The sequence below is a fragment of the Callionymus lyra genome, chromosome 7, assembly GCF_982586985.1.
Source record: "Callionymus lyra chromosome 7, fCalLyr1.hap1.1, whole genome shotgun sequence".
Classification (NCBI taxonomy): domain Eukaryota; kingdom Metazoa; phylum Chordata; class Actinopteri; order Syngnathiformes; family Callionymidae; genus Callionymus; species Callionymus lyra.
Window position 1 is genome coordinate 30,819,911 of NC_141824.1, and position 260,142 is coordinate 31,080,052.

The following is a 260,142-nucleotide window of genomic DNA, read 5'->3' on the forward strand; positions in this document are numbered from 1 at the left end:
TTTGTTACCGCTGGGTGTCAGTGTTGTTATTGGTTTAGGTGTGGAGTAAAACTAGCTAAACTTGTGGGTGTGTTTTATAATAAAGACGGGATTCTTACAAAAAACACCCTTGAATCATTACAAACAAAACAACAAGAACGTTTAGAGCTTCATGTCGCGAGGGGACAGGTTGCCACTTGACAATAAAATGATCATTGTAAGGCACTCGCCCTTGTGTTAATATGTACTTTCGCCGTTTTATTTTGAAGGCATGGCGGTATCCCTTGTTGTTATGGGTGTGTTGTTAAAAGAAGACGCTTGGTGGCAGCGGCGGGATTCTTCTTACGAAGCCGGAATGAGTTATGTGACGTGTGGAAAAAAAACAACTTAGAAGAAGAAGTTTAGTTAGCTTACTATCTAACCTTCTAGTTAGCTGCAGGGAAGGTATGCATGTGGGGGAGTTTTTCCCTGTGGATCAATCTGAACGTATGCCGTTCCCACAGTCTCCAACAGAGGGCGATGATGTAACAGATGTCAATGAAGGCGCTCATATGTTGTCACTGGAAGGGTCTCATGAGTTAACCTCACTTTTGACTGACTTTTAAAACATCTCTGTTAAGGTCAGAGTATGGCCTGTTCCATGCAATCCCACAAAAGTGAGGGCATTTGTTGGACTGTGCTCTTATAACAGATGCTTTCTTAGAGTTTTGAGTGGTCGCCAGAGTGCAAGGAGGCCTTTAAGTACATACAGGAAGTTTTGTGATCATTTTCAATTGTTAGCGTGCCTGATTTCAGTATCCCCTTCAATGTGTATACAGATGCCTCCTTGGAAGCTGTGAATAACGCTGGTCCACCAAAAGAAGTATAAATGTGAATATTTAATATAAATGTTTCGTAGGGTTTTTTCCAGTAATGCATGAAAAACGATCAGAGCAGAGCAGCCTCCCATTCACTCTACCTTTTATTTGACAACAAAAGTGTTACTGGAAAAGACATAACTTCACACCGCACTGTCGCTGAGGCTCACGCTCACATGCGCTCCGCATCCCTCACCTGCCAGTCATAAAGGAACAGTAACACGCACAACACATCTTACAGTATTTTACTTTGTTTGTTCAAAAATACAATTTAAATTTGATCACAAATGTCAAAAAATGATTATGATAACTAGTCTGTCTTCAATCAGGGAAAGCATGGAACTATATTAAATTAAATGTGTAAAAATCCCAGCAATGCATGTTGCAATCTAATTCTAGTTTGGTTATTGTTTATTTCCTATTTTCTATATAAAATGTCCTGGCTATTACAAAGATATAACTGACTAGATACTACCAAAATCATTTCAGCAGGTCTCGTAAACAAGAAAGATTCCATAAATTTTATGTAATTGATTGGTTCATTTTGGTAGAAAGTTTATGATTGAATGATTAAAGTGAAATTGACCTTTGTTTTTTTTTAATTGATTATACACCTGAACATTTTTCTATTTTTATCTTTGTTCATTTTGAAGATGAGAGTCTGTAAATTCCAAGTGAAATTCAATTAAATAAATTGTAAAGATCGTTTTAAAAAAAAAAATCACAGGTTCAAACTAGTTAAAAGAAGCTAAACCTTTGATAGTGAGGGTCAAAGCCTGGGGTCACAATAATCTCCTAGTGTTGGCCACTTCGTAAAAAAAAACTTCACAAACATCAGAGCTTCAAACTTCTTTTCTTTTTTCAACTTCAAAAAAGAAGTCTAGGGGTTATTTGCCAGTTGTTTTGGGGTTGTTTCCAATCCTAATACCGATCATTCAAGAGAAATAATTTATCTTTGCCCTGACAACTGCGACTTGACTAGTCCTTCCAATACTAGTTGTATCTTAATATCTAATTCTAGACTTGTCATGTAAATCAAGCTCATCATTAAGTCAAAAAATACAATTTTCTCGATTTCCTTTTTCTCCTTCACAAGTTGTTTAGGCGCCCAAACAACTGACGCCGGGCGCTTTCATCTGCTTGGAACAATCAACCAACTTGGTTAAATCTTCGGCAACGGCTCACTTTATGAGCGGAAACTAGTTCTATTACTGCTGTAAATAGTCTAATTAGAGTTGAAAATTGGTTCAGAATTCAGCCGCCCACATAATCACCAAGAACAAATACCTCCAGTACACCTTCAAGTCCATCCACAACCTCACCCCTTCCTACCGGTCTGACCTGACCTAATAACCCTTTCATCTCCTGTTACCACCGTGTTTTACTGTGTTGTTGTTATGCTCCACCTACTGGTTTATTGTATTGTGTGATTTTATTGTTAGTATCTGTGAAGCGACCTTGAGTTATTTGAAAGACACTATTAAATAAAATGTATTATTATTATGAATTATGATGGAGATGGTCTTCTATTTGGAACTAGGGATTTTTGTTGTATCACAAATCCTTATTATTATTTTCAGGGGGTTTGTTTTTAATTGTGATTGTCGGTTGTGTTTTTTTTTGTAAATGTAATTTATTTGATGTTCTTTACTATCTTCTCAGTATTTTAAACTATGCTTCTGATAAATAAAAAAAAACACCTGGTTATTTTCTTTTACCTCACGCAAAAAACATTTAATTAGGCTACCAGTAATAAATCTTAAAGTCCTCACTTAATATAATCACCAACACTTAAGGGAAGATTAAGTATTGCTCATTATAATGCAAATAGCTCTTATTAAATAATTTACTTCAAGGATAAAAGTAGTTCATCTGAGTCAGTCACCACAATAGGATGATCAGCCTCCCTCACACGTTAACAAATGGAAATCAGGACAGTAATCATAACCAATCTTCGGAGGCACATGAAACTGCACAAATTTCTCAAGGTGGAAGGTGTACCATACTGTTTTAATAAATTGACGCATTGGTAAGACACTATGATGAATTTATAGGGATAAATAGAAGATATTAGAACAGTTTATAACCATGTATCTTATTATTGTAACTTATTGTCTGTGTCTGCTGTGAACTGGAAACTCAATTTCGATTAATAAAGTGTATCTATCTATTATTAATGCTTATAAGTGTTTTAGCTATTAATTTAATTCATGATAAATCCAGCATTCATCATGTTTTGTAATTCAATGTAAAAGTTATGACTCTGAATGAAAAATGAATGAAAGTCCTGGGCTAGACAGCACATTACAATTGAATACCTAGTTTCATGACTAAAATAACTAGTCATCTAGCCAGTCAACAACTCAGTTGAGTTTAAGAAATAAAACAACACATTAGTAAAGGATGACATAACAAGTTTGGAATAACAAAACAGTGTTGGGATTAAAATATTAATTAATTTTGGAATTTAAACATCTGTTCCAAATAAATCATACATTATGTATAAAAACATAATACAGTGTTTCCAGCTGACTTCAATGACTTCAATATACTTTATTGCCACCTTTGGCCAAACTGCGTGAGTTCGGATTGAGATAAGACTTTGTTTGGGAACAGTCTTTTTCAGTGGCCTCTCTGTCAATCCAAATGGCCGAATTATGCTTTAAGCTGAGCGGACATTCCGAATCCCTGTGGAGTGTCCTAGTCGGACGACAAAAGAGGCGGGTGCACTCGTTCAGTCTGGAGTTGGGAGTCGGGCTCTGATTGGTCGAGTGCTAGGTTTAGCTAGCGAATCAGTGCAGGACATGAATGAAACGGAAGTGACTTTTGTAAACAAGCAGCGATGGCATGGATGAAACTACACTTTTATCGAAAACCTCACCAATATTATCCTGTGAATGAAGCAGCTCAATGCGACACAGTCTAGACATGGTAATCTGGTCCTTTCACATGCATCCAGCGAACATTATCATAACATTGAACACATCTCATCACCTCCTGCTCCGTGTACTCATACATTTACGTTAATGTCTTGAATTGTTGTTCACATGCAACCTTTTATGCAAGTCGCCTTCATCTCAACATTTGTACATTATCACCGTGATTCATGGTCATTTTGTGGTAATAATGATACAAAAGGCCAATATTGTTGACATAATATTAATCATTCTAGATAATAAAAAATATTTCCCTATATCTTGCTCGACACATACGGAAAAATCCAGGCGTTTTTTCTGCGACATCGTTCTTCCACACCAAGAAGCGCTGAAAATGCCAGTCGCTTCATTTTCGTGTCGTTATCCATCGTATTTTTATTTTATCTTTTGTTCAACGGGTGAAAACACAGACCGTTCTCGACTAGACTCGAGCATTTCCGGTTTCCACATCTCTCTGACGTCACGTGCTGCAGCGTCACCCGCTGTCGCACATGCGCAGAACGTAAACTTTTGCCAACAGTCTCTTTGGTGTCTAAGTGAGGCATTTTTTTGAGGGACTGGGCCAGACAAGACCAGACTACATCAGACCACACTGGACTGCCGGACGGCTGTACAGAGAGCCCTGAGGAAAGTAAATGCATTGAAAGCTTCAGGCACTGATAACATCACAGGAAGGCTGATCAAGGAAGGCACAGACCAACTGGCCTGTGTCCTCACAAACATCTACAACACGTCACTGACCCAGGCTATTGTCCCCACATGCTTTAAGTCTGCTTCGAATCATCCCAGTGCCCAAGAAACCAACCATCACGTGCCTTAATGACTTTCGTCCAATTGCACTAACAACAACAACCATCATGAAGTTCTTCGAGCGGGTGGTTAAGGACCACTTCCTCTCTGTACTGCCCATATCTTTCGACGCGTCCCAGTTTGCGTATCAGCCAAACCGCTCTACTGAGGATGCCATCTCCACTGCTCTCCACCGGAGTCTGAAGCACCTGGATGACAAGAACACCCACTTGCGGATGCCGTTCCTGGACTTCCGCTCAGCATTCAACACCATTATCCCCCAGAACCTGGTATGCAAACTGGGCCGTTTGGGCCTCAACACCCCCTTGTGCAACTGGCTGCTGGACTTCCTTACCAACAGAACCCAGTCTGTCCGTGTGGGCAACAACACCTCAAGAGTCTTCTCTGTGAGTACCAGCTCCCCACAGGGCTGTGTCTTGAGCCGGCTGCTATTCACCCTGATGACCCACGACTGTCGTCCCAGGTACAATACCAACCAAATCCTGAAATATACACAACAGTCGTGGGCCTCATTGGCAGATGGTTCCGCAGTATCTGCTGCGGAATAGAAAGATTCAGCAACAGCTTCTCCCTGGCCATCAGACTGCTGAATGAAATATAACTTGAGCTATGCAATATTTAAAACATTATGTAATATTCAATTTATACCATATTGCACTATGTTTAACTTATTAATATTATATTTATACTTTTATGTATACATTCACTATGTGTTTTTAAAACGGCTGGCAAGCAACGAAATTCCGTTGCCTGTTTCACTGCTGTGTTCTTCTGTGCAATGACAATAAAAGAAAGTCTAAAGATTCCAATCACTTGTCGAACTTTGCGATACACCATATATCCACCAGCTCCAATAAGCAGAAATCCATTTATCATAAATCCAAATAGGTAGATGTCTTCCATGTCCTCCACGGAAAGAACCAACAGACACAAGATCTTCCACTTTCCCCAGGAATCCATCATGTATCCAGCCACATGCGTCTCCGCAGGACATGGTGGCTCCCCATTGAGAGACCAACTGACCAGATCCTTCATGACTTTCGTCTGATTGCACTAACAACAACCAGTGGGGAGAGTTTAGGGCAGGAGGGAAATAAAAAGCGACCGCCGTCGTCGAGAGCTGAATAAAAAGAGAAGCTTTAGAGATTGGTGTCCTCCGCCTTTCGCTCGAATAAACTGGCATAGGCTCTAGCACCCTTAAACCTCATAGATCTCTACTTTTATTTCAACTTAGTTTGGAGAACAGAAGAAAAGTAAAATGAATGTGAGGACGATGACACCAAGTAATATCTATTATAATATATTAACGAGAACTTGAATGTCTTGCTTAACCCACGGGGTGTGTTGGAAATTAAGATAATGGCTCATGAATGTTGCAATTATTCATAATGTGTAACATCGACCTGCAGGAACAAATGACATTTAAGTGCAAGTAATTATCCAAGCATTTTCAAACCACTAAATTGCAGTTGAAACAATTGCTGCATTAGCTACTCAGAAACAAGAGAGGTAGAACTAGAAGGGCTTAGTCATCAGCAATTACCCTTTATGACTAAAGAAAAACACATATTCATATTGTAATTCAAAGGCATGGGTTTTCATGAGTCATCCGTAAAGATGAGGAAAAGGAAAGATTCTGGTGGAGGGAGGATACATGACTTTGGCTAATGCATTTGCAAAATGAACAAAACTGGGCTTACAACATTGGCAGAATACATTTCTCTATCTGATTCTGATAATACAAATAAAAACATGTCACCTCAAGCAGGTGAACAGAAAAACAAGAGATCAAACCTGTAATAGGAAGAAAAATGACATACACGTAAAATAACAACTAGCTAAAGGAGTGACCCGGAAAATGGTCTCGTACTTGGTCCAAGAAAAGTCAAGAGAGCAGAGTGGGATGGAGAGGAACTAGCAAACAAGCCTGGAACTGCATAGCTAAACTTCATGATCAGTTCTAGCGGTGTGCCTTTATCTGTAAAGCTGCTCGAGAGAGACAAGAGATGGTAATAGAAGGTGATTGAAAAAATAAGAAAAAACTATAAGATAAGGAGGTAAATTAGGAGGGACATATAATCAGACATAACTGATATGATATGTTTGATATCAAAAGCTGCAATGAATCTGAAAGACAGCTTGTAGGATTCAGCAAGGAATTTATGGTATGAAATTATAGAATAGGTTCTTTCCTCTAGTCCTGCATAATAATAAATATCAAAAGAAATCATGAAACACAAAAGGCCAACAAAATGCATGAAAAAGTTGCTGGCCTGGAATTGAAATATACAAGGAGAATAAACAAATGACTTGCCAATCCACAGTTTAAACAAAACACTTTGAGATCTTGAAGACGATGCACCCGAGGCTGAAGTTGTTTTCTTCCCAACTGCATCGGATCGTTGGGGTTCATTAATAACACGTGAAGGGGTGGTCTAAACCTTAACACACAGTATGTTATTTCGTAGTGAAGGACATGAACAAGTCAAGTGAACAAGTCGAGTAAACAAGTAGAGTGAACAAGTCGAGTGAACAAGTCGAGTGAACAAGTCAAGTGAACAAGTCAAGTGAACAAGTAGAGTGAACAAGTAGAGTGAACAAGTCAAGTGAACAAGTCAAGTGAACAAGTAGAGTGAACAAGTAGAGTGAACAAGTAGAGTGAACAAGTCGAGTGAACAAGTCGAGTGAACAAGTCAAGTGAACAAGTAGAGTGAACAAGTCGAGTGAACAAGGAGATGAAGAAGTCGAATGAAGAAGTCGAATGAACAAGTCCAGTGAACAAGTCCAGTGAACAAGTCCAGTGAACAAGTCCAGTGAACAAGTCAACAGTTGACTGTGACTCCCACAATGAAAGGGCTGGCAACCGACCTTCTCAAAACACTAGTGTGTATTGTAGTTGCCTTAGCAAGCACAAAGCTTCTGCAGCCCACTGAAAATAAACACACATATACTTTCACAGCGCTGGTCCTTCTTCTGCAACCGCTCCCCTATATCTCTTTTTTTTCTTCCACCTGTCTCTTTGATGGTCTACTCACGTGGGAAGTTAAAAGTTAAGCCGTTTCAGGAACAAAATGGGCATATATATGATTTTGTTGATGAGTTTTGTTATTGAGCCAAATATAACATTTGGGATTATTCCCCAAAAGTTCAACTTTGGTTTAATCAGACCATAACATATCTTCCCACATGTATTTGAGAAATTTCAAATCTCTTTTTGAAAAATGATATAAGGCTTCCATCTTGCCACCCTAACCCATAGCCAGGACACATGAAGAAGACGGGGGATTTTTGTCTACACAGTCAGTACTCCTGCAGACCTCTTAGCAGCCTCCCTAATTAGCTTTATTCCCGCATGTTGTTTTTCAATTGTGTTATACAGGTTATAGGTCAATTAAAGTTGGAAAAAGTTAAAGGGAAATTATTTATCTCGATTAGTTAAAAAGCTCCTCTGGTGTGGAGTGAGTATTAGTAATCTTAAATCTATCTTTGATAAAGGTTATAGTTAGGGCTGACTCTCCCTGGACCTGGCCTCTCCATGACACTTGTTTTTGTATTCTCTTATATAGTATTATGGGTATTTACACTTCAAAAGGTTTCTTGAGATAACTGTGTTCTGATTTGACACATTGAGTTGAGTTGAGTTGAATTGATCATTAATCATTAATATTTATCTCCAGTCAGTAGCAGGGCAGACAAAGCCATACAAGCATTCACATGGTCACTCGAACCTACAGGCAATTTTCCCCAAGTTCCCAATCAATCTCTGTATGTTATTCGACTGTAGGCCGAACCTGGAGTGCCAATGGGAAATCTACACAAAACTTGGAGAACATATTCCACACAGAGGTCACAAGTTGACTCCCTCCCCAACTTAAGGCGGCCGTGCCACCATGCGTCCCCGCAATTAAATCTATGACACAAAAGGAACCAAAGCAGAATGATGCAATACAGAGGGGTCTCATGCAGTCTCATGCAGTCAGACTCTGATGTCATTAGTCCTTCAAACATGCCACATGATGTTACCCAGATCAAACCCAATTTCTGCCATCATCCGGTTGAAGTGGACTCTACATAACACTGTTTGCAATTGAAAAAAAGGTGATTCCATGTCACTCGTTGAGGTTCTTGATTTTGCCGTTCTTGAGGACTTGGACCATAAGACCTTTGGAGCGGTCTTGAGGGATGTTGTCATTGTTTTATTACTAAAGATTCACCTTTCTCGCTTCAATTTTCGGCCAAAAGTTGGTAAGAATGATTATAATGTTTTTGTCCAAGATCTTCCGGGTTTACATTTTATTGCTTTTGTTTTCTTCCAATATTTGAGCTAGTTATTTTTTTCTTTTTGCTGGTATTTTGTGAACAAGAGGACATACATCACAGAATTAACCGACAATATTCTCATTTATCAAAGTAATCACAGCAGCCCCAAAGTTATATTCTAAATATGTATTTCACGAATTGATACAACTTTGGAGAGAAAACTTAACACAACAAGTTTCCCAGGGGACAAAACATAGTTTTGCAGAAGACCTTGAGAGGTTTAATTAACTCATTAACTATTTAACATAAAACACTGCTTAGTGTAATAGCTTGCAATTATTGTAATGATGTAACTACTGTGTACTTTTGGACGAATGGGTGGATGACAATCTCAATCATGTTTGGAATGCATTGATATGCAAATGTAACACAGCCTTTATAACACCGCCAACAGTGTAATTGAACACAGTGGCGAGCGAGTGGCAAAGAATCCATTTGGTAAGAGACACAATCTTTTCAACTCTGTCTTTTTAATCCTCAATTTATGTAATTTGAATTATAATTGTATTTTACAGGTTTCATTTTTTCTGCGAAAATGGTCAAATGGGTAAGGATTGTGTTTTAATTTTGTGAAATCTTGCACAAATATTTATTGGTGGACTAAACTGTATTTTAATTCAACAGTTACGCATCTCTGTGCTTTTAATACTGCTTGTAGGTAAGCTAATGTTATTTATACTTCCTTTCAAATGATTAATATTTCCAATTTGTTATTAATTATTTGAAATAATACTTCAATTCTTGTATCCTATTTTAAAAAACAGAATTTCAGCAGACAATCAGTCAGAAACACCTGGGGAAAGATGTTGTTAGTAACAACAAAGAACCACTTTCCCTTTGGAAAAAAGGAAAAAACACTGACAGTAGTAATGAAGGCTCTGAAAATGAACACAGTGTGAACACTGTACGTCTGATAAAAAATATGGTTCAATCCGAAAAGGAAAACCCAGAAGAAAGACGACAAGAAGATGATCTAAGAAACAGAAAACAAGCAGAAAACAGAAACAGACTTGAAAACAACGAAGGCGACAACAAACTGGGAATACCACAAGAACATAGCAAGGGTAGCAAGAAACAAAGAACAAGCAAAAACAGTACCCCTGGTAAAAAGAAAAAAGATAATAATTCACCAAACAAACAAACAAGAAGGGAAAGATTAGGGAGAATAAATGATGGCGATAAAAAATCCTGTTTAGTCGATAACAAAAAACACAAGTCTCCAAATACATCCCAAGGAGCTTCTCCACGTGATAACCAAAATGACCAAAATTTCCAATTATTTAAAAAAACAAGCGAGCATGTTAAATCCAAAGGATCATCTAAACGTGATAAACAAAAAGACTCTGAAAACAGCAACTATTCGTCTCAAAGCGGTAAAAAAGAACATAGCAAAACTAGCAAGAAAGAAAGAACAAGTAAAAAAGGTGGATCTGGAGAAAAGAAAACAGATACATTTGATGAGAAAAGTGATGAAGGATCGGTTAAAGGTAAACACAGTAAAGGCAACAAAGAACTGTCAAAATCTGTGAAGGAAAACAAAGATAAAAATTCAGCTAACAAACCAGGAAAAGACGAAAGATCAGGGGGAAAATGTGATGACGATAAAAAATCCTGTTTAGACAATAACAAAAAACACAAGTCTCCAAATACATCCCAAGGAGCTTCTCCACGTGATAACCAAAATGACTATGGAAACAACAATCATGTGTCTACAAGGCCTAAGGAAGAACATGAAAAGAAAAACAAGAAAGAAAGAAAAGACAAAAACGGTGGATCTGGAGAAAACAAAACAGATAAATCAGGTGAGAAAAGTAAGGACAGATCGGTTAAAGGTAAACACAGTAAAGGCAACAAAGAACTGTCAAAATCTGTGAAGGAAAACAAAGATAAAAATTCAGCTAACAAACCAGGAAAAGACGAAAGATCAGGGGGAAAATGTGATGACGATAAAAAATCCTGTTTAGTCAATAACAAAAAACACAAGTCTCCAAATACATCCCAAGGAGCTTCTCCACGTGATAACCAAAATGACTATGGAAACAACAATCATGTGTCTACAAGGCCTAAGGAAGAACATGAAAAGAAAAACAAGAAAGAAAGAAAAAGCAAAAAAGGTGGATCTGGAGAAAAGAAAACAGATGAATTTGATGAGAAAAGTGAGGATGGATCGGTTAAAAGTAAACACAGTAAAGGCAACAAAGAACTGTCAACATCTGTGAAGGAAAACAAAGATAAAAATTCAGCTAACAAACCAGGAAAAGGCGAAAGATCAGGGGGAAAATGTGATGACGATAAAAAATCCTGTTTAGACAATAACAAAAAACACAAGTCTCCAAATACATCCCAAGGAGCTTCTCCACGTGATAACCAAAATGACTATGGAAACAACAATCATGTGTCTACAAGGCCTAAGGAAGAACATGAAAAGAAAAACAAGAAAGAAAGAAAAGACAAAAACGGTGGATCTGGAGAAAACAAAACAGATAAATCAGGTGAGAAAAGTAAGGACAGATCGGTTAAAGGTAAACACAGTAAAGGCAACAAAGAACTGTCAAAATCTGTGAAGGAAAACAAAGATAAAAATTCAGCTAACAAACCAGGAAAAGACGAAAGATCAGGGGGAAAATGTGATGACGATAAAAAATCCTGTTTAGTCAATAACAAAAAACACAAGTCTCCAAATACATCCCAAGGAGCTTCTCCACGTGATAACCAAAATGACTATGGAAACAACAATCATGTGTCTACAAGGCCTAAGGAAGAACATGAAAAGAAAAACAAGAAAGAAAGAAAAAGCAAAAAAGGTGGATCTGGAGAAAAGAAAACAGATGAATTTGATGAGAAAAGTGAGGATGGATCGGTTAAAAGTAAACACAGTAAAGGCAACAAAGAACTGTCAACATCTGTGAAGGAAAACAAAGATAAAAATTCAGCTAACAAACCAGGAAAAGACGAAAGATCAGGGGGAAAATGTGATGACGATAAAAAATCCTGTTTAGACAATAACAAAAAACACAAGTCTCCAAATACATCCCAAGGAGCTTCTCCACGTGATAACCAAAATGACTATGGAAACAACAATCATGTGTCTACAAGGCCTAAGGAAGAACATGAAAAGAAAAACAAGAAAGAAAGAAAAGACAAAAACGGTGGATCTGGAGAAAACAAAACAGATAAATCAGGTGAGAAAAGTAAGGACAGATCGGTTAAAGGTAAACACAGTAAAGGCAACAAAGAACTGTCAAAATCTGTGAAGGAAAACAAAGATAAAAATTCAGCTAACAAACCAGGAAAAGACGAAAGATCAGGGGGAAAATGTGATGACGATAAAAAATCCTGTTTAGTCAATAACAAAAAACACAAGTCTCCAAATACATCCCAAGGAGCTTCTCCACGTGATAACCAAAATGACTATGGAAACAACAATCATGTGTCTACAAGGCCTAAGGAAGAACATGAAAAGAAAAACAAGAAAGAAAGAAAAAGCAAAAAAGGTGGATCTGGAGAAAAGAAAACAGATGAATTTGATGAGAAAAGTGAGGATGGATCGGTTAAAAGTAAACACAGTAAAGGCAACAAAGAACTGTCAACATCTGTGAAGGAAAACAAAGATAAAAATTCAGCTAACAAACCAGGAAAAGACGAAAGATCAGGGGGAAAATGTGATGACGATAAAAAATCCTGTTTAGACAATAACAAAAAACACAAGTCTCCAAATACATCCCAAGGAGCTTCTCCACGTGATAACCAAAATGACTATGGAAACAACAATCATGTGTCTACAAGGCCTAAGGAAGAACATGAAAAGAAAAACAAGAAAGAAAGAAAAGACAAAAACGGTGGATCTGGAGAAAACAAAACAGATAAATCAGGTGAGAAAAGTAAGGACAGATCGGTTAAAAGTAAACACAGTAAAGACAACAAACAACAGGGGAAATCTGTGAAGGACAACAAAGATAAAAATTCAAGTAACAAACCAGGAAAAGGAGAACAAATAAGGAAAAAGTTGGAAAAAGATGAAAAATGCCAATTATTTAAAAAAACGAGCGAGCATGTTAAATCCAAAGGATCATCTAAACGTGATAAACAAAAAGACTCTGAAAACAGCAACTATTCGTCTCAAAGCGGTAAAAAAGAACATAGCAAAACTAGCAAGAAAGAAAGAACAAGTAAAAAAGGTGGATCTGAAGAAAAGAAAACAGATACATTTGATGAGAAAAGTGATGAAGGATCGGTTAAAGGTAAACACAGTAAAGGCAACAAAGAACTGTCAAAATCTGTGAAGGAAAACAAAGATAAAAATTCAGCTAACAAACCAGGAAAAGACGAAAGATCAGGGGGAAAATGTGATGACGATAAAAAATCCTGTTTAGACAATAACAAAAAACACAAGTCTCCAAATACATCCCAAGGAGCTTCTCCACGTGATAACCAAAATGACTATGGAAACAACAATCATGTGTCTACAAGGCCTAAGGAAGAACATGAAAAGAAAAACAAGAAAGAAAGAAAAGACAAAAACGGTGGATCTGGAGAAAACAAAACAGATAAATCAGGTGAGAAAAGTAAGGACAGATCGGTTAAAGGTAAACACAGTAAAGGCAACAAAGAACTGTCAAAATCTGTGAAGGAAAACAAAGATAAAAATTCAGCTAACAAACCAGGAAAAGACGAAAGATCAGGGGGAAAATGTGATGACGATAAAAAATCCTGTTTAGACAATAACAAAAAACACAAGTCTCCAAATACATCCCAAGGAGCTTCTCCACGTGATAACCAAAATGACTATGGAAACAACAATCATGTGTCTACAAGGCCTAAGGAAGAACATGAAAAGAAAAACAAGAAAGAAAGAAAAGACAAAAACGGTGGATCTGGAGAAAACAAAACAGATAAATCAGGTGAGAAAAGTAAGGACAGATCGGTTAAAGGTAAACACAGTAAAGGCAACAAAGAACTGTCAAAATCTGTGAAGGAAAACAAAGATACAAATTCAGCTAACAAACCAGGAAAAGACGAAAGATCAGGGGGAAAATGTGATGACGATAAAAAATCCTGTTTAGTCAATAACAAAAAACACAAGTCTCCAAATACATCCCAAGGAGCTTCTCCACGTGATAACCAAAATGACTATGGAAACAACAATCATGTGTCTACAAGGCCTAAGGAAGAACATGAAAAGAAAAACAAGAAAGAAAGAAAAAGCAAAAAAGGTGGATCTGGAGAAAAGAAAACAGATGAATTTGATGAGAAAAGTGAGGATGGATCGGTTAAAAGTAAACACAGTAAAGGCAACAAAGAACTGTCAACATCTGTGAAGGAAAACAAAGATAAAAATTCAGCTAACAAACCAGGAAAAGACGAAAGATCAGGGGGAAAATGTGATGACGATAAAAAATCCTGTTTAGACAATAACAAAAAACACAAGTCTCCAAATACATCCCAAGGAGCTTCTCCACGTGATAACCAAAATGACTATGGAAACAACAATCATGTGTCTACAAGGCCTAAGGAAGAACATGAAAAGAAAAACAAGAAAGAAAGAAAAGACAAAAACGGTGGATCTGGAGAAAACAAAACAGATAAATCAGGTGAGAAAAGTAAGGACAGATCGGTTAAAAGTAAACACAGTAAAGACAACAAACAACAGGGGAAATCTGTGAAGGACAACAAAGATAAAAATTCAAGTAACAAACCAGGAAAAGGAGAACAAATAAGGAAAAAGTTGGAAAAAGATGAAAAATGCCAATTATTTAAAAAAACGAGCGAGCATGTTAAATCCAAAGGATCATCTAAACGTGATAAACAAAAAGACTCTGAAAACAGCAACTATTCGTCTCAAAGCGGTAAAAAAGAACATAGCAAAACTAGCAAGAAAGAAAGAACAAGTAAAAAAGGTGGATCTGGAGAAAAGAAAACAGATACATTTGATGAGAAAAGTGATGAAGGATCGGTTAAAGGTAAACACAGTAAAGGCAACAAAGAACTGTCAAAATCTGTGAAGGAAAACAAAGATAAAAATTCAGCTAACAAACCAGGAAAAGACGAAAGATCAGGGGGAAAATGTGATGACGATAAAAAATCCTGTTTAGACAATAACAAAAAACACAAGTCTCCAAATACATCCCAAGGAGCTTCTCCACGTGATAACCAAAATGACTATGGAAACAACAATCATGTGTCTACAAGGCCTAAGGAAGAACATGAAAAGAAAAACAAGAAAGAAAGAAAAAGCAAAAAAGGTGGATCTGGAGAAAAGAAAACAGATGAATTTGATGAGAAAAGTGAGGATGGATCGGTTAAAAGTAAACACAGTAAAGGCAACAAAGAACTGTCAACATCTGTGAAGGAAAACAAAGATAAAAATTCAGCTAACAAACCAGGAAAAGACGAAAGATCAGGGGGAAAATGTGATGACGATAAAAAATCCTGTTTAGTCGATAACAAAAAACACAAGTCTCCAAATACATCCCAAGGAGCTTCTCCACGTGATAACCAAAATGACTATGGAAACAACAATCATGTGTCTACAAGGCCTAAGGAAGAACATGAAAAGAAAAACAAAAAAGAAAGAAAAGACAAAAACGGTGGATCTGGAGAAAACAAAACAGATAAATCAGGTGAGAAAAGTAAGGACAGATCGGTTAAAGGTAAACACAGTAAAGGCAACAAAGAACTGTCAAAATCTGTGAAGGAAAACAAAGATAAAAATTCAGCTAACAAACCAGGAAAAGACGAAAGATCAGGGGGAAAATGTGATGACGATAAAAAATCCTGTTTAGTCAATAACAAAAAACACAAGTCTCCAAATACATCCCAAGGAGCTTCTCCACGTGATAACCAAAATGACTATGGAAACAACAATCATGTGTCTACAAGGCCTAAGGAAGAACATGAAAAGAAAAACAAGAAAGAAAGAAAAAGCAAAAAAGGTGGATCTGGAGAAAAGAAAACAGATGAATTTGATGAGAAAAGTGAGGATGGATCGGTTAAAAGTAAACACAGTAAAGGCAACAAAGAACTGTCAACATCTGTGAAGGAAAACAAAGATAAAAATTCAGCTAACAAACCAGGAAAAGACGAAAGATCAGGGGGAAAATGTGATGACGATAAAAAATCCTGTTTAGACAATAACAAAAAACACAAGTCTCCAAATACATCCCAAGGAGCTTCTCCACGTGATAACCAAAATGACTATGGAAACAACAATCATGTGTCTACAAGGCCTAAGGAAGAACATGAAAAGAAAAACAAGAAAGAAAGAAAAGACAAAAACGGTGGATCTGGAGAAAACAAAACAGATAAATCAGGTGAGAAAAGTAAGGACAGATCGGTTAAAAGTAAACACAGTAAAGACAACAAACAACAGGGGAAATCTGTGAAGGACAACAAAGATAAAAATTCAAGTAACAAACCAGGAAAAGGAGAACAAATAAGGAAAAAGTTGGACAAAGAAGAAAAATGCAAATTATTTAAAAAAACGAGCGAGCATGTTAAATCCAAAGGATCATCTAAACGTGATAAACAAAAAGACTCTGAAAACAGCAACTATTCGTCTCAAAGCGGTAAAAAAGAACATAGCAAAACTAGCAAGAAAGAAAGAAAAAGTAAAAAAGGTGGATCTGGGGAAAAGAAAACAGATGAATTTGATGAGAAAAGTGAGGATGGATCGGTTAAAAGTAAACACATTAAATGCAACAAAGAACTGCTTAAATCTGGGAACGAAAACCAAGATACAGGTAACAAACCAGGAAAAGGAGAAAGATCAGGGGGGAAATGTAATGAAGATGAAAAATCTTACCTCTTATCTCTTGATCTCTGTTCAGGGTGCTGGACCGAGTGGTTTGATAGGGATGACCCATCTGGATCAGGAGACTGGGAAACAATTATTGACTTGGTTCGAGAAAATCCAGGCAAAATTTGCAATAATCCATTATTGATCGATGTCAAAACTACATCTGGACTATCCATGAAAGCTGCAGGAAATGTGATACATGCGTAAGCTCTAATCCCTCTTAAGAATTATTTTAAGTTTCTGTCGTTGATGTTGCAACAGATCACCTGTTATTTTATTAGAATAAAAGTAATGGTCAATGTAGCTTGTTTATCTAGCATGTTTTTATACTTTCAGTGACACAACAAGAGGATTCTTCTGTAAAAACTCTGATCAACCAGCTTCCAAATGCACTTGCCACGATTATCAAGTTCGCTTTATGTGTCCTGCTGACTTTTGCACACAATCAGGTGAAAAAAAACAGCACTTTTGACCATTGTAGTTTCCCATCTTTTATGTACTCACAAATCTGTTTTTTTATTCAAAAAAGTATGTTGGACCAAATGGCTGAACCGAGATAAACCCAGTGGATTAGGAGACTGGGAGCTGTTGTCTCTCCTGAAGAAAGAGCACCCAGGGGAAATCTGCGAAAGTCCACTTTACATTGATGTTGTGACCACAGAAACAAACACTCCAGCTATCTTCACTGGCCAAACAGCATTAATGTAAGAATATTTTCCCAGTGGTTTACCATGACTCAACTTATTTAATAATAATAATAATAATTTAGAAAGATATTCTAACATGTGTTGCTCTTGTCAAACAATTAACTGCTGCAATCAATCGTTGCCAATTTCACTTGTATCTTCTAACTATCAAAATAACGTAGTTTACTGTATTTTAATAACATTTTAAGGATGACAACTGGAAACTGACATGTCACTTATTTTTGCAGATACAGTCCAACAAAAGGATTTGTATGTCTGAACAAGGACCAGAAAGGAGCCTGGTGCAGGGACTACATGGTGCGTTTTGGATGTCCATGCAACAATGCTTCGTCTGACAATGAAGGAATGGATTTTATTTGATACTTTTTTTTTTACCATTTTCAATATCTATTAACTTTTAGCCTTCCTTTCCAATCTGATCTAATGAGAATCAGGGGAATTGGCCTAGTAGGGATACCTAACAACCTATTGCATCTCTTTCAAGCTCTATTGTAAAATAATGTAAAATTATATTGGATTTATAAAGTTCAATTCTATTTCCTATCATACTATCTGTCATCATTATGAAAATAAAAAAAACAATGCATGTGGTTCTGTTGTTGTGTGCTTAATGTTCAGTTTCATGTACATTGGAATCAGTTCTGACCCCTACAAAAGTTTCCCTGGGTGGCTATGCTTTAAACAAAACTTTGCCTCTCCTAAGGAGTGAAACTAATTACTATATATAAACAATGTAACATTGTTACAACTGCTAAAAGCTAGTCAATCTGGTACCTTTCTTTCTTGATTATTTTCCTTCCTTTTCTTTCTATTATTATTATTGTGAGCAGCTCTCTCTCCTTTATTAAACGTTCCAGCAATTGGACATTCTAAGGCTTCTGACATCTCAGGGGAAAGAAAACACCTTGGCTGCATTTCAATAACAGTTAACCCTTGTTCAACCAAAATAGTCATAGATCAGCCACTCACACACACACACACACACTCTCCTCTGGTCCTGAACCGTGTGCGAGGAACCATCAGTAGATTCTGATCCACAGACCTCAGAGCCCGAGCTGGGGTGTAAGGCTGGATCAGATCAGTGATGTAAGGAGGAGCCTGACCATGAATAGCTCTGAAAGTAAGAACCAGAATTTTAAAGTTGATCCTGAAAGAAACTGGAAGCCAGTGAAGAATTTTAAGGATCGGAGAAATGGGAGTTCTTCTACTAGAGAGGGTCAGAATTCTCGCTACAGAGTTCTGAATCAACTGCAGGCGAGACAGCTCCTTCTTGTTAATACATGAAAATAAACTGTTGCAGTAGTCCAAACGAGAAGAAACAAACGCATGGATTACAAGATCCAGATCATGTTCCGGCAACATTTTCCTAAGTTTAGAGATTTTTCTCAGTTGAAGGAAACACTTTCTGGTCATTTTTCTGCAGTGAGTTTTTTAGCAGATGAGCAGACACCTTGTTCAGACCAGCAGCCTTCCCTGGACGAATCTTCCGAAGTACATCGACGACCTGAAGTGAGGTTATGCTGGGAAGCGGTTGTGTGGAGCTGAGGGGGGCACAAGAAGGTGGGGCAGGTTCTGAAGTGGGCTGCATGGTTTTTACATCATCCCAGACCTCTCTTTTTTTCCCCACTCAGCTTCTACTCCACCTTCCTCCTGTAGGTGTCCTTTGACTCCCTCAAGCATCGCTTCACCTCCTGCTGTGCTGACCTCATGGCGTCCCTGTCCCTGCTCCTGAAAGCCACCTTCTTCTTCTGGTTAAGGACCTTCTTTTGTTACCCACGGTTTATTATTAGGGTAACAGTGGACAGTCTTAGCAGGGGTGACAACATCTAAGCAGAAATTTAGATAATCCGTTAGACAGTGTGTCTGACCCTCGATGTACTCACCATGAGACTTCAGCAGCACATCCCAGTCTGTGGTATCAAAGCAGTCTCTGATGGTGTCCTCCACAGCTGGTGTCACAGTGGTCACAGTCTGTCTCTGCACCAGAGGAGTGTACTGTGACTGTAGGTGGACCAGGTTATGATCGGACCTCCCAAGTGGAGGAAGAGGTTTGACTCTCCAATATACGCGTCCTTTAAGTTGGTATTAAGAAGGTCAATTGTCCCGTAATTCCTGGTGGGACACAAGTAGGCAGTGTAGAGTCCAGGTTGGCAAAAAGCATCAGGATGCTGATTCTGAAGTCTAGCTGTCACTGTGTGGATATTCACTTACAAGGTAGATAGTATGGCCGCAGGCTGACAGCCAGCAGTTCTAAATCATGCTGTCCCACATCCACTGGTAGGCAGAGCACTGGTTGCTGTCCAGCCCTCTCAACAGCTTTCTCTTCTGCTAGCAGTCTAGCCCAAATACGTGCATCTTGCAGAATCTGCTGTTGAATAAACTAGTTTGCAGGAGGTCGGCTAGCATTACGTTAAACCTTTCACACTAGGGTTTTCTCTACGGGTGATGCAGTAAGGTCCGGGCTTTCCCAACCCCAAACAACTTCCACAACTCAAATGCTGTGTCCCAAATCGCACTGGTTTATAGTACCCATTAAGTTAGTGTACGTACTTGACCAGTGCACACATTTTCGATGGATAGTACTGTTTCAAATCAAACACTGCCGCTTTGCAATTACCGGAAATGACTTGACAGCTTCTTCTACTACTTTTTAACACTGATTACAAACGGCTGTTGGAACACTGTCGCCAACACCTGTTGGCAGTGCTTTTCGCAGGTTTTGTAGAACAATAAGGAATGAAATATTCGCTAAACATTTACGCCTGTGTCAGCACTGAAGACATGCCATCCTCATCCTCCTCCACTTTGTTTTTAACCTAAAAAACTGTGTTCTTTGCAAATAAACTGTATGTGCTTCATTTATACTAAACATTCTTTAACCCTCCTGTATCAAGGAAGGAAGGAAAGAAGGAAGGTTAAGGAAGGAAAGATAGGACAGGTCAATTGGCTCAAAAGAAGAAGGAAGGAGTAAGGATGAAGGGAAGGAAAAACATGATGGAAGGAAGGATTGAGGAAGGAAACAGATTTATGACTAAAGGTTAATGTATTCGTCCACTTTGTTTCTGAAGTCATCGCCTGCTGCATAATAATGCAAAACATCTGCTTCAGCAACAGGGATGTGTTTTAGCCGGATGATGCTGATGTGGAGGGAGCAGCAAGGGTCCACCCAGAACCAGCAACCCCAGGTGCCATCTGTGGAGCAGAAGAAAGATACAGAGTGGCAATATGTGTGTTGTGCACCTGACCACAATTCAGAATCAGAATCAGAACCCTTATTCGTCCCGCGAGGGGAAATTCGGTTCAACAACAGCCAGAGTAATATACCAAGAAAATAAAACACCCAGAAATAAAAAATAATAATTTTTTAATGAAGTTTGGATTCATCATCCTGATTGAAAAACAAGTGGACACAACAATGTAATGACACTTCTCAAGGCCTTGACACACGGCGACGATTATCGGGCGTCTTGTGCCGTCGGCCAGTCCTGTGTGGTCGGTGCCCCAAGTCCCTGTGGAGTCGAGTCGGGAGTAGGCGTCCCAGTAGGTCCTCATTGGACAAAAAAAGAGGCGAGTGTGCACGCGTTCTGTCTGGAGTCGCCGTAACAGTAACATTAATGTCTACAAACATGTAACTTATAAAAGGTGTCATATGTAAGCGTGATAAAAAATATGTCGGCAGTTCACCACATTATCAGTGCCCTCGTGTCTTCATCTCTAAAAATTAATACAATACCCTTGACATACTCGGTGATATGCAGATACGCTAGCTGCAGCATTTTAGCTGTGACCACAAATCTAAAAATCACCTACAGTACAGATGACAACTTATCACACACAAGCACCAAACGTAACATACATGGCATGACTAATGGTGCAGTTTAGTGACTGAGCATTCCTCAAAGCAATGTCTCTTGTCCAAAATACACATAATCAAATTTTCCCGATGTCTTGTATCCGACAACAGTTGTGCAAAAATAATAACATGGAAAAATGACATCGGTATTAAGTGGATATATGCACCGAGGGTGTGTCGCTCGCATCTTGTTGCCGCCTCCATTTGCGTAGTAGTGACATAACTTCCGTTGAGCGACGCCTGGCCAACTTAGTGTGCATGCCACACTACATTTTCACACACTACTAATTGTGACACAATCGTGCACTCAAAATACGTTGCAGAAGTATGCGATTTGGGACACAGCCAAAGATTACTGCACTCTCAAAGTTCCGTCCTTGATTGGAACGCAACCTTTCATGAACACCATATTTCAAGAAGCACTCCTTAACAATCCCTTTGGCTGTAGTGTTTGATTTTTGATCCCAAGTGGTAAAAGCTTTGCTGAACTTTGTAAACACATCAGTGATGACAAGGACGTTCTCACAACCCGCCGCCGCACATTCAAGTATACAGTAGTGTCAAGCTCGAAATGTGCGCTTCACGGCGAGTAAGCATTGTCCCAATAATGTGAAATGTAACTATTTTCTTTGTTAATAGAGATTTAAAAATTCTGACAACTAAGCGGTTGTCTTAGATTATTGCCATTTTATAGATTACTTACCTCTTTGTAGCTTAACTGAGCTTCAACATGTATTTCTTCTTGGCGTTAAAGTTGTTTTATGAAGATACAGCTGACATGCTCCTACACCTATTTAAGATATAATAATATCAGACCGTAATATCTAGCGTAAACGATAGCTACGGCTGTTTTTTCACATTAACGTAAACAATCTTAATGGCCGTGTTATGGTGTGAGTTCCGCGGAATATGTCTGCAGTTCTTTTATTTTTACAGGTTATATGGTTGAATATCTGCTTAAAATAGACATAATTAAGCTAAAGAAAGAAACGTAATAACTGACGGGTTGCCCACAAGTAAGCTCCAAAAAAATTGAAATTGTGGCTTGTGAACTGTTCATATTACGAAAATACTATATCCTAGTCAGCATTTGTTTTGTTTTCTGAACATTTGTTCTAGATATCCATGCATGGTCATGTACATATTATTCACTATTCTGCTATAAATCATTTATTGTTCATTATACAGGCAGTTTATCAAAAAGGCTCACTTGTGGGAGAAAGCGGAACACCAGGCTGACAAAAAGTGGAAAAATCTTCAAATAAGGTTCAAAGTAATGTGAAAATCACATATTGCTATCCTGTGAAATGACTTAATGTTAATATTTGCATTATTTAATGTGTTTCTTAATTCCTTCTACGGCAATATCTTTATTTTTCTACTTTTGTTAACACTGATGATCAATTTTTTTTCGATCTCACCCTCTTTTTCCTCCTCCTCTCCTCCTATACTTTTCTCCTCTCCTATCTTCCTTTGCTCTCTCTCTCCATGCCATACATTCCTTTTTGTGTGTTGCAGGAACTGAAAAAACCCAGCATTAGGTCGTACACTGATGGCAAGGAAGAGACTGTTATTTTCATTTGTTAGCAGTATGACCTACCTCCAATTTTTTTGAAGGTTTTCTCAATATGTTCTTACAATAGGGCCTACCCATGTTGTCATTTGTTGACCCATGTTACACCAAAATATTAAATAAATAATAAAGTAATAAAGTTTGGGAGTTTTAACAGATGTTTTATTTATTTTACCATACTAGAGTCTTGCAAAAAAAGTACTTGATATATATGAAAATGATTTATTTGAAAATCCAACAATTAAACATTTAGAACAGTTGAAAGAAATGTGTTCAAATCTGATAATAAACACACTCATAAAATAATACAAACTACACACATATCTCTGTATTTGCCGGATCACAGACAGCATTGTTACTTCTGCACTTCAGTTTGAGAGCCCCGGCCATGATCTTGGTCTCTGCACAGGTCTTTGCAGACCCTAAATGACTCGATTGTGGAGACATCCAGCCCTCATTCCTTCCTGGTTAATGTTGAAGTAAGTTGTCTGGAAAGAAAACATGATCCATTGTACTAGCCACTATGAGAGGGATTAGAAAGGAGAGGCTACTCCATTTGATTATGTTTTCTTTTTTTGTTGACAAAAATAAATGTTCATTCAAGCAAGCGTAAGGACATTATATTTGTGACACATTTCAATAAGAAATCTTGAATTCCTAACATTAAACAAAAGAAACATTTAGACAGAACAACAATACGTGTGTGTAGTATATTCTACATATCTGCGATTGATCCAGAAGTGTGACCATGCATTGAAAAACTCTTCTCTGATAAGCATTTCTGCGTCTGACAGCGGACCAGCTGATGGAGCCATTGTTTCTGGTTCTGTTGTTGTTCAACGTCATATTGTGTCGACGCTAATTGAAGATGTGTGTTGACCTTGCTGGTTTTAAAAATCATATATGCCTTTCCATTCATGAACCAAAATTTCACCATTACAGCACTTTAGGGAGAGTATTTGTAACCTATTACATAAAAAAAACACCTGGCATTAACCTTGCGCTAAGGCACGTGCATCTTGTACTCATAAATGCATTGCAAAGTGGCACATTTTCGAGACTCAAACACCTTTTCAAGACTGTGCCACCAACCAGCAAATCAGCAACGACAACTCACTCGGTCAGTCACCCCACTGCAGAGAAGGAGAGAAGTGTGAAGTATGTCTACAAGTACATAAAAAAATACCAACCAATCTCCCTGAAGAAGTGACAGCCCGCAGAGCTTTAACAGATTTCTTGAAGCTATTGTTTTCTATTGAAACAACTTAAGTAAGCTCTGTGAAGACAATCCAGAAATGGAGGAGGCTAAAATAACTAACGAAGCCACAGTTGTTGGCATGGAAGGTTTAATTCAAAATAAGTTTCAGTACATTTTTTGATTGATTATCATGTTCATTTAATTTGATATTCATATTATGTAATATTTCTTTGTTTTTAAGTTTATTTCAGACATCATGACTTACAATAGAAGATGCACCATATGTCAGATGGTGAACAAATACCAGGAGTGGACATACGGGCTCCATAACTTCTTTCTTACTTTCTCTGATTCTTACATGTTCACCTCTTACTCTTTGGTTTCAGAAAGTGCATGATGATCTGATCAGTGAAAGCATCAGTTCCAACAGGATGTATCTTTGGCAGAACCTCTACACCTCACTCAACCTCAAACAGCATCTAAAGCTCAGGACGCTGAATCTTGGTGACCAGCGGGTAAATGAAAATGCCATAAGTCTGTGTTTTCACAGAGATAACATTAAAAAGGAGAATTTGTTTACTTGAGGAGGCCACAGGCATAGGGGAAAAAATAAAGAGTGGGGAGATAAGACTGCTAGATTAGGTCTTTGATGTGATGCTCCCAGAGGTAAGAAGGTCAATCTAGCTTGCTTGGGAAATGTGATTATTGGGTGTTTAATTGTATTCCTTTGGAAAGCATGAAAACAAAAGAGTGTACCGTTTACAGTATCACTAGGATTGGATCATGTTAATATTTTTCAGATTTGAATGAAAATGAATGAATGAATAAGGCTTGACGAGGCTGAAGGCAGAGATGGTGTTGGCCAGTGGGAGCCTCTTTAAGCCCCACTACCACCACCTGCTACCACCTACCCCCAAGAGAACATGATGGCCAGTTGGAGCCTGGCGAGTGGCGACCCCCGTTCATTTTATTTGTTTGTTCTGTTTTAAGAATATTGTTTTTTGTTCAGAATAAAGGCATATGTGTGAATGGCTGTCAATGCGCTTTGTGACCCTGGTCTAGAAAGGCGCTATATAAATAGAGATTATTATTATTATTATTATTATTGTTTATAAAAAAAAAAATAGAACTCCAAATCAAGTTATTATTGCCAGTATGATAGTGAAATAGTTTAATAGTATGTTTATTGGATTCCAGAAAGAAAATATAATTAACAGAGGACTGAAAATAGGTTTTGTTATTTTTGTAGACCAAGGAAATGCCTGTTCTGTTGCAGTAACAAATGTCTGGGGCATTGTTTTGTCCATGAAGCCCCCACTCGTCCCTCAAGATCCCTGGTGGGTGAAAGTATGACCAGCAGAATTTAAGTCATTTTTCCTAAGCTGCACCTCTCTGCCTTTAGACAGTGTGTGGGGAGCTGTGTCTGTGCAGTGTTTGAATGATATTTGCTCCAGAGGCAGATAAATACACCAGGAATCTACAACAATTGTCCTTACTCTCCAGCAGATTGCAGCATAAAACAACACACTTGCTACCACAGACTGATATAACATCTGCAGCATCTTTCTACAGATGTCAGAAGATCTGACTGAGCTTCCTTAAGACAGCCGAGTTCCCCACCCTGACAAACTGGCCTTCCTTTATCTCCTGGATCACAGATTACCTGACAGGAAGGATCATATGATCAATGCATAATGTCTGGGCAGTACCACCATGATTTACAGTGCCTTCTATATTTTTTTAAAATTAAAATTAATATTAATTTAAAAGTAAGTATGACATTTGTTGTCATGTTGTGTGCATGTTGCAACTGCTGCCTTATCTGAAAGTGGGCAGTTAATATGGTTATGTAAATTCTCATTTTAATAATCCTAGGTTTATTCAATAAGAGAATTCAGTCTATTCAATCTTTATTATTATTATTGTTATTCTGTCCTAGCGTGTGTATGTGTGTGTGTGCGTGCGTGAAAAGTAAAGATGACAACTCAGTGATTAGTGTAGGCTTCTAACTTCTGAGTTTTACAGTAGTTCATGAACTTGCGGAGTTAATTAACTAGTCAATCATACCGTTACGGATGGTCGTCACAAGCCATCAAACAAAGCTGAGCTACTTGAACGCTTACGCCAGGAGTGGAATAAAAGAATCACCCAAGAACAATGTGAAAGACTGGTGGAGAGCATGCCAAGACGCATGACAGCTGTTTCACTTTAATTCTCATTTTCATAAATGTTGTGGGTTTAGTTTTCATGTACTACATAGTTAGCTTTGTTTTTCCATCTATCGTTAACTAAAATATGCTTAGTGTTGAAATTGTGTTGCCGTCTAGTGGTGTACTCATTGTATCAATGACCTGATTAAAACTATAAATGCTTTTCATCAATGTACAGTGGGCCGGTCTGTTTTTGACTCCCGGGCCACTTCACCGTCCCAGTCCGCCCTTGCTTGTGCATGATAAATAGTTGTTGGTAATGACCTGTTTATTTTACATGCACTCAAGCAATTATTTGTATGTTTACATTTTTCCCCCTGAACTATTGAAACACATTATTGTAGTTTTGAAATTAAGGAACAAAGAAAAGAGTGTGTGTTCAATGAGAGAATCCCTGTGAAGACTTTGAGAAACAAGCTGTCCTTTCAAGTGGGGAAATTTGCACATTTAAAACCCAAAACATTTGACCTGCCTGTTTAATTTGAATACTGACAAAATGTCAAAATAAATAAAACACAAAATTTATAAATAGATAAATAAATACATGTTGAAATAACAAAATACATAAATAACTAAATGTAAATATAAATAGAAGCCAAAATGTATAAATAAGTAAATGTATACATAATCAGAAAAGGCCCATTCTTCGACAAAAATTAAATCAGGAGTCAAATAAATATTTATTTATACTTAAATTTAAGAGGATTTGCATCTTCTTTTTCAATAACATTTTTTTTAAGAGATCCTTTGTTTTAATTCCTATTAATAAACTACTTTTAGATGGGTTGGCATTGCATTTATACCCGGCACTGACACCAAGGTTCAGATTTGTTGAACAAATGGTACGGGGGTACCTCTTCACAAAAGCGCATATAAAATCACCCATTAGCTTTTTTTTTATAAGAATGTCTCTAGAGACTCCAACAGAGAAACCTGGGTCGTTGTGGTGATCCATATATGCAACTACAATTATTTTTTAATGTCTCACACTAGTTCAAAGAGAAAGGCAGTGAAAGAAGGAGGAGTACTTTTGCATAGATGTTTAATAACACATTTGTATATTGAGTTTGGTGTGTATAAACCAATATACACCAACAATTGTAGAGGTGAAGATGAATAGTATACACCTGTAATATTTATTTGTTTGTAATATAGAGTTAGTAGGGTTTTTTTCATTATTTAAAAAAGTTTTTTAAGCAGTACTGCAGTAGAATCATCAAGGGTTTTGAAGATCCCACACTCTCCTTCAAACCCCACATCAAGAACATCACTAAAATATCTTTCTTCCACCTCCGTAACATTGCATGCCTCCGACCCACTCTCTCCCCCTCCACTGCAGAAACTCTCATTCATGCCTTCGTCACCTCCAGACTGGACTATTGCAACAGCATCCTCTACGGCCTCCCCTCCACCCACCTCCACAAACTCCAATATGTTCAAAACTCTGCTGCCAGATTACTCACCCACACCCGCTCTAGAGAACACATCACTCCCATCCTCAAACAACTTCACTGGCTCCCAATACAGCAACGAATTAATTTCAAGATCCTGCTCATCACATACAAAGCCCTCAATAACCTTGCCCCCCCCTACCTCACCAACCTCCTCAAACGTCACTCCCCCGCTCGCCAACTCAGATCATCTGACACCAACCTTCTGACCCCCATCACAAGATCAAAACACCGCACCACAGAAGACAGAGCTTTTGCTATTTCTGCCCCAACCCTCTGGAACTCCCTCCCCCCAAACATCCGAAACTCAGACTCCATAAACTCATTCAAAAACCAACTCAAAACTCACCTCTTCAAGAAAGCATATGACCCCCGACTCCACCCATACCATACCTGACCCTATTTTGAATTTGTTTTCGTGTTTTTTTCTTTTCTTTTATGTATATTCTATGTATTGTAAAGCGTCTTTGAGTGACCTCCAAAAAAGCGCTTTACAAAACCTATCAATTATTATTATTATTATTAATTTAAATGCTTTTATTGGTTGAATTATTTTTGCCTTAAATTGCCCAAATTATTTATCCAAGCAGTTTATGTATCTTTTTGTAAATATCGTGCATCTCAGAAAATAACCATATATTGTAATAATAATATGAAACTGCATCATGGCAATATTAGCACATTTTCAAGACTTCGTTTTTATAGATTCAAATATGCTCAGGTGAAGAGTAAAACATACCGTGCATTTGATTTGGTAATGACGGGTGGGTAGTTTGTAATGTTTTGTTTTATTTTTGTTTGTCTTTTATTTATTCTAAATTTCATCCGGGACTGACAGTGACGTGTCTGGGAGCGCATGCGCACTGGAGCCCATGACCGTGACTTTTGTGTTGACATAATTCGGGGGAAGAGTCTGGTACCTACTACGACGTAAGAACACCTTTTTAGCGTTGCTTATGTGTGTTACCCAGAACCATACCACGTACAGTTGTTCTTTTTTTTAACAACAGAAACATGCGTTCGCCGAGTGTTGAGATATGGAATTTGGTGTAAACATCTGTAAGCACCGCTGGGGCCGAGTGTTGCAGAGATCCCGCGCTCAACACTGAACTGTTCAACAAAAGATGTCTTTAACTGGATCAAAACGCGATATACGAATACAACATCTACGACCATAACACCAAAATAACGTCATTTTAAATGTAAATGTTCTGACTGGGTTAGCTGGTCGGTCATAAAAAGACGCTTATATATTCCCTTTTGTTTTGAATTCGGTTTCACTAACATGGAGTTTGTTCTCTTACAGTTCGGCGCTGGGACTCAAGGGTCTTCTGGTCCATGACTGTGCAGCCATGAAGAGGCAAGGATAGTTTTCCATTTTTTGTGTGTTCCGCCATGACGTCTTACATATACATATACTTATATATACATATAAACATATACATATACAGGGAGATGCAGCACAGGTAAAGGTAGAGGTGGCAAAGGCCAAACAAAGGGTCTATGATGACATGTATGCTAGGTTTAAAAGTAAGGAGTGAGAGAAGGATTTATACAGGTTGGCAAAATAGAGAGATAAAGATGGTAAAGATGTCCAGCAGGTTCGGGTGATTAAGGATAGAGAGGGACATTTGTTGACGGGTGCCACAGAAGAAATAGGAAGATGGAAAGAGTACTTTGAAGAGATAATGAATGAGGAAAATGAAAGAAAGCAAAGGGTAGAAGAGGTGATTACTGTGAACCATGATGAAGCAGAGATTAGTAAAGGTGAAGTGAGGGAGGCATGAAGAGGATGGAGAATGGAAAGGCAGTTGGTCCTGATGATATACCTGTGGAGGTAGTAGAGTTTCTGGTTAGAATATTCAACAAGATCTTAAAGAGGGGGAGATGCCTGAGTAATAGAGAACAAGTGTGATGGTGCCCGTTTTTAAGAATAAGGGAGATGTTCAGAATTGCAGTCACTATAGAGGAATAAAGTTCATGAGCTTATGAAGTTAATGAAGTTATGGGAAAGATTAGTGGAAACTAGACTGAGGGCAAAAGTCAGAATTTGTGAGCAACAGTATGGTTTCCTGCTTAGAAAGAGTACTACAGATCCAGTATTTGGTTTAAGAAAGTTGGTAGAGAAGGTCCGAGGAAGCTGCATTGTGCCTTTGTAGATCTGGAAAAAGCTTATGACAGAGTCCAGAGAGAGGAACTATGATACTGTATGAGGAAGTCTGGAGTAGCAGTGAAGTATGTTAGACTGATGCAGGACATGTATGCCAACTGTGAGACAGAGGTGAGGTGTGCTGTAGGTGTGACAGAGAAGTTAAAGGTGGAGGTGGGACTACATCAGGGTTCAGCTCTGAGTCCCTTCTTGTTTGCAGTGGTGATGGACAGACTGACAGATGAGGTTAGACAGGAATCTCCATGAACTATGATGTTTGCAGATGACATTGTGATCTATGGTGAGAGCAGAGACCAGGTGGAGGAAAAGCTTGAGAGGTGGAGAAATGCTCTAGAAAGTAGAAGAATGAAAGTTAGTTGCAGCAAGACAGATTCATTTGTGTGAATGGGGATTTTAAGTATTTAGGGTCAACAGTCCAGAGCCGTGGAGATTGTGGAAAAGAAGTGAAGAAACGTGTTCAAGCTGGGTGGAATGGTTGGAGAAAAGTGTGTAATGTGTGATAAAAAGAACATCAGCCAGAATGAAAGGAAATATATACAAGACTGTGGGGCGAGACCAGCCATTCTGTAAGGTGTAGAGCAGGGGTGCCCACACTTTTTCGGTTTACGAGCTACTTTTATAATGATGAAAAGTTCAAAAGATCTACCTTCATCAAATTTGCTCAACGTAAGTAAGTACATACTTTACTCAGATGACTTGCACTGAAAGAAGTGAACGGACTGATAATCAGTCATGATGGAAGGATGTGTGGATTTAATCATCTTCATAAAAATGCTGACTTACATAAATAACTAGAGTCAGTCAGTCAGTAAGGAGATATTTCCTCATAAGAAGATACTTTTCCTCTGAGAGTAACTTCCAAAAATGTCCATGAAACCTGGTCTTAAGCTCAGTGTCAGCCTGTGTTAAATCTCATCCTCCACTGCAGAAAAGTTCAGACTCATATGTACTAAGAACTGCATTGATTTCCAACTAAAAATGGTCGTTCATTCGAACCCAAATGGTGCAGCAAAAATATTCATGTGTAAGAATCTGTGCTTGACACAAATTCAAGCCCTTCTCCTTTGTTCATCAAAATCAACAAATAATTCTGACAGGTTCATCCCTTTCCATGCCTCCATTTCAATATGTCGATCATATTTAAATGAAGCACAAAGACTTAAATGTCTCCTTTCTGTGATCATGAAAAAACAAATGAAAAAGATGAATTTAAACTAACAGTTTATATTTGTTAATTTTAAACATGTCTGACATGAATCACACTATTGTAAATGAGTTCAGATGTGCTCCGGTGTAAATGTTTATATTTTACACACACACTTATTGACAAGAATACTGCATTAACAGAGGCGACCAGTGGATTATTACATTTTTTAAAACATCTTCAGGTGAAGTTTAACGAGAATAAAACTGAAGAAGCAGGGCTGGAGGTAGCGAATGAAGATTTGAAGGTTTTCTTTGGGAGTGACGAAGATGGATAGGATCAGGAATGAGACGATCAGAGGAACAGCAAATGTTTTGGAGATAAGGGCAGAGATGCCAGAATGAGATGGTTTGGTCATGTACAGAGGAGGGATAGTGAGGATATTTGTAGAAGGATGCTGGGGTTGAAACTGCCAGGCTGGAGGTCTAGAGGAAGACCAAAGAGAAGGTTTATGAATGAAGTGAAAGAGAACATGAAATTGGTTGGTGTGAGAGAGGGGGATACAGAGAACAGGCTTAGATGGAGGAGGTTGATTCGCTGTGGCGACCTCTTAAGGCAGCAGCTGAAAGGAAAATAAGAAGATATATATATATATATCCTATATATACTGTATATCCTACACACCAAGGCTGCACAATATTTGAAATAAGTAAAGTATAAGTAAATATTTTTTCTTTCACCTAAAAATTTAGCCGAGGAAAATGAGGCGATATTTCCCTTTTGTTTATTTCCACGCTTCAGTGCCGACATGATCTGAGAAAAATATCACATATGCTACGCTCAGTTTCACAACATCAGAGAGGAGCCGCCAGCACCGTCGCGATATCATCAAATCAAAAGTTAATCCCACCTCCCTGTACACGCACACATAACAGTTTATAAATGATCTGACGCTAAGAACTTAGCTCATTGGCATTAGGCAAAGACGGACAGGTTTACAATTGTTTGGAAGTTCCGCGATCTTATAAAACGCTGAAAACAATATGTTGCTTTAGCAAAGGGGGTTGAAAGAGATGAACTGCTGACTGGTTCACTCACATTTGAGTAGTGCTCATAAGTTGGTACGTTGGCTCGCCGCCATAGCAACCGAGCCTAGCAAGCTGCGCCGCAGAGGTCACAGACGGACCGAGACGTAAACGACAACGAGACATAGAAGTACAAATTGACAACTTAACACAACGTGACACTGATTTGTTGAAGTGCGCGTCTGTCTGTCTGTCCGTCTGTCCGTCTGTCCATCCTTTATTTTAAGGGACTCCTGATGGTATTGTACATTGTCTCATTTTGTTTCTTTCTGTGTAGTCAACAAAAGAGTCCTGAACCAGACGGAAGTGTAACTGTGAACGAAGAAGGTAGGAGAACTTCTACAGACATGCATCTTTCTAAAACCATGCATCTTCAATTTATTTTATAAAATATAAATCCTTTTTAGTGTTTGAAGATTATAATACTATTATGACTGACAATAATGTAAAGAAACACTTTGACATAGGTGCATGCAAATGTGATGAATCAGTCAAAACCCCAATTGAAACATTGCCATTAACAGAGAGAAACACGCTAAGAAAAGCTGTGATTTGATTAAGAGAATCAGTTTAGTTTTGGCTGTGAATAACATTTTAACATAGTCATAAAATAAATAATTAAACACAGAAGTTAGAGCTGTCTCCTGTTCTATCAAGGCTTCATCAACCAGATCTGATCACATAAATATGGATCTGAGTCCAGCTCTGTTCAGACTTGTCGTTTCCATAAAAGCCAGAGTCAGCTGAGAAACGCTTCTGCAGCTCCAGGTCCGTCTCGAGAGGCGAGGCTGAGCTCTTGGTTGTCATGTGAGACCGGGGTTTGTCAGAATTTTGACATATAAAAGAGCAAAACTATTCTGTTTTCATCTGAATTTTATCTATGGAAGGATTTCAGTGCCATCAGAATATTGAATGGTTGAATTTAATATTTCAAATATTGAAGGACTGAATTTGTTATATTTTAATAAATTCATACTCAAATGAGTGCTTTTACTTCATCACAGTGTTGCAAGTTCTCCTGTTGTATCCGTCGACTGAAGCTAGACCTGTTATGGTATAACATTATGAACAATTTACAAAATACGTGTACAGCCAAATTTGCACTCTCATTCATCTATTTACAGAGACAATACACATACGTAAACCTATGAGGCTTTTTGTTTAAATCCTTTAATTATTATACAAAAATAAATAAAAAAGACAAAAAAAACATCTTATCCACTAAAATATGAATTACTTAGAAGACAGACAAAAGCATAAATATTTAACAAAATACAAAATTAATAAAAAGCATTTTATACATTTCATTTCAAAAGCAGTTTCAAGCTCACACATTGAATTAAACACCAGTACAATTGTCCAATACAGATTTTAAGTTTCTCTCATGGACAGTTGGATCTGATTCTTATTTGCAAGTGTAGTGAGCCCCTTTTTTACTCAACTGCATAAAAAAAGGTGAAACCAAGAAATCTGCCTTTTGGCAACAGTGTTTACATTTAGTGTGCTCGGCTTCTGATCCCTTAAACCGATTCGTATTTACATCAACTCAGGATCATGTTCTGAGTTAATTAATATTCACCGCATCAAACTGAATTCTGTTAATCCTAATTATTTACAGCAGCACCAATGTCCTCCTGGCATTTTTTTTCTATTTCAAATGGTTGCAAACACGTTTTCTACATTTCCAAGTTAGGGCTTTGAATTTTGACAGTACAAGACAGATGATGACACCGCTGTAAGAACTTTAACTAACCTTAACACCTTTGTTCATCCGCAATACTCATTATCTAAGGGTCTGTCGCCACTGCGGAAGACCCAGCTGCCATTGCAGCCATTCAGTCTGCTGCAACCTTCACCGATCAGCCCATTAAGTACCTTTTCAAGACTGAAGGAGCAGGTGGTCAGGTAAGAATAAAGAAAACGGTTCAATGACTTTTTGACATCATTATCACAAGATATAGTATACAATCAATGATTATTTATTTCAAGGCTGGCAAACCTCTCCTACTGTTTTAAATCATTTGGCTTTAATTAGTTCAGTAGAACAAGGCAATGAAAACAATTTTCTATACCTATTGGATAAACCAATAGTGAAACTCAATTAGAGTGCGTAGTACTATGAAGTTTAACTTTTGTGCCTCTCTCAGGTGACCTACCGAGTCATCCAGGTATCAGATGGCCAGTTGGAGACGCAGACAGACAGTGGTGCAGCAGTGAGCCTAGTCACTGGCTTCCCTGCAACCACTCAGGCTGTCACACAGGTAAGCAGTTTTGCTCATTTCTATCCAATGATGATTCAATGTCATTGTTTCCCACTGAAATCTTCCAATATTTCACACATTGACATGATTTGAAATTACTTTTAATTACGTTTAATGTTAAAATAATTTTGAGGTAACAATGTTTTGCAACAATGCAAAATACATCCACACATTTGCTGCTTGTTATAATGAATGAGGAGCTGAAGATTTAGTGACAACATTTCTAATAAGTTGATCTTTTACATGACAACTCGGAAAACAAAATTACCCACCCACATGTCAACTAAGGGTTGGGATTACTTTCAGAGTAATCTGTTCCTTTTTAGAGTTATAGGCGAAAATGCAAGTCCATTTTAACGTAGCGTCCTGAGCTCAGTTGTCTTCTTTTTCGATTGATAAAAGCCTCGAAACGAAGAATTGTTTTGAAAAAAGTACTTGTAATAAGTCTGTATATTTAAGTTTGTTTGTAACAGAAGCTCCAGTTTATCCTTGTTCAAACACATTGTAAGATTCTTTCTAGAAGCTTCCGCTAAAACAAGCTTAAAATATAGACTTTATTTATTTCAGAATAATTTCTGATGTCAAGGCTTCAATACAAGATGGACATTACTGTAATGACCTGCTCTAAATCCCAAACTTAGTTGACATGAGGGTGAGTAGAAAATTAGTGAAATTGGAATTTTGGTTGAACTACAACTTTAAGATTGGATATTTAAATTAGATGTTAACACTTATACCTCCCTCGCATGGATTTTGGTAACATTACAGTAGCTCGGTACTCTTTGGTTATTGTCTGGTGGCACTATTAAACCTAAATGTTTTATATAAAATGTAAAGGGCTTTGTAATGAAGAATTACATGTAATGAATAAGATTATCAAACTATATATGTAAGAAAATGTAACTTATTTTTTAAAATATTTATATATTTGTTTAATATCCAAATTATTGAATCGAATTATTCAATGAAAATAAATGAAACCCCTTCAATATAAAAATAATGACTTACTTAATTACTTTAAAAAATCTACAATTTAATATTATGATGGAACTAATCTACTTCCATACAATCCATCAGAATCTGTGACTTCTACCTTCAGCAACCACACTGCCACAACACCACAAGATAGGATCTGTTATTTCCGGACCACACTGTTATGATCAAATTTTTGAAAACGTAATCTAAATATTAGTTGACTCTGATAATGTCCCAGACCCTATCTGTCCATGTAAAAAGCTATTCTAGGTTGAAAGGCCTTTTATTTATCTCTGCTTTGAGGCTACCTTCTAGCGATGGGCTGATCAAGCTTCATGAAGCCACCCCATTACATTTAAAGCCCATTATATGGCACTCTGTACTCATTAAATAGATAGAACTCTTTTGTTTTAAAACCGAGAGTGCCACATACTGAGCTCTAAACATAAGGACTCTCTAAATTAAACTTCCTTAGCCCATTGCAACTAGCTAGTTAATCCCGAACCAAGCTCCCACCCAATAAAACCCGCCTCCTCGGGTTCTTGCTGAATATATTGAGTTGTCAACTTCTGAATATAGCTACCAAGATTGTCACACTCTTATTATTTACAGTGTTTGAAAAAAGGGAAATCATTGAGCAAATTTTGACGCACCTTTTTGGATGCAGGCCGTTTTCTCCCATTCGGATGGACTAGAGGGTGACACCAGCACTGATGCACAGTACACCTACTATCCTGCAACCATTGCTGATGCTACCACAGGCACCATGGTGACCACTGTACAGGCATCTGACTCTCTGCTGGGCCAGACCACACCGACTGGTAACGCATTTAGGACCAATACCAATATTCTCCATAACTGTCTTCCTCAGTCCTCAAGCTCAATCTTCAAAGCTAACCAGAACTTAGGAATGAGGGTTATTTGGCAACTTGTAAATGGGAAACACCTTAAAAGCAGATGTGAGACTGCGGTTGTGAGACTAGTAATATTACATAACAGCTCTCCAAACTTTTGATTAAGGCAGGTAATAGTGCAAACAAATGAATTGAGCAGTCTCCTCCCCACCATCAGTGTCCACCCAGTCCTTTAAGTTCCTGCAACACACAAAAAGAAGAAAGGATGAATGTATGGCATGGATAGAGAGAGAGAAAATGAGGAAAAAGCAACAACGGAAAGGATGTTGGGAGAGGGAAGATGTATAGGAGGAGATTTTCTTAGTGCAGTCTAAGTCTAAGTCTAAGATGAGAGGAAAACATGAAGACCTGAGAAGAGGGAGAGGAGAACAAATAGGAGGTTGAGATAGAAAAAAATGGTGGTCAATGTTAAGAAAAGTAGAAAAATAATTATATTGCAGCGGGCATAATGAAGAAACACACGTTATAATTAATTATTACAAATATTAACAAGAAGTAATTTCACAGTATGTAAAAAGTGATTGTTCTCATTACCTTGGACCTTTTTTTAAAAGGTTTCCCTCTTGTTCCAGCCTGGTGTTTTGGCTTTTTGTCCAAGCCAGTCTCTTTGAAGAACTGCCCGTATAAATAATATATGGCAGAAGGGCTTAATATAGATAAATAGCAGTGGCGGGCCGTGCATTTCACACATAGGCCTTCAGTGGTGCACGTTTGAATGAATCCACCTCTCAATAACTACTTTAAGGTTCTTTATACACCACAGGGACCTGACTGTGTACTGTTATAGGTCAATTAGATGTTTATCATCAAATGAAAATCAGTGCATTATATCAAAATATCACTCCCACTACCCCACACACTACTCGCTACAGCGACAAACACACCCACAAGCACCACTATTGTTCTCATAAAGTGCAACATTATTAAGAAAAAAATGATTTAACTCACGTAATTCATGGAGTAAATAAATAAATCCTTTGAAGCTTGTGAAAGACTCGTCTCAGAGTTAGCATAACTTTCTTAACAACGTCCAGCTTTTCTTGAAATATCCTTCTTGAAAATGGCTTTGCAAGTATATCCGCGGCCAGATCAAGCTCTTCAGCCATTGTGTGTTGAAAAACAAACAGCTAAAATCATTGTTTCAGCTCCATGTGACGAGTGTCAGTACTATCTAATCAGAGGACATGAACGTGTCCAGTGTTCAACGCGTTCAGCGTCGTGGAAGCTGTGACGCGGTAGCTTCCAAAGCGCTGACGTTGTGTCTCTAACTGAATCTGATAGTTTAACACAATCCTTCAGCTGCCGTTGATTTCAATGGGCAAGGGCCATCTCTGAAACGACTGAAAGCCTTGGGTAGATTACTTCTGGCAACAAAGAAAAGAAGATACATTCAAGGTGAGGGACCGCTGGCAAGCTGCTGCCGCGCCTCCCCTGGTTTTCGTCTCTGCCTGCCTGCCTGCCTGCTGCTACTGCCTGACTCGCTAGCCAGAAGCTAGCTCCGCCGACACAGTGTCTCTCCCCACTCTGTAGCTGGATAGCCTGCGCCGGTGTGCCCCACGAAGCACGCCAGTTCGGACCGGTCTGCTGCCACCCTGCCAGCTCTCCCGGACGTTTACCTGCGCCCGCGGATTGCTGTCAACGCGGAGGACGCCGCCTCCCTGCTACACCGCTACCCGACAGTGTTCATCTGCTGGCCGGCCAGGCTGCTGCTAACCCCCGCCGCCGTCTAACTGACTTCCCCGGCTCCAGCGAAGCTACAACCGGCACGCTCCACTCCTCTGCCTCCGCTGTGCTGGCTCTGTGGCTTCACCATCACCACCTGGATCATCATCTAGCGCTGGATTACGTCGCCGCCGACTTCACATCATGTGGACTTTTAACCTGTTCCTCTGGCTTGCGCTCTGCTCGGCTCTCACGAGCGCATCTCTGCCACTCCGTTACTCAGCAACGGAGATGTTACGTCTCCGGATCTTCTCAAGGACCCCCACCTCAGCTTGCATCCCACCACTACATCCTGAAACGACCAAGATACATCCACCGAGGCTCTGGACGGAACTTTCAGGTCACTCACAACAGCAACACAAACATCCGCTCTTTCTGGTCCACTGGGCCCCGCCCCCCTCCTCGCACAGCCCGTCCTGTCAGTCCTGTCAATCACAGTGTGCTGTCCCCCGTGCTCAAAGCAACCTGTTACACTCCACTCACCTGTCTGAAACTCTTGTCTACTCAACACCAGATCCCTCAGTAATAAGGCCCTGCTGATAGCTGACTTTATTGTTGACCAGAGCCTAGACATTCTCTGCCTCACTGAGACCTGGCAGCAACCAAACGACTTCTCCCATCTTAATGAGGCTGTCCCATCAGGTTTCTCTTTTATTAGTAAACCCCGTGCCACTGGGAGGGGGGGTGGCCTCGCTCTCCTCCACCGTGATAACATCAAAGTCACTGCTGTCACAGTCCCCCATCACTCCTCCTTTGAATGTCTAGCTGTAAAACTCACAGGCCCCAAACCCACTATCATTGTCACCATATACAGACCACCAAAACCCTCTGCCGTTTTCCTCAATGAATTCTCATCACTATTAACATTTGTATGTGCAATGTCCCCCACTGTTATCCTCCTTGGTGATTTCAACATCCACATTGACAACCCATCCTGTACGTTTGCTAACGACTTCACATCACTCCTGGACTGTCTTGGCATCACACAACATGTCAACCTCCCAACCCATAACAAAGGTCACATACTGGACTTAATCTGCTGCACTGACATCACTCCCACTAACCTTGATGTCATTGATTTCCCCATTTCCGACCACAAAGCCATACTTTTTGACATTTACACCCAACTACACAAAGCCAAGGAACAACGGACCATCTCCTTCAGGAACATCAAACATATCAACACCACAGATCTCTCCTCCCTGATCAGCTCCTACCCCAGCCCCCCCTCAGCATCCTCCCTGACTGACCTGGTGACTCACTACAACAACTGCCTCTCCTCCTCCCTCACCACCCTGGCCCCCCTGAAAACCCGCTCATTCACCCACACTGCTCCCTGGTTCACCCCTGAGCTCCGCCAGCTCAAAGCCACTGGCCGTCGACTGGAGCGACTCTACAAAAAGACTGGACTCACTGTACACCGCCAGATGTACTCGGACCACCTCGATCACTACAAGAACGCCCTCACCACTGCCAAATCCTCATACTACTCCAACCTCTTCAACACCGGTACAGGTAACAGCAGAGTCCTTTTCTCAACAATCAGCCACTTACTTCAGCCTCCTAAAACCGTCCCTCCAGACATTTCCGCCAATCAGTGCACTGCCTTCCTGGACTTCTTCAGCTCCAAGATCAACACCATTCACCAACAACTGGCCACATCTCGCACTCCCTCTGACGACCCACCCTGGATGATCACTGGCCAACCTCCCATCAGCTCCCTCTCTGACTTCACCCCAGTAACAGAACTGACCGTCTCAGAACTCATCCGCAAGGCCAAAACCACCACCTGTCAGCTCGACCCTCTTCCCACCTCCCTTGTCAAAGCATGTCTACCATCCATTTCCCCCATGATCACCAACATAATTAACTCCTCCCTCAACACAGGTACCGTACCCCCCTCTCTCAAACTGGCTGCCATCACACCAATCCTGAAAAAACCCAGTGCTGATCCTGCTGACCTCAACCACTACCGGCCCATCTCCAACCTCCCCTTCATTTCCAAAACCCTTGAAAGGGTGGTTGCCGCACAATTACAGTCCCACCTTGACACAAACAATCTCCACGAACCAGTCCGGCTTCCGTCCTAAACACAGCACTGAAACAGCCCTAGTCAAAATCACCAACGACCTCCTCCGTGCAGCTGACTCCGGATTGCTCACCATTCTCATCCTCCTCGACCTCAGCGCAGCATTCGACACCATCTCCCACCGTCTGCTCCTGGACCGCCTGGCTAGCATTGGGATCACTGGTGCTGCACTCTCCTGGTTCACTTCCTACCTCACCGACCGTCAACAATTTGTTCAACTAAGCCACCACAAGTCTGGGTGTTCGGTTGTTTCACTGGGTGTCCCCCAGGGGTCAGTCTTGGGTCCACTCCTGTTCACCATCTACCTCCTCCCCCTGGGCACACTCCTCCGTCACCATGGGGTCCATTTCCACTGTTACGCTGACGACACACAGGTCTACATCTCCACCAAACCCACCGTTGCCATCCCTCCCACCTCCCTCATCACCTGCCTAGAAGACATCCGGAGCTGGATGAGCAGGAACTTTTTAAAACTTAACGGCAACAAGACCGAGGCCCTGCTCATCGGCTCTAAATCCACCCTCGCCAAATCACAACACACCCCAGCCACACCCATCATCATCGACGGATTCCCTGTACCCTTCTCCCACCAAGTCAAGAGCCTCGGCGTCATACTGGACAACACCCTCTCATTTGCACCCCATATTCAAAACATCACCCGGACCGCATTCTTCCACCTCCGCAACATCTCCAGACTCCGCCCATCACTGACCCAATCTAGCACTGAAATCCTGGTCCACTCATTTGTCACATCACGCATCGACTACTGCAACGCCCTTCTCACCCCACCAAACTCATCAACAGACTGCAGATCATTCAGAACTCAGCCGCCCGGATCATCATCCGCACCAAATCATCTGACCACATCACCCCTGTTCTCATCCAACTCCACTGGCTCCCGGTTCAATACCGCATCCACTACAAAAATCTTCTCCTCACCTACAAAGCTCTCCACAACCTAGCCCCCACTTACCTCCGCGACCTTCTCCATGATTACACTCCCTCCCGTTCCCTCCACTCCACCTCTGCTGGACTGTTAACCACCCCCACGTCATGCCTCAGCACGATGGGTGCCCGAGCCTTCAGCTGCTCAGCACCAAAACTCTGGAACTCCCTCCCACCACACATAAGACAGTCAGACTCCATCACAACATTCAAATCTCAACTTAAAACCCACCTGTTCAAACTGGCACACTCCCTATAAACCAGACACTCTGCACTGCACTCACTTTTATCTCGATGTTTTGTTTGTTTTGTTTTTATTGATACTATGATCTTTTATCACTCCTTTTTTGTAAGGTGACCTTGGGTGACCTGAAAGGCGCCTCCAAATAAAATGTATTATTATTATTAACACATGACAACTCAAATATGATTGGATGAAAGCTCTCACATGAACGTACAATCCCGGAAGCAGTGGGCAACTTGCGCAAGCAAGAGGAAAGAAAGAAATGATGGCCCACCACTGATAGATGGATAGATAGATATACTATAATGATCCCTCTGGAGATCTCCTTCAGGAAATAGTTTTTCCAGCAAACAGCAACACAGACGATAGATTCCTAAAATAAGAACAAGAACAAAGTTCACTAAGAAGAAAGTGCAAGATGACACAATCTAAATCTAAAGAACATGGAGCAAAGAAAAATAAAAAAGACAAAGGATACAAAAATCCATCATCCATGATGGACAGTAGTTTGTTGAGTGATCTCCTCTCAGCAACTGTCACCAGTGAGTCCAGCTTCATGCCAACCACAGAGCCAGCCCTCCTGATCAACCTGTCCAACCTGTTCCTCCAACCTCCTCTTGGACACATTCCCACCCCAACACACCACAGCATAAAACAGGACACTGGCCACCACAGACTGGTAGAACATGCGGAGGAGTTTCCTGCTGAGTGAGCCACATCTCTGTGAAGATCAACAAGCTGCTCTCTGTGATGCTGTGTGTTAGCTGGAAAACCATCCATCCATCCATCCGTCCGTCCATCCGTCCGCCCGCCCGCCCGTCCGTCCGTCCGTCCGTCCGTCCATCCATCCATCCATCCATCCATCCATCCAATTTATATTATAGAGCAGAGTCACAAAACAATCAAAATAATACTCAATAAAATATAAAATGTAAGTAAGAACCAGAATTTTAGAATTGATCCTGAAAGAAACTGGAAGCCAGTGAAGAGTTTAAAGGATCGAAAAATTGTGAGTTCTTCTACTTGAGCTGGTCAGAATTCTCGCTGCAGAGTTCTGTATCAACTGCAGACGAGACCACTCCTTCTTGTTAAGACAAGAAAACAGACTGTTGCAATAGTCCAGACGAGAAGACACAAACACATGGATTACAAGGTCCAGATCATGTTATGACAACAATGTCACTCATTCCTCAACATTTTCTGTAGTGTGGATTTTGAGCTTAAGGAATGAGTTTGAGGATTAAAGAGAATAATGGGATGCACCCTAAGTTTATGGAATCTTTCTGGCATCACTCACTCTAACCTAATTAGAATGATTTCCTCAGGACAGCTCTATGTGATGATGTCACCACAAGAAGTCTTAGCGGGATCCAACCAAAGGACAATCGCACCACGCACTCAGCCATACATTGCGTGTGTATTTAAAACTTAAGACGCACAGTTTGTGATTCCTGTAAGCACACATTAATGTTTTTCTTCCCGTAGAAAACAAGATCCGCCACGAGGTTCAAGAGACGAGAAGCGCCGGGCACAGCACAATGAAGGTCTGACTTCATAGTACTGATTCACCCCAAATTGTCTTGAATAAATCAAACTTTTACACTTTTCCTACAGTTGAACGCAGGCGAAGAGACAAAATCAACAACTGGATTGTTCAGTTGTCCAAAACGATACCTGACTGTAATGTAGACTACACCAAGACAGGACAAGTAGGGAAATTTCTGTTAAAAACTTTTTCTTTTAAACTCTTCTAACCATAATGTGTTTGTCTCCAGAGTAAAGGGGGTATTTTGTCGAAAGCCTGTGACTACATAAAAGAACTTCGACAGAGCAACCAAAAGCTTGCTGATGACATCAGCACTATTGACCGACTCAGTATTGACAACCAGCTACTCAGACAGGAGGTAAGTTTTTGCCTTTAAGGCTTTTTGTTTCCATTTGTGTCAAAACCCAGACCAAGGGCAAACTTGACATATCTTCACACATAAGATCATTGATATCTGATGTACATCTGGAATGTCCTGTTGCTGAAACTCAACGCCTTCCACAGGCTATATTATTTTGTCTTTTCATTGTTTTATACATGTTCATTTGATGCGGTGGCATAGGTAAGTGCTGATCTCTAAATATATTGTAGCCATGGTCATCTTCGCTTTCTCCATCGTCCCTCTCTGGGCTCTGCTCCACTCTGACATTTTCAGTACATTTCTTTGGTCTGGTGGGTCTTAACTGAATTTCTAGGGACAAGTGGTCGCATGGCAGTAGAGGGTTTTGATGAAGAATTCTGCGTCCTCTTGCTTTGCCATGCTCTGGTATTACCTCATATACCGGCATTTTATTTCCCACATGACGGATGACTTTATGGATGCAATCCTCCGAGTGATTCTGAAGTTTCCCTGTGCCGCCTCGGGTTATCATGTTCCTGATAAGAACCCTGTCACCTTAATTCAAAACTGAACTCCTCACTTTACTGTCATGATTATTTTTGCTAATGGAATCTGTTCTTATTCTTGAAGACTTTAATCTCCGTGTGGTTGATTTGTAATTGTAAATTGTATATATTGCCCCGCCCTATCCTTGTATGGGCATCTTTACTCCTCCAGATCTAGCAAGTTTTCGTTGTCAATAGTTTTTAGTGTTTTTGCAACACTGGGACTTGATCTACGATAAACTGATTTAAATGCTGATAAATGCTGGATTTTATTCTAGTGGTATCTAGAAGCCAAGTATATGAGTCAACCTCTAGATACTGTCTGTATTATTGCATCAGTTATTTATGTCTGTTTTTTCACATTTTTGCTTAACCGCAGTTCAATTTGTGTTCTATAATTATGCGCAGGTTGAAGACTGGAAATCCAAGAATCAGATCCTGAGGAACCTTCTCCGACAACATGGCATAGTGGGTTCATCCAGCACAGACCCTCAGTGACGGGACTCTGGATGACAGAAAACCATATTTGTAATGCTTTGCAAACATAAGTTGTTGATGAAGCAGGAAAAATACCATCAGAGAATATATATCTGGTGCTTTGTAAAAGAAAAAAAGTTTTTAGAATACAAACCCCTTCCAGTTCAATAAGCTTGAATATTTTCTTTTTGCAACCATTTATTTTAATGTCTTCAAACAGTTCATACATATTCATCTACTTCTTTTCATCCATATTACACTTAAAAAACCAAGTAGGTCTATAGTTGTGTTCCTCTTCTTTCCACCTGTTTGTATTTAGCCTCAAGAGTACAATGTAACTAAACATGTATGTTCTTTTTTTATTGTTATTATTGTAGTCGACTACATACTGTATGTATTTGTAATAAAAAAAATAAAATCTTCTTTGTTTCATTTTTATTTGTCTGGTTGAGTCTTATACTCCCATACACCATACCATATAAACATTTAGGCATAGATACATGCTAGGGCGTGCAACTACCCTCTTTCCGGTCCCAGTGTAACATATGGAAATAAATATAAAGGTTATCCATTTTTCTGTTCAAAGAATGCTCTAATGTGCATGTGTGAGTCAATCTAAGCCATACAGTGTATAGTGGAACATGTTTGCCTGGTAAACTGTTTTTCAATTCCAAGTCACCCTCTGCAGTAGTCGATCATGTACATCCTGTAGAACTGTTTTTTTTAGGATGCAGAATGTGTGCTCCAGGTATTAATGCCTCAGGAAATGTAAAAAAAAAATTAATGTAACTTTATTTGTATTCGGTTACTAAGGTTACACATTGGTGATGTATAAAATATTTTCTCTATCAACACTATTATTGTTATTGTTATTATTTTAATTCCTATTCTTTAAAAGGTTATGCAGCTATACACATAAAGGCTTATAGTTTTACATTTTTTATAATTAACTTACATTTATAAATAAGATTCTGTTTTTATTCATTACTACTCAGTTACTATCTCAGTTAGTATATATATGTAAATTGCAAATTTCATATTACAGTATGACGTCTAGGTGATGGATCTCTCGTGAATTGATTGCTCTTGCTTTGTCCCTTTTTTGGGAACCTGGTATTACTTGATCGAGCAGTGGAATTACCTGATACCAACTTAACATGGAATATAATTGGCAAACACCCCTAGATAGTTGCATCAATACTTTGTTTGTTTTTGTGTATTGTCTAATTAAATGCATATTATCCACTCTTCTGTTAACCATCGACACTGGGAATGAAAGCCTCTCACCACTCGTCTTCCTGCCCATGGATAATTGGAGGATCCAATGTTGCAACACATTTGAACCAAGACAGATGTTTATTTACAGAAGTTGTTTTTATTAATTATGATGTTAATATGAATAAATGTAATTGTATTTTTGTACACACTGAATATGTATGTTTGTATGTCTGCATACAGTAACTGTAATATAGTTGGAATATTCTATATTATTAAATGTACAACAATTTAATTTATTTAGAATTATCGATGTAGTTATACTAAAGGGCCACTAGATGGTGGTAGTGTGTATAAAAATGAACTTAAATGAAAATGAATTAACTGGCCTTGATAAAACTTAATATTTTGTACATCATCAAATGCTAGTTAGTCAAAGTTTATATATTTAGATTAAATTATTTTCTGTCCAAACATTTATCTATGACCCTACACCGGGATACTGTAGGCTGCCTGTACTGACAAGTCTTCATTTTTTTTAAATTAATTTTGTCTGTTACAGACAAGATGCATACCAGGCATTGACATTTTAATGGCATTGAATCCACTCCACGAATGTAAACCTTGGGAAAACAGAATGCAAATACACAGAATGTTTAGCACAACCTCCTTAAGGATGTCCTTGAGAATATTGTGGGGCAACAGTAAAATATAGATTGCAAAAACAAACTCCAAAGAAAACAACGTGACATATTTATAATTTTTCTACAGATAACGTTTTCGCTTGTAAAAAAGTTTTTAATGAATTAAGAATTAGACATTCCTTCAACATTTAAAGAAACATTACCTCCAGTAGATGGTTAATGTTTTTATTCTCAATAAACCTTGAAAGACAAACGAAAAAGACAGAGCAACAATTAGTTCGCTTTTTCTTTTCTGACCTAAATACAATTAAAATACATTTAAAAAAATCTATTCAAAATAAAATGCATGAAACACAAAAACATATTACAATATATACATTACAATTATAAATTGTCCATCCACAAATGTAGCTGATTTTAACACACTACATATCCTTCTGGAATATTCATGTTATTTCGGTTAGTTGCAGCACAGCATCATTTCAGTCACACAGAAATCTTACCTGGGAGAAGTCAAATGGTTTGCCAGTACATATGTAAAGAGCATACTGTAGAGAGAAGGAAAAAAACCTTTATAATGCTGAAACCTGAAATGTATAGTGGTTAAAAGTGTTACCATGATCATGAATATAAAAGTAGACCACCATTCTGTCATCTTATTAATACATTTAAGTCAATCATAATTTTTTTAAAATGATAAGCCTTTATGTGTATAGCTGCATAACTTTTTAGGAATTAAAATAATAAGATTGTTCATAGAGCAAAATGTTTTATACATCGCCAATATGTTACTACTGTTGTGTTATCAGTTTTATCTTGATCTTTAAAATATATACTTTATTGAAAATTGTTTTGATTGTTTAAGCGCTTTGTGACCCTGGTCTGGAAAAGCGCTCTATAAATAAAAATGATTTACTTAATTACATTGTCAGAATCGGGGGCAGCCTACAGTATCCCGGCTGCGCATGTGCGGTGACGTCGCAAACTTGATGACGTAACTACGGTGAGCTCGTTCAGCCCATAGACATATATACATGTAACTATGCGCGGGATTTGCTAGAAAGCTTCTTGAAACTCTTTACCATAGAGAGTCAAAGTAATCCAACGGTGATTTAAAACAATTGTAAATCCTTCACGGACAACAACCGCTACCGGTCTGTAACCACTTCCGGTCTCAATCATCTGCCCCTGCAGCTGGATATACTTGGGGAGGAGGGAGACGGATTTAATAGTACAACGTTTGTCTAAATTTGTTTAGATATTTTTGTTTTTTGACACAGTTATGATATGCATTTTACTGGTTGCGGGTCATGGCACCCTTTTGGAGACACACATTAAGGTAAACAACACACATAAGGTTTCGTAAACCCGAGCAAAGTCCACTGTGCAGCGTTAACAATACTTGAAGAAGTTGAGCACGTTATATAGCGTTCATGGACTTGTTATTCACAAGCATGTTGTCACTTAATCTATTAGGGAATGTACAGTGCTTTTTCTCTATATAAACTATCTATGTGTTGCTGATAGATTATATTAAAATGACAACAATGTATTTACTCATCTGCTTATATAAGTTAGTCGTTCTCTCAAAATAAAAAGGTCTCACCCAATGAGTACTTTTCCCTAGAAAACACAACATGCTATTATTCTTAAATTGACTGCAGTAACTTTACTTCACAGGGAACACGGAGACAAACAGCCATTTATACAAACAACAACATTTGTAGACATTTTAGGGTATTCATTAAACCTGTGTATGTTTGTGAACTGTAGATGTAGCAAACCCTGACTTATCTAATCATAACTTTAGGTTCTACGATTGGTGCAAATCAATCAATCCGCCACGCAGCTAGGGGCAGCCCCAGGGTGGGGGATACCAGCTACACTTTTGCCTATTTAAACTAGGGATGCACTACTGGTACATTACTGGTATCGAATATCGGTCCCATTCCCGAAGGAGACTTCCTGAGGGATCAATAAAGTTCTATCTATCCATCTATCTAACATCGGATCGGTGCATCCCTAAATGAGACTTGGCCAATAAAGTCAGGCAACGTGGTTAGGGGGCTTTGCAACAATCTTAGATAACTCCGGGGTTCTACTTCTTGGTGAAACCCCCCTTAACGGAGGTTAGCAGTGAGGTAAGGCCGTGGGCCTTAGGGCATGAACAGCATCCAAGTCAGTTTGGGCTACTGATCACATCTCTAGGTCGAGGAGGTGTGCCTTGACCAATGTCAAGGTGGAGAGACGTCACCAGGAAGGACGAGATTAGAACATTCAGACAAAATTGGAGATAGGCAGAGAGACTTCAACACTATGTTTAATCTTTCATAGTTTTTAATTTTGATATCCGTTTGACTAGATCCACATATCTTTCATTTTGTTTTTGTTGATAAGTTTTTTATTTCTTCAGAATGATGAAACGGGATTGTACAGCCACCTTGCTGGGGTACCAAAGGCCCTTCTGCCTGGTATTGGAGGAAAGAAGATTCTTGATTTCTGGTGGGAAATGGTGAACATGTATGCTACTCTTTATTTTAAAGGCAAACCATGTGTATTTTCTTGGCATAAGACTATGTGTCATACTTAGGCGACAGTTGTTCACTGCTGTGTATCTGGTGACCAATGCTGACAAGTGAGTATAGAGGGTGTAAGGGAGCCACTGTATCTAAATGTGCTTATACGCTTCCTTTTAACAAATAGGTTTAAACACTATGAACGGTGGGCCACTGCAAATGATTTCCCATTGGAAAATGTGATCAATGATGGCAGCACCACTCTGGAAGGCCGCCTGGGAGCCGTGGCTGATCTGGAGATAGCAATACGCAGCCGCAACCTGCAGGACGACATAATGGTGGTGAGACGTCACCTTCAGCAGTTTGTTGGTATCATATGGTACCTGCCTTTAACCAATGCTCGATCCTTTCAATCAGATTGCAGGTGACATGCTGTGTGCCGACCACAACTTTAATATTGGTCAAGTGATACGCTTTTTCAGGTCAAAGGTCAGTTCTACATGGAATGGTGAATGACTAAGAGTTGAGAGGTTTTCATCAACATTTACTGAGCAGCAACCTGGAGAGCTGATCGTTTACTACGAGATGGAAGAAAGTGAGAAAAGCAGCTCCAGGGGAATCGTGGAGGTCTGTGGTGACACACACAGGTTAGTGTTTCACTATTTGATCGACAGTTGTGTTGTTATAGTCGGACAACTCGTTTTTTTTTTTATTCAAGTTTATTCAAGATAACATTTTTGATATATTAAGAAACTTCTAAAAAAAACAAATAAAGGCTGTTTTGTCACTTTCCGGTTTTATCTTCCCATAACTTGAAAGAGTCCCTCAGTACTTAATACAAACACTGTCCCTGACCCACTGCCTTAAAGCCATTTGGTTGTCAAATGGACATCACAGACTTTCTGGGTTGGATTTAATAATACAAATGATTTGAATTGTACTCTTGGAATCTTGCTGCTCCAGTAGATCTGTCATTGTCAGAGTGTTATTTTTCAGAATACAACGTTTCCTAGAGAAACCCACTGAAGACCGGACATCATCCAGGCTCGCCAGCGTTGTCTTCTACTGCCTCCAGAAAGTCTCTCTGTCCTACCTGTCGGACTTCCTCACCTCTCAGACTGAAGCTTCTGCACACACGTTTGGACAGTTCTGGGTGTGTAAAAAAAGGAACATTCTTGTCTTTTGAGATCTTGTGAGGAATTATTGTTATTGATATCAGAACAAGAGACACCATTTTGAAAGTAGTTTTACTACATGAATGTTTAATTTCTCAAAAGCAATCACATGAATAGCAAATTTTCTGTTTTACCCAGGAACAATTTATCAATGAGAAACGACTTGATGTTTTTGGGATGAAGCTTCCAACTGGATTTCAACTTATTGGACAAGTGGTTTGTATTTGCTCTTTATCGGATCTTTTACAAAATCAACATACTGGTGGGTCACATGTGTACAAATTAGCATAGGAAATGTGTGTGACATTCTTTTTAAGTTTGTCTGATCTCTATTATCTCTGGTTAACAGAAATAAATTGATAGTTGTACTATCCATCTAACCATCGATATGTATTTCCCTATGTACACCATATTAGGGTCTGCCTGACTACACAAAGTGGCTCACACATTTCTCCTCCAAGCAACAAGACAGCACACCGCAACCCATCACCTGTCGCTCCTATGCAAGGTGAGTGAGGCTTCATTCTCTATGGCTTCCTTCACAAATGAACATCCATTTCTAATACTGGGGAAACTGCACAACTTAGGGTGGGACTGATGGGGAACCCATCTGATGGCTTCAATGGGAAAACCATCGCTATGAGCATCTCTAACTTTTGGGCTGAAGTGACCCTGGTGGAGAGCCAGCGTTTGGTAGTGTTTGCATCCACACACTCGCACAGAGGAGACCATCTGATCTTCCATATTACAGGTTCTAGTCCCACATCCGCTCAATGACCCAACAGGCTTCGGAAGTTTGCAGGATCTGTTCTGTATCAGTAGAAAAGAAGGGTAGGCACAAGGTTGAGGTTTTTCAGTAGGACCTTTAGTAAATGTATTTGTTTGGATCACCTGACAGCTATCTTGGAGGTCTCCGGTTGCTGCAGGCCACTTGCAAGAAGTTCTACCAATTCTGCACCAAAGAAGGGTAAGAACAAGAATAACCCGTTTTAAAACATTTTCTATATCATAGTGTACCCGGGCAGCGTTCATCGTTGGCCTCGGTCTGCATAAGTCACTCAATAAAGTAGTCGAATGTTTTTTGCTGTCTCAATATTCATTTGTGTTCTCTTGTCTACAGAATTGCACTTACAAAACAGAATTTCACACTCAAATATGACACCAACATCCCTCGACAAGTGGTGGGTATCGTATACAGAAATACTTAAATAACATGTAGCCATTAACAGCTTATTTAGTGTGCTCACTTTTCTGTCTGTTATCAAAGGATTGGTGTAGATTTAGCAAGGTTTTGAATGCTTTCCTCCGTCTAGTCTAGTCTAAACCTCTTTCTTCATAGAGTGATGTTAGCTTGCTGTTATACCCATTATTTATTGAAAAATGGGATTTAAATTTTTTTTATTAAAATGGAATGCAAACTTCTATTTGTCTTTCAGGGCCTGGCAGGAAGCAGGTAATCAACTGTCAACTGACCTCATGAGTTTGAATTGTGAAACTACATAAATAATTAATTTTCATTTTGCTGCAGCGCCATCGTTTCTGCCACGCTGAAGTGTCTGATGAGGTTCTACAACATCACAGACAACGTAAGTTTGAATTGTGGTGTGTGTGCATGAGCTTCAGAAGTGTGGTAATTTGTCTTGATACTGTGTTCCTCTCAGGATCTCCCAATGCCAGTCCGTGCGAACTTCATCCTTAACGTGGAGACTGACGAGCTGTTCATTACCGCCGGTCTGCAGGACAGGGTGGTCCAGGTTAGTGCGCCTTAGTTTATCAGTGATCTCTTTTGTGCTAAGTGTCTTGTTGAGTAGATGTATGAAGGTCTCGTCTACATGGACTTCAGCAAGAAGTTGATGGAAGAGAAGGGATACGGTATGACAGCACTCAGGAATGATCAGTTTTACACTCTTATACACATATTAACTTTTCACACTTGTTCTTCTTGTTCTCAGGGAACTATGTTCCCATGGATATGACTAATATTCCCAATTTTTGGCTTGCCTACTTGAGTGATCCCAGTGATTCTGGTCGTATCCACAGCAATGTCCGACAGCGATGGCTCAGCGGTAGGTGTCTGTAGCTTTGGGTTCTAAAAGGTTGCTTGGTTAATGGCATAAGCACATCATAACTAGGATATATTTACTCCAAACAACAATTTAGCTTTATTGTTTTGAATTGTAAAATGTAAAAAGGGCATCATTAGAAAGAAGAGAACAACATATTTGTTTCCACATACTATAATGAACAACGTGAGAGGAAGATGATTGCAATTTTTGGTTGTCCTAAGCAGGTCCTATGTAATTACTGTTTGTATCAATGGCCAGAATAAAAGTTAACCTTTAAACAGCATTTAGAGACAAAAAATGTGTTTTAAAGTTCAATTTGTTATTTAGATTAGTTATGGAAACAGGCAAACATTTCATTACCTTCCTTTTCATAGATAAAATAAACATTAAAAAGAAAATAAGTATGTATTAGTAGTAAGTAGTATTTATTTCCAGATGATTTAGTGGGATGTTAGTGTTTTGCATGTTTCATAATACTGGCAAAATCTGTTGCCTTATGCCTATAATAACACCATAAAACGACATCGATCTTCCTCTCTCTTTGCGCTTGATGGAGTCTACTATCTCCTTCAAGAAACATCTTAAGACGTTTTTATTTGTTCAGGCTTTTCCTTGATTTTCTGGAACTCCTGTTGTGTTATCAGTTTTATCTTGCCCTTTAAAATGTATACTTAATTGAATATTGTTTTGATTGTTTAAGCGCTTTGTGACCCTGGTCTGGAAAAGCGCTATATAAATAAAAATTACTTACTTATAATAATACTAATTCCTTTTTTTTTTTTTTTTTTTTTTTTTTTACTGGTGTACTTTTTTACTCGTGTGAATGTGTTGTTGTGAAGTCATTTGTACCTCTTTTGTTTGTAAGTCACATCCTTTTTTCCAAGTTCTGTTATGGTTTATGGTTTGATTTTCATAGGTGAGCCTCTTGTAGTTGAAGCAATGAAGTCTTTTGCTGATCTGACTGATCAAGCTAGGTATGTGTCTTCATTTTAAGCATTGTTTATGAAAAGAGAGTTGCAGCACATTTTTGCCATTTCATGTTTTCTTTCTAGAGGACATACAGTATTCACACATTAATTCACACACTAACTTGAAAGCATTGTTAATTCCAGTCCAGTCAAGAGAAATGGAGAAAAGCGCTTCGGTATTTATCTGCGTTGCAGTTGATAAAATCAAAATATTTGTTAGTTATAGAAGTCTAAATGAGCGTGTATTGATTGTTTAAAACACATTGTTTATTTTTAGTTAAAATTGTATTCTACTATTGTTTTGATGGTTTCTTTCAGAACAGCATTTCAGGAAAAAGACTGGACCCTTCTGGCTGAGCTAATGGACAAGAATTTTGAATTGAGAAGGTAAACAACATATCAGATTTCACCCTTTCTTATTTAATAAAATGGTTATTTGTCATTTAAAAACATGCACTTAAAATAGTTAGAAATGTGTACAAATAACACAATGAAATAATACATATATTAATAACATAGGTGTTTTTAGTATATTTGACTTTCTCCCACATTCACAACCTTTTCTTTATCTCGTTACCTCCCCTTTTCACCTCTTTCTTGCGAATTCTCCATGTGTGCTGTTGCTTAAACCCCACTTTTCAATGAAATTAATTTCAGCTGCTTCTTATCTAGCTGCAATAGCGAGCGTTTAACTTTTGCAGTCTAAGGAGGCTCATAGCCCAGAGTTCAGCTACATTTAGAGAGATGGTCTGTAATATCTAAAAAAGTTGAATTTTGGATAGCCACAAGCCGGGTTTCCACTGTGTATTTGATCTATATAAAGTTTTATCTATCTATCTAATGGACAAGAATTTTGAATTGAGAAGGTAAACAACATATCAGATTTCACCCTTTCTTATTTAATAAAATGGTTATTTGTCATTTAAAAACATGCACTTAAAATAGTTAGAAATGTGTACAAATAACACAATGAAATAATACATATATTAATAACATAGGTGTTTTTAGTATATTTGACTTTCTCCCACATTCACAACCTTTTCTTTATCTCGTTACCTCCCCTTTTCACCTCTTTCTTGCGAATTCTCCATGTGTGCTGTTGCTTAAACCCCACTTTTCAATGAAATTAATTTCAGCTGCTTCTTATCTAGCTGCAATAGCGAGCGTTTAACTTTTGCAGTCTAAGGAGGCTCATAGCCCAGAGTTCAGCTACATTTAGAGAGATGGTCTGTAATATCTAAAAAAGTTGAATTTTGAATAGCCACAAGCCGGGTTTCCACTGTGTATTTGATCTATATAAAGTTTTATCCATCCATCCATCCATCCATCCATCCATCCATCCATCCATCCATCCATCCATCCATCCATCCATCCATCCATCCATCCATCCATCCTATCCATCCTATCCATCCTATCCATCCTATCCATAGACTAAAATTTGAAATTGAAGGTGTGATTTAAATTAGTGGCTCTCAGTGGGATGTGAATTAGAGAAGAAAAACATTATGGAGTAAGTTAGATGAAGTGATGCAGAATATCCCCAGAGGTGAGAGAGTGGTCATAGGTTCAGATTTCAATGTGTTGTTGAAAATAGGAAATAGAGGTGATTAAGAAGTAATGGGCAGGTTTGACTCTAGTGAATAGTTTTTTCCAGAAGAGGCATGAACATAGGGTAGGAGCACACAGGTAGACTACATCTTGTATAAACGATGTAATCTGAAGGAGATCAGTGACTGCCAAGTAGTGGTGGAAGCTAAAAAGGCAGGAATTTTCTATGGTTTTCAGGGAGAAGTTGAGAAAGAATCTGGGTGGTCAGGGAGAGCTCCCAGATGACTGGACAACTACAGCTAATATGATCAGGCCAACATAGAGATAAAGATGGGGAAGACATCCATCAGGTTCAGGGGCCTCATGTACTAAGGATTTTTATGCACAAAAAAGCTGCTTAGCCACATTTTACGTCAAAGTCCATATGTATCAATACTATAAAGAGCGGTAAAAAGTACATAATTCCCGCAAGGTCTGTAGGTCGCTTACGCCCCGATCAGCTGCTCAGATGCATGTCAACAACATCAGAGTTACATTAACGATCAATATTGATCATAAATTAACACACCGTATTTGTAGTTACACGAGTTAATATGTTCTCATTCACCAAATTGATGATCTGTACTTATTAAGACAACATCGATCATTTTATAATGAATACTTTAATCCGCTTTTTTACACTATTCAGAAGAAATTCTTTGTTTGTAAAAGACATGTAACATCAAGTATCTGAATCTAAAACTGAATAATAAAAAATCTCTTAGGTCTGTGTACTCTGATGAGTCTCTTGGTCCAGGCAACCTGAAGATGGTCCAGTTAGCCAAACAGGTGCGTGCGAATGGAAGAATTATTAATGCCATTTTATCCACACAATACTTTGTTTTTTTAGTTCGAATCCGCCGTGAAGTTGCCAGGCAGTGGTGGGGCAGTGGTGGGTCTTTGTCTGGATAAGGCAAAGTTGGTAAGTATAGTCACACCCTGATACCACACATACCTTATGTGACATGAGACAAGAAGAAAATTCTATTTTACGTTTTAAAATATATATAGCATAAGTGGATGACATCTCAAACTTACACAGTTCACACTTACAAGCTTCTTTTTGCTTTCGTGATTTGAGTCTACCATGCTTTGTGTACAATCTTAAGTGTCAACCACTATATTTTGAAAATGGCACAGTGAGGTAATCTCAACACTCTCATTAATTATGAGAGTAAATTGACATCTTTAATAAACACAACTTTGTGCTGGAGTTGTCCGAGCTTCTCTCCAAACTTTTTCATTTCTTACTGAAGCAAGCAAGAGTCAATTGACAACATCTTCAAGTAGTCAAGACAATTAATATGTCAGTTAAAATTAAAAAGCTTTTTAAGTTTAACTTAAAACAATATAATAGTTGAGCTCACTACACAAATCGTAAGAAAGCAATTGAAAGTTTAGATTGACATCTGTGTTACGGTTGAAATTATAAACAGTCGATCCCTGAGTTGTGAGCGAACCTTTCGCACCAGGGCGTGCCAAAACTGAGTACAATTGATTATCAGTGTCATTGCAGGGTTGTTTGTATCGGGACAAAATACTTTGATAAATTATTATACCGCACTAAATTACTCGGGTGTCATTTCCCTGTATTGTTGCTTCAGTATACATTGGGATGAATAAATATTTTGTTGGTTTTGAAACCTACCTCCTCAGAAAAATGTTTTCTCATATAAATAAGTACCTAATTGTAATACAAAGACTAGTAATTTATCATTGTCATGCCTTCAATTTCTCAGCTAACAATGGAAAACACTAAACTGTGTACTCTTGCTTGGTTGGAACATAAAACTTCGTCCACACAGACTGTAACTGGATCAATTGAAGTAGACAAGTGGTTCTTATGTCCACTGCATTCTTGCCTTTATATAGTTCTGCTTGTATCCGCTAGGTGGCGATGAGACGAGCATTCCAGGAGGCAGGCTGTGTGTTCTGTCTCATTACCCCATTCAACCCCTCCACCGTAACAGCCTCCATTTAGCACTGATCTTGGTCAACCTTTCAGCCTTCAGGTGGTATCATCAGCATCACAGAGTTAATATATTATGAAAAGAAAGAAATCTCTGAATTAGTATTCTAGTTGAGTAGATGATTAAAAAACCTCCAAAGTCCATGATCATGAACATAACACCCTGTATATTTTGAATTGTTTACATGATTATTCTTTATACTGATTATAATGTCTCAAAACTCGATCTTATAATAAATATGTTTTAATAACAGTCAATGACTATTGTATTATTACTAATTTTGGAATAATTACCACTGAGTACTTTGATTTCCCTTAGAAGTGCCAACAATAACGCCCTCCTGCTTGTATACCAGGCAAGATCCCAGATGCAGGATGGTAAAGAAGCATACGGTATATGGAACACTATAATAATTTAGCCTGTATAGTGTACAGCAACATATCTGCAAAATACGAACTGGAGACCCCGAAGTCAAGATTGGAAGTACCTCCCAAGACAACGTGGAGTGGCTGATTCTTCCAGATACAGAATAAAAAATGTTAATGGCCAACTAACCGGACATTGTCATTAGAGATAAGCCATAGAAGGCAGCCGCCATGGTAGACGTAAAAATACTAGTAGCTCAAGGGAGCTAAGTTCAGAGCTGCTAGTATCAAGACTGGAATCAGACTTGAAAATACTTTTAATCTCAAGGCCAGGCACCTGGCACAAAGTCCTTCTTAATCCCCCTTTTTCTTTCCCATGCAAGCAGTGATTAAAGGTTCAATTATATAAGTGGTTGCAAAAGATAAGATAATAATATCGAGGTGTTGAACATTGGGAGAGATGTTGTGGGTGAGGTCTGTTCTTATTTTGCAATATCCGAGTCGTCGTCTGCAGGTGGCTCTTTGTATCTACTGTCAACCAATGCAACATCACTCAGAACTCCTTGTACTGTAGACTGTTGTTTGGCACAGTAATGCTTAAAACCCAGTGTGGACTGTCAATAGTTTGAGATTTGAGGACATGAAGTGATGTCATCTGGCGGAGGGACGACCATGCAGTGTGATGCTTCAACCATGTTGCCCTAACTCAGACTTTCACAGCCATGTGGCAGGTGACCACTCCAGTCATGCTACCGACCACGCTCCACTCATCAGCGTCTTGAGGCAGGACAGCCGACACCTACTTCCTAAACTTGGAAGAAGTTGTTCTTATTATTTATATATTAAAAGGTTCCAAGTTATTTGGCAAGCACACAGTGCTCATCATCAAAAGAAAAGAGTGTTGCACATTATCGCCATAGCATAAGCACACTCAACAAGACACCATTATCAGTATGTGAGAGTACACATCAATTCAATCACAATTAAAATTATTTCTATTATTGTTTATCTTGACTCATGCAGACTACACAGAGTTTTGTCTCAAAAATAGTCATTCTTGCTTTGTGACATGCTTTTTATACAGTCTAATGACTCCAAAGATAACCACTATATATTTTGAAAATGGCACAGTCTTTACAGTTAATATAACCCCAAAGTTGAGAGTGAGCTCTGTGTTCATGCATCAGTGAGTTGTGGCATTTTAAGCAACAAAGTATATTCTCTGTGCCAGATCGGTTCTGATCCTTTCAGTGTGTTTGTAGCAAATGTTTTACCAACTCATGATTATTGCATTCATGATTACTGCACTCTTATTTATTTAAAGTCAGTGAAAGTTCACCTGCCGCCTTAAAAATGCATGTTTCTGTCAACGAGAAGTTTTTCATTATTACAACTCAGAAATTAAATTGTTGATTGTACTACATTGTTGTAGTTGACTCAACTTTATATTTGAAGTTAGCTCCATCTCAACATTTATGTAACTCACAATTTTGAAGTAAAAACGTGGTGACCATACGTCCGTTATAACTTGGACACATCCTCTCTATCAGGACCAACCAGTCACAGACAAGCTTAAGAAATCATGCAGTAAGCAGATTGAAGTTTCACTGCCTTTGGTCCACCCAAGTAGAAAATGTCACTTTTTAAAGACTTGTTACAACAACTTGCGTGTGAGGTAATCTCAACACTCACATTAACCATGGGAGTAAATCGACATCTTTAATAAACACAACTTTGTGCTGGAGTTGTCAGAGATTCTCTCCCACCTTTTTCATTTCTTACTGTAGCAAGCAAGAGTCAATTGTCAACATCTTCAAGTAGTCAAGACAATTAATATGTCAGTTAAACTTTACTCATGCAGGCTCACACTTGTACATACAAAGACACATAGGCAACAAAGTCAGTTTCATTGCAGCTACACAGCTACAAACACACAGAGTTTTTCTCAAAAATAGTAATTCAGATTTCTATGAAAGCAAAAAGTCTCCTAGTCAACGTCAAGTCATGTTTGTATGTAATAAGTCAATGCATGGGCTCAGGTTCAGACTGATCAGACTGAGGATTGAAAAAGAAAGACGTTGTTTCTTTCAGATATTCTATTTGATTGACCAATGAAGGTGAGTTTGCATTAAAGCTTACAAGTTTTTTTCAACAGGAGTTCGAAAATGACAACGCTAAAAGCAATTATCAGGTATCATTCAAACAAATGGATCACATATCTGATGTCGATAGTTTATTTAAATCCCAACATCAGGTCAGTCCCACACACACCTCATTGAAGTGTTCAATTTTTTCAAAATATTCTCAGTACTCAAAGTCTGCTTAAAGAACAAGAACGGCTAAGGATCGTAACATCAATCATCCAGTCAACAGGTTTTAAAGACAGACCGGCACTCTCTTTAGGACATGATCTCACTGCCATCAGTGCTAATGGCAAGTAAGGTAATAGTTCGACTTTTGGATCTCATGCAACTCAACAGACCATAATTAGGGATCAACATCTTTGTCAACTGTATGATCACCTCAAATTATTTTGCTGTCAAGCCTGGAACTCAAAATTAGTCATCTTATCAACATATAAATTTAAAATATAGATGTGGGTCCCACTTAAATTGTACAATATTTGAAATAATTTCTTTGTCCTAAACATGTCTAAGGAAATAAGCTTCCTGCCTCTAGTGGACAAACATCATGCAATCAATACTATACTTTGAACCCTATTTTCTTCCTTTCATGTTTTTCAATTTCCAAAGTTCCATACTATTCAAATTCATTTAAAGAAAATATGTTCTCTCTACCTCCTACAGTACAGCATCTGACTGTTCAGAATTATCATCTATTATGTAACTATGTTTCTCAATTAGTTGAAAAACAAAAACATGGCCATGTGAGGAAAAAAAAAGGATTATCTTAATTTTCCAGGGTTAATTCAATTGATTAGATTAATCTTTTTTGGTAAAGCACGATCCATGAGTGGCTTTTGCATCATCAAAAAAACGTACTTTTCACCCAGCAACAATACTACGAGGCTGTTGAAAATATATGAGGCTCCTGTCATACAAATTGAGAAAGCTAACCCGTCTAAACACAAAATCCCTACAACCTTACAATTAATAAAGTGGCAAATGATCAACAAAACATTCAGAAATGTTTATTTAAATTTATGAAACACTCTATTCCCAACCTCAAATAGCTAATGTCCACCAGATTGACAGATTCTTATCACAAATTGAGCTTTCAAAGGTTAACAATGGACAAAACGAAAAATTAATATAAAAAATTACAGAAAATGAACTTGGACAATAATCTACAATTAAAAGATTAAAAGGAGGGAAATCCCCAGGGAAACATGGATTTACCTCAGAATGGTACAAAATAATGCAAGATCAATGTTTTACTACACTCCCGAGAACATTTAACTGGGTTTTAGAAAATAAAATGGTACCCCCCTCATGGAGAGAGGCAATCATTTCTGTCATTCCCAAAGAAGGAAAAGATAATATAGAATGTCCAGGGAGCGTTTTTAACATTGATTATAAACTGTTCACCTCCATACTAACAAAAAGAATGGAACCTATATGACCTAAATTAATGTCTATGTCTCTGATGTCTATGGGGGAGCAAAAGCTAGCGTTGTTTGCAGATGATTTATTGTTGACCATAACAAAACCGACTCAGACACTCCCCAAAGGGATGGAGATGTTAAAAGAATATGGTTTATTATCAGGCTACAAAATTAATTTTGATAAAACCCAAGTTCTAACACTGAACTATGACCCACCATCAGTAATCAGGACTATGTGTAATTGGATATGGGATGCAAAATGAATCAAATATTTAGGGGTGTCACTGCCTAGAGACTTGCTGAGACTGTTTGGCATCAACTACGGACTTTTGAGTGATGGAATTAAGTTGGATTTACAAAGATGGGGAACGATACCTTATTTAAATCTCCACCAAAGGATATACCTGTACTCCATCAGGATGAATGTTCTTCCACAAATCTTATATCTTTTTCTCCTGGTCAAAATTCCACCAAAAATGTTTTGGGAACGAGACAGATGAATTTCATGAATTGTGTGGGAAGGAAAAAAACACTGCAATTAAGTAAAGAGATGGGATGTATGGGCCTGCCCTGCTTTCAAGATTATTAACATGCGGCACAGTTGAGGTTCCAATAAATGCTCTCATAGCAGACAACAAGTTACAGGGTGAACTGAAAGTTGCAGATCATACTTTTACAAGTATTTTTCTTGGCAAGAATTGGTCAAATCCTGCCAACTAGGGGATTCCTTGAGGATCTTGAGGTGGTGTGCCTTTGAATCAGATGTTGTGCACTTACTTACAAGATGTCATAACAAATAACAAATGTACCAAATGGGCAGAATATGTCAAACCAATTAGAAATGATTTCATTTAAGGAGATATGTCGTTTTATTTTCCATATTTTCCGTGTTTAAATGTTTTTATTGATTTTCTTTTTCCAACACTTGAAATATACGTACTGGTATGTTGAAAAGTAACTAGTTGTGTAGTTTTGCTCCCGGGTGTGTTTTCTTTTTTTTTCCTGTTCGTTTATTATATTTAATTTTTCTTTTCTAATCTGTATTTTGAACTTAAATGTGAAGAAAAAAAAAGAGTTGTTGTTAGGATAGTTCTGCTGATTTCATTTAACAATCAATCTCACTTGAATCACTGAATACAGAATGGAGCACCTGCCAAAACATACGTATGCACACCAGCAACTCATACAACACTCTCATTGGCATTCTGAAGCAATAAGACAGGTTGTGTTTTATTTCCTGATATTAACTTTATTAGTCCCCCAAAACATGGTCTGGATTCCATTGGGGCTTCTTTCAGTATCCATGTTCAGGCATTAAGGCTTTAGATAAACATGTCAATAATTTAATATTTTTAATTTTACACTAAAGACTGCATTGTATAAAAGTAAACCTAGCTGTACGTAGAATGGAGCCGATCAACAAGTCATGTAGTAAAATCTATCGGACTGTGGACCGTGTGAACATGGATTTTCTTTGGCACAGAAACAATCCCAATAGTACATTTTTAGTGCCAGTACAAGTCAACCATAATACATTGACATGGTTTAGAGACATATCCATTGGTTGGCCTGAACCTTTACATGTCAGCTCCACATTGGCTGTCCCTTCTCCTCTGCTGGTCCCACTATCTTGCATCATTGAGCTGCCTCGCCACCGTTAGGATTTCTTTAGCTCCTTTGCTCAGCAGCAACTTCGCTAGGTCCACTCCCAGCTGCTCCGCCTGGTCCTGAGCTTCACCACTGATCTTCTTGGCTGTAACTCCCACTCGCTGGACCAAATCGTCCACCTCCTCTGGAAACTGATGGACACAGAGACATGGATGAGCCGAGGGCACACGCCTCACATGTTGAACTGAAATCATGTTAGCATGAGTGGTACCTGCACCTTGTCTGAAGAAACCACGCTGGTCTGCATCGTCTCCTTCAGACTTTCAGCGCCATCAAGGCTAAACACCGCACCCGTCAGGTAGAGCTGCGAAACAACGATGAGTTGCACAAAAACATCAGTAATGAAAAAAATGACACAACCTCAGACTTCAGTTCAGCATCACAATTCAAATCAGGAAAAATTAAAATCACGTCATTCTTTCTTAGACATGGTTTTATATACATTATATATATACAGTTTTCACAGACAGCAAACAATTTCAAATTTAGCAAGTCCACTGAGACCAAATGGAAAAAGAAAATGATGTTTCATGTCTCTTAGGACTGGAGTCTTCGATCAAGGTCCTATAAAAGTGTCACAAAATTACTCAGAGCAGATCATTTAAGAATAAAGTTGGGACCCTGGACCAACTAAGATTCAAGCTTGTCTTGCACTCATCAGACAAGGGGGTGCACGTGTTGTGACTGCAACTGCAGCATTGAGGACCAATGATTGCAACAGCTAGAGAGGTGTTGGCAGAAAGTCCTTGAGGTGGTTTGACCCACTGGATACAATCGAATGACACGACCTGAGAACAGCGTCAGTGTTGCCTTAACTACAAGACATTCCTCCTCGAGTCAATTTCATATTCTATTGGTAAATCTATCAAGGTTACATGTTCATGGTTATTTCCTCACAATTTCATGACATAATGACATAATGGTTTCATGCACAAGTGGGAGCATGGAGCAACCATTCATACCTGCTCATCCTTAATTTCAGTGTGAACAGCCACAGGAACGCTGCAACCCCCCTCCTGAAAATAGTGTGTAAGGAAAAACAATGTTAATGAATATCCATGTGTGTGTCTGTGCGTGTGTGTATGTGTGTACCAGGTGTCTGAGGAAGGCTCTCTCTGCGATGCAGCTCAGCACTGTATCTGAATGATGTAGGACAGACAGCATCTCCAGGATGTCTGCATCCTTTGCTCGGGCCTCAACTGCCAATGCTCCCTAAAAAGAAAAAAACACACAACCATGTTATACACACAAATACAGTAAGTGTTTGAGAAGTGAATCTGCATCATCACCTGTCCGACTGCATACATGCAGTCTCTTGGTTGGAGAATCTATCAGAACATATAAAGAAGTTACAATCAAGTGAACGGCTGTGTGTCCTAGGCTTCTCACCTGGCTGGTGCGGCTCTCCCAGCCCATCCTTTTAAGACCGGCTGCTGCTAGTATGATGGCAGCAAAGTCTTCTTTCTCATCCAGCTTCTTTAGCCGGGTATTCAAGTTCCCACGCTGACGACACACACTAAGGTTAACACACTTGTTCAACTGTACCCCCACCACCCCCTGATGATTCCATCAGTATCTTATTACACAATGATGACGGTGTATATCTGCATTCAAATTCCTTTCAATCTTCCAAATCACTTGAGCACAAACCTTTGCGAGTGTTGCTCAAGACATCAATAATACTGGTACTATTACAAGGTCAACTAGCAGTAACTGACAGCAGAGCTTATCTCTCCGAGACAGAAGAGGTGAAGAGAGTTGGGTATCAGCTAGAGATGTCACTAGATGATAAAATAAGGATACAATGTCTTTGAACTGAAGGTGAGGAAACCTTTTCTTTAGCTGAGCAGCACGGCGCAGTGAGCTGGTACCAATCACACTGTAACAAATAAAGATGACATCAATCATGTGGTTTGGTGACTTTTGAATTCCCTGGTTCCTTTACCTGTTCTCTGGCAGAGTTTCTAAACTCTTAGCCGCATGTTTTGGGTGGAGGACGACTGCATCAAAGGGACTCTCCCTCCTGAAACAAAAAAACAAGGTAAGTGAAAAACAAGAAGTCAATACCATGCTTCTGGTATTTAAAAGCATATTTAGACACTTATTACATATATATATTACATATAGACATGCTATTCATACGTGTGTAGCTTCTCACTAATTTACATCACGGAAAAGCCTGCACAAATAAGAATGTCTTAAGTCGTTTCTTGAAGGAGTCAGTAGATCCATCAAATGCAGAGGGAGAGGAAGATCGTTCCAAAGCGTTTGTCTTATTTTTTATAGTATATAGTTTTAACTGTGTATTGTATTTTAATGGTTAAAGCGCTTTGTGACCCTGGTCTAGAAAGACGCTTTAGAATTAACCATTACTTACTTACATTATGGGGATTATTTAAATAAGACGCTAATAATATGTTGTTTTACAATTTGAAGCAAATAGTTTGTGCGGGTGAGAAGACCACTGAGACAGTTGAAAACCCCTGGATATGGCACTTATCAGTGGGCAGATAATAAAAAGGCAGGAATGGAAATGTGTTGCAGTAGCAGTGTAACAAAGCAAGGACTCTGAGGGGGTGAAAGGGGAGCATCCATGACCTGTACTAACTAGAAAGTCACATGTGACAAGAAGTGTATAATCTTATCATCTCTACTCACTTGAGGATAGCTGCGATAGTAAATCCTTGAGGCAAAGTAGTGGGAAGGTCCTTGAGTGAATGGACCACCAAATCAACCCTGGTGAGAAACACACATGTTAATAATGAATGCCTTTATACGTTTCTGTGTAGGTGTGCACTTGAAAGAATGGACAGAACTGTGGCAACCTCTTGGGGGTCAACACATGGGAGCCTTCAAAGAAGTTACAATCATTCATCCTCAGCCATTTTCTATTTTGACTTCATTCAGATTACTTTTCCATTAATTAGAAATCCTTTACTTATTTTGATTTGTTTCATGAAATTAGATCAATCAATCAGATTCAACACTTACTCAATCCTCTCCAGGGCATTCTCCAACTCTTTGGTAAACAGACTTTTCTCTCCAATCTGAAAGAAGGAAATTCAGATCAGTTGTGATCACCTAGAACTATACGCCCCCCCCCCCCCCCCATTTATAATTTCATCTCAGGCTATTTATGGATGTATTTGCCCATGTATTTTTGTAGAGCTACTTCAACATTTCTCATTGAAATGTTTCTCTCTGTTATGGTTTTGTATTTCCCTTGTGTTTGAACCTGCATCTGTACTCTGTCGTTTTATTCCAACCCTATTAAAAAGTGAACACCTAATATGAGCATATTTTTGTTTCTCTTTTTTAGGGGTTTTGACTGGAAGTGATATAAGGATTTCTATTATTGAAGACAATATGTCCACCACATATGTATGCTTTTTTGCAGTCAGTCATTTGTGTTTGTCTCTATGTTAGCTTGGCCATTAAGGGTTTTTAAATCTGAAGGTATTTTTAACTATGTATTGCTTTTGGTTGTTCAAGTGATTTGTGACCCAGGTCTAGAAATGCGCTTTTCAAATAACTTTTACTCACTTACTATAAACCTTATGCACACACACTCGCACGTAAGATTCATCATGCACGCTTAAGCTAAGGATCTCAGAAACTTTGATCACTGATATGACACAACACACTTGTTACATGTAGTCTTCTAACCAATACTGTTAGAATATGATAAAAACATGAAAAAACAAATTGTTATCGTTATTTGGACATGCGTTTCATTCAAATAATTAGTATGGTTCAGCCTTTTTCTGACAAACCTTTGATAATGCTGTGTCCAGAATTTTGTCCCCAATTGTTGTCATACCAACTGAAAGAAACAAAGCAAATCAGGTTTTTTTGGATAAAAAAAGCAATTTTTGGTCTAAATCATGCCATCGTTTAAAACATACATGTCAAAAACATTTAGCTGTTATTATCATTTAAGCAACCCAAACTCTTATCAAATCAGCCCATCAATATAAAATACTTATCCTTTCTGTTGCACGTCAAGTAACTGTTTTCAAAATGTAAGTCTCCCTAAAATAATAAAAATAAGAAATGCTTACTTATTTCCACCTGGATATCTGGGTAGAGTTCTTTCAGTTTCTCAGCCACACTAGTTGTTTGAATCATTGCCAACTGCAGAGGAAGAACAAAAAGTGAAAAACCTGATTAACACTATAGCAGCTCATTACAGGTTACATTAGATAAGTAAAAAAAATTCTACCTGACTTTTGCGGGTTCCGATACGGATGACTCGACTGACTTTTTTGGCCCCATCCTGCAAGAACCCAAAATGAATGAAATGACAGAAAACATATCAACCCACTTTTAAACACATCCTCATCAAGGAGTTCTTGTGTGGAAAAGCACAGTTACCCAGATGTACTTGTACTCTGCGTCCTCCATGACCAAGTTCCTGTACTGTGGAGACTATTGTGCCTCTATTCTGAGGACCCGACTCAACAGTAGTCTTTCTTTCAACCGTACAACACCTCCTTCAGGACCTACCCCCAAGAATATCTCTGCACTGGACTGATAAGAGTCTTGATCCTTAAGTCCGTTATAAAGATTCAGGGAGGGGTTGTAAGGGAGGGTCTACCACAGGCCTCTTCATAAAGTAGAACCCATTTTCAGTTGGCTTATCTGTGAGCGGTAAATGTTGCTGCCCACATCCCAATTTTAAGCCTCAACACTTCAAATATTTAGACTCAGGTACAACACTTTTGTCAATAAACCACTATACAAAAATGTTGTTGCCTCTGTATAAGCTATAGAGTAGCATTAAAATGTTTTTTTAATGGTTGTATTACTATTGTCCGTTTAAGGGATATGTGACCTGAAATGGGAAGCATCCCTACAATTTATTTTGAATTTACATTTTATTGTCCACAAAAGGTGCTTTATAAATAAAGCTTACTTACTTACAAATTGAATTTACTGCATTTATACGCTAAAAACAATTCATGAGAAAACGTTCCTGTTGGCATTTTGACACTGTATGTCGTTAACTCAAAAACAATCCACACATATATAAGATGTGACACACAAATAGTGTGATGCTGTTCTCACAGGCGAAGATATAACTTGTTGAGTGCATTTTATTCAGCATAGTCTTTCTATAACAAATCCATATTTTCTTTATTGTTTAGATCTTTGCTATTCTTAAAAGTGGTGTTGCAGATATAAAGTGTCTTTCCCCTGACGGTCCTTAGTAAGCCGCTCATAACCTTATCATATATATTGATCTAGTTTCTATGTAATGTCAGTGGGATGCGCTTCCTTCAGTCAAGCTGTCTGCTGCTCCTTAACGTTATGCTAACATTTCCTTAAGCTATGACGGCGTTTTCAATCGCTTCGGGAGATGCGTCATGTTTTGCAAGGTAAAAGAAGACAGAGAAACAGTTGGAGCTTTGAAATGTTCCCATTAATAAAAATAAAAATACATATATGAAATGAATGGTTGTAAGCGCATGTTCCTGAAGGGCAGAACACGCCTCTTATTTTAACCTCCAATCAGATTTGAGCGATCTCAGACTGAAAGGTAAATCAGCTAATCGGAGCGCCCGTTTCTCTGTCGCTAGAGAAACGGCGCATGCCCTTTACAGCAAGTTAAAAACTCTTCTGCATGCCAGCGATTAAACAATAAATAAACTTGGCTGAACTTACCAAACTTAATGAAGCACTTGCTTCATGCGACATTTTGACGTCCAACTCCACTCAGTATATTTTCCGGGGTCCTAGTACTGAAGGACACGTCAAATCCTTGAGAAGAGGCTGTTCGTTCAGTCAAGCCTGGTAGGCCGCACACGACAGAAGTGACGTCACTGGGCGTCTGGAGGGCATTTCCTTGTTCCGTCCTATTTTACCATATGATTTTGTCAGGCGTGTACTTGTACGTCTGGACACGTTTTTAGTGAGTCTTATATCCAAATAAAATATTTGACAACTGGCTTTAACCACAATAATTAAACAAGAACATATTAAAACCGCCAGTCGTTTAATTTGACCTTCAAAAGTTTATTTTCAAAATATGTCGCACCTATGTTTTTGTTTTGTTTTGTTTTTTACTCTTGGCCTCTTTCTTTATTATACAGATTATATTGTACTGTAAAAAAGTATTATTTTTAAATAATGTATAGTACAATAATTATTTAATTTAAAGTCATAGTATAATTGTCTGGATCTGGAATAAGACCTAAACAGTCATTATTTTCATTTCTCAACCCAAAAGCTAGCGCTAAACTTATATATCCATCATAAGAAAATGAAATGAATGACCCTTACCCACAAGCAGTTGAAAAAAAACACCTTGTTTGGGATTTGAAAACCCCTATTGGTCCAGGACAAAGCCACGTCCAGTGTCCATCAGAGGCGACGAGGTGGAGATAGTTGACAACTATAAGTACCTCGGTGTGTGGCTGGACAGTAAACTGGACTGGTCCTGCAACATAGTCCATGTGTATAAGAAAGTTCAGAGTAGACTGTACTTTCTGAGGAGGCTTCGATCATTTAACATCTGCAGGAAGCTCCTCTGCATGTTCTACCAGTCTGTGGTGGCCAGTGTCCTGTTCTATGCTGTGGTGTGTTGGGGATGTTACAGGAGGAGTGTCAACAGGTTGGACAGGTTGATCAGGAGGGCTGGCTCTGTGGTTGGCATGAAGCTGGACTCACTGGTGACAGTTGCAGAGAGGAGATCATTGAACAAACTACTGTCCATCATGGATGATGACAGTCATCCTCTGAACACTGTCATCAGTGAGCAGAGAAGCAGATGGAGTGCACAAATGCTCATTATGAAAAAATAGCTTTGAGGATTTAAATTCAAAAAAGATAAATTCACAACCTAATATGGTCACATACAAATTAGGACCACAAATCATGACATGTTCCTATCATATCCATTTGACATGCACATAATATTAACACCGGAAATTTTTGGAGAGTTGCATTTAAAAGATGTGGAGTAGAAGGTAGAAGAAATGTGTTGTATTGAAGCATTTTCAAGGCATGTGGTGTTGCTTCCATTTTGCTGCTAAAATGTTAGCCTGTTTAGTGTGTAATGTATTTTGATTCTTTTTTTTCAAAGTAGAGTATGATGTAGTAAGGTAAGATAAATTGAAAAAAAAAATATTTACAGAGCTTGGATTCCAATAGTTCTCGCAACAAGCAAGAAATTCAGTATTCTGTACTGTTTTACCAACAGCAATATTGCCACTTTTGTCCATTGACACCTGAGTTTAGCCAGTCAAGTCCTATCTTATTACATATTGACAGTTTCCATCCTGTGTGAATATCTAAAGTAATAATCTCTTTTTGAAGGCTTTGCTAGATATGTTGAACTGTTGATATACTCCGTGCGGGACTAATATGTAGAAATATTTTACTCTCGAATGTCCTGAAATTCCAGAGTTTGAGATTAAATAAAATTATTTTTATTACATCACAGTAAATTTGAGTATTCGATGATGTCTTGCTTGAGGGCCATACGATACAATCCCATCCGAAGCCTGGCTTGAAAACTGTTATTTAGGGATTTTATTTTTTATAAACAATTGGAAATAGACAGATACAACAGTACTGTGGTGAAGAGACAAACAACGATGTATATTTTAATTTTACAGTGTATTTATTTGTAATAATGCAGACAGCGTGGCTCCTGATCCAGATGCATGACGAGCAGCCTTACATGTCAGGCGTTGACGTCAGTCTGCTCGGCTGCTCTTCCGGTGGAGACGTGGCTCAGTCCCGCTGCCATATTAAAGCTTGCTGGCTAACAAGCACACATCATCACCTTACCTTTACACTTGGATCACGTTCCTTACTAAAGCCTCACCAAATAAATAAACGACAAGCCGAAGATAATCGCATTAATCGTAAGGAGACGAATATGGTAAGTGAAACTAGTTTAAAGGCTTTTTACCAGGCCTAGTTATTACAAACATCGGCTAATGTGCTAATGCTACCCATGGAAAATAAGTCTCTTTTCAGAATGAACAGTAGGTCGTGCTCAATATATTGTCATTTACGACTATCCATATTGTTCACCAAAGTCAAACTGTGTTATTGTACAGCGTGAATTCATTTGTAAGATGTTGTGTAGCTGACGTTACCAAGCTAGCTTCTCAATAACCGGATCTTGGCTAACATTAACTTGTTGTCATGCCTCTTTTAAAAAGTCGATTTAATAAAAGTAGATTGCCTGGCACACATGCATTGGTTTTGTTGCAAATCTTTTGTTTACACATTCCCTTCTTACCGTTTTATTGTGTATTGTCTTGTTGCTGTCATTCTAAATAATCTCTAGCTTCGACACCTTCTAGGTGAGCTGGCGATGGATCCATGTTAATCATCTATTTCGCATGCATGAAAGGAATATCTCTGTCCCCCACACGATCCTGTTTGCAAAGAAAATATAATGCTTTGACTCAAATTGACCCACCGTGGGAAGAGTAAATTCATACCTTAAATGATTGTAATTCCTTATCATAAGGAGAAGTACTAATAGAGTTCATGAGATCTGCCTGCTGTCAATTAAAACTCATGTTTTGGCGTTAAGAAGACAGATTAAATTAAGTAAATTCCTTTATTTGGTTAATAATGTTGATGAGCTGATAATCATACACTATGTGAGTTTGGATTACTATAGTTTGATTCAGCTAATTCTCAAGAATCGGTAACTAAAAACGGACAACAAGGCAATGTCTCAGTACATGATTTTCACCTCCTGCAGGTGCTGTTGGCAGCGGCGGTGTGCACCAAGGCCGGAAAGGCCATAGTTTCTCGGCAGTTCGTAGAGATGACCCGAACAAGGATCGAGGGTCTCCTTGCAGCGTTTCCCAAACTGATGAACACTGGCAAGCAGCACACCTTTGTGGAAACGGACAGTGTTCGCTATGTATATCAGCCGCTAGAGAAACTCTACATGGTCCTCATCACCACAAAGAACAGCAACATCCTGGAGGACTTGGAGACCCTCAGACTTTTCTCCCGTGTGGTAGGTCTCAGCATGTTTAACGCTTAAATTCATGTGTTGCTGTGTGAAAGAAGACGCAACTTCATCCCAGGTGAAGCCCAAGAAAGCTTTTATTGCTGATGCATTCAGCTGCCTTACATCATGAGTCAACCTCCACCAGCCACAAGGATAACACACTATAACATATTTACAATGCAATATCATATATGAAAATGTGTAAGAAGGAAAAGGAAAAAATGTCCAAGTCCAGAATGACATGTCATTATTAGGCGTCAGGAATTTGGTGCAAATCTATTACGTAGTAGTAATTGGACATTATGAAATTTAACAAATTAATAAAACATTTTTGAAGTAAGGGCATGAATATGTTCTTTAAAAGTAAAGTGAATTTGGTGCTAATAGTGTTACGGTTAAGGATGTTTAAAAGTAATCATAAAATAATCCCTTAAATAATATTTCTGAAAATTACGTCAGCTCTAAATTCTAAAAACTATAAAGGGTAGTAGGATGGGGTTTGTCTTTTTACTGTTTTGTTTTTTGTTTTTTTTACAGTAACTGGAGGACGTCCCCTTGACTTTGTTTTTAATATTTGTACTCCTACATGTCGTTTTAACTTACTAAAGTACTTGGGATGAATCTGTAAATTTGTGTCAACTTAACCTCTGCTTTGTGATTAAATGGAAATATTGCCAAGAATGTGAAGTAGCCACCAGCTCAACTTGCCCCTCTTAGGCGTTGTAGTTTGCCACTGTTTTGACTGTTCGTCAACTTTTAGTAACATTTGTGATAATTGTACAGCATTATAATTGCAACAAAAAACGGGCTGTTATATTTAATAGGAAGGGTGTTTCATGTGACAGTAATCGAGACATTTACTTAATACTTTTGCAGCAACGCAACATAACAAAGAATATTCTTTTTAATGATGCTCAAAAACATGCCAACCAATCTCAATCATTCTCTAGCGTCAATGTAGGTGACTTGATTAGGATGTCCCATAGATGCTCCCCTGGTAAAATTTTCAGGACATGTCCCGCCAGTAGAGAACAGTTGGGGAGACTAAAGACATGCTAATGTATCTGATCTGGCTTGGGAAGGCCTCTGAGTCCCCAAAGAAGAGCTGGACGATGTAGCTGGGTAGGGGAAGTCTGGACCTCCCTGCTGCCCCTGAGACCTGAGCCCATTATATCTGGAAGAAGAAGAAAACACAAAGTTCATTTCCTTGTAAATCATGTTTAGTTTGTAAGCAACTAACGCAAATGTCTTGTTCAGATTCCAGAATACTGTCGTGTGCTGGAGGAGAGTGAAATATCAGAACACTGTTTTGACCTTATCTTCGCCTTTGACGAGATTGTTGCGCTGGGCTACAGAGAAAATGTCAACCTTGCTCAGATCCGCACCTTTACAGAGATGGACTCCCATGAGGAAAAGGTGTTCCGTGCTGTCAGAGAGGTGAGCTTACAAAGCTAGACATCATATCAAAATGATGTTACTAGTTAATGCACGGAATTTTGCATTTACCAAAGTAGCTTCTTATTTTTCTTTGAGAAGTAGGTTAATCAAAGAGTCAGAGTTTTACCATTTTCCACATACATGTTCTCTACATGTTCACAGCGTAGCAACTTCATACAATAAAGTCTTGTCTTGTCACACCCTAGACTCAGGAGCGTGAAGCCAAGGCCGAGATGAGGAGGAAAGCCAAGGAGCTGCAACAGGCTAGAAGAGACGCAGAGCGCTCCGGAAAGAAGGTCCCAGCGTTCGGTGGCTTTGGCAGTGGTGGCATGTCTAGCATGTCTTCAGGATCCATAATTACAGACACGATAGTAGAACCAGAAAAGCCAAAAATCACACCTGTGCCTAGCAGGTACAGTCTTTTTTTATTGATGTTCATGAATAAATACACATGGTCTCATTTGTTGTCCTTCTCATGTCTCTTTATTAGACCAAGTGGACCAAGCAAGGCTCTGAAACTGGGTGCTAAAGGAAAAGAGGTTGACAACTTTGTGGACAAGCTGAAGTCGGAAGGTGAAACTATTATTTCCACAGCAGCTAAGAGAGGCTCTGATGCCTCCAAGGTTCTGCTGCCACCAGTCAATATGGAAAGGTAAGTCATTGCTGAACTGAAAAACTGTGTACAAACATTATTTTTAAAATGTCAAACTAGATTCATTCAGGATTTGTCCCTAATCCTGAAACATTTTAAATGAAGCCATCATTTCAAGACTGAACAGATCTTGCCACTTGGCAAGATTTGCTAGATGCTTGCATGAACCATCTCTTGTATGTGTTTTAATCCTGTACATCAAACGTGCTTATTTTTTTCAATTTGATTCTTAGTGTTCACCTGCGTGTGGAAGAAAAAATCTCTCTAACCTGTGGCCGTGATGGTGGGCTGCAAAACATGGAAGTGCTGGGCATGGCAACTCTCAGAGTCACAGATGACAAGTATGGACGTATACGGCTAGTCATCATCAATAATGACAACAAAGGACTGCAGCTGCAAGTAGGTCTTCTTCCACTTCAATCTAAATACATTGAAGTTTAAAAGTCTTACATTACAGTTGTAACACTCTGCAAGCAGCAATTTGAACACTTAAAACATATAATTGTAACATGTGCATGAATAAAATAAATTGCATAATTTAAATCTTTAAAAAGCATTTTCCGCTTTCAATTGTTGTTGTTCATTTTTTGAGGGTCGTTTTCTCCCTCTTGAGGACTAATTGGAAAATGTTTTTATCGCAATTGAATTATCTGAAATAAAACCAAAACTTTTTTCAAAAGGTTTTGTACAATGTACAATGTTGAAGGCTTTTTCCTGTTACATGTTTTTATAATTTTAATGAATGCCTTTAACCAACCAGCGTCAATGATGATGTTTCATTCTGTGTTAAGAAAATGCATGTAACTGGTCCAAATGTAACTCTTTTGATAGACTCACCCCAACGTGGACAAGAAGTTGTTCACTACAGATTCGGTAATTGGCCTGAAGAATCCAGAAAAGTCCTTCCCTCTCAACAGTGATGTTGGTGTGCTGAAATGGCGACTACAGACCTCAGACGAGTCCCTCATACCCCTTACCAGTGAGTCCCGGCTCAAAAATGCAGCGTTGAACAGAAGCCCTGTCAGCTCACACCTTGATCTGTGTCCCAGTTAATTGTTGGCCTTCGGAGAGCGGAAACGGCTGTGATGTCAACATTGAGTACGAACTGAAAGAGGAGAGTTTGGAACTCAACAACGTCGTCATAAGCATCCCTGTGCCGTAAGTGCCTTTTCTCCTCAGCTAAAGTGAAAGTGACCAATAAAAAAAAAAAATGTAACCTGCAGGTCCGGAGTGGACGCACCTGTTATTGGCGATCTAGATGGAGAGTACAAACACGACAGCAGGCGAAATGTCTTGGAGTGGTGCCTAACTGTGATCGACACCAACAACAAAAATGGCAGTCTTGAGTTCAGCATTAACGGGCAGCCTAACGACTTCTTCCCCGTCACTGTGTCCTTTGTGTCTAAACGCAGCTACTGCAACATCCAGGTATGACGGATCGTCAACTCTTCCTCATCACATCCATATCATGGAATGTATAAATTGGTTGCAAACTTTGTTTCCCAGTTGATCTCAACACATTCTGTATGTCCTGCATGTTTGCAGACCTATGTCTATTGTGGTGGATAGATCCTATGATGGCCACTCGCATTAGTACGGACACGGATGCATTTGGCCTCCATGTTGATGCTCATTTCAAAACTGACCTGGCCTTGTTTTCCATCAGGTTTCCAAGGTGGCTCACGTCGACGGCGACGGCGCCGTCAGATTCTCTTCAGAGACCTCCTTCGTTGTTGACAAATACGAAATCCTGTAAAAACATCCAAAATGGGGATAAAATGGAAGAAAAAAAAAATAATCACCATGAAAACAAATCTATGCTTCAGAGAAAGAATGCAGATTTCTTGCTTGCCCACCCTTTCTACTCTTTCAAAGACTGTTTATTCGCTGGACCTCGACCAGAGCCGTTCCTCTGGTGCAGCAGTGGTGTATTTATGTTTGTATAAGAGGATCATCTATATGTAGATTTATTGATCTGGATACCCAACTACAACAGTCCACCATTCACTCTGGTGCTGTGGAGCAGGACTGGAATTAATCGAAGAGGTGGAGGATGACTAGGATGAAGGTTGGGGGTTGCTAGACAATTTGATAGGATTGTAGACAAACTTCTGTTGTGATCACTCACAGAATCTCTCCTCTCCCAACAAATCCCGTTTTTGTCATCACTCTGAAGGTTACATCTCTGAACCTGCTTGATGCTTCCCTTTTTTGTTCTTGTTGGCTATTATTACAGTTATCATACATTATTGCTTCCTCTTGCATCCTTTCTTTCTGTCTAGTGTATTTTTATGTAAAAGAGAGAGCTTTACTTGGTGTGTAATGCGCAGCTTCCTGTTGCCACCGATCCAACTTAATGTTCCAGTAAAATGTTATCCTACTTGGCTACTCCCTGATACCAGAGCACTCCCTTGAGGCTCTTAACCTTTGATAAAATCAGCTCTACTTTCATCAGCAGTCCCAAGTGAAACGAGGAATCTTCAATCTTGAAGTTGAAAGTGTGTGTTAAAAGGGCTCACACGGAAGTGTTGCTGCAGGATGGAGTGGAACCCCCTCACATCCCAGCGCTCACTCCTGACTTCTCATCCACTCGGTCATCCTTCACTTCTACCTTCATTGAAAATCAGCTCAACTTTTCTTTTGTCTTGATCTGTACTCCCCCGATTTCAATTTAGCCAAGGTTGTGTGGATATGGGGTTGAAAATGGCTAAGCATTTTTAACAAATTACTGAAGGGGAATCTTAACATTCCAGTGTACAATTAGAGAAAAGAATCTTTAATAAAATGTATTCTTGAAAATGTTTATTTGACTCTTTATTTTTGCCTCTTGAAGAAGAATGATGAAACTGTTTCAAATTAATTCTAAATTGTGCATAAATCTCCTCATCTCATATTTGTGTTTAGATCAAAACATTTTGTATTATTTAAACACTTCTCTTTAATCTTTTTGTAGTATGTTTTAAGTTTTTCCACCCTTCAACAGAGGACATTTGGAGACAATGCACCTTTGATTACATTACATTATCAGTAAAATGTTTATTTCATATAATTTAGTCTTTCAGAAATTATACTTTTTGTTCATTTTGATAATTTACATCATATATATATATATATATAATCAAGGATCAGAATATTTTCTCATGTGTGCAAATTTCTTTCTCCCCTACTTTAAATCGAAGATGTATAGATACATTTAAATAAATTAATATTTGTATTATTTTCAATTCAGAAAAGAGAGATTTAGTATAAATTACAAATCTAAGTGTGATGGGGGTAAGTTTATGTCCTTACTTTCTGGTAAGTAAAAGTGACCCCTCCCACTCTGCTGCCAATAAAACACTTTAAATAAAAAAGGTGAATGAATCAGAACAAAGAGAACTTTCTGGAGAGTTAGCGTCTGTCTGCTGTTTTTACTTTCTTGCTCTTGCGGGTCGGGGGTCAAACAAACATTCGTCCACAGTCTCTCTCTTGTTTCTTTTGTCACATTTCTCTGTCACGAAAAATCATTTCCAAGTGAAGGACTCCTGACTCGCTTCTGGTTCTTCGGTGCTGCTTTAACAATAAGTTGACACGGTGGTACACGAGGGGTAACTTTTTATAAGACTTTAAATATGAAGTTCTGCCATGAAGGCAGATGAGAAGAGGGAGCAGTCAGAGCTCTAGCGAGCACATGGGTTAATGTATGATGTGTGTGAATGGGGGGCTGTAAGTTAGCTTCAGGGGCTTAGGGCTGTTAAAGCCTGTAGGGTGTTAATAGCTTCCCTCCTCTCATAAAAAGAGGGTGTGTCTGTTTTCTGAATGTGAGTGAGCAAGATGATGGTGGGCTGGGGAAAGTATCTAAAACAGGACACAGAGGGGCATAGAGGAGCACAGGGGCAGTTTGAATGTTAAGTCTGGATTTAATGTTCTCTTTCCACTCAGAGGTTTGATAAGTCAAAACCTTTGGTTCAAGTTCATCGAAGATGCTGAAGAAGGTCCGCTTCGAGGTAGGTGAAATAAGTTTTTCTTGTGAAGCTATGTCTGGGTCGCATCCTCAAGTTGCCTTATCATAAAAAAACTTCTTTGTGTACCATTTCAAAGTTTAACAAAATATCCAGAGTGTGAACAAAGCTGCTCTCTGTCATCAACTCTGTTTCAAAACAAACTTTAGTCCAAAGGCTTGTCTAGCAGTGTTGATGGGTTACATTTGAAATATGGTTGCTTCATTTCATTGACAGCAGTCAGGATCAGGGAGCTGCTGTTCATTTGGTCATGGGGTGTAAGAGTTCTAAAAAATGATACAGTGGTTGTGGGGTGGCCTGTCTAATAGCCAAGGTGCCCACCCATGACAGCAACTACTGAAAAACAATAAAGTAAGTAAGTAATGACGGTTGCATTTTGTTACTTACAGACTGGAAGTGACAAGATGCTGTTTTTTGACTGTGAAATGTAATTACAACCACCTGTCTGTTCACAGATAGTGACAGCGCTTCAAAATATTTGCATTTTACGTTGTACAATTGTTTTGCAATGAAAGTAAATACAAATGAAAGAGTAACAGAATTATATGATTGAAGGTGTTTTCTTTTTTGAGTTGAATAGAAATTCTACAACACCTGGGCTAAAGAAGTGGCCCTCGTAATGGACCAGGTCTTTCATTATCTGCATGAAGTCAGGAAGATGCTCTAATTGAAGATCACAGTGTCTTCCTCCTGAGCTGTTACTCATTACTTTACGGTCAGACTTTTACAGTATTATTACATTACAGTATCACTGAGACGTCCAATAGTTGGAGTGCAAGTAAGGTCAATGTAATATTTTTGAAAGCTCTTCCAGATTGTTTAAACTATGATTCTATATGGGTCCAGCTTTTAATGAGTGGTTATTTTAAGTAAAATATATTTTATGGATTAAATTTATAAAGAGTTAAATGTATAATAGATAGATGTATTATGTTTCGACTTTTATTTAATCATCTTCCAAGCAGACATGCCCCTTCTCGGCACCTTTGGTGTTGTTGTGTCACCTGCTGAAGGAGAGAGAGAATTTAAAAAGCCAACTTTGAAGGTCTGTCTCCCTATCCTTGATCAATATTTTCTTGATATATTTTTGGCCTATGTTTATACGCTGATTATTCTTATGTGGATGTGGGGTTATAACAATACAATGTATTTCAAATTCTTTCTGGTGTCGTTGGTTGGATCCAGGAAATCAGGCAATTGCATTTTTATAGATTTTTATTCAGAATCAGAGTCTGTGCCAAAACCATGGCAATGGTTGGTAGCGTAAGCAGACTTGTGGTTCATTGACGAACAGGTTTGGCTGTTTATGTTTGTCATGGGCGTAAGTGTAGCACCTGCAAGCGGCAGGTAAGAATGAAACGCGAGGGAGGAGCAGATGGTTCTTGTCAAACCGACTGGCTTTGGTGACCCTCAGACTGTGTTTCCGTTTAAAGATGTTGAACATGCATTTGTTGAGTCTACCATTTTCGCTGTCAGCAAAGATGATGAACGATCACTGTTATCTCAGATATTCCAGTAATCTTCGACATATTAACTGGCATCTCAGGGAAAGATGCCTATGATCTCTGGCATTTCTTGAGGGACCGTGGTAGCATCTCTGGTTGAATGGCAAGAAGCCTGGCAGCTGCTAGAGACAGCGAGTGGGTGTGCCGCGATCACCCCACAACAAGAAGGTTGCAAGTTCACTACCTGGTCCAGAGGGAAGGAACTTGTGACCTTTCTTTGAGGAGTTTGTATGTTCTCCCAATGTTGCGTGTGTGTACCCCGGTTACTTACTGGTACAGTCTGATGTCTAATGAGATCCATTTGAAAATGGTTGGCACGCTCTCACTAATATTGTGTGGAATCACCATGACATGTGCCTGATGTTTTAGAGAAGGAATTAAAAACGTCACTTTTTTCCGGCAAATTTGGGTTCAATGTTGTCTTATCTTTTCTTCTTCTTTAGCACAGTTTATTTCAAGTCCACTAGATAACACTCAATTATTTCCCATATCCTGCTCCCTGCTGGGAAGTTACCCTGCAGCTTAACAACCTGTGTTACTGAACAAAAGCAGCAATATTTGTCTTAATTTAGGTCGGCCATTATCAGCACACTTGAATAACGTATCAAAGTTGACAGACAGAGCGTGACATACATGCCTGTCGTCATGGGGGTGGTTTGGCTGTGGTTTTTAGAGATAGCTGTTCAGGCAAAGTGACTCAGACACAGGAATTAACTTCTATTGAGTTTCAGATGATCTTGGTTGGTTCTACAAGACCTTTCTATTGTTTACCGTCGGCCTGGTCCTGTGGCAGTGTTCTTGAAGAACTTTAGTGACTTCTTATCTTCCATTATTCAAATGGAATCTGTTCTTAATCACTCTTCACGTTGATGACATCAGATTTTGCTCTGCTAAAGAACTATTAACTTTAACTGAAGCCTTTCATTTTTCGAGCAACATGTTTCTGAACCTACTCCCCAAAAAGGCCACATTTTAGACTTAGATCCCATTTGAATAATGGAAGATAAGTAGTCACTAAAGAACTTCAAGAACACCGCCGCAGGACTAGGCGGGCGGTAGATTGACACACAACTTTTCTCTTGTGAAGAGATCATTTAGAGAAAATGATTTATTTGTAATGGGGCGAGCATTCAAAACACCCACGTTAAGAACCAGAGTCACGGACAGGCGCGCAGAGCAGGATCCTTTGAAGGGAACAGCATCGGTCTAAACAAGAAGGAGCTATTTCGCTTACAGTTAATACAAAACTCTGGAACTCTTGAATTCTGATCCGCTCTAGTCCAACATATAAAAAAAGGGACTGGGCAATAACTGACTGTCGACCGGACAAACTGTGATCTACTTTTGTAACATTTTAGGTGAAATTGTCATACATAACAATAATCTGTCGAGCCAAAGTGAATCAAGCACTGATTTATTATGATTATATCTATGATTTCACTTCTTTACTACTACTTCCACCAATATTTGAAGTAAATGGGGGTGGGACTAGATAGGCTTTTGCTTCTCCCACTGTTCTCTTTCAGGACATGCATGTTATATGTGAAATATGATGAACTGTGATGTTGTTGATATAAACTGTCATGCCCGAAATAAACAATTAATTCATTCAAGAACTCACATTTCCTCGATCCTTAAAACTCTTCACTGGCTGCCAGTTACTTTCAGGATTCATTTTAAAATTCTGGTTATTACTTTCACAACTATTCACCCCAGCTCGGGCTCTGAGGTCTGTCGATCAGAATCTGCTGATGTTTCCACGCACACGGTTCAAGACCAGAGAAGAGAAATCCTTCCAGGCTGTTGATCCTAAGCTTTGGAACCATTTTCCTCGCCCTCTGTGTTTAAGAAACTTCTTAAGACATTTTTATTGGCCTTTTAAAGTATATATTTTAACTGTGTATTGTTTTTGACTGTTAAAGCGTTTTGTGACCCTGGTCTAGAAAGGCTCTTTACAAATAACCTTTACTTTACTTAACCAACTTAATTTTTCAAAGATGGAGCTGCACATTGTAAACAGACATGGACATGATCCACCTCTAAAATGATGAAACATTTCAATCACCCCATAACTGAATTCTCAGACTGGTGGACACATTGTGACGACCATCCATGTGGTGAGACAGAAGGTCTTTTTCTTTCATGTAGATATTAAGACAGCTCAGTAGTTTAGTGAGGAGGAAATTAAATATGACCTTTTATTTTAAAAGAAAACTGCGTTCACCAGCTAAAAAAGAAGAAAGTATATTTAAGATATATAGTTGTGAATAAGTCTGGGCTTTAATGAATATTTAAGCTGACCAATAATAATGTAAAGAACCATTATCCATATAGTTCTATGTTTAAGACTTAATTTTCTATTTTTCTATGTTGTTTGTTCTTTCAATGAAATGAAATGGTTTAAAACAATCAAAGTTTAAAAACAATCAAAAAAGCCCCTTGATATCACAATAGTGATGAAATACATTTGGTCTTTTATTTTCTGTTTTGTCTGGTTTTGGTTTAATAGAATGCAGTGTGAAGATCAAATTAGCTGACAAGAAAATACACAATACACAACAAAAATAGAGTGATATATTTAAGAATAACATGCAGATGTTCTACGTCTGTGGGTGCTCAAGGTTGATAGGGGTGGAATAATTTAGAATCAACACCATCCCAATCGCAATAGTTACTTCCTAAGCATCACAGGAGTATCATGAGTGTGTTTGTCCTCGCTGCAGCTTTGTGATTGCTGCACTTGGATGAATAACAACATTACAACATTCCATGAGGAGTGAAGGACAAGTGGACTAACATTTGACATGAACTTGTTTGGGAAAGATGGTGCTTCCTACAGGAGTCAGAGTCCTATCATATCTGAATAAACCAGTTTGGATTAAAGAACCTGAGCCTAATCTATCAGTGCAGCTGAAGAACCACCATCGTCCTCACTCCAGACAACATCAGACACACAAGTGGACTCTTGATTGTTGTGATTCTTTCTTGATAAAATGGTTTAGAGCAACTAGCAGAAGTTAAAGCACAGAAGCTGTTGGGAAGTATAGTTGGAGAGGTTTGCACATAGTAGACAAAAGATGATGCTCAATTTGTAATTTGAACCATTTTCATGACAATACAAACAATATACTGTATATGGTGGATACACTTTTACTCTTTGAATAACTCTCAAATAAATAGATTTGTGGTAAAGTTTATTGCTAACCGAGGGCACAAGTGCATATGAACAAAACGGTTGTCAAGTGTTAGCTCCGCTTTTGAGAGGGAAGCCTTCTGCAGCACAGCAGGAACAACACAGCATTTCTTCAACTAGAAGAATGAACAGCTTGTGTGCTTGTACTTGGGCGAGGCCAACTAGACCGGAAAAAAGGAGTCAGGATCCACAAAGTGTGTTTATGTAGGCGTGAACATGGACGTCTATACAGTGAAAGGTAGGAGAGCAGCCGCGGCCAGACTGCGTGTCACTATCGGCCATGTGGCTTTGGAGCCATGTGTTTTCAAAGCTTCCCTCAGTCTTGTAAATGTGAATGTGTATGTAGAAAATGTATATACAAAACCCAAGTTATTATTTCATTAGCGATATTTCTGGCTAGTTCATTGTGTCCATACATCTTTTAACTTGTGGGGTTTTTTGTATTCTCTGCTTGATTATAAAAAAATAACAAACTTGCAGCTTTTTTTTGTTGAGTGCTGAACGTGAGAACAGGTAGAGAAGCTCTTTCTTTGGCCGAATGAAAAAGAAATCGCAGTGACAACCTTATAAACACTAACCACTTTATAGACCAGAGGGGCATCACACATATGAACTTGTTGTTGTTGCCAAAATGCTCCATGAGAACATAGCAGAAATACATTTTATGGTTGCCGTGCGGAGAAAAAAAAGGCCCTGCTAAGTTCCCAGACTGCTTCAACCCGCTAGCTTCTGATAATAAATCCTTTGTTATGTGAGCTCATTCTATTGAGAGCATAATCAGGCCAGTACAGACTCTATCCCCCCTCTTACCCCCTTGCATCCCGCATCCAGGCCTTCTGGAGCGCTGCACACTCTGGATGTCTGGACTCTGCTGCCAGTGATTCTTACCAACAGCTGACCATTGTTATGCTTTTTCAACACTGTTTCAGTGTGAAAAAAGGAAAGGATTCTTTAAAATGTATTATACTTTGGGTCACATGGTTGAAGAGTTAAATTGTTTTAAAAATCCTCTAGAAGAAATTATTTAACTCCAAATTTTAACAAAAATAAGCAAAATAACAATAACTGAAGTAAATTAAAAAATAATTTACCAGTCAAAATAAATAACATCAATATATACAGTATAATTTCTCCTAGAGGGTGTTCGAAATAATATTATTATTTTTTTAATAGCTGGAAAATCTGTAAGAGGCATTGACTGCAAAACTTTTTTTGAAGATATTCTGAACCTAAAAAACACACTTTTTGGCTTGCATTTCAATGATTTACAATTGTTCCGTGACAAGTCGCTATGGCAACCTAATGATTTGACATTTAGGGCAGTCTACTGGAAGATAATGATGTCATGATGTTTGAATAGTTATTTTCTCTCAGAGTCGATCACAATGTTTGTATCCTCATATCGTCCTTATGCTTCAGGGATAGTATTGACACACCTGACCTGACACTCATTACTTCATATTATCTGTTATCAACCTCAAAGAGCTGGTTTAGTAGTCCACTGTGATACTGACATTTTGATATCAAATCTGGGTTACAGAAAAGCGGTCATTTAAGGGTCATCTTTTAAAAAGACTGTAACATGACTGTCCATCAAATCATGGTGTCAGGAAGTGAAGCATACACAGGGTGATTGTGCATCTCTAAAGAAGTGAAGATCAAGTGTTTCCACCAGCAAGCAAAGTCCTCCCAGTGTATGCAGTTTAAGTAGAAGGTCAACATACGCTCCCTGTCTGTGAGTGTTTCTTAGACTGGTTTCCATGACTCAACGAGTGGATATCCCACACTGTCCCATGCCACTCCCATTGTCTCCAGTCCACTCCCCCTTTTCCTCCCTCCTTCTCCCCTGTCACACTTAACCATTCTGTTCTCTCGACATGGACGTATGATGAGGGACTGTTGACTCGTGAAAGAAACTTTTAAAGAGACACAGAGAGGGTGAGTCTATGCTCATGTATTTAAACACAACACACACAGAGTCTTTCTCCAGAGACTTTATTCTTAGTCATATTAGTTAGTTGATGTGGAAACAACTAGCCATTTTGACCAAAAAACAATGATTTATAGCAGATGAATATAACAATCAATTACACATCATTGGATTTTTTACACAAAGGAAGTCAAGTTTATTTATAGTCTTTTTTGAGAGCAGACAACATCAACATGAAACTTGGAAATGACACACAGTGTGTCACTGTCGCTGTTGTCTCTGTGCGTGCAGCATGAATAGATGGGTAGAATGATGACAGCTCCATGTTCTGACTGGCAACATACGGAGACACACAATGAGGAAAGAAGATTCACAGTTATATGATCACTGGAGGAAATCATTTAAATGTATAGTTGGAAGAATTAAATGATCAGGCTTCTGTTTTTTCTGTGGTACCGGCACTGACCAAAGACTCGGGTTAGAGCCACCCCTTAAGTATGAAGTGATGCAACGGCATCGGAAGAATACACCTAATGTGTTTAATAACCTTAAGTGGAAAATAAAAATAAAAAAAGTTAAAAGCCATAGTTCAGGTAGTATTCACAAGAACACATGAAGGAAGACCTGTAAATAGAAACATTTTTGGTTCTATTTTTGAGCTTGAGCTGAGTCATTCTCCTGATTAGAACATCATGTTATTTCTGTGATATTTGTCTCTAAACCTTTTAGACTAAAGTTCAGATGTTTCTAAGCTGATGGAGGAAACGTGAGAGCCAGTTGGGAAGTCAGAGATGCACAAAGGCCTAAAGTTGAGATGTAGAGTGTGTGAAAAAGAACAAGGTCCATTAGAGGAACCTGGTTTTGACCATTGCATATAAAAATATTCTTTTATTATGGGGTTTTTATCTCACATAAGTAGATGTATTTACCATATGTTGTCTCTGAGAAGTATGCCAAGCTCCAGAGTCAGAATAACCATACTTAAAAAAAAAAAAGTTTATTTATTGTGCAGGCAAGTCATAAATACATTCTCAACAGCTTTTCGAACTATGAGGCTGGGGATGAATATTGGTACTTTTAGAGATTTTTATCAAATATATTTGTGGCATCTTTTATTTCTATGTCAGCCATAATATTTTTTTTAAAAAAGGGATTACTTTTCATTTACAAGTATTATTCTATTATTTATTAGAATTGTTTCTACTCTGTTATTGGTCCCTGATCAATTTAATCTAAGTCTGTCCATTGACATTGGTTTTTAATTTTTTTTACATATTTAACAGTCTCAGACATTTAGGGAATAACTAAATGCACGTTTAAAATCACAACTAATGTAATACTAACTAAAGGAACTGCATTTTGTACTCACGTCGACATATATCCAAGAAGCATTGAGGTCAAGTTGAGAGATGATCAATCACTATCTCAGAAGATCTGAAATAAATCTGACACACTCTCAGTAGTGGTAGAATCATCTTCTCAGGGAAAAGTACCATTTAAACTAAACAAATGCCCGGTTTACCGACTCAAGTCATGAATGAGAAAATTGTAGTGATACAGACATCAGTAGGGATCAAGTCTGTTCAGTCACCTCTCGGTCCTGACTGTGTCCTGTACCCCTGACAGGAAGTTGCTCTAGCATCAGCTGCACAGGAAATGTGCATTTAAGTGACACTCAAGAGTAGTCTGTGTTGGTGACATACAGCATCCCCTACACACAGGGATTCAGCCCTAAACTCTCCTAAATTTAAACTTGTCATGAATTATTTAGTGTTGTTTTTTTGAACAGCATTGTCAAGCTAGTGGGAGCAAATTTAATTAAGCTTTGTGTTCTCAACTACAACACATGTTTTTGTGTATTTGCTCTATAATTGTACACATTGTGAAAGATTATTTTTAAGACCTCTTATAATCTCTGTATATATAATCACATAATAAGGAGTTTTGTATTTGGGATGTATTTTGGAGTCGGCAGGATGGTGTTGTATAAAAATAAAACACCACACTGAGGACTCCAAAATACATACATACTGTCAGAGACCTCAGGAGGAAAGAAAAACATCCCATTATGGAGAACAGATATGCCACAGATGTAAAGAAAAGACCAAGAAGTGAGCCACAGCATTAGTATAATGCTCAAATCCATCTCCCTTAATAATTAATTGTGACACAGATTGGAATCTACCTCTTTAGCAGTTGCTTTTATTCCCACATACCATGTTTGCTGCATTCTGTGATTTCCCTCCAAAAGCAGAATGTCAGTGGGTTGAAGGTCACCACTGACAGTCATGCCTCTTACAAATCCATTTCCCTGTCTCTGCTTAAAATACATTTTTTCCTAATATGTGTGTGAATGATCCGTTGTAGAGATGATGCAACATTCCGTGTCATCAAGTTTTTTTGCAAAATAGAGGAAATGTTCTGAAAATATCCTAATTTGGTAAAAAAAAAAACATTCTGTTAACGTATGCAAAGTGACTGATTTTGTCGTGTGTGTAGTTATCTCCTCAGCCCATCAAGTCAGACAACTCTTCTACCTGAGCTGACCCTCTGATATATCTTTAATAACTTTAAGACCCTTGAGAGTTTGTTCTTTGGAAGTTTTCTCATATTCCAGCCATGTCCAGGCCATGATACCATTTGTTGCCATATCATGAGGAAGCTCTGATGGTGATCAAGACTTTCAGGAATCGCCACTTTCTTATTTTCTGACAAGACTCTGACTCTGTTTGTGATTTCAGAGCAGCAGACGATGGACGATGAATGTGTGATGTGTGACTGACACAACACTGTGATTTGTCTTTCATATTTAATCTGGAACTGGCATCGAGTCCAACCTCCCACGTCCTGCCTTCTCTGGTTCAAAAAAGAAACGAGAGAAACATTGTTCATGTGTGAGGAAAGATCTGATGTTGCCCCTCATAAGACAATAGCAATAGTTTATTGATGCCAGCATGAAAGTATAGAGCCAGTGAGTCAAAGCTCAGCTGACAGATTAAGGGTCTTTGTAAGACCCTTGAGAGCGGCTCAATTACAAGTAATTCAATCAATCTGATTCACACCACAAATGTGACTTCAGATATTTTTTCTAAGACAACCTGAAGCAGATTTGGTGGTGTTGGTGCCAACAATTTGTACCTGTTTTAAGGTACGATGGAATTCTTCCGAGTGTTGGCTTCCTCTCTCAAAACCTAGACAATTACTAAGTGTGGGTCAGCTGAGATGAGGGCCCCTAATACAGGCCCCAGACCATGGTTTTCACATGGAAAAAGCAATATGCCGGTCGACACACATTTGCGTGTCCTCCAAATGTTCAAGCTCTTGATCTGGATCAATTCTGGACGATGGAAGTGCGATGTTAGAGAAACAGAAGAAACAAATTGTATGGATGGATTTTTGAAGATTGGGTATAAAAGATAGATATATTTACTTTATTAATCCCTCTGGAGATCTCCTTTGGGAAATTGGGTTACAATAACAATGATACCAAACAGGAAATACATAAATACTTTTTAAATGGACTTTTGACCAGCAGCCAAAGAGAAATGAGTTGTGTTAATAAATTACGAAAAAACCATTCAAAACATACAACACACAGAAGTCATATCTGTCTCCCTCTCCTGCACACTCACACACACACACGCTACCTGTGAGGCTGCCAGCAAGGAATTCAGGTCTACTTGAGAAGAGCAAGTGTAGACAGGTCTACCTCCTGAGTGTGCATGTGTGTGTGTGCGTTTAAAGCAGCCATGGTTTGACACAAAGGAGGACAAAGACAGGCTCCTGATAAAAGCTAGGATGGATTTATAGAGAGTTTAAAAGAGAGGATTGAATCTTAAAGTGTGACCAGACACAGTCCGGTCTTTCGGAAAAAGGTAAAGCTAAGATCGATTTATGTGGCATGATGACTAAACATAATTTACTTCTGACAAAATTTCATTGAACTAATACTACAAAATGAATTTTTTTTCTGTTGGATTTGGTCTGCAAATATGTCCTGAATATGTAACCTCAATGTGTCTGCTTATGTTTGTGTACAGTTGCTCCCCTTCCTTGATTCAGTTCTAACTGAACTTTGTTTTGAAAGTTTAGTTTTCACCTCAGACTGTCTTCGGTGTACAGTATAGTGCAGTGCAGTGTAATGGAAAACGTCGATCCAGTTAAAAAAGGATTCTACCTTTCTGTCTGATTATTACCCATTTAAATCATGCTTCCAACATATTGTCAAAAAAACAGCCTTCTTCATACTTGTGCTTCTGCATATTCTCTTTAAAAAAAGGTAAAAAATTGGATTGTGAGCAGCAGAAAATCCAGCTCAACACCAGCTGGAAAAAGCAGCTACTAAATATCTCTCATAAAAAACAAGACAGCAGGAATAGGAAGCCAGAACAGAAAACTAACAACAAATAACACAACAATACTTGCAGTAAGCAGTAATCTTGTTACACTCGTTGTCGGTTTGTTTTGTTTTCTCATGATGATGTTACAACATTTTTTGCGTTGTTAAATTAGATGATGATGTGCATGCCTGCATGTGTGTTTGTTTGTGTGTGTGTGCATGCATGTATAATTTGATTTACAGTGATCTGTGTCTATAAACTAGTTGTGTAAGTGTTTAAGTCCCTGACTTCCTACGTCTCAACCAGCTTGTGCTGGTAAATTCCTTTGCCATCTGTTCGGTAGCATGTGTGCATGCAGTCGCATCTCCGACTTAGCAAGAAAGATAGAGAATGTGACAGTGTGTACTGACAGGTTAGCCATAATAACAAAAGACAAAACAGGGCTGAAATTCCTGTCCCTTGTTTCGACAGGAACTTCATGTGTGTCAAGGAGACGCGGACAGCTCACTGGATATGGACCATCTCAACAGGAACATGCCCGAGAGAGGCCGGCAAACCCACCAGATTTTGCAGGTGAGTGAGTGTGTGTGCGGAGACTTTGGTTCAGAAAGCTAATTTGTTCTTAACTTGGCACACAAACATCATCAGAGGTTGCCACAAGTATATGACGCACCAACAATCCTCTATTTCAGGTTGTTGTAACTGCTCTGGTTAGGGAGACAGGATTCTTGAATTAGACTAATAACTGGACTGATGAGCTCAGGAGAGCAGGTTAGCAGAGCTGTGGATACAAGAAGTAAGATTCAGCTGTTCAATGTTTAGCATACTGGTTGGAAAACCGAATAAGGTATTAATGCAGCGGAGGGTTCTTTAAGAGAAACACACAGTCAGTTCAATCCCTCTCCACCAATAATTATCTAAGCCCGAGAGTCAATAACAATCCGTTCTCGTAAACCTGGCAAGCACCACAAATACACAGCAAGTGTCCAAACTCAACACTGAACTAGGTACTAGGTTTTGATATCCATCACATGTTATTTACCAGTATTATAGACACCAACACGCTTCTCATGGAACCAAATATTGTTTGAGAATTGTAGGAACAAACTTTTTTTCTTTAACTTCAACATTTCAACCACACACCGGAGGGAAGTGGCAGAGATGGTCTGCAAAGTCACCATCCCTTTTTACACTCCCAGTAACCTCAAGTCTCCCTCAACAACATGAAGCCATGAAGCTGTTACCATCAATCCTCTTAGCCTTGAACTCGGGCCTCCATTAGCTTCACAGCATTCACATAATCTTATTAGCGCACTTATTAGAGACCAACTCGCTGGAGGCTGAGTCGATGCTCATACACAGGTTGATAACGGCGGTCGGACAGAGCCAACGAGCCCAGCAGGGCTGATTCGGCCACTACGGCTCATTGACCAAATTAACTGGCTCTGGGTCATGTCGTAATCACATGAGTACTTTTAGATACTTGTATCTAACCCACTTAAGGTGTGGGTCCCAGGGTAGGTAAACAGATGGATAAGCATGTAAGGCATACAATTTATTCAGTTTATGTACATGTCATTTGGCAGCGTGGTTGGTTAGATAGATGTGGTCTGCAGATCAGTAGGTTTACGGCCAGCCTGACAGAGGCGGCGAGGAAGGCCGTGGTCATGCTAAGGTATTTGCTAGAGATAGGGTAATAAAGAAAAATAAAGATAAAGATAAAACAATAATATAAAGGAATTTTGTTTAAATGTTTTTAGTGGAATGGGAAACATGGGTAGAGAGGGTTGTGTTTGCTGTGTATATTCACTGCACAAATAGCAATTAGAATGGGGGCTGGAGCATATTAAAAACAATAATTAATTCAATAGTTAAAAAGCTTAGTTATCTTCCTGAACACCCCGCAGTATACTTTGGCGTCTTCATTTGGAAGCCTTGTTTCCATGGCAACATCCCAAACCCCCTCATTCTGTTCTTAGAGCACATGGTGGTGCTGCAGGCTCAGATAAGACTTCTCTCTGGGGGAAGAGTCCATTGTGGAGAATAACTGACTTTACACCCACATTCCCACTGTCACAGGGAATCACTCAAGTTAATAAGCAGGAATTACCTGTAATTCCCATGTTCCGCTGACAGTGAGTCTTGATATCCCATAACTGCCTGAGCACATGGATGTTTTAGGTCCATATAAAACATGATGTGGCTGATGTAAGTAAGTAAGTAAGTAATAGTTATTTGTAAAGCGCCTTTCTAGACCAGGGTCACAAAGCGCTTTAAGAATTAAAAACAATACACAGTTAAACTTTAAAAAGGCCAAGACACATAAGACAAACACAGGAGTCGCAGAAATCAGGGAAAAGCCTGCACAGATAAGAATGTCTTAAGATGTTTCTTGAAGGAGTCAGTAAACGTCATCAAGCGCAAAGAGAGAGGAAGATCGTTCCAAAGCTAAGGAGCAACAGCCTGGAAGGATTTCTCTCCTCTGGTTCTGAACCGTGTGCGAGGAACCATCAGTAGATTCTGGTCCACAGACTTCAGAGCCTGAGCTGGGGTGTAAGGCTGGATCAGATCACTAATATAAGGAGAAGCCTGACCATGAATAGATCTGAAAGTAAGAACTAGAATTTTAAAGTTGATCCTGAAAGAAACTGGCAGCCAGGGATGAGATTTAAGGATCAGGGAAATGTGTGACAAATACAGATTTTTTTACAGTAAGGTGTTTAATTCCTTGACCTCCAAGGTATTATTGTTCATAAATCTTTTACATAGGGATGAGCGGTCATCTCTGCAGCTCTAACTGAAGTCTATTTGTTACATTTAAAAAAGCAATTAAACTGAAATTTAACACTTCAATTTCAAAGTAGAGGTTTCAAGTTACAGTTCTGGTACAAGAGACAAATTAATCTTACTCAGTATCATCAGTTATTTGACCTACCACAGTATTGTTATGCTAACCTCTTTTCAAATGTTCATGTTGTTTTTTTTACGGATAATTCATTCAAATTTCAACATTTAAATGTATATATTTTAAGGGGTTACGCTGTTGAATTCATGTTAAATTAAAATATTAATGTGGTGTTTCATCTCCGTAGGGAACTCCATTGGATCTGATCGAAACTGGCCAAGGCCTAAAGTTCCAGGCAGAACGACCGCACCTGGTCAGTCTTGGAAGTGGACGTCTGAGCATCGCTATCACTCTGCTGCCCCTGGCTGAAGGTTAGAGCCCTGCATGTCAACTCCAATGCACATCACTTAATGTTTATAAAGAAAGGTGTCTGTCAGAAATGTACTCATTCTGCGTGGATGACACAAAAAAGAACACAACGCACTGTAGAATGGAGGCAATTTGTCCAGAATAATACTGATAGAATAGAGTAGGCATAGAGTTCTAGGTTTAACAGGTTTAAGGCAGTCATCAGGGCTCATCTCTGTATTCTATCTTAAACCCCTATCAGATAAAAAATGATTGATCCTTCATTATTATGTCTCAGGTCGAACCACTGTGGGCCACGGATCAGCCGATATCACTATCCAAGGTCCAGGGGTGGCAGCCCAGCACTGTTACATAGAGTACCGGTCAGGTGTCATCACCCTGCACCCGTGTGGGAATCTATGTGCTGTCGATGATCTCCAAGTAACACAACCCGTTCGTCTGTCACAAGGTACGACTAAGCATCAGTTACTGTTTTGCCAGCACATGCACAATCTCCCCTATTTGGTTCTAAGTGAAGCTGCATAGAAGCCTGAAGTTGTGTTTGATAAATGCTTACTCATAGATTTGAAAATGTTTTAAGCACAGCTGGCGCTATGTGCTCTTATGAGCTCCATTCTTCCCCTAAAAGACATTAAAATGACGTATGTATTAATTTTCACATGGTGTTGGATTATAATGTCTAAAGATAGTTGCTGAAAATTTAAGAAGGGATATGAAAGTATAATCAGAGCAATCAGAATATGAAATGGTTAATTTTAACATTTGAAATTTTAAAAGTCTTTTTTTTAAATTAAAATTCCAAGCATTGAATTATTATTTTTTAAATATTGAATTTAATCATTTATACATTTATTTTGGTTGGATTTTTTTTTTTTTTAATTGAATTCAATAATTTGTATATTAAAAACGTTGAATTAGTAGTAGTTTTATTTTTGAATGATTGAATGAAAAAAAAAAAAATCCATTTTAGTTAATGTTTTATTTTTTTTAATTTTTAGCCAAAGTTATCCAAGTACTCTTCTAGTATGATCTTTTGGCATTGTTAAACTAATATTTTTATATTTAATTTAAAAGGATACAAACTATAATAATATTTAACATTTGGATCGTTTATTTTAATAATGTTGTTATTAGAATATCAAACTATATGTTAACAAAAGTAAGGTACAATTAAAATGCTAAAATAGGTTTTCTATGAATGATTTGGAAGGAATACAAATGAAAATAAGGGGGATAGACAAATAGACAAAGAATTTAAATACACTGTATTCAGCATTATATAAAACAAAAATAAAAAACTTAAATGTTATTTTGCTGTCGGAAACATTCCCCCTTGTCTTATAATTTCTACAACGTCATGTAGGCCCTACAAATACAATCAGAGGCCTGCATGTGGGCCCTTGGCAGGTTGAACTGGATCTGTCCTGAACTGGATCAAGCACAGTGATAAAGTCACCTCCTATAATCAGATAAGGTGTGAAAGAAATCTGGGTCGTCCTTGTTTGTCCCATACAAACTAACTATGGTTATATTTTGTTTTTTGTCTAGGGAGATACTGATTATGACATATATACCTTCTGGATCTGAGATTGAAGTTTTGAGTGTGAATATTTATTTTATTAAATTTCGGGAAATTTAAACAATTTCCCGAAGGAGACCTCCTGAGGGATCAATAAAGTTTTACCTTACCTTACCTTATTATTTATTAAGATTGCAGTCCCTCTTTGTCTGGAGTTGAAATTTTCTACATTGTTGTATGGGAAGTTAGGAGATCGCAATACTGCATTTCTTGAACCAACCAGTTGAGTTTCCTGTAAAAGACAGATGTCTCTGTTTAGTTTTGTTAGTTGATTTTTACATTTTATGAATTTAGCCTGATTTCCATGTCCAAACATTCCAGCTAGTAAAACTAACCATGTCCATCAAACAGTAGATCTAAGAACTCTTTCCGATGTGTGTGCATATGTGCAAGTGTTAGTGGGTGAAAGGTGCAACATAGTGTGAAGAAAAGAAAAGTATGGTGTTGAGAACATATTAATAATAACAAATATAATTATAATAAGAAAAAAACTAAATGTGGGTGAGACGCGAGAGACGTGCGAGTACTATTATTCAAGACTCAAGATATTTATTTTGTCCCTTTGGGGCAATTGGTTTTGCAGCAGTTAAGAAAGACACAGTAACGCACAACCATGGAAGAGGGGATGAATGATTGTTTGAAGGGGTTTGTTTTGGCTGTTGGTTGTCTGAGTCGGTAACCGAAGGGACAAAGCTTGAATCCTGAGTGAAGCGTGTGAGTACATGATATACAGGAGAGGTGAGAGAACGCAGCCTTGTGGGGATCCGGTGGAAGTCCTTTGGATAGGTGCTCGTCGACTTGTATTCTCTGTGACCTGTCGGTGAGGAAAAATGATTATTGATGAGGTCAGTGCAACTGGCCTAAAGTCATTTAAAACTTTTGGGTGGTTGATTTTGGCAAGCGGAATGATAGTGGATTGTTTCCACAAGGTCGGGACTCTATGTTGACCGAGTGACTGGTTAAAAATGTAGTGAAAAGCTGGACCTAATTGCTCAGTGCAGTGGATTAGCATGCGACTGCAAATGTTATCAGGGCCGGGGCTAGTCTTCAGTTTACAGCGCTTAAAGGTTTTAATGAGATCCTGCACAGAGAAGGACAGTGAATGAGAGAAGAGTCACGGAGACTTAACAGACTTCTTTTTAAAAATCTAACGTAGAAGTTGTTGAGTGCCGCTGCCAGTGCCATATCTGAGGTGAAGCCCTCGAGCCTCACTTTTGTCTTGGCTTTGTCATTTAGCCCTGTCATGGTTCTGATACTGAGTTATTGTTCCTCATTTTGCATTCAACCGTTTGTTTAAAGTGCAGCTTGGCTCTCTTTATTTCCTGCTTTATTTCCCTTTGAAGGGAATTAAGTTCAAAAGTGTTACCAATTTTAAAGGCCTTCTTTTTCAATTAGATTTTAAGATGGTTTGCTATTGGGGAAAATCTTGATTGTCTTTTGTGGGATTATATCATCTTGTGCAGTATGTGACCCATGAGCTGACAACATCTGTGAGTTCATCCAAGTCCCGGGAAGATTTATTAAACTCATCCCACACTGTGCCATCCAGACAGCATGGCAGTGCTATAGGTGACGCTTTCCTTCAACTGTGTGTGTTCTGTTGTGAGAGTTTCAATCCGCTCATGACAGAACTCCAAACTATTTTTAATCAAATTGAAAGTCTTATTGGAGCAATTCAATGAGGGCGATCCGAGATTCCAGTTAAGGAGAGTGTTCATTGACATTAAGTTCTCACTAACCTCTCTGTTATGTTCGGTGCTGGTAAAGACGTAAAGTCGGTGAATCCATACGTTTTGGCGAGTCTGGGGCTCGTTTCCTCTTTGTCAAGGTTGTCGATGAATTCCTCTAGTTGCTCGAGGGGTTCCGTGGTTGCGGCTGGATGACTGTTTTTCGTATTATATAGCTCAATAGTTTGTTTATTTTATTGACAGGGGGCCGCCATGTTTTAGTCCCTCGCTTCGTTGTCCCGCGAGAACGGGAATCACTGCGTCATCTCCCAGCGTCTCTCTATCCTGCCATGGCGCACCTGGGTGACGAGTGAGCGTGAGGGTAAACAAAGCTCACACAGTCGAACTATTGTTAAAGTGTTGCTCAAGTCATATTTAGTTTATTTTCCTGACCAATGTAATGGTTCAACTTAGCATACAATACAAGTACAGTGCTAAATTATTCTTTTCATTCCACCCTAGGAAATATTTGAATAATTTAATTTAACACTTAAGAACATTTTAACTGACATTTCTTCCCAATAATAATTCTTCCCTTAATATTTTTTAGAATACAGTATATAACATTACAACTTTTTCTTGTTGTTTATTGTGTCATTTACAGACAGTTTTGGGTTAGTTACTTTAAAATAGTAACTTAGTTACACTACTTGTTACTTCTTTCAAAAGTAATGTAAAGGTACTTAATGTTACTTTCAAAGTAACAACTTACTTGGGAAATTAACTTTTTTTTCTAAGATAGAGGAAGAAAGGTAAATTTGCCATGTGTATGTGCCAGTGTAAGTTAGGATGCTGTCATTATCAATTCAGAAAAGTTAAGAACAGTGAATCAAATAAACAAAAACAAACTAAATATTTCTGTGGCCAATGCAGACTGGACATTTGTGAGAATCTCAGCGGGCCTGATTCTAGTCCAATTCATTTTCTTAGAAGTCCTCCTCCAATTGATCACACAAACCTATTACATAAAAACAATACAATACAATTTAACAACACTACATTAAAAACACAACAAACTTGAAAGTAAAATACAAACCATATAAAACTCAATGTGTTAAATACAATTAAACAACTTGAAAAATAGTAAGTGCAGACAACAGTGAACTAGTCAAACCCACAATGTAAACAAAAAGAGCATTTCCTTCTTATTGGCTGACAGACAGAAAGTGTTTTCTGTGTCTTGACTGACTTTTTTTTTATTGAAGTATACAGTGTTCATTTATAGTGTTTAGAAGTTAGTTTCAAAAATCAAACGTTCTTGAACCCACCATAGCAATCCCCTTGTCATTGAATGCATCACTGATGTGTGTGAAGGAGGTGCAAAGAAAATTAACAGATGTTATGTTTCTTTCAATCTAACTCGTCCAGCATTCATTGTTATTTTATTTTTCAAATAGTAATAATCATTGCCAAGTGAGCTAACTGAACTAAATGATAGTGCGTGAAGTAGTGTGTTACGAGTAAGTGAGTCACTGTTAAAATCACGTTAATGATTAATGTGTTACATTTTTTAACAGAGTAATTAGTTATAGCACTTTCTTCAAAAACTAACGTAGGATAATGTTAATGAGATGAGGACGGCAGTATTGAGGTAGACAAGGAGATGTTCTGATGCATAATTGCTCAAGTAAGCTGTATGGAGACACAGTAAAGAAGAGAAAGATGTATTCAGGACGACTAGACAGACAGAGAAAAGCATGTTCAGCAGGATAGTTGATCTAATACAGCAGGGACAATGGTATCAAGTGAAGAAAGCATACAAGCAGGGATTTCTTTTTAAGTACATGAAAATGTTTGAGGGCAACTCATGTCCAACTCCAACTCCCCTGACTTACTCACATGTTTCAAATGTTAAAGTTTTTCTCTCCAAGAAGTTCCTCATCATTATGAAGTTTTAAAGTTATTTTCTTATAAATTTTCCCCCGTCTGAAAAAGCGCTGAACAAGAGGTTACAAGAGCAAAGTCTATCTTACATTACAGCACTACTATACACAAAGTTAGAGACAACAGGTCATCCTGACAACAATATAAGTCTGCTGTCAACCTAAATCTGGAGAGTGCTCACTAAACAATGAAATTTCACAAATACCATCAGAAGGAGTAAATAAATTTCCGGCTTTCAATCGGGAGCATTGAATCAGACATTTCGGCCCCTTATACTGTATAATCACAATCATACTCAGTACTTTTAAAAAAAAAATCCATGGTTATTAATCTTTTTATCATTCATTAGTCCATTTGTTTTTCCGATATCAATTAATTGTTTAAAACAAATTCGAATTTAGATTGTCACCTAGTCAATAAGTCGAAGATTTTACTAAATTAACAAAATTTCATAACATTTTAATGTCTTTTTTTTTTTCATTATTCATAAGTATTTTGTTTTGTTTTATTTTTATTAGATTCTTTTTTCATTATTTATATGATATTTTAAAATGCCACTTATAAAATTCAATGTTGCGTTTACAAAAGTGGTTATAAAAGTTTTCTGATTTAACAAGGAACATTTTTGGCTTAATGTATCGTTATTAAACAAACACTGGAAGTCTTGAGTTGATGTGGATTTTGCTGATTTTAATTCTGCCAGTGGATTAAAGATGTAGTATTTTGTGTGAGGCACAAGCTGGTGTATTGCTTGAATATTAACCCTCCGCAAATTGCACCAAAATACAGTTCAGTCTCTTAGTGAAAGTAATATTATTTTTTTAAATACTTAACATTGTATGTTTATTGTTATAATTATATTATTAGGAGTCTATGTGGAGAATTAGACATGCACATATTACAAAAATTAGTAATAAGACTCAAAGTGAGTCTGTTATTGTCAGCCTTTTCTGAATCACTAGAAAGCAAGATCAATTCCTGAACTTGACAATTAAGTTCGATACGATTATGATTAATGATCCCAATCCAATCAATTCTATTATTTTTTCATTTTTTTGATTTTTCATTTGTACCATTTCTGTCAAAAATGTACTGCGTCAGACTCTACCTCCATCTCTTCTGAGTTTGAGCTCGCACATACTAGTGAAGTGAAGAAATGAACACAGACCTAGAGAGACTGTGCTGTGGGCAACACTCTGAGAACTGCATCAGTAACATAACCACATCTAAAGGGGTGCTGCGAATAGCAAGGGTTGTTTTGAACGACACCCTTGCAGTAGTTGATGAACAAGAGAACAGCTTGGACAGTGGAAAACTTGACTTTTCTAGACTCAAGGGGACATTAGAGTGCAGACTAATGTAACATGTCATTGTTCGAGTCTACTGGAGCATTTTATTTCAGTGCCTCAGAAGTTGTGAATACTGTGTTCAATTATTGTTTTTCTAAATTAACTTTGAAACTTTTTTAGGATTAAAAAAACTAATATGTAACAGTATAAAGTTAAGGAGTAAGGACAATCATATCTATTATTAAGCATTGTTTTTGGGGGGGGGGGGTCATTTGATTTTTATCATACTTGATAAAGAGAGTTTTCAACTGCTTTTAGTGCAGTTTAATAGTAAGTTATAAAGGTTGTTCTGCCTTTTAAACAAGAAGAGTTCTAATCCCTAAACTGTAGTATCCATTCTAAACCTAAGGCTCATGATCAGATCTAGTTCTACTTGCTGCTGCTGTAGCTCCTCCCCCAGCAGTGGGACCTTCTCCCTTCAAGCTCCCCTCCTCGTCCTGACTCAGATTCTCCTTTCCGTCAGACTGTGTCAAACCAGCTGCTTGTGAGATTTTTCTTCATTCGCAAACTTCTCCAGCTCTGGGCTGTGATGGAGACAGAATCCCTCTCTGGACCGGGATTGTAGCTCTTCAACTGGGGCAGGAGCCGTGAGACGCATCGACTAGATCCAAGTCTCTGGGATTTAATACTTATCATAACAAAAGGAGGGAGAGACAAAAAGCGCATAAACGCTGCTGTTGTTCTTTAAAAAGAAAGTGACAAACACGTGGTTTGTTTTAAAGGAGAAGAGTCATGCAGGGGACTTTCATTCATTGGACATAACGTAAGTGTGACTTTCTATGTTCTCCTCTGAAGTCATATTCAAACATCAGGCTTTGCTTTCGTCAATACTTAGGTTTGCGGACAAACAAGTCGAGTTCAGTTGTAACTTTTGTTTAACATGGTTTTCTTTCGTGGTTTATTATCGCTAAAAGTTGAGCTGTTGACACCTGCTGAGAGCTCGTTCACTTGGGTTCGATCTCCCTCGGCCTGAATCCGAGTTCTGTTTTTAGACCTGGAGTCTGCCAGACCTGTCATCCACCCTGATACAAGCAGACCCCGCTGGCCCTGTCCACTTCTATTCCTGTTCTACACTGTGACCCAACCACCAGGCCTTCCTGGTCACCGGGAGAGACCGAAGCCTTTCTTTTTTTTCAACTTCTTCGCAGGTCAGAGTGAAAACTTCTGCTCAGCCAGGATAGATCCAGAGCTATTGGTTCAGAAGACAGAAATAACAATCCAGACATTGTAGCTCCATGATCCACATTTAAGGATCCTCTTAATGCATTGAAGTCAGACAAATGCAGGTGCATTTGTGGATGAAGAGCATTGATCATCAAAAGTCTATCCATTGTTAAAGGTATTATATAGTTCAATGTGTTGCAATACATGCATGAACCCTAATATAAGTAAGGCTATAGTGAGTGTGATCATATGTAGGTTTGGCAGCATAGCTCAGGAAGTGAGACCTGAGGTATTGTCTGGCCTGTGTTTACTACAATTATTATTTTTAATCTCTAGGGATTTGGCAATATAGCACAGGTAGTACACTGTGGCTAGTAAGACAAAGTAAAAAAGAATCATGGTGTAATGTATTCAAGTGAGGCGGGTCTCTGAAGGCTTTTTTCAGTGTTGTATGTGTGTAATGTGGACGTTTTGTTTGTTTACTCATCTACTCTGAAGTGAGATTTGCTGGCAGTCTTACAGTTTAATTATCCACCTTGGCTTTTATTTACATATAATTGCATGGATTTTGTACTCAAACACACACCTAAATCTAGAAAATGTTACACATTCAAATATATTAATATGTATGAAACTGCATGTGCACAAATAATTTTTACTCTACCAATACAGTACATCCTCTGTCTCGATCTGCTCGTATCCCCTTGTGTTTGTGAGATGGAACACAATGCAAGTGCCAAGGGAAACATAATGAAGTGCGGTTGGTATTCTCCACCTTTGATGGGCAGGGGGACTGCACCCAGCTTCATGGCCAATTCATTGAGCCAGTTCTTGCTGCAACTTGAACTTGAACTTGTTCAGCTACAAACTGACTAACACGAGAGGGATTTCGTCTCACAAGGGGTGGACTGACTTGGTTGGCTCAGTCACGATCGCTCCTTCTGGAAAGTCCCTGTTGCACATACCTGCATCAACCTTTGAACTTTCTGGATCCAATGAAAAAAATCTTCGACTCACATCCTGCCTGACTGATCAAAAAAGATTAAAACGTCTACGACTCTGGTGGAGTAGAGTTGTGGGTGAGATATTTAGGCGGGATCGGCTTGAGTTCTGTGACTCTTTGTGTGGTTTGCTCTGTTGCTTCATGTATAATTGTTAAATCATTCTCAAGATCTTGCCTAGATTATTGAGATAATCATATTCACCTCTTTAACAGGCCCTTCCTGAAATTGTATCTGTATTAATAGATAATTAATATAGGGCTGGAATGTTCCACAGTAGCTGGACACCATTGATGCATTAATAAACAAAGTAGTCTGTGTCATGCCACATGCTAGACTAGACGCTTACTTTTCCAGTCAGTCAGTGTCAACAACACTGGGAACTAACTTGTAGATGACGATCAGGGTGTTGTCAGAGCCTCAGGTCTGGACCATCTGCACTAGAAGCTTGTTAACAACTCTCTTTAGTTCCCTAACAAAAGGAGGGCAGGAAGTGGTGGGGGATGTGGGGAACATCTGTGACCAGTTTCTGACACATCATTGTTGGTACGACAGTGTTATTAAAGGGATCACCAGCTCTCCTCATGGAACTTTTACAAATATACGCAGGTCAGATTGTAACATTTGACCTATGTGCTGCTTTAAGGGCACCTGATAAACTGCTGTGCTCACAATTTTAAAATCAAGTCAAAATCATCGACAATCTGAGTGTATGTTACGGCATGCTAAAGTTTCTGTAACGTGGAAATTCACTCAAATATCTTTGTTTACAACAAATGATCAGCAAACAACAATTTTTTTTGTGTGTTGTCTAAAGTAGGAACATACGACACTTTTCTTGTTGCTTGGTGTCTTTGTCAGAGCATGATGTTTAATGGCAGCAATAGAATAATGACTCACACAAGGAGATTGACTTCTAGGTTCCACGGCAAAAAGTGGTTCCTGTATTTTTCAGTTTTTTTCGTTATGCTGCTCTTTACATGCAAAAATAAACTACACGATTAAGTTGCATTCGATTGACCCTACTGTCACATAGTGTACACTTAAAAAAGTCAATTTAAGTTTATATTAATCAATAACAAGCTAAAATATAGAAAAAGTTATTTTATTCTAATTAATAAATTTTTGTCATGAGAAATGGTCATATAATCCACATTCTTCTTACTTTATTGTATTTATTTTCATTCTCTGGTACCAGGTTGGTCTAAAGATTAGAATACATGTCATTTGTTCCGACAGTCATTCTCGCTGATGGGAATTCAGGCTTTCTCTCTCCGTCAGCTTTCCAGACCAGTATTCCTCTGGCATGCAAGACTGCATTTGATTGCTTTTAGACAGACTTTACGACATTTTCTTAGTCTGTAAAAAATCTGCCTTCCATGGCAAATAACAGGCTTAGTTATTTACATGTATTTGTCGTGAAATCAAGTGCCACTGTACCAAGAATGATCACGTGTTGGATTGTGAGCTCATTTTAAATTTAGAAACGTCACATACAATTAAATTGTTCCAGTAAAACCAAATAAGAAGTGTAGCTAGCTACAGTGTTGATTATAGAGAGATTTATCAGAGAGGCATTGGTCGTACAGAGGAAGACCTTTAGATCATTCTTGATTAAGTTCTTTGTTCTTGACTAAGTTTGTGATTATTCAGTGTTGTTTTGAGTTAGTGCTATCAACACAAATAACACAAATTCACCACGCAAAATCTTTTAAATTATTTCCATTATTTTGTCAAGATAATATCCATTTGGGTGGGAAACACCTCAAATAGTTGCATCAATTTAAAACTGGCTAAATACGCAGTGTTGTCAAAAGTTATACCAATACCTTTTAGTTGAAATATTAATCATTTTCAGTTTGGCAATAATTGTAAAATCAGGCATGTTACAATTAAAAGATTAAATAATGCTTCATTAATGCCCTACACTTTAACTTGCTGTAAAGGAGTCATCTATTCCTCCTCCATTTGTTTCATACTCACATTTCTTCAGGGTGTGGTGTACAAATCCCACATCTCAGTTTACCTGTCTAAAGATTTAAAGTATTGTCAAAATAATTTAATTTCCATTATGTCCAAATTTCCACTCTCACCCTGTATGGATGTTGATATTTTGGTCGATCTGTTAGGAGCTGAACAATATATCAATATCATATCTCTTTCGAGATGTTAAAATAAAAAAGATATTAACATTGCAAAACCAACATTTTCACTTGATCCATCCTGCATTTGATCCTGCCTATTCAGCCAACCACAAACCTCCCTTGCAGTGATTGAAAGCTGGAACCAACTAATGGCAAACAGTTAGTTAGTAGTCATTTTAAAGCACTGCCCTGATGTCAAGATATCAGATGTACCGTTTCTTTGCCGCCCTTTATTTACTGTTCTGGAGAACATTGAAACACCATCTCTCGCTCCTTTGAGTAAGTACATGTAGTGAGTCTGACCTAAGTCACTAGTAGTAAGTAAGTAAGTAAGTAATTTTTATTTGTATAGCGCTTTTCTAGACCAGGTCACAAAGCGCTTAAACAATCAAAACAATATTCAATAAACGATATACTTTAAAGGGCAAGATAAAACTGATAACACAACAGGAGTTCCAGAAAATCAAGGAAAAGCCTGAACAAATAAAAACGTCTTAAGATGTTTCTTGAAGGAGTCAGTAGATCATCAAACGCAGAGAGAGAGGAAGATTGTTCCAAAGCTTAGGAGCAACAGTCTGAAAAGATTTCTCTCCTCTGGTCCTGAACCGTGTGCGAGGAACCATCAGTAGATTCTGATCTACAGACCTCAGAGCCCGAGCTGGGGTGTAAGGCTGGATCAGATCAGTGATGTAAGGAGGAGCCTGACCATGAATAGCTCTGAAAGTAAGAACCAGAATTTTAAAGTTGATCCTGAAAGAAACTGGAAGATCTCAGTTCTCCTTGTCCCGGACATGCATAGCTACAACACAATGTACTTTCTCTTGAGCTGGTGTCTATATGTCTACATCCATACCTGCTGTCTTTCAAAATGGCAAGTACACATTTTTTTGTTAACAAAGCACATTTTGAAATTTGATTGACTTGAAGTACAAGCTCTTGAAGCTGCTGTTCTTGCAGTAACAGTGAGAAACCACTCAATGTAATGAAGCTAGAGGAATGGATGAGTTGTTCCTTCAGTGCTGATGGAGACATTTCGTCCTTCCACCATGGTCAAGAGAATCACTCCATTTAATTAAATACGCTGGTCATGCACTAGTGTGGGGTGCAACCATGAATTTGATCTTATCATTCTCCACCTATGAATAGGATTCTACTTGTAATTAAGTTTGTCAAGATACCAAAGTTTTAGTAGTATAGTAGATATTATTACGTCAGTCATACGATACCTTTCGATACAATGTTTAAAAAAGAAGCTTTTACTTTTTACCTTGATTTAACAGCAAAATCACCAATTAGCCATTTTAAGAGAGGTGATGGTAACATTTTTTTCTTACAAATGTGCGATTAAGCAAAAAAAACAACATACAGCTATAATACATTCAAGCAGTGGTTATGTGCAGCATTCAAGTATGATAACAAAATGATACAATTATCTAATGAATTTGCATAAAAATAACAAAACATACAACTATTTTGCATTCAATTAGTAGTGATTAGCAGCCATCAAGTATTTTTGTTCATAATTTCTTTGCTTTTGAAACAGAAACATGACTCTCTTGCTTTTGGTGTCATCAGACTGATACTGTAAAGGTAAAAGTAAAAGTTTTATTTCAAATAAGATGAGCTCAGCAACACTCAGGAAGCATCTAATTTTACTTAATTGTTAACATACTTAAAAGTATTTTTAAAAAGTAGTCGTTTGAAGTGAGTGTTGTTTTCACAAAATAGCAGAAGCCATTTTTTCAGCGCTCACAAGAACTCGTGTTTTTTGTACTTTAGCTACAAAAACAAGCCCGTATCATATTTTTCCTGGTTGCTGCCAAAGTATCGGTTCTTACGACAACCATACTTAATGTAATTGTCAAAATGACAATGTGTGTTGTGTATGTGGTGGAAAGTTTTGGAGTAGATGCTGGTTGAACACATTCTGATTTCTGTCGTCACTTTTTGCTGACCTAAGCCTCAGACAGAACTAATCCTCAGATGTTTGCGAACAACTGCTACGTGAAGAGAATCAAATATATTCCTTTGCATCTTGCCCTGAAATGGTTGGGGAACAGCGCAAGTTAGTCCTGCAAGATCATTTAAGCGTTGTGCCATTTCACATTGCTCTCGGATATTTAGTGGGTTAAACCTTAATGGTGGGCTAGTTTGGTTTAGATGACTAATTTGCATTTTCCTTCTCCAAATATGTGAAATGTTGCTAAATCCCTAAACTAAATTAACCTCTGCTTACTTATTTAGGAAAAATGTGTTGAGTCTGAGACTTTTATGAGACAAATCTGAAAAGTATTTGCATTAAAAGAGATCTTACATCCAGAGCTAGGACCGAAACCCACAACCTTTCAGGCAATGGGCCAACACTCTACCATCTGAGCCATGACACTCCATACTTGTGCTATATAATGGAATGATAGTCTCACAGTGAGTACCGTGAAACACTCCTGATCCAGGCTCTATTTGAGAAATACCAGAACAAATTAAGAGTGCAATTTCAAAATGAATTATCTTCAGTAATTAGAAATGACTGTAAAAACAATACTTAATATTGAAAAGTTGAAACGGTATAGTATTTTCACAGTAGATTCAATAATTTAAATTAATCAATTAACAACCACACTGTACTTCATATTTGTTTATTTTTTTCTTTTATTTGAACTTTATTTGCCATCCATACAAATGAAAAAAACAGTGACTCGGTCACTAGTGTCATAATAGCGCAAATCTAGTAAAGTGCAAATATCAAGAATAGTGCAAATGTATAGTAAACAAATGTGAACCGTTTGAACCATGGCGTTGAACTAACTTTTATTTTGAAAATAATAAACCGGGCCTGCCCTGGCCCTACATTTGTTGACAAAGGCTTTCTTGAGCTCATATTGAGATTAATATGAGAGCTGGCACTCCTCTAGAAATCCAGGATCCACTAGAAAAGAGAAACTGTAAGAGAATCTGAGAACTCGAATAGTGAGCAGTGAGAGACAGTATTTCTCCCTGAGATATAACTAAGATCAAATTGAGAAATATTCGAAGATGGCACAGTATGTCTCATTTTTTCCTTAGTTGAGATCAGGGAAAGAGACAGCTGTGAGAAGATTTAGAGTACTTGCACAGTGCTCACTGTGAGACTTAATTCTCAGGATGGACATTTGAGAAGAATGAGAAAACCACTTTTGTCTCGATCAGTGCTCATTTATATCTAGGAGATGTAAATGTGACATGAATGAGATCTGATCTTCAATTTTGCTTTGCTATGGGTGTGTACCTTTTTGAAAAAATGTCCACGACTGATGTTCATGTGGCAACAAACCTACATCTAACAAAAAATGATATTAAAAATTATGCATATTTAAAGATAGATTAATGTCACAATTGCATCCAGTCAATGCATGAATAATGTTCCTGGCTACATCAATCCTTAAAACTCTGCATTAGCTGCCTTTTTTTTTTCACGATCAATATTACATTTCTGTTTCTTACTTTCAGAGCTATTCATGGTCAAGCTCCTCCTTACATCACTGATCTGATCCAGCCTTACACCCCACCTTGGGCTCTTAGGTCTGTGGATCAGAATCTACTGATGGTTCTGCGCACACGGTTCAGGACCAGAGAAGGGTCTACTGACTCCTTCAAGAAACATCTTAAGACATTCTTATTTGTTCAGGATTTCCCTAATTTTCTGGGACTCCTGTGTTTGTCTTATGTTTTCTTGGCCTTTTTGATATTTAAAAAAAATTGTAGGTATTTTTAAATGTGTACTGCTTTTGGTAATGTGTAAGGCACTTTACAAATAACTATTACCTACTTACTTAGCACTTGGTTCTGCAACCTTCCATTATAAAGTTGCACTGTCACGTGGAAACTCTGTGTTGTCAAATAATTAACAAAACTGAAAAAAAAGGTTTCAGTCACTTTGAGTTGAATCAGTTGCTCTTTCCGGAAGCTGTTGCTGATGTAGAATGCTATTGGAATGTTTAGGACCAATCAATGTAAATTTTAAATATTTATCTAAATTCGATGTGTTGCATGTTGTTAAAATGAAGATTTATGGTTATTTCACTGCACATTTGAGAGGATTTTGATTTAAAATAAATATTTAAAAATGATTATTATAATTATATAATTTTTTAAATGAAGCTTGTTAAATAGTGCAAAATAAGTATAAACAAGTGTCTTCCTTTTTATGCTTCGTGCTCCATATTAATTTACTATTAACTGTAAGATTGTCTACTCCTTACCCTTACGCTAACCAAGAAGTCTATTTGGATTGGGTATGCATGTTTGAAATCTGTATTTGTGGTGGACAATCACAGTAACGTGTCAGTGCCATATTGCGTCACTGCTTGTGTGATCCATTTTCTCTGGTTAATGGTTCAATACCTGCCCTTTGAACATGATTCATGGCCGCAGGACCTGACAAACACATCCTTACAAGATGATCAATTCGTAACTGGGCTATTGTCTGCTCTTCAGTGTGGCGTTTGTTCTCAAAATGGTTATTCCATCATTATCTGCTGATGGGTCATGCCGCTAGGATGGCAGGATGGATGAGTGATAATTTATAGAAGTGCATCAGTTCCATCAGCATTTTAAGTGATTGACTTTAAAGTGATAGTTCACCCACAATAAGGGTTAGGAATATTAGTAATGGTAATTCATTTAGTTTCAGAGTTATAGGCAAAAATGCATGTCATTTTAATTAAGCGACTGGAGCTCAGCGGTCTTTGTCGTTTTCTTCGTCCATATTAAGCACTTCAAAAAAGAAAAAAATTAAATAAGTCTTTATTTTAAGCTGATTTGTAGATGTTTAAAGAATACAGCTGGTTCTAGTGGTAAACACACTCGCTATCCTCAGTGCTCCTGTGCAGTCTTATTTGTTTACACTCATAGCAACGGCATAAAAAACTACTGATATGAAACTACTTATCTTCAGTGCAATATCTGGCGTTATCATCACACATGACAGACCCGTTCCTTGTTATTATACCATGATGTCATGATTAAACTGTTATGACCCAGACTTGAGTATATACCTGTGCTATTGTACAGTGGTATACAAAAGTTTGGGCAAGATTTCATGATAATGTTAATAAGAGAAGATTTCATATTATACAAAGATGAAGACATTTGAGTGTTTTTCGGACCAAAATTATTAGAGTAGCATTACATCGTTTTATTATGATAAAATTAAATGTAAAAAATGTTATGTGCAAAAGTTTGGACACGCTTTTAATCACATTCATTTCAAGTCCATTTATAGCTGACATGGAAATTGTTTTGATTAGCTTGTGAGACCTTCAATTACAAAGACAGAAGGAACCAATCGTGGAAAAGGCTGTTTAACAGAGGTAATTGCTAGCCGTGCTTGTCATAGGATCTTTTTTAGACAGTGGAAACATGGGAGCATCTAACCAACTCTCCACTGACCTTAAAATCTTAGATAATTCATTATCATGAATAAGGAGAAGGGTACAAGAAATATAAAAAAAATGTCCATCTCCACAGTCAAAAATTAAGTGCAGAAATAGAAGGTAACAAGAACAGTACTTGTAAAGGAAAGGCACAGGTGAAGGATAGTTAATAATTGTCACAGCCAAGCCACAGAACACCTCCAGAGAACTACAAGAACATCTGGCTACTGATGGTGTAGTTGTTCATCGTTCCACAATCCAGTGTACTTTGCACCAGGAAGAGCTCATTGGATGGGTGATGCGCAAAAAGCCTTTCTTGGTTGTTCGTCACAAGAAGAGATGCATGAGGTCTGCAAAAGTACATCTGATCAAGCCAGAAGCAATTTGGAAAAATATATTGTTGTCGGATGAGACTAAGATAGAGTGATTTGGTCAGAGGAGGAGGAGGTATGCATGGCAAAAAACTTGCAGCAAAAGGAGGCTCTAAGAAATATTAATGTAATTATTTATTTGGGTTGCCCACATTTATGCACATGCCTATTTTTTCTTATATGCACATACAATGTTTCTGTTGGACCAATAAAAATGATTTCACTACTGAAATGTTTCTGTTTTCATAAGGTATATATCCATAGGTTAAAATTAAGTTTCTGCTTCAAAAGCTCAGCAAGTGACAAACTGATGCAGTGATTTTCCTAAGGGGTGCCCAAATGTTTGCATACCAGTGTATAATAAAAGAGACTGAAAAAGTACTGACTCAGCCAGAGCAAGGACTGAGAGGTGCTGGCAGGATCTGAAGGAAAAAGAGAAGAAGACTGCTGAGGAAGAGAGTGTGAGGGTACAGCAGCTGAGCTGACGTGGCTCAGCACACCACAGCTTAACTTCCTGACCACAGTGTAGAACTGAGCATGGAGCTTTCACTGACGGAATACACTGAGGGAAAGATTTTGAGTTTCCATGTTCCAAACACTTGACAAACCTGTAGCCAATAGCTCCTTACATCAGTGATCTGATCCAGCCTTACACCCCAGCTCGGGCTCTTAGGTCTGTGGATCAAAATGTACTGATGATTCCGTGCATACGCTTCCAGACCAGAGGAGAGAAATCCTTCCAGGCTGTTGCTCCTAAGCTTTGGAACGATCTTCCTCTCTCTCTGTGTTTGATGGAGTCTACTGACTCCTTCAAGAAACATCTCAAGACATTTTTATTTGTGCAGGCTTTTCCTTGATGTTCTGAGACTCTTGTGTTTGTCTCTGTGTTGTCTTGACCTTTTAAGTATTTACTTTATTGGGTATTTTTTGATTGTTTAAGCGCATTGTGAGCCTGGTCTTGAAAAGCGCTCTATAAATACTAATTACTTACCAACTTACTCACACCCTCTACACCAACCATGTGTTATTGTCTCTCTCTTCAAGAAGCTATACATAACATTTTGACATTAATTTTCTGGGACTCCTGTATTTGCCTTTTGTCTAGGCCTTTTTGAGTTTTTAAATGTGTAGGTATTTTTAAATGTGTTTTGGTTTTGATTGTTCATTGTGACCCTGGTCTAGTAAGGCGCTTTACAAATAACTCTTACTTACTTACTTACTTAGTACATGACAAACATATTCTTACAACTGGTTATTGATAGTCAACACTAGAAGCTAAGACAAAGACAGTTTTATTAATACTTCAAATAGGAAATTTCATTTTCAGAAGAAGCATCTCTGGTACAGAAATGGAATAATGAGTGATACAAGGTTAACAAATGTAGGTGACAGATGTTTTTTTCTCATTATGATGCCTATTTAAAAAAAAGTACTCTTTCCTTTTAATAATCTGTGAAGCAATTTACTAAAAACTTGTCCAGCGTTCTTAATATAATGGGGATACTAATGGTTTGGGAAGCACAACCTTATCACTAGTTACTTTGAAACAGTCTTTGTAATGTTATAATCTCTAAATCAAGCTGCTTGTCTTTCAGGCTGTATGCTGTGTTTTGGACAGTCTGCCTTTTTCCGCTTTAACCATCCAGAAGAAGCCATCAAGATGAAAAGTATGACGCCTCATTCAGCAGCAGGAGGGTCCATTGGGGATTTCCGACTGTGTTCAGGTGACATATTCCCTCTGTGATTTGAATGTAAAGCATGAAGTCTGAATGGACCAGATTGATGCAGGGGGCCTTAATGAGGGAGGAACAGGTGAATGCTTACGCAGCAGTAAAACAGAAGCAGGGAAAGCCAATGGTTGCATTTAGTCATCCACTTTTTAAGTACATATAACTGCTTCATTTAAAGACTGCAATTATGTCTTTGTTTGTTTTTTGGGGTCATTGGGGGTATGTTTGTGTTGTAGTCAAAAACGGTCAACTAGCACAAGGCAATATAAAATATATTAGAACCACCAAAGCCTCTTAAGGTGATTCCTAACTATTCTAAAGAATAGATTTGATGATGGGATGTGCTGTTGAGTGATGGAGAGCTTCTCTCCCACTCTCCTGTGTTTTAAAAAAGTTGTACACACGGGACAGTTATTGAGCATTTCCTCCTTTGTTTGTCATCGGCCTGAATCCCCAGAGTATGTGCTGCTCTGCCGGATACCGGCGAGTTCCGCAAGAATTCAAGGAAGAGAGACTTCTGTTCCGGTGTACAGGTTAAGAGAAGACAAGCAGCAGCTTGTCTGGACTCCGAGGTCATCTGACATGCTTGATGTCTGCGCTGCATTCTTCCTTGGGATGTGTGTGACAGCGCATCAATGGTACTGTTTGCCTGGACCTGAAAGAAGTTCCTGGGGCCTAAACAGCTGCTGGAGTGGTGGTCAGATGTTTTTATTTCCTCTTCGGTATTTACACTGGAGCTGGCCTTGTAACCCACGTGACACCTGGAGAAGCCTTCGAAAGTCCCGCTTTGCTCCGCTGTCACTGCCTCAGTGACGTCATCAACGCTGTATATTGGCCTGTTGAATGCTTGCTCCCTTGCAAATAAATCCTTTTCTCTAAATGATCTCTTCATAAGAGAAAGTTGGATTTATTTTATTAAAACGGTCAAAACAGGAGTCCGTTCCGTTTGCTCCAACACGCCGTCACTTCCGGTTCTTATACTTCGCTTTGTGGAGAGAAATGGTCAATGCAGAGTGTAACGGCCCCCACCCGAGTACATTTGAATGATAGATTGCAAGAGGGCAAGTTAGGAAGTTTGCTCTGCGGGTGATTGAGACACAGGCAAGTTGAAAGAAGCATTTGCCCCGGGCCAGGAAATTTGCCTTAAATATCGCGATTTTTCTACAGCTCGAGACCATTTCTACCGGGGCTATTGAACTCTAGAGTTGCCAGAAGAAAGTGCGTCCGATCGACTGTAAAGCTTGTATTTTGTTTGACTTGAAGCGGTGAATAAACGACCCGTTACACTCTGCATTGACCATTTCTCTCCACAAAGCGAAGTATAAGAACCGGAAGTGACGGCGTGTTGGAGCAAACGGAACGGACTCCTGTTTTGACCGTTTTAATAAAATAAATCCAACTTTCTCTTATGAAGAGATCATTTAGAGAAAAGGATTTATTTGCAAGGGAGCAAGCATTCAACAGGCCAATATACAGCGTTGATGACGTCACTGAGGCAGTGACAGCGGAGCAAAGCGGGACTTTCGAAGGCTTCTCCAGGTGTCACGTGGGTTACAAGGCCAGCTGCAGTGTAAATACCGAAGAGGAAATAAAAATGAATGTATAATATTTTTTTTATAACAGAAGATTCACTTATATATGACAGAGTAACAAGAGCAACTGTGCAAGAATGTGCTGGAAGACCAGTGTTTGTACTGTTTTTGTAGGAGTTTTAAAGTAATTGCAGTGAATATTTTCAAGGAATCAAGTTATATATTATGTTTGTTTACAACTGTAATTATTGTAACTAAATGAACCGCCTGCAGTTGATTCAGAACTCTGACCCGCTCAAGTAGAATAACTCGCATAGGCAACAAACCTACATATAACAAAAAATGACATTAAAAATGATGCTTATTTAAAGATAGATTAATGTCACACTTGCATCCAGTCAATGCATGAATAATGTTCCTGGCTACATCAATCTCTGCATTGGCTGCCATTTTCTTTCACGATCAACTTTAAAATTCTGGTTCTTACTTTCAGAGCTATTCATGGTCAGGCTCCTCCTTACATCACTGATCTGATCCAGCCTTACACCCCAGTTCGGGCTCTGAGGTCTGTGGATCAGAATCTACTGATGGTTCCTCGCACATTGTTTAGGACCAGAGGAGAGAAATCCTTCCAGGCTGTTGCTCCTAAGCTTTGGAACGATCTTCCTCTCTCTTTGCGCTTGATGGAGTCTACTGACTCCTTCAAGAAACATCTTAAGACCTTTTTATTTGTTCAGGCTTTTCCTTGATTTTCTGGCACCGCTTTGTTGTTCTCAGTATTATCTTGACCTTTAAAGTATATACTTTATTGAGTATTGTTTTGATTGTTTAAGCGCTTGGTGACCCTGGTCTGGAAAATCGCTATATAAATACAAATTACTTACTTACTATTTAAATGTATGCTTAATTTGCCTTTATCTTAAGAATTCCTTGTTTACTTTATCTCACAATGACAAATAAATACATTTTACTGTAAAGTGAATTATTTAAATGCATTAGGGAAAGATGGAAAGACATTGGAAAAATAATCCCATATTTAATCTCAATATTTTGGAAAATAATTGCAACAATTATTGAAAATAAGATAATAAATGTACAACACTGAAAAAACTCTTTCCTTCAACTGCTGTCTCGCCTGCAGTTAATTTTGATTGTTCAAACACTTTGTGACCCTGGTCTAGAAAGGCTTTACAAATAACTATTACTTACTTACTTACAGTTACAGAATAAACCAATCTGAATAGAGCAGAAAACAGTTATAAATATGGGGTTGCTTAAACTTTTTTTAGGGACAGATCTTGTGAGGTAAAATAGTGTGGGGTCAAAGAGAAAGTCAATAAAACTGTAGCTTATGTTCAAAATATAGTTCAAAGGTAGAAATAATACTAAGACAATTTTCAGAACAAATTACCTCCATAAATGAAACTAGCCTACAGTTTGTAAACACTGTAAACTGCACAAAGTTGTGTTGTTATAAATTGAATCAAATGATCATGTAAACATGATGATGTAACAGTTTAAAATAAAAATAGAAATCTATAAAAAAAATTACTTTAATTCACGTTTATATTTATATATTTTTTTTAACTTTGTATACATTCAATACATACAACAATAATTTTACAATATGGTATGAAAGAGAATGGCATTAATCAGGGGCCAAAATGGTTTGAGCCTACTCAACTATCTACTTTTTAGGCTGAATTTTCTTTGTTTGTTTTGGATTGAAATAGAGAATATACTTGAATGCCTTGCTGTTAAACAATGTTTATCTAAAAATCTAAATATTTGTTTGTGTAGCAGAAGGGGCTTCTACATTTCTTAAACATACAGTCATCACAGTGTATGTTAAACAGTTTGGAAATCTTTAACCAGTCTGAGATCTGTGCGAGCTCAGATTCCTGCGGCCTGGCCGGGGTCCTGCTGGTACATTCTGTATCTTTTATAAGCATCTCCTTCCAAGCCATTGTGTGACTCACAGTGGTATACATCTTGTATCTTTGTGAACAGACATCTGTTGGGGCATCTTGTAACTTCCCTCTCCTGCCTCTGTCCCTGTGGGATAAGTTTGGCTCATAGTGGGCCGGACTGGCGTGGACTTCCTGATGTAGTAATGGAAGCCTTCCGTTGTTTTGAATACAGAGATATTCAGTGTTATCTTTTTCCTTTGGAAGTTGCCTCTGTATTTATTGTGCACAAGTTCTAGTAGAAGAAAGCAAATGTGTAAATTTTATTATTTAATTAATTTCATCTGCTGTCTGTTTTCATTAAAATATTATAAAGACTATCGAGCCCTTTCTATTTATGGGAACTCTAGCATTTCTGGTCATTTGAGTTTAGTAAATATCCCTAAATAACACTAATTTCAGTTCATATGCATAAAACTGTGAACCAGTTGATGTTCATGGGATTGACCAAATTCCAAATAGAGTAAATTCAGACAGCCCTTTTGAAGAACTTATAATAGTAAATGGTTTTTACTCTTTTACTTTGTGTTTTTTAACCTGTTAAGAGCAGTGGGTTAGTGTGTATTCATCGGTTTACAATGAAAATTTTCTCTCGCCTTTAATAGAATGAATGATTGAATAATGACAATAAATGAATAAGAAATTACAGTGTATCTGCATAGGTCGATTTAGGTAGACAGTGTGGCGCTCTGTCCGGACAGCAGGCGGGTTAATGCCACAAGCATGTAGAAAATCCCTCAGCTGAAGTTACAGTGTCTTTTTCAGTTCCTAATTATACACTGCAGTTCTACACGTCTGCAGTCTACCATCAGCCCACAATGTGGTGGCAGTCACGCCCCTTTTGTCCACCCACTCAGAGCCTTTGTTTTTGTGTGTTCAGTTCACATTTAGCAACAGGAGTCAATACTGTTGGTTTTATGGGTTCTTTCTGTTTCATTATTTACATTAGAAAATGTGCTTAGTGATCGGTGTACATGTAACAAATAACAAATATATCATCGTCCTAGCAACAGTGGCGCAGGAGCTGCTCACCACTTCTGTTTCTGCTTCCACCCCAGATCTGCTCCTACCACATCTCTTTGTAAGGAAAACTCTACACAAGCAGAGTGAGGCCTGCCTGGCCCTAAGATTCTAGAAATCTTATTGGATTTGTGCGTTTAGACATTTTGATCAGGACACCGCAGCATTCCTGATGTAATCCTTTGACATTGGCATCCAAAAATTGAACGTGAGATGCAATGTTAGCCTTTTGAGTCAAGTTGACACATTGTCCGGACAATAACTTAATTGCTTCTACTTGGTTGTCTGTAAGCAGCATGATTGGCTACATGTTTGATCATCAAGTAGCTCTTGACCCTTCTGGTATGGTCTGTTGGCATCATTAAACTGACATTTTATGTTAAAATTTAGATATTTTTCCACTATTAGAATAAAAAATATATAAACTCGATGAAAACAATAAATTATTCATTTGGAAAATATTTAAATTTTTAAATCCAATAAAAAAACAACATTTGAGCTCTAATATTCAAATGATTTAATCAAGTTATTAAAAAACAGCAACCTTTCAAAAATGGAAATAATTAGATAGATAGATAGATAAACTTTTTAATCCCTCTGGAGATCTCCTTCAGGAAATTGGTATTCCAGTTCACAGCAGACACAGACGATAGATTGAAGCGCAATAAAAAGAACAAAGTCTTAAAAAGTATTGGAGTATTAAAAAGAAGAAAACCCCAGCATTAACAAAAATACATTTCATGCATTCATGTCATTCCTTAATACATTGATCCAGAGGATTAATAAAGTTTATATATCTATCTATACATCAGTGCTGAAAATTGAAACGTTTATGAAATTCATTAAATTCTTTAGATTGTAAACTTTAGACCAGGGGTGGGCAATACATCGATCGCGATCGACCGCTGTTGCGAGTAGATGATTTTCTTATTTAATAAAATATGACATAAGAAAATAGTGAAGGGAGCACAGATTGGCTGCTGTGCATGTCAATCAAATGGTTATTGCGCCGATTGGTTGACAATTTGATTGACATGCACAGCAGCCAATCAGAGCACCCGCCTCTTCCACTGAATGCACTGCAAAGTTCATATGAATCGAGAATAAAAAGAGACGTGCAGACTTCCCGTCAGTCATTTTACGCAATTCAGAAAAACGATATACAATTATAAGCTTGTTTTTTTTTAAATAATATATCGAACAAAAATAATGCGCGTTTGATCGCTTCAGGTCTTCTCTAGAGAGTCACAGAAACATGACGTCACGCAGGTTCCAATGAAAGCGCAACAAATGCCGGTTTTCCTCAAGTGATCACGTGATCGAGGATACATCCTTAAAACACACTTGTATTAATACACCATCACATGATGACTATTTGTAAATTACCTTTATCTCATGAATATAATAAGAATACGTTCAAACTCAAACACGTTAAACAGGTGCAGGTGAGCCACAAATTCTAATGACGTCAGAGACGATCAGACAAAGCGATGATGATGTGAAGTTACTGGTTAACAGTTTTATTCTCGTTAAACTTCATCTGAAGATGTTTTAAAATTTAAATAATCCACTGGTCGCCTCTGTAAATGCAGTATTCTTGTTAATAACCGTGTATGTAAAATATAAACATTTACACCGGAGCACATCTGAACTCATTTACAATAGTGTGATTCATGTCAGACATGTTTAAAATTAACAAATATTAACTGTTAGTTTAAATTCATCTTAACATTTGTTTTAGTTTTTTCATGATCACAGAAAAGAGGAATTTAAGTCTTGTGCTTCATTTAAACATGATGGACATATTGAAATGGGGGCATGGAAAGGGATGAACCCGTCTGAATACTTTGTTGATTTTGAACAAAGGAAAAGGGCTTGAATTCAAGCACAGATTCTTACACATGAATATTTTTTGTGCACCATTCGGGTTCAGTAGGAAATCAATGCAATTCTTAGTGCATATGAGTCCTGAACTTGTCTGCAGTGGAGGATGAGATTTAACACAGGCTGACACTGACCTTAAGACCAGGTCTCATGGACATTTTTGGAAGTTACTCTCAGAGCAAAAGTATCTTATTATGAGGAAATATGCTCCTTACTGACTGACTCTAGTTATTTATGTAAGTAAGTATTTATATGAAGATGATTAAATCCACACATCCTTCCATCATGACTGATTATCAGTCCATTCACTTCATTCAGTGCAAGTCATCTGAGTAAAGAATGTACTTACTTATGTTAAGCAAATTTGATGAAGGTAGATCTTTTGAACTTGATCATTATAAAAGTAGCTCGCAAACCGAAAAAGTAAGTAAGTAATATTTATTTATATAGCGCTTTTCCAGACCGGGGTCACAAAGCGCTTAAACAATCAAAACAATACTCAAAAAAGTATATACACTTTAAAAATCAAGATAATACTGAGAACAACACAGGAGTTCCAGAAAATCAAGGAAAAGCCTGAACAAATAGAAACGTCTTAAGATGTTTCTTAAAGGAGTCAGTAGACTCCATCAAGCGCAAAGAGAGAGGAAGATTGTTCCAAAGCTTAGGAGCAACAGCCTGAAAAGATTTCTCTCCTCCGGTACTGAGTCGTGTGCGTGGAACCAAACTAATTCTGATCCACAGACCTGAGAGCCCGAGCTGGGGTGTAAGGCTGGATCAGATCAGTGATGTAAGGAGGAGCCTGACCATGAATAGCTCTGAAAGTAAGAACCAGAATTTTAAAGTTGATCCTGAAAGAAACTGGAAGCCAGTGAAGAGTTTTAAGGATCGGAGAAATGTGAGTTCTTCTACTTGAGCGGGTTAGAATTCTCGCTGCAGAGTTCTGAATCAACTGCAGGCGAGACAGCTCCTTCTTGTTAAGACATGAAAACAAACTGTTACAATAGTAGAAACAAACTCATGGATTACAAGCTCCAGATCATGTTCCGACAACATTTTCCTAAGTTTAGAGATTTTTCTCAGTTGAAGGAAACAGTTTCTGGTCAGTTTTCTGCATCATCAGGAGCAATCACCAGTGTTTCAGTTTTGTCCACATTTAGCTGTAGAGTGTTTTCACTCAGCCATTGTTTGATTTCTAGCAAACAATTGACTAAGCTGTTCAGCCTTTGGGGCTCAGTTGGATCAAAAGAGCAGTAGAGCTGGATGTCATCAGCAAAAATGTGATAAGAAACATCAGGAAATCTCTGAATGATTTTACCAAGGGGAATCAAGTACAGTAAAAACAATAAAGGACCCAGAACAGAACCTTGAGGGACTCCACACAACAGATCTGCCGATTCAGACCTCATTTGATTGGCAGATACACTAAAACTGCGCCCAGAAAGGTAAGATGAGAACCATTCTAACACAGACCCAGACAGTCCCACTTCATCCCTCAGTCTTCTCAGCAGGATCTGGTGATCAACTGTGTCAAAGGCTGAGGACAGATCCAAAAGAACCAGAACAGTGAATTTACCAGAGTCAGCCGACATCATGATGTCACTGGACACTTTCAATAAAGCTGTCTCCGTAGAGTGATGTTTACGGAAGCCAGACTGAAACTTCTCATGGATGTCGCTCTGATCCAGGAACAAAGACAGCTGCTCAGACACCACCTTCTCCAAGATCTTGGACAAGAAAGGGAGCTTAGAAATAGGCCTGAAATTACTGAGGTCAGTTGGCTCTAAGCCTGGCTTTTTGAGCAGAGGCTCCAAAATGGCATTTTTAAATGCCATTGTGGAGGTACCCGAGAGATCAAACGATATTCCACAGAGTCCGAGTCGATGAGAAGCAGAGCCGGAAACACGTTCACCGGACGTTGATAACGGTCGCGGTTATAATCCTCCATCGACTCTCTGATGTTGAAAAGAGCATCACGATCATAGATTCGAGATGCTTGAGACATATCTTTAGTGATATGAGCATAATATCCGGACAAGTAGTTGTTAAAACGACTGTTTTGGGCAATTTTTGCAGGAGCTTACGTTCAAGGAGCCGATCAAAGGCTCACCGGAAGCAATGAGCACCCTGCTTTAGACTTTCTTTTATTGTCTTTGCACAGAAGAACACCGGCAATTAAATTCCGTTGCTTGGCAACCATTAAAAAACACAGCATAGGGTGAATGTATAAAAAAAATATAAATATAAATATTTATAATTTAAAAATATAATATAAACAGAATAAATAATGTTTTAAATATTGTATATAAACGTATAATTATGAATACGTAAGAAATAGTGTAATACAGTATAAATAGAATAAATAAATAAATAAATAATGTTTTAAATAATGCATTGCTCCAAGTTATATTTCATTTAGCAGTCTGATGGCCAGAGGGAAGAAGCTGGTGCTGAATCATTCAGGAAGAGAACAGAGAACAAGAGAACAGTTCATAGAGGAGGATTCCCATAGATTTAAAACACATTTTGATCATTAGATACTTGTGTTGTTGAAATTATGAATCATGGGTCGATGTGATACTTTGGTATAATTGAAAAAAAACAACAACTTCAAATCTTATTTTGAAGAGCTTAGCCGGAAGTGTGCTTGCAGTCATCTTGTAACATGAGTTGGTAATAAGCGCCGCTGCCCTGACAACACACAACAACGTTTGTCTTCAAACATTAAGGGTAATACGATACGTACTTGTTTATGGTAACCCTTCACTTTGCTGCAGGATATAAATAATTTGAAAAACATAAAATAAATGGAACGAAACAAGGATACAAATGTTTTTAAAATGAATTTACATGATTGCGCGTTCATAAGCTTATCTTATACTTCGAGAGATATTAAAGACGTGTGTCAACTTGAGTTATTTAGCGTCACAACTGTAAGAGCCTATGCTCATGCGCGGTATAGTTTTCAGAACATCAGAGTTCGGGAATAACTTCCGGTCTGGATTAACTTTTGGTCTGAAATGACTGGCTGCAGCGGGATGCCTCCCTGGCTGGTCTGCCGCTGCACGTCGCGGGTGAGCCTCGATGTCCCACTGGATGCGTCCAGAGAAAACGGCGGAGATCGGTCTCCGTCGGCCTGATACCGGTGGCAAATGCATGTGAAGCTCCCTGCAGTTGGTCTGACAGACAGAAGCTCAGTCATGTGAGTAAACCACTGCTTCATCCACAAGCTTACAGAAGAGAGTGCAGACATACACGAAACCCCCTCCAGGAGGCGACCGTGTTACGTTATAATCTCGTTTTACCAGAAATATACTCTACGTAAAGGATAGCAAGTCACGTCTGTGTGCGCTTTAGAGAAGCACTTTTTATTCGGGGAATGCATGAACGAAGGCAGATGGATAATTTGCGTGTAAATGGTGTTAAATGAGCGGTCAAACAGTGTGTGTGTGTGTGTGTGTACAGTTATCAAGCAGCAACACATTGAATTGCGAGGAATCTCATGAGATTGGATCAAAAATACACCGATTTATGTTTTAATATCACACGGGATTGCAGTCGTCATACTGATGGTCTCCACACGTTCATCGTGATGGATGCCATCCTCCTACCAGATCCCCCACCCCCACTGGCTCCTGGTGAAGCATGACTTGACATTGGAGTGGGTGAAGACTGCAATAGCATGATCTGTCTAACTCAACTTCTATAGATGTGAGATGAACATTATTTTAGTAAATAACAATACAAATATTGAGGTGTAACATTGTGTATTTCACGGACAACGGCTAGATCTTACATGTGGTTAGAAGGATATGCACTTGTAATTCAAGATCTTTTTCAGAAATGATGGCTGTATCTGTCCGTCCACAGACTGATCCATACGTTTCCATTTAAACAGACTCAAAATTCTAATAAACAGATTTCTATTTATAAAATCCTCCCTTGTACCCCCCAGACCATTGCTGCTGATCTACCACGTGGCTGTGTGTTGTCGTCTGGACGGTGCTGACATTAGAGAGTAGAGTAGGATTAGATTACCGGGCCTGGGTTTACTCTTGAATGCCAAATGTTAATTGTATTAATCTGTGTGTGTGTCTCTGTAATCTATTATCTGTCCTTGTCTGTGCCAAGCTTCAGCACTTAATATGAACTGTGCTGTCAATGGCAGATAGATTCCATTTATCACTTCACAACAATTAATATATTCATATATTCACAACAAGTAAGACTATTAACAAATAAATTACTCTGTTAGATTTTTTTTCCCGATAATAACTACACTTGGAAAATAAATCTCATGTTGTTGCATGTTTGAGTTTTAGACTCTGCAACAAAGTTTAGCCACCGCCTTCTTTTTCCCTGGCAAGGGACCTCATATGCACATGTATGTGGGTCAAGTCTTCACCAAGCTTTGAACAACACCCCACAGGAGAAGAAGACTCCTATTGTAATTGCATTCCACACCAAACAACACATTGTAGAGTTTTTAAATCTGCAGGTATTTAAACATTTTTGAATTGCTTTTGATTGTTCAAGCGCTTTGTGAGCCAGGTCTAGAAAGGCGCTTTACAAATAACTATTACTTACTTACTTATTTTACAGCAATACATTTAAAAAATAATAGATAAATAGTTCATAGCAGGATTAATGTCATATTCATAGATATGGACAGAAAATTAACAGTTAATATTTATTGAACATATGGTATTGATTTATGATAATCTATAGTGGCAAACTGGAATACAAGGCATTTCCAGGGTTAAAAACAACAAATGAAATCAAATAATCACAAAAAACCCTCCTATGATCTTCATGCTATTCCCCCCTGAAGTCATCATCTCAATGTGCAGCTTTTATTTGTTTAAATTTCTCAATTCAGTTATTGAGTTCTGTTTTGCGATAAAGGTGTATCATGTGTTTTAGTAAGATCTTGCCCTAACTGCAATAGCTCATTGTGACCTTTGTAGATACAATGCAATTATGCTTCTGCATTTTTAGCAAACAGACACTTGAGAAAAAAAGAATGTATTGCGGACTCGTATGAAGAGAAAGATGAAGATACATTTGTTAGGTAAATTATTAAACACTCTAAAACAGTGATGCATAAATTATAGTTGGTTACCCTGGCTAACCTTTGTTCTCATTTTTAGTATGCCTGTTTTTGATACAAATTATTGAGATAAAATGCCCTTTGTGTTACAGCTAGCTGAGATACAGTCAACTCTGTGTTTAAGTTAGTTTGCATTTTTTAAATACTGAAAATCTTGTTACAAAGTTTTTTTTCACAAGATTGTCAAACTTACCATTTATTGTTTCCGGCCTCTTTTTCAGATAAAGGAAGCTTGGTCAATGGGAATCAAACCGGTCTCACACCCACGGGTCAGTCTGAGCACAGTGCAATTGTCAGCTCTATTGAGAAGGACTTGCAGGACATCATGGACTCCTTAGTTATGGACGAACCTCAGCAATCATCCTCCGAGGTCCAAAAGCCACCAAATATTCAGCCCATGGCAAACTCCCCACTGTCACCATTAATCAATGGCGGAGGCCGATACTTTCTCTCTCCTCCCACCAGTCCTGGAGCAATGTCTGTTGGGTCGAGCTATGAGAATACATCCCCTCCCTTCTCCCCACTCTCTTCTCCATCAGCAGCCAGCAGTGGAAGCTTAACCAGCCCATCTCCTAGTGGAGGACCTCAGGACCAGAGCGCTGCTCTACCACCAGTGCCTGTACGGTCATCCAGCTACAGCTTCAGCTCTCAGTCTCCTGTACCACAGCCAAGATCTTTGATACCTAACTTAAGCAGCACTGGCTTCGGACTGAAGGTCAATGAAAGTCCTAAGCTGCAAAGAAAAGTTGTGGGGGAAGCATCTCCAAGCCCAAGACAAGGTCGTAGAGAAATGGGGCCAGATATATTATCTTCACATGAATCTCTCAGTGGCAGAAGCCTAGTGCCAAGTAGTCCTGGGCTTTCTCCAAAATTCCATACAAGTCTTTCTGTATTGCCCTCATCTCCACGAACAAAGGGTACCACGGTGCTCCAGGAGAGGCCTGCCAGCCCTTTTCGGGAGAAAACGAGTTTATCTGATAGGTCCTTCACCTCAAGCACATCCAAGCAACTTTCTCAACAATCAAGATCCTACCAGGCTCCTTTGGATCCCGTTGTCCATATCATCCAGGGGTCTATTTTTCAGCAGAACACTCACTCTTTGCAAACTCCTGAGAGCCCTCGCATGGCTAGGAGAAACATGGAACTCAGCGGTGGCAATGGAGCAAGTAGTATAAAAGAACTTCCCCCTCTTAGTCCTTCTATAGCACGCAGAGGGGTTCCAGTACTCCCAGGGATACTCCCAGGGACAGTTCCATTCTCGAGGACACCTGATGGCCATTTAGGGTTCAATAAAGTTGTCCCTGATAGTCCCAGACTACGACACACGTCTGGGTCTAAAGAAGAATCTATGAGCAACAGAGGGATCCGCGCTCGCAGTCCCTCACCAACATCTATGAGCAGAGAAGGTTTCCTCACTGGAGCGGTTGTACGGAAGCCTACCCTTGGAAATGCCTTATCTCCTGCCTACAGTCTTGGCTCTCTGCCTGGCTCTTCTCCAGTGGCCAGTCCCAAGAGCCACAGGAAGATGTCATGGGGTAGACCTCATCCTGGAATGAGGGAGCGAAAGAACAGCATCTCAGAGATTAGTGACAATGAAGACGAGCTGTTGGAATATCATCGAAGGCAGAGGGAGGAGAGGCTACGAGAACAGGAAATGGAGAAATTGGTAAGTGATGGCATGCTTAACTCGATCAATGAATATAGGTTCTCTCTGATAAGAGCTTGAAAGGTTTTGTTTTTTTGGAAAAGCAAATGTATTTTTCGAGCATAGCATTATCATGTGCCCTTTAGAGAGTTTCTCTGCAGAAACCAGACCAAGTGGGAGACATAGACCCTCCAACATGTCCTGGGTCTGTCAGGTGTCCTCAATGAAACCCAGAACAATACCAGAGGGAGGCGTCCAGAAGTAGGGCTGCAAGATATTGTAATTGAGTGCAATATACAATATACATTATGGAAGTTGGATTTTCCATGATTCTGCCAACATGAGTTCTGCATCCAACGTAGATGTTGATGCTATGGTATATTTTGGAGCTTGGTCATATTTGAAAAACTTTTTTGGACTACATTTGGATGTCCGCAGGTGGATCCATGTTGTCATAGATAGACATTGAGCATCATGGCTTTGTTCCTTAATAATAAAATGTGTAATTTTAATTTTTGATATACATGCTAATATCGAGATACATACTTATTTGATCTTTTTGATACATCTTGCAGGCCTATTCAGGATGCAACCTCCAATTGCTCTCAATATTTGAGTCTTTAAGTCCCTTCCAATTGACTGAGTTCCTTCTAAAGGAGAGTGCAGAAAACTAATTTTGGATGTTTCCGACCAAAGCATTAGTATTAGTGTACAATTCTATTAATGCAAAAATAATAATTCACTCATTACAATTATTGTCTCTGCTGTGGGGTCCAATCTTGATTTATAATTATTCTTGGCGCTTGTGTGAGTAAAACAGATGCTTAATAGCTTCTTTACTGTAGATAAAGAGGTTTGAGGTGTTTGAGGTTTCTTTCTCCAGTTGTTCTAGACTAATGGACGGATAGACTTGCGGATGTGACTGAAGTAATTGCAGATCAGTTTTGGTTTGAAAAAGGAGTTACCAGGCTGGAAGGCTGTTTGCAGCTTAGCTGTCTGTGTGACTGTTTGTCTCCAGGCACCCACATGAGCCCCTAGCAACCACAGTGTTTATTGACCAAATAGTGCAGTAGAGACAGCCTAGTAAAGCATCTTTAAATTGGTTGCTGTTCTGACTTAAAGTTTTCGGAAAACTGTTTTCTCAGATAAACTGTTTCATATGTGATAAATATTGATCAGCAATTCTTACTTCAGTATTTGATTTCTGTCAATTTAATTTGTAAAGACGAGAGAATCTCATTTTGTAATTCTTCTTTTTTCCACAAGAATTTAAGAATGTTGGCCAGAAGAAAGAAAGACAATATACAATAAGAGATTCCTCTGAAAATAATCAGACAACTATTCAGTCACAGGACAACGGAAAAGAGAACTGTGTGAACCTTACTTACGCTTTTTCAGTCATGAGTCTATTCCTGGGTTCAACCGCAATTAATAAGCGGACGTCGGAAGCATTATTTGTCAAAACACAGAAAGACATACTTTTAGTTAATAAGAAAAGAAATGATGGTTAAAATCACCATCATATATTAAAAAAAGTTAATGCTATAGTAATAACAAATCACAACACTTAAAATATGTGCTTCTCTGTCACACAACTACAGTTTATTAAGTCTGTGGATGTTGTCTCTCTGTTCATCATTTGTAAAACAACCCACACATCAACAGGCAGAATCATTTTGTTAAAATCAATACTATTTTGACTAACTTAACTTTATATTTTTTCATTGTTGGTGTGGTATTTTAGTACATCGTTGTTTATTTACAGAAGAACATCAACAGTCATAGTGTATAAAGTTTCAGGAAGGTCTATTTCATTCATGACATTGTATTGTACAATCACTTCTTTGTTGTTAAATGTTAGAATTGGGCTGGACTACTTTAACTCTCTAAAAGACTACGCTAGATAGATATATAGGTAGGTATTTAAATTGTATTAATCTTTTCTTTAAAAAATTAAAAAGTTTTGGGTCATCCAGGATTTAATATATGTAATACAGGATTTTACAGAAGTATTTCTCAAGTAATATGCAATACCCTAGAAAACTTAACTCTATTTCTTATTTCAATTCAATTAAACATGTATTTTCAATTCTAAGCCATTTTCCCTGACTATGACTTTGTCTGCATCAACTAATGTTTATATCATTAAATAATATTATTGTCATACATTATACCTGCATCCTGTTGTTTAGAGCACCCTGTATAACCTCAATGTGAGCAATACTGCTTTAATATCTTATGTGTACAACTATGATCCAAGTGGTGCATGAGAAGCTTTGAAGAAAGAAACAGAAAGTCTGTTTTTTCCAACAAAAATCATGATGTTGTGTTTTTAAAACAGAAAGGAGTATATTTGCCTATTAGTAGTTGGAACGATAAATAAAACTGTCTTGTAATGTGGAAAATCTCCGGCAGAGGGAGCAAGATATCCGGTTTTGTTAACCGACCGAGTGGAAAATGCCTTTTCTTTCTCAAAACATTTGTATTTTATTCATCATTAATTTTTTATCAAAAACATTTTAAAATATATATTTTTAATTGAAAAGCAATGAGATCAGGAAATCATCATAAATATAAAACGTTTTTATGTAAATTTTTCAGATGATATATTTAATTCTTATGATGGGCATTGTGACGCCATTTAAAACCAAACGTGTGTGTTAAACATGTACCAGCAAGTATACAATGTGGAAGCTGTATAGAGCCTCTGTATTGGTAGTCTTATCACAATCTTGCCCAATAAAATAGAAAATCAGTTCATAAATAGACCAGACACATATATGCACATTTGGTTCATCACTATGATTTTGACTCATTTAATTGTCAATTGTATCAATATAGTATTGAGTACCAAAACATACTTCACCTTCATCAGTATGTGTCTGTTTGCACAAAACTCTCTTCTATTTGAAATACTACATTATAAAAGGTCAATAAGCCCCTGAACACTTTTCTGGAGATTAAATCTTTTTTTTTTTTACCATTACCACACACACTCTGCTGTCATTGGTCACATATTAAACATGTTACATACAACATAATTGTCTTTATATTTGTTTTTCAAGGATATAGTCAAACATGTCATTAGCTAAATTTTTCTTTTTTTTTTTAACAGTTACAAAGCAGGTAACATGCAACAAGCTTCCATCTCCCACATAGATATTCTGCTGGAAAGAAAAATAGCCAAGATGCAACTGTCAACTCAAATTGTCTCTATTAAGTGGGTCTCTGTTGCAATTTAATTGCACAATTCTGTGTTTACAGCAAATTGCTTGACAAAAGAGATCTGATGCAACTGGCTGCACATCGGGCTGCTGATTATACCCGGCAGTCTTTAGAAAAACAGAAAAGAGAAAAATTATGACTCCAATCTAGTGTTTAATCACTTTGTTTGATGTTGTGCTTCCTCTGTTGTTAAGTGTCTGACAAGATAAGGATAGGCCAGCCTCCACTGTGAGAGCTGCTGCAGGGTAGACGTCCCTATTGATAGCAGAGTTTCAGCTGGTTAAATCAGTCAACCGTCCTCTAAAAGTGGATGCTTCTCCTCATTTTAAACCCTTTAGCAACATCATCAAGGAAAACATGTTGTTTTTGTGGTTTAACCAAAGTGACTATTAAGTGCTTAATTATTTTATTTTACTGAAAATTAATTAATTAATTAGAAATGATCAGTTAAAATGATAATTCTGGGTGTTTTTGATTGTTTAGCGCTTTGTGACCCTGGTCTGGAAAGGTGCTTTAGAAATAACCATTACTTACTTAATTACTTACTTACTTACTATTAGACATTGGTGTTGAATCTACAATAAGCAGATATACTTGATGAACAGTCTTATATTCGGTAGCATATGCTGATTCCAACTTTTTAATCGTACTTTTTTTTATGGATTAATAGATTTTATGGATAGGTCCTGATGGCCTGTTCTCAGCTGCAACCTCAAGTGGAATAGTCGTGGACTGAGAAGAACATTTGAGATGTGTGTATGATTTTAGTTCAATAATAGCTTGGTTCTCCACTGGGAGCCTGACTTAGGATTCCAAAAAGCCTGAGTCTGAGTGGATTTGTTTAGTGTCAGACTGATGCAGTGTGACTCCTTTCCTCCTTGGAGAACTGAGGTGTAGAATAAAATGTTGTTTACCAGCATGACACATGAATACACTTGGAGTGTAACTGATCTGATCAAAGGTGCTCAGACGAGGAAATAGCCCGGGGCTCCAGGGAGGGGGAGAGCAGAACAAGGAACATTAAAGCGGCTATGAGAAAACAGGAAGCAAAGACTCTTAATAGCGGATCCACATATAAACTTCAGATGCTGACGACTCAGGACAGGACAGGAGGATTAGAAGAGCAAAGAGATTAAATTGTAATCCATTGGTTATAAATGAATTGATCCTTTCTCATGACAGTGTTAACACATTTCAAGGTGTCGACTGACCTCATAATTGACAAAAACAAATGATCAGCTACACTGTTTGAATGTCACAAGCGACACACCCCATCATAACTCGCCCAGTTTCTGTCGAACCGTGCTTTAGTTAACTTGCATTTATGTCTGTGTTGGAAGAGTCCACCATGAGAGTAAGTCACTTTTATCGTTAATGTGGAAAGTTCAACTTAGTCATTTTAATCATGATTTATTTCTTCAGGTGAATGCATTAGAACATCTTCAAATTAAATTGTCCAACATTAGTGTTTGCATCCAGGAAGCCTTTGGAGAAATGAACCTCAAAAAAAAGAATATGCTGTACATCATAACATCCATGTTACTTTTTGGATATGTACTGTGTAGCCTTTTACTATGTGTGTTAAATAGGATGTGTCAAGTTGATTTGTTTCTTAAATTATTGAATCATGGAATTCGCTCATGATCCTGGGAATCTGTGTAGGTTGTGGCCTTACTGTTGCTTTTATCTGAATTCTCCTCCAGAATTTTGAGAGCTGAAGGGTTTGAATTATATGCCAGCAAAGAGGAGTGGGAGGATTTATGGCGGGTGATGAATTTGCCAGCAGATGTTGAAAGTTGACATTTTTCCATTGAATCAAACTAAGCGGTGCCTGAAGGCCTGTTCCTCCCACAGCATCTTGAAAGTTTGCTCCATGATTTCATTTTCATGGAGGTACTGGACCACCAGAGTTTTAAAATGGATAGCAGCAACTTCAATCTGTCAGTGGATTAAATGAAGATAAAAGCATTGTGCCTCCATATTCACGCTTTCTGTCTGTGACCTCTGAAACCGCCTGTCTGCTGTCGTGGGATTTTGAAGCCTGCAATTAAAATGTAAAGGTTTCCTCTTTGCACAGCCTCAACCCTAGGTGGGCTGACCTTAGATAGTGACAGCTGGACAAATGATCTGGCTCTGAGGATGGTTTCTGCTAAGTCTGTCGTGTTTTTTTTCAGTTGTAATTGAAGTTGTCAAACTCTACCACCCTCATTACAGTTTTATTATACAAATACTTGAACCATTGGAATGTTCAAGACTAGTCTACAAATTTTATATAAACCCATCTTATTTTTGTTTTGTTGTTTTTTCTCATAACTTCTAAATCCTCCATTATAATGGTGGGACAATAATTATATCTATTATAATTGCACATTTCGTTGCATTAAGCTCATTGCTCAAGTATGTTTGAATACAGTAAGATATTATGATGTGAAGGGAAGAGTACAATATTAAAAGTTACCGGATAATACTACCTTTTTGAATCTAATTTTATTAAGGATTTAGCCACTTTTTTTCTAGTGGGTTACAAATAGTCATCCCAAAATTCAAATTTCAACCATGTTGAGTAAGGGTTAAGGTTATTTTCAGAGTAATCTGTTATATGCCAGTTGCTACATTAAAATGGAGGTACATTTTTTTCCCTATAACTCAAACTCTAACAAATGATTTTGGGTGAACAAACCATTTTAATTGTGAACCCAATATCTTTTTTCAGGTCAAATGCTGAAACTGTTAATGTTTTGTAACAGGAGAGGCAACGACTAGAGACCATCCTCAACCTCTGTGCCGAGTACAACAAAGATGAGACCCCATTGGTGGACCCACAGAGTTCCAGAAGGCCTGGTTTTCCTGGAGTCGTGTCGGACGGTTTAGTGAGGAGGCCTTCTATGGAGAACATCCAACATGGCAAAGAATCCTCGGTGGCTTTTAACCCTGTGCAAAGACAAAGGGAAAGTGATGAGGAGAACCTGAAAGAAGAGTGCAGCAGCACCGAGAGCACCCATCAGGAGGTGAGAACATCTCCTGCTGCAAGCGCATCATCACCACTGCACAATGGAGACAAACAGGTCAGACGGAAGATTTAACACCAGCACATCTGCTCTGCATGCTGCTGTTGAACCTGGCATGTGAACAATGCTTATTTGCTTCTGAACCATTTTCACCATTGAGACCTTTGTTATTACTTACAGATTGGTTTATGGCCCCCTTAGTTTTACAAATGTGCCACTGCAATGGAATGTCAAAGACAGCCGCGTTCACATTTTGTTTTACAAAAAGAGATGAAGACTCTTGTAGTGTACTGTTATTATCTTCCTAGACCAGGGGTGGGCAATTAAAATTCTACAAGGGCCACATTAAATTCTGTGAATGTTGTTAGAGGCCGTCAAGCAAAAAGAAAGATGAAAAAAAATCCCTAAAAAAAAAAGGACTTGTGTCATTTGGCCATGACATTTATTAAGCTAAATAAGATGCAATTTTATCCTTGTATGGACGATTTTTTTTCAAAACATTTCTTCAATTAACGTTAAAAAAATGTTTTGAGGGATTAATATATACACCAAAAATTACACACAAAAAGGAGGGAAGTGTTATGTGAAAATGTAAATGAATAATAAATACAAAATACATTTGTTAATGCATTAGAGCCATTTATACATGATCATACTTTGACATTACGAGGGCCGCATAAATACAGTCAAAGGCCGCATTTGGCCCCCGGGCCGCACTTTGCCCAGGTCTGTCCTAGACAGTTCAAAGTCATACTTCGTATAAAAACACTGTCTCTGATCCAGTGCTGTCAACTTGTTTGACAGGGTTGTCACAAGAACAAATACTTACTACTAACTTACGTTACTAATTTGTTACTATTATTGTTATATTATATACAACTATTGTTAGTAGAGTGGTTGCCTGCAGTCCAAAAGGTTGCAGGTCCAAGCCCAGCTCCAGACAAGCTTGCGTCGTTGTGTCCTGAGCAAGACACTTTACCCTGATGGTAGACTTGGCGCAAGTGTGCAGCCTACTCCCATCAGTATGTGTGAATGGCTGTCAAAAGCGCTACCGAATTTCCCCTCGCGGGACTAATAGGGGATTAAAAAAAAACAACATTGACAAGCATTGTAATAGGACTGGAACTTATTGGGTAACTCACTGTGACAATATATACACAATAATGATAAGACAAGAAAGATGTGTACATAAATTAATAGTGCACCACCATTCTACTTTGCTTCTTTCCGACTTAAAATTATTTTTAGAGGCCAACTCATGTCAAATACCCAACCTTCCTGATTTACTTGCTCTTGTTTCTAAGTAAGTAAGTAATATATATTTATATAGCGCTTTTCGAGACCAGGGTCACAAAGCGCTTTAACAATCAAAACAATACTCAAAACAGTACATACTTCAAAGATCAAGACAACACCGAGAACAACACAGGAGTTCGAGAAATTCAAGGAAAAGCCTGAACAAATAGAAACGTCTTAAGATGTTTCTTAAAGGAGTCAGTAGACTCCATCAAGCGCAAAGAGAGAGGAAGATTGTTCCAAAGCTTAGGAGCAACAGCCTGAAAAGATTTCTCTCCTCTGGTCCTGAGCCGTGTGCGTGGAACCATAAGTAGATTCTGATCCACAGACCTCAGAGCCCGAGCTGGGGTGTAAGGCTGGATCAGACCAGTGATGTAAGGAGGAGCCTGACCATGAATAGCTCTGAAAGTAAGAACCAGAATTTTAAAGTTGATCCTGAAAGAAACTGGAAGCCAGTGAAGAGTTTTAAGGACCGGAGAAATGTGAGTTCTTCTACTAGAGCGGGTCAGAATTCTCGCTGCAGAGTTCTGAATCAACTGCAGGCGAGACAGCTCCTTCTTGTTAAGACATGAAAACAAACTGTTACAATAGTCCAGACGAGAAGAAACAAACGCATGGATTACAAGCTCCAGATCATGTTGTGACAGCATTTTCCTAAGTTTAGAGATTTTTCTCAGATTTTTCTAACGTTGAAGTCTACCTCTCCAAGATGCATGGTGCTTTGTTTTAAAGTTATTAATAAAGAGTAGAGCCCATAATTAACTAAAAATGGGCTTTAATATCAATATCAATATTTTCAGTCAGGTTATCTATTTTTTATTGTGATGGAGCATAACAATGTATTGTATTATACATTTTCCTCCCCCAACTCTAATTATCATAAAAACTCTTCCAGCTTGCATCAGTGTTGTTGTAATAAGCACCGTTGTTTGACGGGTTTTTTTCTCCCTCTACCACCTTGTAAACTGAAAGTATGTGTGAGATTTATGGAAAGAACTAAATCTTAAATATGCATTTCTTTTATTTGCATTGCAAGGGAGGTGACGCCCAGGTCACCCTTTGACAGATTTTGGCTGCCATCAACATATTTTGGGTACCGGGCACATGCTGTGCTTTGAGGGGGAGCAGGGGGCGGCCAATCCACAGCGAGCTCCTCCTAGTCACACTCATAAGGGCTGAGAGTCAAACTTTCCCCAAGCCATTTACATAAACCACAGCGGTGTGACTTTGACTGTCATGGAGAGAGGTACATCAGGACATAGTACACTTATTTCAACGAATTCAAGTGTTGGAACACCGAACCGTCTCTGGCATTGCTGATGCATGACTGACCATAGGTGCCCAGACATCTCTTGTGCTAAATCTTCTGAAAACAGAACACAACAAAGTACAAAATGTCAGTGTTTTAAAGTGCTGTTTTGGGATGTATCATGCATCTGCCAGATAAAATCTGACACTAGTGTACATTAGCTTCACATAAAAAAAATTGCCACTTGCAAACTGAAAAGAATATCTCTCAAAAAACACTATCTTCTCAATCATTTTCTCTTAGTTTTTACTAAATACTAAACCTAAATCTGTTCATGTCATACATACAGTGAAAAAGTACATGTATGCCTGTGCTTGTCAAGGTTCTTCTTGAGGAAAATGAGTTGATCAACATGATCATGTTGGATAACACTGCGTTGGGCAGAAACAATGTCTCCTTCAGTGCAGAAAACTCTTTCTGAGGCCACACTTGTAGCTGGTATGCAGAGGTATTTTCTAGCAAGAGACGACAGCAGGGGTAGGTCCGTTTGTGCCTTCCACCACTGTAGTGGGTTTTCCGTCGGGGGCAAAGGTTTTCGCTCACTGTACCTCATGACTTCCTCACTGGCCTTCTCTCTTGAAGATCTTGCTGCTGCTCTTACTTGAAAGGTTTCTCCAAACACCTGGTTCAGTGCTGCACTTTTTTTCTTTTTCCGAGGGGGGTCACCATCTGAAATACCAAGCAATGACTGCATGTAAATGGTTGTTTGGGATAATTCTTGAGAGTCTTTCTTTCACCTTTCACCTCTAAATCTGCTTATATCTCACTGTATAAAAACATACCTTTTGTGGCTCATCCTGGATCTGAGGACCAACTGTCCTGCTGTCTGGATCTCTACTGGTAGGATCTCCTTGCACTGGATCCCTCTGAAATGCATGTCCCTGAGTGTCTGTGACCTCTGCTCTCTAGTAAAAATGAATGTGCAAAGATCACAACTAAAATTACAATTAGGAAATTGTTTACTATTAATGATAAGCTCAAAGTGGAATTAATCAGGGTGTTATTTTTTTTAAATGCAGGACATAATGTCAGATGGTAAACCATGTTAGATAGACTTCATTTATCCTTCTGGAGATCTCCTTTGGGAAATTAGGTAGCAAATGTTTACAAGAATACAGCTACTAATTGTATCATGTTGAATTGTAGCTTTTAAAATGCACTATAATAATTTATTTTGGATTTAGTGAATGAAAGGGTGTGTTTGTTTGGCTAACCTTGTTAAGCAGGGCGGTAGCTTCTGCTAAAATACTTGAATACATGAATATCCTCTCAGCATCAACATCACCCAGGAATGAAGGAGTTTTGAAGCGAGGTTCTAGTGCGAATGCATTGTAAAGGAGGTCCTGTAGATGTGTGTACCACTTCTCAAAGTCAAACGCCTTCTTCATCTAAGTGATGAGTGCTGTCTTCATCTGCTGCCTCAAAGTGCTTTTGAAGTTTTACTCTGAGTGGGGCAACCATGGATATTGTGGGGATCTCATCCTCACAAAAAATAGTTGTCATGTTGAAATGTCTTCAGCATTGCAGATGTCGTTCTTATTAAGAGTGTTCATCTCTATTCTTTTCTTCGCTCCCTTGACATGAGTGTGGTAAAAACTGCTGCTCTAGGAAGAGTTCTAGCATGTCAAGGGAGCTCTTCCACCAGGTTTACACATGTTGACTGAGCTTTTGGGACGGCAAAGTCAGTTGCTGCTGCTTCTACCTTAAGATTTCAGCTCCCCTTATGTTGCAATGTAAAAATCCAACCAACTTCCTCACTCCTCCCAGTAACCTTGCAGCTGCTTCCACTTGGAAGGCTTTTTGTGAGGCCAAATTTAAAGTGTCAGCAAAGCAAGCAAGGTTTGGCTTCATCTCCGCTTCCACTCTAGCTACTGTAATACAGTATTTCTGGCGTGATCGGTTAACAGGGCTGGTTCTGTATCAGCAATGTTCCAGTCAACAACACTTCCGCTTCCGGCGGCGCCTGTGATCGGCAGCACCTGATGTCGGCTCCTGCTATTCAGTGGTAGAAATGTTGTCTTCACAACTACTTGTGCTAATATTATGCTCATCTTTCAAAGGATATGTCTCAAGCCTTGCGGATCTAGGATCTAGACTCTCTATTTAGCTTCAGAAAGTTGATGAAGGACTTTTACACACAGGGCAGTTATGATCGAGCGCTGTCCTCCTCCGTTTGTCATCAACACAGACTCTCCGGATTATCTGCTGCTCCGTCAGATACCGACTGAGTTCCGCAAGAGAACGAGAATAGGTTCACGTTCTGGTGTCAAAGTCAAGACAAGACATGGCCTCAGACGTCATGGGACATGCTCGATGTCTGTGCTACATTCCTCCCTGTGACGTGTGTGACAGCGCGCCATAGAGATGGTTGTTCATGCAAAGTGATTCAGACAAAGTAATTCACTTCTTTTGAGTTGCAGATGATCTTAGTTGGTTCTACAAGACCTTTCTATTGTGTTTTAATCTAACGTCCGCCTGGTCCTGCGGCGGTGTTCTTGAAGGTCTTTGGTGACTTTTTAATCTTCAATTATTCAAATGGAATCTGTTCTTATTCTTGGGGACTTCAATCTTCACGTTGATGACATCACATCTTGCTCTTTTACAGAAATTTTAACTTTAACTGAAGCCTTTAATTTTAAAGATGAAACCCTCCTCTTGCTTGTCTGACATCCTTCCGTGTAGGCTCTTTATTAAATTGTTTGATGTAATTGGCCCCTGGGTTACCAAAATGGTAAACCTCTCCCTTTCCATAGGGGTTTTTCCCAATGCATTTAAGCATGCTATTGATGAGCCTTTACTCAAAAATCCAGGCTTGGACCTGACTGACCTCAGTAATTCCAGGCCTATTTCTAAGCTTGCATTCATGTCCAAGATCTTAGAGAAGGCGGTGTCTGAGCAGCCATCGTTGTTCCTGGATCAGAGACATCCATGAGAAGTTTCAGTCTGTCTTCCACAAACATCACTCTACGGAGACGGCCTTACTAAAAGTGCCCAGTGACATCATGATGTCGGCTGATTCGGGTCAATACACTGTTCTGGTTCTCTTGGATCTGTCCTCAGCCTTTCACACAGTTGATCACCAGATCCTGCTGAGAAGACTGAAGGATGAATTGGAACTGTCTGGGTCTGTGTTACAGCGGTTCTCGTCATACCTTTCTGGGCGCAGTTTCAGTGTATCTGCCAAATAACGTCTAAATCAGTGGATCATTCAAATCATTCAGAGATTTCCTGATCACATTTTTGCTGATGACATCCAGCTCTACTGCTTATTTGATCCAACTGAGCCCCAGAGGCTGAACATCTTAGTCAATTGTTTGCTAAAAATCAAACAATGGCTGAGTGAAAACACTTTGAAGCTGAATGTGGACAAAGCTGAAACTCTGGTTGTTGTGCCTGATGATAAGGTTCCAGGGTTGAGTCAGTACTTGGGTGACTTAGGCCAGTCTGCCAAACTGAGCCTGAGAAACATGGGTGTTGTATTTGAGAAAGACATGTCTCTAGTTCAACACTGCAGAAATCTGACCAGAAACTGTTTCCTAGAAACTGAGAAAAATCTCTAAATATAGGAAAATTATGTCACAACACGATCTGGAACTTATAAACCATGTATTGTATGCATTTGTGTCTTCTCGTTTAGACTATTGTAATAGTTTATTTTCATGTCTAAACAATGAGGAGCTGTCTCGCCTGCAGTTGACACAAAACTCTGCAGCAAGAATTCTTAGCCGCTCTAGTAGAAGAACTCTCATTTCTGCGATCCCTAAAACTCTTCACTGGCTGCCAGTTTCTTACTTTCATAGCTATTCATGGTCAGGCTCCACCTTACAGCAGTGATCTGATCCAGCCTTACACCCCAGCTCGGGCTCTTAGGTATGTGGATCAAAATCTACTGATGATTCCGTGCATACGCTTCCAGACCAGAGGAGACAAATACTTCCAGGATTTTGCTCCTAAGCTTTGGAACCTACCTTCCTCTCCCTCTGGATTTGATGAAGTCTACTGACTCCTTCAACAAACAACTAAAGACATTCTTATTAGTGCAGGCTTTTCCCTGATTTTCTGGGACTCCTGTGTTTGTCTTGTCTTGGCCTTTTAAAGCATGTATTTTAGCTTTATATTGTTTTTTGTTTGTTAAAGTGCTTTGCGACCCTGGTCTAGAAAGGCGCTTTACAAATTCACACCTATATTTTTCCCTGTGTGTGATTCATTGAAAACTTTGTATTTGAATACTGGTTTGTAAAATATGAATCTTCAACTCCCAGTCAGGAGAAATGTGGTGCGCAGTGATCGTCACACAGGAATTGGTTGGACATGATGTCCAGGCATTGATCGTATTGCCACTCCCTCTGCATTTAACAGCGGGTATTTGTCTTCATCCTTCATCTTATTATACGGCTCTGGCACACATTTGTAGGTGAAATGCTGTCGACTTGGTATTTTGTATCGAGGCTCCAGTATATTTATGATGTGCCGAAAGCCCTCATTCTCCACAACACTGTACGTCTTAAATCTTTAACAATGAAACAGGCTCAAAGACGTTCTTACCTTGGCTCTGGCTGAGTTATGGCTAAGTTTCGATTAAAATTAATGTCCGTATCTTTGTCCTTCTTTGTCTCTGAGCTAGCTGTACTGCTAGCCTCCTCAGCGACCGTTTCACCATATCTTTTCATTAAGTGTGTGTTGAGATTGGTCATGCTACCGCTGTACCTCAGTGCTATTTTTCACTCATCGCATATTGCAACGTTTTTGTATAGTGTTACGTTCTTCTTATAAAATCCAAATCTCTTCGAAACTTTGGAAAGACTTGGAGGTGATTCGTGTCTGTGTTGCACATTTTGTCTTCCCCTCGTAAATGGAAGTCTAGGCTAGTCTATGTTACTATGTAGAGTTCGCAATATTTGTGCGGGAAAGAGAATAGGCAAGCGGGGCTTCCAGCCGTATTGCTGATATAATTAACCAATTCATACCTTTGTAATCGGGCCATCGAACGGTTTGTGGTACATTTAGAATTTTCCATGGGCTTGTGTATCACTCAAATCTTTTAATTCAAACCGATTTTCCATTCATATCAGTAATTTGTTAGATCCCTAATACATAGAAATCAAATTAAGTATGTTAATTTAGTGCAGTCTTGTAAACACTAAGGAAAAATATGTAACATGTTTTTTTGGCCAAAAGTTGTATTTAACACTTAATCTGCACTTTAATGCTTCTGCTATCTGTTGCAATGACTACCCAACAAGTATTTGTGTATGTAATTCATCCTTGTCTTTTTCTGTATTTTCACCAGCATGAGGACCTGTCCAGTTCCGGCAGCGGGAATCAACTAGAGCTGGGTTACCTAGAGGAAAAGCGTGTTCATGTTCTTGCTCGAGTCGATGAGCTAAAAACCCATCTCACAGAGCTAGAGCAGCAACTCCAGGAATGGAAACAAGAGGTAATAAAAAACATTTTATCTTAAAATGTATAATCTTATTTTGGAAACATTTTTTAAGACGACATCATCATTCATTTTCACACAAATCTGCTTCTTCTTGAAGTTTCAGAAAGGATAGTTGATACTAATAGTTCCTTTTCTGGTGTACAACTGGATATTATGCTGTTATTCTGTACCTGGAAAATAAAAGATGCCAGAGCTGTAACGTTGTTGTTAACTGTGACACACTTGCAGGCAGACATGGAGCGGGCCTTGCTGCAGGGAGAGACTCAGGCCGAGCTTGACCAGATAGAGGCGGAAAGTGACATCATCAATCAGCTGCAACAGAAGCTGGATGAGCTGGAGAGTGCCATCCAGAGAGAAAAAGACAAGGTACGGTCAACAGACACCACCGGCAGCCGTGAATTGCAAAATTAGCAGCAAAACTAATATCAAATACACACACTCACTGCCTTTGCTATCTATTGATGTGTTGTTCTTTAGTCTTTAAAATGGAGACAGACCAATTCATGAATGGTGTGCATGCACAGATACTGATTTTGGGGTCATTTTTTCTTTTCACATTTTATTTTGAAAGGCTTATTTGGATGGAAGCTGTGTTATGATCCTTCTATGATGAATGAAGAGATGGAATAGATGCAGATGTTTTTTCATTTCCACAACTATATTGACAGTTTGTTACAATTCAGGTTTTTGTGTGTCTGACTTAGTTTAAGAGCTGTGTAATGTGATATTTTAATTTACTATTTTATGATGGTAAAATGTGTTGATCTTCTCAGGTCAACATATTTACTTAATTTTCAATCAATCAATGTCTCATCACATAAAACGTCACAAAGCTCAACACATTTCATCAGGGTCGGTCACATATAGTGACTATGGGGACACCTATCTTGCAAGTTGCAGACTTAATTCTACATAATGTACATGTTTTAACACTGTGATTTTGATTATCCTGATAGCCATTTATGTTGTTAAAACTTTTTTGCAAGGAGTAACATCAGTCATATACTCTTACTGTTTATACAGCTTTATGTAGCTTTTCGTGTGTTTCACTCAACCTTGTTCCTTGGTTCATCAGCTTTGTAAGCTAGAATACCTTTGAGATATTGGATTTTGTCAGGTAAAAGAAGGCTATGGAATGAGTTTGATGTTATGTTTTACTAGTGAGGCAATACAGTTTATTAGCTGCATTTTATTTTCTGTAAAAATATACATTATTTATTCTTCTGTTTTAAAACGGTGTGAATAGATTGAAATGCAACTAATATTTACCGCTTTGCTTCCCCCCCCTGTTTCTAACACAATGTAATATTTGACATTTTGAAGCACATGTGCTGAAAATTATAGTAAAATGTTTAGATCTTGATTAAATGTGATATTGCACATCGACTTTGCCATGTGTTTTACAACCTGCTCAGAGCTATTAATACGCATGGCATGCATTTTTGAGATGTGTGTTCTCTCCCCTCATCCGTCCGTCCTCTGTGTGGGTGTGTGTGTCGTTGTAGGAGAGGGCTAATGTTGAAGCTGAGCGACTGGCCCTACAGAGTCTCCAGGAAAGTCATGCTGAGCTGAAGAAGCAACTACATAATTGTCCCGAGTCGCTGCGGGAACAGTTGCTGGAACAGCTCAAGCGGGTGGGTCAACAGTCCAGCAAAAGACCTACAGCTGATATGGTGGTGAAGATGTGAGGCCGGTGCATCTGTCCGAATTTTTTTTAAGCAACTTTGGCAATGCAATTAGATTGACATTTTCAAAATCCCTATAATTATTATAAAATTATATTTAAAAAAATGAGATGAACAAACAGAATTGTGATGGAAAGAACCTTTAAAACGGCACATGTGTGTATGTATTGCAAAAATAATTTACAACACAAATATAAATCCTTTTAACTGAAACCCTTTTTTTTAACGGGAAATTGAGCGTGTCACCCGGTTTACATAAGTAAAGGGTAAAGGAAGTGATCAAGAAGTGTAAAACAAGCTTCCCCTTTTAGTAAAATGCTAATATATATGAAATCAAATAAACCCAAGTTAGAGAGCATATAAAGTCAGTTTTGTTTACAGCATGTCGAAAATAATAATAATAAAATCATTTCACATATTGGCTAACACAATAAAATTGTATTTTAAATCAACGTTGATTTTTTAATAGATTTAGAGTTTCTGTAGCAAAGTGCTTTACATCACATTCATCCGCTTATGTTGATTATATTCCATATGTATATTTTATATTTTATGACTAGAGATATTTTGTCACACATACCTGCCTCGCCGCACCAAGAGTGGCAGACACCAAATGCATCTGATGAGTAATAGTCAAAAAGGACAACTAGAACAACTAAAGTTAACTAATGCATATACAATTAGAAAATAGACTTCAGACAATTTAGCACATAAGACTGGAAGTGAATGGCTTTTCAGCAGGTGGCAGGTTGGGCCGTTATCAGCTGAAGGATTGGATGCAGATCAACAAAACTAAACTAAAATAAAATCTGAAAACAACAAACTGTTTGAAAATAATGTGCCCTGATATTTACTTTAAATTGACTATTAACATTTGACTGCAATGCATGAGAAATTATAACTTTGATTCATGCTAACATGCTATTAACAGTGCTGACTAATCAATTTAACAGAATTGTCTGAGAATCAAACGCAGGTACACTGCAATACTTACTGAGGTTACTCAGTACTTACTCAGTAAATAGGCTTCAATATTTTCCTCACCTTAGACGCTTGCATGAGTGAGCTAATGGAGCTTGAGTCACACTTGGGCTGTTGGGTTTAAATGATACAAATGATGGAATACAGAAGGGCTTAAGAAGTACTTCAGAACTTCTCTGAAAAACTCAGATATGCCCTGTTGTATGTTTGTATGTGGTTTTTAGGACGGAGATGCTCTGGAAGCAGGAACCAAAAAATTTGAGGACCTGGAGTTTCAACAGTTGGAGAGAGAGAGCAGTTTGGAAGAGGAGCGAGAAACCATTAGTCAACAGCTTTTGCAGGAAAGAACAGAATACCATAATAGTGTTGCTAAGAGAAAGGTGAGTCAATGGCTGACGTCAACCCACTTTCACAAGTAGATATTACAAATTGAATGTTACTCTCATTGATTCTCATTCAAGATGTGTGAGTAATATATATATATATATATATCATATTTTTGCCTGGAGTCTCCTCGCTTACCTTCACGGTAAATTGCCCAAAAGACAAAGTCAAACTTTAATAAACCAGCTTTCAAAAAAGCGAATTAAAAAGCTACGCACCGTCCGCCTTATGATTCTCATTATCAGGGTAAACTTCTTTACTGTTTAAAATGAATGTCCGTTATTCATTTTGAATATCTGTTTTCAATTCATTATTTTATTTTATTATTTTATTAAAAACAAATTTAGTTTTCACCTAGTTAACAGGTTTCAGGTCATTTAAACAGACAAGTTTAAGATGCAATAATTTGTCTTTTAGGGCAGAGATGTCAAAGTCAAATACATCGGGGGGCCAAAAAAACAAATTTGCTACAAGCCGAGGGACGGGCTGGTCCAATATTTATTATAACAATTACTGCAACTGCAACTAATAACCCTAATACAGTGTACCATATGTTATTTAATAATTAAATAAATAAGGTCATATTTTCTTATGGCTCTGTCATTTATTTCAAGGGACAACATTTTCCACAGCAAAAAAGTATATGTGTTTTAAAAACAAAATATGTTCCTTAATATCAAGATAAATGCATAAATAGTAAGTAAGTAAAGTAATAGTTATCTGTAAAGCGGGTGCGGCATACTAACCCACAAAATATCAGATAAATTGATAATTAAATCATAACATTTTAGCTATACGTGTGAAAGATGACAGGTTTATTATGCTATAAATCAATAATTTTAAAGTGAATATTTATTATGAATTTTATACTTGCCTGACTGCAGTACGTCTGATTTTGCTCACAGGCAATAAGAGGGACGCTCAGGGAGATGATGGGTTTGCTCACACACAAAAAAATAAGAGGGAACATTGCAAATTATATAATTATATTTACAAAAGACCCTTTTTGTTAAGCATTATGAAATATTTGAGTTAGAAAATTCGGAGTTTGACATTAGTTGCCATTAAAAAGCCTGCTTTTAATTTAGAACATAATGCATAAATGCAGAATTGCATTTCTGGACAATAGAAAAGACACTACAATGCTCTCATACCACAATTTTCAATAGAGTTTATAAGGTAAGGTAAGGTAAAACTTTATTGTTTTTTCCAGTAGCCAGCAATTTTTCATAAACAATAAAAAATAATACATAAAAAATAAACTAAGAAAAGAACATAAGAGGAAGAACAAGATGACAGATCTAAGTATAAAGATAAAGACAAAGAACATCAAAGAAAGGTCAAAGAAAAACAAAAAAGACAAAGGATACAAAGACTAACATGGAACAGAACATCCTGATACTCTCACTCCACTCCTGCCCCCGAACTCAGAATTGTACAATTTAATAGCCCGAGGGATGAATGAGTCCCTGAGTCTATTTGTTTTGCACTTGGGTAGGAGCATTCGTGCACTCATTCTGCTTCTCTGCTCACTGATGACAGTGCGGAGAGGATGACTGTCATCATCCATGATGGACCGTAGTTTGTTCAATGATCTCCTCTCAGCAACTGTCACCAGTGAGTCCAGCTTCATTCCAACCACAGAGCCAGCCCTTCTGACCCTTCAACCTGTCCAACCTGTTGACACTCCTCTTGGACACATTTCCACCCCAACACACCACAGCATAGAACATGACACTGGCCACCACAGACTGGTAGAACATGCAGAGGAGCTTCTTGCAGATGTTAAATGATCGACGCCTCCTCAGAAAGTACAGTCTACTCTGAACCTTCTTATATACATGGTCTGTATTGCAGGACCAGTCCAGTTTACTGTCCATCCACACACCGAGGTACTTATAGTTGTCCACTATCTCCACCTCGTCGCCTCTGATGGACACTGGACGTGGCTTTGTCCTGGACCTCCCGAAGTCCAAGACCAGCTCCTTGGTCTTTGAGGTGTTCAGCTGCAAGTGGTTCCTCTCACTCCAGTCCACAAAGTCACTTATCAGACTCCTATACTCGTCTTCGCTGTTGTCCCTGATGCATCCAACAATGGCAGTGTCGTCAGCATACTTCTGGACGAGACTCAGCTCTGAGTTGTAGCAGAAGTCTGAAGTGTAGATGGTAAAGAGGAGAGGGGCCAGTACTGTCCCCTGAGGTGCTCCTGTACTGCACACCACAGTGTCAGGCTTGATATCCTTCAGCCTGACATACTGTGGTCGATCAGTAAGATAGTCCGTAATCCAGGAGACCAGACCAGGGTCCACATGCATCTTAGTCAGTTTGTCCTGCAGCAGAGTGGGTTGGATAGTGTTGAAGGCACTAGAAAAGTCTAGGAACAGGATTCTCACTGAACCGCTTCCTTTATCCAAGTGGGAGTAGGTCCGATGCAGGAGGTGAAGGATGGCATCTTCCACACCAACTGCTGGCTGGTAGGCAAACTGCAGGGGGTCTTGCGCGTGCTGGACTTGGGGCCTGAGATGTTTGAGGACCAGCCGCTCCAGTGTCTTCATCAGCTGCGAAGTCAGTGCCACAGGTCTGTAATCGTTCAGCACACTTGGTCGGATCTTTTTAGGGACTGGAACGATACAGGAAGTCTTCCACAGAGTTGGTACTTTCCCCAGCTGTAGACTGAGGTTGAAGACATGCTGGAGTGGCTCAGCTAGTTCAGCAGTGCAGGTCATTAGCAGTCGAGCAGACACCTTATCAGGACCAGCAGCCTTCCCTGGACGAATCCTCCGAAGTACATCCTGTACCTGGAGTGAGGTGAAGCTGGGAAGTGGTTGTGTGGAGCTGAGGGGGGCACAAGAAGGTGGGGCAGGTCCTAAGGCGGGCAGCAGTGAGGGTGAGGTGACCTGCTCAAACCTGTTGAAAAAGTTGTTCAGTCCATTTGCCTCCTCCACCATGTCCACTGCAGTCAGAGAGGCCTTGGTCTTGTGTCCAGTGATGGTTTTAACACCATCCCAGATCTCTCTTATTTCTTCTCGGCTCAGCTTCTCCTCCAACCTCCTCATGTAGGTGTCCTTTGCCTCCCTCAAGCATCGCTTCACCTCCTGCTGAGCCGATCTCATGGCGTCCCTGCCCCTGCTCCTGAAAGCCACTTTCTTCCTGTTAAGGACATCCTTGACCTCCTTTGTTACCCACGGTTTATTATTAGGGTAACAGCGGACAGTCTTAGTAGGGGCGACAACGTCCAAGCAGAAATTTAAATAATCTGTTAGACAGTGTGTCTGTCCCTCGATGTCCTCACCATGAGACCTCAGCAGCACATCCCAGTCTGTTGTTTCAAAGCAGTCCCTGATGGCATACTCCACAGTTGGTGTCCACTTTCTGATTGTCTTAGTGGTCACAGTCTGTCTCTGCACCAGAGGAATGTACTGTGACTGAAGGTGGACCAGGTTATCATCGGACCTTCCAAGTGGAGGAAGAGGTTTGGCTCTGTAGGCGTCCTTCAAGTTGGAATAAAGAAGGTCAATTGTCCTGTTATTCCTGGTGGGACAATCCACAGCCTGATGGAAAGTAGGCAGAGTAGAGTCCAGGTTGGCATGATTAAAGTCTCCAGAGATGATGATAAACGCGTCAGGATGTTGATTCTGAAGTCGAGCTGTCATTGTGTGGATCTTCTCACAGGCAGATGCAGCCGCAGCGCTGGGAGGAATGTAAACGCACAGCGCGATCACGTGACTGAACTCACGCGGTAGATAATATGGACGCATGCTGACAGCCAACAGTTCTAAATCTTGACAACACGAGACTTTCTTCACAGTAACGTGTCCCGGACTACACCAGCGTTTATTCACGTACATGATCAGACCTCCTCCTCTGCGCTTCCCACAAGCGTCTGAGTCTCTGTCCGCTCTGACGGTGCTGAAACCTGGCAGATCCACGTGTGAGTCCGGAGTCAGCTGAGTGAGCCACGTCTCTGTGAAGATCAACAAACTGCTCTCTCTGTAGATCCGCTGGTTGTTGAGGGCAGACAGCTCGTCGATCTTATTCGTCAGTGAATTGACGTTCCCCATCGTGATCGTTGGGATCGTTGGTCTTTGACGTCTCCGATTGTCCGTTAGCTTAGCCTTTAGCCTCTTGCCTGCGCGACAGCCTCTGTACCGGCGCTGAAGTTCAATCGGGATCTCGTGGCGATCTCCAGCCCGTGCCATTGACTTCAGCGATAGTAGATCCTCTCTTGAGTAAACAAGATGATTCTCCCCATGTTCAAAAGTATCCATTTAAAAAAAATTACAGTAAAAAGATAAATAAAAAACAGAAAATTATAGAAATTGCTGCGGAGCTACTGGAGAGGCAGCCGTCCTCGTCGGCGCCTTTAAAGACTACTTTTTCCCTTATAAAATTAAGCTATCTAATTTAGAATTCTCGTTAGTCACTTCCATTGTAAAATTAAAAGTAGTTGCAGGATCAGTTGACATCATCACGTGAGAAGTACCTGGATCAAAATGGTACGTCGGACTGTTAATCTGAACGACTTTTTCAAGTGCGACCTAGGCCTTTTGAATGTGTTGTCTTCAATCCCATAAATCTTTTGACATGCGACTTCAGTCTGAACGACCAGATTGTTAATCCTCTCATTGTCAAAATAAGGCTTTACTAGGGTATGTTAATGTAATGTATGTGTTTTCCCTCTCTTTCCCCCCATCTGTGCCCACTTTATGTTTTCTGCTCCCCAGGACAAGGTCTCTGCTTTGGAAAATCAGGCCAGCCACTTAGGCCTGCAGGCTTCTCAGGAATGTGAGAGGCTTACCAAAGACAGGACCCTCACTGTGCAAATGCTCCAAAAGGTAAACGGTACAAACTCATCCATGCCATTAAGGGTTTCAATTTTAAGCTTTTGTAAGTGCTATTTCCAGTTATATTATCAACTAAAAGAATAAAAGGAAGCAAAGCCTTTCCATGTCAGCCTCTTCAGTGAACAAGTTACATTGATTCTCAATGTGATTTGCCATCCTTTCGTATGTAGCATAATTTGAAAGGCAACTACATAAGTAAAAAAAATAAGACTCTTAAGTTAATCTTGGACCTCTATTGTACTCATCAGTATGTATTTACACAAAACCTTATTTTATTTTTAATATCGAAATGAGGAAATGTTCTTAAGCCCCGCCCACTGAAATTTATTTGCATTTCTGGAAAATACTTCTTTTTTTTTCATAACCACACCCACTCTGCTGTGATTGGTCAAACATCGGGGTTTGTGACGTAGCGCCATCAATCCTTGAAGTCTCTACCTCCATGATACTCTGTATAAACAAAGCGGGGCGTGAGGAGGAAGACATTATTACGTCATAATGGACTTTGCTCTTGTCATCTGTCGTTTTGCGAGACGTCAGACGGGGGAGAACTTTACAAAATAATAACTTCAAAACGGAGCATCGTTATGATGAGGAACTGACTGCTCTTCGGAGACTTTAACATTTGAAACATGTTAGTGAGTCAGGAGAGTTGGATTTTCACATTAGTTGCCCTTAAAACTTTTCAGTGTCCTGAGATTACTCTGTTATGATTTGACACTTTTAAATAAAATGAATCATCAATAAATCAAATGTTGATTAGTCAAAATCTCATACATTTTGCCTGATGTTACTTACTTTCATTTTAGTGATGCTTAATCTAATTGAAAACATAAACATTGAACCTGTGCAGTTTAAAAGGTGTTGATGTGTTCATTCTACTTCACCAACTAAAGTGTTGTGTGCTGCAGGAGAAGGAGAGACTGGCTGCTCTGGAGAAGAGGTACCACAGCTTGAGTGGACAAAAGAGCTTCCCAAAATCGTCGTCTGCAATGAGAGAGGTAAGACTCTTCATAACTGGGAATTAAGAAGGGGAAAGCTTAGGTTGGTTTGGATCTCAGGGTCTGATGCACGTAGAGGATGACAGAAGGACTATAATGTTTGAATACAAGACACATGTTTTAATATCCTCAAGTGAAGAAAGGTTCAAAAAGTTGACTCAACATTATAATGTTGTGAGCCCAAACATGCGGTCCAATGGATACGGTATTCTCTTTCCTTTTTAATATATTTACAATAATCAGAATCGGAAGATATTATTGCCAGTGTTGTAAACAAAACATAGGATTTTGATAATATTAATATTGAAATCAGATGTCAACATACACACTGTACAAGAAGAGAATTTATTTTATTAAGACTAACTTCTCCAACTTAAGACTGTATAATAGGTAGTATTCTCCAATATTTTACTCTTACTACCTTCTAAATATTTCCCTGAGTAATTGACAATGTGTTTAAACTTATCTCACCCAGAGTTATATAAAACTAATGGTAATTAATAATAACAAAAATCCTACACATTACTTTGAAGAAACAATATTAAGAACATTTTTTAAATTTTCAGACTTAAACCTATTTTAATTAATATTAATTCATTTGTATCCGCCTTGGGATTCCTTAAGTGGAGTTGCGTGGGGCTAACCTATCCCAGCTACTACGGGGTGAGGCAATTTTTTGAGTAGATCATTAAACAAAAAAATATTTAACACCCTAAATCAAACACAGCAATGCAGCTCAAGCCTCAAACTTGTGTGTAAGTGAGGTTTCATCACTTTCTATTATGAGCGAGCCAGTGGGCCATGACAGTCCCAACTTTCAAACTGCCATGTTTGATTTCCATATTTTCATTATATACCCCAATATATCTACAACAACAAAAAGTCTAACAAGGTGCTGTTTGACTGGTCAATAACACATCAAGATGATTGGATCACTAACATAACTTCATTCTTGTGTCTAGTCATGAGAGTTGTGTTAATGTTTGAGTATTAAGTCATGATTGAAAGTGTGTGTCTTCATGGTTTTCCTCACCAGTTTCCAGCTGCTGTTGTTGCTAATGTCCCAGCTGTGTCTCTACTTCTTCTCCTCCTGTGTACTCGCGTGTGTGTGTGTGTGTGTGTGTGTGTGTGATGGTTTCTGAAAAAAAGGAGTATGTAACAGTAGGCCAGTTGAATCAGATGTATGGGTTGCCAAAGGTGGAGTCATCCCCTACCTCTCCACTTCGGCAACCCTTCCAGTTGGCATCCTTAGAGCCTGCCTTCTCCTGCCTTCCCTCTCTTCATGGCTCCTCTCTCTCTCTTTTTCCTGAGGTGTGTGTATTAAGCCTTTTCTCGCTTTTGTTGACCATCTTCTTCATAGTAGCTTTGCTGTATGTAACCCCTGGGTTTATACTTCTTACTTTTAGTGTCGTCTATCAGTCTTTACCTCTTTATTTTTAACGGAATTCAGAAAAAATACAACACAGATTTTTTTATGAGATAAAAATGGAAAATAAACTTGTTGCAACAGTGTCCATAAGTAATACAAATGTCAAAATGTAATATGATATTACCTTTACTGGAGGGTATGAAGCAGCTGACACCAACAATGTTAAAAAAGGATATTTAAGAACTAGTTTCCAAGTAAAAAACATTTTCTGCGTCGCCTCTTGTCTTTAAATGCTTTCTAATCTCTCATCCTCTTTTCTTTCACCTGCTCTGCTTATTCTCTGGTCTGCTACATTACTAGTGTGAGGGCATCAGGCCTTCACTACCCAAGCTGGATCTAGAGCAGTGGTACCAGGAGCTGATGACTGGATCCAGTCAGCTCTGGTCCTCTCCTCTGCCAGCAAAGACGCTGTCAGCCCGCAGGCCTGTGCTGCAGGTAGAACTTCTTCCTTTTCTGCTTTTCTGTCCTCCTGAACTGTGAGAGCCAACATGCTGAGAAAAACCTACTTGAATTGAATGGCTCTCAGGATTTCATTCCAACTTATGCTCATGCTCACAGGACTTTGAATGTTAGTGTTTATATCTACTTTTTCATTTCCACACTCTATCTTATTTTTAAACTTAAAACTAAACTATTTTCAAAAATATGAATTCTTGTAGAACCACGTTAAATTATACCTTTGCATATAATAAGTTTAATACTAAACAGTATTTTACTTTTGGGTTAGGTGGGCCTTTACGCTGTGGACACACTTTTGAATCTAAATTTGCATTAAGTGTTGACGCAACAACATAACCTACTACATTGGAATTTGATGAACAAACTATTGTATCATCCCTTTTTTTTTGAGTACAGGGTTATTACGCTTTAATTCCCAGACAACATTCTTTAAACTTGATTGTTATGGAATGGGACAACATGAGGCTGGATAAAGAGCAAATTTGCCCACACATTTTATATGAATTCAAGGCTTCATTTAACAATATCTCTGAGCACACAACTCACTTGAGGTAACAGTCTTAAGAAATCTCTACGTCAAGTACCTAAAACTGTACTTTTTCCAACATCCTTTTTTGGTTCTTTGGCAAGTAGAGTATCTATCGACTCACCAACAGTCTCTCTTCCATTTTGAATCCTCCATGCTGTCAGTCAGCTGTCCATCTTTGTATTCCAGTCTCGGCTAGATGTAGAAGTCAAGTGCAACATGGCCCTTCTGCAAAGTGTTACAAGAAGAGTTCCTATCTCTCATTTGAAAAACCTTCCACAAGATACTGAAAAATATTTGTATGAAGACATATGTAATATAATCACTGTTTATTATACCTCCCTCTAATACAAACTCTATTAGTAAAGAGTAGACAGGATTAGATTGAAATCATATACCAAATCTATTGTTGTTTTTTTACTGAATGATTTCCAGTGTCTGTGAATGACTTTTTAAAGAATATATAGTGATGAATGTTGTGAATTCAAGTGCAAAAAGCAAAGGTAGCTCACAGGACAGCTTTGTTGTCATTACAATCATCTTATTGACAGACATAATTGAGGATGTGTTGAAGACTCACTTAATAAAAGTGCTGGTTCAATGGAATGAAACTAAATCCCAGATTCACATGGCTAACCTTATGCAGGAACTTTTTGAAGGATGGACCTGTCTGCATTTCTACAGGTCTTCTGTTCCAAACTTGACTGTGATCCAGAACCAGAGCATATTGAATCCACATCTGGATCTTCTTCCCCTTTACAACTCGGTACTGCTACACTAGGACGCAACACCAGCTCCAGGGTAAGAAAGGATCAAGGATAATACTACACACTGCCACACATTGCCAAGATTGACCGTTGTGTTCCTCTCTCTCTTTCACTGTCCTCCTCTTGCTCACTTCTCTCTTCCTCTCTTTTTTCTTTCTCAATGTGTGTATGTATATGTGTGTTTACAATTGTGAAAACATGTATGATCTCTGGGTTCCAACAGAGCCCTCTGCTGTCAGCCCACAGCACCAGCAGTCTTCCCAGGAATTTGGCTGCCACCCTGCAGAGCATTGAGACAAAGAGACAGTTGACTTTGCAGCAGAAGGGTAAGTCAGGGTCGGTCAGTTTGTTCTCCATCATAGTTTTGGGCATTCACAAATGTACCTGTAACAGATGCACAATCGCAGTGGGCCAGCTAGAGAAAGAAGATGAATAGGTAGCGGGCTCAGTAGCATTTTCTACTCGAGGGATTCGGACTTTGTTTTTTCTACTACTGTCTCAAATAAAGCAGAAAGGAAAAATATTTAAACAAACTCTAAACAACTGCAGCTTGTTCATCTTTTTAAAACGAATCCTACCACAAATTACACGCTTGGCGCTGCCCATCCCTTAACATCCTTACAAAGGCCCAGCCAGACAAGCTTCAACAACGAAACCCGGGTGAGAGACCACATCAAAAACACAGAGTGGGCACCTGCAGGGGAATCGCGGTCCAAGGCTACAGGCACCGACGGTCGGGGTCGGCCAGTGGAAATGTCGCACAGAAGTGCGGGACCACCATCCCGAGACGCGGGATGAGCCAGGAGCGCTGCACTTGCCTTCTTAGCACCATTGAATGCCTGCAGGCGCTCAGGTGTCCAGTTTACCTCATCACTGGCTTTCTTTAACCTCAGGGCACCATAAAGCGGCTGTAGGAGGCTGGCTGCATGAGGTAGGAACCGGTTTTAAATTCACCATGCCGAAAACTCCTGCAGAGATTTGATGGACAATGGCCTGCGAAAATCTGTCACAGCCTGGACTTTCGATAGTAAAGGAATGGCACCATTAGATGAAATGGGATGGCCTAAGAAGTCAATCACCGACAGCCCGAAACTTACACTTTGCTGGGTTAACTATCAGTGCGTGTTCATCAAGACACTGGAAAATTGCCCTAAGGTGCAACAGGTGCTCCTCTATTGACTGGCTTGCTACCGGAAATGTTATCGAAGTAGACGAATACAAATGTCAACCTCTGAAAGGTCTGAGCCCTTCAAGTCATAAGGCATGAGCAGGAACTCAAAAAGGGAGTGGCCTTTGATAGGTCCCGCTGTGCTCCGCTGTCACTGCCTCAGTGACGTCATCAGCGCTGAATATCGGCTTATTGAATGCTCACTCCATTGCAAATAAATCCTTTTCTCTGAATGATCTCTTCACTAGAGAACAGTTGGAATTATTGTGTCTTTGTGAGACATGGCAGAGAGGGGAAGAGTTTATTAATTATTAAAGGGATGCCCCGCCTCTGTCGTCGTGGGGGTGGTTTGGCTGTTGTTTATAGAGATGGTCGTTCATGCAAAGTGATTCAGACACAGGAATTCACTTCTCTTGTGTCTCAGATGATCTTTGTTGGTTCTACAAGACCTTTCTATTGTGTTTCAGTCTACCATCTGCCTGGTCCTGCGGCAGTGTTCTTGAAGGACTTTAGTGACTCTTTATCTTCCATTATTCAAATGTAATCTGTTCTTATTCTTGGAGACTTCAATCTTTACGTTGATAATTTACGTGTTATCTTGCTCTGCTAAATAACTTTTAACTTTAACTGAAGCCTTAAAATTTAAAATGAACCCACTCACCAAAAACTTTTTTTTTACTCTTTGCCTGGACATTTCTATTTTGTCTGTACATGATATCTATCTGAGTAATCATTCTCTTGTTTTGTTTAACCTTGACTTCATCCCTGAACCTAAGCCCTTAAAGGTTAGGTCTCAAAGGCGTGTTATCTCAGCCGATACAGTAGACCGTTTTTCTGCTATGATTGACCCTCTTTTCTTCAATGATTGCCTTAACGTGGACAACTTTATTCACTATTTCACTAAAAAATTCATAAATAAATGGTGCCCTTGGACTAATGAAGATCTCCTTAATCTGAAGAGACTTTGTCGAAAGACTAAGCGTCTCTGGAAGTCCACTAAACTTGGGTGCAAAGACTTCACCTCAGGAATGTCCTCATTAAGTGAGATGATGACTACTGCCATATATGATTACATGCGGAAACTAGTAAACAGTAACAGTAAATATGAAAAAAACTAAAGAGTTGTTTGTCCTGCTGCTCCAAACACCCCTGTCTTCTGTGAAGCTGACACCAATGCATTGTTGAGATTTTTCACTGACAAAATTAAATTGATCAAAGAGAAAAATTTATTTAAAGTGTCTTATCATAACAAAGTTATCTCAAGACACTTTACAGTTCAAGTAAGACTAAAGTGGAGAAAGGAAAAACAGATCCCAGCAACACAATAATGAGTAAAGCACAGTGTGGCGTTGGCGAGGAAAAACTTCCTTTTAGAAGGCAAAAACCATGAGCAGAACCAGACTCATTGTTGATAGCGTCCTGCTGTGACCAGCTGTAAGGAAGGATGGGGGGGAAGACGGATGGACGGAGAGAAGAATGAGGGAGGATATAGTGAGAGAAAAGAGGAGAGTATAGAAGAGTCCAGGGAGATGCTGGAGAGAACTCTGGATCCGATGACGTGGGAAGTGTGGGTTTAAACTGCACAGGTGATGAATGTAATGTAGAAAAAGAAGGATATGAGAGAGCTCGGTGTCTAAACCACCAGTCAGTCATAATTATAGGCTTTATCAAAAAGTAAGGTTTTAAGATTGTTTTTAAACATTAGATATGGTGTTTGCCCTCCGGACAGAAGCCGGTAGTTGGTTCCACAGCAGAGGGGCTTGAAAACTGAAGGCCCTGGATCCAAATCTAAATTTAGAGATTTGTGGGATAACTAATAGATCAGAGTGAAGGGATCGTAAGGTCCTAGAGGGTTGATAAGTTTGGATTAGATATTTTTTGTATGTTGGTGCTAGGCCATGTTAAGCTTTATAGGTTAAGATAAGGATTTTAAATTGTATTCTAATTTCTACTGGAAGCCAAAGAGGACAGCACAAGGGAAATGTGTTCGTGCCTCTTAGTCTTAGTCAGGACATGGACTGCAGAGTTCTGAATGAGCTGAAGAGTTCTGATAGACTTTTTAGAACATCCTGACAGAAGAGAGTTACAATTGTCCAGCCTGGAGGTAACAAAAGAATGGATGAGTTTCTCAGCAGCATCCAACGGAAGGAAGTGCCTGATTTTCGAAATCTTACGAAGTTGTAAGTATCTGTGGGTTAAATGGTAAGTCCTTTTTATAGCATGTATTTTAGCTGTACATTGTTTTTGATGGTTAAAGCGCTTTGTCACTCTTGTCTATAAAGGAGCTTTACAAATAACCTTCACTTTACTTTACTTACTTCCTGAAGTTGACAAGTTATCATATCCACTGTTTTTTGGGCGTTCAGCTCAAGGTTTTTGCTGCTACACCAGGACACCAGCCGATACACCTACCACCTGTAGGCGGACTCATCCCCATCCAAGATGAGTCCAATGAGGGTGGTGTCGTCTGCAAACTTGATTAGTTTAACAGACTGATGGCTGGACGTGCAGCAGGATATAGTTGTCTTGAGCCTCACATGCTGGCTCCGGTCCATCAGGAAGTCCATGATCCACCTGCAGAAGGCGTCCTGCATGTTAAGCTGATAGAGCTTGTCTTGGAGCAGAGACGGGAGGATGGTGTTGAATGTAGAGCTGTAGTAGACAAATAGGATCCTGGCATAGGTTCCTTGGGAGTCCAGATGCTGCAGGATGAAGTGGGGGGCCAGGTTTACTGCCTCATACAGACCTGTTGACTCTGTAGGCGAACTGCAGTGGATCCAGGAGGGGGGCAGTACCAGGCACTCAAAGGATTTCATGACTACAGACATTCAATCCTGTGATCCTGGGTTTCTTGGGAACAGCAATGATGGTGGAGGATTTGAAGCAGGACGGGACGTGACAGGACTCCAGGGACGTGTTAAAGATGTCTGTGAACAACAGAGTCAGCTCACTGGCACAATGTGTCAGAGTGTACTTGGAAACATTGTCTGGTCCCGAAGCTTTCTAGGGGTTGAGCTTCCTGAGCTGTCTCTATACGTCCTTTTCCAGGATACGGAGGGCATGGGAGGAGAGAGATGGGGGTCCCATGCCTGTGCTGTCCTTTGATGGAGTGGCCACGGCAGTGTTGGAGGGGTAGGAGGTGGTGAAGGGGTAGATAATAGAGGTGTCGGAGATCACAGAGGTGTCGGAGGTGTTAAGTGCAGATGGACAGTCAAACTGGAAGTAGTGTGTATTTAGGTTTTAAGCTTGGGAGATTGTTCAGAGCTGGGATGGGGGGGCTTGAGGCTTGCTCTTCAGCCCTTTCCACACTGCTGCCAAGTCATTGGTCGATAACTGCTACTTGAGTTTATTTGAGTGCACCACTTTAGCTTCCTTCAACTCCCATTTGAAGCGGTGCTTCAGCTAGTTGTAGCAGTTCTTGTAGCCACTTCTCTGAGCTGCTTCCTTCTCACGTAGAATCTGGCTGAGTTAAGGTGTGAACCAGTGTTTGTCATTGTGATAACAACAATGCGCTCCTCACAGTAACTGATCCCCTGAATTGGTCAACTATTCACCATTCAACAGGAAATGCTCCCAGCAAAAATGACAAAGCACTGGCTTGTGGACACATGTGTGAAAGTCGTAGAGTGGCCCAGTCAGAGTCCTGACTTGAACCCTATTAAACATCTCTGGAAGGACCTTAAAATCAAACCCAAAATAATTCCAGCATAATTCCCAGACAGCCTTAAGGCTGTTATTTCTACCAAAGGTGTGTCAACTATGTACTTTTGAATACTGAATGTACATGTTTTTTTCTATTGTCTTGTTTTTTTGAATTATCAAGATATGGATCTGTTTTTGTTTTTTTTAACTATATCGTTATGTGGTGTTGTGTGTAGAATCCCTCTATGTTGTAAACCCAAATAGGAATTGTAGAGTGATGACATTTTTTTTTAAGTTCAGACTGCTGTTCTTATTTTTATAATCTCTCTGTTCTCGATTCTTGTTCTCCAGGTCAGCAGGTGATTGATGACCAGCGGCGACGTCTGGCCGAGCTCAAGCAGCGAGCAGCAGCTGAAGCGCAGTGCCAATGGGAGGCCCTACATGGCTCAAAGCCTCAACTCTTGCCCTTGTCTGGCTCCTCGTCCTCCTACTCTCCAGTGATGTCCTACAGTCCCGCCATGAGCCACAGCTCCCCATTATCAGTCCCTCTGGTCCACCACTCTATCCTGCACCATCAGCCACAGTCAACTGGAGAGCAGCCATATGACACGCTAAGCCTGGAGAGCTCTGACAGCATGGACACAAGTGTTTCCACCGGGAACAACTCCGCCTGCTCACCAGACAACAGGTCCAGGTAAAACCTACTGTTGGAACACACCTCTGGTGGGTAGTGTTGAACGCAAAAGTGAATGGAGAATTGTAGAAAAATATTAGATTGGAGTTTGCATCAGAGGGGTTCTTCGGTTAAAGTGATCAATATATTAATGTGTATGCTTGTTGACTCCAGTGTTGGAGGCGTGGACTCATTGAAGATCGAGGAGATGGAGAAGATGCTGAAGGAGGCACAGTTGGAGAAAGCGAGGCTCATCGAGTTTCGGGTAAGAGCTGGATTGCATCGGGATGATTGATGTTCGTAAGAAGAGGTCATGGAGATTACTGACACATTCAGAGAGTTCAACCTCCTGCTTAGTTCACTGCAGTGGTGCAATGGTTAACCAACAGTTGTTTTCTGTAGATGTGTCTGGTTCTCCACAAAAGCCCAGACTCTGTTTTAATCATGAGTCTGGTGAACAGTGAAGTTCCTGCTCTCAGAAATGTAAATTTCTACATCAATGAATGAAGCCGAGCATTAGGATGGGCACCGGCTGAACATGAGGTCGATCTGCACAAATATTTAATGAAGCGTTTTCTACCGTAGGAGCGAGAGAGTCTCACCCGCCATCATATGCTGGAAGAGGAGAGGAGGAGAAGGGAGGAGGTGGAGAAGAGACTGCAGGATGAGACATTCCATCGGCAGCAGCTTGTAGATAAGGAGGTCAAGATGAGGGCCAAGAACTTCTCGCAGGTCAGTCCGAGCCCAGGCAGAAAAATGTCCAGTTTTTTTTAATTCAACTTTTTATTAAAATAAAATCAGATAGATAAGCCTTTATTAAGTCCTCAGTGGGAGACATGTCAACAGTTTTAGCATTACATTTTAGATAAAATCGAATAAAATACAGACTTGTTTTTTTCTTTTAACAATTCCTCTTGTTGAGGCTTTAGTAAAAGATGGATGTTACAGACGATCAGTATGGAGGTATATGGATGTTTTAAAGCGCTTCATTTTGGAGCGAGATGAAGCTGAACAAAAGTTGCTATGTTAAAATGGACTTACATTTCTGTCTATAACTATAAAAAGGAACAGATTACTCATAATAATCTTAATCCTAAATCGACATGAGATTAAGTAGAAAATGAGTGAAGGTTAAATTATGGGTGAACTAACTCTTCAAGCATGTTTTCATCATTCAAGCTATATATTTTTATGACATAATTACAAACTGTAGTTTAAAAGTTTATTCGTCACCCTTTTTGGTGTTTCTCTGGGCAGATGGGATAATAGCTTCAGCCTATTATATCAAATAGTTCTTCTGATTTCTATTGCAGGCCCGTCCCATGACCCGCTATCTTCCAATCAGAAAAGAAGAATTTGACCTACGCACACATGTGGAGACATCAGGTCACAGCTTGGAGACTTGCTTCCATGTGATCCTCACAGAGAAAATGTGCAAAGGCTACCTGGTCAAGATGGGGGGAAAGATCAAGTCGTGGAAAAAACGCTGGTTTGTTTTTGACAGACTGAAGAGAACATTCTCGTACTACGTGGGTGAGAAGCTTTTACTTGCTGCTGCTTAGTAGAAGATAACTTATGATGACATCACAGCATACAACAAGTCAACATGAGATTGGAACGATCAAATCCCAAACTAGCAAGCTAGTAAGAGTGACATTTATATGCACAGAAGAATCTGACTCCATGACGATAGGTGGCGCTGTGTACCCTTTTTTCATTCCAACCAGGTCAACCTGTTCTTTCATTACGTTATACATGCATATAATGATACGAACAAACAAAATAAATAAACAACTGAATTACATATGATATGTGCAATATCTGCAATATGTCGATACCTTTAATTGAAATCTGTATATTTTATTTCAGTACGTAACATTAAATAAGAGGCTGAAGCAGATTACTTGAAGTACCATAAACCATAATGCTGCATCTAAGTCAGTTTTTTAAAACTCAATAAGACAGTTAAAGGATATTATTGTTATATAGTTTACTGTATTATAATATTATACGAACAATCAAATTAACTGCCTGATCATTGTTTTGGTCTCAATTAAAAAAACCAACTTTTTCTTCATTCCCTTTTCCATCCACAGACAAAGGCAATGTGTAGCATCTAAATAAATATTAAATAGTGTTCTAGAAGATAAAACATGATAAATCTTTCTGTCTCTGCAAGGATCTTGTACAATATTGACTCTAAAAATATTTACTCTTCTAGTTGAGTTTAGCTGTCACCATGGCAACCACATTTGAGCTGAGTTGAGGGCTGATGAATTCTGTTTCAAAATTCCCCTCCAAGTGTAAATGCTGTGTAGCAGTTAAATGACAGATGAGAGTGTGTGCATCCTCCAGACCTTCAGCACAGTAATTGGATCTTCTCTCTTCTGGGCCGCTCACAGTCAGGCCTTTGAAGTCTTAACAAAGTTCCGCTTAAAGTGAGGCGTGAAGTGTGTGAGCATGGCTGAGGTGTCCTGAGATTACTCTCTGAAGTTAGCATGCTCTCAGCACCGCTCACCAAAGACAAGCATGTCCTTGTCTCGTGACCTTGCAAGAAGACGTGATGAGCAACAGAATGGCTGATAATCAGCAGGTAGAACCAGTGGATTTGGCTCACTGGTGCATTGTGGGATAACTGGATGCCAAACAGGTTAATTACAGCAAGCAGATGACAGTGTGTTGTTTTCCTAGAAATGCAGTGTGGCGTCTCCACCTACTGCTCTTAAGTTAGCAATGGTTTGTGCCAGGGGGAAAAGCAGGCGTCAACTTCCTGACTGCTGCTGCAGAGGCTGATGAAACCACGAGTAACAGCCGAGCCCAGAACCAACGCACAAGAAGGCATAGAGGGCTCACTTGCACAGATAGTGCTGTCCTTGTTTTCACGCTCCTCGTCAGCCACATTATTGCCATTTTCCTCACTTCATCATCAGCCATAATACTACCACCCTGACGATGTTTGAGCTTATCAGGAAGTGTAAATTATATACCGTTTATATGTGCAAAAGCTGTGACCATTCAGTAGTAATCTTATTAATATCAACACAAACTTAATGATATAGATTTTGTGAAACCTGGAAAGAATACCTGAGATGGTTGACATGAGTCAATTTAAAGAGAATCCCTACGAATAATGGTTTGTGAAAAGTGAATTCCTAAGAGATAAAAACTGGTTATCATTATTAGCTGTGGGAATAGCTCTAAAACTGTAGGGCTCAGGTTGTGTTGATCGAAAAGTAAGTTTGTTAAACTCATGTCCTCTTTCTCTCTACCCTGTTTCTACCAGACAAGCATGAGACCAAGCTGAAGGGAGTGATCTACTTCCAGGCAATAGAGGAGGTCTATTACGACCACCTTCGCAGTGCTACCAAGGTGCGAATCCCATTGCTTTGTACAACATATATGGTTACTCTTTCAGGACAACACATTTACCATTTTACAATAAGTTTTAAGATTTCAAACTTTCTTCAACTCTGCTGTTACACATAAGAATAAATAGTTTGACGATAATATGGGTTCCCCAATCTAAGTGTTACCCATCTGTGTTTTTTTATGTTTCTTTCCTTAAAATTCTTTTGCAATTTTGTATCATTTTCTTTTTCTTTTTGCTGCTTTCATGCTTTTACTTTGGCCTGCTGCTTTCAGAAAAGGTCTTTTTAAATGTAAGTTTGAGCAGTGTGCTTTGCTAACACATTACCACCATTTATTTTGCATTGTTACCAGTTGACTGTTGACATTGGACTGCAAGCATTTTACTCATCAACCTTTAGCTTTTTATGATGTTGACCAACCCTGGATGGTACTGTTTTGATATAACCTGCCATTCCTGTTAGACTGTTGATCATGATTACAATATGATTTGAAGTGACACCAAATCAAACAACCGAGCGCTGTTTTCTTAATTTTGTGGACAACTTGTGTAGCATGATGTTCCAATGCATTTCATTGGTAGATGCTGTAGCCTTATGTTGACATTCCTGCAACTTTATTTTTACTTTAGAGAATATTATTGATGTGATATCGCTAGGTGTTGCTAGTACTGCCAGAATATGATGCTAAGGGGTAAAAGTAAAAGAAAGTGTATCATAGTCAATGTTCCCTCTAATTTATTTTGTGTCCAAGCTGTCCCTTGTACCACCTTTCATTCAATATTAACTTGGGATAACTATTGATTTATATCTTAAACCAGTCATCTTCGATAATTATATTATACGTCCTAGCTTCAATATTGTGATTTAATTATCAATTTCTCTAAATTTAATATAAATGATCTGAAACATATTAAATGGCTGACAATGTAAAACTTGTTCTAAACAATAATTTGATGAATGAAATTATAAATTGGAAACAATAAATAAATGTATGAATAAAAAATGTGCATTTTAAACACTACAGAGTATGTGACCCTGATAATGAAGGATTATAAGGCAGGCGGAGCGGAGCTGACGCACTGCTCTTAATTTGAAAGTTAATTTCCTAATTTCTCTAAATGACGTTTGTGGAACTTACCGTAAAGTAAAGCGATGACACTCTCTAGATCAAAGTGCGGCTCATGATTGAATGGATGGCGAAACCTGAACGATGTATAGCTTGATCCCAGTACGATGTCAGTGCTGTTGTATTAAAATGTCACTTTGAGTTGAGACCCTGGTCTGTGTGTTATGAATAGTTAGAGAAGCCAACACCCGTCAGTTTTTTTCTTTTGATTGGTTAATATTGCGCAGTGCCTTCTGTGATTGAAGTTTAGTACCATCGAAAAACAAACAATAGTATTAAATTGGTAAATAAAGCGTGACCTGACAACTCTGATCCATGCTTGTCTTCAAGCCGACTAGGATCCCGCAAAGCTGCCCAACCAGAGGCCCGCACATCAAGTTTATAAAAATGCACTGCCACTGCCTGATAACAAATGTCATCTGCTTAAAATAAATGCAAACCCAAATCCAAGTTTGGATCTTTCTTTTTTGTGCGCAGCTTAGAGGGAACATTGATCATAGTGCTGAAAGGGCCAAATGTAATATTATTGTATGAAGTGGAGAATCCACAGACCTGACAGTAACAATCATAGTTTAAATCTTACTTTGTAAACAAAAACTTTTTTCTGATATAACAATTGTCAAACATCAGAGAGTGACATGAGATGTATAAATGTTGACGGATGTCTTGTGGTTCTCAATCTTCTGCCATGTATTTGAGATCAAAACCTTTGTCAGCATCTTTGCCTTTGATCCATTGAAGGCATTGACATGAAGAACAGTCAATTAGATTTCTGTTGCTCTCTTGGAGCTATTCTCAGTCTCATATTTTCAAGTTTCCTTCCCCCAGCTATGTGAATGTAAATGCATATTGTGCCATTTTGATCCCATTTTCTTCTTTGAACAGAGCCCCAACCCATCCCTGACTTTCTGCGTGAAGACACATGATCGACTGTACTACATGGTGGCTCCCTCTGCTGAGGCCATGCGTATCTGGATGGACGTAATCGTCACTGGGGCAGAGGGTTACACACAATTCATGAACTGAAGGAGGCTCCACTTTGTACTTTGAACTATGTACACAGTTATTTGTCATTTCCATATTTTTTTAGCGGATAGAAAAGGGAGCTGAGAATACACACGTACAAATCCATGTCTCCACAGTTACCAAAACAGTCATTAAAGGCCTTTTTTATTTTGCCAAATAGAGAATGTTTAGTTACAATTTAGTTTTTTTTCTTGACTTCTTTTTACTTGACAATTTGCCAAATTTCAACAATGTTGGTTTTGAGTGTTGGTCATTCAGTTGGTAAAGTTTGAATGAAAGTGATGTAATTTATTTAGAGATGCTGAGTCAGCATTACATGGACACAAGGGCCAGGTGCAACTGTTCATGTACGTACATACAAGAGGTCTATGACTTCTGAGCGTAATCAGTCACTGATAAAAGAAGATTTTCTATCATGTGTTCAATGTTTGAGTAATGAAAGCTGTAACATGGACCCACCACACTAGAAACAGGGCCACGGCTCAACACCTTTTAGACAAGTAGCCTTTTGTCTTGTATATAACATCACTGCCAGCCTGAACTTTAATCTTCCACATTCAACAACAGACACACGCCTGGATGAAGTAGGGCCATCCACCCAAGTCTAATGAACCTCACAACTGTGCCTTCCTGACGCTGTGTTCATGGCCAGCACAGACTCATCCCAACAGATCTTGTGTTTAATGTTGTGATTTCATGCTTATGATTTGCATGTAGTTCCACCAAATGTTACTTATACAGTTTAAACTTTAGGACCAGGAACCTGGGCAGCAAAAGGAAAAACCTTCCAGGAAACATTATAATCCATCACAGTAAAGACGAAAAGTTAAGTAAAACCATTACAGCCATTGTGAGGTTCAGCAGCCAAAACGGCGGATTGCAGGGCAGCAGAAGACCGACACAACAATAGTAACATAAAACAAACACTGCTGCACCAAAAGGATCCATCAGAGAGTCAAAGAATAAGATGTTAAATGTTTTGGTCTACTTTGACTTGTTAAAATGAGGGCTGAGATGATAAAAAGGAACTTTTTTCAGCCAAACATGTTGAACCTGTTACCACCACATGCAAGTCATCAAACACTTTACCAGTGCAGGATGGTGCGAGTCTGACTGGGTAATTTGACTACATGAAGAGTTGACTGTTCAGCTTCATCTCATTTAATGAATTGACTGAAACAACCAACAGTACTAGCCAGGTCATCTGATAAACTAGGGTAATTCCAATAAAGTTTGCCACATTGTAGTTGAATTCTCAGGAAATGCACTGCAGTTCTAGTACCAAACCGACTCTCCTTCTGCTGCTGCTTGTCTGGTTGGTGTTTCCCACTGAACCATAAGTGTAAACTCACAATCTGTCTCCTGACCATGTCCACAGAATTTATGTTATATTTCATAGTTTTTGTGACAGAAATGTTTGCGAAAACTACATAAGAACTTTAATATATAAATGCTCAACATTGGTGAAAATGTTCATTGTTGTGAGAAAATATGTCAGTTGTTGTCAGTGTGGAAACAAAAGTCGTAGAGATGCCTGAATGACGATGTATTGAAAAGAAACAGTGTTGTATGAAACTTACATTGGTACGATTGTGATACAAATGTATTGGTACAAATACCATGCTTACTATTGACATTCTCACACCCAGCACTCGGACCACGATGTGTTATTGGTACCTTGTACGTCATGAATGAATATGATACATTTTTCTATATTAAAACTATTCCAGACTGGTGTGTTGTTTTCTTAAACAAGTGTTTAAGGTTCCACTGTTGATTTTGTTGGGTGACAGATTGATGGAAATACATGACGGTTTAAAACGACAACTAAAAGCCAAGAATAGGAAAACATGACCTGGAGGAGACAAACCCAGAAATGATCAATTTTCAGTCTTGATTTGATTGTGATGGAGTGTGTAGGTATAGTCAGTCACAGCTTCATCACCTGAACAGAGATCCAGGAACACCTCAATATGTGCTCATCACAGTCCATAAAATGATACAGTCCATAAGTACATTCTTACTGGTCTTGTAGTAGACGTAGACCACTGCCGGCTTTAGGTTCCTCAAGGGCAACAATAGTGACTTTTTTGTTGTAGCCACAATTAATGAAATGTGATCACACAAAGTTGATAGGCGTTTTGATTGACACCCACACAGTCCATGTGTTCATGCACATAAAGATGAGTATTGCACATATATCAAAGTACATTACTGCACACATACAGAAACAGACTCACAGATAATAGTTTAACAAACGAAGTAAACACGATCAAGGTTGTACATGCAGGCGTGAGTATATCAGTCTAACCGCGTCCAACTAGAAGTTGATAAAAAATTTGTCCACATCCACTCGCTTTTCAGAGGGATCCCTTTTCAGCTAATTACACACAAACATAACAAACAAGTTGGTGTGCACCGCTCCACTGTGGTAACGGGTCACCGGTCCAGAGAGCTTCCATCCAAAATATAGCCAGACAGCAGTTTGATTTTGAGGATTACCATTTTGATATCCTGCCTGCGCAACAAAAATAATATGAGGCGGTTGGGCTTTTTAACAAAATTTTCCAGAGAGCCATATTTTTGGATGGATGTTCAGCCTGTGTGTTTTTCAACCCCACTACTTCTATTTCCTAGAGGTTAGGCAAACTGATTCAAAATACATAAACAATGTTACATGTCATTTAGCACTTGCAATTTATATTTAAATGGCAACAGCTTAGTGTTCCCTTGCTTTATACTCCTTGTTGACGAACAGACAACATGACACTGTTCATTTGTTGCTGCAAGGGAACTAGCATGATATTTCTTTGCAAGTTCCTCAGTACTAAATCCAGAAGTAAAAAAAAAACAAACAAACAACAAAAAAACCTTACCTGAAGGTTCTTTTCATTATGAATCCATCCATTAAGCTAGGTCACTACAGAAAACATGTGGTTGGTCAGAAACGATGTCTGATGCCTTGATAAACATTGTGTTTGAGCAAAGGCAAGTTTGATGCTCTACTTTATTGTGGTTACATCTGATCTGCATTTTTTGGACAGATCACACTTGGACCAGGGATGGTCAAATTTTAATGGGTGAAAAGGTAGTAATAAAAATAATAATAATACATTTTATTTAAAATAAAAACTCAAGGTCACTTCACAATAAATATACAATAAAACCAGAAGGTGGAGGATAAGAACAACATAATAAAACAAGGTAGTACCATCAGAATTAAACGGTTATGAAGTGTATGCAATGCGAAACAGGTGGGTTTTGAAAAAGAGAGAGAGTCACATTTGCGGAGGTCTGATGGAAGAGATTTCCAGAGTTTAGGAGCAGAGTTACTGTTGGCTCTGCTCTGCTGAGGGTAGAGAGGTGGATGGAGGAGGAACGGAGAGCAACTCAGAGTGTTGGCGTGTATGACGTCAGACAGGTAGGGAGGGGAGGCGTTGTGGATGGACTTGAAGGTGTACTGTAGGCATTTGTAAATTATGCACTGACTGATGTGGAACCAGTTAAGGTGCTGGAGGATGGGGGTGATGTAGTTGCATGTGGGGGTTTTGGTGATTATGCGGGCCGCAGAATTTTGGATGAGCTGGAATTTCTGGTAGGATGCCGAAGAGTTGTGATGGATATTGGAGCTTTTAGACATTATTTGGGTGGTTAGAGTATATTCTTTATGAGGGAGAAGAGTGTTTTTGAGTTGCCGTGATTTGAGAGGATGAGGACGGAATAGTAGTGGGATTTTGTTTACATGATTGATGGAGCGGAGTTCAGGGGAAAACTAGGGGGCAGTAAAGGAAAAGGAGACAGAGCATGTTTTAAATGTGATGAGAGAGGAGAGAGTGTTGCTGAGGTGGGAGTTGTAAAAGGAGACCAGTTCATCGAGGTTAGCAGGAGAGTCTGGGGTGGAAAAACTTTTGCTGGTGGAACGTAGGGTGTAAAGAGGCGTTGGGGCGTAATAGTAGAGAGGTAGAGTAAAGTGGTAAAATCAGAAGAAAGGGGTCAGTTATGGGGAGTTTGTCTGCAGTGACCTTAGAGGGGATGAGGCTAGAGCAGCAAAATAAGTTGAATGTGTGGCCTTAAATGTCAATAACTTGTTTAAGTCCAAAACCTTCCAGGCAGGATGTGAAGTCTTAGAGGAGAAGTCAATTTAGTTAGTTTTGTCCATGTGTATATTGAATTCCCCCAGCAGAATGATGTTTGGAGGAAGAAAAGATAGATGGGTAAGGAAGATAGAGAAGTCGATTATGAAATCAATGTGAGTCTTCGGGGGTGAGGTTAACTATGGTAATGATTGTTGGAATGGGTCCGGGCAACTTTAAAACAAGACTTTCGAAGGTTTTTTACGGCGTTTTGGTGACAGGCAGGAGTTTAAACTAAAATATGTGGAAAACAGTAATTCACTGCAAGACCACTGCCACCTGTATTAAAGCTAACCCTTCTGTTAGTTCTTTAAAGCATATAAATGTGATGCAATTAATGTATAGGATAAATGTTGTAATTACAAAAGTAGCCCTAAACCGCGATGCCTGCCTGAGGTTAAATGACGGACAATAGAAAAAATAAAGAAGTTGAACGATTGAATGATCAAACTCACCTGCATCGCATAAAAGGATGCCATAAACCTGGCAAGTGCAAGTGAGGGTTAGTAGAGCATACTGTCAGAAAGATCTCCAAACCCAACCTCCAGGCAGAGTTATAATAATACTCAGAGAGAGGTCAGAGACATTGAGTCCTTTTGTGAAACATCCTTGGAACACAGAGAAAGGTTTAGTTATCACCAGGACTGAGGTGCCTGTGGTAATTAAAACGTGCATCAGTTGCCGTTCTCCTTTATCTAGAGAGATTGCTGAGTTAGAGGGTTTATCTCAGTCCACAGTAATACAAGTGTATATTGAAATGATATAAAATATATTTAAAAGTAAGAGGCTCGATGTAGCCGATCTGAAGAAATGGATGCCCCAACTGCCTTCTTCTTCACCCTGAAGAAAGAGGACAGAGCATCACCATCTCCAACTTTCCTTGGAGAATACCAGGTCAATTGAGAGACACATTGTCCTTGTTCTGCCCCAGAGGCTCCTGCCAGCAAAATATATTTACAACACCTCACCAGAGACACCACACCCAGGAGGCATCCTTATAAACCCCTTAAAAGATTTTCCTTGGTACAATAGGCAATGGTGTAAGAAAGGAGTTTATCCAACTGGGCGAAGGAAAGAATACATCATTAATACTGATCTATGAATTGTTTGAGTAAACATATGTTTAACATAGGAACTGTGCACTGAGATTGAATGCAACAGCCTTATCCACAAAGTGGCTTGTCTCTAGAAAAAAAACTTCCTATTCTTGATTGATTGTATTGTATTGCAGCAGAAGAGGCTTTGTGATGATATGTGTGTTAAGAAAATAACTCTGAAACAGATTAATGTATCTCAATTAAATGTACAGGATGTGATAATGGGGAAAATATTTTATATAACCAGTGTCAGGGGAGCCACAGTATCGGCCACAGCCCCAGACCCGGTTGGCAGATAACCACTGCCATGACCCCAAACATCCATGAGGCCCCAGGTGGCGCACAAAGGCAAGGACCAGTAAGGAGACGGAGGAAGAAGCAAAGAGGAGAGGCACCAGGTGCAGGCACCAGGAGGGAGGGGCCGAAAGGCCAACTGACCAGGGACAGCCAGCGAACCAGTCAGAGGACAGAATATCAGGGCAAACCTGTACCCCAAAAGAACCACCGGCCACCAACCCACCCACAACAGAGAACTTTAAGAAGACAGCAGCATTCCATGGGCAGTCCACGTTCTCTGTGGAACCGAGGGTCCACACATGGCACCCACCAGCCCGCTGTCATTTCCCTGCCCACTGTGTGGCACTAAGGGAAACAGCAGCATTCCATGGACGGTCCACGGTCTCTGTGGAACCAGGGGTCTGCCCATCACGCCACGGCCCCCTCCCATGTCCCTACTCCATCCGACCGACCTGGCCATGCACCGCCACGCAGCCAGGGAGGCAAACGTCACCGCACTGGCACATGCTGCACCGGGCACACGCAAAGGGACACAACTACTGCTGCAATGGGCGTCAACCGCAAGACCGACCTCCCCACAGCCCCCCATCATTGACCAGGCAGAAGGCTACCCAGATAAGGTGCACTTCTCACAAAGGAGCAAAGAAAGTTAACCATTACCACAACATCACATTCTCTGACCACATCATTGCAATGCTAATGCCGTAATTCCAGCATACAGACAGAGGACAAAGGTTTCTAAACCGGTTCTTTAGCAGGGAAGAGTGTGGCAAGAGATGGCCTCGTCATGTTTAAGCAGACTGCCACCTATAACCACATAGACATTGAGGAGTAGACAGACACTGTGACCTCCTACATCATCAACTGCATTGATGATGTGACCCACTAAATAATCACTAGAGTTCTACAAAGCCAGAGACCAAACACAATCTACAACCTAGTGTAGATGTGAGACTGCAAAACTCCCTTTTGTTTTGACTAGTTAATGGTCGAGTCGAACTGATACTGCTTTGCATTTAAAAACATCTGCCTACAACATTCCAATGACAACATATACCATACACAAGCACGTTTTTTGCTTGTGTTAACCCTGAAGGCTATAAGACATTTGTTACCAACAAGTGTTTTGAGAACACAATAAGTAGATATAATTTAGCTCCTGTGTTGAGACATGCACGGATGAGCTAACAAACAACTAGTTTTTTTTCTTTTTTATTGTGATTTTCTTTTGATTAGTCACTTCCTGTCTTTCCCTTATGTCGAATAATGGTTTGGGATTATTTTCAGAGTAATCAGTTTACTTTTAGAGTTATAGGTTAAAATGTAATTTAATTAAATTAAAGCGACTAGGCTCAGGTGTTGTCATCTTGATCCAAAATGACATACTTATTCATCCAAATACCTCCACTGTGCTCATCTGTCATGTTCTTCTTGTATTGAAGCCTTTACATGAGACATTGTTCCGATAAAAAAATAAAATAATCTGTGACCTGTTTTTCTCTTGTTTTATATAGTGTTGCTTAAAGTGTCTTGTGATAATTTATGATTTGAGACTTTTTTCTAAATAATGTGGAATTGAACTATGGATTGAGATTCAGACTTACATGTACACTGAAGACTTTCAGATGTTCAATCCATATCCAGTCAAGTCAAACGAAAAATGACGGAATTTAGGTTTTCTGTTGCAATTTTTTATTCACAGTTTTGAGTAGTGGTTAATCACAAAGCATACACCCACACACACACTTGCCATTTTCCAGAATGTACAAGATGCTTACAGAACATCCTCCGATTTATTAAATCTCCCTCAGGACACTTGTAATGAAGCCCATTAATGAGAAAATATTCAATTTTTTTGGCATGTACCTCATCAATAGGCTTAATGAAGTAAACCAACATGGAGGGCACAATAAGTGACCAAGTGCTATTTTTGTTCTTTGGTCCATTTCAAAGGGATACTTAAGCGCTTAATACTTCACAACTGTCCTTTGGCTACTGATGCAACATTTAATTTTTCTGTAGTGAGAATGTTGCAGCAAATGTATTCATTATCTTCCACATATTTGTATTACAGGGTCATGTTGACTAGTGCTTATTCTAACTACTTGTGTTAAGAAATGATGGCCACCTGTTTGTTGAACTAGCACTCTGAAACCTTTCTCACCTGTGGACAATTTTAGAGTCACTGATTACTTTTATTTTATACAGAAAGGATAGACCACATCCCATTTACCATGATGGAACAACATAAAACACAGGCTGGTACCTGGTTTTCTCTTCTCTTATATAGTGTTGATCAGCTATGAAGTGTCTTGAGATAACTCTGTGATATATGATTTGACACCTTAAATGAAATAAAAGGCCAGCACAAACACTATCTTCATCATTATGTGGTCAAAATAGATAGATAAACTTTATTGATCCCTCTAGAGGTCTCCTCACCTTTATACACATAAGCATGTGGCTCTTTCCTGGATCCCACCAGTTAATTGGCCTGTGCTTTTAGATTTTAGTTGAGGATAAAAACGTTGTCTAAGGCTAAGACCCAAAAAATTTGTAGATAGAAATATGCAAGAAACAAATACTAACCTGCCACTAGAATATAGATAGGCAACTAATGTGCCCAACTCTACTGACTTACTCACATGTCCCTCATCATAATAATGCTCAGTTTTGAAAATATTACTCTTTAATGTTCTCGCCGTCTGAATTCTCAGATACGAGAGGTAGCAGAGCCCAGTTTGCCAAGACTTCCAGGTTCGATGATGCTGGGTGACAAACCCTGATGTTACTATCACAGCAGAGTGGTTGTGTTTATGTTGTTCTTCAAACAGACAAATACTGATGAGTACAATAGAGTCCCAAGATCAATTTAACAGACATTTAAATCAACACATTAGTTGCATTTTAAAGGGATCTTAACTGGGTGAACAGATGGGGAAAGCAGCTGGAGGTAGCAGGAACCTGATGGAGACGGCAGATGCAGGTGCAAGAAGCCTGAGCAAGACAGAGGTGAGGCATGAACACCGGGGCGCAGATAGTGTCTGTATTACGGAGCGGCTAGGTGTAGTGGCTCATTTCTTCTTTTAAACCAGAGAGCAGATTTAGTGTTAAGTGTTTTGATCATCATTGACACTCGCTTTTCCAGTGAGTGTCTATTCTGCAGATGTCATTGGCATCAACCGAATAGTTGGCGATGTTTGATTTAGTGTTTTACAAATTCTAAATTGGAATTTAAAACAATAAAAGTGTTCAAGCTGTGCCAAAGATACTCTAACATGTATCCTGTAACATGTGTATTGAATGCAGCCAGCATGTATCCTCCTCCAAACGTCCAGGCTATGGGATGTGACCAGGTGTTGGTATAATTAAAATCCCTACCTAAGAATAAATCATCTTTAGAACCACATTCATTCAATTTAAATTTCCCACTTAAAATCCTTCATATCAAAAGTAAGAAGTTTAAGACAAAAAACACTAATTTAGTTAAGCAAAATAAACTTTCATCGGTTTTAATTCTAACCTTTCATATAAATTTATTTATTCTAGGATAATCTGGATCTGGAAATTCTGCTTTGTTTTTGTAACTTATGTGTAATGTTTTGCTGATAAATAAAAAAGTTTTTTGTCAGGAAAATCATTTTATTTTTTTAGGCCTTTTATTTGTTTGTTTTTTTCCATTAAAACATTCTTAAAGATGGTTGCACTATACATGTACTTTTCTTGACTAGCTGTTAAAGTTACTGAGACACACAGGCAACCTCTTCTTATTCATTTTAACTATTAGTTTTTCTCTTGGTTTAATTATTTTTGCCTTCGCTGCACTGTTTGTTTTTGTCCTTTTTTCATGACTCTAACAGACTCCTGCTCCATCTCCTCCTGACTCTCAGCTGTCTGTGTCTTTGCTGCTTCACTTTCTACCTCAGTTTGATCAATTGTTGTCTCTACTTTTTCACATGTTTCGTTCATCTTACTCACTTCCTCCTGTCTTACCTTGCTTGTCTCACTCACCTGTTTCTCACCCACTCCTCCTTTCTCAATCACCTGTAATCACTTCATTGTTTAACTTTTTCACTTTCATCTATCTTACTTTCTTCTCCTTTATTGTTCTGTCTCCCTCTTCGCACTCATCGCGCTGCTGACATCACCACTTTCTACTGTCAGCAGTGTGGACCTTATTGTTGAAGACGAGGTGAACAACAGGTAGTCAAAGTTCTCAACTTTGACAATGAACGTATTGCTCAGATCCTCGTCCTTCTTATTGAGGATCATGAAAACCTGTCGCCTGTGCGACATGACCTGTTTCAAAAGTGGACACTTACATCCAGACGCGATCATTTTTACGGGGGAAACTACTACTAACTACTTACCGTGTCTGGAAAGCTATCTCACTAGAAATCGGTGATGAAGGTTGGGACGCTCGACAGGCCGCACCAGCAGCAGAACCCGCTCCAGGACCCCGTAGACCACAAACCCTCTGGCTTGGTTGGGTGAGGAGCTGGGTCTCCAGGGAAGGCAGCGCCCTGGCGTCCAGGCGGTTCTCTTTTAGCCCTGATGGCGAAAGGTGACACTTCCTGTTCTCTGTGCTATTACACAACACACACACGTACACATGCACGCACAAAAAAGATCGACCGACTGACTGACCGACCGACACACCCTTGCCCTGCCTGGCGACCGACTGCCTGGAATCTGTTCCTTTCAAGGTTTCTGCCTCCCAGAGGCAGCTATTATTACTGCAAGCTCCTGGCAGGGTACTAGAGTTGCAAAGGTAGTATAGAGCAAATTAAACTAACACTTTAAATAATAAACACTGAATCCTCAGATAAAATATTTGTAAAATTATACAAATATTACTAAGATCAACCGCAACTAAGCTTGAACTTGCTATTGATAAAAAAACTGATGTTGGACAACAGATTCCTCACGACAGGAAAGGACAAACACAATACTATACTCCATGGTCTCAACATGAGATATTTCAGTTAGTCAATGCATGTTAGCAAATAATTATTATGGCATCAGGTTCCCTAAAAGTAATTAATTTAAAACCGAAAACATGTGTATTCCTTAAGATCCCAATAGATTTATGGCAAGTTGCTTTTTGAATGCCATCAGGGGTAAACATGCGGTTCACTGACCTCTACTGGAAGGGTCTGTACCACAGTGTCTCTGCCGCCAGTTTCCAGGACAGCAGCCACTACATTGCCTCAGAGGATGTCCTTCTTTAGGGCTGCAGGCATGTATCTTCACATTCACCTGACCTGACAGTGCAAACAGAAATACATTGATTAGACATCAGACTTCTGTTCAAACATACATCAGTGTTTCTCCCTCCCCCTCTCTTGTTTGCTCTTGATAAACCTCATTCGCATCTTATTATGTACCCCACATTCTGCCTGCATCACCCACAAACCTCATGTGTCTTATTTCATGGCCAACAAGCCTCCTTACAGAGGACAGCTCCTAAGGGAGAGGTTTCTTTGGGTTTCATCAGAGATTTTACCTGACTTGTTAGTACAAGTGATTGTCAGCGATCCACAAGGGGAGAATTAAATTTGACGTTTATCCCCTCTCCCATACAATGTGCCCTGACACACATCCACAACATTCAGACCAGACATCGTTAAGAATAAGCGTATACACCAGCACAAATAATGATGTGGTTTAGAATCATTAAGCATCACAGATGTATTGTTTGTAGACTTCTATTTTTAAAAAAGTGGCGGTGTTTTTCATTTTAATCTCGTTATTTGGTCTAATGTCAGTGCTTCATTAAGTAGCAACTTGAATAATTTAATGTCCTTAAAATATTAAAGAGCTTAGTTAAAGCATTTAGTTTAAAGAGAAACTAGAAACCAAATGACGAGGGTGTGATGATCCACATAAACGTTCTTCTCTCCTCTTTACCCTTCAAATGACCGATAGTAGAACTGATCAGAGTCAGCCAGTGTCACCCTCACCTGCAGTAACATGACAGTCATAGCAATTTTTTTCAATTAGTTCTTGTTAAATGTTCACCTACCGTAATGCATTTGGAGAGGTAATTGAATACTGTAGCCTTAAGTGTAAACACCTCTTCTTTGATGACTGCACAGGGTAGTGCATGAGGACATGCCAAAGCTCACAGAGTCACAGAAAGCTCTAGCTGATCTTGTCTTGCACTGTTTTCTCTGTCAGCTGGGCCCTGTGAATCACTGAGAGTACTTTGTTTTGATTGGTACAACTTTACTCTTGCCACATTGGGAAAATGTAATTTGTCACAGCATAAAAAAGATTAACAACAAATAATAATAATTCATTTTATTTATAAAGTGCCTTTCAAAACACACAAGGACACAACGCAACAGTATACATGTCATTGAAACAACAGTGAAAAAGATGTAACTGTCCTTCGCATTTTTTGTATAAATCCTTTGTTTTGAATTTCTTTTGTAAAATCATTTATTAATGTTTAATATGTACAATTCATGTTTTGCTCTAAGTTTATTTAAGTTTTCGGTTCTCGAGAACTTGTGGGTTCTCGCGTGATTAGTCAGACATCGCAAGAAGAAGACAACGTGCTGCAGCTAAAAGAGCAAAAGTAAAACGTTTATAAGAGATCAGTAAAGAAGAAGAAGAAGAAAGCAACTTAGGAAAGGTAAAGAACCCCTCGAGTCTCATGCAGCCAACGAGGTATTTGTTTTATTTGTTAATTTGTACCATTCGTATTGCTCATTTGACACGCTATGCATGTAGCAGTTTCTGTTATATTAACATTTTTACTTTTTTTGACTGTTCTTTTAAGTTCTCATGGTTGACTTGGAGATCAAACTGCAAGTTAACCAGTCGAGAGCCATTTGTGTCTCGTGTATGCTTCAGGGGAGTTAAAAAAGACAACAGTAAAACATAAGTTTTAAAGATAAGAAAGATACAAAAGTTAAAACGTTTCTTAAAGAAAACTGCAAAACAAGGAGATATAAGACAACAGTTACAATGAATAAGCCAATTTAAAAAGGAAGCTTTTTTTAAAACATTTTTTTATTAGATTGAAACAAGACATGCATACGTTAGTCCGATACAAAATGAGAGACGTACACGTGAATTATTTTGTCCTTTTTACTTTTTATCAATTAAATACCTAAATATATTTTATAAATTCACAAATGAAAATGTGGATATTTTGAGTTGTTTTTAAAAAAATTGTTTCATGTATGTGATATTTGTTTAGAATTATGAAAAGATTTACAAGATGCTAATTATTTTTTATCTTGGTGTTGATAATACAACAATATTTAATTGAAATTTGAAGTGATATTTCTCTCTAAATTCTACATCAAATATTTTTTAGTTTAAAGAAAAGTTTGTTTTTTAATATGTTCCAGATCACCTTGACAGACTTAAAAAAATGAGTGTTGATTTCAATTAATCATGACACGTAGGTAATAGTTAGATAAATGTTTTAAATGTCACGTTCTAAATTATATTCAAAATGACAAATTTATGTGTTAGAAGAACATATGCAGTGGTGGAGGTCATTCACCATAACCGGGAGACAACAAAAGGAATACCTCACATTGGTTTTGGCCACCGGGTGACCTTGTCTTGTTGTAGTTTTTTAACCATTGTGTTATCTCAGGGTCAAGGTGAACCAAAGGCCCAAAAACAAATGTAATTGTTTAATCTGTTGTGTTGCTTCTAGGTTTTCGGGCCTTCGGCTCACCATGGAAATGGTATATTGGTAGAATGGCAGAATCTCAATGGTTTGAATAATCTCAAATATCCTAACTAAGTCAAATATTTTGGCAGATATGACGAATACCTTTAAAGACGTCTCATATTTAACAACCCCAGCCTGACCACTGACTGGACCGCCATTAGACCCATTGGTGACATAATAAGCATTCATGGCCCCTGTCTCGAGTTTTGGAAAATAAACCAAAATACAATTGGTTAATCCTAACACAAGGATTAACCAATTGTTCACATATGTCAATATATAACAAGTGTACATACATTCATATACATACAGTGTATTCATATATATATATATATATATATATATATATTCATATATATATATGAACTTGAACTGTTTTCATAAATAGGGGGCACTGGATTATGAAGCGCATAGAATAAAAGATACAGTCAAACGTTTGACTGGGGTTGCGTAATGCATATATATATATATTTATATATATATATATATATATATATATATGGGTTTGCGTTATGCATATATATATAATCTATTGAAAATAAGCAATGGATATACAGTATGACTTCCAAAATGATTCAATATTATATTTTGTCTTTACATTTTGGTTACAAACGTAGATTTCTAGGTATTAGGTGGACAGTTTTAAAAGTTTGTTAAGGTAAATAAAATATCAACCATATTTTAACATCAAAAAATGTAAATGGTTTCCTTCAAATAATTGAGTACTTGTATGGAAAAGGCTTGTAGACTGAATTGATTCGTAGGTCAAACGGAGTGTGAGCCAAATTAACCCTGACAACATGTTTATCACACAACTCCACACAGCGCTTCACACCCACGCTGTCTTCAGCATCAACCAACAGCCCCCCTTTCCCAGCCGCTTTACCTCCCACTCCTCTGAACCAAAATAGACATTCTGCTCAATGTTTTTTTTTTATACATTTCAAACAGAGTTCCTATACAAAAAAATATGAGAGGGGCGACAAATTTCTAAAAAACAGATTTAATAGCTTACCAGGAATGAAGTTAGCATTCAAGGAAACAGTCCAGAACTGGACTGGGACTAGCTACAGATATTACACAAAAGAAGTCTAGTCTAATTATATAGCAAAATAAGTAAATCTGTTTTATACTGACTCAGGCTTGTGGAAAAAAAACAGACAACGATTAAATAAAAACAAAGAAAAAAAACAGAAGTTGGTGATCATGAGAGGTGCATTCTGTAAATGAAAATGACTGAGGGGCATAAGGGTTGAACAAAATGAAAATCACTTCCCAATGTAGAGCAAGCCCTCCATTACTGGAGCAAAGCAGTTTTCCGAGTGTGCCAAATACAGACGTTATTCGTAAAGCTTCCTTGTCAGCAATATGCAGATATTACAAAGTTTACTGAAATTATTGCAACTTCAGCTGAAATGATAATCAGTGCATCACACAGGATTCAAGATATATGCATGGTATATCATAACCAAAGAGCAAAATATAGTACTATAGTCATCCGACATTGGAAACTTATTGTTCTGCCCTAGTTTTTAATTGGGTTTGGTTGTTTGGACAATGGTAAAAGAAGGTGGTTCTGTAATTGCCAAACTTTTCTCGCTCATTGAGTGACTAAATAGTGAAATTAATGGTTGCCTGGTGCGCACAAGAACCTTCAATATACAAGATACAACGAGAGCCATTTAATTACACAAGTCACACAATGAGCCTCTTCCTCTGAGGGTGTAAATTAAATAGTTTTGACCTTTTTACTTACTCTACGATTTGCAGAGTGTGAAAATACAAGGATTGGCTCTCATTTTTTTTTTTTTTACCGAAAATCAGTTTGACAATTTAAATGTTTAACTGAATGAATAGCACACAGCTATATACAGTTCTGAAAAAAAATTAAGAGACCGCTGCAAAATTATCAGTTCCCCTGATTTTACTACTTATAGGTATGTGTTTGAGTAAAATTAACATTTTTGTTTCATTCTATAAACTACTGACAATATTTCTGCCACTTTTAAAATAAAAATATTGTCATTTAGGGCATTTATTTGCAGAAAATGACAAATGGTCAAAATAACAAATAATAGTTTTCAGAACTCAAATAATGCGAAGAAAACAAGATCATATTCATTTTAAAACAACACAATACTAATGTTTTAACTTTTGGAAGAGTTCATAAATCAATATTTGGTGGGATAACCCTGATACTTTATCACAGTGGTCATGCGTCTTGGCATGCTCTCCACCAGTCTTTCACATTGTTCTTGGGTGACTTTAGTCCACTCCTGGCGTAAGAATTCAAGTAGCTCAGCTTTGTTTGATGGCTTAATTTTTGCATTCATTTGGAACAATAAAAAGGCAAACCTGTGTCTTAAACAATTGCAGACATTCCAATAAATGTTTGTCTCTAGTCCACTGATGCCAAGAATTTAAATAAACTAACAAAAAACTGTAGGAATACAATTTCAATTTGCCATGCTTCTCACAAGTGTATCAATGATAAAATGAAAATGTCACAATTTTCACCAATTTGGTGCAATAGAAATGTTAAGCCAGGCACACAGGATGCAGGATTTAAACTAGGTATGATAAGAAAATTCAGAAGATTATCAACCTTTACGAAGATGCAGTCTTGCTCACATTCAAGCAGCTACAGGAGAAGTATGATATTTAAAAAAAAAAGTATTTAAATATTCACAAATATAGAGTTATATCGCATCAAAAACACTGCCCATGGGAGTATGCGCCTAGATTATCCAAAATTGACAGTTAGGAACCTGTGAAAGAAAGGATTTATATTGAAATATTATAATATTTTATCAGGATATAGCAGTGAATCAAGTCTGGATAAATTGAATGGTTGGAGAGCAGATTTAAATGTGGATGTTGATGAGTCTGAATGGGAGGATGCAGGCCTAAAAGCTCAGAGGCAGACAATAAATACTAGGGCAAAGCTGCTACAATATAAATGGCTCATGAGGACATATATTATTCCTGAAAGACTTCATCAAATGTTATCAAATATTCTGGATACTTGTACCAAATGTCTTAGAGACAAAGAAACACTTATACATTGTATGTGGAAATGTGGAAAAAAAACAACTGTATTTTGGAAAGATGTCATCAAATGATTGATTGGATGATTTTAAATTGAACTGAATATGTTCAAATTGTAAATTCCTTGTGTCGCTCAATTGTGTGTGGTTGGAATTTACCCTGGACATTTTAAAATGGATTATGGAAATTTGGATTACTTCAGGCAAGGAGCTATTGCTCTTTGCTGGAAAAAATTGAAGCACCAACTTTGAACATGTGGAAGAAGGTGAGATTAAACAACATTGGTCTGGAAAAACTGACATATATAGTAAAAGAAAAACAGAATGACTTAACACAACTCTGGGAACCATACTTGGACATGATGGCAACTAAAACCTTAACTACAAAATCAAAGATGGGAGTGGAAAACTGTGGAAAATTGAAGAGGTACCATGACCTCTTAAGAGGGTGTCTTTTGGATTGTGTATTGTCGTTTTATTTTCTATTCAATTTTTTTTATTTTTTTCATTATGTGTGGTTGTTTGTTTTATGTGTAATGTTTCAAACTTGAAAATGACATAAAAAATGATAACTGTACTTACTGTATCTATTTAGCTGTTCACTTCATCAATTTAGTTCACTTATGTCTCATTTTATTTTCAATGTATGTTTTTTGTGTTTTTCGTGTTTAAAACTATAAATAATAATCCAGTTCTGTTTAAAAACACTGCCAAACTGTATTCTCTTTTCTATCTCTCTCTCTTTTTTTAAATGTATCTCTTGATTCTCTGCTTTCTTTTGTTTCTCAGCAGGTAGGCTTAATAGGCTGTTCATACCAGTCTATTACTTGCAGTATCTAATACCAGTAAATTGCTCGATTAAATCTGAAGTTATGGTGATGGTGAATGGCCATCCAAACTTGATAGGATAGTTTCTTTTAAACGGCCCTCTAATTATGATTTTTTTTTTAAATAATAAATAAAAGACATAAACGGATGCTACTGCTGTCAGAATAGAATAGAGAATGCAGGTCTTAGCGTTCTCCCTAGAAAGGTAGCCAAGAAAACTTAACAGGGAACATGTGATAGTCACACCTTGCTGGACAGAGAGGGTCAACGGCCCTCCCCAGGTGTTATCGACCCTCACCAGGCCTCAGCACACTAATGGGTTTCTAACTAATAATTCCACTTGTTTATTTAGCTTTTCAATCTTTTTCTTAAATGAGATGGCAATAATATTGCTCCTAAATTTGGGCCACATAAATGAATAAGTGTCATTTCCATACCCAAAATGAGTCTAATGATCATCACATATCACCCCTGCTTATTTTCTCTAATTACCTGGTCATCAAATTATCTTTTTAATTTTTTTCGTTCATTGGCATCTATACCAAGCCTCCCCTTCACATTGTTTCTCACCCAATACAGTCTCAATACAGAACATTCAAAAATAACTTTCACATAGCAGTTGTCTGATGTATCCAGAATTACTAGGTTTCAATGTCCATCATTAAGTTCCTTCAAAAGTGAACGCATGTGTGGAATCTAGTTTTGGTGCTATTAAGTTCCTTTTTAATGATATGCAACCTCAGTTTCACATGTGAGGAAAAAAATGGCGAAACCAAAAGAAACTGTTATAATTGTTGTAAGGAAATGACAACTTTACTGTAATCAATCACCTAGATTTAACACACATTTCAAATAGTCACTTGATTAACTGATAATCTTACATATTTAATTCATATTAAATAATCCTATTCTTGCATTGCATTCACTTAAACTAAACTCAGGTTCACAACTCAAAGGCCGAGGTCACAAACCCTCACACAGAGAATTCGCTCTGAAGGACACAAGTCGCTGGGAACAGATTCGAGAAGAAAACAACTTTGGTAAATTTCCACTACGATCACGTGCGACAGCCATCTTAGAATCAAGTGTTTAGAGTCACTGACCAATCCTACATTCACATTTGACTAGAGGCGTTAACCTGAATATTCTACTATAAAGATCCACCATTTTGTCTGATCTTTGCGTTCTGGCATTCGAAGACGTCTGCGATAGATCTCTCTGCTTGCTAGCGCCCGTGTTCACGTAAGTTTGTCTCTGACTTTTGCATAATTCACTAAACAAGCATTTTTCTTAAACTCAGCCATGTGTCTGTTCTTCATTCCATCACCATGTACGAGGCTGGGGAGGGGTCGGTTCATGGAAACACAAAAACCCCTAACATTGTTTAGCTGTCTTCGAGACCTACAATCATTTTTGTGGCATTTTTCAACCTTGACAAGTGCTTAATAACTCCTGCAGTATTGGCAAAAGGATGGTGGGTCTAGACACATTGGGTCACATTCATGAAGCGTGAGCAGAATTTGTATGTAAAACGTGAACAGCTGGAAACCTATGGGATTTTGGCATTCAACAATATTTTAGTATCTGCGATCTTGTGTTAGATTCACAAGATAATCTACACCTGCTCCTGAGCATGTGTAAGATTTGTGTAAATTCAAGAATGCACTATTATAATGTTACCCTATTAGAAAAATACATTCATAATGCTTGAAAAACTTGATATGAACACAACAAATATAACAACACAACACTTTTAGTTAAATTAATTGACAAGGTTAAACAGTTTTCAAATCCAGATAATGTTCATGATTGTGATTTGTCTTTTTAAATCAACTCACTATTTTTCACCTTTTCACACCTTTTACATAAATAATGTTTAAAAAAAAACTAAGAATATAGTGATAATTAGCTTAAATAACAAAATATGAAAACAATTGTCAGGTTTATTTCCTTTTTAGAGTTTTCGGTGAGAGACTTCATCGGAAACCCATGCCAGACAGCCTGTTAACTATTAACTTAAATTCAATGTATTTATAAGATACAAGATACCCAAAATCATCTATAGTAATAATAGAAATGTTAAAAATATTTCATAATAAGCAATCAATAAAACATTCAAAAAGTAAGTAAAGATAGCTGCATACATTACAAAATGTAGTGCAATTAAATGCATTAAATTCTATATTTGCTACTTGAACGTGAGTACAAGTATGTGATTATCATTGTGTGGATCCAAAACCGATCAAACAAAAAAAGGTTATTTCCAGTGCATCAAACACACCCTAATAATGAATAAATAATGTGTTTTAACTCTGAACCATAGTGCACGTTACAGCAAACACTCTTGGTGCAACTTAGACACATACTCAGTGTTGTATCTTGGGTTCATAGGGTGTTTTTGGTCTCGCAACAGACACCCTCGCCCAGGTGACCCAGCCAGGATTAATCAGGCCCTGGCTTGTGTCTAAGTAGCTTGTTTAGCCCACGGATCTCCCCGCTTGATCCACAGCCACCTTGACGCTTTTTCTGCTGCGTCGGTGATGTCTCCGGTGGATTTCCTTATCTGCAGTCCCTTCACTCCCAACATTTTGAGTGCCCTGATAAGAGACTGGGCGACAAACCCTCTGCACCCAAACTCGATTGGGTTGCATCGTGTCCTCCATCCCCTCCGTCGGCATTCGCCTGCCAGCTCCTCATACTTGGCCCTCTTCCTCTCGAAGGCATCCTCCATCCGGTCTTCCCAGGAGACAGTCAGCTCCAGCAGGACCACTTGCTTTGTTTTTTCAGACACCAGGACTATGTCTGGCCTGAGTTTGGTCACTGCAATGTTATCAGGGAACTTGAGCTTTCTTCCTAGGTCCACCTTCAGCTGCCAGTCCCGAGCTGTTACCAGCAGCCCCCCTGCTTGAGCCCTGCGCTGCTGTGGCTTCTCCCCAGCTCTTACAAAGGTGATGGTCTGCCTTGTTGGTTGTTGATTTTTGCTGGTGGAGATGCCTGTGCTGTTGACCTCTGCAATGACCCGCAGCACTTGGTCATGGCGCCAACGGTAACGCCCATCTCCAAGTGCACGTGGGCAGCAGCTTAGGATGTGCTCCAACGATCCGGCTTTCTGGCAGAGAGAGCACAGTGGGGTCTCGGCTAAGCCCCAGCGGAAGAGGTTGGATGGGCTTGGGAGTACATCATATACTGACTGTATGGGGAACTTGATCTGATGTGGCTCAGATCTCCATAGCTCTGACCATGAGATCTTCCAGTCAGCTGCCTCTTCCCATCGGGTCCATGCGCCCTGCTGCCGCATCCCTACTATCCTACTGCAGCGGGCTTCCTACACCCCTGCTCGGACCTCCTCCTGGATCAGCTGTCAACTCTCCTTTCCCTGAGACTTGTTGTAGCGAGGTCTTGGGTTGCTTCCGAGACCTGCCTCTCCAGATGCTACTGTTCCCACCAGCTCACTGTGTCGCAACCGTGCCTCGGCCTTGTTGACAGCCTCCTGAGCCCTATCACTTCTATGCCTGCCGAGGAGACCTTGTTGTCGGTGGAGTCCCTGTACAGCAGCACCTCTCTAGCTCAGGTAACCATAAACTCCTCCGTCAGACTACTGAAGGTTAGTTTAAGCACTAATAATACATTCATTTACTCTAATAATTCAATAAGTTATCACGAATACTTAATAATAAATTGTATGATAACTAATAGCGCTGCGCAACATTTATCGAGGGTATCTGATATAGCTACAATAATCATTTGTTTTCAACCCAAACATCAATTAACAAATAAAAGTGCCCGAGCAGCACTAACAGTCACCGCGGTAAACAATAAAAGATCTAAATACTTTAACCTTCTGCCTACAATTCGGCTTTGGTAATTTGTAAATAAAGTAACAGCGTACTTTGAATTCCGTGGGCAAGTAGCAGAGCTGCCTTGTATATTTTCAATTTATCTTGCCAGACCTGTTTTTTTTTTTTTACCATGAATGACATGAAACAGTAGATTCAGTTTTGTGAATGTATTGCAAAAATAAGTAGGCAATATTATGACAGTAGGACAATGACAACAAAAAACAACAATAATAATAAGCACAAGCTATGTGCATAGAACAACAAAAGTTTCTTCCGACGCAATCATTTTTAGTTTTAGTCCATGAAAAACACAAGAGATCACGAGTATCCAGTAATCCGTGGGACGCACGTGTCCTCTGACCACCTGTGTGATCAAGAATTGAAACAAAAACTTATCCCACCAGGAAAGGTTCTCAATGGCAGTGAAGCATGTAGGAATATCAATTTTCATCTAAATGAAGTGGGAACAGGAAAGGAAGGACATAAAAAAAACGGACCTATCAGGATGTCAAAAAGACAAATGAATTTCAAGGAAATCAGAATTAGTTGTGAAAAAGCTCTCAACTGTTAACTATTAACTTGAATTCAATGTATTAATAAGATAAATTATACCCAAAATCGTTTATACTAATCCAGATGAAGTACCATTTAATAATTTAATTTGAATGTTAAATTAAACATTCAATAGAAACATTCAAAATATTTCAATACAAGCAATCAATAAAGCATTCAAAAAGTCAGTAAAGATAGCGGCATACATTACATAATGTAATGCAATTCAATTCTTTGAATTCAATATTTTGCTACTTGGATGTGAATACAAGTATGTGATTATCATTGTGTAGATCCAAAAGGGATTAAACGAAAAAGGTCATTTCCAGTGCATTAAACAAACCCTAATAATGAATAAATAATGTATTTTAACTCTAAACCATAGTGCATTAATAATACATTAATTTACTCTAATAATTCAATCCGTTATCACGAATACTTAAATTGTATATTAACTAATAGTGTTGCGCAACATTTATCGAGAGTATCTGATGTAGCTACAATAATCAACCCAAGCATCAATGGGAATTTGCGGTTATTAACAAACAAAAGTATCCGAGCGGCACTAACAAACAGTCACCGCTGTAAACAATTAAAGATCTAAATACTTTAACCTTCTGCCTACAACTAGGCTTTGGTCATTTGTAAATAAAGTAACAGTGTACCTTAAATTCCGTGGGCTAAGGTGCTACTCCATGCTCGCCCAACATCAAAGCGTGGAGTCCATGGGGGTTTGAACATGAGTTAGTGACTTATTATGTTCTCAGCATTTAATTGCATGGTGCTAACAAGTCGGCAAAAGGCTCGACTTGATGAGATGTCTTAAAGCGCTCTCTGAACAAAATTGTAGGGCTTTGTATCGCTTGCCCACAACAGCCAAAACACGCCACAGATACAGCAGGAGGGAGAATCCCTTTATATGCTATGTGGGGAGAGAGAAACAATGGCATGGATACGGAGGAAACCCCTATGTCAGGATATAAATGTGACGATTGTTAACATATTTTGTTATTTTGGCCTATTATCAGCCCACATTCTTAGTTTTAATTCATATTTTTTAAACATCCACATCTTTTCTTTTAGAAAGAACGTGTAATCTTCTGGAGTCGATTTACATTGATAATTCACAATCCTGAACATAATCTGGATTTAATACCTGATAATGGTCAACTAATTTAACTAAATGTGTTATATGGGTATCATTTTTCTATGTTCAACAACAAAGCGCAAAATGAATTAAATGTGCATTTCCAATAGTAACAAACTGTAACTGTAACTTTTCCAGTTTCCACGTTTTACACACACATTTCTTTCAACAATGTTTTCAACTGAACATTATTATTTATTATTATTATTATTATTATTTATCTCACATTATTTAACTTCGTCATTTTGTTTTTTAATAAGCTTATGTGTGCGGCCATTCTGCTGTGCTGAATTTAGAGATGCCAGTTTGACTCTTAATCTTGTTTTGATGATCCACTATGAAGAAAGATCTTTTTGTAAAGATTCAATACATTTAATGAACGTGTCAAGAATCAATATTATAAAATACTATGCTTCTTTTTTGTCTTTGTAACATATAATTCTCCATATATAGGCATATGTGAATATATTAGCCGACTGACCAGCAGCATCTTCATCTGGTCGGGGAGCTGCAAGGCCTCCGACTGGAAGTCTCTGCAGAGAGTGGTAAGGACTGCAGAGAAGATCATCAGCGGAACACCACTCCCCATCCAGGACGTAGCAAAATCACGCTGCCTGAACAGATCCCACGGAATTCTGTCCGACAAAGTCTCTAATGTGAGATCATGAATTATTTTTTAAATCCTATATGATTATGTCAGTGATACTTTGTGATTAACTACCTAATAGTATCTATTTAAGTAGGTCTGAAAAAAACTTATTCTCCTTCAGACATAATGCACATAGAAATATGCATGTTCCATGTTCCTGAGATGACAAATGGAACACGGCTGTACCTCATAAAAATCCCCCTACTGTGAACCAGATCAACAATTTCCCTGCACTAATATTGTATTGTATTCCCATGGGCTCATCTCATGAGTAGGGCCAAAAGGGTTGGGTGTAATGTGAGCCTAGAAGCAGCCTAAGGCAGGGACCTTGGAGAACAGAAGCTTGCTCTAGGGACATGGAATGTCATCTCATTGACGGGTAAGAAGCCTGAGCTTGTTGAGGGGCTCAGGGGCCAGTACTCTTGAGAGAGGTTGGACACTTTTCCACTCTGGAGTTTCTACTGGGGAGATACTCGTTACCTGCCTGTTGGGCTTTTCCCTGTTAATAGAGAGGGTAGCCTCACTTCGCATTTGGTGTGAAGACGGATCCTGACTGTTGTTTGTGCATATTCTCCAAATGGCAGCTAAGAAATTGAAAAATTTAACCCAAGGCGTCTGATCTAGTATTTAGGGTGCGCTCAGAGCCTCCATCAGCCTGATACACCACGAGGGAGACTGTGTGGAATGAACCACAGGCCCCTGATCCCTATTAACCTATTAAGTATGGAACCTGAGGGGACCCAAGGAATTGTGGGCACCCATAAAAGCCTCTGATACCCCTGAATCACCCTCCGACCAGGGCAATAAAAAGTCATGGCCGAGGGCAAACAGCAACCCAGGCACCCAAATCCAGCATGACTTTTCCTGGCGGGGACCTGTCCAAGGCCCCGAGGGAGAATCAAAAAGGATTTCAGGTTTGCATAGCTGTCACAGACACAAACACAAACAGATCCACCACTGGTTGACCAACATAGACCAGATTTCTGCGACCACCAACTTCATTCTAGAAGGCCTGTCTGCGACAAAATGAGGGTATCTTGCACATTCTGGGCTCTGAGGAAGAGCAGGCAATGGCCATTCCATAGCCATCTCTTCCTAGCCACAATCAAAAGTACAGCTCACTGTACAGTGTTTCGCTTCTTGCTCTTTGTTGAATTGCTGGGATCTATTTTTCCTTAATCAACTATAGTCTTATTTCAACTGTATAGTGTCTTGAGATAACTTTGTTATGATAAGACACTTTAAATAAAATTGAATTGATTTGAATTGCAAGTCTTGACTCGCAAACTGAACAACTTTCTCTGCTGTATCCATGACACCACAATCCAGCTCACTCTTAATCCACTGGACATTTTTATCTGTTCTTCTGAGATTGTGAGATTGGACTTCCTAAAACATCTCCAGATGTCCCTCTATCAGGGTAAAAGCACAGGCCCGGCGTGTGGTGTAGACAGTAGAGACTGCACCTCCACAGATGTCCCCATATTTATCACCAGTGGGGGTAATTTTCTTTAGTTTTGCTATCCTTACAGGTCGCAGGATATGATGCTCATGATGATATAAGGGGGAGTGAAAACCGGGACTGGCAGCCCTCAACACTCCTGTAGGGGAGAGAACAGCCTCCGGTCAACGACGGTGAGATCAGCTTTTATATTTTTACCTCTTCAGTTGATGAACTCTGTCGGACAAGCACAGATGTCAAAAAAAATCGGAAGCGAACAGAGCTGATTGTGCCGGATATCCTTTTCTTACAAGGCAAGATGGACAAGATGGACAAGATGGACAAGATGGACAAGATGGACACACTAGATTCTTCCAAAACTGACTAAGAATCTTGAGTGTAAAAAACAATAATCCAATTAATTGATTTACTCAAGACTGTTCGATGTGTGACAACAGCTCAGTCTAGCTTCAGAGAGCCTACACACAGCTATTTATAGGTGAAATAATAATAATCAAGTCGAAATACTACACATTACAATACTCACCGTCATTATGTTATCCATTTAAAATTGTAGTCCACGCCAATCTCTGCCCGCGGACTTGCTGCTCGATGTCCAGACATAGTTCCATCTAATAATAATACATTGTATTTAAACAGCGCAATTAAGGATACACAGAATGCTTTTAAAACAATAGGACAAGACTAAAGTACAAAAAGAAAAGACAAAATAGACAATTAAACAACAATACCTCAACTATTGTCTTTACATTCATGCAGTCATTTTTTGGTTTTAAAGTTTCCGTCTACACTGCGTCATTAGACAGTAATTCTCTCCACCATTTTTTGAAAGACTGCCTTGTTAATGGTCACCCAATTCAACTGACGCTGGACGCTTTTATCTCCCAAGAGTCGGAACAAATAAACTGACTTAATGAAAAGGGCAAAGCTATGTTTCTTTACTCACTAGCAATGATTTCTTGCATTCCGAGGTTTCAATGATGGCCACGCCCATATTTTTTCAGATTTATGACATCATGGCCCTCTGGCTTTGCATTCCAGAACCAAACTTGAGCAGGTTCTAAACCAGGGATGTTTCGCATCAACACCAGAACGCATGTAATGGAAATGAGCAACCTAGGTATGGCTGTGATTGAACGTGGTCAATGGAATTTAGGCTCAAGAGGCTAAGGCATAGCTTAAAATTAAAAAATAAATAAAATAAAACCTACAAGCATTGGAATAATTAGTGCATATTAGAATCAGAGTGCTAAATGACAGTAAAACTGCGATAATATATTTAATTCATAATATATTGATGTGTGAATTTAATAGGACAAACATTTTAATTTTGATTTTCAATGTAGGTCAGAGCTTGTAATACCGTTTGGCTAACAAGGAAGGTCTGAATACATTGGTTGCATGCCACTAAATCATGAAACTGCTCCTATTTCACATCTGTATTCAATATGTTTTCTATCCAAAATACTGGACATGAGAAAAATATTTGGATATCTGTAATAAGTCAAAGCTACTTTTTGGTTCATCTGTGCACCAAAGAGAAATCAGCACCATGTCAATACCTACCATGCAACTGGATGTATCTGGTTGTAGGGATGGAAATCTACAGAAAAATCAGTAAATGTTTAAGCCTGGAACATGCACCAACATTACCTTCGATTTTGTATCAGAGTGTTTGCTTTCTAAACACAGACCAGGACATCATGCTTCATTTTGATTTTGAGTGAAACTGTTCACTACAGCCAACTGACGGCCTGAACAATTTGCAGTGTTTCATCTCCAATTCAGTAGAGGGGACTCATTAAATGCCTCCCCCGTCTCATGCTGCTAAATTCTTCATGGAGACAATATGTTCAGCCTTTGCTCACAGACGCAGCATTAAAGTTCAATTACAGAAGCTTGATAATCTCAATGAGATGATCGCTTTACAGCTAAAAGCTCCCAGTGATCAGTCTGCTCAAGCTTTTTCAGAGAGAGAATGGAAAAAACAGTGCAGATACATCCACCAGCAGATAACAAAGGAAGTCTAACGCTGCTCAGGGATTTGGATGTTCAAAGAAGAAGCTTATGCCTCTGGGCCATGTTGGGCCCTCTTGAGACGCTGAATGAAATCTGTTGTTTAACTAGCACATATTGGAATCTACACTTCTCCCAAAATGTAAAAGCTCAGGGACAAACAAAAGCTCACCCTGGTACATGAGGCAGCTATGAACAAAATCCCAGAGAATGTTTTTCAAAGAGGCCAAATCAGAGGAATATATTTCCTTATTGGTATGACAAAGTCTGTGGGCTGTTTGTGAGCAGAGCTTCGGCTTCAGGTTGTGGATATAGCGGAGATCATGCTGCTTTTGTTCCATTCTATTTTCTTGGCTCTGCCCTTACTAGAGGTCTATCTGGTCCTTATGTGACTAGTTATAGAGGTCCCTTCTGTGTCTAAGGATACTATGATGACTGAAACCGGTGGCAAACTCAGATGGTAAAGTAATTTGTGGCTCGTGCCTGTGTGGGACTGGGTGCTTTAGTGTATATTTCCTTGGGGATTAAATATACATATAAAGCACTATTGAAAACTCCGCTTTCACTAGTATTTCGGGTACTATGTTGGCTCGTCGGTACTGAAATATTCGGGTGAAATGTGCTATAAACCTGGTATGGATTTGAATGATATCCTTTTTTGCAAAGACTTCAGACTCGTTACAATGCCATTTTACATATCCCCGCCCATGATCACCCCCCTTACTGAAAATTCACTCCTGCTCCACAAAGTTAGCCATTTTTTGGTTTGTTCGGTTGTTCAAGGGCAACTTATTTGTTAACTTTAGTGGATCTTGAACCTCTATTGTATTCTTCAGTATGTCTTTTTGCAAAAACTCTCTGTATTAAAACTGTATAATAATGATTTCATCAAAAGAATGTCCTTAAGGCCCACCAACTGAAAGCACTTTGTTTTCTGTAGTTAATCTTGTTTAACATAACCACGGCCACTCTGCTGTGATTGGTCAAGCATTGACGTTTTTCTTTGTGCATCAATAATCCCGGAAGTCAGTACCTCTAAAACTCGTTTTATGATCAAAGCGGCCATGATAAGGGCTGGCTGAAGGAGAAGCAGAGTTCATTATTATTCATAATGTTCTCCGCTCTAGAAACGCTTTATTTGCAGAGACTTGGATGGGGGAGAACTTTACAAAGTAATAACTTCAAAACACCCTCATGTAGTGGGACTTACTTAGACCTTTGTATATACAGGTCCCAAAGAACGTGTAACTATTTATATCTATCTAGAAAATACAAAGACAAAATTGTTATATTAAATAATATGAATGTTCAGATTTTAATATGGGATTGGGTTCAAGACAAAATTAAAAACGTCAGCAAGAGTAGTTCACTAATAATCTAAAGCTTTAAGGCTTTTACTATATTATTTTTGTCACAATTCAAACATATCACGGTTGTCCTGATTGTCTGATTATCAATTATGCTTTCCTGCGTGCAGCCAGATGATTATTAGATACGTATTAGTTTAAAATCCAGAGAAACAGGCTTTTCTCAATTACTGTGGTCTTTCTCTGTGTTCCACGGCAAAAGCATAGCAACTTGAAGAGCTGTCCCAGACACTTCCACTCATTGTGGTCTCATTACAGCAGGCTGTTGGTAATGCTATCTCTTTGATGCGAGAGCTGAAGGGAGCTGTTTTATTGTAGTTCAAATAATCTGCTGTGGCTCCCTCAGCACCTCCATCAAGGGCCCTGTGGTAGCTGCAGAGGAGCAGCCAGAGTGACAGAGAGAGCAGAATGCCAAGGTGGAGGTTGTTTTTCAGAGCCTGAGGAGACTAGCATGAACGTGTGTTGTGTAAGTCAACCAGAGGTTAAAGCACGTGTAGATCCCGCTCAGCTGGAGCCAGCTTTCGTTTACAGGCCGTAACTTTACAGTATTCATGCCTCTTAGGGGGATTCAGAGATCAGAGCGAATTTAATCATTCACACCCGCACCGGGAAACAAAAGATACAGAACAACATACAGCATCCCCATGATGATAATGGGTGGAGCATTTGTTCACTGCCATCCTGTTGTTATTATCAACTCATAAAGTCCTACATTAACATTTTACTGTAGAAACAACTTTCAAAACAATGGCTTATCCTGCAACCTGCTTTTTTTCCTTTCTATATTGAGAGACAGTGTTAGTTGTAGACATACATGCATGCATTTAGGTCACAAACACACACATAAGCAAATACACACACACACAGGACGTTATTCAGTTTAATTTAAAAGAAGAAAGAGATGTATGTGAGTGATGGACTCAACAGCATTTTTACTTGTGGGCATTTTAGATATAAATAGGGATAAAACTCAGTATTAAAATGATCAAAACACAGAGTTGGTTCCATCACTCCAACACGACGTCACTTCCTGTCCCAGTTCTTATACTTCGCTTCGTGGAGAAAGATGGACAATCAAGAGTGTGTCACGGGTCGTTTATTCGCCGGTTCAAAGTCAAACAAAATACAAGCTTTACGATCGCGACCGGACACACTTTGTCCCGGCAACTGTACAGGTCAATAGTCCCGGGAGAATAGGTCCCAATCTGTAGAAACAACGCTATATTTAAGGCAAATTTCCGGTCCGGGAGGTCGTCCCTTTCCGGCCAAATGGTTCTTTCAAGTTCCCTGTGTCCCGATCCCCCATAGAGAGACATCCTGATTTGTTTTCTTGTAATCTAATCATTCAAATGTTCTCAGGTGGGGGTTTCCGTCTTTTAGCCCCCCTTTCCCGGTTGTGTCTTGCTTCGTTCTTTGATCTACAATGTAAGGTGTGATTTGCAGATAAACAGATGTTTTGAATTACCGGGGTCGTATCTCTAATTCTGATCCAAGCTTGCCTCGAACCAGTGTGAATAAGTCTGAGTGGAATGTTGATTGTGAATGTGTAGTCAAGCGTTTAAGCTCTTAGATCAAGCCAGTAAGTTATACTTTATATTTTGATGATTGCATTAATTTAAGTATGGCGTATACGTATAGTGTATAATCATTTTTATCTAACAGTATTTAAGCTTGCAGAATGAACGGAAATGATAACATTTAAAGAGATTTTATAATGAGGGCTGAATTCATATTTTTTTTACATCATCTAAAGTGTGTTCATGGTCAAAGTAATGGGTTAATTAAATCATGTTTATTTATGTTTCCGTCTATCATTAGCAATTATAAGTTGAGATATAAAATATGGAAATTAACAGGGTTATTTCTCTCGTCCACTATTTATTGTTGTCGGACATAATACACCATAATGATTTGTGTGTCATGGGGATTTATTAGCGTGTGCTTAATATTCAGCTCTGCTCCCCAAATTAACAATAATGGTATTCGAGATGACTTTTTTCTCAGATAATTCATTTGTATTTGTATTAGTGTGCTTGAGCTGCTACAGGCAATGCCTTGTTATGGCTGCTCCCTTTGGTTCAGTACTGGAGAAATAGGCGATACACTTGCTCACTATCAAAACAACATGCCAGCCATTACTCAAACCTCTCCTCACACCCCCCAATATTCATTTTTCTCCTATCAACCCTACATTTATTCTTGCTGTAATGCTACTATAACTAGCACGGTTCTTTCGAAAATGTCACATTTGTTATAACATATATGACACATCATCAGACAAGAACAATATGTTGTTTATAATAGGAGGGCAAAGAGCTGGCATGGCCGTGTCTCTGTCTTTGTGCTGCCAATCCCTGTGAAAAGTTAATGTAAGCAGCAGCAGCATTCACATGGAGACGCTGCTGATGAAATAATGCTGTAACTGATACCAACGTGCCATGGTGGAGGAGAGCATGGCCGGCCTGGCTTTGAAGAAGGCACTTCCATCCCAGAATGCTCTGCTCGAGAAGATCCTGTATATACAGTAAGGATGGACGGGTAGATGGCAATTCTGCAAGAAAAGCAGGCAACCTTTTGGCCACAAAAGCATAAAGCCTCGGAGTCAAATAACTTATTTTAGATTGTGCTTAACATTTAAAAATGCATTTGCTTTTCCTTCTTGTATGCATTCTCAGAGGTGCTCACTGTATAACAAAATTAAATCCTAAATAAAGCACTTTTGTACATCTCGATCATTTTTCTTTAAATATAAATTATAAATAAATTATAGACAAAACCATTTTATTTACAATGTGTGTTTTCAACATCATAAAGGAAACTTTTACACTGAACACTGCATTGCAAAATATACAGTACAAATATGAAAGCTGGTACTGATGTAATATACAAGAAATATTTATTTGGATCTCAACTCATATCATTTTAAATAAATAAACTACAATTTAAAATTGAATGTATGTTATTTCATTGAATTATTAATTCATTGAATAGTATGATTAATAGTGGTTATAGATAATTTTAATTAATGTATGTTTTACGTTCTTCAAAAATGTCATATTTAATAGCACATCCCAGTCAGTTACTAGCCAAAAGAGAAACTAAGTGCCAAAATGTCCAACCATTATAAATAAAAACATGTAAAATACATTTTCTTTAAAACATAAAATACTATGTTAATAACATTGAAAAAATACACTTTTTCATCATATAAACAAATGAAACAAATAAATGATTATTATCGATAATTCTCTTCCAAATTATATGATAATTTTGTTACAGTTCGTTGTAATAATGGTATATAAACAAAGGTTTTCTTTAAAATTAATTCTGGTTCAAATGCATGTTTATATATCAATTAATAGTTATTTCTTAATTGAAAGGGCTTATATATTTTGATATTCTAAGAAGATTCTGGATTTTTATGTGCCACAATTTATAGGCAATCAATCATCAACTTACTGTATGTCCGCAAGAGCAAAAACAGTATCTTCTTGTTAAATCATCAAAAGCACAGTAGTATTACCTTTGTGATACACACATTTATTGTTTTTATTTTATTTTCCTAATTAACTACACAATTTTGTTCTACTGAGGTTTTTTTTTAAAAATATTCTCTGCTGCTTGTTTTTACCAATTCAAAATGTATGGTAGGAATTCCCTCTGGTTTGTCATGAAATGTGTCAATGTAATTCATTATCATATTTATTTCTTTTCATTATTTGTACACCAGCTAAATGTGAAGAGTTGAACAATAAAGAACAACACACTATATATAACACTATAAGTCTATATTAGTCTATATTCGAACATCTAATGTGTTATAAGATGTTTATGTTTAGAAATAAATAACATTATTTAATTGTCAAAATAACTACAAAAAACACATTTGTTGATAGTTAGCTGTGAATATATAAAAACAATGACTGTTTCCAAGATAAATGAATTGAAATGAAATGAGAAAATGATGGGCTTCTCCTCACCTCCATATTTGTGTGAGTTTATAGAAGATAATTGATGAAAGAATCTTGCAAGGGTATTGCTCATTTCATCGCAACATGCTGATCTCCATGAACCAGGATAGTTACAAATTCATGTGACACTAAAGAGGAGTATCATTCATAAGAAAAAAAACAGTGCTGTCTGCAAAAAGAATTCAGACGTTCACTGTAAACAATGGGAGTGCTGGAGCTCTGTGGGGGGAGGCCGAAAACCCACTGCTGCAGGGGTGCCAAGATCATGTTTTTAAGTGGTGGAGCTAGTATTGCCTATTACTATAGCAACAGGAAGACGGGGTTTCTTCCATCACTGTTAACATTTTTGGGGAACTATGTTAAGATCTCTAGCCGCAGAGGCATCCCTTAGTAAAGGCATCCAGCCTTACTAATGACAATCAAAATACCGCTATCTGGCCTCCACATTTGCTACCTATCATCCCTCTGCCACACACACACTGATAAAAGCAATACAAGACAACCTAGATGTTATCAAGGAATGGGATATTTTTATTTGAACATTTAAAATGTGTTTGTCTGTTTTCCATCTGTTCCTTGGTTCAATCTGGAAGAAAATCTGATCCTGACAGACGTCAACTGGGCCTAACATGCTCACTCGAGGGACTTTTCGCCATGTTTTTCTCAAGACACTTCAATATAGTTGTAAAGATAGTAAGGAGGAAAAAATGTAGTTAATCTGATCCATTGGTTTTATTTTTGGGTGCAGTGGGTGATCTTTGAAATTGATTAGACCCGGATACACACTGTTTTTAGGATCACAAAATCTGGATACTAGCTCTAAATGGGAAACACATATCATGATGTGGGCGACCAGCAATGTAAATGCAGTGGGTCACCTTGAGTGTTTTTTAATTTTAAATTTTAAATATAAATATGATTTATTTTAGTACTGCTCATCGGAGCCACAACGAAAAACATACCAACATTGTGGATATTGTGAATAAGTTTGACATTTAAAAAAAATAGTTGCATAAATGTTATACCCCTTGGGTAACAAAGTTAACAAAATTATGAATATTCAAGTAAGAAATAATATTGACATAAAAAGAATATACAGTGAGTATTTAATTGAGAAATATAATTTTGTTATTAATTGAACTCCAGGGTTTATTTCAATATCCTTTTTTTCTTTTACCTTTTAGTACACTGGAAGAGCTAATCGGTACCTTATGTCTACTTTTTCTTCTCCATCACTACAACAGTTCCACAACAGTGCAAAAAGGAAAAGCAAGTATTTACACAAAATGCAAAAACTATTTTACCATTTCAAAATATTTTCTACTTTTCCATCCTGAAATACAGCTTGGAATCCTAAACATTGTAGGAATCAGGATAATCCTGGTTTACATGGATCAAAGTTATCCAGATACTACTGATACATTATGAACAACAAAAATGGAAGGTTTGATCCAGATTAAAACTAGGATTGTATTACATGATCAAATCCAATTTTAGAATCCTCCATTCGCACTTTCAACAACCCATTTTCAAGATTTTATCCAATCTGAAAACCACTAGCCCACTAAAGTTGATTACAGCTTTAATTGATGTGACAATATGTAATGAGTTATGAATAATTAGTAGTATTAACACTTTACTTAAAGCTGTTAAAGTTTTCCTAGACTAGCCAGACAATGTGGAACAGGCAAAGGGCCTTTTGATAGCTTTTATTGTGTTCCATCCTTTTCATTTCACGAGCATGTGTACTCAGTTATTACTGTATTCTTCTGTAATTCATAACTCCATACAATGCACATAAAGGAATGTGTATGACATACATTATTGAGGGTGAGCACCAGACATCATTTTAGCTGGAAAGGAAAAAGAATGACATACCTTGAGGTGAGATTGTGAGATGTAGCATGTTGACTCTTTATTTGTGGATGGGTTAAGAGTCTCCAGGTTGTTTTGGAGGAACACAACGTTTAAAACAAACAGAGCGGTGTAGATTTTTGTCTCGATTACCCACGATTTGCGATTATTTTTAAATGTATGCTTTATGGCTCCTTCAATTACTTTTATACCGTAGCTGGAATCTATTTGAAACAATGTATGGCAAATAAATGATTATGTATGTTAGGATTTTGAATCTATGTGCAAAGTCAAATATCCCTTTCATGCCTTGCAACATGTCAAGATGGGGATACATAGATGCATAAAACTGACTACTTTTCTTGATTTCCTTCATCATTTAAAAGGGAAGTGTTTAAGTTTCTTCTTGTAGAAGTGTTGTTTGTAATTAAGAATTGTAAGGTGTGGCACAGCCCTGGAGAAATTAAATGTACTATTACATGTATAGTTTAAAAAGTCAGTAGTATAGTAGGCGGGTGTCACCAGTTGGGTTTGCAGAGATCCAGGGTAAAAAATGATTCACAGAGTGTCATATCATAACAAATGTTTAAATGAGATATAAGTAAGTAAGTAAGTAAGTAAGTAAGTAAGTCATTTTTATTTATATAGCGCTTTTCCAGACCAGGGTCACAAAGCGCTTAAACAATCAAAACAATATTCAATAAAGTATATACTTAAAGGTCAAGATAAAACTGAAAACACAACAGGAGTTCCAAAGATATAGAATAAGAATAAAGAATAAGAGAAGAGAAAACCAGCAACTTCAGAACAAGCAGAAAAAGACTCAGTGACCAGCAGAGAGGGAGAAAACGTAACTACCTTAAATAATTACCGGAATTAAAGTGAATCATATTCATGAAAAAAACGAAAATAATTATTTATAAATATGTATTGTAATGACATCACACTTAAATACATTTAATACGATCTAAAGATGAACAGAAATCCAGCATAAAAGTGATCAAAAAGTAATACGTTAAAAGTCTGTATAACATTTTTTATATATATATCTATATATTTGAGAAAATGAAAGCAACAGTGTGGAGAAGTCTCATGTTGCTCCTAATATCTAATGATGGGCAGATTATCCCGGGAACGAGGGCAGGCGAGAAGGAAGCGGAAAGTTCGCCGCAGATCCAGATTGAGGGAAGAGCGAGAAGCGCTCAATGAATCCCCTGCGGATCTGATGCAACAGGGCTGTAACTAAACTTACACCTTCGAACTGCAACACTGTCTTCCTCCGCTCCGCACACAAAGATAACTAGTGCGACCATCTGTTAACCCACGCTGTGATGTTAACGAGCTTTAAACGCAATAGTTTATTCATTATTATGATTATACCAGAATCCTTCAAATATTTAAAGGCTCTAAGGTGAGACAGAGTTAACCTGACAGTATTCTCCTCTGTCATTACTTGCACGTCTACGGAGAAACAAGAGCACACGCAGTGCTATAGCGAGTTTTCTCGAACATTGTATTGTTAAGTTATTTAAAATAATGTTTAACCTAGTTTTTCTGTGAGTAAACGCGCGCGTGCGTGCAGCGGGGAAGTCCCTTGATCTGATGACGTAAGAGCCGGCTTGAACTATGCAAGCTGCGGAGGGATCTCGTTTGTTGTGATCAGGTCCGGGACAGCAGGAGTTAGAGAAGTAGCGGATTTAAAACTTTGTGTCGTGAAGTGTTGTTGGTGGAAATAGCTGTTCTTTAAGAGTCCCCGTCGGACAAATGACAGGAAAGATGGCTATTTAAACTCTCCTCTTCTTCTGCCCGCCGTCAAGTTTCGCCTGCTTTATATCCGCAACAAGGACAAACAAGAAACTATGGGGTAAGTCAAAAGAGCCTGAAGTTAACAAAGTTAAGTACCGTTGTTCTTCTTTATGTATATATCTATATACGATTTGAATCAACACAGTTCTAGCCTATTCTAATACTTTAAATTCAATTGGAATATTTTGCCTCTCCTGGTGATGTTGATCAAGATTTCAATAGAATTCAGTCTGTCATTATTTTGTATTAACACAGCAACTTATAAATCAAATTGCTGTATCCATTTGTATAATTCAACTTTTTTATTGATCAAAAACATTTATAGTGTGTTTATTTAAAGTAAAATACTAACAATAAAATACTTTGGAATTTTACTTTCACATTTATTACTAAATGACCTTACTTTTAATTTAAAACAACAACAAGATATTGCAATTATTTTTCAAAGTAATTTAAATTAAAAAAAATTCCAACAACAAAGTTTGACCAAACTCTGCAAGTATATTTGTTTTATGTACTCTTTTATTAATTTCTCCCCCATTTAATTGTTATGTTGACTGGTTCATTTTGTTTATTTAAAAAAGCTGAGATACTTTAAAAATGTTATGTTTTTGATTAATAAAACTGATTTTATTCCACAGGTCTTACAGTGTTTCCGGAATGTATTTGTTTATTCAGCACATCTTTTGTGCTTTTGAACAATTCGATGGTAGCAGACGACACGATGGCGGCATCGACCCAATGCATAAAAATTGCACTTGTATCCGCAAGCGGGCTCGACGTTCCCCGTCTTCAACAGGCTAGCCGTAACCAATCACGGGCCTGCGAGGGGGCGGAGCCAGCTGTGAAGCAGGACTTAATTGGTGAGTTTGGCCAAGACGATTTTTTATTTTTCCACATCCAGAGGTTGGAGCCGCAGTGCAGCACGGGGCTAATGTCGTACAGTGAGTACAGCTAAGTGGATATTTATCGAATGCAGACGATGCTGTTCAATCATTTTCAGATGATCGGTTAGTTGTTGGACTTTATTGGACTCATTTTTTTATTTCAGCTTAAAGTTTTTCGACATATATCATCTAAATTTGAATGTTCGCCTCATTTTTCACGTTCATCCATTTTAACGTTTCTATTTCAGCTGACTATTGAATACAATGGATTTATTCACGTATCTTCTGATTCTGATTCTCGATTCTACTACAGGTGATGGTCACTCAGATTGGATGACGGAAAAAGTAGATTTGTCCTCATTTGTATCGACGACCGAGTCCTCTCCAAGCTCATCTCTACCGCCGTCCCCTTTAGAACAGGATGTCAAGGTGCCGTCAGATCTGGAGGTTATGACCTCTCTACTGCAGGAGGAGCTGGCTCAGCTAGAGGACTACTTCCGCTCAGAGTCCACATCCCAGAATAACAAGTTGGAGAAATCCTCAAAATGTGACAAGGCTGCCCACCAAGCCATGGGCTCCCAATCTTACTACCAGTTACCCTATGGCTCTTATGGGACCAACCAATCAGAGACCAGCCCTGTTGTGGTTACCCTAGCAACAGGAGAGCTGGACCTGTCCAGCTTCTGTGGTAGTCCTATCGGGAGAGCCAAAATTGCCCGACCTGCTCCGTACAACTATCACCACCATCATCACCGCTACCACCACCACCACAACTCTGGGCGACGCCTGATCAGTGAAACGGTGAAAGTTGGAGAGGAATTGGGTCTGGATACCTGGGGCTCCAGGGGAAGTTACTCAGGAAGCACGGAGCTCTCCGTGAACCATTATTCCACTCTGAAGACAGTAAGCAAGGGCAGCATCAGCAGCGTGAAGAAGGTCAGAGAATGTGCTTTATCGTTGAAGGAAGAGGAAAGTTACTGTTTTTCCGAGGGAATGTTTTGCAGTGAAGAGATCGCTCGGGGCTTTTGCCTAGGGGGATCGTACGAAGGCCACCATAAGCGCGAAGGACAGTTGATGCACAATGTGAAGGTTAATGTAAGTTATGACAGCACAGGGCTGGAGGTCCTGCACTGCAGCAAAGATGGAGCAAGTATTCCCCCAGAGACAATGGTTGGTGGGGATGGATACTACCACCAGTCCATGGGCAGCACAGAGCCGTACCATAGCTTTATAGGAGAACTGGAACAGCCACACACACAAGCACATGCTGTCGAGCCCCAACACGGCCACTACCTCTATCCAGAATGCCTTGCGGAACAAAGCTACGAATGTCTGTCTAGAGGAGAAAGTGAGGGATCGCTGCTCGGTGCATCCATTCACCGCCCCACCCAGAGGCTAAAGGATGAGCCCTGTGTTGTCAAGCCAGCTCTTGTGATGGGCGCTGTTTCCCTGGAAGGCAACAATGGGGAAAGGAAGCAGAAAAAGAGAGACCAGAACAAGACTGCTGCTCACAGGTAATAAGTGTTTCAGTTGCTAAAGTTTATTATTGTGTGGAAGACGGAATGCAAATTCCCAAATTTTTTTGCAAGCCCCCCCTAACACATTTGAATGCGTGTTTGTGGCGGATAAGGAAAAGTGGAACTTTTAACATGTCGCTCTGGTCTCCAGGTATAGACTGCGCAAAAGGGCAGAGCTGGACTCGCTGGAGGAGGAGCTCCATGGCCTTGAGGGCCAGAACCGGGAACTTCGTGACAAGGCAGAGTCAGTGGAGCGAGAAATACAATACGTCAAAGATTTACTCATTGAGGTGTACAAGGCTCGAAGTCAGCGGCTCAAACAAGACGGCAGTGCCTAGGAAAAAAACACCCCTCCCCCACCTGACCAGCACCAAGAGAATCACAACAGGGTTTTTTCCCCACAAAAATGGTTAGCATAATAGTTGCATGGTTTTGGTAGTACTTTTATATTTAAGATAATATATCTCTATATCTATAAATATATTTAGTTGGAAGGATAAGGGCGAGGAACTCCCACAGGCCTTAGATAGGCTTCTTCAGGGGAGATGCTGGACATGTCCGTGACCACTGTGATCTCGGCTACTCCCACCGAGCCTGCGAACATTCAAATAGTAGTGACCATCATTTGCTTGTGTTTTTTGTGAAACAAACACACATACACACGTTAATGCAGAATATATATTTTCTATTTTTTATTTTTACTTGACAATGAATAAGTTGCTAAAAAAACAGATGGATTGTAAAAGGACTGTGGTAAAGTGTGTAACATGCTCCTCTTGAGACAATATGTGTTGATAAAATGTGACACCTTGTGAAAGAACCAAATGCATGTCGATTTTGGAAAAAGCATGTGCGAGTGTTATTTGAGGGCATTATTCCTTTAACTGCATGGCTTCAAGATCTCCACCTCCTGAGTTTCTTCTTCTCCGATTCAGGTTTTTTGCTTCTCTGCTCCGAGACAACACACGTTTGTTTTTCTTAAACTCGGCTGTATTTCTGCGAACAAACAATCACATGTTTACACAACAATAAAAGGTTTGGTGACCACTTCATGAGAACTATGTATTTATTTTTGCTTGGAATGTCTGCGGAACTAAACCATACCCGAATCATGTTTATTTCAGTATAACTTGTATTAATAGATTCAGATTGAAGCTCCTTGATACCATTAAATGTATTCCAACATTCACCAGAGGAAAAGAGGGATGCTTTCTTCTCCATTTTCTCAGCAATCAACACTTAGTTTAGCAAGAGAAGTGATTTAAAAAGTAACATTTTAACCGTCTCAAGAGGCTGATTGATGTGCTGAACCTGTGAATGTCAACACAAGTTGCCTATCTTATCTCCCAGCCCAGCCAATGTGTGTGTCTGTGTGAAATCTCTTGGTATCTCTCCTAGCAGTCTTTCAAGCGCATGAGGCAATACCGCACAATAGTTGCAGGGAGATGCAAGTGAACTATCAGAATAAGTAAGTAGTGGGTTGACAAGTGAACCCTATTAAAACTTGTTTTTCAGCTCGTGATATTGATTGGTTTTAGATTTCAAATTTGCATCTGAAGAACTTAAAATAAATAAAACAATAGCGTCTATTTGCATTTAATCTTTCATAATGCGCTCAGGGGTAATTAAATAAATAACTCATGGACTTTGACATGGAATGTAGGAACAAGCACCGAGTCCACACGTGGAGGCAGAGGTTTGCTTAGAATTCATCATGTCGAGTCAAAGCTTCACCAAAGTCGGTGACCTGACTTCCAACAAAGAGGTCATATTTCTCCACAATTTCTTCTTTGGTCAGATGACCATCGTGGTTTGCGTCCGACTCGTAGACCAAATGTTTGGCTTCGGCCTCAGCGTGGTCATAGTCACTGGGCAGGATCCAGTCTCTGGTTTCATCCTTGTCCATCTTTCCTTCTTTATTTTTGTCTCTGAATTCAGTGCCTTTCTCAGGGACACTTGTACACAAACATTTTTAAAATAAGCTTTAATTTTTAATCTTTTAGAATAAAATATATTGATTAAAGAAGTAAGTGAGGGAAAATAGATAAATATTGCCAATACTCCATACTCAATTTATTCCTCATTGATATTATTCTGTACTATAAAATGTGTCACTGAGGAATATATAGTATGTGCAAATAATATTTTGCATTACTTATTTGAAACACAAGATCGTCTGGCATGTAAAACTGATTATACAGTATACAAAGTACAATCATCTTGCAGCACACGGAAAGCGTTTGTCTCTGATATTTTATTTTCATAGAGCATAGCAGGTTTCGAATTTTTTTTCACTTGTTTATTAAACAATGTAAGAAAGTCATTTAAAAAGAAAAATACATGTTCATACATTTTCATTCACTACAATACAAGTTTTTCTCAAAAGGTTTGGTCAATTTAAATAACTCAAAGCTAAACACATCTTTTTCATTTGGACATTATATGACATAATAATGATGTTAGAGTATTGGCTTTTAATAATATTTACACATACAGTACATACACAGGAATAACTTAATCTATTTTGATTTACACAAGAAGAGTTATAAATAGAATGTGTATATATAATAATAAACATGCAAATCTCACCAACCAATAATAATTGCTTCATAAATGATCATAGCAAAACATTATTTATTATATGATTTAATTAAGTTAATCATCTGTACAAATTGGGAATGGAACATGAACAAATCATCTGTCTTCTCATGATTTTAATTTCTATCATTAATTTAATACATTGCATTTAATATATTTATATATGTATATATATTTTTTTAAGAATTCAATTTTAAGTACTGGGCAGAGATCAAGGGAGATGAGTACAAGAAGTATAGCATGGGTGAAGAAAGCTGACAGGGGAACATTCTGAGTTGGAAATGTCTCTGTTCTAAATACATCAGGTGACAAGCGTGTCTTATTTTAAGTACAGAGTTGCTTTGTATCTCGATCTCAGCTCCTGAAGAGGCATAACAACAACCTCAAGGAACCCAAATAGTATTTTGGATCTGTGTTTTTTTTGGTCTTTGGGGGACTTTAAGAATAATTTAAAAATGGGTCAGTTTTTAATTTGTACTATGAATATCGAAATTTAAATTACTGAAGATTCTTGATGATTCTTTCCTTTGCTTTGGACATTCCTCCAATTTGTGTGACTGGGAGCAACAGTCACAGGCTTTCTTGGACCGTTCCATTGAGTCCTGCCTCTGTGGGTTTGAGCATGAACCGTTGCTCGTATCAACAACAGTAACAGTTGTGGCAAAGCTATTTCCTCTGACTTTGCTGATCTTGGGCTGAGAGATGAACTTGTTTACACTCCATAATGTAGGTGAACCACTTATCCTCGATGTCACCAAAGATTGGATCAGAGATTGTCTTAACTTGGCGTTTAAGGAATGAAACAATATCTTTAAAGTGAGCTCTGCGATTGATTGGTGATTTTTTTACTTTGTTAAATTTATCTTTTCTTACTTTTTGTAATCTTTCACAAACACCTTGAGTCTTGTATTAAAAGATACAACAGCTCTTTTACCTCCACCCAAATGCGTTTCATTTGAATTTCCAACTACACCCAAAGCAGTGGCAGCGGTCTTTTCCGCGACTGGATCTTCACAAATACTGTCCATAATGTCCTCTTTTCTATTACAATGTTCCACAATGAATTAAATTTATTAGCACACGATGAAAAGATTGCTTGATTGCCTGTGACGCCATTAAATTCTTACACACAAAGTACAGTGCGCCACCTTCTGTGGACTTGGGAAATAACAGAAAGAACAAAACACAAAAAACCCATAAAATGGCTCTTACAATGCATCCAATAATACTTCGACAGCACTGTGTGAAGACTGGGCCCTTTATGAACTCTAAAAGAGAATATGAAAATAAAATATTATTTTGCTCACATAACTGATTACCTCTTTATTAATCTGTCATTTATTCTATTACTACTTACAGCAGAATTAACCTTTACAAGGTTATAAGTACAAACTTACCTACAAATTTACTCAAGCAAATCACACAGGCGAACCCAGTACATCATTTTCCCAGGTGGTAAACAATGTAATAATTGAGATCAGTGGGCCCAAACCTTTTCCAACTCAGGGCCCACTTGAGTCTCAAAAACCACCTCCGACCCCATAAATACGAAGGCATTATAATGCGTTCTCAGAGCACTTTTTTTTTATTGAAGATTGAACATAATGGACTGAAATCAATAAAGGAGAAACGTATCGGAAGCTGCCCAGTCACTAACACAGCATCTGTAACATGTTGCAACACCTTCAGTATTAGAAGCACGCACACACACATACTCGCACAGGCACAGGCACAGGCACAGGCACAGGCACAGGCACAGGCACAGGCACAGGCACAGGCACAGGCACAGGCACAGGCACAGGCACAGGCACAGGCACAGGCACAGGCACAGGCACAGGCACAGGCACAGGCACAGGCACAGGCACACGCACACGCACACGCACACACGCACACGCACACGCACACACACACACACACTTACATCAATCGTGTCCATCAGCACCACACATATCAGAAATGACAGGCAAGTCAGAGAAAAAAAATAGTCTTTTTTCTCTTGAAGTACGTCAGTCATTTTTATTTTGTTGATCATCTTAAAAACTATAAATTGGACCATTTTAAATTCTGATTATTCTTTTTGGATTGTAAAAGCAAAAAAAGACTTGGATTTTAGTTTTTAGATCGCTCTTAGATTGAAAATCCAATCACCAAAACCATTTTAACAGAAAGAGATATTGAAAGGTTTGGGTCTCAACATAAAGTCAAGGCACACATGAGTTAACGATTCAGGTGTCGGACCAGTTTGAAACCTGTGCTTTAGCAGCTCTGCTCACAAAGCAGTTTCCAACAAAAAAATAAAGTTAAAAGTACTAAATGAATGTCAATTTAGACCAGCTGTTTCAGAGATGGATGGGAAGCTGGATAAGGCTTTATGATTCCTGTCTAAAACATTAAAACTACCATTAAAATTAAAATAAAAGTATTAATAATCAGTTGAGCTATAATCATTCAATCATTTTTCAAAACTGCACTTCTGTATAAAGCATACACATTAGTGGGGTGAACGCTAATAAACACTCAAAATAAACAGCCTATTCCTGCACTAAAGTTTGCACCATGAATTCAGACTTGTATTTGTAATTTATGTGTTATTTTTTAGGCCTTGCATGTGTTTTATTCGGTTTTCTGCTGTATTTGTTTTTGTCCTTTTTTAGATTGATGGGCCTCACAGACTCCTGCTCCATCTGCTTCTCACTCTCAGCTGTCTTTGTTGCTCTCACTTCCTCTCTGCCCCTTCTTATCTCACTCACCTCTCTCTCATTAACTTCTTTCCACCATGTGCTGTCACCAGCTTGTCTGTGACTCCACCCTGGTCAGCTCCACTCCATTGTTCTGCATCCATTCCGTATAGTCTAGCGGACGTTCGCTCCTCACCAGACCTGGGTTAACTTGGCGGAGCAGAGTTAGTGCTGCGTGGACAGGCTCTGATTTGCTATGTTTTCTCTTGTCACTAACAACACCCGAAGAAACGTGGTTGGCAGCAAACGACTAAGAGCTGGTCCAGTCAGAGCTCAGATGATGTGGTCGGAAGCCAAATGTAACACCCATGCTAGCCAAAAGGATTGTGAGAGAGTTGAAAAAGAATCCAAGGATCACAACCAATGCCATGAGAATATGGGCTATGCTGGTAGCAACATCTCAAGGCAGACAGTCCAACAGACACTGCACACTGCTAAGTTCCATGGACGCAGAACAAGGTAGATATTAGATAAGACACAAAAGTGCCTGCTTGGCCTTTTCGAAGGCTCATGTGGAAAAAGAAGAACATTTCTGTTAATCCGTTGTATGGTTACGAAACAAATATGGAATTGTTGGTCACAATGATGTAGCTTGCAATCCAAAGAACACCATCCCCACTGTCAAACATTGTGGTGGGAACCCTATTGCTTTAGGGGTGTTTTTCAGCCAATTGACCAGGGAACCTGATCACAGTAAATGGCACCATGAAAAGCAGTACATTGTGGTAGGATTCAGGAACGAGACGTGAGTTAAGTCAACTGTTTATTAATAGATCGCTGGATCAGAGGAAGCATGTCACACACAGCTACATTTATAACATTCAGTGGGTCACTACCCATCATGCACTGGGTGAGAGACCACACCCCAATGTACCCGCTACACAGACCCCCCACCCCCCTGAACACCGGAACATGATGATAGCCACACACCAGATCCCCCTCGGAAAAAACTGTTTGTTTGACTGAAAAATCCTGGATGTGCAGAATCGGATAATCATGTGGTCATGTGCAATCACATTATTTAGCCTCTGAAAGTCACCACACAGACGCCAAGACCCATCTGACTACGGCACAATGTGAAGCGGCAATCCCAAATTCAAAGTAAGATTTATTTGGAGCGTCAGCGACTCCTGGCAGTTCTATTACGTACATCCTTTGCTCAACGGGCTTCGCTATTGGTTTATCCCTTGAAGCTTCCGCCTCTGCACCTGAATACATTTAATCTACTCTCCGCCCCAACTGGGGGGAAAGGTCCATCTCGAATTTACATTCTTCACTACTCAAGCGATATTTTTTCACCATCCGTTGTCGCTATGGTACGAAAAACTTGCTTCTCTTACACAGCCATCTTGGCACATTTTGCCTGAGTCAGGAGCACCTGCTCGAAGTCGACATCTGCCCCACCTGTCCCTCGGAAACTCGAGCTACAACCTCCCCTTCCAGAGCCGCGGCCGAACACCGCTTCCCGGTCGGCGACTTGCCCTCATTTTACATCAATTTTAATCTAACAGCTTTCTTCTGGGTGCTCGTAGGATTAGACCTCCTACTCGTCAGGGGGTCCCTCAGTGGGACCTTCAAAAGGTTCTTCAGGGGCTAGCTGGAGGTCCCTTCAAGCCTTTGGACCTGATAGCTTTAGAGCTACTGTCACTGAAGACTGCCCTCCTTTTGTCAATAGTATCAACAAAGAGGGTGGGTGACCTTTGTGCCCTTTATAATAATGTCTATTTATATAGCGCCTTTCTAGACCAGGGTCACAAAGCGCTTTGACAGCCATTCACACATACTGATGGTAGTAGGCTTCACACACACCAAGTCTGCAACAAGCTTGTCTGGAGCTGGGATTGAACCTGCAACCTTTTGGACTGCAGGAAACCACTCTACCCTCTGATATGATATGGCTATGACGCCCAGTGGACTCATCTGCCTCGCCAAGGGCGTCTGTGAGATTAAGTCCTAATCCTTCCTTCTGTCCGAAGGTCACTATGTCATCTTTTCGGCGGTAGCCTTCACTGTGTCCAGTACGAAGCAAAGAATGCTGGAGCTGGAGTATCCTCTCAGTGTTTTGCTCATTGAATCTGTAGTGCAATTCTCAAATCTTATGAGGCAGCCGGTCACCCTGTCCCTGATGGCCTGAGAGCCCACTTGACCAGGGGCATAGCGTCTTCGGCCGCTTTGTTCAAAGGAGTGACGGCTGAAGATATCTGTCAATCTGCACTTCTAAGGCCACGTTTGTGCGCTTTTATTTACATGACATGACTGCTGGTTCTCTGTCTCACACAGTTTTGTAGACAGTAACTGGCAAAGCCTCATCTACAACATGAGGTTAGGTGGGATGTTTTTTCTTTTCTTGGGAACAGAGTGAAGATCTCTGACCCAGCTAGGAGTGAACTTTTACATAAGGCTTTCGCCTAGGTTATAAACCAATAGAGAAGCCGTTATAGGGCGGAGCATGTACGTAATAGAAATATTAGTTACCTGGATGTAACTCCAGTTCTATTAGTACATGCAAAGCCCTCTAACTGTTTGCCCAGCTGGGTCTTCTCTCCGTCATTGAGTTTCAAATGGGAGACGAATGGCGGGAGTAGAGGGCTTATATATGGGGCGGACCCTTCCCCCCAGTGGGGCGGAGAGTAGATTCAATTTATTCAGGTGCAGAGGCGGAAGCCTCAAGGGATAAACCAATATGATTATATATATTGAGTAAAAAATTAAACATATTTCAATGCAGTTGATATACATTAAATTACGATCACATCATCAATCTTTAATCGTCAACTCGTTTTTGTACTACACCACCCATAGTCCTTTGCTCCCAGCATGCAACAGACTGGATGAGGCAGTTTTACGCATAGACATGTATACATAGATCCCGCATCGACTGTAGACGGATGTGTATAAATCTTGGTAAAGTGCAATCAGAGGCAGTGGCGCATTAACAACTACAGGGAAAGAGGTACTTTTCAATCTTAAAATACAATTTTTTTCTGAATTCTGACGGTTTCAAACGTTTTGGAAAGTTTAAATCGTCAAACATGTAGCTATGACACAGGTTCCTTGGATATTTTGCTGGACTTCTGTGCTGCCTATGGATGCTCTAATGAGCGTAATATACGAACACAATCTCATGGGATATTTAAGGGGTTTTAGTTCAGTAAGTTTTGCAAGATTGGACAGTTAGTATTGAATCCTTGACATGCAATCTGGGAATTTTAGTGATCTAGTGTACTGGTCCTGGTCTGGACTGGTCCTGCAACACAGACCATGTTTATAAGAAGGTTCAGAGTAGACTGTACTTTCTGAGGAGGCTTCGATCATTTAACATCTGCAAGAAGCTCCTCTGCATGTTCTACCAGTCTGTGGTGGCCAGTGTCATGTTCTATGCTGTGGTGTGTTGGGGTGGAAATGTGTCCAAGAGGAGTGTCAACAGGTTGGACATGTTGATCAGGAGGGCTGGCTCTGTGGTTGGAATGAAGCTGGACTCACTGGTGACAGTTGCTGAGAGGAGATCATTGAACAAACTACTGTCCATCATGGATGATGACAGTCATCCTCTGAACACTGTCATCAGTGAGCAGAGAAGCAGAATGAGTGCACGAATGCACCTACCCAGGTGCAAAACAAATAGACTCAGGGACTCATTCATTCCTCGGGCTATTAAATTGTACAATTCTGAGTTTGGGGGCAGGAGTGGAGTGAAAGTATCTGGATGTTCTGTTCTATGTTAGTCTTTGTATCCTTTGTCTTTGTTGTTTTTCTTTGACCTATGTTCTTTGTTTTTATCTTTAGACTTAGATTGTGTCATCTTGTTCTTTCTCTTTATGTTCTTCTTCTTATTTTATTTTTATTTATTATTTTTTATTGTTTATGAAAAATTGCTGGCTATTGGAAAAAAACTATTTCCCGAAGGAGACCTCCTGAGGGATCAATAAAGTTTTACCTTACCTTACCTTACCTTAGTACCACTTGAATCAAGCGCAGAGAGAGAGGAAGATCGTTACAAAGCTTAGGAGCAACTCTCCTCTCCTTGTTTTCACTTAGACATTGTTTGATTTCTAGAAAACAATTGACTAAGCTGTTCACCCTCTGGGGCTCAGTTGGATGAAAATGTGGTAAGAAACATCAGGGAATCTCTGAATGATTTTACAGAGGGGAATCAAGTACAGCAAAAACAATAAAGGACCAAGAACAGAACCTTAAGGGACCCCACACAACAGATCCGCCAATTGGAATCAAAAAATCGCTGAACTCAAGAGAGAAGCAAAGGACTGAGTTCTGCAATGCTAACAAGGTTGGTAAATGTCCTCATCTATTCCTCATCTTCAGGCTTTATACACTAAAAACTCTTGAAGCTCTTGACAAAGTTACTACTTTATCTTGAACACATATTGTTTATGTTCATATTCAGAGAGAATTTACTCAACCTAAGTAGCAATTTTATTAAATTAATCACCATATGCCATACAGAAAGTAACATGTGTGCAGCTTTTTTCCTCCTTAGCTACGCTTGTGTGGTAATTGTATTTGATGAAAAAAAGATTTGAAATCAAATGTAAGGCACATTGTTGTACAAAGCAGTATATATAACCATATTTTACTAACTTCTGCTTTACAGCAAAACACTGGTCAGTGAGCACCATAATTGTCTCTGGGTAACAGGAAGTAATTAACTGTCTGAGAAACTTGTCAGGAATATCAGAGAAGTATTTTAGTAGGTTGTGCAGGATATATAGGACAGTGTGGTAAATTGTAGGAGTGATGGAGGGATTGAAGCAGAGAGTAAATGTTGACTGTCGTGATAGTAAAGATGAGTTGGAGGAGAAGCATTCATGTGTCTGTAAAATATATTTACACGGATAACCTTCTTATTGTGTTTGATTTTGTCTTTCCTGTTTTGCTACACCACTGGTCATTAGTGAGGAAAATAAAAACGGTGTTTTTGTGTATGAGAGGAATGTCATTTATCATCCATAGCTATCTTTCATCTATTTCAGAAGTCAACAAACTGGTGGGAGTACTTGGAGTAATTCAAACTGGCAAAACGGTTGATGATCCAGGTAAAGATATATGAAGATGCTCTGATTTTGAAGATATCAAAGCTGCTGAGTCAGCTTCTCGTGAAAAATAACAAATTGATCATTGATAAATATTCACTTTTTAACATGTTTTCTTTATTTCACTGCTGAACAATTCAATCCCCCTCTTTAAAAATGTATAATATTTTGAAATCTTTAAACTTTGAAACTTAAATATAGATGATGAGGCCCCCCACACTAAAAATAAACTGTCAAGCAGTATTGTGTTAATACTGTGGTGAGGTTGAATTGCAATAAATATTGAACCTGATCAAACCAGAGCTGAATAGCCATCATTTTAAGGTGTTTTAGTGACAGATTCTTGTATTATTTTACAAAGATTTCATCAGAGGATTAATGGTTTATTATTTACACTTAAACTTACATTTAAAGTTGCTTGCGCTATACTACAGTTATTATTGTGGTAACTTACTATTGGAGAAAAAAACCTTGAAAGGACCAGGATCCAGGCAGGCAGTTTCCTTCCTAACTGATCAGGCCAATTGCAAATGTATAGAACACGCAGCAAAGTAGACTCAAGTGGGGGGTGAAGACAAAGAGAAAAGTAAGGAGGAAGAATGTAATCTGTATGTGTGCATGTGTGTGTATGATAGAGCACTCAGAGCAAAAAGCACCAACTGTAGTAGGGGCAAGAGAGAACCCCTGCCACCATTGAGACCCAGTGGCACTGAGAAGCTATTCCACCCTCAACCAAGCCAGAGGGCCCAGATCCAGCATGGCAAAAGCCCCACAGACCTATCACATAAGAGTGGGTGTGGTTATTGTAAATAAGATTTGAGTTCAGGAAAAGAAGCATTTTCAAATGCTTAACCCGGAATCTTTGAATTTAAAGAAAGTTTTAGCAAACAGACAAAATGTACAATAGAGGTCCAAGATCAATTTGGAGTGACTTAATTCAACACATTAGTTGCCCTTTTAAGATACACACTGCACTCCCACTGGTTTCCAACATGGAGACTTGCCTTTAGTTGTAGTTAATTATCAGCACCTACTTTTAACTATTAGCTAGCAGTAAACACCACTGTCAGTTGCCTGGCATGAGATCCTTCTTGTTCTTGTACAGTCTGATACTCCTCAGCAATCCGTTAAAAAAAACACGATGACACAAACCAAGACCCAGACAGCATTTAGAAAAATGTTGTTTTTATTTCTAAATTTCACATGAAATTCAGTGTAATAGAAATACAATGAATCTGAAAGGAAAGCCCAACAAATTATAAACCCTCACAATGTATTATCATTTATAATAATTGTCATTATTGTACAATTGTTCTCCAGAAAAAACATATTGTATATACAGTATATATTCAAACAATTCATATTCATAAGATAATATTTTTTAAATTCTGTCACCATCAAAAACACTTAACTTTAAACACTTGTTTATGTTATAAACAAGAGGTAGCAAAACATCTTAAGACACACTTGTTTTCTAGTTCTACCGTAGTGCTCCTCTATGAAGTGAAAAAAAAAAACAACAAAAAAATAACCTAATACCCTGAGAGACCTTTTTTTTTGATTTTCTCTTTTATCTATAAGTGAATTAAGATGTCAACTCTAAATACACAAAGAAATGATTACAATGCTGGTGGATTAAAGTCCACATCAAACTGCCCTAATGTGCTTGCAAAGCAACATCACTAGATAATAATGTCATGTTCCATAGGATTGTACATTCGGATCTCTAAATGAGGGCATCTTGTTATCTTACGTAACAAACGAGGAAGTTTCACAGAAACCGGCTAATAGTCATCTGAGGTTTCTGAGCACAATGCTATATCTGCGAGACAGACACTTGCATTGAACACAGAATATCAGATGCTTTACTTGACAGGCCAAAGTTCAGAAAGAATAAGGTAAACACTGTTCACTTTTCTTTCAGCCTGAGTAACACAGAACATTACTTTTCGGGTTGCCATGAGTCATCCATGGGTTTCACGCTTGCATCTTGCATCCCCACTGATAAGTAGAAAAAACAGCAACATTTCAGTGAACAACCGAGTAATGTAGCTATTTAATGACAAGAAATTCATTACATTGTTATATGAGTTTCCAGATTATTATTCATGTATTCCTCACAATAATTATAATACAGAGTCAGCCAACTCTTGTTGTGCCCCTTTCTGACACAAGACTGCGCTCACTTTTATTACGTTCAAGTTTGTCAGGTCCGACGTAAGAATTTCTGATTTAAAGTTTTGCAAATTTTCATATTGGGAAGTTATTTATATTGCAAGCTGTTGTCCCATTGAGCTCATAGTGATGAATAATAATTAATGGCTACAAGATAGAATTAAATTAGCTAAATATGTATGCCTCAGAAAACAGTTTTTGCTTCCCGCACTAACTCGTCTAGTGCTTTCTCAGCTTGTTAAGTAAACACAACATTGAAATTATGGCTGGGATTGAACCGGCAATTTCTTAGCCACAAACCAAACACTCTGCCAGCCAAGTAATGCTGTTCATAGCTCATTGACTTTAAAGGCTTCACACAAATTCAAGCCATCATCACAAATCTTGTGCATGTGCATTAATACAGTGTTTCAATAAGGAGAGACGTCAGGCAGCAACTGACAACTTCCGCTACTAACACATTTAAAATATACTTATTAGGACAAAATCTTTTTTAGAAAAAATCCTCATGTCAAGGCTTTAACAGCAGAGGGACATTACAAACGAGCACCATGGTGGTATTTGGATGTTTCATTTTGGACGAAGATGAAGACGACGACACCTGACCTCCAGTCGCTTCAATAAAATGGATTTATACATTTCTGCCTATAACTCTTAAAAAATAATGGATTAATCTGAAAATAATCCCAACCCTTAGTCAATATGAGTGAGTAGAAAATGAGTGAATTTTGGGTGGACCATCACATGAATTCTTTTGAAAAAGTCTGGGTAATCTCGCTCCTCTGGCTGGGATGACTCTACATAAGATGGATATTTTAAAATGAGGGTGTAATTCATAGCCAAATTACACTGGTTTAAATTCCTCAACAGTTGTTAAATGAGTCAAGTTAAAATCTATGAGCCATGCTGACCTTACTAAATAAATATATTTCTTTCCATCTACGTATATAATCAGAATCCCAGTTTCTAATCATTCAAATAATTATATTCAAATATTACACATTTTAAAAGATAAAATTAAATCAGTGTAAAAAGAATGCGGGCATCGTACACTTCTGAAGAAATCTGGAATTTGGTAGCAAATTTAAATTATTAGAATCAGTTTAGTTTGTAGCATATACATATTGGACATATGCTTTACCTTTGTACCATCTCAGGGTCGCTTGCTCAGGTAACTTAATGAGTTTAAAAGAAAAGGCCCAATTTAATGTCTGAATCAAGAGTGTCTTTTACATGTTAATGCACGTACAGTACAAGACTGCTTATTACCTGCATATTTTACTGGCAACATAAATAGTAATGTTCTCAAACCTGTTTTGTTACAGACCTGCTTGACAACAGTTATTTCTGCAGTCAAAGTGAGAGCCACCAGTCCTTTTTAATTATAGATACATACCATAGTATGACAGAAGCTGTCCATCTGCAACAGACATTCCAGGGTCTCCATGATCTGCTCCTTGCGCAATAGGAGAAGTCTGGTTTCATTTGGGGATCGGCTGAGTTCCAGGTCATGCAGAGTTGATTTCAGAGACAGAGAAGCACACTGCATGACGCTCATGCCTGGAACACAGATGATATTTACACTCTTTAACTGGGACAAAAATGTTGACACATTGGTGAGTCATCTTTCAACAGCATGTGACGTGGTTTAAACATCAAGTCAAACAAGACACATTTGACGTTTTGAGGCTAGACAGACCGGCTGAGCAACATGGAAAGCCTTCCACGGTGCTATACAAAAATATCCATAACAAAAAAATATAATTACACACGCAGACAGAATGTGCTTTCACAGGTTTCAATGCTTGTAAGCACTGGTGTGTGAATGTCTAGAAACTCAATCTTGAAAACTAGTTTTAACTTATTAAACAAGTATCTGGTCTTATTTTCATCAATTATTTGGCACTTGTCAATAGTAGTATTGTAGTTAGTAGTTGTATGTAATAGTAGTTATGAATTGACTCAAGTCAAGCTCACTCACCAGCGATATCGGTGGCTTCAAAATTGACAAACAAACCGTCCATTATTGCATGTTTAAGAACCTATAAAAACAACATGAATTACTGCATTGCAATAACCAACAAACAATAAAAAAAACGTAATACAAATAATAATACAAATTATTATCAATTATTATGACAACAGTCAAGATCAGGTGATGTCAATTGAACAGAATGTTCCAAGCAGAGTGCCAATCTCATCTAGAGGCAACACCCATAACTGAAGAAACAATTAAAATATATGCTGTCATTCAAAACAAAGACATCTCAAAAATATATACCAATATATGTTTTGCTTTATCAGGGACATCTACATTTAATTGTAACAGCCGACAAACAAGTAAATAAAAGCTTATCCAATAAAGCTCTTTTTTCAAAGTTTGTATGTTTCTTATTATGCATCTTTGGTATTTATGTGAGAGTTCACTGTTCAGACGCAGACCTCCAGGACTCTGATGTAGCCTTTTCCAGCACTCAGGTGAAGACAAGACTTCCCAGAATAGTTGCATTCATTCACGTCAGCACCAAGTTGAACCAGATCTTCCAATATCAGATGATGGTTGTTGTTCGCTGCATGTAGGAGAGCAGTCTGACAAGACAAGCATATAATTTAGAAGAAAAAGTAAAAAGACAAAAAAAAAGGTAAAAAAGAAAATATACCATTCCCTCCGAGTCTTTCATATTTAGTGTACCAAAAGCAGCCATCCTTTTTGCAATGGCGTTGGCATGTGCCCTCTTCCCTCTACAAACCGCTTTATGAAGCGCTCTGTAAAAAATAAATTAGGATTTTAACTATTAAATCTTTGTTCATATGAAACGAATATATATATATATATAAATAATATTTATGAAGTTTAGGACATACAGTGGCTCAACCCAAGCTGTTAATTATTATAACGACTCATTATTTAATGACCCTTAATACTTTTAGTGTGAACACAAATGATGGATGAAAAGTGTGCCCCTAAAAAAAGAATGGTCGTTTTATTTTTTACCCTCTTTAACTTGTCAGAAACCCCCCCCCCCATTGTCTTGCAAGTATTGTCTGGCATGTTGTGCTAGACCTTGGCCTCATGCCGCTCAGAAAGGAGAGAAGAATAACATACGTTTGTCCATGTTCATCAACAGCTAGCAGATCTGTATCGCTGACGTCTCTCAGCAGGGTTTCCTCTCTTTGCAGTTGAACCCAGAAGTGATGTTGATTCCAGCTGGGATTCTGTGGACCAAACATGTCATCCAAAATCCCACAAGCAACTTCTGAGCCGCCTTCTTGATACAAGGCTATTCCAGACAACTGGAAACTTGCTGGCATTAAATCTGGAGAAGGGGACAGAGCTTGTTGACTCTCTGCGGGTGAGAAGGTCGTATACAACCCTGGGCTTGGGATCATTTCCTCCGACTCATCACTGTTGTAGCCTGTACCTGTGAGTTGACATGATAAATGTCATTTATCAGTATCATTTAGACATAAAATTAGTTGTATAGCGCCACATACTGTTCTGCTCTAGAGGTTTATCACTGAAGGACTCAGCTTGTGGATTGTGGCACCCAGTGTGGTTGGATCTTAGGTCCTCCTCCAGCACCTCCACAATAATTGCCAACTCCTCCAAACTTTTGGTCGGTATTTTTTTCTGAAAGAAGAGGTTTTATGTTGCAGTTCCCCAAGAGTTGTACTCTACAGCAGAGAACTCATAACATTCAATTACAGGAATCTACATGTTTTCCAAACACACCTTGGTACTTTGACAGCGTGTACGAGTTTTGACACGCTTGTTCTCGCCTGAGATTTGAAAACATTAAAACACAAAGAAGAAGTATTAAACAATAAATATATTATTAGGGACTGTTTTATAAAGACATTTTACTAGCCTTTTCCCTCTTTGCAGTGTAGATCCTACAAACACAAAAATAAGATTAATTGTCAATCACTGAATTGTCCCGGTTTATCAGAAAAATCACTGGCTCATGTAGCAATATTTACCTAATCCATATCTAAGGTTCACTTTAAATAAACTTGTGGCACACTTGGAGTACAGAATAACATTTTAATTACCTCCACTTCAAAATGGATGCCAACAATAACTTATAATGAATATAGGGTTAATAAACTGATTGTCATGTAACAAAACTGAAATGGACAGAGAGAACAATACAACGACTTGTGAGTAGATTTTCCTTTTTTTTTATGCAGGGAGACATTTATAATCTGATCAAATCCAGTTCAATCTAGTCATTCTTGCAAGTAATTGGATTAAAAAAATTCATTTCAATTTTCAAACATGATTGTAATAAATTAACATTCTTAAATATGTTCTCTGTGAGGATTAATAAAATCTTCAAAAAATATGAGTAGAAATCAGATAAAACCAGTTATGGGCACTCTTGGCATACCACTGTCTTTTTGTGTACTTAAATAAAGTATTTCTACTATTTAAATCTCTTAATTTGACAGCAATTCTCTTGGTCCCACAGCTCCCTGTATCCATACCCTCAATTACATCTAATAACTTATAATTTGTTCTAGTCAAATGGAAACTATGCAAGTACTTGTTTTTTGTAACCATTGAGATTTAAAATTCACCTCAAAGGGCAAGTTATCTGCGCCCACATTGATATCATTATCTTACCTCTTTCTGATTGGTTGGTCACATAAAATCTTTTAATTCCTATTTTGTGGAAAACATCTGTAGCAATCTGTACATATCAATACGACTTCTTTTCAAGATGATGAAAGAAGACATCATCATCCAGACTTTTTCCTGTGAGAAGAACTAAGTTAACGAGCAAGTCAGATAAATCCTCATGACTTGTCACCATTGAAAAGTTTTTGTCAAGTTTCAAATGTTTACCTTGAGCGTTTGAGGCTCCCAGCCCTGTGCTAGTCGAATTTTCTGCAACATGTCTTTTACCGGCATCTTAACACGAACTCCTAGGTAGACCTTGTCACTGTTTTTAGCCTGCTTATCAGCTGTTGACGAAAAATACACACAGGTAAGACTTAAACTCATGAATTATGAAATATAAACAGGTCCTGTTAAAATATCTTTTGACAGGTTAACATTTTATTGTTATTTAATGTCTCATTCAACTACGATTGACAAAATAAAATGAATATATATATTCTTCTTTTTAGTCTATATGTGTTTTCATCTCAATAGATAATAAACAATGGATATACAGGATTTAAGGGTCGTGTCAAACCTTTAATTCTTCAGATTACTTCAAAAACAGTCTAATGAGAGTTCAATTTACCTTTTCTACTGGCGCGGGCCTCAGGTGTGTTTGATCCGATAGAGTCTGAAGTGGTTTCTCCGTGTCCAGCTTCAATGTTACCTGCTACGACCTTGTCACTTGTCTTATCGTGTTTGTAGCGACCCCTCATGATCAGAAACTCAAAGATTAAGTTAAAACAACGCAACTTCCCAAAAAATACTCCCTTGGACAAAAGAAAAAGCGTCTCTCACTCTCTGCAGGACACCTCTGAGGAGTCTTCCTCCTTTTCTGACTTCTTTTGGTAATCTGATACGCAAACACGTAAAGACACGCCCTTTGTGACACAGTTTGAAGACTTGAACTTGTTGGAGTTCATAATACTCCCAATTTAACAGGATATATCATAAACAGAGGTAAGATAGTAAAATCAAACAAACAAAACATTTTTTTTTTCCACAAGCTCTGCTTAGTTATTAAGAAAATAAGAACGAACAGGACGGTTTCAGCCCCGTGTCAGCACAACCATGCAACTAATACATAGCCATTATACTTTGAAGCATGTCTTGTTTCAATTATCTTATGACTTATAGTATTACCTTTATACTATTACACGTATGTGGTTCGGCTAAGAAGGACCACTAAGATACAGGGGTTTCACAGGCCCTTTAAGACCCTTCTTAGTAGGACCTTAACAGGCAACTCATGCGTTGATTTCAGTGTCTATAAATTGATCTTGGGCCCCTATTTAACTCAACTGTTTAGACTGTTGTTGCGGTGGGTGTTTTCTCTCCGTCTGTTTGCACAAAACTCTCGTTTAATTGAAATATTTACATTAGAAAATGTGCTTAATCCCTGCCCACTGAAATGCTTTGTTATTCCGGAGATACATTTTTCATGCTATCACAACCTACTGTGACTGGAGGAGTGAACCCTATTATTGCATCATAATGGGCTACTATCCTATCCATTACTAATAAATCCTATATTCTTAATGATCTTTTCACAAGAGTTAATTTGGATTTATTATGTCTTTCTGGGATTTGGCAGAGAGAGGAAGAGTTTATTCATCTGAACGAACTCTGTCCAGTAGAGAGCGCTGTCCTGGGGAAGCCTCGCCTCTCTGGTCGTGGGGGAGGTCTTGCTACTGTTTTTAGGGAGAGTTGTTCTTGCAAAGTGATTCAGACACAGGAATTCACTTCTTTTGAGTCTCAGATGATCTTGGTTGGCTCTACAAGACCTTTCTATTGTGTGTCAATCTACCGCCCGCCTGGTCCTGCGGCTGTGTTCTTGAAAGACTTCAGTGACTTCTTATCTTCCATTATTGTCACATCTTGTTCTGCTAAAGAACTTTTAACTTTAACAGAAGCCTTTAATTTTGAGCAACATGTTTCTGAACCCACTCATCAAAAAGGCCACATTTTAGACTTAGTTTTTACTCTTGGCCTGGACATTTCTAATGTATCTGTACATGATGTCCATCTAAGTGATCATTCTTATGTCTTGTTTAACCTGGACTTCATCCCTGAACCTAAGCCTAAGTCTGAAGAGATTTTGTCGAAAGACTGAGCGTCTCTGTAAGTCCCCTAAACTTGAGGTGCACAGACTTCACCTCAGGGACCTATTTCTAAGCTCCCTTTCTTGTCCAAGATCTTGGAGAAGGTGGTGTCTGAGCAGCTGTCTTTGTTCCTGGATCAGAGCGACATCCATGAGAAGTTTCAATCTGGCTTCCGTAAACATCACTCTACGGAGACAGCTTCATTGAAAGTGTCCAGTGACATCATGATGTCGGCTGACTCGGGTAAATCCACTGTTCTGGTTCTCTTGGATCTGTCCTTAGCCTTTGACACAGTTGATCACCAGATCCTGCTAAGTAGACTGAGGGATGAAGTGGGACTGTCTGGGTCTGTGTTAGAATGGTTCTCATCTTACCTTTCTGTGCGCAGTTTTAGTGTATCCGCCAATCAAATGAGGTCTGAATCGGCAGATCTGTTGTGTGGAGTCCCTCAAGGTTCTGTTCTGGGTCCTTTATTGTTTTTGTTGTACTTGATTCCCCTCGGTAAAATCATTCAGAGATTTCCTGATGTTTCTTATCACATTTTTGCTGATGACATCCAGCTCTACTGCTCTTTTGATCCAACTGAGCCCCAGAGGCTGAACAGCTTAGTCAATTGTTTGCTAGAAATCAAACAATGGCTGAGTGAACTCTGGTGATTGCTCCTGATGATAAGGTTCCAGGGTTGAGTCAGTACTTGGGTGACTTAGGTCAGTCTGTCAAACTGAGCCTGAGAAACCTGGGTGTTGTATTTGATAAATACATGTCTCTTGTTCAACACTGCAGAAAACTGACCAGAAACTGTTTCCTTCAACTGAGAAAAATCTCTAAACTTAGGAAAATGTTGTCGGAACATGATCTGGAGCTTGTAATCCATGCGTTTGTTTCTTCTCGTCTGGACTATTGTAACAGTTTTTTTTCATGTCTTAACAAGAAGGAGCTGTCTCGCCTGCAGTTGATTCAGAACTCTGCAGCGAGAATTCTTACCCGCTCAAGTAGAAGAACTCACATTTCTCCGATCCTTAAAACTCTTCACTGGCTTCCAGTTTCTTTCAGGATCAACTTTAAAATTCTGGTTCTTACTTTCAGAGCTATTCATGGTCAGGCTCCTCCTTACATCACTGATCTGATCCAGCCTTACACCCCAGCTCGGTAATGAGGTCTGTGGATCAGAATCTACTTATGGTTCCTCGCACACGGTTCAGGACCAAAGGAGAGAACCACCTCCCACCTGGTAGACCAGATTAATAGCAAATCCCACCATGAGAGAGAAAACACCCACCGCAACATCAGTCTAAATCACTCACAACAGATGAAGACGTTCCTGCTCCGTGTCCATGTTAGTTTGTGGGTGTAAAGCCTGCAGTGTGAGAGACATCACCTGGAAGGATGACTTCTTGACTCCAAGGAAAGACACTCAAGACAAAAAGAGGAGGAATAAACTAACTTGCTCTCTTTGGTCAACTCAGGGCCAGCAGGAGCAAAACGTTAACTGAGAACATGTCATGTGGGCCCTAATCAAGTGGCTTGAATGTCTAGTTGTGAGAGAGTGCTGAAGGGCCTGACTGCAACTGTTTGAAGGCCAACAGGCTCCCGCGAAAAAAAATACAATTTCACCATCTTCTTGTATAATGTCATTACAGAGAAAGCTCTATCAAGTCGCCACCCAAAAAGTTGGTTTAAGTAATACAGTACATGTCCAACAGGGAACGCGGGAGAAGCGAAAAGCTTACCTAGTCCCTGCCCCATTGCTCTCAGAATGAAATATTTTCTTTTGCTTATTACGATTTAACATAAAAAATATGATTTAAAAAAACTTTTTTTTTTTTTTGACATTTTGACATAACAAGTCACAACAGTAGTCAATATCAGTCTCATCTTGTAGCTTATCTTAACCTTGTTGATACACATTATGTAACATCCTGCTACATGCAAACGGACTCACTTCTCTAGTTCAACTCATTGTTTGGGTAAAGAGTGTCTTTTGTTATACTTTCTCTGAGATTGTGTCTCTCTGTCATGAAATAATCTTTGCACGTTTTAAGGATTTTGTTTGCAGCCTTGTACATCATTTGTGCAGTGCAATAGTTTATTAAGCCATATAACTTAAGAATGTTTGATTTGATGTATAACTGATTTTTGTGTGCCCTGTAGTTGTCTTGATGTAGGATTATCAAAGATCTTTTTTGGAGTACTATATTTGTGGAGCATTTGTAGTTTGTCCCCACACCTCAGCACAGTTTAGCAGCTGTGGAGAGACCAGTGCGTAATACAACATATGTAGTGCTTTTTGATTTATTAATTTCTGTGACTTCCATAATATGAAGACGCGTCTGGCCAACTTGCTTTTTAAGTGTCTTATGTATGCTTTCCAACTTAACATGTCATCTTTAATAACTCCCAGTACTTTATTCTCACTGACCCTTTCAATATTCACTCACATTTATTTGAAGAATACATTGTTGCAGCCTTTTTTCCCATATAGCATGTACCTGGTTTTTCCTAGATTTAATCATTATTTGTTTATATTAAACCACACATGAAGCTTGGCCATTTCCTGATTTACTGTTTCCACGAGTTCCACTTTGTATATATCATTAATATATAGTATAAACAGTTTTGGCCCCAGAACTAACCCCTGTTGAACCCCACAGACTATGTCTAAACAAGTTGATGTGTTATCACCTATTGTAGCATATGTAACATGAAACATATATGAAAATTCCTATTTTGCTCAATGGCGTCAGTAATGATTTCCACAGACTCAGCGCTGTGAGTCGAGTGATTCTTTCTGAATCCATACTGGCTGCCATACAGCAATTTGAGTTTGTTGATGAAGTCGTCTAGCCTATTGTCAAATAGATTCTGTAGAATTTTTGACAGTTTTGGCAGTATTTAGTTTGGTCTGTAATTGGTAAACTCATGTTTATCACCATATTTAAACAGAGGAACAACTTTGGCAACTTTCATTTGGGTGGGAAATGTCCCAGTTTGAAATGAGAGATTGAAAATGTAAGTAAGCGGAGCAATGATACCAGATAAGACCTTTTTAATCAGTTTCATATCCAGATCATTAACGTCAGTGGATGTTTTTGCTACACATTTGTTCACCAGGTGTCTCAGATCTCTGTGTCCTGTTTTGAGAAGCAGTGAGCTTCAGTTTCTGTCTTCATCCCTATCAAAGTGCTCCCGGTGTAGGGGTGTGCTCGAGATGACCTTGGCTAGCTAAGGCCCGATGTTAACAAAAAATGAAATTAATCTCTTTGTTATGACTCTTGAGTTATCTTCCTGCATGTTGTTATATTTGAAGTACTCGGTTTTGGGCAATTATTATTGGTCACTTTGTTTAGAATATCCCATCATCTTTTTGTTTGATCCACATTTTCTGCTAATGGATTGCTGTAGTATTCTTCCTTGCATTTATTTAGGATGTTATTTTTTTTTTTTCTGTACCTTTTGTATCTCATTTTTGACTGGACCGTCCTAGTTATAATGAACTGTCTGTACTGTCAATCTTTTTGTAAGACATGGTTTCCCCTCCTTATTCTGATTTGTGTGTATTTTTTCCATAGAACGGTGTTTGTCATACAGTGTTGTATAAGTTTGCATTCATCAGGAGACCTCTTGCTATGTCATCACATTTTTTATCAATTAGAGTAGCACTGTGTGTTGCGATACTGCTTGTGAATATGATAAGAGGTTGTAAGTAAGTAAGTAATTTTTATTTATATAGCACTTTTCCAGACCAGGCTCACAAAGCGCTTAAACAATCAAAACAATATTCAATAAAGTATATACTTTAAAGGTCAAGATAAAACTGATAACACAACAGAAGTTCCAGAAAATCAAGGAAACGCCTGAACAAATAAAAACGTCTTAAGATGTTTCTTGAATGAGTCAGTAGACTCCATCAAGCGCAAAGAGAGAGGAAGATCATTCCAAAGCTTAGGAGCAACAGCCTGGAAGGATTTCTCTCCTGTGGTCCTGAACCGTGTGCGTGGAACCATCAGTAGATTCTGATCCACAGACCTCAGAGCCCGAGCTGGGGTGTAAGGCTGGATCAGATCAGTGATGTAAGAAGGAGCCTGACCATGAATAGCTCTGTAAGAAGAAGAAGAAGTAAGAACCAGAATTTTAAGGTTGATCCTGAAAGAAAAACTGGAAGCCAGAGTTCTGAATCAACTTCAGGCGAGACAGCTCCTTCTTGTTAAGACATGGAAACAAACTGTTGCAATAGTCCAGGCAAGAAGACACAAAAGCATGGATTACAAGCTCCAGATTGTCATGTTTATGTTCTTTCCTGTTTTATTTTGAAGTTGTGTTTCCGTTTTGGTACGTGTCCTCTGTTTTGTCTTGACAGACGCTGGCAGGTGCGCGGCTGGGGATGATTGAATGGCGGGTTCTTCCCACAGATAAGGAGCATCTCTACCCGGAAGAACTCGCCAGAGTATTCAGTTTCTTGACCAGGTTGGCATCTCCGATCTCGCTCCGCACTCGCATTCTTATGTACCGTCTTGTGAAGACCCCTGACGTTGTCAGCAATTTAAGTTACTCACGTGAGTCTTTTTTTCCCTTGTTTTTTAGATGCTGTTCTGAGACCCCGATCTCCAGCCGCGTCCTGCCTCTGTCCCGAGCGCCTGTTCTGTTTTTTTGTTCCGGTCCGTTCCGACCGTATGGATTATTAAAGGACTTTGTTTTTTAACTATTCCTCCGAGGATTATTGTACACTTCCGCATCTGGGTCTCCTGCCGTGTTCCACTCGTGACAGAATACTCTGGCCACCAGATGGACCCAGCGGAAGTCAAGGGGAACCAGACTTTGTTCTCTCGAGGAGGTGACACGGGACAGTCACGCAGCGCTCGTCCAGCTGTCAGCCGCCGTGGGTGAGCTGACTCTTCGTTTGGCCCCTCCCGCACCTTTTGCAGCCGCCGCAGCCTCTGTGCGCGCGCCGACTGTCTCCGCTCCTGCTCAACCTGAAAGATTGCCGGCTCTACGGGAACCCACGATACCCACGCCGGAACATTATAGTGGAGAAGTGGGTGGTTGTGCACGTTTTTTGCTCCAGATTCAGTTAGTGTTTAGCCAGCAGCCCTCCTCGTTTTCCACGGGTCGCGCCCAGATCGCGTATCTGATAAATCTCCTCCGGGGTAGAGCAGCGGACTGGGCTACTTCTTTGTGGGAGTCTAACTCTCCGGCTCTAGCTAGTTATGAGGGTTTTACTGACGAGATGCGCCGGGTTTTCGACCTGCCCCATCGCTCTCCCGCTGTGTCCTCTCGCAAGTTACTTAGGTTAAGACAGGGAGATGAGTCTGTGGGGCATTACTCTGTAGATTTCCGTATATTAGCCGCCGAGAGTGGTTGGAATGAGCCCGCACTTATAACCGCTTTTACCCAGGGGTTAAGTAGCTCCGTCAGGGATCAACTCGCCACACGGGATGAACCAGAGGGGTTAGAGGCTCTTATCAACCTAGCTATAAAGATCGATAATAGGTTGAGGGAACGCCGCAGGGAACGTGGCAAGGTCGTTTTCTCTCCTCCTTTTTCCATCTTTGACCGACCAGCTCCTCAGTTGACTCCTGCGACTCCGACGCCGCCACCCGACGAGCCGATGCAGCTGGGTCGTACACGTTTGTCTCCCGAACAGCGCTCCCACAGGCTCACGAGGGGATTGTGTTTGTACTGTGGCGAGCCTGGTCACCTACTACGTGTCTGCCCAAGTCGCCCTAAGGTTAGTGCTCGGGTCGGACACACCCGCTCTTCTCATGGCCCCACTCACCGGATCACTCTACCTGGACTATTGACTGTTGAGATGACTTCAACTGCTGAGGTGGTTCTGATCGACTCTGGCGCTGACGACAACTTCATTGACCGAGACTTCGCCCTTTCCCTTAACATTCCCCTGGTTAGACTGGACGTTCCCCGCCCGGTTTGCGCCATAGATGGCCGACCGCTCCTCGACGTGACTCCTCAGACCACTCCCCTTTCCCTCACTATTTCGGGTAACCACTCTGAGGTCATTTGTTTTCTTCTCATTTCATCTCCCTCTTCTCCTATAATTCTCGGTCTCCCCTGGCTTTGTATCCATAATCCTCACTTTGACTGGGTGAACTCAACGGTACTTGGTTGGAGTCCTCCGATGAGTGGAAGACGGCTTTTAAGACCCCCCTAGGACACTTCGAGTATCTTGTCATGCCGTTTGGCCTGACCAATGCGCCAGCGGTTTTCCAGAGACTCATTAATGAGGTCTTAGGGGACTTCTTAAATGATTTTGTGTATGTTTATCTTGACGACATCTTGATCTTTTCCAGTTCTCATGATGAACACCTCAGCCATGTCCGCCGCGTTCTCCAACGGCTATTGACTTTTTGTCAAGGCAGAGAAGTGAGTTCGGAGTTTCCACCGTGAGTTTTCTGGGTTTTATTCTAGGGCAGGGTCAGCTGCGGCCAGATCCCATGAAGGTAGAGGCAGTGTCCCAATGGCCAGTGCCTGTTAGCCGCAAGCAATTGCAACAGTTCTTGGGTTTTGCTAACTTTTATCGTAGATTGTCATGTTTATGTTCTTTCCTGTTTTATTTTGAAGTTGTGTTTCCGTTGTGGTACGTGTCCTCTGTTTTGTCTTGACAGACGCTGGCAGGTGCGCGGCTGGGGATGATTGAATGGCGGGTTCTTCCCACAGATAAGGAGCATCTCTACCCGGAAGAACTCGCCAGAGTATTCAGTTTCTTGACCAGGTTGGCATCTCCGATCTCGCTCCGCGCTCGCATTCTTATGTACCGTCTTGTGAAGACCCCTGACGTTGTCAGCAATTTAAGTTACTCACGTGAGTCTTTTTTCCCCTCGTCCCGAGCGCCTGTTCTGTTTTTTTTTTCCGGTCCGTTCCGACCGTATGGATTATTAAAGGACTTTGTTTTTGAACTATTCCTCCGAGGATTATTGTACACTTCCGCATCTGGGTCTCCTGCCGTGTTCCACTCGTGACACAGATCATGTTGTGACAATATTTTCCCAGTTTTAGAGATTTTTCTCAGTTGAAGGAAACAGTTTCTTGTCAGTTTTCTGCAGTGTTGAGCAAGAGACATGTATTTATCAAAAACAACACCCAGGTTTTTCAGGCTCAATTTGACAGACTGACCTAATCATAACCTTATCATCAGGAGCAATAACTGGGTTTCAGTTTTGTCCACATTTAGCTGCAAAGTGTTTTCACTCAGCCATTGTTTGATTTCTAGCAAACAATTTACTAAGCTGTTCAGCCTCTGGGGCTCAGTTGGATCAAAAGAGAAGTAGAGCTGGATGTCATCAGCAAAAATGTGATGAGAAACATCAGGAAATCTCTGAATGATTTTACCGAGGGGAATCAAGTACAGCAAAAACAATTAAGGACCCAGAACAGAACCTTGAGGGACTCCACACAACAGATCTGCCGATTCAGACCTCATTTGATTGGCAGATACAAGATGTGATGTCATCCACATGTAATTCAAAGTCTCCAAGAATAAGAACAGATTCCATTTGAATATGGAAGATAAGAAGTCACTGAAGTCTTTCAAGAACACCGCCGCAGGACCAGGTGCTCCCTCTGCAGATTGGGAGTCACAGTGGCAGCAAAGAAGAGGGCCATTCAAGCCGCAATCTACGGAAAGTCATATAGAAAAATACCCCCAGGAGATCCAGAGAGGGGGGGAGGATGACATCTCCAACCGGACATACCCAAGGTTAACGACCCCTGCAAACGAAAATGTAGATGCGGCAAGTTGTGCAAAAATCAATGTGGCCTAAAAATCCATCAGGCCAGAATGAATGTTTGGCGCGGGAGATGCAGGAGGAGCCCAGGCAGGAGACACCCCACAGATCCTAGTCCCACCACATACCAGAGTCTCCCAACCCCAGCGGAGTAGTATCACAGCAGTGGATTAAGTGGCCCCAAGCAAGCAGACAGAGTGAGTGGCTGCAGTTCGATGAGGACGTGTCCAACATCATCCAAGCAACAGTCAAAGGAGATGTCAACAGCAGACTCCAGGCAATGAGTACCATCATTGTCAGCTACGGCTCAGAGAGATTTGAGTGGATGGAGAAGGGCAGTCCCGAGGCCACCCCTTATACCATTAACTGTAGGGCCACTAAGATACACCAACTGCGACAGGAGCTTCGAACCCTCAAGAATCAGTTGAAGGGCCGCCAAGGAAGACAACCTTTAGAAGAGCTGCGTAACATCCTGCCGAAGAAACTGACGACCTAGATCACAATAGAGCGCTCATAAGCCCGGCCCCACCAACAGCAGGGTTCCAATTGACAGAGCCTAGTTTAAAGGAGGTTGAAGAGGTCATCAAGACAGCCCATTCAGCATTAGTTTCTCCTCAAGAACAATTATATCAATACTTCAGTGTAGAAGGGGGGGGGGGAGTACCTGGAGTTCCCCGCTGCCTAGAGCAAAAAGGTGTAGTCACAAAGCTCATCAGGGAAGCCCATGAGAGTAGAGTTATAATGATCATTTCAGGCTCAGGGTCACTTTTGGGTCAGTAACCTCAGACTGGCATTGCCTTGAGAAAGGGATAATAACAGGATGTACCATTTCTGTTTCCCTGTTTGCTCTGGCAATGAACATGGTGGTAAAGTCTTCCGAAGTGGAATGCAGAGGGCCTTTATCCAGACCAGGTGTTTGAAAGCTCCCCATTAGAGCCTACATGGAGGACCTGACTATCACAACACATCAGTCCCAGGGAGCAGGTGGATTCACAAGGACTGGAGGGAACATTTGATGGGCCAGGATGAGTTTCAAGCCCGCCAAGTCAAGGTGCTGAAGAGGGGGAAGGTGGTCGACAAGTTCTCAATTTCAGGAATTGTGATTCCTCCATCGCCGAACAACCAGTCAAGAGCTTAGGAAAGGTCTTTGACTCCAGCCTAAAGGACTCTGCTACTATCCAGAAGTCTACCGAAGAGCCTGGAGGCTGGCTCACCAAGGGAGACAATTCTGGTCTGCCTGGAAGATTTAAAGCCTGGATCTACGAGTACTCCATCCTCCCCAGAGACCTGTGGCCTCTCCTTGTCGATGTAGTCCCAGTAACAACCGTGGAATCCTTTAAAAGGAAGATCAGCAGCTTTCTGTGGAAATGGCTGGGCCTTCCTTGCAGCCTCAACAGCGCTGCCCTGTATGGGACAAGCAACCTCCTGCCCTACAGTACAAGGAAGTGGAAGGCAGAAAAGGCAGTGTAGGTGGCTGAGTCACGCCTTAGAAGAAAGGCGCAGGTTGGGGCCGTGGCAACAGGGAGAGCAGGCCTGGGCTACTTCCCAAAGACCCAAGTCAGCCAGGCCCGGGGCAAGGAAAGACAACATCTACTTCAGGAGGAGGTCCAAGCAGGTTTGGAGGAAGAACGAGTGGGCAGGGCAGTGTCCGTCAACAGGCGGCATGGACAAGATGGGATGGCACATTGCAGCGAAAAGTCACATGGGAAAAAATCATACAGGCAGACTTCTACCGGGTCCAGTTCCTTGTGGTGGACTACAATTCCCTCCCCAGCCCAGCACCTCCATGTGTGGGGGAAGAGTGCGACACCATGCCCCCTCTATTGCTCCCGAAGTCCCTCGCCGAGTCCCGGTCGCTACTGTTGGCACCATGAGCAGGTACTCAAATCAGTTGCTGAGACCATAGCCTCAGCTATCAGCACCAGCAAGGAACATCATGCTCAAAAGAAGACAATCTCTTGCGTCAAAGCTGGAGTTAGACCTAGTGCACGCCCAAAGACGACAACAGGACTCCTCAAGAAACGACAACAGGACTCCAATTAGCCCCTGATTGGCAGTGCACGTTGACCTGGGAAAACAACTGAGGTTCCCCGAGCACAATGTAACAACATCTCTCTGGCCAGACATGATCATCGCCTGGATGAGGTTGAATAATGTTGCAAGGCCCTAAACACCAAACGAATCCAGGATACATCACTGAGGATGTGTCCCAGTGCCTACGGGAGAGAAGTGAATTAGAGACAGTTTCCCATCCATCTCAAAGCTGGCATTGAATTGTTCATCAGTGTAGTGTTGGCATTTCTCAGTCATGTCAAAATTGAAGTGATTATCTGGGTCAATTCCTTCATTAGGGTCAGATAAGGTATGTTCCACGTATCACACTATTTTGTTCAGCAATCTTTTAAGATAAATCCCTCATGCTCTCAGTCCGTGTAAAAACCATTGTACTCTGCTTCGCTGTAGTTGTGGAGTGTTCGTACGCCATACCTTAGTTGTTGTATTTCTCCAACTCATCCTCATCCCTGATCTGGATTATCTCCTTCTGCCGATGCTCCGATGGTTTTGATGTACATCCTGCAGTTTGCCGTCTATGTGTGTTGTATTTTGCCCCCCTTCTTCATAATTAAATAAGAGCAAGCTTGTGCTCTATCCATTATTCCGACTGACAACACAGTTGCTGGAAGCTTGACACCATGTGACGTCAGGCTCTGTTATGTCTCTCCTGTGGCTCATGGCTGCAGCTAACACAGCAGCGCGGCAGGGCTTGCTGCAACTGAGTGACATCTTGTTTTTTAAGGTCTCGCCCCTTCTTGCACTGACATCCACGAAGAGATCAAGTGAGCTTTGTGCTCTCTCCATTAGCCCTGGGTGTTTTTTCCTTCGGAGTCGAGGAGTCATCAGTGTCATTGCGTCTGAACCAAGTATTCCGAAGGTTCTCAACTCCTCCTTCCGGGGACTCTCACGCTGCTGGCCTTTCTTCTGCCGCCCCACTTGGACCTGGGTCCGGAACCTCTTTACCTGTCCAGTGAGGTATCTTGCGGCTGGTGGCCAGTTTTCGGGTACTCTGATGCCTTTTTCATCCATCACGGTAGATGTCGGCGGGGTGAGGCGGTCTCCCCTCAGAGGTTCTGTCATTGGGTGTGATCAGCCATTATCCAGGTCTGCTGGGCAGCGGGTGGATCTGCTCCTAGCGGACTAGGGACACGTGCCCCCCCCCCTAAACCAATAGCGAAGCTGTTGGAGGGCTTCGCACCAATCATAGGACCTGAGATTATGAAATATATAACTCAGGGGTTCACCCACGTGGTGAAGTCAGGAGAGTTGAGTTTTCACATTAGTTGCCCTTTAAAGAATCTGGGTTACCAGCCACTAAAACTAAAATAAAAATCCACTACTATTTATGATTTATTTTATGAGCCACAACAAATAAAAAATAAGTTGGGCATTTTGTAATTCAATCTTTAAAGTCTAAATGTCCATTTATTGTTACCTTTTTATATTAGTTTCATTCTTTTTAAAAGTGCACATGTGGCACCGACACATTTAACTCCAAGTGGGCCAACATCCCAACGAATGGCCTGGATCCTGCATCTACATAAACACATTAGGGGCCAATTTTTTTATATTGTTCAACAGGTGGGTAACTCGACTGGCATGCATGGAAATGGACTACATGTGAAATATTTTGGCTTACCCTAACTTTGGTATGTGACGCTCTTGACACGGACCACAGATACTTTGAGGGACTTAAGACACACTTAAAACGTATTTTAGGTTTTTCACTGTAGCGGTTTCTTTATGGTGTTTTGTAACAAAGTCACACAAGCCAAGGTAGAATAAAATTTTACAATTTAATTAATTCAAGACCAAGAAGATTCAAGAGCAGCTTTATAAGCCAATATATTTTGGTATACACAGTGGCGGGCCTGCATTTCACACATAGGCCTTCAGTGGCGCACGTTTGAATTAATCCACCTCTCAATAACTACTTTAATATTATTTATACACCACAGGGATCTGAACGTGTACTGTTATAGTAAGTAAGTAAGTAGGTCAATAAGATGTTTAGATCATCATCAAATGAACACAACATCAGTGCATTATATTAAAATATCACTCTGACTACAGTCTGTGTGGTTTCCATGGCCATGACACACACGCTCTGCATCTTAACTTAGCAACACAACAACACATGGAGAAAACAACTGCTAAAATTTAATCAGCAGCTATGTCAATTTGAGACTCGCAAATATGATCGACACACAACTCCCCAGACTAAGCGTCATCAAAATCCGAGAGTCATTAAATTGCAGCGAAACACACACACACACACACACACACACACACACACACACACACACACACACACACACACACACACACACACACACACACACACACACACACACACACACACACACACACACACACACACACACACACACACACACACTGCAACAATCCACGTTTTCCTTCCATTTGACCAGTCTCAGTGCTATCCAATCAGAAGATATGAACGTGTCACATGTTCAACTCGCTCACGCAGATGTCGCCATCTCGAATCTGATTGGTTAAAACAATTCTTTGGCTGCCGTTGATTTCAATGTACAAGAGCCACTTCTGAAACGTCTGAAGGCCTCGGGTAGATTTCTTAATTTATTTTCTGATTATGTTTAGGCCAGCAGAGAAGGCCTTGCTGGCCCTGACTGCCCGCCACTGGGTATACATACATGTAATTTTCTGTGGTTGTGGACGAATTGGTTAAACAAAATTAGAATAGAGTTAAACAATATGTACAAAATATACAAGAGAAATAATAATAATAAACACAGTGCAAAAACCGTAAAACGTCCACTAGATGGGGATAAACAATAAGGAGTCCACTTTCTCAGTCCATCATGAAATAATTTTCCATAGGAAAAACAAAAGCTGACGAGGGGCAACAGGAAGCGTTAGCCGCTAGAACACAAAAAGGCATAAATTAGAACTAAAGAAAAACTCACCAAACAATGGAACAAAAAGTGAACACAGAAAAGAAGCAAACAACGAATGAACGAAGCACGCAGGAGTCAGGAGATTACCAGGGTGAAATGAAGCGACGTTCTGACGACGACAACAGGTCCACATTCCCTCTTTAAACGGCAGAGCTTGAATGGCTAATTGGCCAATGTGGTCTTGCCAAGGGAGGTGCCCCTCGCCAACTGTCAACAAAGTCTTCAAAAGCCTTTGAGCTGGCGCTATTAATTCGGGTAAAAAGGGCAGTGTCGTCAGCAAACTTCTGGATGAGACTCAGCTCCAAGTTGTAGCAGAAGTCTGAAGTGTAGATGGTGAAGAGGAGAGGGGCCAGTACTGCACACCGCAGTGTCAGATGTGATGTCCTTCAGCCTGACATACTGTGGTTGATCAGTGAGATAGTCCGAGATCTAGGGGACCAGGTCAGGGTCCACATGCATCTGTGTCTTGCAGCAGAGTGGGCTGGATGGTGTTAAAGGCGCTAGAAAAGTCCAGGCACAGGATCCTCAACGAGACGCTTCCTTTTACCAGCTGGGAGTAGGTCTGATGCAGGAGGTGAAGAATGGCATCTTCTACACCAACCGTGGGCCAGTAGGCAAACTGCAGCATTTGACATAGTAAAAAATATGACTATAAACTACGGATGTCCAAGCTAAAGAATAGATTACGAGATAGATAAAAGCGAAAACTGAAGCAAATCTAGGAAAAGTCATTTGGAGGTCATTCTAGAGGCACACAGGGGTTAAAGAAAGACACAACAACATTATTGCTAGACTCATTTACTATAATTGGTTGATTTTAGATATGTGACCCCAATTGAGTTCAATATATATGATAAGAATATTACAAATAACTCTATATAATGCCAAATTAAAAACTTAAGTAAGTAATTAGTATTTATAATTCAATTCAATTCAATTCAATTTTATTTAAAGTGTCTTATCATAACAAAGTTTTCTCAAGACACTATACAGTTGAAATAAGACTATAGGTGATTAAGGAAAAATAGATCCCAGCAATTCAACAAAGAGCAAGAAGCGAAACACTGTACAGTGAGCTGTACAGTGTTTCGCGAAGAATGAATTGAAAGGTTTGAATTAATTCCTGATACAACGACATGAGGTGATGATAGGCCACAACTCGATATTTCCTGGCCACAAATTATTTCTTTTTTTTTTTTTTTCATGTCATGTCCATGTTCGTGTAAGTGTCATGTAAACTCTAACTAGCTGCACGGAGGCGTATCTGCCCCGTACTGGCGGTACAGTGTCATCGCAGCTGATTCATTTGTTTACAAATCCTGTTACATATTCACGGATCGTGAACTATTGCAGGGCTGTTGCAAAGCCACGGGGGCAAAAAGAGCGGGGTTTTCTCGTTTTTTGGAACTTGAAATCGAGTTACACATTCGTAAATCAATTTGCGCATTTGTGGATCACTGTACAGATACACGTATTTATTTACAAATCCTTCCACGCATTTAGAAAGGTTTAGCAACAGTAATAGCTCCATAATGTTTCTTCCAAGACTACTCATTGCTACCGTAATATTCTGCTATTACGCGCTTTCAAAATTTAGCGTTGACCATGATCGAGTAAGCGTCGGATGGCTTACCCCAGTGGCTGGAGAGCGCAGGCTACACCTCCATTACCTTAGTGCATTTGTATATTGTCGTAGTTTGTTTGTTTAAAAAATACTATTACGGTGAAATATATGCATGATTGTATTACTATCAATAAACATATATAGGCTTATATATAAAACAAGTGGTATTCATCTTATCCTTGTCTCTCCACTCCTAGCCGGTCAAAGCAAAAGGCTGTCCACACTGAGTCTGGTTCCGCTCTAGGACTGTTGAAAGGAATATTGGCTTTGCAACTGTTGCTAAATGCTTGCTCTTTGAGATTAGCTGGGTCGTGATTTCCTGTACTCTTGTAAAGTGTCTTCAGAAAACTCTATCATTATTTGCCTATTTAAATGAAATGTAATGATTTCAGTGGAGATATGGCCCTTTAACTCTAACCTTGCCAAACCTGTGATTTAGAGACTTCTTTTACCAAAGTCATGTATCATTTGCTAATAAGTAGGCACTTTGCTTACAAGAACAGCAAGACAATATTTATCTGTTTTACCTCCTAGCTTGGCATGCAGACAAAAGCACACATACACACCCCTAAAAGATTATAGACTAATTCTAAGACTAAGACAGTAACCTTTTGCGAGTCGATCCACACCTGCAGAAGCCAACACTAGGAACATGGTACTTTTCTAGTGGGGAAAGAGCCCAAGATGGTCAGTGATGTTTCAGGCTTATTATGACTCCCGTTATTGGACAGTTAAATATAAATATAAAAAAGCATTTAAGCCGTCAATAGCTAAAGACTGGAACAGCTGTTGCAGGGTTCTTAATCAGTTTCCATTAAGTGTTTTACCGTTAATCAGAATCTAAATAATTTTTCACAAGCGAGGCAAATTCCTAATCTGAACCATAGGCAAACAATTGACGCACAGTCATGGCAGGGTTCAAAATTGTGAGACCCTGGAATGTCTTAAATTCCACTATTACTTAAAGAGGGTAACATGGATGACCTTTTCCAGGTCTCAACTAATCCTTGCTCTAACAACCATTAAGGTAAGCAATAGTTGTTCTTCAAGGCTCCAATGTTGGAAACACTTCATGTTGTGGACAGCCATACGTTGCACTTGAACACACATCTTTCTTCCTTTAAATATTCGTTCATTGTCAACCACCCATAGAGCATTTACCAAACTACTTGGGGTGAGAGACAGGGTGCCAACACGTTTTTTTTCTTCCCCTGATTTCAGTCACTGTATTATGTATGCATTCTTTCTTTTTCTCTCTGTTGAAGCAAAGTTACAGCCTCTCTTGCATCAGCTTGTCATCATTCGTTTTATTCAGGTGCGGTTGTGGGTGATTCAGCTAAATCCCCGAATTGCAATAGCGCCATCTAGCGTCGTTCACTATACTCCTCCATAAGTATAATGTAGAAGGGATTGCTCACGTAATATACATTTTCTTGAAACGTCGGCCTCCAAAAATGTAATTTAATTAAATCAGATGAAAAATATACGTTGAATAGCAACATTCATTTTATGTACTTTATCAGCATTTGAACCCTCTTCCAACTACCCTGCTGCCTGGATCGTGTGTATCACACCTATCTAGTCCGATGCATCGTTTTGTATTATTGTCCTTGCAATGTACACAAAAATGCCAATACTTTGTATATCCACATCGAGGCAACCACATGGCCAGGATAAATTATATTTGGGATTGATGGAAATATATTGTGGCTACAATGTTTTAGTCCACACATTTAAAATGAGAAAAGGTTAAGTGTGTGCTGAAGTGTGTCTATCATGGATATGATCTAAATAAACATATTGGTCGAATACTTTTTGCATTGAAGACCAATGGAAGACAGCCTCTCCCGGGTCCCACTTTGCTTTGCGTGACATATATAACCTCAATATATGAAAACAAGTGTTTCCATAGAATAATCGTCATAAATTTCCGTTGACAACTCTTAGGTTAAATGTTACTTTAATAACCAATTCAATACTATCTACAAAAATAAACCATCTGAAAGACCTTCTGCAAAATGTATGCAGTCTTCCTTTGCCTCTGTTGAAGTTAAGTTAGTGCATCAGCTGGTTTTCAATTATTATTTTTTGGAGTAATTCAGCTAACGACGCCCATAGCAATAGCGCCACCTAGCTTCGTATAATGTCTGTACTTCTCTAAAATACTTAATGCACAAGTAATTTAAATACATTCCTTTCCTCTTTTCTCTGTTTCCGAATCCACCTTCCTCCTCTCCTCCTTTGACATTGAGTCACAGTAGCCTTAATTCCATTGTTACCCTGTAGGTAATCGACAGAAATGGCGATCGTTGTTAACCCGGCCTCGACTGATCCAGTATGGAAGTCATAGTTTTGATTTGCATATTTGGTTTTGGCACAGTTTTATGTTGGATGCCCTTCCTGACACCTCTGCAATTATCCGGGCTTGGGACCGGCCAAAAAGACACTGGCTTGTGACCGCTTACAGCTGCATTTCTAAGATGGAACACCTTAGTGTCATTTCATTGACTTCAGCCTCCTGTCAATGTTGTCTTGTGTTGTGTGTGTATACAGGAAACTCTTTTTCCCTAATCCAGATCTACCCATGCGTACCAATAAAGTTGCGATACCTAGCTTGTTCTGATTCGCCAGGATCTGTTTTTCCTTCTCTATATTGTGAAATGGTTTAAATTTAAATGAAAGGAAAAGCTGAAAATGTAATAAACATAGAAATAAAACACGTTTTTTACATTGATAATTCGTTTTTTGAATAATTTATTATTTTTATTGTTGATAATAAATTATTTCAAGCATCAATACAACCTGAAGAGCCGTTTGGCAGCCGAAAGAGCTGGCTCTTTTTAGTGAGCCGAGGAGAAAGAGCTGGTTCTCTGAAAAGAGCTGGAATTCCCATACGGCAGACAAGTTCAGGGCCTCATGTTCAAAGAAGTTCGTGGATTTCGTACTAAAAACACTCAAACCGATAAAAATGGGCACTAGAATATTCAGATGTATGAATCTTTGTATGAATCCGATTATTTAAATTTCTGCTTAGACATTGTCACCCATGCTAAGACTGTCCGCTGTTACACTAATAATAAACTGTAGGTAACAAAGGAGGTCAAGGATGTCCTTAACAGGAAGAAGGTGGCTTTCAGGAGCAGGGAAAGGGTCGCATGAGGTCAGCACAGCAGGAGGTGAAGCGATGCTTGAGGGAGGCAAAGGTCACCTACAGGAGGAGGTTGATTTCCAACTGAAAATGGTCATTTTAACCCAAATGGTGCAGCAAAAATATTCATGTGTAAGAATCTGTGCTTGACACGAACTCAAGCCATTTTCCTTTGTTCATAAAAATCAACAAAGTATTCAGACAGGTTCATCCCTTTCCATGCCTCCATTTCAAGATGTCGATCATATTTAAATGAAGCACAAGACTTAAATTTCTCCTTTCTGTGATCATGAAAAAACAAATGAAAAGATGAATCTAAACTAACAGTTTATATTTGTTAATTTTAAACATGTCTGACATGAATCTCACTATTGTAAATGAGTTCAGATGTGCTCTGGTGTAAATGTTTATATTTTACACACACGGTTATTAACAAGAATACTGCATTTACAGACGCAATCAGTGGATTATTTAGATTTTAAAACGTTTGTGGCGACACGAGCACGGATAGAGTATTACTTATGTAATTTATGTGTTCAACAACACCACCCTGGGAATTTCACCCAGAGGATATTAATATAAAGTTCAGCACATAGGTTCATTCGTGGGAAGGAGCAGAGACAGTAATTCAGAAAGAATATTTATTATTTCTATATATTAATTTACCACAATAATAAAACAGTGCTGGTTACGACTACCCTTGCTCAGGGCTGACACCTACGGTGAGAGATGTCCGACGAAAAGGGGGGATCCCTGGGAACACTACAAACAAAACCCACGTGCAAAAGAAAGGGGGGAAACACCACCACCGGGACACCAATCCAACACCGCAGAACGGCAGCTCCTGAGCAGATAGAGTGAAACTTTAACAATGAGTGACGACAATGACGAACAAAATACAAATGAATATACTTTAACTGTAAAACTAAACAAATGACAAATCAACAAAACATAGAATGATCAAAATAATCACACGGAAAGAAACAGACACAATTGAAATAAACGTAAACAAAAATGAACACAAGAACTCAAGAGTCCGGGGTGAACTGCGACACAGAGCCTCAGTCCGCTGTCGCTCGCTCGACTTAGTGCGATTAGCCAATCACACACACGCACAGTCGGCCGTCGGGACACAGAGGTGGTCGGGAGGGGCGAATCGTTGCCACCCGATCCGTCCCAGCAGTTCCGGGTGAAGTTTAAATAAAACAACCCAAGACAAAACAGCAGTGAAATAAGCGGGTGGTCTTAGCGGAGGCTGCGCTAAGTGACCTAGGGGGATCAATAAAAGCAGAGTTAAAAATAAACTAAAAAAACCGGAGGAGGAAAACTCCATATGTGCTAATCACCTAGCCACATACCGATCAAAACATTCCTGGGGAGCACGGCACGAAACGGCGTCACCCACTTCGTAAAGAAGTTGCAGAGGGGAAGCAACACGCAGCCAAGCACACCCAGAGAGGAATCTATCAAAAGGATCAATGAGCTTACCACAGAGCTGGACAGAACACCACGAGAGAACCACAGTCGTCGCTAACAGCCTACCTCTGACCCCGGAAGCGGAAGCGTAGGACGCTGATTGAGGTGGGAACTCAGCCTCCAGCCATTCAGAGCGAGGGAGAAGTGTGCGCACCGCCTCCTTTTAACCCGCAGGCTAAGACGGGATTGGCTGGAATGCCAACAACCTCGTCCTGCTACACATCTTCAGATGAAGTTTAACGAGAATAAAACTGTTAACCAGTAACTTCACATCATCATCGCTTTGTCTGATCGTCTCTGACGTCATTAGAATTTGTGGCTAACCTGCGACTGTTTAACGTGTTTGGGTTTGAACGTATTCTTATTATATTCGTGAGATAAAGGTAATTTACAAATAGTCATCATGTGATGGTGTATTAATACAAGTATTTTTTTTAAGGATGTATCCTCGATCACCTGATCAATTGAGGAAAACCAGCATTTGTTGCGCTTTCATTGGAACGTGCGTGACGTCATGTTTCTGTGACTCTCTAGAGAAGAACCTGAAGCGATCAAACGCGCATTATTTTGTTCGATATATTATTTTAAAAAACAAGTTATAATTGTATATCGTTTTTCTGAATTGCGTAAAATGACTGACGGGAAGTCTGCACGTCTCTTTTTATTCTCGATTCATATGGACTTTGCCGTGCGTTCACTGGAAGAGGCGGGAGCTCAGATTGGCTGCTGTGCATGTCAATCGAATTGTCAACCAATTGGCGCAATAACCATTTGATTGACATGCACTGAAGCCAATCTGAGCTCTCTTTACTATTTTCTTATATCATGTCTTTCAGGCATCTTAGTTAAGATCTTTAGACCTCTTTAAGCCGTCTAAGTTTACGCCTCTTTTAAACCACTTTTAGACGTCTAAGTTTGAACTTCTTATAGACATCTTAGTTAGGACTGCTTTTAGATATCTTTTAGACCTCTTTTAGACCTCTAAGAATAAAGACATTTTTGGCGACTAAGTACAGACTTATTTTTAGACTTTTCGATGTTTACGCTTGGACATCTCCTATACCCCTTTCAGGCATCTAGTTAAGATGTCTTTTAGACGTCTAAGTTTCAATGTTCAAGTTTAGACCTCTTTTAGATGTCTTTGTTTAGATCTCCTTTAGGCGGCTAAGTGAAGACCTCTTTTAGACGTCTTAGTTTAGATGTCTTTTAGACTTCTAAGATTAGACTTCTGTTAGACCTCTTTAGACATCTACGTTTAGACCTCTTTGAGACATCTATCTTTAGATGTCTTTTATACATCTCACTTCTTTTATACATATAAGAAGACCTCATTAACCTACTTCAGAGAATTGGTTGTCCACCAAAACTGCTGAGCCTCTTCAAGTCCTTTCATACAAATATGGAAGGCACTGTCAGCTTAGAGGGTAAGAAATCAGAGCCCTTCAACACCTTAAGCGCTGTTGAGAGGCTGTGCACTCGGCATCTTCTTCTCCCTCCTCCTGTACTACGCTTTTGCAACTTGTACTACGCTTTTTCAAATTATGGTGTCCAAATCCACACCAGACACAACGGCAAACTGTATAATTTAGCATGTCTATGCAGAAAGTCGAAAGTTACCCGTGGCCTACTCAGGGAAATGTTGTTCGCTGATGATCGCTCTTACATGTCACTCGCAGGACGGGTTCCAATGTCTGCTGGACTGCTTTTCGAATGCTTGCAAAGAGTTCTCCCTGACACTCAGCATCAAGAAGACCAAAATAATGGCACAGGATAAACCTATACCTCCCTCCATCTCCATCAACACGTCACAGTTTGCTAATGTTGTAAACTTCCGATACCTGGGCTCTCTCATCTCAGAAAACCTTTCTCTAAAGACGGAGATCAACGCCCACATTAGGAAAGCAACTGGAGTGATGTCATAACTAACCAAGAGGGTTTGGGAAAATAAGAATCTTGCTCTTAGCACCGAACTCAAACTCTACCAGGCCTGCATCATCAGCACCCTGCTCTATGGTAGCCAGACTTGGTCAAGGTATGCAAGACAGGAGGTAAATCTCAATGCTTACCATACAAGGTATCTTCGGCGCATTCTAGGCAACACTTGGCAAGACAAGGTTTAACTCGTACATCTGCGGCGACTGTAGCAGGGACTGCAATTCTAGGATATGCCTCTACAGCATACTTGTGAGTACACAGCTTTTGTGAGTATCTACGACAAGATTGGAGCAACAAAAATATTGAAGATGCCAAAATACTGTACATTTCCATTGCTCATATATGATTAGATTTGTTTTGCTCTGGCATAATGAGCGTCGGAATTTATTAGGAAGTGTTTTATTTATTTGATTAATGAAACATTTAATTTAAAACATTTTAATTATTAGTCAAACTCCAACCATTTCATCAAAATAAAAGTGTTCATCAATGAGTCTGGTTCTGCTCAAGGTTTCTGCCTTCTAAAAGGAAGTTTTTCCTCGCCAATACCAAACTGTGCTTTACTCATTATTTAGTTGCTCGAATCTGTTTTTCCTTTCTCCTCTAAAGTCTTACTGAAACTTTAAAGTTTAAAGACACTTTAAATAAATTTGAATTGAATTGAAAATAACACCCAATATTTTGATGAAATGACAATGCTGACCGAGTAAAATAAATAGCAGCTTGTTCCATAAGATGTTTCCTCTCTTTTCTATGTACGGCATTTTTCCATCTACTAATCCGTGGATGCAAATGGTCTTAAAATAAGTCCTGGCCAAACATTTGCATTTAAGCAAATAGCATAAGGTAAGTTAAAAGAAAGAATGCCCAGTGAGGTGGCTTGCTCCATGTGTCCCTGCCCTCACTGTTTAAAACGCCTCTTCCTGACCTGAGTGCAGAGAATGGAGTTGCACATTCACTTACTGTAAGCAAATACAACAGGAGGATCTGAGTGAGTGTGCATATGTGTTCCTGTGTGCATGTGTCTTACAGGCTTCTCCACAACATCATGGATACAGGTAAGAATTATGCACAAAGAAGGTACTGCTACAATATTGCTCTTTGTTTTCTTTACTTAAATCCCTAATCTTAAAATGATATTTTGTGATTGTTTGGAAAAATTAATTAATTTCATCATATTCATTTGAGGTTGAATATTGCTATACTTGTATTCGCATAATGTTTTTTCTTCACCAAGTCTTTGCTGACAAAGTTACAACCAATAGAATACTTTAGAAAGTATTGAGATATTTTAATTGTACTTGACTGATTAGCAACTAAACCCAGTGATAACAATGACACTAATAGTGGTCATGTAGATTTCATATTCTTAAATGTACAGTCCTTGGTTTGAATTATTTTATCCTTTTTTTTTTGTTGAGCTGATCGAGTATCACTTTAAATATATATAGGTGGAGAAATTTGAATTTACTATCTCTTTGAGTATATATTTATTGAAAAGAAATTCACATCAAGACAGTCAAATGCTAATTTATTAACAATAAACATTGAGTATTCAGTGATGACGAGATGGAAATGTATGAATGTCGCTTAATATATTTGCGAGTTTCAAAGAGAATTTACATGTGAAAAACCTTTTTCAGAATTCATATAAAAATCTGTGTTGGACTACGTAATATTGTATAATGCATCATACAGAAGATTTGACGCCCATTTCATTCAGTTTTATTTTAAACAAGCAGGTTCATTTCCAGATCAGCGATGAAATGCAGACAGGTTGTATGGCAGAGTTTATTTGTTGAAATTGCTGGCTGAAAAATCCCAAGTTAAAAAAAACAAGGAACAACTTATCTGCACATTGTCTGTAGTCTGCAGCTATCATTTCTCTTTCACTTTAACTTTTAACTTAGATTAAACAAAGAAGAAAAGGTGTTACAAAAATTAAGTACAAAATTAAAAATCTCACAACATTTTGCCTTTATTCCCTGTGTATTTCAGTGATCCACAACATTATATGGAATCAGACATGAGTTCTTTTGTCAAAGCAAAGCAATAAACCTACGCTGTTGAATTGCATGGAGAAACCCAATGACAATTTCCATGACCTCTACACTAATATCCAAAATAGTCATTAACCTATATGGGTAACCTATGTAAAATGATAATGTGTTTTTCTTTGCAACATTTCCATTGGTCTTTTTTTCAAACTCTCTATCCGTTCTCAACAGATTATACTAAGAGGGTGTATCAGGGTGTCCGAGTGAAACACACAGTCAAAGACCTGCTGGCAGAGAAGAGATCACGACAGACAAATGGGCCACAATACAGTGTAAGCACAATATTTCTTTCTTTTATCGCGTCTTTCTATTTCTGCTTCAAAATGTTCTCCCAAACATAGAAAACAGAGGATACCTCCTCTGGGGACAAATAGGAGGCCATTGTCTTTTAAAAGGAAGTATCATGTAATGTTGACATTTGGCTTGTTTTGTTGACCAATGATCCATATATTGTCACCCGCCCACCCGCCCACCCCCCCCCCCCAAAAAAGAAGTTTGTCTTTAAATAGCTGAACACAGCGTGTCGAGTGCGACACAAAGAACGCGTACTGTCCTGACCACACAAAGGGTGCTGACACAAAGCTCGCAATGGCAACGGCCACAGTCGGTGATGGTGGGGGGGAAGGGTGGGAGAGAGTGTTGTGGAAAGGTACCACGAAGGATGGAGAAAAGGGTCATCTAGGAGGCTGCCTATGCAAAGTTTAGTCCTAACACACCTGCCAGACTCCATTATTTTCCTTCATGTTCTTGCCACAGACAAACCTTCTATTGTTGTCTTAAATCTGATACACACTTAATGATAATAGCAACTTAACTGCCTGTCAGAATTTGTTTACAGGGTCAATGTCACTGTTTGCTCTCAGTGTCTGAAGCATAGGCCAGTGAATTACCACTGACAACACTACTAACTCTCATCTAAGAGTAAATATTAGTACTGAAATGATTTTGAACAAAGAATGGCAAGGCCGTTTAATCTGAAATGGGGTTGTGAGTTCTCTAACAAAGCTACAAGTACAAGAAACCTCTTTGTTTATAAGAAAATAAGTGAATGTAAAATCAAATAAATCTTAACTATAAATATTTTGCTTAAAGCCTTTTATAATATATGAATTAAACTAAGTTCAAGTGTTTTCCGCCAGTATCAGGCAGAACTGGATCAAACTCAAAAAAAGGCAGAGTATCATAAATCAGCATAATTTTTAAATACAAATATAAACCTTAGATAAGATTACCATCTAATTGTTTCGTTATTCACCTCACCCAACTTTTTGTTATATTTCAGCCCGGATTGGCTCTGCACAAATGTGATGGCTGAAACATGAAATATATATTTTTTAAATTCTGATTTAGAAAAAACACAAGACTACATATGATGATTTACACTGGAAAGATTTGTCGTTGTAAAATAAGATTAAAACAGATAATATTTAAATAGATCCATTGTCAACCCCTTAGTTGCCATACACAGCCTTCAGGAAATCACTAAGCCGTATCTCAACCTCATGGGGAAGTCTTGGTCCTTGCAAATCTCATTCAAATTATTCCCACAACATTTGCTTGTCTCCCTGTAGTCATTGGCTTAAATACAACTAATTTATTTTGACAATATGCAAACAACAGCTCTTTTTTTGTGGATGTTTATAGGAAATGTCCAACTAATATATAAAAAAAATCACAGGTTCAATAATAGAAATAGAATAGAAATAGAAAAGCTTTATTCATCCCCAGAGGGGAAACACACTTTCACAACAGCGCAGTTGGAAAAAAAATAATAATAAAGTGCAAGGAAAAAGAGTACAGGACAGATTTATTGTGCAAAGGGACATCATATCATATATGAAGCAACAGTTCTTGGAAAGTATAATATTATGAACTGGATTGAATGATAATCTTACCGAATGTAGATTGTTTTGGGGGAAACTGAATCTTAAATGATTTGCTGTTGTCATCATAAATTATATAAGAAGTCCGGCTTTTTACCCACTTAATTTTTTTTTTTAAATTAAACTAAAATAAGAAAGAAATCATGTTCATAAACAAAGCGTAACTGTTTAATTTCATTAATATTGAATTTTCTGTGATAGGGGAGATCAACAACCCCACCATCTTTTGTCCAGATGCCAGGTAAGAAACTAATCTATGCTTGTAAGTAAGTAAGTAGGTAAGTAATTTATATTTATAGAGCGCTTTTCCAGACCAGGGTCACAAAGTACTTAAACAATCAAAACAATAGTCAATAAAATATATACTAAAAAGGTCAAGATAACACAGAGAAAAACACAGGAGTTCCAGAAAATCAAGGAAAGCGCAATTAAACATGTCTTAAGCTGTTTCTTGAAGGAGTCAATAGCCTCCATCAAGCGCAAAGAGAGAGGAAGATCATTCCAAAGCTTAGGAGCAACAGCCTGGAAGGATTTCTCTCCTCTGGTCCTGAACCGTGTGCGAGGAAAAATCAGTAGATTCTGATCCACAGACCACAGAGCCCAAGGTGGGGTGTAAGGCTGGATCAGATCAGTGATGTAAGGAGGAGCTTGATCATGAATAGCTCTGAAAGTAAGAACCAGAATTTTAAAGTTGATCCTGAAAGCCAGTGAAGAGTTTTAAGGATGATTTGTGTATAGAAATGCCATGGATTTGTTAAATATCTGTCAACTAACTGGATGTCAGAATTTCTGTTAGTAATGTTGCACTGAGGGTTTTTTTCACCAAAACACCAACAATGTTCACGTTTTAGGTGCAAAACTTCAGAACAGACTAATTAAAGATCTCCTCATAATGTACTTTTGTTGCACTCAACCTGCGTTATTATGTCTTCCAGCCGGGTCCCACATGTTGCCCAACTACTATGGCACGAGACGCCCTTTCATCTCAGACTCTGACTTCAGTGGGTCCAGCAAGCAGTTCTCCCCTGATATGTACTCATCCTGCCTCAGCGCTAAATCCATGAGCTGTGAACCCACCAGCATGAATAGCCATTCCACCCTTATCGACAGCTATTATCCAGAAACCTATGCAGATTACCGCAGCACTGCAGCTTTCTCCAGCACTTCGGGGTCATACCTTCCATCCTCTGCCCTGCAATCCTTTCTGCCCCCTTTCAGTGGAGAGTCCTCACATCTATTTTTGGTAGGTGTATGAATATATATTTTTCCAAAATATATCCTCAACATTTTCTCCAGTGAATGGCTTTAGAAAACAAATTTGAGATTTCATCACTGGTCAGGTTTTTTAATTGTACAGCAAATACAATAATTGCACAATATGTCTTGATTTATTTTCATTGAACAAACATGAAACACACCACAAAAACAAATGCTTAAACCTCAAACTGTGCTAAGCTATAAGGACTTAATAATGATTAACCTTCATTTTAGATAATTTACCTTTATAGTTGTTTTTGTCTTTACATCTACTGGCTATCTCTGTCTCTAAAGTTCACTGGTCAACATGTCCACTGACTCTCCAAGGTTTGTGTCCAAGTATTCTGAGACTGACTTACCTAACACTGTCATAAAACATGATCTTTCTTACTTTTTCTCGTTACTAATCTTGTTCTTTGCAGTCAAATGACAACATGACCGTGCTATTTCTAAATCTGCTTCCTTTCTTTGTGTCGGCACTAATCTGTCGGCACAACTAATCTAATCTTTTTCATGTCCACCTTCCTTCCATAGTTTAAAAATGAAAATGTATTTTAATGACTTTTAATCTGTAGGTGATTGTGTTTTCACATTATAATCAATTCGGTGATTATAATCTTGTCCATTTGAATTTTTTTTTTAACTAGCACTGTTATTACAATTATTTATTTACTTGTTGGGAACAAAACTTTTTAACCAAAGTGTATACTTTATACTTTTTTTTGCTCTTCAGAGAGATTTATGGGAACAGGCAGATCCAGAACCAGTACAGCCAGTAGAGACTCTTTGCTCTGATGGTCTTGCAGTGGTCAATGTCCCAGCATCCATCCCAAGCCCTGAACCTGAAGGCAGCCCTCCCCAGTACCGTTCCCCCAGCCAAGGCTTATCTATGTGCCCAGTAAGCACTAGTCAAGTGTTCACCCTGCACACACAAGAGGATGCTCACTACCATGCTCTAAAAACCAATAAATCCTGCCTGGGTACAAACTTCACCTGCCTGTCCTACATGAGTGGTGACCTGTCATCCAAGTTGGTGACGGATGAGGAGTCAGAGAGCCAAGCTGGAGCTCCACAACCTGGGGAAACCCCCTCTTCCTGGGCTAAAGAGGATGTCGAGAGCTCCTGGTCTTCATATGAGATAAGAAGGGCATATTGAATATTATATACTTGGTCTAGATGTCCTGCAGAGGAGATAAGGAACTCCACCCACATGGCTTTCATTTAGAAACACAGATGAGCAACCTAATTTAATCAAACGTGTTTATTTTTTACGTTGACATGTAAAATATTGAATGTTAAATTTGATTAAATGATGAATAAAATAACTCAGTTTCACATTGTGACATAGGTAAGAAAATTGCTCATCTGCCATCAGCCTCAGTAAAATGAGAGAGAAATTAATTATTTATGTTAAGTATTACAGGATAGGATTAAGAGTGCACAATAAGAAAAACAATTAATTGTGACGTAATGTATACAATGCATTACAAACCTTCAAGTGACTAATAGGAATTCCAAATGAAACTTTTTTTCAAATTTAAAAAGAAACTGATTTGATTACCCATTTAAAAAAATATATGTTTCAGCAAATTAACGGGCACAGTGAAAGCCTGAACACATTCCTTTCAACAATTTCAATTCCTGAAACAATTTCCCGAAGAAGACCTCCTGAGGGATCAATAAAGTTTTACCTTACCTTACCTTGAGGTGATGTTCAAGTGAATCATCAGACCAGAACTAAGCGATAGATAGACCTTAGAAAAGGTATTTTTCTCAAGTAATGTAGTTGATTATATTAGCGATATTCCTTATGTTTAGCCCCTTGTGGATACCAGTAAACGTTTAAATTGTAAGTATTTTTCAGCTCAGCTGTAGTATGTACATTAAAATGATGAAATAAGACTGATGTTTTAATCTGCAATTTAGATGAGATTTGAGCACATCAAGTTTTAGAATTGAATATGTCTTCATTTGTCATTGTTCATTCCTTCATTCATTTTCTATGCCCCTTATGGGGATTGCAAGTTTCTTGCAAGTTTCTTTGGAGGAGAGGCCTGGCGAAACACTAGACTGGACGCCAGTATGACGCAGGGTACACAAAGTCAGAAAACCATTCACACTCACTCATACCCGTACGACAATTAAACTCTGTATGCTTATGGACTGTGGGAGGAAATTGGAGTGCCTGGAGTAAACCCACGCAACAGGGGGAGAACATACAAACTCTATAACACACAAACACATACACACATTTTTAAATAAAGTTGTGTTTTTTTAAAGTGATGCGCATTTGTAAAAATTGTCAATTAAAATTTGAGAAAAGTGCAATGTGAACAGTGATCAAGTTTGTCTGGTTGCCATTTGAAAAAGCGGTAAAAAAGGAGGCCACTCTGCATGCGTGTGACTATTCCCGAGGCCAGTTCAAATGTGTGAGTGATTCCTGCACGAAAATAGCTTTTAAAATGTAGATGATGACCATAGTTAGGACTGACTCAGGCTCTTGCCTGAACCAGCCCTTTTATTATGCTGCTATATGCTTAGATTGTTGGAGGAAGAGTTGTTAAACACCAAGCTCCCTATATGTTTCCTTTCTTGCATTATGTTCATCACCTTTGCAGTATGAACCGACACTTTTCTGCTGCCTCCTTTTAACCCTTGCATTATCTGAGGGTCAAGGTGACCCGAAGACTTGAATACAAACCTTGACCCAAACAATGGATACCACAAACACATTTGTTTGCGGGCCTTCGGGTCACCTTGACCCTGATATAACATAAGGGTTAACTCTGCCCTCTTCACTCACTTAATCCACCCTCTTGCCCTTCTCTATCCCTCTCTTTCCCCTCCACCCCCACCCTCCCAGCTGATCACAGCAGGAGGCCGTCAACACTGACTCTTGTTCAGCTCAAGGTTCTGCCTTCTGAGGTTTGGAGAAACCTCACAACTGCCACACTGTAATTCACTCATTGTTGATTTGTTGGGACATAAGACAGCCTCTACAAGTCCATATCGCCACTTCAAAGCACTTCAATATTTTTATGTTAACCTTTTATAAAAAACTTAAATTAATCCAAATCATGTTTATTGACTGGAATGCAAAAACCATTGAAACCCATTTTACAAGTCACACACAAAAAAACCATACTTCAGAACGACAGCAATTCAACAGCACAACAATGATGACAATAAATAATATAATGAAACATTGCCTTTATTTACATTGCTTTGCAAAAAGTCTAATTGGATAGTAACAGTAACGCCATTTTTTAATATTTCTTTTTTAATCAGGCTACACAATCATCTTTGTAAAAAAAAGGTCATGAAGTTATTTATAATCGAAATTACATTTAGGATACATATATGTATGTAGGGCCTGTACAAATTAGTCTCTTTTATAACAAGGACGGCTTCAGTAAATATTCCTTTTCTTGCACGGAATTTTTACCAAATAATTGCTGGTTCTTTTTTTGACCGCTAGAGTGCAATGTTGCAGCATCGCCAGGACATAGGACGGCAATAATTGGAAGTGCGAAAGGACAAATAATGGAGAGTCCACAGAGCCGCTTTGTTTGAAATACGTTATTCAACGTTGATTCCATTGAAAGCACTTAAAAAAAACTGCACAATTGTGTTAAAAACAAATTAAATTAAATTGTTTTATTTGAACAACGCATGGGGGTTTCGAGGTAAACTACTGATAGTAAATGGTAAAGAGTCCAGGTTGCTTACCGGTTTATGTTTTTACAAAAGTATTGTTATAAATTAAGTTACAACTAAAGCTATAAAGTATAACTGATTTAGAAGAAAATAAAGAAGGAACAAAAAAAATACTATTATAATCCGACTTCACTCATCACTAAAAATGATAAGGATATGATTTTACTACTACTGATTACCGACTCAAGTAATACTCACACTATACTGCCTCTCATGAATACATTATTATGTATTAAGTCTATTATTTTTCTATGTATCCTTTTTATCACTTCTATAAACTTATAGTCACGTAAATATAACTTGAACTTTCTGCTAGTTTTTCAGGTGAATTTGCACATTCCCTAAATGCGGATTTACTTCGTCTAGAATAACCTCAGAAAAATAAACATATATTTTAGTCAACATTGTGTATATAACCCCCCCCCCCCCCACACACACACACTGTAGCCCAAGCAATGTGACTTTTACTTTTAATTGGTGTTAATGCAATCTAAAATAATTATTAGTTGCGTTTTGACTATTTCAGCATGTTCGCAAAATTAGATTAATTCAATATTCAATATTAAAAAAAGATATATGTGTTTGCTCAGTAAGTTTTAAATAATGAGCCATGACTTTCTTATATATATTTAAAGCATGATCCCAGATGTCTGTGACCCAGGAGCCTTTAGCAGGTGACAGCGCACTGCATCACTTACTGGAGGCCTGCGGTGCCAAAGATGGCCACAGTCATTTGCCACGCCCACTTATCTCCCATTTTCATTCTCTTTTTCCCGAAATAAAGCTTATTAATATGTTTGGAACAAATCTACACATGCAGGATGCTCCCCAGAAACGTGTGGCACCGTCTTTTGGTCAAATGCAGTGTTTGGATTGCGCACAATATAGTCAGCGCCCACGTATCTAGTCAGGGGGTGTGCAGTTGAGACTCTGCAAAAGGAGGATAAAATTAATAAAAGTATGATTTCTTTTCGGTCAAAATGTGAAATGATAATATATTATATTAAAGTGGTGGTTGTACAATGACCGTGTGTGGTCAATTTTGCTTAAAAATCGATATAACTCTGTTGCCTCTGAATATTCAAATTGAAAGTAACGCGCAATCAAATCATTGTCAAATCATTGAGTTCTAGGGGTTTTAAATAGTAGGCATGCAGGGAGAAAATCTCAAACTTATATGTCTCGAGCTATATTACAATATTGTTGTATGCTCTGATGCCAGTGTGAGACTTTTATGTCGGTGTTTTTGGATATTTTTGTACAAATTTCGTTCTTGGTCATTCTGCCCAGGCAGAAAAGGACGTTGTGGAGCCACAGGTCTTCTCAAGGGAGCCTCTCTTCATCTTTGCCATCATGTCTGGTGAGTTTCATCCTGGAATTTCATCTGGATCTTAAATTTTGGAGCGTTTAACCCTGTTAGAAAAAAGAAGGACAAAATAAAAGAGATTATATAATATGTTGATGCATGGTTATGCGACATTAAAATCCACAACAAATCTCCGAACGAGATCAGTTTCTCCTTCAAATTCTATTTTCAACACAAAATATAACCGACAGACACGTTAACCATCTGCTTTAAAAAATATATTCAACGTTTATTTTGGGGGATATGAAAGGTCGGTTTGCCAATGGTTGTGATTTTAATATTATTTTATGTTATTCTACACACCATGTCCATGTGAACAATCGTTATCAATCTACCTAGTTTGTGATCGTGGCTATTTCAACAATTTGATCAAATCTTGAATAAATTACTCGAGTAAATTCACAGCAGCGAATGTGACCGAGCTGCTCCAGCGTAACCGTCAGTGATTGGGTTGTCTGCTCTTTCATTTTGGCCCACTATCCGTTACATTTAGGACAAATCATCAAGTAGCGTTTAGGAGTATGAATATTTATCAGATGATGTTTCGCAGCAGAGCCGTCTTCACTTATCAAATCGCCTTATTTCCAAATAGGGCTCGCCAATCCCGAGTGCTTTAAAGTACGCCTTTAGGCTTGAATTATGCGAATCTACGTGAGGCGTTTCATTCACGAGAGTTTAAAAACCGAGCTTCTTCGAATCATATATGTTGATATTCGTGGGCTTGATCAAACGTGGCCTTGGTTCCAGTACATTTATTACCTAAATCGAGAGTTGATGCGTCAAAACTATGAGCTCGTTATAAAAGCCTGAATGGCGACAACGAGCAGACCAGCAAAAAATACTACAGTTTCACAGAAGTATTTAAACGATCGATGGCGTCCAGTATAAAAACGATCGCCTGTTCATCACTTTGAAGCTAAACGAAATAAACTTTTCACAGCGATTACAATCTACGCAGTGTTTTCTGTCGTCGATCCACTAAGATATCTCTTGTTGTTTTGGTCTCTTGTGCCTTTTACGCACCGATCTCGAGATATTTTCCAACGCAGTCAACCGATCGATCAAACAACTGTTGTCTTGATTTAAATGTACGATCTAGTATCCGTGGGCAAGATAGAAATACTTACAGAGGAGCATTCTGTTAACATCTCTTCCTGAGACGTGGATTTGGGCACGGCGCGCACAGGCTGCTATAGTGACTGGCGGCTTGAATGGAAGCTCAGAGGGGACAAAATGGATTTCTTCAAGGTCCGAGGTCTGGATTATCCAGACCCCAGGACCCGCAAATATAATACACGCTGGTACTGGTGTTATCAATTGGCAGAAAACAACATATGATTGACATATTATTGGTCGTTTTTTACATTCCTAAAATGCATCTTCGGCATGTTTAATAAGGCAGACAAACATGTTGGGGACACGAAAGTGTAAATGAATTATAATAAATGCTCGGGGTCACACACAAGTCATCACTATATAATGCCCAATATAAAAACAAAATCCAAACTTTTCTAAAATAACGTGGGACAAAGTTTGTAGCAGGGATGAGTGGGTGTGGGGCTGGTTGGCATTTTCGGGGTGGGGGGTTGTGATCGCCCGCTTTGTCTCACTACATGTTTCGGTAAAGTGACCATGAGATGTTTGCTGTTGTCTTCATGCAGATAAGCCTCGAGTGTACCAAGGAGTCCGGGTAAAGGTCACTGTCAGGGAGCTGCTTCAAAAACACAGAGCCCGGAAGGCGAACAAAGTAAAAACGGTATTTTCCCCGCAACCCCCAGCCCTCTTCACTCACCCCCCAACCACTCCCAAAATGTTCTCTAAATCATGACACTGACAAATCTAACCGCCGTGTTCCCAATGGACAGATACCACAGGCTTGCGCGGACATCAAGGATCTTTACGCACCGACTTTTCAAAGTAAGTTCAGCCACAAGATCCTTCAACGCAATGCACGTCAAACGTCTCCGAACGAAATATCAAACCATTAACACACCAAAAATAAGAATGCACCGTTCCAAACCCTTGCGAAAAATAAAAAAATAATAAAATGATTACAGTTCGCTTGGAAATTCAACAAAATGCGCAACTCATTTTCCAGACCTAACTAAGCCAGAAAAACAAAAAATCTTCCCGGTCTGTGAGTAACATAGTAGTCACGTCCTCATTTATAAACACACAACCTTCATTCAAATGTGCTCGCTGATGTTTTCATGACATCACACAGGTAACTTTTAGCCAGTTTTACATGTCACCCTGCTCTGTTATTATATAAGTACCCTGAGCCTTATTTGGACAGACACGTGACAGACAATTTGGATTTATGTTTAAACGATATTTAAAGGCGCGGATTGATATAGAAACATCTTTTGATGACCCTTAGTTGATGTATTATTATTTAACCACGTTTTAGTTTTTTTTTTAATTTTTTTTTCTCTCTTTTTGTATTACTTTAGGTAACTATGTGGACCCTACAACAAAAGACTGTTGCGCAGAACTTTTCCAGTTCCGCGACACCCAGTTTCCAGCTGCTGCCAGCTCATGCAGCATCCAGCTGCAGGAGAGCGCCTTTTCTGCACCCCAGCAGCAGATGCACCAGCAGCAGCAACAATTTGGCCTATTTCCTTCTAACCATTACGACAACATCAACAACGACAGCTCCTGCTACAACAGCTCGATGCACCCTTCTCCTGCTTTTCTTGCACCATTGGGCCAAGGATCCGATGTGGACCACTATGAACAGGGAATGGTAGGTTTTACCCACATTTAACTAATTAGTTATCATTAAAATCGACTTTAATTTTACGGTAAATAATAAATATGTGTTATTACAGTACTATCAGAGCAACATATATTTAATAGTCTACAATTAAAAAAAATAATAATTCATGAGTTGAATTAGATTTTATGTTTGATCAAGGCATATTTATAGAAATCGATTCAACAATTAACAGGGTTGAAAAAGTGTTTTTGGAATTAATCAATAAAAAAAGCTTAACTATGCTTATGTTGATTTGCAAAATAGAATAACATAGTTTTGAATTATTTCTGTAGCTTTTAGCTTCAGATTCCCATTGATCATCCAGTTAAGGTCAAATTTAAAAAAATCTAATTGTCAAGGAATAAATATAACAATAATACCATAGAAAGCTCATTTACATGTTTAAACTACCCCTGGAAAAAAAGTGAAATGTGACAGAATATTCTGTTTGTCACTTTTTTATTAGGGCCACCTGGCTCAGGCAACAGTGGTCAGACAAAAACTACCCTGTTGTGTATTTTAAACTATGTAAAAAGAAGGTTAATGTTGCTTTAAGTCAATAATTCCACCAACCTGATTTTATACTTGGAGTCTTCCAATATGATGAATATTGTTCTCCTTGGATTTTTTAAACAGAAATGAGGCAGTAAACCCTGACCAGCCAAATATTATTTTAAGCTATAATATCTTTGTTCCAGGGTCCATGTTCCTCACCTGAGTTGCTGAAGCTATGCAGCCCCGTGGATCAGAACAGCTACTCCCCGCAGGACTCCTTCTCCTCCTCCTCTTCTTCCTGCTACGACTCTCCCACCAGGATGGAGTCCAGCTTCAGCAACTTCACCTCTGAGCAACTCCACTTCCAGAACTGTACCCCCCACCACTGTTATTGCCTATCCCACTACTGGCCAGGTCAGCAGGAGAATTACGCTGCCCCAGAATATTCGACCTATTATGCTCCAATAGATTATTCGTATGCCTGCACCGTAGAAGAGAACTACCTGAAGAATAATTTTACCCAGAACACTGAAATGTGTTATAATGTGTTATGAATGCTTTGTACTCTTTTGTCAATTCTACTATGTGCAAGTATGGTTTCATTTAAGTTTGAGTTGGAACTGTGGAAAAAGACTGAATGTTGAAGAAATGGGAATTTTAACTTTTTTTTACAATGAGCCTTTTTTGTCCTACAATAGATTTATTTTCATACATACAGTATATGTTTAATAAAAAAAAGAACAGTTGTTGTTTTCTTTATATGTTAAAATGTTGTCACAAAAATAAAATTAAAATGACAAACACACTATAGTTATACACCACAAGATTGTAAATTGTAAAAAAAAAAAAATGATGGAAAAAACTTCATTTCCCCAATAGTGCTGATAAAGTACAGCAAAGTCCACATATGAGTGGTTGAACACGCGCAACATTCCTTCATGAGGTTCTTCTCAAAACTGAAAGAAACAATGATCTATTAGATTAATATTCTTTTTTAAATAAAGAACAAAATAGAACATTCTGGAGTAAAGGAAAATGTATAAGGCTAGTACACTTTACATTAGAAATGAAATAACTTATTAATAACAATAACACAGTCTGTTTTAAAAAAACAGGAACCTGGTTTTTGCACCGCTGAATATAACGATCTGTACAATAAAATGAAGAACGTTTTATTACGCAGAAAGTTAACATGCATTCCTTTTTTAAGTGCAGTGTCAGTGAGAGCTGCCTGTCACTGGTGTGATGTCCCAAAAAGTTTAATTCATGGCTCCTTGTTGAAGTTAATGGACAGAAACTAGATGTTTTTTATTTACCTTCTTAACAAGTCTTTAATAATAATGTAAATGTAAATGACATAAATAACATAGTGGGGCAGTGCATACCTTACTTATACCAAAATCTAAGGTTGAAATATATATTAGGGGCTTTTACTATGAATACAAAATCGAGTATACTTTCAAAATATTCTCAAATACAGTCAAATTGTGTCAAAAGGGATTATTTGTTTATTTTTTTCGTATAATCTATTAAGACTCTCAGTATAGATCATATATTTTACGACCCCTGCTTATATGTTGAATATATTGGTGGAAGAATAATTAAAACAAAATAATAATAAATCATAATTAATATATTTATGCAAGATCTATGTCTATATCTAAAAAAGGATTAAATGTTAAAGAGAAATATATTTTATTGAGACATTTGGACGTGACTTTCAATAGCTGTAAAGTCAGACAAACAAGATTGTAAAGAAAATAAATTTAGAAGTACTAAATTTGTTACTGTTAGAAATATTTCTACAGAAAGCTTTGTATTTATTCACCCTAACCATAAAATCATGGCATAATTATAGCTGACTGCGTTTGGCTAGCCTGCACTGTACTGACAGTACAGATATGTTCTTGTTGTTTTCTCACATTTTTATAACACGAAGAAGACTCTCAAATGACACATGGCTGCACCAGTATGTTAAAGCTATTTAAAAAGTTTGTTTTAAGCTAGCTAGAGATAGTTGTGACAGCAGGCAGAAATAGATCACACCTGTAACAAAAAGGTGTTGGACTAACTGAAGGCAAACCTTCCAACACTCTCGTCAAATAAAAAATAAGAAAGTAAGCAGATTTGTCTGGACCTATGAATAACAGAGGTCCAACAGGCAAGTAGAACAGCCAACTAAGAATATATTTTTGTTCCCTACATGTATCGCAATGTCCTGCTTCTAAAGAAAATAAACTGAATTAAAGCCAACAGATCCATGCATTTCAAAAAGAAAGAAAACTACTAAATAAAAATAATACTTTTCCTTGATATAGTAGTGTTTTATAAGTAATGTATCGTATGAAATCAAACCAAAACAAGAAAAGCTCTCACTTTTGTTGTACCCTTACGCTGCTTTTTTAAATTGGGTAGCGTTTTGTGATAAAGATCGTCTTCAGAAACGAACAAACCATTTTAAACATCCTCAGATGTACAAGAACAAGGGTACAGATTTTTTTTGCAACTGCAAGCTACTCAAAGAGCACAGAACTCAAGTCTTCTTCTGAAATAAATGTATAAAAACTATTATGGTTTATATTCCTCTAGTATAATAATATTATAATTGATCCTCCAATAATTGCTAATGGGGAAACAAGGAAGTCAACACAAAATAAAAACAACCCGGGCTACTCCTTTGGTGTCGGGCACTAAGTTGGTGACCCCTGTTCTAGGACATCACTCAGAAGATTTGTTGAACCTCTAAGCCACATTAAGGTTAAGACAAATTTCTCAATTCTTACCTATGAGAAAATGTTTCTTATAGGGGCAAGATCATTTTTTAAATCTTTTACGATGAAGCTGTTTTTTCCACTAAAAAAATATGTTTTTTTTTTTTTTTTCATTTTGTTCTGCACATTCAAGTGATTGAAACATGTTGACATCATTTTGTCAGATGTATTTGAGTTTCTCCAATTTTCAAATTACCTATCTTTAGCCACCATTTTTACTTTAACCATTTTTTAAGGCTTTTTTGGCTAAACAATGTTTTACAATTACAGAGGGTGCATTAAATATAATCATACTTAGCTTCTATAGAGTTTGTTGTATGTTTATAGCAGTGTTCCCAGAAGCAATAGAAGTGTTCAATACCTTAATACAAATCCAAAGAACAAACATGATCGTCATTCAAAATTGAAGGTGCCCCACCATTCCCAAAGGTAAACACAGGCTTGTCAAATAACTGTCAATAAAACATTTAACCCGTGCTGCTGTTATGAGATCTGGCTAGGTAAAGCCTAAAGACAGATCAGCAGCAAGAAGTCCTCTGAAAGGAGTTTGTTGTCTATAAAATGCTGCACTAAAACAAAAAACACAAAAATTAATAATCATATCAACAGAGGCATAAATAAAACTTGCACATGGAAAATTACAAAAATCCCAACAATGTTGGTTTTGTAGTTGAGGTTCTATTGAGTTCTGTGAATAAAACCCATTAGTAGCTATTCAGGCCCTTTGTCACGTAAGTAGCTCACAGAAGAAAAACTTTGAAGACCACCAGTTTATTTTGTGTTGCATTGTCAGACTCTTTGGCGGGTTTGCTTAGTTAAAATTATGCTCCAATAATTTTCAATTTCCCTTCCAAATGTTCCTTTTCGCTCATTTCCAGCATGGCTTATTGGAATGTTTTTATGCTGAAATTTATCATTCTAGTGAAGCGGATAATGTGGAGGAGTTTAAGAGGAGAAACTGTGACAACAGTGTTTAAGACGCACATGAATAATTCGATATAAAGAAGCAGAGAAGCTAGAAGAGGTAAAAAGTACATTTAAGTGACAGCTTCTTACTTCTTCATCTTTCCACCTTAAAAATGTAATATTTGAAATCGCAGTTCAGCTGTATTACATAATACAATAACCATTCTATTCAATGTAATTTACCCAAATTCAGATGTACATTTAGCACATTTGCCATGTACATTTATTCTGTTCTATACATTCCTGCATTTACAGTGCACTTTGTCATTTGGCATTGAACTTGTTTTTAATGTCCCTTATATATTTTCTTTCCGTTTTTATTAGAGATGTATTCAGAGAACAGCAAATACAGAATTTTATTGCTATTGTAACTTGTGCCGATCTCATTTCGGGTATGTCTAGTGTGGAAGTAAAGACATCTGACATTTTACGCTATATAGTCCACATCAATCTTTCTTCTCTCTTGAATTCATGTGTTTCCTCAATTAATAGCTTTGACATTTCAACTCACAAAGAAAGCCTTATACTTGTACTGCGATTGGTAGAACTTGTTGCAGACCACAAATGCAATATAAAACCAAAAATAAATGATCTCCTTCAGCCAAGCAAGAGCCCCTGCTGGAGTCCTTGGCTGCAAGGCAGAGAACCCCTGTAGTGGCAGACAAAGTTGTGTGGGCTCAGACACATCAGTGAAAGGGGTCTGGAATGTGGGGTCACTATCAGACACCAGCTTATTTAGGAGCTGATCAAAATACAACCAACTAAAACATCTGTGTCGTACTGTAAACAAGAATGGCTTGCCCTCTTACTGAAACCGGGTCTGTCATTTGCCTCCAGGGCTTCTGCAGCCATATTGTTGGTCAACAGGACAGTGTGTCATCAGAGTTATTTGTTGACATGATTTATCCCTGAGCTATCTGATAAGGCTCTAATTGTCTGTGATGGGAAAGCGGTAACTTAGTAACCCACAAACGTCTGCTTCTTTCTATCCATTGATCTTGACACCTTCTGTCTCAGAGCAGCAGACAACCAACACATGCCACAAGACGACAAATCTATTTCTAATTTGATCATTAACTGCCCTTTGATGCCACAAAGTTTAAGATGGCTAGTTTATTTTACATTTGAGCCTCACTACAATGTTCAGCTTTTATTGTAATTGTGCAAACTTACAAGTTTATTGGGAAAACAAGCTTTCATCTTAAGTCATCAGGGTCGAACATTTACTACATTGACATCAAATGTCAATTTAAATTAAAGTGAATAACTAATTCTAATCTAATTAAGAAGTAGAATTGATTATTGTTGTTTTTTTCACATAAAAATAATTACATCTATCTGGCATTAGAAGACATTTTCAGCTAAAATCTAAATCTTAAAAAAACATAACAAACATTAAGTAAGTAAGTAAGTAAGTAAAAGTTATTTTTAAATCGCCTTTATAGACCAGGGTCACAAAGCGCTTAAAAAATCAAAAGCAATACAAAGTTAAAAATAGATACAGATTTATAACTCTAAAAGGCACCATAGAAAAAAGGTATGCACAAATAAAAAGGTCTTAAGATGTTTCTTGAAGAGAAAGAAGACGCAGAGAGAGAGGAAGATCGTTCCAAAGCTCTCTGGTCTGGAAGCGTGTGCTCAGAACCATCAGCAGATTCTAATCCACAGACCTAAGAGCCTGAGCTGGGGTGTAAGGCTGGATCAGATCACTGATGTAAGGTTGAGCCTGACCATGAATAGTTCTTAAAGTAAGAACCAGGATTTTTAACTTGAGTTTTAACGATCGGGGAAATGTGAGTTTTTCTACTAGAGCAGGTCAGAATTCTCGCTGCAGAACTGTTACAATAGTTCAAAATAGAAGACACAAATGCATGGATGTTAGAAAGGAAGTTTAGAGATTTTTCTCAGTTGAAGGAAGCCTTATTCCTCTGACAGTACTTTTCTCCCCTAGTAAGATTAAGTAGTAAAAAACTCCATGGTTAATGAAAACATACTTCATACAACAATATTAATTGGGGAAAAGTTCCCTCCCTGGCGCAATAGATTTAAAAACAGTTTATTTCCCAGAGCCATTGTCACTTTGAGTTCACAGATGGACTGATGTACAAACTGCTAAATTAATTCATTTTATCTATTTAACTTATACTGCTGGAATCCTCATTGCATTTTTTATATTGTGTTTTACTGTATTGCATGTTTGCACTAACATGGTATAATTTTGTTATATTGTGTATAATGATAAATAAATGCATTCTATTCTTTTTAAAATTGTGGGATTTCTTTTGTTAAATATGATCAGCATTCTTTCCTGAATTTTTTACTATTTCAAGTGTACTTTAGATATAATCATACTTAGCTTTTAGGCTTCTGCATTATTTTGGTTTCCTGCGTATTGAATTGGTTCTCTGAGTAGTATTAGCAGCTTTTTGGAAGCTTCTTCCATTTATCGAAACTATATTAGCAATAGATTGGAGTAGATTTATAGCAGTTTTTTCAGAAAAACAAAATAAAACAACAACTGGTATAAATTCAGCATGCCTGGCCGAATATAGAAAGCCTCACATTGTAGTTAAATAACCTACAATTCATGTGATTGTCTCTATTTTAGAGTATATGTAAGTAAGTTCTGTGTCTAGCTACAGACAACACTTCAGACAGTTCAGTGAAAGGGGTCTGGAATGTGGGGCCAATATCAGACACCAGATGATTTTTAAAGCTGATAAAAATACACCCAAATAAAACCTCTGTGTTGTATTGTAAACAAGAATGTCTTGCCCTCTCACTGAAACCTGGTCTGTAATTTGCCTCCAGGGCATCTGCAGCCATATTGTTGGTCAACAGGACAGTGTGTCATCAGAGTTATTTGTTTACATGATTTATCCCTGAGCTATATGATAAGGCTCTAATTGTCTGTGATGGGCAAGCTGAAGATTAGTAACCCACAACGTCTTCTTCGTTTCATCTTGACACCTTGCGTCTCAGAGCAGCAGACAACCAACAGTCAATTTTTATTTACTAATAATATTTGAAACATTGACCTAAAATGTTCTGCCAGCCAGGAAAACCCTTGAACTAAACTGGTTTGGCCTTAAAACTTGCTTATTAATGTGCAAATTATTGTTTAGTTAATTGATTATTACCATTTTAGCCTATAGCAGAAAATAATATTTTGCATAAAACTTAAATTGTTAGAAACTCTGTATGAAAATAATGGGATATTATATCCTTAACAGTATGTTCTGTTCAAATCGAACACTAAATCAGTGAAATACCAGTTAGAAAATAATTTAAATGTAATGTGTGCTGTAGTGCTTAAATGAGTTGTTTCACTCATTACTTCACGCTTTGGTTTCAACCCACACACAAACACAATGCAAATAACTAAATCACTATGAAATCTGTGAAAGTATACTGTATATTGAAACACAATTCAAAAATCCTCTAAAGATACTCTTTATTTGATACAGTATATTTTTTTTCATGAATGACAGGTTAGACTTTGTTTGGCTGAAAGGACAGAACATCAAGTTTACTTAATCGAGTCTACAGATGCCCGGTGCCTTTGATTGGTAGCTGTAATATTCCGACCTGATTTTATTCATATGCAGTGCTGTGCCATATAGCACAGTATGTGTTTTGTTTACTCAAGCTCTTAAATCATTTGAAAATGTGCAAGCAAAGGTCATGGTGATAAAGGAGTTTTCATTTAAAAAAAATAAGGGTCAAAGTTTTCTCTGTCTGCTTGTGATCGTGATGCACATGTGTGTACGCGTGTTTGGCATCTGTACTGCAGCAGTTTGCTGGAAATTCCCTCGGAAAGACTTTGTGGAACCTGATTGCCGACACACCCACACCTGCAGTTGTTTCAACATGCCGACAAATACAACACTTTTAACTTATCACCATTCCTCTCACAGTATTTTTCTCCCCCAGTAAAACCTTTTATTCATTGACAGAGAACAACTTCTAACTAAGCAAGGTTGTGTCACTCAGTTCCTGCCATGCAACATTGGATTTGAACACTAGATCAGAGCAAAATCTTTCCATGAAAAAAAAGCATTTTAATATTCAGGTTGAATATTCCTGTATTCTTTACTGTGACTATCAACTGAATAAACTGATGATTATTTGTAATTTAATCATCTTCTATTTGTATTTTCTTAATTTTCTTAACATTGTACATATAACTCATAGTTTAAAAAATGTTCATTCCCATCTGGTCCCTACTCTACATTTTATGCAATCGTAAAATTCAAATCATGCACACATTTTCTTTATAAAATGTTCAGTTTATCAAACAATTGTCAACATATCAAATTTGAAATGATTATGCAAGTGGTGGTTGTGGGATGCGTTGTCTTTTGTCTTATATAATTTGGAGTGTGTTAAGAGAGACAATTTACTAAATTTGGTCCATTTTCATTTTCACAGGAGTAT

The 260,142-nt window shown here is 38.8% G+C and overlaps 11 protein-coding genes and 1 pseudogene across 23 annotated transcripts; 10 read left to right on the plus strand and 2 right to left on the minus strand.

The window, feature by feature from the left end:
• Nucleotides 1–4,629: 4,629 nt before the first annotated feature.
• LOC148076110 (uncharacterized) lies at nucleotides 4,630–17,921 on the plus strand. Its single transcript, XM_087794948.1, has 6 exons — nucleotides 4,630–5,045; nucleotides 10,256–16,641; nucleotides 16,729–16,900; nucleotides 17,034–17,146; nucleotides 17,227–17,401; nucleotides 17,632–17,921. Exons 1-6 carry the CDS (start codon nucleotides 4,630–4,632, stop codon nucleotides 17,762–17,764), a joined length of 7,395 nt encoding a protein of 2,464 aa, XP_087651074.1. The 3' UTR covers nucleotides 17,765–17,921.
• Nucleotides 17,922–20,535: 2,614 nt separating this feature from the next.
• Nucleotides 20,536–28,086, plus strand: LOC148076111 (uncharacterized). Its single transcript, XM_087794949.1, has 3 exons — nucleotides 20,536–20,589; nucleotides 24,415–24,543; nucleotides 27,439–28,086. The coding sequence occupies exons 1-3, from the start codon at nucleotides 20,536–20,538 to the stop codon at nucleotides 28,084–28,086; spliced, it is 831 nt and encodes a 276-aa protein (XP_087651075.1).
• A 475-nt stretch (nucleotides 28,087–28,561) lies between these two features.
• usf1 (upstream transcription factor 1) lies at nucleotides 28,562–44,568 on the plus strand. Its single transcript, XM_087795403.1, has 11 exons — nucleotides 28,562–28,619; nucleotides 28,996–29,049; nucleotides 32,366–32,415; nucleotides 33,881–33,993; nucleotides 34,236–34,349; nucleotides 35,992–36,145; nucleotides 42,564–42,651; nucleotides 42,724–42,782; nucleotides 42,853–42,947; nucleotides 43,014–43,142; nucleotides 44,078–44,568. Exons 2-11 carry the CDS (start codon nucleotides 29,042–29,044, stop codon nucleotides 44,165–44,167), a joined length of 900 nt encoding a protein of 299 aa, XP_087651529.1. The 5' UTR covers nucleotides 28,562–28,619; nucleotides 28,996–29,041; the 3' UTR covers nucleotides 44,168–44,568.
• LOC148076113 (uncharacterized) lies at nucleotides 36,214–42,541 on the plus strand (annotated as a pseudogene).
• Nucleotides 44,569–47,013: 2,445 nt separating the features above from the next.
• gkup (glucuronokinase with putative uridyl pyrophosphorylase) lies at nucleotides 47,014–56,539 on the plus strand. Of its 2 annotated transcripts, XM_087795775.1 has the most exons (23): nucleotides 47,014–47,344; nucleotides 48,419–48,525; nucleotides 48,596–48,640; nucleotides 48,709–48,862; nucleotides 48,939–49,010; nucleotides 49,077–49,168; nucleotides 49,518–49,674; nucleotides 49,835–49,912; nucleotides 50,113–50,204; nucleotides 50,284–50,389; nucleotides 50,448–50,527; nucleotides 50,595–50,663; nucleotides 50,817–50,877; nucleotides 51,133–51,149; nucleotides 51,225–51,282; nucleotides 51,358–51,450; nucleotides 51,508–51,568; nucleotides 51,649–51,762; nucleotides 52,679–52,736; nucleotides 53,049–53,117; nucleotides 55,043–55,106; nucleotides 55,168–55,239; nucleotides 56,209–56,539. In XM_087795775.1, the coding sequence occupies exons 1-23, from the start codon at nucleotides 47,288–47,290 to the stop codon at nucleotides 56,296–56,298; spliced, it is 1,866 nt and encodes a 621-aa protein (XP_087651901.1). In that variant the 5' UTR covers nucleotides 47,014–47,287; the 3' UTR covers nucleotides 56,299–56,539. The 2 variants fall into 2 exon arrangements, with proteins under 2 accessions (XP_087651901.1, XP_087651902.1); XM_087795776.1 differs by lacking the exon at nucleotides 52,679–52,736 and having other exon boundaries at nucleotides 53,054–53,117.
• Nucleotides 56,540–61,440: 4,901 nt separating this feature from the next.
• On the minus strand, nucleotides 61,441–68,257 carry LOC148076115 (porphobilinogen deaminase-like). 3 transcript variants are annotated; one of them, XM_087795290.1, is made up of 15 exons: nucleotides 68,168–68,257; nucleotides 67,550–67,740; nucleotides 66,108–66,161; nucleotides 65,947–66,019; nucleotides 65,659–65,708; nucleotides 64,877–64,932; nucleotides 64,544–64,621; nucleotides 63,831–63,908; nucleotides 63,689–63,764; nucleotides 63,275–63,388; nucleotides 63,175–63,213; nucleotides 62,978–63,097; nucleotides 62,848–62,901; nucleotides 62,097–62,189; nucleotides 61,441–62,016 (listed from the first exon to the last, which is right to left on the minus strand). In XM_087795290.1, the coding sequence occupies exons 2-15, from the start codon at nucleotides 67,580–67,582 to the stop codon at nucleotides 61,843–61,845; spliced, it is 1,092 nt and encodes a 363-aa protein (XP_087651416.1). In that variant the 5' UTR covers nucleotides 67,583–67,740; nucleotides 68,168–68,257; the 3' UTR covers nucleotides 61,441–61,842. The 3 variants fall into 3 exon arrangements, with proteins under 3 accessions (XP_087651416.1, XP_087651417.1, XP_087651418.1); XM_087795291.1 differs by having other exon boundaries at nucleotides 62,103–62,189; nucleotides 68,168–68,250; XM_087795292.1 differs by lacking the exons at nucleotides 67,550–67,740; nucleotides 68,168–68,257 and adding an exon at nucleotides 66,260–66,369 and having other exon boundaries at nucleotides 62,103–62,189.
• A 1,342-nt stretch (nucleotides 68,258–69,599) lies between these two features.
• On the plus strand, nucleotides 69,600–75,762 carry arcn1b (archain 1b). The gene is made up of 10 exons (XM_087795611.1): nucleotides 69,600–69,773; nucleotides 70,614–70,877; nucleotides 72,129–72,308; nucleotides 72,515–72,720; nucleotides 72,799–72,960; nucleotides 73,194–73,359; nucleotides 73,792–73,939; nucleotides 74,010–74,118; nucleotides 74,184–74,388; nucleotides 74,627–75,762. The coding sequence occupies exons 1-10, from the start codon at nucleotides 69,771–69,773 to the stop codon at nucleotides 74,714–74,716; spliced, it is 1,533 nt and encodes a 510-aa protein (XP_087651737.1). The 5' UTR covers nucleotides 69,600–69,770; the 3' UTR covers nucleotides 74,717–75,762.
• Nucleotides 75,763–76,808: 1,046 nt separating this feature from the next.
• Nucleotides 76,809–161,752, plus strand: phldb1b (pleckstrin homology-like domain, family B, member 1b). Of its 8 annotated transcripts, none has more exons than XM_087795051.1 (23): nucleotides 76,809–76,946; nucleotides 88,401–88,502; nucleotides 91,022–91,145; nucleotides 91,421–91,591; nucleotides 109,369–109,497; nucleotides 121,238–122,682; nucleotides 128,634–128,951; nucleotides 136,790–136,936; nucleotides 137,171–137,308; nucleotides 138,448–138,576; nucleotides 139,833–139,988; nucleotides 144,717–144,827; nucleotides 145,748–145,837; nucleotides 146,987–147,148; nucleotides 147,567–147,701; nucleotides 148,936–149,052; nucleotides 149,242–149,344; nucleotides 154,180–154,522; nucleotides 154,676–154,766; nucleotides 155,087–155,233; nucleotides 155,815–156,034; nucleotides 157,785–157,870; nucleotides 159,881–161,752. In XM_087795051.1, exons 1-23 carry the CDS (start codon nucleotides 76,923–76,925, stop codon nucleotides 160,019–160,021), a joined length of 4,629 nt encoding a protein of 1,542 aa, XP_087651177.1. In that variant the 5' UTR covers nucleotides 76,809–76,922; the 3' UTR covers nucleotides 160,022–161,752. The 8 variants fall into 8 exon arrangements, with proteins under 8 accessions (XP_087651177.1, XP_087651178.1, XP_087651181.1 ...); XM_087795052.1 differs by having other exon boundaries at nucleotides 128,634–128,894; XM_087795054.1 differs by lacking the exon at nucleotides 76,809–76,946 and adding an exon at nucleotides 83,574–83,597.
• A 33,888-nt stretch (nucleotides 161,753–195,640) lies between these two features.
• atf5b (activating transcription factor 5b) lies at nucleotides 195,641–199,236 on the plus strand. Of its 3 annotated transcripts, none has more exons than XM_087795901.1 (4): nucleotides 195,641–195,843; nucleotides 196,427–196,729; nucleotides 196,986–198,186; nucleotides 198,341–199,236. In XM_087795901.1, the coding sequence occupies exons 2-4, from the start codon at nucleotides 196,492–196,494 to the stop codon at nucleotides 198,525–198,527; spliced, it is 1,626 nt and encodes a 541-aa protein (XP_087652027.1). In that variant the 5' UTR covers nucleotides 195,641–195,843; nucleotides 196,427–196,491; the 3' UTR covers nucleotides 198,528–199,236. The 3 variants fall into 3 exon arrangements, with proteins under 3 accessions (XP_087652027.1, XP_087652028.1, XP_087652030.1); XM_087795902.1 differs by having other exon boundaries at nucleotides 195,643–195,843; nucleotides 196,427–196,648; XM_087795904.1 differs by lacking the exon at nucleotides 195,641–195,843 and having other exon boundaries at nucleotides 196,719–196,795.
• Nucleotides 199,237–209,788: 10,552 nt separating this feature from the next.
• LOC148076119 (NF-kappa-B inhibitor zeta) lies at nucleotides 209,789–217,376 on the minus strand. Its single transcript, XM_087795789.1, has 11 exons — nucleotides 216,004–217,376; nucleotides 215,601–215,719; nucleotides 214,621–214,645; nucleotides 214,485–214,531; nucleotides 214,247–214,382; nucleotides 213,858–214,173; nucleotides 213,412–213,517; nucleotides 213,194–213,340; nucleotides 212,733–212,793; nucleotides 212,148–212,311; nucleotides 209,789–210,577 (listed from the first exon to the last, which is right to left on the minus strand). The coding sequence occupies exons 1-11, from the start codon at nucleotides 216,131–216,133 to the stop codon at nucleotides 210,554–210,556; spliced, it is 1,275 nt and encodes a 424-aa protein (XP_087651915.1). The 5' UTR covers nucleotides 216,134–217,376; the 3' UTR covers nucleotides 209,789–210,553.
• A 22,062-nt stretch (nucleotides 217,377–239,438) lies between these two features.
• pou2af2a (POU class 2 homeobox associating factor 2a) lies at nucleotides 239,439–244,788 on the plus strand. Its single transcript, XM_087796018.1, has 5 exons — nucleotides 239,439–239,493; nucleotides 240,664–240,764; nucleotides 242,577–242,616; nucleotides 243,311–243,618; nucleotides 244,366–244,788. The coding sequence occupies exons 1-5, from the start codon at nucleotides 239,439–239,441 to the stop codon at nucleotides 244,786–244,788; spliced, it is 927 nt and encodes a 308-aa protein (XP_087652144.1).
• Nucleotides 244,789–250,259: 5,471 nt separating this feature from the next.
• pou2af3 (POU class 2 homeobox associating factor 3) lies at nucleotides 250,260–252,714 on the plus strand. The gene is made up of 5 exons (XM_087796057.1): nucleotides 250,260–250,278; nucleotides 250,353–250,471; nucleotides 250,581–250,632; nucleotides 251,169–251,461; nucleotides 252,172–252,714. Exons 1-5 carry the CDS (start codon nucleotides 250,260–250,262, stop codon nucleotides 252,520–252,522), a joined length of 834 nt encoding a protein of 277 aa, XP_087652183.1. The 3' UTR covers nucleotides 252,523–252,714.
• Nucleotides 252,715–260,142: the final 7,428 nt, after the last annotated feature.

Bases quoted from the DNA above. Each gene is read 5' to 3' on its own strand.
- LOC148076110 (XM_087794948.1), top strand. From the start codon at position 4,630: ATGAAGTTCTTCGAGCGGGTGGTTAAGGACCACTTCCTCTCTGTACTG. The intron at 17,147-17,226 runs GTGAAAAAAAAC...TATTCAAAAAAG, and splicing joins TGACTTTTGCACACAATCAG to TATGTTGGACCAAATGGCTG. The intron at 17,402-17,631 runs GTAAGAATATTT...TTATTTTTGCAG, and splicing joins ACTGGCCAAACAGCATTAAT to ATACAGTCCAACAAAAGGAT.
- LOC148076111 (XM_087794949.1), top strand. From the start codon at position 20,536: ATGATGCTGATGTGGAGGGAGCAGCAAGGGTCCACCCAGAACCAGCAA. The intron at 20,590-24,414 runs GTGCCATCTGTG...CTTTGGTTTCAG, and splicing joins CCCAGAACCAGCAACCCCAG to AAAGTGCATGATGATCTGAT. The intron at 24,544-27,438 runs GTAAATGAAAAT...TTTTTTAAGCAG, and splicing joins TGAATCTTGGTGACCAGCGG to TACTGCAGTAGAATCATCAA.
- usf1 (XM_087795403.1), top strand. The intron at 36,146-42,563 runs GTAACGCATTTA...TGATTTCCTCAG, and splicing joins GGGCCAGACCACACCGACTG to GACAGCTCTATGTGATGATG. The intron at 42,948-43,013 runs GTAGGGAAATTT...GTTTGTCTCCAG, and splicing joins ACTACACCAAGACAGGACAA to AGTAAAGGGGGTATTTTGTC.
- gkup (XM_087795775.1), top strand. From the start codon at position 47,288: ATGATATGCATTTTACTGGTTGCGGGTCATGGCACCCTTTTGGAGACA. The intron at 51,763-52,678 runs GTAGGTGTCTGT...TGATTTTCATAG, and splicing joins CCGACAGCGATGGCTCAGCG to GTGAGCCTCTTGTAGTTGAA. The intron at 52,737-53,048 runs GTATGTGTCTTC...GGTTTCTTTCAG, and splicing joins GATCTGACTGATCAAGCTAG to AACAGCATTTCAGGAAAAAG.
- LOC148076115 (XM_087795290.1), bottom strand. From the start codon at position 67,582: ATGTCGCATGAAGCAAGTGCTTCATTAAGTTTG. The intron at 63,765-63,830 runs GTAAAGGAACCA...TATTTGTTACAG, and splicing joins GAAACTCTGCCAGAGAACAG to TGTGATTGGTACCAGCTCAC. The intron at 62,017-62,096 runs GTACCACTCATG...TGTGTCCATCAG, and splicing joins TTTCTTCAGACAAGGTGCAG to TTTCCAGAGGAGGTGGACGA.
- arcn1b (XM_087795611.1), top strand. The intron at 72,721-72,798 runs GTACAGTCTTTT...TCTCTTTATTAG, and splicing joins ATCACACCTGTGCCTAGCAG to ACCAAGTGGACCAAGCAAGG. The intron at 74,389-74,626 runs GTATGACGGATC...GTTTTCCATCAG, and splicing joins GCAGCTACTGCAACATCCAG to GTTTCCAAGGTGGCTCACGT.
- phldb1b (XM_087795051.1), top strand. From the start codon at position 76,923: ATGCTGAAGAAGGTCCGCTTCGAG. The intron at 136,937-137,170 runs GTAATAAAAAAC...ACACACTTGCAG, and splicing joins TCCAGGAATGGAAACAAGAG to GCAGACATGGAGCGGGCCTT. The intron at 145,838-146,986 runs GTAAGACTCTTC...TCTGAAAAAAAG, and splicing joins CGTCGTCTGCAATGAGAGAG to GAGTATGTAACAGTAGGCCA.
- atf5b (XM_087795901.1), top strand. From the start codon at position 196,492: ATGGTAGCAGACGACACGATGGCGGCATCGACCCAATGCATAAAAATT. The intron at 196,730-196,985 runs GTGAGTACAGCT...ATTCTACTACAG, and splicing joins CACGGGGCTAATGTCGTACA to GTGATGGTCACTCAGATTGG. The intron at 198,187-198,340 runs GTAATAAGTGTT...TCTGGTCTCCAG, and splicing joins AACAAGACTGCTGCTCACAG to GTATAGACTGCGCAAAAGGG.
- LOC148076119 (XM_087795789.1), bottom strand. From the start codon at position 216,133: ATGAGGGGTCGCTACAAACACGATAAGACAAGTGACAAGGTCGTAGCA. The intron at 213,518-213,857 runs GTATGTTATTCT...TATTTTTTACAG, and splicing joins GTTGATGAACATGGACAAAC to AGCGCTTCATAAAGCGGTTT. The intron at 213,341-213,411 runs GTATATTTTCTT...TTGTCTTGTCAG, and splicing joins TGAAAGACTCGGAGGGAATG to ACTGCTCTCCTACATGCAGC.
- pou2af2a (XM_087796018.1), top strand. From the start codon at position 239,439: ATGTGTTCCTGTGTGCATGTGTCTTACAGGCTTCTCCACAACATCATG. The intron at 239,494-240,663 runs GTAAGAATTATG...CGTTCTCAACAG, and splicing joins CCACAACATCATGGATACAG to ATTATACTAAGAGGGTGTAT. The intron at 240,765-242,576 runs GTAAGCACAATA...TTTCTGTGATAG, and splicing joins CAAATGGGCCACAATACAGT to GGGAGATCAACAACCCCACC.
- pou2af3 (XM_087796057.1), top strand. The intron at 250,472-250,580 runs GTATTTTCCCCG...CCCAATGGACAG, and splicing joins AGGCGAACAAAGTAAAAACG to ATACCACAGGCTTGCGCGGA. The intron at 250,633-251,168 runs GTAAGTTCAGCC...GTATTACTTTAG, and splicing joins TTACGCACCGACTTTTCAAA to GTAACTATGTGGACCCTACA.